The following is a 247,415-nucleotide window of genomic DNA, read 5'->3' as shown; positions in this document are numbered from 1 at the left end:
CTAAAAAAAAGTTAAATTTTATGTTACTTTTTTTCATTTTAAAATAATGTCATTGCTTCCAGGTCCTTCACATTAAAAAAATAAAAAAGTAGAAAAAATCTATGAAAAAAAATGTACTGAAACAGAGTCATTAAAATAAATTCAAAATAATTTACAGCAAAAATTAAAATAAAGGACACAAAATGCTACAACAAAAAACCCCTTTATGAGTTTTGTTTTTTTTACAGGCAGTTTCCAATGCATTTAATTTTCGCTTTTGTTGTTGTTGGTTATTTTTATTTGGTGTGGGCAGTAATGAAAGGGGTGGGAAGGGCTGAAAGACAAATTACTCTCGGGGACTAATAGCAAAAAACATTTAGCCAATGATATATGTATTAGATTTTTGCTTTTACAGTGCATATCTCAAGTTATTTTAGAATTTTTATACCTACTCAGCTCTATCTGGGCCCAAAATAAATGCAAAATTGCCCCAAGGTTAAAATGGAAGGATAGGGCAAAAAAAAAAAACACATATGTATGTATATGTAAATGAAATTTCACCCCAAATTTTTGTAAGCAATTTGTGAGGCAATTTTTCATTAAAAAATTTTTTTCATAAATAAAAATTAAATTTAATATTGAATAAATTTTAATAATTTTATGAAATTTTTAAATAAAAAGTAAGTAACCCCAAAGTAAAACAAACTAATTGGGCATTTTGTGGTCCTTTTCTATTCCTTCTAAAACAACCAGACCCCAAAAAAATTAAAAAAAAAAATTTTGGGCCATTTTCGTTTTTTTTTACATTGGGGTCATTTTTCCGGACCATTTGATTTTTAAATACAAGATTAAAAACAAAAACTTTGAAACGGGATCGCAATCCTTTCCATTTTTAGACCACTACAAGACAATATTTAAAATCATTGTTTACTTAAAAATAATGACACTTTGACATTTAACATATTATAATGCTTCAATAATCTGGTGGACTTCTTTGGACAAAAAGTGTAATATTAAACTACTACAGGGAGTTCAGCGTACATGCTGCCAACGCTCTAGGAACCTTGCTAGATATTTCACCCATTGAAACATATTTAAGGTATGAGGCGGCACTTACGGACGAACGGCTCATAACTTTAGGCGAACTGGCCAAAAGCGTTTATACAATGTATACAGGAAACATTGGAAGGCTATACATAATTATCGGACGTGACTGATCGCATACCAGAGTCGGTAACCAGACACAGTGTATGTCGGAAACTTTGAAACGTTGATCCCGGATTGAATGTCTTGGTCAGCGAAACATTAGAGCAAATACCCGTAGGAATCTGTTAAATTGGGGGACAAAATGGGCCTGGGGTTCTGTATTGAAAACCCAGACACTGAAATATACCACCGTTTACCTAATCACAACACAAGCTTCATGGTAGAAGTCCGAGCAATAACGCAATGCGTAAATTGGATTAGAATAAATATGGCGCTCACAGGGTTAAACATATTTACCGATAGCCAGAAGGCAATTAGGCGATATTAGGTGATAGATAAAGTTAAATCTAAGATCGTATTGGACTGTAAGAAAGCTTTAACTGAATATTCTTCCAGAAGTAAGGCTTACATCATATGGGTACCAGGCCACTCGGGGGAGTCGGCAACGAAAGGGCAAATTATTTAGATTTAAAGGGAAGGCAGCTAACCTGACGAATTCAAAACCATTCGACGCAACAAAGGCTGAATTAAAAATATGAGTGAAGCATGTGAAGAAGACAGCGAAACTCTGGAGCACTTTCTTTGCCACTGTCAGGCATTCGTCGAAATTGGATCCAAATATCTTGGGAGTAATATTATTCGGGATATAACATTCCTCCCGAACACTGATTGGAAAATTCTTAGGAATTACGTCCAGGAAACTGAATTTGTGAAAATTGAATTACCAATAAACATTTTTCTTCCATGAAAAGGAGCGCACAATAGGCCGGATAGGTGTTTTCCTAACCTAAAAATAATGAGAAATTTTGAGATAAAAAAATGATATTTCTTTTTAACAGGCATGTTGTTAACGTTTGCTTTTAATCAAAAGATTAGTTCTGAACAATTTCTTCCGATGTATCTCGGAAGAAGTATTTAATTTAATTTGGCGAAGATCCCTTCCTTAGTTTCGCTAAAACTTATTTATGACGTAACTAATATTTACAAATAACTTATGAAATATGTATAAGTTGTTTTCTGAAGAGGACTTTTAATGAGGGATAGTGACAAATTAGAATTTTTGAGTATAATTTCGGGTTTTCAAACATGACAAATTCACTAATCAAATATATAACGAAAACAAGTAAGAATGTATAATCGGGCATGGCCGACCATATGATACCCTACACCAGTGAGAATATTAAAAATATGGATTATTTTTTTAATAATAAAGGATTTTTCTTTAATTCCGAAATATTTTAACAATTTGTTACCAAAAAAATGATTTTCTGAAATGGGGTTATATGGGGGCAAAGGTAAATATGGTACCATACGTATAAATTTTGGTAGAGCGGTTTACGATGACATTAAAGTTATTTATGTAGAATTTCAATGTTATATTAGTGTTTAAAGGTGAATTTCCACCTTCAAGTCATTTTCTGAAGGGGGATGATAGGGTCAAATGAGGCCCTATCATTACTGAAAAGCCGAATACGGGGGGTACGGTTGCCATTTTCAATAGGCTTCGTTCATGGGTAAAAAAGAGTATGTGACAAATTTCATCAAATTATATTGAAATTGTGACCTGTAGCATGCGCAGAAGGTTTACATGGACACACAGATAGACGAACGGACATAACTTAATCGACAGAAAGTGATTCAGAGCCGATTGTTATACTTTAAGGTGAGTGTAATATTTTTGAGTGTTACAAACATCAGCACAAACGCATAATACCCTCCCCACTGTAGTGGTGTAGGGTATAATGACGTTACCGCTTAACATTATAGTTTATAAATCGAAAAGACATTAACATCACTTGATAAAATATTTCCAAACAAATGTTAGAAAATAATTACAATTTATATGGAACACTTTTCAAATATGATAAAATTTTTTCAAAAAAATTATTTTTACTAATGAGTTAAATTCTACAAAATCTATTTTAATATGGAAAACTTTTCCAAAAACAACTAACATAAAAATAAGATGATGTCATAAAAAGTCAACATTTGTTTCCTTTATTCACCATCTCCACTAATAAAAAAATCCTAAAATTTTGTTAAACATAAAAAAGAAAAAATCAAATTGGTAAAAAGGAAAAGAAATGAATAACATGTCAGTTCCTATTAATGTTGTTTAGTTTTTCTTACAACCTTTTCTTCATAATTTTTTTAAGTTAACATTTTTTATTTTTTAATATTTATTTTTCTACCTCGTTTTTAAGCAAATTCAGCATCACATTTATTAAAAGGCAACCCCTTTTTGGTGTATTCCAAAAAAAAAGCAAAGCAAAAAAAAAAAAAATAAACATAAAAATTATGTGATTTTTTTAACCCAACAGTTTTTTTAACCCATTGTCATATATTTTAAGATGAGTGGGTGGTGAACGGGGTTTTATGGTGGATTTTGGTTGGGTTCTACTTCTTTTTTTTTCGTTTGTGTTCGAATGAATGGTGGGTTGCAAGGTACGAACGAGTTGCAGTAGTAGCACACATATTTTATATGAGTACTAAGATTTTTTTATATACAATATATTTCTCACAAATTTTTATATATTTTTCAGTTTTTTTTTATAATTTTTTATATACATATATTTTTGTTCGTTCTCTGGTTTTATGAAAGTTTTTTATGTCGCATTTTTATATTTTTAACGAGAGGATTTTTTTTTTGCTTTAAAATTAAAATAAAAATGTTAAAGAAAATAAAGGATGAAAACATCCTGTAAAAAAATATATACATACATATAGTATATTGAGATTTATTTTGATGGACTTTTTCATCTTTAATGGTCGTCTTTTTTCCAAAAGGGGATAGTTGAGTTTTTTCTGGCCATTATTTGCATTTTTTTTATTTTAAACATTTTTATTAAAAAAGTAGAACGGACAGTGGAAATTGAAGGCTTTGGAAATTTAATAATGCATTACTTTTTTCTTAATTAATAAAAAAAAGAAAAAAAAACAAATCGGCCCCAATATATACTGTCTGACATCTTATGAAGTCGAATTTATATCGAAATTCAAATTTCGAAATATTTAATTTAATTTTGAAACAAAATACATTTTCTATTATCAATTTAAAAACTTTAGACAAATTTTCAATAATTATTTTCTTTAAATCCTTTTCATTTTAGCTGAAGAAAAAACAATAATTTCAACATGTTGCCGCAACAGTACTGTTTGCGGTGGAAATACCATCACAGTAATTTACAGACCATGTTCTCTCAGCTATTGGATCGTGGTTGTTTTTGCGATGTTACATTGGCCTGTGAGGGCCAATTGATTAGAGCCCACCGGGTGGTGCTGTGTGCCTGTAGTACATTTTTCGATACAGTCCTGACCAACTACGCCAGTGAACGAGATCCCATTATAATAATGAAAGATATTACGTTTGCCGATATTAAATGTTTAATTGAATTTATGTACAAGGGGGAAATAAATGTGGAACATGTAAGTTTTTTTTTTTGTTGATTAATTATGAAGAAGAAAGTTATTAATTTGTTATTGATTTCAGGCGAGTCTAGCATCTTTACTTAAAACTGCCGATGATCTCAAAATAAAAGGTCTGGCCGAAGTAACTTGGCGAGATGACGAGGATGTTCCTCCACCACCCACACCACAAACAGAATTCCATTCACCATCACAGTCACGCAATCGTTATGATAGTTATGGTCATGAAACACAACATAGATCTCAATCGCCGGATGCAGAACGTGAACAGAAAACACCATCACCCAAACATTCGGCCACAGCTACACGCATGCCCACACTGACTCCCATACCAACGTCAGCGGTATCAATAGTAGCTGCTGCCAGTTCGCCAATCGATTCATATTTGGGACCAAAACGCAAACGTGGTCGACCACCATTGGATGATGCCTACGATGTGTTCAATGTGTAAGTGAAATTTGATAATAAGTGAATCTGTTGAAATTATTTTTACTAATTTGCTTAATTCTGGAATTCCAGCAGAAAATTGGGGCATTATTCCGAACCAGGCGATAGTAGTGCATACTTGGAAGGATCTCAGTATAATGATGAACAAAACAACCACGGCGCTACTTCTCAGCATTCCAGACCAAATTCCCCCTCAGCAGCATCCGTTGTTTACCAACAACATATCCAACAACAAAAACAACGTTTACGTTATCGACCCACACGAGTCCAACATGAAGACGATCTAATAGATGATGAATCGGCCACAGAACCAGAATGGATAACTAGTTCATTAGAACATGAAAATGAACAAAAGGATCCATTGGATCAAGGTGAAGAGGAGGAAGAGGAACTGCAAGATATAAAAGAGGAAAATGAGGAAACTGCTGCTAATAAACGGAGAACGGAAAAACGTTCTAAAGAATCTACACCGGAGCATCCCAAAATAAAGGCGCTAAAACGAAAAAGCTCCAAGGAGGAAGCATTGCAGCACAAATCGGAAAACGAAGATGAACTAGAAACAGTGGATCCATCTAATGTGCCACAAACTGTGGAAGAAATCGAAACAGTGCAACAGTCAACAAAAGAGAAATCAGCTTCTAGTGCAACAAATACATCCTCTTCAACAAATAATAATTCATCCGCATCAGCTACATCTTCTTCGGCATCATCACCCTCTACAAGTGCAGCTCACAAGTCTTCAAGTTCATCACATCATCACCATTCTCATCACTCTCATCATTCCCACTCACATTCGCATCATCCTCCACCAGCACCACCACCACTACACCATCCACATCATTATGGCAAATATGTACCGGAAGGTTATTTGATCAATGAACATGGCATCTTAATGACTCACGACTTTATACATGCTCCGACGGCTTCAATACCAACATCATCGTCTTCAACTTCCAATGGTCATCATCCCGACGAATATGTCGATATAAAAATGGAGGAATTCAGTGAGGCCGAGTTACGTTTGACAACAGAGGAAATGTCTCAATGGCAGGATGTTATTAAAATGGATGATTATTTGGCTAAAGGCAGACGGCCCCAATTCTGGGAGGAACCTTTTACGCGAAGAGTAAGTACATACTTACTTAATATATCGTAATTATTTGTTTCAATATTGTGTTGTCAATCTGTTTTGCAGGTTCTAGATGCCATAAAGAATAAAAGACTTGAAATGAAAAAAAGCAGCTCGTATTCTGGGTGTATCATATGGTACTCTTTATGGACGTTATCGTGAAGTTTATGGCTGCCTCAAACATCCATACAGGTTGGTATTTTTAAAAGTCTTTTTTCTTAAATTTATTTAAATATACTTCTATTTACAGTAGTACATCTTTAAGACCGTCGCAAAGCAGTGCTTTAACTGTGCAGCCCAGATTTGATGTTGTATGGCCCTCACCAAAACCGGGACAATTGGGTAAGTATTCGGAATTTGCTTTAATCTAAACAAATATAAATATTTCATTAATATATTTTTATTCAATTTAATTTCAGATATTGGTAAACTAAGACCGAAAGATCTAAGTGAACTCTGGACTCGACCGCAAATGTGAAAAAAGTTTCCCCCCTACGCTTTGCACACAAAGACAAAAAAGTAAACAATAGGTTTTGTTCATTTTTTAAATAACCGTTTTTTTTTGTAAATAATATGAATTTAATAAATTAATTTTAAGAAAACAAGTATTTAAATCTTTAGCTAAGTTAACCCAAAATCCCAAACTTTACTTATAAACAAATAATATTAAATAAAATATCTAAACAATTTTTAGTAAATTACACAAACAATTTTTGAATAAAAGACATTATTTAGTGTGAGGCTAGAATTTAAGTATTTTTGTATTATTCCTTTATTATTTATGTGTGTGTATGTGTTTTTTTGTTTTACTTAAATACAATTAAATAGAAAATTAATTTTCCTCTAAAAAAAATTAATGTTAAAGATAAGATCTATAATCGGCTCTGTTTTGTTAAACGAATAGCTTTTTGGAATCAGATTTTTTTAATCACAAAAGTTTGTGTTTTAAGAAAAAAGAAAAGTATTTAATTTATAATAAAAATTAGCGCATAGCTATAATGTTATTATCGAGTAAAATTTTTTGGAGTTTGAGTTATGGTCATCAATATCGAACATGAAATTCAATATATTTTATCTTGTTTTTTCGATCCTAAAGCTTATTCACTTACAAATGTGGTAATTTGGCTCTAGATGTTCGTATTTGTTTTAAAAACTAATAAGTTCGGTTTACAGAACAGCGCAGAATTATATTAAAAATATTTAGAATTTTGATCAATGTATGTATATATAATTATTGGTTGTTATAGGTTGGAACCACCTAATAAACTATTTTCTCCAACTTCAGTTAAATTTGCTCAACGATTTCTTCAGAATACTTTGACATCTAAATCTCAAGTTGGAAAATAAACTTAGTTCATTTACACAGTGTCAACCTATGACTATCAATATAAAATAAACAAATATTATTTCCATATTTATATGTATTTATCGATTAAATTATAATAAAAAAGGAAACAATATTAAATAATACAAATACATGATATTAATTTTTTATTTTGAATGTCATTGTAATAAAAAATAAAAACAATATGTCATAAATTATTACACTATGATCGAATGCTTTACTTTTTATTCTTAAAAAAAAATACATTTTGAAAAATTTTAAAATTGGTTTAGTTCCCGATATTTGCAAAAAGAAAAGAATTTCGTTCGACCGTAGTGTTTTCATTCAAAATATTTATATAAAATCGTAATTAGTAAAATACAAATTTGAAATATTTAATTATTCTTAACTGATTGTTCTAAATACATAAGAAATTATAATAAAAACAAATTAAAAAAAAAAAATAAATATATGAAATCATAATAAATATCAATAAAAAGAAAAACTATCAAAATAAATAAAATAGTGTTTTAATATAAAAAAAATCATAGTTAGTTAGTTATTTAGTTAGTTAGTTAGTTAGTTAGTTAGTTAGTTAGTTAGTTAGTTAGTTAGTTAGTGTTAGTTAGTTAGTTAGTTAGTTAGTTCAGTTAATTTTGGTTAAATTTCGGGAGGTGGTAATTTGAATGATTTGTTGAGTGAAAAGAGTAAGGAGGTAAGGTCTATTCAGGGCTGCCAGATAAATTTGTAGAAATATCGGCAATTTTTCCCAAAAAATCGGCATTTATCGGCACTTACGTTTTAAAAATCGGCAATAAATCGACAATTGAAAGAAACACTATTTTGTACCAAAGAAACATAACATAAATAAATTCAAAAATCACAATATTGTTTTTACATACATGCATAACTCAGGGAATTTTTATTCAGAATAGGTCTAATAAAAGAACTTTTTGTAAGGGTACACCGAAACTTTGGTTTACTGGAATAAAATCTATTAGAATTTGTATCACTTTTGCAGAAAAATGTAAATGTATAATTATTTGTGGATTAATATATAGTTACCCTGTAAAAAATTTTCAAATTTTGGTTATGAGTGATGTAGGTAGTTATTTCATACATCATACATACATGATGTAGTTATTTCATACATCACTTGACAGTGAGTGATCGTTATCAACAATATTAATTAATTTTTACAATAGGATTTGTAACCAATTGCCTAGAGCGTGTGTCTAATATGGAATTAGTTAATGGTTCTAATCCTAGTCAATATTAGAAGTTTTTTGAAAAAATATTGTTTTTTAAATTCCAAATTGCACGATCAAATAGAATAGACTAATAAACACAGAAAACTACTGCAAAGCCGATTTTAAATCCAGGAAAGTGGGGTTATCACATTTGTTATTGGTTATCGTCGAACAAAAATCGGATAGGTAAAGATTTTGCTGAGTACATTTTTATAATGGGAAATTTTCTCCAAATTTTTTAACTTTTCCACAAAAATGTGTAAATTTATTTTCGAACCATAAAAAATTTCTTAAAAATTTCAGCACCCTTAGATCAGACTTTTAGAACCTATTCAGGATTATCATACATAAATTGTGTTTCCTTTTCATAATCGATCCAATTGACATTGGTGATGGAGCAAATTGTGTTCTACCGTACTGTAAATTTTCCTTTCCCAATTGTTTTAAAAGCTCCATGTAATTTTTGCTTATGTAAAGTTATATTAAATTCGTTAATTTGTTCGATTGGGTAAAAAATCGGCATTTTTTAAGCAAAAATCGGGAAATCGGCACTTTATTATTTTGAAGGTAAAATATCGTCAAAATGCCGATAAATCGGCAAATCTTGCAGGCCTGGGTCTATTATGTATCTATGCTCATAGAATTTTGAATAGAAATTTGGTTTCTCATATACATATGTATGTATGATAAGACGATCCTCATAAAATTACATAGACAGATTTTGTTCCTGTAGATTGTTATACCCTACACCACTTTAGTGGTGTAGCACAAACTCAATATACCCTATATTGGCTTTGTGCTGATGTTTGTAACATACAAAAATATTCCTCTTATACCCACCTTAAAGTACCAATCGGCTTAGAATCGTTTTCTCAGTCGATTAGGCTATGTCCGTCTGGCTGTCCATGTAAACCTTGTGCGCAAGGTACAGGTCGCAATTTTCAAGATAATTGGACGTGGCCATAGGACGAAGCCTATTGAAAATGGTTAAAATCGGTCCATTATTTCACCTAGCCCCCATACAACAGAACCCCCCGAAAAGGGCTTCTGAGCTCATAATTATATTAAAAATACCTGTATATTAATAAAAAGCGGCACAACTAAGTTTTATACGAGCCTTGATGACCTTGCCAAATTTCATAGAGATCGGGACTCATTTGACCCTAGCTCCCATACAAAGTCCCCTTCAGAAAATTACTTGAATGTCCAAAATTAACTTATAAACACAAATATCGCGATGAAATTCAGCACAATAAAATATTATGTAAATATAAATATATTCACAAATTTGCTAGGGGCAAATTTGGTCCATATTTGCCCCTAGCTCCCATATAAAGCCTGTTTCAGAAAATTAGTTTTCCATCCATAAATTGCTTAAATGTATCGGAAAAATTACTTGAATGTCCAAAATTATCTTATAAACACAAATATCGCGATGAAATTCAGCACAATAAAATATTATGTACATATAAATATATTCACAAAATTTTATCAGGCTTGGTCCATATTTGCCCCTGGCCCTTATATAAAGCCTCTTTCAGAAAATTAGTTTTTCATCCATAAATTGCTTAAATGTATCGGAACAAAGTAAAAGAAGATAAATGCTTTATTATGAAAAATAAATCACATTTAATATTCATAACTGGTGTAGGGTATCATATGGTCGGTCACGCCCGACTATACTTTCTTACTTGTTTTATTTCGAATTGTGTTGCTATTTTTGTATATTTTTTTTACTTTTTTTGAAGGGGACCTTATATGGGGGCCTTTCAATACCAAACAAAAACAAGTGAGAAAGTATGGCTGACCATATGATACCCTACACCAATTATTAAATGTTATTTATTTTTCATAATAAAGCATTTACATATCTTGAAACATTTATGTTATTGTTTCCTATATACATATGTATGTAAATATGGACCTTTCCCGATAAATTTTGCTGAATAGATTATTTATAATAATTATTTGTGCGATATTAGTGTTAATAAGTGAATTTTGGACATTGAAGTAATTTTCTGAAGGGGGCTTTGTATGGGAGCTAGGGTCAAATGAGGCCCTTTCTTTATGAAATTTGACCACTAAAGTAGTGTAGGGTATAAACATTTGTGTAAAATGTGTGTTTTCAACAGACAGATGTAAATTCTTGGAATCTAATGAGCACCTAGAATATATATGCTTTCCTATATATTAGACCATTATTTCGATGTAAGACAAACGGAATATCAAAATTAATACACCCACCATATTTTTTTTTGATGGGGGGAGGGGTTGGTAATATATATTTTTTAAGTCATACTTTTAAATATATAACACCTTCTTGTCTTTCTTATTCAACTTAGAGATTAACTCACCACAAAAAAATTTAGTTTGGCAGTACTCTTGTATGTCAAAACTACCGCACACAAACCGTTATGTTATATATATACATACATACTTCAAGTTCAACTAAGCCATTTGAATTTAATTATATTTTAAATCTTATAAAACAAAATGACACAAAAGCAGTGTTGAACTAAATTTGGTAGTTTCCAATCTCTATAACTACTACTGGTAGTTTGTTTGTTAGCTTTCGATTTTAGTCCTAGTTTGGTATGATGAGATTAATTTGGACTTATACATTCATATAACTTTATTAAAATTTGTGACTATGTCACATCAAATTAATACAAATTTTGATAAATACGCAGTTTCAATCCTTAATTTGTTTTCGTTAGGAGATTTTCCTAAAAAGTGTTTCATTCAAAGTTTTCTAAGAACGAAAATCTTTACCAAATTTGATATGGATTGGTCCATTATGTTTATTTATAGAAAATCTGTTAATTTTTAATAATTCGTTAATATATATTAATAATTTCACAAGGTAATATGATAAAATATTTGGAAATTTTCTCTAATTATATAAATATATAAACCATTTATTCTATAACGGAACTTTAAACATAAGCAGTTGTTAAAAAAAATGAGAATAAAGATTTGCAGTATTGTTTTTAAGATGTTTTGGGATTTGGACATGTTTAAAAATTTGGTAAGTTTTAAAAAGCGTTAGTAGTTTTTAGTTTTATGTGGTAAGAAAACTAAATTGTTAGTGGCAACGCTGCATAAAACCCACCACAGCTGTCAAACAAACAACAGAATTGCCAGATACAAATGCAATAATTTGCTCTCTTTTTTATTTGGAAAAAGAAGAGAGAAATTATTAAAATATTACTCAATGAGTTTTTGAGAGCGCATTTAATTTTTATTTAACTAAATTGAGTCAAAATAAAAGCGGTTTGTTCATTACGTTTTTGGTCGTGATACGCGTTGGTTCTGTTCAGCGGACTATTTTCGGTAATAACGTGTGCGCGTTAGTAAGTGTATAGTGTCTGTGTAAGAAACAAAAAATATATATTTTTTAGTGTACCACATCAAAAAATTGTCTTCAATTCGTCTTGATTAAACTAAAGTGAGTTGAATTTAGTTGTGTATTACAATAATAATGGAGGCATTAATTAAAATAACAAAAAAATAAATTATAGATTTTTTTTGGGCACCGCACCCTAAAATCTACAACATTTACCAAAAAGAAAAATGATTGTGTTAAAGAATAGTAAAAATATGTATTAGAAAGAATAAACAAAAAACATAGATTTTATTTATTATAAAATTTCCTATTTTAATTTAACCATGAACCAGTAATAATGGAAAAATCATTGAAAACAGTGTTTTTTATTTGTACTTCAATTGCCAAGTGGCTGCTGTACTGACAAAATAGCAAAAACAAAAAAAAAACTACAACTCCACACCAACAAAAACATCGTCAACAAACATCATAATTATCTAAATATTTTGTTCATTTATTTAACGAATATCATCATCATCACACATTTCCACTAAACACAACAACAAAAACAAATGAAAATAACGTAAAAACGAAATAAGCCAAATAAAGATTATATAGAAAAATCGTATACAAAAATATCAAGAAAGACGTAACTTTTTTTATTGTTTCATGCAAAATTAAACTCAAAAAAATTAAATTAACCAAATCTACTCTCTTTTAAAAAACAATTTCTCACGCTCACCTGAGCGTGGCTTTATCTGCTCAATTTTTCTTCGTGTTTTACACAGAGATGGAAAAGTTTATACAAATTATGTTTTAAAGCACATATTTTCATATATTTGAAGTTATAGAAATCATTTGGCTCCTCAACCGATTTAAAATTAAGATTTCACAAATAAATGTATGTAATTTATAGTAGAAAAACGTACTAATTTTTCGTTTCTCTGGGAATAGCACGCTTTAAAATCAAAAAACTAAAATTATCACAATAAAAAATACTAGTACTTATCAAAGAACAAAAATACGTATTTACTCATGGTAGATTGTTGTCAAAAATCATTCTTCAAAGGGTTAAAAAAGGAAAATTTTATATTCCGTCTCTGATATTTGGATGAGAAAAAAACGAATGTATGAGTGCGTGAGTTTTTCTAACTAAAATCAAGTTAGTTTCCTCTCTTCTAACTCTATGTTGAATTTTTATGAAACTTAACATTTTATTTATTAAATTGTAATTTAAATTTAATTTACAAATGACAGTTTCATTAATTGAATAAATAACAGTATGATTTCGTATAACAATGCTGAATGTGTTGATGACTTAATGTTGTGCAATTTTTGTTGTTATTTTTCTCTTGATTGTTGAGTGAATGTTGATGATGATGAGAAAGAGAGAGTGTAAATATGTAAAAGTATGAGTGTGTGTACTTTTTTTTTTGTACTTTTTGTTGATGTCACTCTTTTACTAAAGGCATTGCCATATAAATAAACATTAAAGGAATTTCTTTTGAACTACTAAAAAAAAGAAAAGGAATTTCGAAAAAAAATTTTGCAGCTAACTCTTTTTACATTAATTTAAAGGTAAGTTTTTCTTTATAAATTTTAAATAAAAATATTTTTATACATAATTCGAAATTTTTGAAATATAATTGGAAGTGGTGTAGTTAATACACTGCTAAATGTCTAATCTAAAGACTATGCTAATCTATCCTATAGACTAGTCTATTTCCTAGTATATAGACTACTGTATTTCCTAGTCTATTAAGTGACAATAGTCTGTCTAGTCTATTGATTAGATGCCAAAAAACTTATTTAAAGATGGAGTTAGATATTCATATACCTAGATAGGTATCGATTAGTTTTTTAAAAAATTTCTTGCAATTCAGAAAAAATTTTAAAAAATTTTTAAGACTTGAGAAACTGACCTTCGTTTTTAAATAATTTATTTTAATTTCTGTGGCCTCCGGTAGGAGAACGAGTGCTAATACGTACAACAAACACGGTAGAATCGTTATATAGCAAACTTGGAAATTGTGATAATCCCATTAGGAATGTTGATGTAAATTAAAGATTTAAATTAATTCTATGAATTCATTAGTTTCAAAACAGTTTTGTAATCGGTAGTTTTGAAGTTATTCTATAAATTTATATACTTTTCTCAAAACAGCTTCCAATCTTGAAAACTTCAACCAATCACTGAAAATAGAGCTCTTGAATGTATGAATATTACTCCGAAAAAAGCAATTTTGAATGAAAATCATAATTTAAAATCTGAATCCTTCTGATCCATCCTACAGAATAAGTTTCGACTCTATAAGATTATTTTCAAACTAGATGCCAAGATGAAAATTGTGAACAGAAATTATTAGAATATAAATTAATTTTAGGAACTAGATTTGTATTATTGGTAGTTTGGGAACTACCAATAATTTAATACACAGAAAAAAATAATACATAACTAGAATGAATTTTGTAATAATTGTATGAATCGAACATGACTTTTTTTTTCCCAAACCATTTTCATTCGGAATATTAAAAGTTCATAAAATGTATGAATTTGTACATGAATGAATTTTTTTGTTATTTTTTACTTTTTTTCTTTGATTTTCATAAAAAAATTGCAATAAATATCCAATGTTCCATTTTTTTAGAAAATAATCATACATATTAGCGAATTTTTATGAAAAATAAACAAAAATATTGAAAAAGAAAATATGAAATAAAAAACATCAGCAAATATAGATAAACATCCATTCTTCAGACAATCCCGCAAGTTACGCGCATATTTCATTGTTTTCAATCTAAAAATCATAAAGAAATAAAAAATTTTCCAAAGAAAATTTCAAACATTTTTTAACAAATAGAAAAATAGAAAGAAAATTTTTAATTTTTTAAGTCAAGGCTTCTAGATTATGTTTAAAAAAATAAAAATTAAAAAATTCATACAATTTAGGAACTTATTCTTAAATATTATTAACTATAGTCAATGAAAGCTGTTCACAATATTTATGCTCAAACTTTTTTCTGTGTATGCAACAAACTTTGTAAAAAAAGAAACAAAAAACTTAAAATTACAATACCTATCTATTTCTATATTTTGTTTGAACTCGTGCTATTTCCAAACAATTGTGTATAATACCAAACTCTGACAGGTGGTGGTATGAGAGAGAGTAAGTTAGTTCCAAGTAAAAATTTTCCCATAAAAACAAGTTGTGTTATTTTGTTTTTATTTCTTCCTTCTTTCCTTTAATATTTTCTTTCGCATTTTTTTTATCTATTAAATTAGTACGGAGCAAAATAAAAGAAAAATCTGCACAAAATACATTCAAAGATTTTGTTGTTTATTCACATACACAAAGAGAAAACAATCAGTGACAGCTTCCTTCCTCCCGTAACTATTGCTAAGAATTGAACGTAATTCTTGAGTTTCTTTTTTCAATAATAAAACAGGTTTTCTTCTAACAACAAAAGTTTGAGTCTAATTTTTAAACTAATTGTAAGAGAGCAAATAAATACTAAAGCAAAGAGTAAACTAATTCACACTCATTTTACCTCTAAGGTGGGGCAGGCAGTCAATATTAGTATTATTTATTAATCATATAATAAAACCTTACAGTTTAACTAACATTCTTAAAATGTAGAAACAAAATCTAACCCCAATAGTGGTAATAAGACAAGCTTTATGAAAATGTAGTTTAAAAACAACTTCATTATGAAGTTGAGGGCATAGAATAGAAAACTAAAAAACACGTTGTTACGATTTATTTTTTCATTGCTCTTTGAATTTAACACAAAAATTTTTGAGACCAAAAATTTAATAATAAAAAATACTCTATCTATGTATGGGTGTGTTTATGTATTTAATTTACAAACCATGGCTAAAATCGCTTCATTTTAACCACACAATTGAAATGGTTACTGTGTGTTGACAACTGACTGGCCTCTAGACTCGCTCTTCTCATCAACGCCATCGCCATCAACATCACAAATGACGTCAGCCTTTCAAAAGTAACAAACAAAAATAAAAATATTCAGCCTACAAAAAAAAAAATTACAACAACATAAACAATTTTTGGCATTTATACAATTTTTTGTATTTAAGTTGCGTGTTTTCTTTTTTTTTTCAAATTTTGTTTTAAGTTTTTGGGGTCGTTTGTTTTATTTTTTTATTTATAAAATTAATTTGTTTCATTCTCGCTTTTTTCTAATGTTAATAAATTTTTTAAATTAATGAAAATTATTTATTTAAAGGATACATAAGTTAATAAACTAGTTTATCTATTTTTAAATCATAATATGTATTTCCAAAATTCTCAAATAATGGGAAAATATTGCCAAAGTCTAAAATTTGATGAAAATCAATTGAAGTCAACTTTTAATTTTGGAGAAAAATACATGTATTTCCAAATAAATTTTGTAAATTTTTCCAATGTTGATTTTTAAAGAAACTTAAAAAAGTCAACATGCTAACAATTTAACAATTTATTTGAAATTAATAAGTTTAATTTAAAACAAAAGTAATCAAACACTTTTAATGTTTAATTCATAACAATTTATTGAAGATTTATTGAACAATTTTGGAACGAAAATTTGTCGAAGAAGGCCCTTGGGCTTAACTTAGGGCTTTTTTGATTTTATATGAAGATATATTTGTTGATATTCGATATATATATCTACATTAGAGTCTCCCGAGAAACAGCCTTTTTAAGAATTTCATGTAGGAATACCTCACTATCGATTCGTATTAATGTACTGAACACGAGAAAAAAAATCGAATGGTCTCCAGTTCCCTACCAGCGATTGAAAATCCTGATCTCTGATTATTTTTCCCGCAATAAACTCAAAATTACGGAACTTTTGAGACCCCTTTCGATTTTCAATCGCATATATTAAGTACATTTAAACGCATCGTTTGAGAGGTATTCCTCAAAAAAGTGGTCGACGGAACTCCCTAATGTACATACATATTTGAAATTTAAGTTAGTTTGATATGCCTCAGGTGGGAATCAAACCCATCACCTCCGGTCTACCAGACTAGAACACTAATCTGCCGGAGGCCACAAAACGTAGTTAACATGCCAGTTATTTTACTTAAATTATTATGCCAAAACTTTCAGAAAGTTGATATAAATCGATACTGATCTGATCCCTAGAAATATCGCCCACAAGGTCATTCACGAAATTGTTGTATTGTTTTATTTGAAAAATTCAACAATTTTATTAAAAAAATAATATTCAAATTTAATCCAATTGATGATTTAGACAGAAGAATAGATTTTGCTATAGCATAAAGTTTCTTCATTAATGACGTCATGATTAATTTTAATAATTATTTGTGTTACCAAAAAATAATATTTTAAAAATTAAAATGCTTAATTCTGAACAATAATGTTATTTTTTGTTTCGGCAATATATTTAATATAAAAACCATTAAATTTAATTTTTTTGTTTGTTACGAGTACAATTTATAATGGAGTGCCGAAGTGGACTGTCATTAAAATGTTTAAGATGTGTCATTTTATTGTGGTTTCTTTTAACCCATAACTGGATATACTTCCCCAAGAACCCTGGTAATAATTAAACTTGTTTCTCTCTTTCCCCCTAAATCGTCTTATGTTTGATTAGTTTTTTTTTGGAATTTTTTTCAAACATCCACCCGCCCTAAACGAGCCAGTATTTTTCAATTCAAATTTTTGTTGATTTCTCTTAGTTTATTTAAAAATATTTTTTTGTGAATCTATTGTGTATAAAATTAAATAAATTTCGGCGTGCTTAAGTTTTTTTTCGTAATTTGTTATTTCTATTATTATTGTTGTTGTTGTTATTGTTGTATCTAAATTTAAAGCTTTTTATAACCAATTTATGATTTTATTCTGTTCATTTATATTCTATTTTTTGCTGAATATTTTTTTCAGAATTTGTATTTCTATAACATGTTGTTTTGTTCATTGGATTATTTTGTCTGTTTTCTAGACCTCTAGTGTATAGATATGTAGATAGTTTTGCTATAAGTATCTTTATTTTTCAGTTTTATTTTTGTTGGTTTTTTTTTAATAATGTCGAAAAGATTACGTCATGTTTTTGTCGTAACAGATGATTTAGAATTTATGTTGTGGATTTTATTTTTATGTCGCACGTTATTTAAAAAATAACAACAAAAATAATATAAATTTTTGTTATTTTTTTTCCACAGAAAATTGTTTTAACAAAAAATTTTTTTTTTGGGTTTAAAACTGGTTCTATAAAACCATATAATAAAACAACTAGTTTTGTACAATTTATGTAATATTTGTTACAGAATTTCGAGTTTGAAATACATATAGCGATTTAACAACTTTTAAAATTTTGAAAGGAATTATTTCATTGACAAACTTTCCACTATATTATTTTGCAATTAACTATATTATTTTAAAATTGATAATTATAACTATATAAATGATACATGTGCATGGAAATATTGTTTTGGAACTTCTGCACAACCCATTTACTTTATAAGATAGTATTTTTTTATCTTATTGTTTAATTTTCATCAATTAAAGTTATTTTTTTCATTCATTTCCGCAATTGTTATTTTTTTACAACGTCACGATCTTTACCCAATTTTGTTTTTGCTTGACTTCTGAATAGTTTTCAAAGAGTCAATCATCCCATCATTTTCTTAATTTAACACTAGAGTAGTTTTTTAAAGATGTCGCTGGAATTGTAGTTAAATTTATATTTATTTAAATAAGAATGTACATTAGACCGGCTCTTAAAAAAATAATTTATTTTAGTTGAAACTAACACTCTTCTTTGTTAATCGCTTAGTTTCAAATAAATTCGTCTCGAAAAAGATAATAATTAGTTTTAGGCCAAGCCAGACAGTTTCCAATGTTCAGAAAATTTGGCGTGGCAGCTGTCGTAAAAGATGTATGCAAATATTTTAATCTTGAAATAACTTTGCTGTGTTGATAAAATTTATAATTTACTTTATGAATATATGGATGGCTGCAATTTCTTTTATTAAATTCTGAAATTAAAGTTAAATGTTTCGTAATAAAAATTCTAATTATTTAGAAATCAAATAAAAATAAAAGTTTATTTTGCTTCAATTATTAATCATAATTTCCATAAGTTATTGAATTTATGCACACCATATTGAAATAAACTCTACTGCTTTATATTTCATACACAGATTAATGAAAATGACATCATTTCGAAAAAAAAACAATTCAAGACACAATTCACATTTGAATGCTAAAACAGAGAGTGTTTGTATATTTCTGCCTTTCCTCCCAGAAACAATTGCCTTAAACAACAACAGACATCCTTTTAAGAAGTCTGTATATATTTGTGTTCTTTTTTTTTTTGTATTTTTGGCGAGTACACTTGAACCTAAATACATATTTCTCAAAAAATATAAAAAGGAAAATGTTGTAAGAAGTTTAGCTTAAGGCTTCTAGTGAATGAAATTTGTCTGAAGGAAACAAAGGACATTAAAAGAAAAATCGATAAAATTTTCTACACGCATTTATAGGATACATAAATGTTTGTTACTAGGAAAGTTGACGTCATTTTTTCCAACTAACCGGTCGGTTTTTTAACTTTATTTAGTAGATTTTTTGTTTATATTAAAATTTGGGGGTATATATTTATTTTATTTTTTTGTTTTTTCTTACGGAAATGAAATAATATTTACCACTTTCCTTAACTTTTAACATTATAGAAGAATTCAAGCAGTTTTGTTATAAATAATGTAAAACTTTGAAAAACTCTGGAGTTAATTTTCATTTATCAGGCTAAAAGGGAAAACAAACTTTGTGTGTAATAAATAAAAAAAGTTTTTCTGTCATTATTTTAGTTAATCATTTTTATCTACTATTTCAGTTTTACTTTGACTTTCAGTTTCTACAAACAATAGAGAAGTAATAAAGAAATTAAAAATGCTATTTTAGAATCTAGTGTACATATATATCAGGGATGGTAAATGAAATGAAACACCAACTATTGTTGTCCTTTGATATCAATCGAAATCATAGAGAATTGAATGAAGATTTTGAGACTACCCAGCTGTTCGATTGGACAGTCCCGAACTACCTATTTAACCCACTACTTAGGGTTACCCCTAGCCACCGACTGTCCAGGTGACTAGCTTGTCCTACGAGGAAGTCAATCGTCACCCTATAGATTACGAAGCGACAGATAAAAAGCTTTGTTTTTTTTTAAAGTGTCCCCTCTTTCGCTTACAAAGGGGGGACACAAAAGTGACGATTATCTTCACCCTTGTTTACAAAGAGTACATCCGTGGGGAAAGACGAGTTAGAGCCAACCAGGTGGTTAGACGTCTTTTTCGGATGCATTGACTCTTTGTCGAACTGCTGGGTAGTTCACTAAAAAGAATCTGTAGAAATTTAACAAAAAATAATTAGTAACTTTATTTCCTACATCTATCTATCGATAAACTCAAGACCTACTGCACATAATGGTAGAAAACTGTCAATTAGAGGGCGTATTAGTATTTTTGTCAATTTCACTTAAACCGTCGAACCGATTTTAAAATTTGTGGGATATACAAACATGTAGATCTTTACGCAGGGAGTCCACATGTCTGATCAAGGGCCTACAACGCTGACCGGCACTTCTAGTTTCTTAATAAAATTGTATAAATAAGAAATCCATAGAGAACTTTTCATGCCTGATGTTTTTGGTTTTTGGTTGGTTTTTGATCTATTGTCTAATGTGGGTTATGATGACTACTTATGACAATAAAGAGGAGTATTGTCATTTTCTAGCATACATGAACATACATACAAATATAAATGAAAATTCACTTTTTCTTTTATACTTATGCCAACAACATTCGCTCACTCATTCATTCATTCCTATCGAGGGTGTAGTAAGTGATTTTAGCCACAATTTTGTTTAGTTTGTTAAAATATTTTGTGGGTTGTGTGTTTGGGGTATTTAACTTTTGGCTGCTGTCTTTGTTTATTTATTGGTTTGCTTTTATTTTCATTACTTCTAAATGAAAATATTTATTAGTGTTTTTGTTTTTCTTTCTTAACAGCAAAATTTTCCTAAAAATAAATATTTATTTGCAACGAACCATTCAAATGTCTAATATTAGAAATTGTATTTTGTATAGAACCAAAAACTATAAGGGGTTGAGATTATTCACCAATAGAAAGAACTGTGTTAGAATTTGTGGTAGACAAAAATCAAACTAGGACGCGCTAAACTGCCTGCTGTCTAAAGCAGTGTAAATAAAAAACAAAGCAACAATTTTTTGAAATTTTTGTAATTAAATTTATTTGTTTTCTTGCGGATGTTTATTACGTGTTTGAAATAAATTTGGGGTAATATTTACTTCTATTTACTAAACAAATAGTAGTTCTTCTACTTTTATTATATGATAACAATCTAAAAAACCAATTTAGTAAAAACGCCTGAGCAAAATCTTTAAATGCAATAACTGATTGCAAAGTGAAATACATATTTCTCTCTGTGTAAAGATTTACTTATATATCCCTACAGATTTAAAGTTATGGGTCTTAAAAAATCTTATAAAAGACCCATATATGAAAAATAAATTAACTCAAATATGATCGGTTTTGAGATAATATTTAACATTTGTAGAATTTTACAGAATATTGGCCAACACCTATCTTTAAAGAATACCAATCTGCTCAGAATTACTTTCTAAGGCGATTTAGCTATGTCCATCTGTCTCTCTGTCCGTCTGTGTGTTCATGTGAACATTGTATTCACGCTCCAGGTCGCAATATTCATACGAACTCTTCTTTGAAGAAGCCTATTTATAATGGTCAAAATCAATATATTCGCCCCTATCGCCAATCTATATTTCACGTGAAATATGTTCCCTTTACGCTTTTTCGTTCACTAAATTTTTTGTAGTGAAAAAATTCCCTTGCGAAATTTGATGATAGAATTTTGTAAACATTGAACAGTTGTTGCATACAAAATCAACTATTGTGAATGAATTGCTCACAACAAGTTCACGATAGCAATTTTCCCTTCGAGGGGAAATTTCAAGGGAACAAACATTTCACTTCTATTGGCGATAGGGGTGAATAAATATTTTATTATTAAAAAAATAATCCGTATCACTTTTGTAGGGTATCATATGGTCGTCCATGACCGGCTATACATTTTTATTTGTTTATTATTTGAATGTTTATTGTTTTTGTTATAAAATCGTTAATTTTGATTGGATGAGTTAATAATAATGTCGATTAAATTTTTGGTTAAGGCGATATTTGTATATCTTGTTCGAAAAACTATATTGTATCAATTTTTTTTTAATAAAATAGGGCATTGAACTCTAAATTATTATATTTTTTTAATAACAGTTTCGGTTCTACTATTTAGTTATAAAACAAATGTATTTATTAAAAAAGTTAATTATTTTTACCAAATAAATGAGTTTTATAAGTGCAAACTATTTATCATATAAAATCAATTTACAAAAGTAAAATCATTCATAATGCAGTGAAATGTAAAAATTGGCGGGAGCATTAAACATTTGATTGTTTATTTATTCCCTCTTCATTATTAATATTTTGTTTGTTATTTATTATTTAATATTTTCTATTAACCAACTGCAGGTGGTTTTCCTAGATGTTATTTTATTTTTCATTTAAGTTTCTTTTTCTTTTGCTTTATTTATTTCGCACAAAAACGATTTATTTAGTTATTTTTGCACTAGTTTTTTTATTATTATTAATTTTTTTTTTTGCATTTTCATTCATAATAATGTTTGTTCCTATACACAGATATACATACATACTTTTAAAACATAAAAAAAGTAAAATTGTTTACTAGTGTTGTTGAGACTGTAGTGGGGTTTTTGTGGTTGTTTTGTTGCTGCTGAGGTTATTGCACTAAAAAGTATCTATGTTTGTATGTTTTCTTGTTGTTGTTGCTGTATTTGTATTTAGTTGGCTAAAGCTTTGGGCTTTTATTATGAAATATTTTCCTCGATTACTTTTTTTATTCGGTTTTTTATGTTTGTTTTGTTTTTACACATGTATCTGCAATTTACACGGGTACTAAAAAAAGTACTAAATCTAGTCAGTCATTCGCTCAGTCGTTCATTGTACATTCCGCACTCGTATACAAACATTTATGTTTTTCCTACAAAAATTATCTATGTGAATATGAGAGCATGAATGAAAGAATGATAGTTAATGTAAAGACAAGGCAGACACCTTTATGATTTAGAAAATTTTTTATGAACAAAAAAATCAGGTTAATTGCTTTGCCCACTTACCAGATGCAAAAAAAAAAGAAACAAAGCATTAACATTTTTATTTTAGTAAAAACTGTTTATTTTAGTTAAATGGAAAAAATTTTGCAAACTACTTTTTTTCATTTCCACTTTACATTTTTTGTTTGTTTAGTTTTATAAACTCTAGATTTATACTTAAATAAAAAAAAAAACATTCATGAAATATGAAATTGTTTAAAAATTATGAATAATTTATGTTTTTTATAGTACTTACTAAGTCGTTTGACCAAAAATGGAACAAGCTGAGTTATACTTAGGAAATTTGAATTTAAGAAAGAAAAAAAAAAACGTTTCTAAATTTAAAATGCAGTAATTTTATTGTCTAAATGTGTTAAGTCCAAATTTCCAGTTAGATTTTTTTAACTCCTATTTTAAAAACAAAATGTGCTAACTCCACTATATACATAATATTAAATTAATAGCAGGAAATGTGTTTAGTCTAATAAAATAATGTTTATATATAATATAAACATTATATATAATAATGTTTATATTTTTCAAAAAATTTACTTAGCAACTTTTGCATACTAAGACTACCAATAGTCATCATGGCGATAATTGAAAATTATAAACTTTTTCTTATATCTTTTGTGTTTTTTAATGTGGAACTTAACTTGTCAAGACCTTAAAGTAATTTCAAAGTATAATCTGTATTAGTTTTTCTTTTAACTGTTAATAAATAATTTATAATACATATTAAAGAAAAATATAAAAAGGGCATGACATATTTTTTTTTTTTTTCAATTCTTAAATTTTAAATAAGTTTGCAATGAGTCGTTAAAAATAAATAATATAAACATATTTAAATGAAATATTTCAATATTTGTTGATACATAAAGTTTTGATAAATATATTTGAAATTAATCACGTTTTTAAACACAATTTGCATATACATACATATTCAGAAATGCTATAGAAAGCCCTTTTTTCTTAATATTTCTTTCCCACAGACCATTACACATGGCAAAAGTAAAAACTAAGGCTTGGTTTAATTTTAAATAACATAATTTTATTTTATAAATAAAATAACAAAAGTTTGTTTACCATTTATAGGATTTTATTTTGCCATAAGCTGTTTAAGACTGCAACATGCCATTTATTACAATTTGTTTTAAACTTTTGATTTGTTTGGGAAAAAAATTAAACATTTTGATAAATAGTAGTCTTTTTTAAATGCTATAATTTGTCATTTTGTTTGTTCAGTACAATTTAATACGGTTTAATAAAAAAACATAAAATTGCACTTATGTTGGGTGGGTACAATACATATACATTTTAATGAGAATTTGATTCCTTTTATAGGCAAGGCATAGTTAAAAAATGATTTAGATGTAAACCTTGAATGTTATTTAACTTCAAATAATACTGGTTTTCCAGAAAGTTATAAGTTCAATTCCACCCGTATGTAGAAAACACAAACTTTAATTAATGAGTAATTTTTTGGTTTAATCCACATGAACTATGCTATTGCAAAAGTTTTTATATAAGACTCTATTAAGATTTTGATGATATTCAAATTTAAGTAATTTTTAATCTAAGTACTTCACTAAATTAAACACATAACGATAAATACCGTACATAAATCTAACTCTAACTAGCCGTATAGTAAATTGTCATATTTACTTAGTAGATTAGATTTTTTATTCTTGTTTTGCACAATAGAAACGCTAAATTATATGTTGACAGGTAATTATACCTATAATCAACGTCGTCGTTGCTCTTGTTAGAATACATTCTATGTATCTTAGAAATATTTTCGTGATGGTTGTTGCTCGGCCATCTGTTGCCATGACTTATAATAATAATTTTCAATAAACGGTAGTAGAATGTATGTACATATTTAATAATCAAATGTCCGGTGGCATACGTATTTAGGCTAAATACATATATTAATTAAACTTATGGAAAGAAATTAACAGTTAACTTAAACTTCCATAAACATGCAAAAATTAGCTGGAAAACTATTAATTACAAAAAAGTAAGCAAAGTAAAATATCCATCTTTTTCGAAAAGGTATCTTATTAACATATAATTTTGGTTTAAAATTTAAAATTTTTTTTAATGACAGATGTTTGTTTAACACAAGTATGTCAATAGATACATACATATAGACAATTTCATTCATTTAAATAACTGCTGTTAGTAAGAAGAGTGTAATAAAAATTCTAATAAATTATATAAAATTTTTCATAACGACGAGCAAGCGCTGAACACTGTATGCCGCGAGTGTGTTAAATACCAGAAATATTTATGTATGAAAAGGCAATAATAACTTGTTGACCTTTTAAGAGGTTGCTTTTTTATTTCTACTTATTATTTGTATAGTATAGTATCGTGGTATCTTATAGATACATTCGTCATCTATACATAACAACATTCATTTCATACTTAAAAGTTTGATTCTTTACAAAAAAAAAAGAAATAAAAACATAAACAAATACATTGAAAATTTTATTCTCATGTTACAGACATCTAGTTTTGCTTTTCTTTTTTTCAAACTAAGTTCAAGACTTTAAGTCTGTCTTATTATTATTTACAGTGCTGTGGGTCTGTGTATGTTTTTGTATCTGTTGGTTTGTTTCGTATTTGGAACATTCATTGAAAGACACAAGACCCACCCAAAAACAGTTGGCATTAGTAATCATTTATGCCAGTTGTAGTTTTTACAATAATATGATGAGATATACGCTATTAAACATTGTAGATTGAAAACTTTAAAAAAAATTAAATTAATTTTTAACAAGTTAGAATATATTGTCGGGAGTGACCGATCAAATGATACCCTACACCAAGGAAGAGCATGTCCAAATTTGATGGACATAGAGCATAGCTTAATCGACTCAGAAAGTGGTTCTGAGCAAAATGTGATGTGAGCTTTTTTGCTGAATAATTTGTTATAGAAAGCTTTTCATCCAAATCTGAGATAATGAGTTATAAATATGGTACTTCAAATGCTTAGGTCAATATTACGAATATTTCAATTACGATATTATCAATATTTTATATAAAATATTCTAATATTTTTTTCTTTTTCTCTTTTTTTAGGTAAATTTATACGTATAAGAAAATCTTGGATTTTTAATAATTATGTAATTTATTAAAGTAAGTAAAAATGTTTAAGCTCTTATAAGAGAACTCTAATAATTCTAAAAATTTAAAAATAATTGAAACAAAAAGTCAAGAAACTTAAACTAAGCAAATACCCTAATTAAGATTTAATAACTCTTGTTAAACGGCTGAATAAATCCTTTCAATGTTCATTCTGGGCCATATGCCCACTAGGGCACTCAAAAATCTTAAATCTATAACTAAAGACGACTACATTTGGTATTCCTCTCATTTAAAAGTTACAATGAAAGCTAATTACTTACTACTAACTAACTATAACAAGTACTGCTTGCCACAAGTGGTTTGTTTGCTGCCAGCCAAAAAAAAAAATGGAAATAAATCTATGGAAGTGAACAAAAATTGGGTTAGATGCATCATTGAAACAATTTCTTAAAGGAACAGACAAGTGTAGTTTAGTTGTGGTACGAGTATGTACTTGTACTTTTTAAGTACCACCCATAAATTTGTTATTTAAAGCAAATTCTAAATTGACACATTTTTAAATCGTTTTCTATTGTATTGGCATAATGGGGAGTTCAATTCGTTTTAATGACTGGTTTTAATTCAGTCAGTTTGTGGTAAAAAACAGACCCCTTATGGACTCAAAACAGCAGGATTTGTATATGTTATAAATTTTTATAAACTCATCTGAAGTTAAGAAGATTAAAAAGTATAAAATTAAGTTGTAATTATTTTTATTTATTCAACCTTAAATTAAAAAAAAATAATAATAACAGTTCATTATTTCGATACCAACAAAAAATCTTTATCAAGGGGATATATTTGCAATAGGCAGCCAGGGATAAGGATGAGAATGAAAAGTGTGCGTAAAGTAAAAGTACTATAGGTGGGTGGGTGGTTGGTGGTTGTTATAACATTTAACAAAGTCATTTGTCAGCAATTTGTTACAAATATTTGTTGTTTTGGCCAATCAGTTTCATTTTTATTACGGGTATTACTTCGTTTTGCATTGTGCATCATAAACATGAAAACAACAATAACACAGTATCAAGTACATCAATTTAATACTCTACCCTGCATGTTGGACATCATTCACTTGTCCATCTGTGAGTTTTTGTGTACTTATATATTTGAGCAATATAAATGGGTTGCAGGAGACTAACTGACGTAGGCATTATTATACCATTGTTTTATTTTTGACTGCAGCTATTTAAATGAATTAAAATGTTTTGGACGATTTTTTCTTTTTTGAATACTGATGGAAATTTTATTCTAAACTGAAAATCTAAACCACCCTATTTTTAGATTTTAATGTAATCTAATATCCTTTCATGGAATACAAATTTAACAACTAAATCCTTTTAAATCATTGTACACAGCTTGATGAATATGAAACATTCCAATGTTGACCAGTCTATAAAAATTAAAATCATGAAAACAATTTCGATTATGAATTTAATTCCAAACTTTTTGTCTGCGGTTTGTTGTAACAGACAGATGTGTCACTTATGTTTTTAAAGTTGTAAATATTTAAACAAATTTATATTTCTATTAAATTTTAAAATTATGTTCTTTAAAAATTGCATTTTAATATTGTTTCTACTCACACGAAATCCTTGACCTAAAAAATTATGATTTTCTCCAAAGCACATCAGATGATGATGGTGTTGTATTGACGGTATCCTTGGTAACAAGGTTTATCCATTTATAAATCAGTATTCATGTGACCTTTTGTGTTTTGGCACGAGTGGCATTCTTTGCCTTTGTTCATTTAAACAAAAAAACCACAAAACTTTTTTTTATCCCATTAAAGCCATCGGAAAACTCAACCACCATAACGACGACCATAGAGTGTGCAGTATTTTGTTGTTGTTGTTTTGTATCGTTCTTTTTAGGCTTATTCATCAACATTGTCATCGCCAGCATCATCATCATCATCAGAGACAAGCATCAAATCAATGAGATTTAAGTTCCTTATTTTTTAATTTTTGTTATTTTGCATTTTGATTTTTATGAGAAAAATTTCTTTCTTAGTTGATTCATTTTGTTACTATTTGACCCTTATAATTTAATTTTATTGTTTATAATTAAAAAGAAATTTTTAATTTACTAGTTGTAATAAAGAATCATTATGTGAATATAGATAGACCGGCCCTCATATTAAATAATTTGTTACACTTCATTGCCATTCAGTTATTTTGTATTTGTGTTCTACTCTTGGGTTCACAAGTTCTCATCATTTGTTCAAAAAAACTTATTGTCAATAATAGTTTGTTGACAGGCCAGAGAGAGAAATATTTTTTATTATTGTGCGGATACTTGTTGTTGTTGCAAGTGCTCAATGTGTCATTACGTTTATTTTCATACTCATATGTAAGTAATTTTATTTTTTTTTTATATAATTAAAATACTTCCATATATGAACACGTAATTTTAATGTATTTTTATCGCTTTTCTCCAAATTTAAGGGCGTAATTTTTTGACATATGACCTTTAATTTAAAAAAGAAATATACTATAGACTTAAGTGGTCACTACGAATTGTTAATACAGTCCCTAGACAATGATTACTTACTCATTTGTACTTGTACTTTAATTATTATAAATGAAAAGCCATTAAAAAGTAATATTTGTTTTTTTTATTATGATAACATGTCAAGTGTGTATGGGTGGAAGGTAATAAACATATCATGCTAATTTTAGGCCCTATCAAAAGTTAATGTGACTTTAACAAAAGAATATATTAAATTTAATTTTAGTTTTTAATCCACATTTGGATGATAGTTTGGTGACTAATCATTCAACTGCGTCTTCTTCGGCTACTAATCATAAAATATCTTTGGTGTAGCTTATCATATATTTGGACATGTCCAATTATAACTTCTTTGTACGTTGTTAAATATTTTCTCGAGGTAGTAAACAATCATATTTTACACTGTTTTATAAAATTGCCAGTTAATATAAAAATCTTTAAAATTTTATTATTAATTGAATATTCTGCAGGCTCGAGTTCGAGTCCCACTGGAGATAAATTTTTTGCAAATTGTAATGATATTTTTTAATTATAAGAATAATTAACATTTTAATTCTATTGGACACAACAGAAGAGTGGAATGCAACGGCTCCTCATCAACATACATCTATTTAACTTACAAGTTTTGAAAAAATGTGATATGGAAAGTCCATATTTCAATTTCATTCTACTTTTTAAACCGAACCATGAAGTATTCATCAATATTGATGAAAGTTTAAACTGGACTATTTCGCTATTACCTAAATTGTCTTCCACAATATTTGATACACATATTAAGAAATAAAATGTATACATCTAAAAACTGCACAACTCTACAGATACCGATTAAAACCTCAAATACACATTACAATGGCTTCCTTATTTCGAAGCAGGAGAATAATAAGAAGAAGATAAAAATGAAAAATACGTGATTTCAACAATCAGCAAGAAGACAACCACAAGCAATCCATAAAACCACACACAAATATCAATTAATTCTTTAATAAAAACTAAAACCATAAAATATAATTATAGACTAAAGGGAGAAACGGACTGAAAAACAGAAATAAACAATTGAAAAAGGGAAGGGACAAAACATTTAGGAAAAATTTAACGCATTAAATCAAACAAAAATGTCATTCACTTGAAAATGTCAGCTGGCCACCTTGTATTATAAAGATTTCCTATTTTTTTTTTGGAGATATAGTCAAATATAAAACAATATTTGGCAGTGTAATAAATTAGCCAGCATTTTTGTGAAAATAAATTAAAATAAACGTGTTTAAAGGAGTGTTGATTTAATTAGTTACACTAGTGTGTGTGTACGTTTATTTATAGTAGTATGACTGCAAATTTGACACGATCGATGTTATAAGGGAACGGATATAACACCCTTTTAAGCTGCAATGTGTTGATTTAGTTTTCTTTTTTTACGGGTTTTTAACAAGAGTTTAGTTAATGAACCACACGGTTCTATTTAATTTTATAGTAATATTATTTTAAAACACCCCTCTCGACGCTTTAACAAAAATTAACCCATATATGCCCAATACTTATACTATTGGCTTGGGTGTCTGCCTGCCTGATAAAGTGATTGATAAAGGCTTTTAAGAAAAAATACAAACACAGAAGTTAAAAATGTATTCCTAGGGGTGTTTTACGCAAGCGCAAATTCAGTTTAACTGGTTTTTTAATTTAATATTTTGTTGTGATATCAAAACCTAACGTAAAATGTAACGTGCCAGCTGACACACGCTAAATAAATTCAGTTGTACGTTTGAGTGGGTATTTAATTCAGTAAGGGTGTGTTTTTTTCTGTACTTCGTCATCTAAATTTCTTTATACGATTACATCACACATGCTTTATGGTCCGATGTATAATGAAATGAGTTCATTGATATATCCTGTTTTAGCATGCAAGTAAGCACTATGGGAAATGGCCTGCTGTTTATTTAGTTTGAATTTCACAGCTCCATAGGGAGTATCAAGTTGTTGTAACTGACTGAATGACAGAATAGAAAAAAAGACAGTAACATACATTCTGTTGAGTTCACGAGTATTTGGTTGGCCATATTTTTTAATCGTTTTATTATGTTAATTAATGTTTGAAATTCATGAATTATGAGTAAATGCAATCAAATGCATTTTATTAATTTTGTTTTTCATTTGAAAAGAAAAAAAAAAAAACATAAGTGAATACAAGCAATTGTTATAAATTAATCAAAAACTTTCATTATAATAACAGTTGTTATATGTGCATTATAAATCCTACCTTAAAAAGCTGTCTAATGAATTATGTTTTATTAACATAAAATAAGGGTGGTGAAAGTAAACAGTATCATCTTGTAAACCAGTTGGTAAACGATCTCCTTTTTAACATTTATTGTAACGTTTTTAAAAACTTAACTTTGCAAGCCAATATGAGATTCTTTGGCAAAAGCTTTCTAAACTTGGAAGTCCAAGTACAGTTAGTAATGATGAAATACTATTCTTTAATTCAATCTAAGTTTTATGTTCGTAAAAAAACATCACTACTTTAAAAAATCAATGTAAATTATACAAAATTTTTTCAGATTTCAATTTTTCGTAAAAAAAATACTGAAATATTGGAAGAATTCCTTGAAGATCTATCTCGATAACTCCTGGTATAAATGATGTGATGACAGTTACTTTTGATATGATACGATTATTCGAATTTTATGTATTTCAGTCTCCAAAATAACAAGCTAACATCAAACAAAGGGAATCGTTTAACCAGTGAACAGCCAATATGTAGTTTAAATCTATAGTTTGTTCTGTAAACCAATCTTCTATTGTATACACGAAATAACGGTGAATAAAAAGAACCATATCATCACATTGTGTACATGCAAGTAAATATTTGTTTACTTGTACACATACTCATACATACATATGCATTCAAATACCCCACAAACATTATCTATTGCTAAATAAACCAAGAAGTATTATACATGCGATTGCAAATTTTTCAACAATTTGGTTCTCACGGGGACCGCAGGAACCAAATATTCAACGAAATTAGGGGGTGAAACCATTCTCCTTTATGTATAAACATAAGTGAATGGTAATTCTTGGGGTAGGCTACAAGGCCTACAAGTGAACTCGCTAACTAGCAAAGTAACCTAACCTATTTCCGAGATTTACCATGTTTTCCCTTCAAATTACAAAATAATTTCATTAACGTTTTTTTTTACGTCCTTCCATTTATAATCTAAAAATGTCTATTATCTTCTAAATATCACCCAGAAGTGGCTAATAAGAGTCGTTATGATGTTAGCTACTGTCAAATGATCGAAGGGATATGTTGACTCGTGTCATTACAAAACATAACAGTAGAATATTGTTGAAACTCGTGGATGCATGTGTAAAGAGTTTGTTGTATACTCTTATTTTATAGGGGTTGAAAAATGGCATCTGACAGATACGAGAACGAGTACTTATATACACTCACTTGCAGTTACTCATTTCTTTTCGTTGTTGTCTACAATGAGTAAGTATGATTCTCATTTTTTATTATCCATTGTTCCATTCACTGAATGCAGTCATTTATTTATTTGATGATTTTTCTCTGTTATTCCTAAAGTACACCATGTACCACCCATATTTACTCACTCATACAACTCGTCCAAACAGACACAGGCAAACAAACGGAACAACAAAAGACAACAAACAACTGAGTGTTGCAACTGCTAAAATTGACATGGAATTTTAGATATTTAAACTTATGGGAATTTTTAATGCAATATCTAAATATTTACCATGTTGCCAATTTTCAACAACAACAACAGTAATAACGACATCAACTAGATACTTACCACCAAATTGTGGTGGTATGGCAGATTTGTGTTTACTTTGATAAGCGCGTTTGAAGTTTTTGCTAAAAAAAACTCATTTGGCCAACATCAAGAGTGGTTAAGTTAGCCACATAAAATCAGAACAACAAAAAATATGTATTTGAAAATATTAGAATGGGACTTCTAATAGATAATTTATAAGAACAAATATAAATGAAAAATAAACATATATTCAAAAAATGCTAACTCAATCTTGGGCCTATGTAGGTTTTTGATTTGAAACAATTCCTCAATGCAATTTTACAATATTTGGGTTCAACTTTTATCTTTGTGAATATAATGGACTCAATGCATATATCCATTGAATAGGATTATTCAAGCTACAACAATTAATATATTCAATTCTAAATGGATAGATAGAATCTTTTATATCAGGACTTGGGTAATGATTATTTTTAAGAATTGTATATTTATCTTAAGATCCTCTTAAATTCTTTATGCAAAAATGATGATTAAAATTTTTACTATAAAACAATTATTAATATTAATAATTATTTTTGCATAATACAATAAATTATTACATATTTCAGCTACAGAGAAAACTGTACATTTTATTGTTTCAATTTATAGCATTATTTGATTAGAAATCATTAAATACGTTCACAATTTCACTTTTGCAATGCCTCTTAATTTTACAAGTCTACCACATAACGATTACTGCCAGTTGAACTTATCGAATAGTAACTGTTTTCTGTAATAGATAATGTTTGAAATTTAAACTTTGAACTTATTAATCATTAAAATTCAAAACTAACCTTCATCGCTGTCGAAAGAGTAGAAATGGTCATCGTCTCGTGCCAAGCTGCGACGACTGCGACGCATAGCGAGATGTTCGGAATCTTTTCGATTAGTTAACGGCGTGACTTCTGTCGATCCCACTAGACTGGATGGAAATGCTAGAGGTGAACCGTACACTGAACTCGGTTGACTGAAATTCGAATTAACATCCAGACAACTCGAAGAGATTGATATGCTGGGTATTGGTGCAATAATTTCACTGTTATCGAGTGAAATTTGTGAGATGGCCTTTCGTGAAAGTGATGTGTGAATTTCGGGGTTTGGTGGTGTGGGCTTGACATTGTTGTTTGGAATATCCGTTGAATCAATGGAAAATGATTTTTGAATTCTCGGCGGATTGGTTGGTGTCGTATCTCTAAATTTATCCATTGGTTTTAATGGTAATAATTGTATTAAATCTTCTTCATCGCTGTAGTCGTCCGATTCGTAGGTTATCAATGGTTTTCGAGGTATAATTTTGGGTCTTTGTTTGTTACCTTCAGGCTCGAAACGTGATATAAGTTTATTGACTTTGCCTATATCTTGAGGATTTACTTGTTCACTGTAGGCAAGACGTAATGAAGCAGTTTTCACTAATGGTCTAGAAACTCGTGTTGTTGAAGGATTACGATCTGGTATCTTTGGTGGTGGTGGTGCAGTTGGATTGATTCTTTTAGGTGGTACAGGCGGTTTTGTTGGTTGTAATGTTGGCGGTGGCAGCAACGCAAGATCTATAGAAGGCTGTGAAGTTAACAGACTTATTGGTGGTTTTCGTTGTGGTAAAGGCGGTGGTGTTGTTGATATTGTTGGTGGTGGAGAAGGAGATTTTGAGGGTGGACTATCAACATCTTTGAATTGATGGTCATCATCACTTTCTTCGTTGTCTTCTTCCTCGCCGCTATCGATAAGTTTCTCTTCGTCTAAATGTCCTGTTAGGCTTTCCTGGCTGTTGCCGAAATGTTGTGACATTAATTCAGTTTCTTCTCTCGGAGTTTTCTTTTCTTGAAGTCTTGACGAATTGTCGACGTGAGGGTTTCCTAATTCCTTACATTTAGGTAGTTCACGAAGCACTGGTATTTCCGCTACTATATATGAATTTGAATCACTAGTATTTTGTATATCCTCTTTTTTAACTTCACGGATTTTCTTAATGTCAGCTGAATTACCATTTTCCAAATTTTGTAATTCCACACTTTTAGGTTCTGGGGAATTTACAATTTCTTTCGACACATCAGATGAATTATCATCAGGATTTTGTAATTCCTCAGTTCTTGGTTCTCGACGGTGTAAAGATATTTTCGTAACTCTGGATGAATTGTCATCGTCAGGATTTTCTAATTCCTCGCTACTTCCACGCTCGTAATAATCTACATTTCGAGGAATTTCTAAATTTTTAGATTTTTGGTTTTCCAATTCTACTCTTGTAGAAATACATTCGTTTTCTACTTTTACGACATTAGTACTTTCGGTTTCTATTTTAATAACCGGAGTATTTTCGTTTTCAACTTTTTCAACATTAACAGTTTCCATTTGTATTTTAACAGCAGGAATATTTTCTTTTTCTACTGCAGCAGGAGTATTTTCGCATCCTGTTCCAATGATAGATGGATTTTCTTTCTCTATCCTAACAACAGGAGTATTTTTGAGTTCATCGTCAAAATCTTCAAAAGCGGTTAAGACTCCTCCATGTTTCTTTTGCATTTCAAACAAGTCAATGCTCTTAGTTTTATACAGATTATCTTCGTTATTTGTTTTTTGAATCTTCCAGGGTTCTTCGTTTTCATCTACACTGTTCAGATAAGCAGTTGATGGACCTTTAGGTATATCTTTTATCCAAGAGTCTTCAGAACTGGAGTCGATAGAATGCTTGCGAGAATGTCCTCTGGAATGAATTGAGTCCTTAGAATGCCTTCGTTGTGAAGGTGGTGTCATTTCCAAAAAGGTTGCTACCATGTCTTGATTTGGTATCCAATCGTCGGGTTTCGTATCTGGCGTAGATTCCTCTGCCGAATCCGGTGATAATTCAGTAATTATAGGTGAAACAGTTCGAGATATAGGACGTGTTACAGCTATAATTAAAGTAGATTCAAATATATCGGAATTGTCCTGATGTAGAAGTACTCTGGGTAACTCTTCATCAAAATCGTCTTCATCATCAGCTATCATGGGTTTCGTAGCCCAAACAGCTGTGGCAGCTGGCACGGCAATCAATTGAGATTCGGCAATAGATTTTGTGATAAATTTATGATTATCAACGTCATCATCGTCTTCCTCAGAACTATTACGAAAGTATGGTCGGGGAATAGGTGGGGGAGGCCTTGAAGGTTTGGAAATGGTCTTTTCTTGGACATCCTCCAATTCCTCCTCTTCAGATTGCGGCCTCTCTGTTCTGTTTTTAACTTCATTTTCTTGTTTTTTCTTAAAGTACTTTTTAGTTTCTGATAATTTTTTCATAGTTATCTGGGGAACTTGACTAGCAACAACTACACCTTTTTCTAATTGGAACTTGGCTCTTGACGCCAGACTTTCCTTATAGGTGTCTCCACCCTCTTCGTCATCGTCGGGATCATCAATACTGTCGCGTTTACGCGCTCTTATATGTTTTAGTCTCTTCATCAGGGATCCTACATTTCTCTCCTGTTTCTGAGGCGAAGTGGTTACATCCATATCGTCATTGTAAGTATTATGTGAATCGCCCTTTTTCCTAAAACTCTTTCTCCAATCTTGTAATTTGTTTGTAAATTTATGAATTGGGGACTCGTTATTTTCATTGTCTTCTGGATTCTTATCAACGTTGTCGATGGAACGGAATCGTTTAAGACGTTCTGTAAATTGTTGGCTTTTCGAAATTTTCTTATTATCCGAACTGGCATCTTCATTTTCCGATTCTGCTCCCGAATGTGTTGACATTTGTTGTGGTAGTCTAACAGATTTTTGGATTCGTTTGAAATTCTGTTTGATGGTATCAAATGGTTTATCAGATTTTGGCGCAGCAGCAGATGAGTCGGCGTCATTTTCCTGAGATGGCTGAGGACTTAATGGAGCTTTGCGTTTTTTCTCTGAAATTGCTGTATCATCACCTTCTGGTTTTTGTTTACTTAAACGGCTCATCCGTTCCTTAATACTTTTAAACTTTCGAGGGTTTTGTTGAGAATCAACTGATTCTTCGGTGGATTTTTGTATTTTAATATCATACAGAGAACTAGTATTGGGTTGCATTTTTTTAGGTGTGCTGACTTCAACTACATTTAAATCAATGTTGTCATCAGTACCATAATCGTCATTATCGTGATCATCGTCTTCGTCCTCATCATCGTCCAGATATTCTTCCATAGAGATGTTAAGAGGAGTTCTAGAAGGAGGAGGAGGGGGACGATCTCTAATAGCTTTCGTAGACTTGCGGCGCAAGCTTTGATGTGAATGATCTGACTTTTCTGGAGATTTTGAGTTATTGTTTTCGCGAAGAGATGCTGCTTTTGGAGCATCCACTTCTACCACATCCAATTCAATGTCGCCATCTTCATCGCCGTTGCCATAGTCATCTTCCAAAGACATATTTAGAGGAGTATGACGGACTTTAGAAAATCTTGTTGATGCAATGCCAGGTTTTCGGGGTGGTGGAGATGATTCCATGCCACTTTCATCACCACTTAGTTCGCTCAAATTTCTTGAATTTTTCTTGGGCCCAATAGTTTGCTGAGGTGAGCTTGGTCCACTATCATCATCATCATCCAAATAAGATTCTTCAGATTTTTGTTTTGATTCCTTAAATTGAAATGTGTAATTATCTGCTATGTCGTTATCTAATTTTTGTTGCACCCTTTCAGTTTTTCTGCGGTCCTCATCGAAGCTTGGAATATAGTCGGTGATTTCGATTCTATCTGTACGTACCACAGTTTTCTTAGCAAATAAATGTTTCAGTTTGAATTCCGTTACATCTTTGTAACCCTTTTGCAACTTTTCTCCAAATGACATTTTAATATTTTGCTCCGATTGTCCATGGGTTTGCTGTGAAAAATGCGGCTCTTTTATTGGGCTCATGGGACGTGATGAACGCATCTCAAAACGTTGACACAGCGGAGAAGGATAATCATCTATACCTCCTGCACTACGATAAGAATTTTCATCATCGTCATAATTATGTGATTTCCATTTCTTTGAGCCAACACTATCACCTCCTGTTTGGTTCATTAGTGAAGATATTGTAGAGATTCGAGTGGGTGTTCGATTAATAAATCCTAAAGGAGGTATATTTTCAGAATTAGCAGGCAACCGTTTTGAAGAGCGTCGTGAATCCGAGTTGACGTCTTCTCGCGAACTGCGGAAAATTTTACGAGACTTGAGTTTTGACATTGACTTTGGTAATTTCATTTGTGGCAAAGGTGGAATTTTAGCTGAAATAGCAAAATTTCAATTAAAATAATATTACTAGTTTGTCAATTAATTACTACTCGCAGTTGTACTTGAGTAATCAAGATTTATTTAAAGGGTTTCTTTTAACGTGACATTTAAATTAAAAACGAACATTTAATGTATATTGATTTTTATAAAATACATTTGTATGAGTTTCTGCAACACTAACCTCGTATTGAATCCACATCGACTTTTGAACATAAATTACGTAAATCCATATTTGTTATTTATTGAATCTTTTCGTTTCTTTGATTTTTATCATTTGATTTGAAAACTTTACTTCATTTTATTTTGTTTTGTTAAGGTTTTAATTAGCATTAAAATATTTAAAATTATTAATAACGCCAAAACTATACCGATTGTATTGCTACTACCGTTCTGCAACGAATCTAAGAACATTTTACGAGTCGTACGCAGAGCAAAACAGCACAGCAGTGTAGCGTTGGGCCCCTTCTATGTTTTTTGCAATTGTTCTCGTCTATTGTTAAAATGCATTTTTGGATTTCTGTTTTCGGTATCTAATACTAATTGAATTAACATGTTTGTTCTTTTTTATTTGGTCTTCTTTGTATTGCATTTTCCATTTGTTTTTTTTTTTTTTGCTTTCTAGAGCATTTTCTATCTGTAGTTTTTGATTTTTCACACAAATATGTGAAGAAAATTAAAAAGGTATGAAACGGACAGACAAGTCGTCAGAATTCAATTCAAATAATTACGTTACGCTATTTACTCGTTTTCAATTATATGAGTGTTGTGTGTATATATTGAGTATAGTCGTACAAAGAATTCATTTTTAGAAGGCGATTTATTTTTTCTGTGTAATGGAAGCGAAATAGAAGAGGTTAGAATCCCGTAGGTATGATCCTATGATTAATAATCCAAAATCATTTTTTAATTTAATTAAAAACTTTTTTTAAAATCCATTTATACCACGTCTCTGCTACATAATAGGAAAATGGAAAAAACATCAAAGTCTACACAAGTCTAAAGCAACAAATGCATTTCTCATAACACGAAATACGGCTACTTTGTCCATTTACACGTTTAAGACATCAAACACCCCACCTTCATATACTACGTTTCAGACCACATATAACCAAGTTATAGTAAATGCCATCAATCGGTTTCACCGATTGATGTACTACATAGTAAAGAAGTAAATAAGTAGTTTTACTTTTATGTTTAGTTTACTCGCTGAAATTTTTTCTTAGACATTTGTATTAATAAATTTATTTTCATTTCTCTTTCTTTTCAGAATCAACTTTTAACCAACGTATCGTTTATTTCCAGATTTTCAACAAAATATTTATGTTTATGTGTAAAAAGTTTTAAACGACATATAAAAAAATAAAAGTGAAAGTAAAAAAAAGAAAAATTCAATAGAAACGGCATTCCAATAACTTTTAATTCCCCCCTTATTTAAGGAAGGGGTTTCGTTTTAAAAACTCAACATTTAAGGAACGCAAGTTCTTCACACACAACCAACACACACAAATTCGACAAAATGGGGCGGCAGTCGTCTAGTACGCTGGCCGTCGTCCTGCTGGTTGCTGTTTTAGGCACCACAACTGCAATAAGTAAGTAGAAATTTTGATTTATTTATTTGTTTTGTTTTTGTTTTAATTTAAAAGTAAAAACTAAATATATAAAAATGCATGTCACGTCTCAGTCTGCTGCATAAAATCATTAGTAACCAAACCTTTTTTTTGCGTATTTTCAAACTGATATGTTTATTACACTCTATAAATTTGTCAGTATGAAACTGTATATTTTGAATATTTAGAATTGAAGAGTTTATATAAAGTAAGTCGATAAGTAGCTAAATAAACATATGGAAAATTTTATTTGCAAATTTTGGGAATATTGTGAAAATATGTAACAGGTTATTTAAATACTCATCCAATGAGATATGAAAAATCTTTAATATTGTGCATTTCTAAATAAGGTTTTAAATATTCTCAAAACGAAATATGTTCTTCTGACATTTTCAGTCACTTTTATTTCTTTCGATACTTACAATTCGTTTTTATCTATAGGTTTTTGGTTCGATTAACTAATACTAATCCAAAATTGAAGGCAACACACTATTTTATTCATTCCTCTTTCTCTTCCTTTCCAAAGAGTATACATTTTTGTGGGTAAAATATTTGTTTTTTTTTTTGCAATTTTTTCAATTTCCTTTGTGACATTGTTTGTTTCCCTTTTAGGTATAAAATATTTGATTGATATTTGTCCTTTGAATTGCAATATTTTAAGTTGCACAGTGTTTTGCTTTACTCAAATTTTGTTCACTTAAATATTGGATAACTTTTCCAAAAGTATTATTCGATTCCTCCAATAGAGAATTCAACCTTGTTTAAAGCTCGGGATTTACCAAAAAAAATCGACATTCAATCCAAAATCCAACAATCAAAATAAACATTTAAACATCAAAAATTTGATTTTTCGCCGAAAATTTAATTTTTCATTGAAAACTTGGCTTTTTATGCGAAATTGACTTTCAACATTAAGTATGACTTTCGATCGATAATTCGACCGTTTAGTCTTAAATCGTCTTTGCATCATGAAACATTGTTTCCCCAAAAAATTTAATTTTAAAAAAGTTTATTTCATTTTCGAAACACGATATTTTATTCTTAAAATTTTGCTTTTCAACATATCATGGACATTTTTTTTTATCGAAAATTCGACTTTTGATTCGAAATGCGTTTTTCATCAAAAGTCCATTTTTACATATTTTTAGCCAGAACTAGTTCTAGTTTGGCGTCGTTAAGAACAAAAATTTTTATTCGAAATTGTCACCTTCGGAACTGGTTCTGAGAAAGCGTTATGGGACCGACACACGTTCTTTGGAATGATTTTGGAACTAGTTCTTTAATCAATGATTTTTGTTCGAATTTGTCAACCTCGGAACTCGTTCTAGAGAAGCTTTAGAGAACATATGCTCTTTATTTAAAAACTTTTTCAGCGTTTTGTTCGAAATTAAGATTAAGAAGTTATCTCGGAACTAACTACGTTCCATTGAACTAGTCTAGGACCATTGTATAACTAGTGTTAAAGAACTAGTTTTTTTTAAAAACTCTTTATAAATATTTTAGAACCACAACAATTTTCCGAGGAACGGGTTCCAGAACTAATGGCAACATTACTAGTTCCAAGTTGTTTAACAATCTGAATTGGTTCTCTTTGCACTCGTTCTAGAGCTATTTTTTTAACAAATTCTAAAATTTATCCTGGGAATAAAATAATTTTACAAAACTTATTTAAGATTCAAAAAGCATTTTCTCAAATAAGTGAGAGAATGTTTAATTGTCACACGTGTTACTAATTTCTGTATTATTTCTATAAATACCCCAAACTCCAGATGTTTGAACAGATAATAAATTTTATTATAATATATTTTTCGATAAATGTTCACCTGTATTTATGAATGTTCCAGTTTGTTTAGAATCCATGTTTCCACACATTCTTAATAGAACAATAAAATACCAAGATTTCTTAAAATTTATTTTTTATGTTGCATTTCTATTGCCACAGATTTTTTTATGTTGAAATTTATATATTTTTTAAAAAAATATACTCATCAAGTTCCTCCTTCCTCTTAAAATATCACACTTAAAAAAATTGTATATTTAACCTACACATGTCAATAGTTTTCTAGATCTTCTAAAAATACACAACCACTTTTTTCCCTTTTGCTCCAATTAATAGAAAGAAGATCGCGACCATTTGATGCAAACTACATAAAAACACACATACATCCATATACTGAGTATTTATGTATGTAGGTTTGCTTTCGTTGTTGACTTGTGCAACATTATTTGAAATTGGATTTATGGCTGCGGCATCTGTTGCTGTTGCAGAGGCAGCAATACCCCTGCCAAACATCTTCAACATAATCATCGTCGTCGTCATCGACATCATCTATTCATCTTTGGCAATAGAGAATTTTCATTTTCTCCACTTTTGTGTGTGTGAGTCTATGTTATCTGTCTGTTTTTTATTTAATTTTTTTTTAGTTTCTCATTGAATTTCATAGATTGCGATGCACTTTAGAAAATTAGTCTATTGTGCATTGTATGAGTACCGTCGTCTACCTTGTTTTTTCTAATATTGATTAAATGAATGAAATGTACATAGATATATTTTCCCCCAGATACATTTATTTTTTTGGATACTAAGTCCTCTCGTGTTGAGTTGCTCCACGAATTTGTAGTCTATGTCTGCTTTTTTTTAAGTGTATTATATATGTACCATTCATGGAGAAATTTTGAATTAATTTTTCCATACATTTTTATTTACTTTAGGCTATAATTTTCTTCTCAGAATTGTTATGAAAAAAATTATCACAAATACTTAAATTGGTATCCATTGTTAACATTTTTTTTCATATACAATAACAATAAAATAAATAAATAAAAATAAAAATTTAAAAATATTGGTTAGGAGAAGAAGTTATGTGGTAATTTTTTTAAATAACTTGTATGTCACGAAATCATGTTAAATTTTTTATTTAATAAAAGTTGAAATTAAAAGAAAACTTTACTGATTATATTGTTTATGATTTATTTTTCAGTAAATTCACCGCCTCGCATTATCAAACAACCGCCCACAGATGAACTGCTATTTAAAGTTGCTCAACAAAATAAAGAAAGTGATAAACCCTTCATCATCGAATGCGAAGCAGAAGGACAACCTGATCCAACGTAAGTCGAAATTCATGTTTTTCTATTAATCAAATCCTACAATTTTATAGAATTATAATATTTCATTATATTGTACAGATCCATTAATGTCTTGAAAACTTATTTTTTTGCTTAAAAATTAGAACAAAACTCGTGATAATCTCTTACATTAATTTGGGAAATTGTGAAAATTTTGAAGAGAATTTTAAAAATAAATTTGTATGTGTTTCTGATGGCACTTTAAATTTTCATTGTAACAAAAAGAGATAAATCCAAAAAAAAAAATAAAATATAAAAAAACTTCAACAATCATAAATTTGTAATAAATCATCATATTTAATTTTTTAGTTCTTTAACAACTACACAGAGGGATGAAAATATACACGCCTGGTACCAAATTGATATCAAATTTTTCAATAACATTCGTGGTCAAGTATATACAAGAACATCTAATGTTGACCACGCAACGTTGTCAATATTGCAATAATTCGTTGTCGCAATCTAAATTTTATGCACATCCGTTGTCTAAAAGTTAACAAAGCTCACTATTAACAACGGATTTTGAGCTTACCACGTTTGTTAACTCTTAGACAACGGATGTGCATAAAATTTAGATCGTGACAACGAATTATTGCAATGTTGACAACGGTGCGTGGTCAACATTACATGTTGTTGTTGTATGTATGTTTATACTTGACAACAGATGTTATTGAAAAATTTGGTGTTAATTTGGTACCAGGCGTGTATATTTATTTTTCCCTCTGTGTATTTACTACATTATTCAGATTGCAACATTTTTGTGTTATTTAATTTGAATATTTTCTTGTTTGAGTCACGCACCATATTATTTTGGCTTTTCACAAAATTTGTTTTGTATTTTCCTTTTTTCCAAGAAAATTCCTAATAATGAGATCATTTTACCATGAAACATTTTCGCAAGACGTCATAAAATATTTTTATGAATTTTGTAGCAAATTACAAAAGTGTTTCATAATTTCTTTACACTTTTTTTATTTAATTTTAATGTTTAAATTTTAAAAACATTTAATTAAAACTTTTTTTTGCAACTAAATTAACTAGGTTTCCCCTCAAAGTTTTCTTTATTTATCTTTAAGTTATTTTCGTTTTTATTGTAATGTGATGTAAATCGACACATCAGCTGCACAACATTACATTAATTTATATATATACTTTTTGTTTGTTTGTCTGCTTTTCTTCGACTTTGTGATGCAACATTCTTTTTTTATGTCGTTTGCGGCGCGGATCTGTGTTCTGTCTGCTCAGTTGTGTCTCGATAGTGTGAATGTTGCAACATTTCCTTGGCTTAATGATGTTGAATTTAGTATCGCATTACGTATGTATACAACAACATCTCTAGGTTTCAAATTTTTCTCATACATATAAATGCACTGAGAGAAATATCGAACAAAAATAGTGCTCCTGCAGACATCTTAATGTATTCAAATCGACTTAGAGCAATAAGATGGGTTCGGCCGGAGTTGAGTTGTTTTAGATATGTGTAACACTTGACATTTATACAATAATTTCTTCCAGTGTATTTGAATTCCTGCAGCAAATTTTCTTCAACAAATTTACTTGCTGCAAGAAACAAGTGGTGGGTCTAAAACTGATTATTATTTTATTACATTTGTATGTGATTAAGTCAAAAGGAAACAGAAATGTCTGTTCGGCAAAAGTATAACAAGTGGCATTTCGATAGACAACATCTGACAGAGTAACGGACGGACAGACGAAAAGCACTAACTACAGACATAGTATGTATTAAAATGTAACACATACAATTCTCAAGTGCTTTAAATTTAAGTTATTATACTCTTGCCACAAACAATTCAACATAAACACACTGGCGTATAAAAGTAAAAAATTATGTGAGAATAAATTGTGGACTAAAGTAAACAATTATTTTTTTTTTTTTTTCAAATACTAAATTAACTAAACAGATATAAATAAATATATATATATAAATAAATAAATTTTCAAGTTTTTATATGTTTTTCCTTCTTCCAAAATGTATGTAGTTCTAATGGTTAAAAAAAACTCTTAATCAGATTAAAAACTTTTCATGATCATGATCATTTTTTGAATTTTATTTTTTATTAATAGAACTTAAAATCTTTCAAAATTCATAAACATGAAATTGAAAAAAAAAAAAAAAATTATAAACAAAAAAGATCTAGTTTCATTAAACTTGAAAGCAAGTGTTTTGAAATCATTATTTGAAAACGAGTTAAACTGGCTTTATATTAAAGTTATTTATATTTATTATTTACTTTACAAACAAGTAAAAAAATAGTTACGATATTTTATTTTTCTATAAAAGAAATAAATTTATAACATTTCAAATAGCTATGATCATATGTATATTTTGTTATGAATAAATTTGTTGTTAGTAAATTTAACTAGATACAAGTATCTTTCTGCAAATACAGAGAAAAATGAATGAATAAATAAAAAATAAATAAATTTAAATGACACAAAGTAAAAAAGCAAATAATAAACATAAAACGAAGGAATGGAAAGTAGAAACCAAAAGAAACGGTTAAGAATGAAGTCAGACTATTACGTAATGGAACTGAAAGACTAGAATGAGAATAAAACATATTATGATGCCATACTATATACATACATTTCCAGTTGTAAGATGACAAACAGACAAAAGAATTGCAAATTAGTAACAAACTTTTTTTTTGTCAGGCTTGCTTTGTAAAATTTTAAATTATGTATGAAATCATTTTTAATTATTTTAAAACATTATCAAATAATTTTACAAATTATAAGCAGATACGCTCTTATCATGAATACTTGTCTGTGACACTTGTTGGCTAAAGCCAAAGTATTTTTTAATCAGAAGTCTCATATGTTTTTCTTTCTAACAAGGATTTAACTCAAATTTTACATGAAAGTCATTTTTTTTCATACGTACAATGTAATATTTCTTCTACATTTTCCATCTTTACATAACGCTCTTCCTTTATCCGGTTTGCTGTTAAAAATTGACCATTTATAACAATGTCTTCTCGGTATTATTACTTCCGTTGATTTTATGTAGTTATTTTATGTTTTTTCTTTTACATTTTCCTTCTTTTTTGCGTGTTTATATATTTGGGTTTTGTAGTAATATTTTCCAATCAAAATCATTTGTATCAATTTCATTTTACATCAAAATACCATTATTCAATGTCAAATGCTAATGGACCATTATAAAAGTATTTGAAGATTATATGTCTCTAACACATAAAATTATTTTGTGTTTATTTTTCAATAAAGCTTTTTTTCGCTGTTACATACGTATGTATGTATAGTATATTGTTAACAACATATACCCTATGAATGATCGGGCGATATACATTTCTTTATTTACTTTTCAATATTTTGTATATAGAAAGAAAACGGGTTCAGGCTTCTGTATATAATAACCATATGTATCATAAACTGAAAAAGTACCTTTTGAATGAATGAATGAATGAATGAATAAATGAGAAGTGTGCTGGATTGAATGGTGATGAATGGAAGGTATATTATACAAGTGATACCATTGAATTCTCCTTCCTTGTCCAGGTATGTTCAGGGAATCTCTGTTCATACCAGATTTACCAAAGTGTGTTTTCTGTGAGTAAGAACAAAGTCTTCGGCTTATTTGATGGTTTCGTGACTTGTGACAACAGAGGCCATCCCATCTGTGGGGTTGTAAATGGATCTGGTGTGATGATCTCGGAAGTTAAGCAACGGGGCATCAATGGTCTGAGATTAGATAGCTCGAGTACTTGAGCAAAGTGCTTGTATGTGGACCTGCAGAACCATGTACAAAAATTGTCACCTGCGTAAGTGCATAAGTTACACAAAGGTGGGGTGGTGAGTTGTCAAAGAAGCTCACCCAAAAGATTAAAGCACTTCTACATTCATACACAAGCAAACAGACATAAAGATTCAGAATATAAGGATATAAGGATTCAGAATATAACTACTTTATAGGGTCGGAAAATTATATTGTAGAAATTACAAACAGAATGACAAACTTATATGAACCCTTCTCATAAAGGTGAAGGGTATACAAATGTTATATAGTGATACTATAAATTCGCCTATGCTGGCAATTAATTGCAAAATTTTCGCAGTCTTAAAAATCACGTTTATTTATGAGGAAAATTATGGCGTTTATTAAGCTCAATTTCCTGATTAATGCTTTTCTATTTCACGTTTTCTTTCGTATTTCTTGCTGTCTCGCTCATAAATTAACAAAGATGAATCTTTGGGCATAAAACAGAAACGGATGTGTTACATACAACAAACAAACTGTATTTACTAATAAATATTTTTTTTTTTAATTTATTAACATGAAAATATATTATGACTGGTTTTTTCTTAGTTAAATTAGTGTTAATTGTAATTGGTCTGTTTAGTTTTTATATATTTATAAACCATTACAATATAAAGTAGGCTGGTTTAATTTGTCTCATAAAAGTTGATTTTAATTGGAGTCTATGCAACATCTTAAAAAAATAGCAAAAGCATAAAATAAATTAATAGATGTATTAAACTTAATTGTTGGAATTAAAAGAAAAATAACCCAGCATAAAATTTAATATACAATAAAAAGAAAATTTCATCTAATATATTTTCTATATTTCAAACAGATTTGATTTGTTTGGGAGCAATATCATGCATTTTCAAGCATCTAACTGAAAAAAGGAGTAGTATGAACAAAAAGAAATCATAGGTTGTTTACCGCAAAAGAAACCCCAATCCCCCACTTTACTTTATGGATTAGATTAAACAAAAGCAAAAAAAATCTTCATGACAATTGCGGTTGCATAGGATTTTGTTTCACAATATAAAACAGATTGTAGTAAAATAGGGAAAAAAAACTTATATTTGTTTTTTCCTATCCTTGTCCTCGTCTATGGAGTATAAAATTGCGGCAGTGTATTGTAGTGCATTGCTCCTGGGAGTCTCGATTTACAAAATATACTCTGCCACAAATAGAAACATTCTACTTTTTAATTTTCCACCTCCAAACGAAACCAAAGGAGAAGAAGAGCACAAAACACAGCCACCCACAATCATTGTATTACGAAATGAATTCCACGAGTTGTAATGTTTTCCTTTTATTTCATCCGTTTTTTTCTACATGAAATGACAGTTTTGGTTTTGTTTACAACAGCGTAATTTCTGTCCTTTTTACTACAATTGTTCCACAAGTTTAACTGGATTTTGTGTTAAATATTTTACTGATTTGAAACAATTTAAGACATTTTACTAGAAAAACGTGCTCAAGCTAAAAAGGTTAAATTAAATTGAAAATTTTCATTTTGATAAGAATATTATTTATAATGTAAACAAAATAACAATCACTCATTATTGAATTACTTCTATTATTATTTGTTATTAAATTTCTAAGTGATCATTTTTAATTGATGTCAAGTTCTTTTATATCAAGACATGATTCATTTTGAGAATATTTCCTTTTTAAGATGCTTCATTTCGCTTTTATTTTGTTTAAAACGAATTATTCTCTTATATTTATACATGAATCATATTTAGAATTTTTTGTTTATAATAATAATAAATTTTTCATTGAAACATATTCATTCCTACATACAATACGAAAATATTCTATATTGAGTGTATTCTGTTCTGTGTATTTTAGATGCTAAGATACTACTGGCGCACTCATATGTATTTTACAAATACTTCATTGTATTTATTTGGAATGGCCTGGTAGAGACAACCTTGTTGTAGATTTTTCTATTTTTTTATTTAATTTAATTTATTACAAATAGACAATCAACACTACTGTTTATAGTAAATTAAATAATTCGCAGCAGGTTTTAAATTTAATTGGGACTACCATAACAAATTGTTGTTGAGGTTTATGAAAAACACAAAAATAAATTGAATTTTTCAAATAGAATTTTTGAAAAAATTTATATATTTCATAGATAAGCAAATAAATAAAATTAAAAACATAAATATTTGCAATTTGTATTTATCTCTGTGGCTTTTTGACATTTCACAGAATTGTTTTCAATGATTTCATTGCAATTGGAATTCGATTGACTAAAAACAAATCCGAAAGCTATAATTGATAATAATGTAATTATTTGTTATAAGGTAAAATATTGATAATGATGATCGAATATAAACTACACTAACTTAACCAGGCATAAAATAATAACGAGGTAATAATGTTAGGTTACTAGGTAATGCTTACAGTAAGCTAAACAATAAATAATAAATTCCTTTAAAATATATTTAATTAATATTTTCCATTGAAACTTGATGTTTCTTTAAAAGGCAAACATTTTTATTTTTATTTAATTATTTTAAACAATTTTCAAAATGTAGCAAAGGCAGACATTGCCAAACAAAGGAAATAATAACAATTAAACAAATTATATACATTTAAAATAAAAAATAAGCTAAATACTTATTTTGTTTAAAAATAAAAACAAAAAACTGATTTTTATTTTTTGCCGGTAAATCAATGCAAACAACAGACAAGAGTAGAGAAACAAATAAAAACATGTTTTTTTTTTTTTTTTTCAAATCCTCACACATTAATATGACAAATCTTATTTAATGACATCATCAGCTCTTTTTTTTTTTTGTTCAAAATCCATATTAAGCTAAAAGTGATCATCGAATCAATATCTATCTACAAAACACAATTTAATTAAAAAAATTTAACAAACAAAAAATACCAAAAATAATAATGCTAAATAATGTTTATAAAAATTAAACAAACCATTAATTAAAAACATCAATTAATTAATATTTAATAATTTTTGTATATTTAAGAAAATTCATTAATATATGATTTTTCCTCAAGGCCTTAAACTTAAAACCTTGACAACCAACTTTTATAGGTACTTGTAGAATGAATTTTATTTAAATTTTTTTTAATACTCGTTTTAAAATAGTTTGAAATTGAAAAGAGGTGGGCGCTTGTATTTGTAGTTGTTTGTGTGTGTGTAGATTTTCATAAAACGTGTTTTATTTATTGTTATAAATAATTTTATGTCTGAAATTTATTCTTATTTTACACGTATTAATTTTGAATTTAAACATTTCTCTCAAATAAACGTTGTATTAGATACTGTTTGTGTATTTCATTTGATTTTTTTGACCTTCAATTTTAGTTTCTAAATGTATCTACATACATACATGCATACTTAGATAGCTATGTAGATTTTTTCTGAAAACAAATTTTATAGGCAATTTTTCCCGTCTATTTATTTGAGATCATGATCATCTCATGTTTCTTCATGTACAAGATCGTACATTGCTTCTTTTTAATATTTAACCGGTTTCTTTTTGACAAGTATTAATAAGAATATGTACTTGTATATTTTATCTTCTTATATTTTTAATTAAATAAGATTAATAACATACAATATGTATGTATTAACATGAATTTGAAAGCAATAGGTCAAATAGAATTTACTTTACATTTTGATATTTTATGTTAAATTAGACCAAAGCTTTAGGCAAACTATTTGTATTATATGAATTTCTTGAAAAGTTTTTCACAAATTTCTTTAAAATCTTGCCTTTTACAGTTGTCAACATTCAATCATTTGCTGCAAGCGTTTTATTAAAGGCCTTCTAAAAAGTTTTTTTTTGTTTTTCGATTGCCTATCTAGTTGTCTGTCTGCATGTCTAACATTTATTGACTATAATATTCTGTTTTACTGCAAAATAGAACAACATCATCACTTTATGAATGTTGTTTTTTTCTAAAACAAAAAATAAATAAATAAATGTATGAAAAGAAAACAAATCTTGTTTTTGCACGGTTTCATGTAAAATCGAAATAGAAATATAAATGTTCACACAGTAACAATGAATAATTAGGTCAACGTTCCAATAAAACACACATCGGCGTTAACATTTTAAATGTTCAATGTACAACGAAAAAAAAAACTGAAAACTCTAAAGACAAGAAAAATGCCGAATAACTTACAGAAAGTCAAAAAAAAGTAGCAGTTGGAAAACTAAAAAGTACCAAAAAGTCCCCTTTTATAAATTTTCACTCAATCAAAACGCTGCGGGTTTAATTTGAAAAAATGTTTATACCCTACACCACTTTAGTGGGGAGGGTATATTGGATTTGTGCTGATGTTTGTAACATACAAAAATATTCGTCCTAGACCCACCTTAAAGTATACCAATCGGCTTAGAATCGTTTTCTGAGTCGATTAAGCTATGTCCGTCCGTCTGGCTGGCTGGCTGTCCATGTAAACCTTGTGCGCAAGGTACAGGTCGCAATTTACTCAAAGACGAAGCCTATTGAAAATGGTTAAAATCGGTCCATTATTTCAACTAGCCCCCATAGAACATAACCCCCCGAAAAGGGCTTCTGAGCTCATAATTATGTTAAATATACAGATATATCGATAAAATACGGCACAACTAAGTTTTATACAAGTCTTGATGACCCTGCCAAATTTCATAAAAATCGGGCCCCATTTGACCCTAGCTCCCATACAAAGTCCCCTTCAGAAAATTACTTGAATGTCCCAAATTAACTTATAAACACAAATATCGCGATGAAATTCAGCACAATAAAATATTATGTACATATATATTCACAAAATTTTATCGGGCTTGGTCCATATTTGCCCCTAGCCCCCATATAAAGCCTCTTTCAGAAAATTAGTTTTTCATCCATAACTTGCTTCAATGTATCGGAACAAGGGAATATTGAAGATAAATGCTTTATTATGAAAAATAATTCACATATTCATAACTGGTGTAGGGTATCATATGGTCGGTCACGCTCGACTATACTTTCTTACTTGTTAATATTAAAAACGATTCAAAAAGTACCATTTGAAAAACGAAAAAATACCAAAAAAGTTTTCACTCTTATCAGGATCCTATATATATGATTTTATATTTCTAGGTTCACTGTTGCAGAAAATTCTAAAAGTACCAACAAGTTCACTTTTATAGATTCTCATTTACTCAAGACTCTACATGTTTAATTTCATAATTTCTAGTTCAATATTGTATAAAACTCAAAGGGTACTAGTTGAAGAACGAAAAAGTACCAAAAATTCCCTCCTACATGTTTCTACGTTAATAATAGATAACTCAAAAAGTACTTTTTGAAGAACGAAAAAAATACCAAAGATTCTCTTTTACTCCGGGCTCTACGGCCAAATTTCTAGGTTTAATATTATAGAAAACTTAAAAAAGTACCAGTTGAAGAACGAAAATATACCAAAAAGTAGACATTGATATCGTAGTTACAAAAAATTACATCCTTTTAGTATATTTGGTATTACTAAATATACCAATTTGTTTGAATAAAAACAAATTTTCCCGTTTTTTACCCTCTTTTGGTACTACTAATTTTATTCAAAAAAGTATTGGTATTCCATGTTTAAGTATACGAATGTAAAGGTCAATAAATAGGTCATAATGTTTTATGAAAAAAGTCCCATAAATAAGGACAATTTTCACCGCTTAAACGTCGGAATATATAAAAAGTCCAAAATTTATATTCCTATTTTTTCATTAAGTTACGAATGAATTAAAAATGTTATTCCTATATTCACGGGTTTAAAGATGCATGGGGTGTAAAAAAGTACCAAAATGTAGGTTTTACCCGTTTACTCCCTAAAAGGGCCGAATATTAAAAAAAAAGTATCACACAAGGCATTTAAATGAGTTCAAGTTCAATTTATTTCCAAAAATTTCCTTTTTACATATGTTTCATTAAAACTAAATTATAAATAATATTTTTTCCCAAATACTATAGGCATTTAAATGATCGGTAAGCTATACTTATATATTAGGCTGGGTTTTAAAGTTCTCGCTGTTTGAAATTTTCAAACGCAAGTACAATTTTTTCCCTTAGTGTGTAAAAATATACAAACATTCTTCTGCCTGCGCCTTCAACGTAAATTCCCAGCACACATTGTGATTAGGGGGCTTGATCAGGACCAAAAGATATTGTCTCAATTATATTTTAAGGAAAGTATTAAAAAGCAAATAGTTTAGTTTTATGTTTACTGGGATATATTTTTACTTTGGACAAAAAAAATGAAAATGTGTTCAACATTGCAACATCCCCTCGTTGCAAATTGTTGGCAAACGATTGTGGAGACTTAATTTACAACAAATTGTTGCATAGAAAATAGACTACATGTGTATAAAGCTGTGTCAGCATACGTATACAAATATGTCTATAAATTGCAATTAATCAGATTATAATTTGTTAGCAGACGATAAATATGACATGTATGTAGTTAGTGTGTTGATAAAAGCATTTTCATATTCAGAGCATTAAAAAGGGTGAATTTTGTATTTTCATTTTAAAACCATTCTGCAACGATTTTATAGTAGATTCCAAATTTGATTTAGAGATCTTTTCTTTTCATCTTATGTGACAATATTATTTAAAGAGTTTTGAATATAATTCAATACTTTACAACTTTATGGTGAATATGCACAAAGGTTTGAGATACCTTGGAGAAATACGTTTTAAAATTTCAATATCTTACTGACTGACTATGTATTGGCTTAACAATAATCTCGATTTTTTTAATCATAAACTGTTTTATCAGCAAAAAAACTAATAACAACAATGACAAGATTTTATTTGAAATGAAAATCATTTGTTTCATTTATTCAGCCGTGAATGCCAAGCCGGCACATATGACACAATTATTTTCATTATTATTGTAATTTTATTTCATTCTTATTTTTTTAATACTATTTTCAAGATTTACTTATGTATATTAGTATGTGTGTTTAATTTTTTATATTAAAAATAAAAAACTCAATAAACTTGGAAAAGTTGTTTGTAATAAAAAAAAAGGAAAATAAAAATGTGCATAACTTGGCGTAAGAATTCTATAAAATAATAAATGAATAAAATACAGTGGCAAGTAAGTGTGTTGTGTGTGGTTGGGTATGAGTATTATTTGAAAATCAACCAACAACAAATACACCAAATAATAGTTGGGCATGTGTGTTTGTTTGTGAATTTGTTGTAATTAGAATTTTAATTAAATGTGAAATGAACATTGTTTTATAAATAACATTTTATTGACATCATGACACACATTAAGTGAAGTGTATTTTCTTGTTTAGTGATTTCTATTCCCGCTATCTCTCTCTCTGTCTTACTCGATCATTTACACTTTTTTGGTAAATTTTAAAATTAACCTGGGTTACTAGAGGTGGAGTTTTATGTAAATATTACAGTGGTGTCTAAAAAATTTCATACTCTTTTGTCTAATTGTTAAGTTGTTGTATTGCACCTCTATTTTAAATCTTAAATCAAATTTTTGAATGTACCAAAGTGTAAACTTCAACATGTTTTCTTTTTTAATTTCTTGAAAGAAAGTTTCAATTTCAAAAACTTTAAGTTGTAAAACAAAATATGTATTTTAAAGACAAAGTTCTTATATTTTAAAATTCTCTTAGCACAACGAAAAGAAATATCCAAATCTCATTAATATTCTATGAAATTATGTTAATTCTTGCAAAAGTTTATTTTTATTTTCTATATTTTTTGTTGTTAAAGTTATTGATTTTTCCTCCCAAATACATATACACTGAAACATTTGTATGTTGTTCATTTTCAATGTGTATACTAAAATTTTTTGTTGCTGTGTGCGTGTGAAATAAATGTATCTCCAACAGCTGTTTGCTGATGAAAGTTCCACTTCCATTACACATTCCGACCAAGTTAATACTCCTTAAGGCATGCTACAAATAATAAAAGTGATAAAAGTGGCAAAATAAGATGTTGTTGTTATTTCAACAACACAGACACATTTAAAAGGTTCAAAAGGTGGAGTTGGTCTTTAACGGTAGAAAAGCACATACTACTATTACTTTTTTCCCCTCGCAGTGGTAGTTTGAGGACGTCCACCATATGGTTAGTCACTTTTACTATGAGTAGTCGTGGTTTGTATTTTATCCTTTTGTTTTTGCCTTGTACTAAATTAATGTTGGCTGGCGCCAAAAGGATTGATGTTTTTAAATTTATGGCAGACAATTTTGATAGACATTCATATATTTTATAGTACTACGACTTCTACTAACAATAAAAATGACTTCAGAGTGGGTGTGAAATTTAAATATCCAACCATTGTAAAACAGAAGCCAGCGAAAAAGGAATGAATAATGATTTCATTGAGTAAAATTGTTCAGACAACAGTAATGATTGTAAAATTTTACAAATTTTTAAAAATATACATACATAAACTAATTCGTGTGGAAAATATGAGAAGATAAAAAGGGCATAAATGAACGGTTCAATTTTCAAAGTCTCACTCAAAATTTAAAATTTAGCTCAATACTAAATTTTTTGGGAAAACTAAACCCCCGCCCCACCTTTTTATAAGAAAAGATATATTAAAAATGCTAACGTAGACTGAAATACACATGATGGTGCGCCTCAAGCTTAATTTCTTATTAAAACGCAATCAAAGTGGAAATAACTGGGATAAATAAATTACAACTTTCTTTACGTTACAAGCACGCCCTTCCAATTTTTGGTAAAAATTATGCTACGTATCCACTATTAAGGGTGGCTAAACTAAAATATTCACAACTTAACACACATAAATGTATATGAATTTCTTTGTAGAAATATTATGATAATTTGATATTTTTTCGTCTTTATATCAAAACTCCTTAACGTTTTCCTTTGTCATGACTCATCCATTAAAGTAATCATAGACAGACAGAAACAAACCAAAAAATACCAAATCGATTTCAATGTTACATTGACAAATCAATTTGTATGTATAACATCCGTTCGGAAATGAAAGCACGTTTTTTTGGGGAAAAGACAAAACAAACACCACCCTCAGTTAAATCCACCTCCCCTTAATCATTTGCAATATAACCTATTTATTTAGTGTTGTTGTTATGGTTGGATATTTGCTTTGTTTTATATTCCTTATTTGTTTTTTTTTATTCTATTCTCTACTTTTTTTAGCCCTCCAAATGAACGTGTTTAAGTATCAATGAACACCTGTCTACTACTACTACGTATTCGTTGCGTCGAATATGTTTCTATACAAAACATGTCAATTGATTTGTATTTTTTACCTCGTTTTGTTTTTCTTCTACATATTACAGAAATCGATATTTATATTTAAAACACATGTTTTTTTTTTTTTTTTTTTTCTATTTACTTTTAAATTTATGCTAAAAAAAATTATACTATCTCACACATGCATATTGTAAAAAAATCAGTTATTCTCTATATACTTTTTAATAAACTATGTGACAATGTGACTGACCTGACATGTACGGAGACAGATACGAGGAAAGTTTAAGAAATGTTTTCTGATAGAAATGATAAACTTTGACAGTCAAAACTAATGTCATTTACAAATTTTGGAAATATGTCCTTTCCGGAATGTCCGGATTTTTTAATTTCTAATAAAGAATTTCTAAATATAAAATAGATTAAGAAATTGTAAAACTCCTTGAAATTCTTTCTATTTATGAAATCATAGATTTTTTAATTAAATACATAAGGGCAATTTCGTGTCAAGTGACCCAACTTTTAAATCGATGTCTTCCGATTTGAATGAAATAGGAGAATAGGAGAAAATTAAGTAGCAAATATTGAAAAAAATCTTGAGTAAAAAATTATTATGGGACTATATAGCCCTTAAAGGAAATTGTAAAAGCTTTCATCTGATCAAAAAAAGGGACTTTTTAAAAAAAAAAGTTAAAACAAAATTATAAATTTTTTATTGGAATCAATGAAGAAATAGCTATCCGAATGCCTTTGAGCAATTTTTGCTAGGACCAATAGGTGAAAAGTTACTCTCATTTGAATAAAACCCTGTATGACCAAAATGTCCAACTTTGACCCCCTCTAAGTCCGGCAGTTAGAGAGCTGAAAATTTGTGTCTGTCCTACTATCAAATAGTACTAACCTTGGGGCAAATTTCATCCAAATCAATTTTTTGAGTTGGGTCACTTGACACGAAATTGCCCATATGTATATGAATCTCCATATATCGTCATTAAAATTCTTCCTTATTGAAGTAATTTTTTCAGCGACTTCTATTACTTTCAAGTAAAAGTAATAAACACACCTATTTTTCAGCCCATAGCTGTATTTTTTTTTTACTTTTATTGACACCTTTTCTTAGTCTGTCTAACCCTCTCTTTTTTACTTTTTGTTTGCAACTTTTACAAAAAAAATTTAAGTTCAAATTGTTCGTGGTCTTTTACAATGTTATTTTAGATTTTTGTACTCATGCTAGCTAAGTTAATAAGAAGTGACTTTCTTAAAGCCATGGTCTCTTTTATTTTTTTATTACAAACACACACCGACAGTCAACACACCTGTGTACAATTTCAATTTACACTTACTACACACACAGAAATATATATTACATATTTTGACTTAACCTTAACGGTGTCTTTCAATTTTTCTCCATCCATGGTTCTGTGAAAATAAATAGTTGGATTTCTGTAAACGACTTGTCTTAAAGTTTTAGTTTTATTTCGTGTCGCTTGATATTGTTAGAGTTTATTATCACTTGTGTTGCAATGACATTGTTGCCAAGTTTTTCAAATAATATTTTTTGTTCATCGATACAGAAGAAGAGAATGTTTGAAAAAAATGTTGAATCGTTAGCTAAATGGAGCATGAGAACTACTTATGCATATTCGAATATGAATAATTTGGAAAGTTAAACCAATAAATTGGAATTATCTGCTTGCCAATCAACTCATCACCTTCAAGTCCCAAACTGTATACCTGCAAAACAACATTAATTTAACAGAATTAAACTTTAAAAAAGTATCCTTAAAATGTCAAAAACTGTTAAGAGTTGCAGGAGAAAAAGTGGTGTAAATACTGCCTACAACCCAGACTGCAACATGAAATGATGTGTAATAGACAAAATTTGCAATGGGTACGAGAATAATCCATAATACTTAAATAAAGGGTTAAGTGCAGGGTCAAATCAGCCAAGCAAGTGCAAACAACGAGTACAAAAATACAACATTTTGTACTTAGAAAATACAACAAGTTGAATACAAAAACAAACATTACTCAATGTTTTTAACATGTTTACCTTTTCTACTATACATACATCTTCTACTTTACTCTGCTTTGGGGTAAAGTAAGTGTGTATGTAAGTAATGGATATACGAATTGGTTAGTTTAGTAAATGACGAAGTGCAACTCCTCCATCTAAACATTCTTCGAAGTGAAAAAGTTAAAAGTGGTAAAGATTTATGTTTTAGTATAGAATGATAGAGTAGAATGATGTTACCACCAAACCAGTGTAGTGCACATTAGGATGGCTTCTTAATGTATGGACTAAAAAAGAGAAAATGTTCGGAATTAAAATATTTTGTTTGAATTTGAAGCGTTTGCTTTAATTCTATAGTTCTATTAAAATAATATATAAAAAACTATCCTTAGCCGTATATTGTGAATTTTAACAAACATGATTGCACTTGATAACAAGACTATATTATGTTCGAAAATTCGAAGATATGTATTAAATCATATTAAATTATTTTGGTCGATTCCTACTTAAAGTTCCACGGTCTCACAACTTTCTTCCTCTATTCGATGAGCTGTAGTTTCATGATCCCACATAAAATATGACAACAGAATATTATGTGTCATATTCTATTTTAATAATTTTCGGTTGTACATTCCTCCACACCAGCCCTTGTAATGAAATGTTTGCAGTATACATACATATATTCCAAGTACATAAAGAAATGTACTATTAACGATTCAAATAACAACAACTGAAAATACCAAAAGTAAAGTTAGGTTATGTGTTTCGCTTGGGTAGGAAAATAAATGTTCGTCAGAATAACAAGTACGTAAAAATATCTGTAAATTCTAGCAATTGCAGACAAATGAATGAGTCATCTTTGTGGCGCATAAAAAAATCATAGTCTCTGTTTTATTTTATTGCAGCATCCTTAAAGGGCAAGGACGTTAGTATTTTGTTTTAGAACTGAAAAAAATATGAAAAAAACTCTCTCTTATTGCTTGTTTTATTGACAAAATTGTTGAGAAATGTTGTTGGTAGTCTGGCTTTTTCATCATTTTTTTAAATAATGATTGGGGGGTGGTTGTCCTCAGTACTTTTATTTCTATTTGTACGTTTTTTTTTTCCTGTGTTAATAAAATTCCTTAACAATGCCGTCAACAGAGTAGTACTCATGGAACTGGGACTTTATGCAGCAACATGCTGGTTGTTAAGTGTTTTCTCCTGTTTTTTTTACTTTTATTCCTTTGGAAAAATGTTTTTCATGCTTATATTTTAAATATGAATGAATGTTTACAGTTTACATCCCCAAGTTGGCTAAATAAATATATGGTTTAACGTTTGTAAAGGCATTTTTTACGCTTTAAAAATCATAAAAAAATTTTGCCACCATTCGGTTTCGCTTTATGAAAAGAAATTTCCAACAAATTGTATGATTATGCTCTTCCAAAGAAGTTTGGTTTTAAAATAATCAATAAATCTTCTTTTTGCTTGAAATATAAGAGAATACTGTCTAGCAGTTATTTTCAAATTTAATAACATTTACCCCCATTTTCAATGCCTGATTATTTTTTATCGTAACGATAAATTTACAGAATTCATACAATTATTATTTAAACGATAACCGCAGGTTGAGATATTGGATCTTAGAGAATTTTATTTTCAAAATAAGGGCCTGATTTAGAATAATGATTTTATTATGAATGTTTATAAGGATATTACACAGTTTTTAAGGCATCAAAAGTATTTGTATACCAGAATAACTAACTAGTGTTTCTATATTGTAGAGGTGTAAATATAGTACTTTTTAGGTTTTAAAGTACTAAACTAATCTTCCGCTAGACTATGGACAGACTATAGACCAGAGACTACACTACAAACTAAACTATAAACTAGACTATAAAGTGGACTATAAACTATACTATAGACTTGGCTATAAACTAGACTATAGACTAGACTATAGACTAGACTATAGACTAGACTATAGACTAGACTATAGACTAGACTATAGACTAGACTATAGACTAGACTATAGACTAGACTATAGACTAGACTATAGACTAGACTATAGACTAGACTATAGACTAGACTATAGACTAGACTATAGACTAGACTATAGACTAGACTATAGACTAGACTATAGACTAGACTATAGACTAGACTATAGACTAGACTATAGACTAGACTATAGACTAGACTATAGACTAGACTATAGACTAGACTATAGACTAGACTATAGACTAGACTATAGACTAGACTATAGACTAGACTATAGACTAGACTATAGACTAGACTATAGACTAGACTATAGACTAGACTAGACTATAGACTAGACTATAGACTAGACTATAGACTAGACTATAGACTAGACTATAGACTAGACTATAGACTAGACTATAGACTAGACTATAGACTAGACTATAGACTAGACTATAGACTAGACTATAGACTAGACTATAGACTAGACTATAGACTAGACTATAGACTAGACTAGACTAGACTATAGACTAGACTATAGACTAGACTATAGACTAGACTATAGACTAGACTATAGACTAGACTATAGACTAGACTATAGACTAGACTATAGACTAGACTATAGACTAGACTATAGACTAGACTATAGACTAGACTATAGACTAGACTATAGACTAGACTATAGACTAGACTATAGACTAGACTATAGACTAGACTATAGACTAGACTATAGACTAGACTTAACGGAAGTTTATAAAAATGTCACGTATTTTTCGATATCGAAAATTAGTGAATATAGTACTGAAATGTTAAATTTTCCATGCCTGATTTAAACATAATATTGTACCCACATAAAAGAAATATTATTGATCTTTATGTACCCATTTATGTATATTTATTAATGACGGTATCATTGATTCTTTAATTATCAAGACAAAAATCAACATAAATCCCTTACGTCACCACCAGCTTTCAAAATTCCTTTTGAACTTCAAATTTATGTATTGTACTCATATGCAGTAACTATAATGATTTAATTAGACCCATTATATATTTGAACAAAACTCCCTTTCATTGCTTATTAAAAGAGATGTCAAATTGAAGTAATTTGTAAAGTAAATATATTGAAACTACCCCTATTTTATTGTGTGGATTCGTTACATCCTTTGTAGATTGTATTGAATAAAAATCATTTAACTTTAAGCTTTGTTAACTTTAAGACTTTAATACTAGTACAATATAAAAAATAGCTAATTCCAATTCAAACAAATAATCCCCCAAAATGAAAAGCATTCATAAAATTAATCGATTTTTTCTTTTCTCTCTTTTTCATATCTTTGCAGGTAAGTGTTTATTTATATGGAATGGCCAAAGACAAGTTCTTAAAACCTATAAAAATAAATGATTATCACAGCTACTGCTACTGCTACTACCACTTGTAAATTCGTAATGCGTAAGACCTTAATTGTAGTTGTTGAATAAGAACGAATTTTGACTTTCGTAATACAATTCGTGGCATTCGTATATCTTATTTAATGTGTTTTTGAATGTATGACACTTCCGTTTCGGGAAGTTTATGGATTTTTTTGATACGACTTATACTGTGTGTATATCTATGTATGTTTAGCACAGTTGGTATATATAAAAGGTACCGAAAAAAGCAAAATAACATACATAAAAAAACGCATAATAACTTACAAAATAGTCACTTAAGGAAATAAATGAGTTTAATATCTATTTGTACTTGTTTGTAGAAAGAACAAACGAACCTTAAAATCCAAAATAAAATGTCTAAATTAACCGGCGGATGTCGAAAAAAAGCTACAACAAGTATTAGTGGATTTATTTGTGGCATTAAATTTTAAACTTAAATGTTCTTATCGCCACCGACACATCAGCATACTTAATTCTTAACTTTTTTCATTGTTTTGACTATTGTTGCGAAATTATCTATAAATTAATTAATTTAACAAATTTAAAAATTCTCTATAGATTTTTTAATGACTGCTACTGCTGGATTTTGCTTTACTTTAGTTAAATTAAAACGATAAATTAATTATCTACGATTATTTGTTATTATTTGTATTAAAACAGACAATTTTCTATGGTTAATTATTTAAAACCCCAATGAAAGAGAATTTGTAAATTATGTAATAGTTTAATTATGTGGGATGTTTTACGCTTCAGAAAAAAACCTCTTGAAATTTATGCTTCACAATTTGTTCTTATTTCATTTGTATAATAATTAAACAAAAGCAATGCTCACAAAATCAATATTTCAATTCCCGGGCCAGTTGAATCTCTTGTTATAAAATGTTAATGGGTTGAATGTCTTCTGCTTTATATTTTTTAATTCATTTGTTTAATTAAGTGAGAGTTTATTGTTGTTAATTGAAAAATATGCATTATTAACAATTAAAAACTTTTTATTGTTGTCAATAGGATAATATTGAAATTAGTTGCTTTTAATTATTATGATAACAAAATATTTTATACAAGAAATTTAAAGATAAAATAATTGATTAATGAAAAAAAATACTTTAATTTTACTTAAATAACTCATACGTACTATGTATATAAATATGAGGTCATGACACGCTAAAACTTTATTCAAAATCTTTTTGAATTTTGAATTTCTTGGCAAAAGCATATCAGCGGCAAACGACTATTCAACCCGAAATGACAAAAAGGAATAAGTAAATAATATAGAAAAATACTCTAAATTAATTACAGTAGTCCCTTGTTTTACATAGACATGTTTTTTCTCAAAATTTTGGTTACCTTTGTCATTCGAATTATTTATTTCAGAAAATCTGTAATGATTTTATAATTTCAAGAGAATTTTCGAACAGAACTATTTTTTTTTCATATTTTAAATAAAATTTTATTAAAAATCCGAAAAATTTCTTGAGATTCTTCTTTTAAATCAACACTTTAGTTCTAAACAACGTGTTTCCGTCAAAAGCTTCACTTCAAGCAAATCAATTATCGCCGATTTTCAATTCTATGGAAATCCCTTAGTGGGTTAATATCAGTTTGCATGATTCTTTAATAATATTAATAAACTTATCAATATGGTATTTCTATTTACTTTGTTTAAAATTTCCAAAACTAATTATGCCGTTAAATGAGGGATTACTGTATTTATATTATATTTACCCAAAAAGCCCTACCTAAACTCTTGCATTTAAAAATTGTCACAAACTATAATAAAGCAAAATATAAAGAGGTTTTTAACCTCTGAGAAAATTCCCTTTTAATAAAGCTATCTAAAGCAGAATTGCTAAAGTAACGTAAAAACAAACTGAAGAAACAAATAAAATGTCATAATTTTAGAAGGATTTATAAAGTAAATTAATTTTCCGGTTGCGTGTCTTCTATGTTCGTTTTATTTTTTTTTTTTGTTGTTTTATAGACAGAGTTGAATAAATTTATAACAAAATGAAAATTCTCAAGGCTCATGAAAAGTCAGGGAAGTGATATTTTTGAACGATAAGAACAACAACAACAGCAATAATAAAGGATGTGCTTTTGAGAATTGGGTGTAACATGAGACTGTTACAATTTCGTATACAATAAATTAAAATAAAAAAGCAAATTTGAACATAAAACTAATGCAGGTTGACTTGGGTTCTAGTGTAATTTATATATTTTACATACACTCATAACCACATCAGGTTTAGATCTACATTTATACAAATACATACATATGTATATAACCCAGTTAACTGAGGTGTTACGTTGCTTTTTTCCACCACAAGGAAATGTAGAAAATGAATAATTTTCCCCCCTTGTCTTCCGTTTGGTCTTAAATTTTTTGTCTCTGCACCTCATCGTACATAAATTAAGGGAAAAACACATGTTAGCGTGTCATTACCCTTCCGATTTACAGTGTGTTTATGTGTTTAAATGTTTTGCTTATACTCGTATATAGTTCTAAACATCCTCCTCATATAATATTGCCTCCCCATCTGCACCATGTTTTCGCCTGATTGTCGGTGTGACTGACTCAGTGATTCTTTACCATTGTTATATGTATATGAACATACATATAAATACATATTAAGTAAATATAAAACATGACATTATTCGGCTTCCTTTTCAGCACGTCTGCCGGTCCGTATAATGTAAATTTTGCTGACATTCCTTTAGAGTTGTTGTTCTATTTGCGAAACTATTTGAACAATTTCAGTTACAAGTTAGAAATTACTCAACAATAAAAACCAAGAATTGTAATTATATTTATTACAATTAAAATTTCATGCAATAACATCTATATTTTTTTAAAGGCTTTTATTTATTTGTTTGTATTGGTAAAATTTTGTAACTGAATTTTCGACCAGTTCTTGTAGCCCGTTTTGGTTGAAATTAGGCTCACATAAAGACACCTAATGACAATGCAATGTTTTGAAAATTCGAAGTTATGTTAGTATGTTGTTGAAAACTGAATTTTTAAGCCACTTACTGTACTCTGATAACTACTTATATAATGTAATGTTCGAATTTTCATAATTATATTCCAAAATTTAAAGTTATGTTCGAAAGAATAATTTTAAAAAAATGGTTCGTTTAAAAGTTGTACACCATTTCTAAATTTTGCTTCTTCCAATCCAATCGGAATATATAACAGCCAAATAAATATAAGGACAAACTGCTTTTTCAAATTGTTTTAATTTTTATAAATATTTTATAAACATATAATTCTGCATAGTGCAAACAATTGAAAACATGTACTAAACTTTTCGAGACACATTAGTGGCAAGAAAAAAGTGGAAACATGTCTGGCTTTTAACTTCCTGTTAAAAAGACATTTATATAAATAAAAGTTCTCTTGGAAGTCTGAGACTCCAACTTTGCGATATGATTGCGCATTTTGCAAACAACCAACATAAAAGTTCTATTAAATTTTGATCCTATATTATTTTCTTTTTTATTTTTGTCTATAACAAAGTATCAAGTAGTTTCTTTTTTTATAAGACTTCCTTACAAAATGTCTTGAAGAACATAAAAAGGTCTATTGTTGTCATAAGCTTTTTAGGATATTTTTTCCTTTCTTCTCCCCCATTGAATGAATCACTACTACTTGCCACTTGTTAACATTTTCTTTAGTTGTTTTATATTTTTCCTTTTATATAAAACAAACTTATCCTTTTTTTTGTTATAAAAAAAAAAATCAACATGATATAACAGTTTTGAACACTGATATTGTAGTTGTTGTGGAAAATATAACTGAAATTTGAAACATTTTCCCTGGTGCGAGCCGGTTGGTTAAAATGGATACATGAAACTACGTCAATATTCTAAATGACGCATATTTTTCACAATAGCTAAACAATGTAAAATTGTGTTAGCTTTTAATGAAATAAAAAACGAAACTCCTTTTAGTGATTTTTTTCCTTATTTGGAAATTTGAGCTTTTATCCAAAGTTAATTATGAGTCATTTCTTTGATTAGACTATATACATACATAAATAATGTTGAATTTTATATAAATAATTGGATTATAGTATTCTAATATTAATATGTATTATTAATGTGTAATAAAGGAGGCAGGAAATAGTTTATATTTCAAAATAAGCTTTTAGGGGTGATTAAAAACATTAATAAAAAATCTCAAATTTCGGAGTTAAACACTTTTCTTTAAAGACATATTTCAATACATCATAAATCATTGATAATATTAGGCAATATAAGACCTATTTCAAATTAGTATAATTTTCCGCTTCTCTAGCTTTTTAAGTAGTAAGCTAAAAGAATAGAATATTACGATGGATATAAAAAACATTAATGTGTTTTGTTTTGATAAAAATTCCATTATATTTTTTTTTTCTTTAGTAGTTTGTTTAACATTTGAAGTTCAATTTCACATTAAATAAGCTTAGATACTTTAAGGATAATAATATGCATTACCACCATTTCATTGTTGTTATTTTTCCTTTATTATCATATAACTTGTATTGAAGGATTATTGTAAATGAATTGTGTTGTGCAATTGAACAACGTTCAGACACGTGCCATTCAGACTTGGATTCTTGTAATAAACGTGTCAAAATTGAGTTGGAACCAAATTTATACATGCGTTCAAGTGCGCTTCTATTTAAATACAACAACAACTTTATTTTATTCATTTCGTAAATGATTTATTTTTCTTTTTCAACTTCTCAAGTAGGCAAATAATTGCATTGAAGCGAGTTATCAGGATTGTGAGAAAGGGGTGATGCTAAAAGAAAAATTAAATTTGAAATTTGATCTTTGAAGATAAATATTATTGTACTTACAAACACTTAGTCCTTTGTTCAGAAAAATTAAATATTAAAGAGTATGAAAAACATTTCAAATTACAAAAAGTTTTATATACTTGAATACATAATATGTAGGTATGTAGTTGGAACCACAAAATAAACTCTTAAAAATATTGGTACATTGCCAAAATGTTATTAAATATTAATGTATTCCTAACAATGTACATAGGGGAACTCGAAAAATCGGTTTAATTTTGTAAAAACATGTATCATTATACATAGTTTAAAAAAACTTTTGCTGAATCTAATTTGAAAATCCTTTCGTTTAATATGTACAGAAGCAAAAACAAAGCCGACTATCGTTATCGCTACCCTTTACAGCTCTACTACCGTTACTGAAATAACTGGAATTGCCGTTATTTCAATAATATTCTAAAATTCTTCTTCAATAAGAAATGATTGTTTGAAATTTCTGAAATACATGTATAACAAGTAAGAAAGTATAGTCGGGCATGGCCGACCATATGATACCCTACACCAGTTATGAATATTAAATGTGATTTATTTTTCATAATAAAGCATTTATCTTCAATATTCCTTTATTCCGATATATTTAAGCAATTTATGGATGAAAAACTAATTTTCTGAAAGAGGCTTTATATGGGGGCTAGGGGCAAATATGGACCAAGCCCGATAACATTTTGTGAATATATTTATATTTATATAATATTTTATTGTGCTGAATTTCGTCGCGATATTTGTGTTTATAAGTTAATTTTGGACATTCAAGTAATTTTCTGAAGGGGACTTTGTATGGGAGCTAGGGTCAAATGGGGCCCGATCTTTATGAAATTTGGCAGGGTTATCAAGACTTCTATAAAACTAAGTTGTGCCGTATTTTATCGATGTATCTGTATATTTAACATAATTATGAGCTCAGAAGCCCTTTTCGGGGGGTTCTGTTCTATGGGGGCTAGGTGAAATAATGGACCGATTTTAACCATTTTCAATAGGCTTCGTCCTTGGGTCAAATAAAACGTGCGTGCCAAATTTCATCCAATTACCTTGAAAATTGCGACCTGTACCTTGCGCACAAGGTTTACATGGACAACCAGCCAGCCAGACGGACGGACGGACAGACGGACATAGCTTAATCGACTCAGAAAACGATTCTAAGCCGATTGGTATACTTTAAGGTGGGTATATGACGAATATTTTTGTATGTTACAAACATCAGCACAAACCCAATATACCCTCCCCACTAAAGTGGTGTAGGGTATAAAAATCTGATACAACTCGTAAAATAATTCAATATACTAAAATGTATACTATTATGAATAATGTAATGAACAAAATAAGTAATACCCAAAACAATAGTTATTATTAAGAATATAATAGAAATTCTTAAATGTACTAGTAGCGTACATTGTATGAAAAACTATTGTTTGAATACAGAACTACAGTAAATTTTTCGATCAACATTAGACTGGTACTTAAAAAACTAGCTAAAGCTATACAAATATTTTCATAAATATTATTTGTACAATTCAAAATCGATATCATAATGTTGTATGTCGTAATTTGCTTATTATTTTGTTTTTGTTTCTAAAATTTTTATTTGAAAAATATTTATGACATACAGCGATACGACGACACTAATTGTGAATAGTTTAAACATTTTGGTAAATTATATAATATTAATAGTAAATGTATTTGCTTTAGAATTATTTTAGTTTTGTTATACTCATTGTAGGGCATTCCGAACAATATTAAATACATAATTTAAAATTCAAAACACATTATACATATATAAACTCGTAAACAAAACATTCCTTCGCAACGTTAAAAACAAACTCAACTGACAAGAACAGAGTAGAGTTACGTTACGTCTGTAAGAATAATTGAAAAAATATTCCTACAAGTATAAGACATTATTATTATTGGAATAATTTAAATATATTCTGTTGTTTAAATTCATTTTTGACTGCGGTGCCTAATTTGTAGATTCACAGGGCAAAAACAAAAACACCAAATGTTTACTTAAGAATATTGGATTTTAAATCAACAATAAAGATGTTCCCACACCAAATGGACACAGACATGAAGATGACTGTTTAATTATTTAAAAATAAACAAAGATATACAATTTATTTTAATATGATCAAGTTTAATATGTTGTTTATATTTTGTGCATTAAAGTTGTTATTAAAATACAGGATCTCCCAAAAGGAAATGTAGGTTTTCATTAAAATATTAAATATTAAAAATATTTTCTTAATTTAGAAAAGTTTTTAATTTGGAAACACTAACTGTACCTACAACTGCAACTTAACTGCAAAATTCAATGTAAATTGTACTTTCAACCGTCAAGCAAAAACTTATTTAATTATCAATGAACCATTTAACCACAGAATAGTTTTTCTTATAAAAACTTTAAAGTTTATGCTTTGAAATTTGATAAATTTAACCACAATGCGGTTTATTATTAAAATCAAATAAAAAACTCTAATAAAAACGAATAATATTTACAGATACTTAGATATAAACGTTGGAGAAAATAATCAATGCTTTCAAAGAAATTATATTAAGCGAAATGTGTGGGTCATATACAGTCGTTTCAAAAATTAATCGTACAATGAACATGTTGGTTGTATATTGGTCCAAATTTAAAAACATAGTTATCGTCTTATTAAATATTGAAAAGTCGAATTGTTAAAAATTTTAATATGTCGAAAAGTGATGTGAAAGCTAATTAAAAATTGACACAAAGCTTAGGCCTGAGCTTCTACATAAAGAACTAAAAGTCAAGCGAAATGTTGGATGTCAAGGCAGAAAAAAATATTTGTAGAGAAACAAATATTTTTTATCTTGGTTGAAAGGATTGGTGGATATTTTAGGGAACTAAAAATATAGGATAACTTTTTTGATAGCTCTTTTTAGGTAATACATTTATGTATTCCTATTAAGAAATTCATTTTACATAGTTCCATTTTTCATTGGCATTGTTTTGCTCTAAGCACTTGACAGCCAATGATCATCATTACAATGGTAATTTTCTTTTAATGTTTTTAGACCAAATTTCCATAAACACTAATGGACACGCGACATTATGGTCGGTCGCTCCATTTTTTATATAAAACATTATTTAACTCAGTTGATTCTATTGCGGTGAATATTTAGTATTCTTTGTATAAGTGGGGATGTGGTTTTTGTTTTATTTACAACACCTTTTTTAGATTCATGAGCTTTTTTTTAGATTAAATAGTTTTTATTTTAACTTTTGTGTTCATGGTTTAAATGAGAATATGTACATATAGATGTATTTGTATACATATAGAATACTAGGTAATGACTCAAAATAAATAGAAATTGAATATTCATTTATAAAATAGTCGATTAATGAAAATGACAAAAAGAGTTGGTTTACAATGAAATGTGGTTTTAAACTCTCCTTTTCTCGTTTTAAATGAAAGTGTTGGCATAAATTGAAAAAGGTAACACTATATCTGTAGACACACTTCAAATATAAAACCTACCGCTGGGGTTCAATAACTACCGTCTTCTTTATATAGAAATGCTATAATAAGTAACTTATTCTGAAGGAAACTTCCACCCTACTTATTTGTAAACATGTGTAAGTTGTGGAAATAAATTTTTAATATTTTAATGTAATCATTACCAGAAAATTTGGTTAAAGTTTTAATAAATGTGTTTTAGTTTTTTTATTATATTCAGTTAATACTTATATACAGCATTTAGTTAGTTTGTTTGAAAGAAGGATGTATGTTTCATCAAATCCGAAGAAATATCGCTAGGCCGTCGTCGGGCTTTATATGTACATATATAGCATTTACAAATCTCTTTAAAAATCAATCATTTGCAATGACTAATCTAGACTTACGAGTAGGTATACGTCAAAATTAATACATAACTCACTTTTTGTATAATTTATTTTTTACTTTTGTTTAGATTCTATCAGCCACACATTTTCCGAAACATTTTCAAATGCGTACATACAACATATATATGTAAATATGTGCATATGTATTAAATTTTTATGTAGATATTTACATATATTATTTCTACGCTTGAGTGTTGCTTTTCACTAACTACGGCATTGTATTCCCTCCTCCTCCTCTTGACCTACTTACTCAAACCCATGTTTGTTTGAAAGCTTCAAATTAAACGCAATGGCTGCTAGTAGTGAGTAGTAAAGTACAATAGGGTTTTATTTATTTTTTTGATGTTTGATTCGTAGGAAAATACAACTTTACATGGAATATAAAAGATTTACATACATATGTATGTATGAATGTATGTATGTAATGTTTATTACGTATTTTACATAGGTACATAAATTTATTTGTAATGCTCAAGGCTAAATTGGGGTCGACATGGCTTTGTGGCGGCAAAATCTATGTTTTGTTTTTGTTGTTGAGTTGAATTTTCTTCTATTGAATAGATTCAATGTGAATTTTCTACACTGACCGGAAAAATAGAGTTCAAGTACTTAAAAAAAAATAAAGTATACTTTAAAAACAAGTAACTAAATGGGAGGAACTTTCTACTTGTTTTTACAAGATTGTTAATCCATTACCCGAAATATTTAAATATATTTAAGAATTATCTAACAATAATTAAATAACCTTTTATTTTCTATTTTTAGTTACCGATGGGTGAAAAACGGCAAAAAATTCGATTGGCAAGCATACGATAATCGTATGTTGCAGCAACCTGGACGTGGTACCTTGGTTATTACTTCACCAAAAGATGAAGATTTGGGTCAGTACCAGTGTTTTGCCGAAAACGAATTCGGTATTGCCACATCAAACTCTGTGTTCGTACGCAAGGCTGAACTGAATGCATTCAAAGATGAAGCTGCCAAAACCGTAGAAGCCAATGAGGGTGAACCTTTCTCGCTGCAGTGTGAAGCACCTGACGGTTGGCCAAAGCCCACAGTCAATTGGTTAATACAACAGTCCATCGATGGTAATATCAAATCGATAAATAACTCTCGCATGACTTTGGATCCCGAAGGCACATTGTGGTTCTCGAATGTTACACGAGAAGATGCCAGTGATGATTTCTATTATGCTTGCTCTGCTACCTCAGTGTTCCGTAGTGAGTACAAGATTGGTAATCGTGTGCTCTTGGATGTTAAGCAGACCGGCATTAGTGCTTCCCAAAATAAATTCGCTCCCAGAAAACAGTATGTAACACGTAAGAATGAAGTTGCTCTAAGAGGTAAACGTGCAGAACTCTTTTGTATATATGGAGGAACGCCATTACCGCAAACCGTGTGGAAGAAAAATGGCGGACCGATAGAGTGGAGTGATCGAATAACCCAGGGTCATTATGGCAAATCATTGGTTATACGCCATGTTAATTTCGATGATAATGGTACCTATACTTGTGATGTTTCCAACGGTGTGGGTAACGCTCAATCTTATTCCATTAACCTACAAATCAACGCCATTCCCTACTTTACTGTGGAACCTGAAATGCAAAATGCTGCCGAAGATGAAACTGTCGAATTTCGTTGCGAAGCTGCTGGTTCTCCCGAGCCCACGATTCAATGGATTCACAATGGTAAACCCATTAGTCAAGCCCCGCCCAATCCCAGACGTATCGTGGAAACCAATCGCATTATTATTCGCGATTTGTTGAAATTGGACACTGGTAATTATGGTTGTAACGCTACCAATTCTTTGGGCTATGTTTACAAAGATGTCTACTTGAATGTCTTGGCCTTGCCGCCAGAGATTGAGGAGCCTCCTCGCAAAGAAGCTACTGTTGATGGCAAGAACGTAACCATGCGTTGTCGTGTGTTCGGTGCTCCCAAGCCTCAAGTTAAATGGATTCGTAATGGTCTCGAATTGACTGGTGGTCGTTACACAGTATTACCATCGGGAGACTTACAAATCGAACAAGTCAGCTTCAATGACGCCGGCCAATATACTTGCTTCGCTAAGAACAAATTCGGAGAGAAATCAGCGAACGGTTCGTTGATTGTTAAAGAGCACACACGTATCACCCAAGAACCACAAAACTACGAAGTAGCCGCTGGTCAGTCCGCCACTTTCCGCTGTAACGAAGCTCACGATGACACATTAAATTTGACAATTGAGTGGTGGAAGGATTCCCAGCAAATCGATTTCGAAGCTGAAGCCCGTTTTGTAAAAACCAATGATAACTCGCTGACAATTGCCAAGACCATCGAGCTGGATTCGGGCGAATATACTTGTGTGGCCCGAACAGAATTGGATGAAGCCTCCGCCAAAGCAAATCTGATTGTCCAAGATGTTCCGAATGCCCCTCTTCTCTCTGGAGTTAAATGTATGGAACGCCATGCTGAAGTTAACTGGGAACCACAGGGTGACAATCGTTCTCCCATTTTGCATTATACCATTCAGTATAATACCTCCTTTACACCAGCCTCTTGGGACGTTGCCTTTGAAAAGGTGCCTTCTACTGATTTCTCCTTTACGGTCGATATGTCACCTTGGACGAATTACACCTTCCGTGTGATTGCTTTCAACAAAATCGGTGCTTCGCCTCCATCGAGCCACAGTGAAACTTGCACAACACAACCCGACGTTCCCTACAAAAATCCCGATAATGTTGCTGGTCAAGGTAAAGAACCCAACAATTTGATAATCACCTGGACTCCAATGCCTGAGCTAGAACACAATGCACCCAATTTCCAATACCGTGTGTCTTGGAAACGTGATATTCCTGCAGCATCTTGGGAAAACAAGGACATCTATGATTGGAAGCAAGATAGTTTGGTAATTACCGATCAACCCACATTTGTGCGTTACATCATTAAAGTTGCTGCCATTAACGAACGCGGTGAAGCAAATGTAGCCGCTGAAGAAATTATTGGATATTCCGGCGAAGACCGTAAGTATTTTTACAAACAATCATAAACGTGTACATGACTTTAGATTTTTATAAAAACCCTATTATACTCCATTCAAAGGTCCTTTGGAAGCTCCCACAAATTTCAGTATGATCCAAGTAACCGGTGCCACTTCAGCCATCTTAGGCTGGAACCCCGTAAGTGCTGAATCAATCCGTGGTCACTTTAAGGGATACAAGATTCAAACATGGACTGAAAAGGAGGGTGAAGAAGGCTTACGTGAAATTCACGTTAAGGGTGATTCTAACCAAGCTTTGGTAACACAATTTAAACCAGATTCCAAGAACTTTGCTCGTGTTTTGGCCTACAATGGACGATTCAATGGTCCCGCTAGTGCCGTTATTGATTTTGATACACCTGAAGGCGTTCCGTCCCCCGTAGAATCACTTGAAGCTTATCCTATGGGCTCCTCTGCTTTCTGGTTGGTCTGGAAGAAACCCTTAAATCCCAATGGAAAACTTACTGGCTACAGAGTATATTATGAAGAAGTGAAAGGCAGCTATGTGGGTGAAAGACGTGAATATGATCCTCATATTACTGATCCAAATGTGACAAGTATGAAAATGGCCGGTTTGAAACCAAACACAAAATATCGCATTTCTATTGCCGCTACCACTAAAGTAGGAGAGGGTTCAGAGTGAGTATACTTATAGAGAAACGTGTATGAATACGAATAGAAAAAATTTTCTGTTTTTCAGGCATTTCATTGAAAAACGAACTTTGTCAGAAGATTCACAAGCACCAGCTGTGCCCTTCTTTGAATATCAACAATTGCCTTCAGAAAATGGCTTAGCCAAGTTCCGTGTCAACTGGAAACCAAATACTGAAGGACATGCTGGTACACATTTCTTCACGCAATACAGGTTAAAAGCGCTAAGAAAAATACTTTTCGAACATTTAACTATAATGAGACTTTCTTTTATACAGAATTAAAGGCGAAACAGAATGGAATAAGGCTCCAGAAGAAAAAAATCGTGATTATCAAGAAGTGGCCGGTTTAGATCCCGATACAGTCTATGAATTCCGCGTAGTGGCAGTTGACGGTCATTTTATGACTGAAAGTGCCGCACAGGAGGTTGACACCAATGGTGTCGATGGTCCTATCAAAGTTCCAAATGAAAATCTTGCAAATGCCGGCTGGTTTATCGGCATGATGTTGGCGTTAGCCATCATAATCATATTATTTATTATTATTTGTATTATCCGTCGCAATCGTGGAGGCAAATACGATGTTCATGATCGTGAATTGGCCAATGGCAGACGAGACTACCCAGATGAAGGTGGTTTCCATGAATACTCACAGCCGTAAGTTAATATAGGAAATATATACTTAATTCAATTTTAATAAACTAATTCATATTTACTTTGTTGTATTTTCTCCATTTATTTTAGTTTGGATAATAAGAGCGCTGGTCGTCAATCTGTAAGTTCAGCCAAGCCAGGTTTGGAAAGTGATACAGATTCTATGGCTGAATACGGGGATGGTGATACAGGTATGTTTTCCCAATAATAAAAGCTCATGTACATACAAACAGAAATTCAATTACTATGTGTAGTTCATTGATGTTTTATTTTTTATTTTTTTTTTTTTTATTAATTATTATTTTTCTTTGATTTTTATTTATTTGCATTTATGTTGAAAATGAGCTCAGCAGGTGCACGTAAAGTAAATCAAACTTTACCTACTTTATCAGAACATATAGATGAGGCTTCATCGTATGGTGTTAAAAAATAATAGATTTTTTTATCTATACCACAATACATACATATAATAAATTTTGTAAAAATTGTAAGGTAAAATATTGGTTAAACAATTTTTTGCATGTTGAACGATAAAGAAATTGAAAATACGACAAACTTTAATCACGGCTTCAAAAAATGTATAACGCAACAAATGTTTTTTTCTTTGGATAACTAACAAATCAAAACCACTTCTTTAGTTAATGATTGCTTAATTTTTTTGAAGCAAACTAATAATGATTTACAAGATACATAAATATGTATATTTAATATTCAATAAAAGGACAACAAAATTAAATATAATCACGATTTTTTTCACACATACCTATGCTTAATGATTTTTTCTGAAATATAAATTAATTTCATGTTTTAAAATATATTTTTGTCCAAATTAAATTGTAATATTTGCTTTATTCTGGCACCAGTCCTAATTGAATTCTGATGAATACTGTAACGATACTAATAAAAACAAATACATATCAAAAACTTTTTTATGCAGATTTCAATTTTATTAAATTCTCAAATAATAATTTATTTGGTCATTTTAAATTTAAAAGTTCTGCTTAACCACTTATCGTTAGTTATATAAGTAAATATTTTTACAGAAAAAGCATCTATGTGTCAGTTACTATGAAAGTTTGTTTAAAAACATAAAATACATGAAATGAAAAATCTTTCAGCCATTTAATTTTTTGAGCACAAAAAAAATGTTTTTTTTTATGTAAATTTTATTGTCGAGCACTAGTCTGATTGAGGGGTTAAAATTAGAATAAATCAAAGTAACAAAAAAATATAAATCCATATGTATATAAACTTTGATTTCTGGTACGATCTAATATAAAACCTGCAAGATCTTACAAGTACTGGAACCAAGCGTTACACTCATGTATAACATAAATCACTTCAAATTCACCGGCATTTGTATTTGAAAATACAGAAAATGCAAGTTATTAAATTTTATATTTATAAAAGTTTCATGTTTTATTTGGCTTTGTTTGTTTATTTTCTTTAAGTATTTTAAATAACACGCCCAGCTTTGAAGCAACATCATCATAAACACATTCAGAAAGCATCAAAACATCTCATCACAATTGCAATGTTTTTTTATAAATAAACCAGCTCATTTTCATCATCATGCAATAGAGCTCAAGCATATTTATTGTTATAAAATTTTTTAAATTAATTTATGTTTTATTATTTTTATTTTTTTATGTTTTTAATTTATGTGTCTTGTGTTACGATTTGACAAATAATCAACCACCTTAAAATCAACCAACCTCCACCAACAACACCTGTTTTATCATCACCTATTGAATTTTGAAAAATGAAATGCAACTTTATTTTCTACCACTATGTGATGTCATCGCAATATTTTTAAAACCGTGTGTAGGCATGAATGAAGATGGTTCATTTATAGGTCAATATGGACGTAAAGGACTTTGATTTAGTTTAAAATAAATACAAAAAAATATAAATTTAAAGAAAAACCAGCAACCCCCCTTACAAACCATTATATAAACTACAAAAATATTGCGATCCAGCAAATTCCAAATTAATAATTAAACAACAATCATCACTCTCAAAATTAAATTATATGATTATTATTTTACAAAAATCAACTGCCAGCAGCTACATATTGTTTACGTTTAATAATATAAAAAGAAAATCTCGAAAAAACATTTAAAAAGAAACGAATAACAATTGGATATCTAAACGTCATATGTTCTATTAGTTTTTTACAAATTATTGGCGTATGTAATTGAATTTTAAGTTTTTTACTTTTTATTTTATTTTACATTGTCATTATTTTTACTTTTTTTATTTTTATTATTTTACTTTTTTATATTGTCTTTTTATAAGTATTTAGTGTAGCTATTATTCGTTTTGTCCTTCCCTCCTTCCTCTAATAATGTAATGACGCTCTCTCTTTTTTATTTTATTTTTTTATGTAATGAATATATAGTTTTTTATATAATAAAGCTTAACATTAAACATAATTTTTTAGTTATTAATTACTATATATAATGAAATATAAAAAAAATCAAAAAATATTTTGTAATGTTTTTATGTAAATTTAACTTAGTTAAGTTAAATTTGTACCTCTTTTCGTATTAAAGAATAATAAAAAACACAAAATAAATAATTAAAAATCGTAAAAACCCAAAATATTTTGAGTTAATTATTTCACAAAGTAGTTTTGTTTTGAAAACCTTTTAGTTTTAAAAATTTTTTAACAATGTTTAGAATTTGAAAAAGGTATTTATTTTTACATTTTATTTTATTTTTAACACTTCTATTTTTATAATTCGATTATTTGAAACCCCTTAATAAGATAGACATTTTTTATTTAACTTTTTAATCCTTTATTAATAAATAATTAAATAAAAATGTTGTAGAAATTAACAAACTTTAACCTATATTTTAACAAAATATTTTAAACATTTTTGAAATTTGGAACCATAGCTAAACTTCGAAAAATTGAAATGAACAAACAATATGTATGTACATTAGGGTAGTCCAATTTGTATGGAGGAAAAATAATGTGTCAATGTTGCCATCTAAAATTAAAGTTTAATTGATTCTAAGACCCCATTTCAAAAAATTTTTAGCCTGGCGTCAATATTTGGTGAGCTGGATCAAAGGATAAAAACAACATACAAACCGTTATTAACAAAGAAAGCATAACAAACAAGTAGATGCTTAGAATAAATTGTGTTCATATTTTAGATAAACTGTGTTATATACCAATGTAGAGCTAATGAAAATGCGCGTATACGGATGTACATATTATGTACGTTAGATAAATATAGCTAGCACAATACCGGGGAGAAAATAGGATTAAAAATATTTAAATAAAAGAAATATATCGAATTTCGAAAAACAGAAAAAACCATTTCGGTGAAATTATATCAGGTTTATAATGTAATTATTTCAATTAATTACATTAAATAATTCCATGTAAAAATTTGAAAAACTTAAACATTTTTCGAAAAGTTACGACATTTGTAATAATTTTGGAGTTTTATACAAAATTGTGTTATGCCATTGAAATAGTTACCCAAAGACCATTCATATGATACTAAATTTACGTATAGTTTATATGCAAGAAATATAATAAAAATCATAAGAACCTTAAAAAAGAACCTTTTTATTCTTTGATCCAGCTCACCAAATATTGACGTCAGGACAAAAATTTTGAGAAATGGTGAACCAAATTTAAATTTTCGGTGGGAACATCAGTAACTTCCATTTGGGTGCCATATTGTTTTTTATCAAAGATTTGGCTAGACCAGCCTGAAATCTAAACACCTGTTTGGTTGTTTTCAAGATACATAGTTGTAACGATTCATTACATAAAGTTGAAAATTTTTTATTTTCTGTTCAATATTTACTTACTTGCAATACTTATTTTATAAAAATAATTTCAAATTTAACTGAATACAGAAGAGGTTTATGTTTATACCTAAAAATGTTTATACCTAAACCGGTGTCGCAACGTTCTATGTTATAAAATTGTTTATGACAATGAATGATGCGACACCGATAGAACAATTATTTTTCGTTAACTTTTTCATCGGAATCGTATACAAAGTAACCCATAGCAAGAAATAATTTTATTTTAAATGTTTGTAACTAAAATAACCTTATCGTTAGCATTAGTTTATATTTCACAAAATACCTCATACATAAATAAAAATGGTGAAAGTTATTTTAAGATATACATTATTTTCTTTTTCTCTTAAGGTCAATTTACTGAAGATGGTTCTTTTATTGGACAGTATGTACCAGGTAAACTGCAGCCTCCTGTAAGTCCACAACCCGTTAACAATACACCTGCGGCACATACACCTACAGCGCCTCCAGCTCCAACACAGCAGAATGCTGCGGGAAATAATGCAAATACTACAGCTGCCGTAGCTACTTATGTCTAAATCTAATTCCTAAAAATGTTTCTTATACAAATTATAAGAAATAAACCTAAAAAAACAAAGCGCAATTTCTGCAAGAAGAATTAAAAATGCAAATTATATTTAAAAACAAATATTAATATGCTTTTTCAAATATGCTTAATTATATTAAAAAAACAATTAAAATTTTTTGGTATTCTCTTATTTTAATGGCAAATTTTCTAAGACATGCAGCTTTTTTAAAAATATTTTTTTTTAAGGAAAAGAACAAGAAATTTAACAAACATTCTAAATTTTTAGTCCGTAAACCTTTTCAAAAGCCTTTAACGAAATTAATAAAATATGTATAATAATACACAGTAAAACAAATAATAACAATTAGGTTTATAGTACGTATATATAATATTACAACAAATGTGTGTGTGTTTAATTTTTTTTATAAGTTTAATAAAATTTTAAATTACTAAAATGCATTAATAAATATACATATTAGGGTTTTTATTCAGTCGTTGTTCCCCACTAAAATTAATATTTTAAAATATGTATGTTCCAATATTTAATTATGGAAAATTTTAAAAGTAATAGATTGTCATTAGATTATTCTGTGTAAATTTACTCAAATTCGTAAAAAAAGTGTATCTAAAAAAATATTATTTTAAAAAAATTTAAGGGAACATCCAACGATTAGTTCGTCACCCTGATATGCATTATTATAAATATAAAATATGAATTTTAACATCAAGAATCTCAATATGTTTTTGCAATGTCTACTATTTTTGATTTTTAATTCTTCATTTATTATAGTTATTTTATAAGAAGTATTTAAATAAATGTACATTATATAAGTTGAATAATAAAATATTAACATATTGTATAAAATACATACTATGTTTCTAATCTTATAAAATGTATTTGAAATGAAAAAAAATAAACGACAGTAATGTTCAATTGATTTTCTTTAAAATTAGATTATAATTACTTGAAATTTACATTAACTACATATATGAATTTATTTTAAGTAGGTATGTATAACCTGTGTTCATTTTTATAACTTTTTTTAAATACTACAGAAATAATTACAAAAACTAAGCATTTTTAAAAAAACAAAAATAATGTTAAAAGACAATTCTCCTGTATGCGTTGAAAACAGTACTAAATTTAGGTAATTATTGTGAAAGTCATTTATTTAATAACAATTTTTTTAATAATAAAACTTTTTCAAGAGAAAATATCAAAAGAATTAAATATAAATATTACAAACTATTAATCACAATTAGATCGGCTTTTAAATATGCATCCTAAGTTCATTTACACCGAGTTCTTTCATTACGCTTTAAAATTGACACTATTAAATTTTCAATTTAAAAAAACTATATAATGTTTTAAATTATTTTAAGTCTATCTTATGATATTTTGCAATTCGTCCAATAGTGTAATTAATGTTTAATTAATTTTTATATTTAACAATTAACTTTTCTTAATTTGTTATTTTGCTTTAACAAAAATTAAAGAAAATCAATTTCATTTGAACATAAAGAAACAAAATTTATTAATTAATAATAATAAAAAATGTTAATGTACAAGTTAAATAAACACAAATAAATTTTATTAACCATAAATTATTAGCGATTTTTCATTTCTGTTGCCTGTTTGTAATAAGTTTTTTTTTTAAGAATTTTTCAGTTTTAAGATTTTAACTTTTTTTTGACTTATTAAATAAAGGTTAAAATGTTTGCTTTATTGATGATTGAAATTAATTACAGGGTTGCTTAGAAAAAATTTATGTAGGCATTATTTGAAATATAAAATTGATTAAATAAACTGTATCGTTTTTCGTTTTTGTCTCCTGTTCTAATGTAGATTTTATGTTGAATTAAGAATATTTATAAATGATTACAAAATAAAACACAATGAAATAAAAAAATATTTTGCTAAACAATTTTCTTAAATAACCATAGAATCCCTCTTCCCTCCCACATACAAAAAAAGACAACCTGCACGCATATCCCAACGAATGAATAAAAATATGATAATATTAATAAAAAAGGGACGTATTCAAATTCAAAATTTACCAGACTTTAATTATATAGCAAATAGTAATATATTCGATTTATTGAACAAACTTAAAAACAGTACAATTTACAAACAATTACAAAAAATGTTAGTAAATCAAAATAATTATGTAAAGGAAATGGGTAATACATTGAAAGGGTAATCTCTCAAACTCATATACAAACATACAAACATACATATGTCATATTCATTTTTGCACTTACAATATGAAATCAAATACAATGTAACTTAAACTCAAAAATGTATAAAAAAAAACAACGACACTAAGGTGAAAAAAATGAAAAGGAAGTCTAAAATATATTAAACAAATGAATGTGATTTGTTAAAAATAGTCAATGAATGATGAACATTTTAGCTGCAAAATCTAAACTAAATAAACTATTTTAACCCAATTTTTAATATTAAAAATTATAAATATAAAAAACATGTCTTAACATACACAGCATAGAATTTTCATAATTTTCACTGCCATTAATAAAGAAATTTCATAAAATTGTAGGGAATTATCTTTGTAATTTCTATATAAAAACATTGTTAAGGCATGTTATAAACCCCAATACATTTGATTGACCAGTAACATCCCTTTTTATTACTATAACATTCTAATTCACTAAAATTTAACTTATTGTATCTATATATGTATGTATTTAAATCCAAACTAACCAAAAGTTAAAACTATCCAATCTTTTTTATTCCACATATTTTTACTTAAAGAAAATAATTTGTTAAAATATCAATCACAATATATGTATGATGAATTTGAAGAAAAAATATTGAAAATAAAATTAACAATGTTTTTTAGCAAATAAAATAAATATTTTAACACAATTTAAAAACCAAATAAATAAAAACAAATACATAATATGTAAGTGTGTATGAATTAAAGTGATTAACAAAAATTTGTATGCTAATAAAAGTATATATTCTAATAAATAAAATAATAAAAACATTACGAAACACACGGCATTTTTATCTCGAAGGATTTAAAATCGAACATGTATGTATAACTTTAAATATCAATTAGAAGCGTTTTTAAACTAAAATTTTAATATATAGCAATATCAAGTTCCCAAAGAATAAATTTGTAAAAATCAAACCAATTTCTCTTAATTAGATTTAGAGCTGTGTGTTTTAAATCGCTTCTTGTAGACAAGTAAGTAAAAACTTTTTACTTAGATTCCGTTGATATAATCATTATTATACCCTCCACCGTCGTGAAAAGGTTATGTATAAGTTTGTAATAATATAATTTTCCGAACCTATCCGAATTGATAGCGGTGTCTGTTGAAACAAATATTTTAAAGACCTCGGATATGTGCGGGATTCAAATCTTTAATAATTAATTCTATCATAAATGCTTTCGAGAAGTTTATTAATTTAAATTAGCAAAATCGGTTGATAACCGTGAGAAAATCAAACAACCTATAAGCCTAACAGCTAATTCAACACATTTTCTCACATTAAATTATTAAAATCGGTTCAAATTTCAATTAGCCATTCAAATTTTCATTCATTGATATTACCACAAAATTTTGCATATGAAATTTAGATCGGTCCGTAATTCACCGTAAAATGTCCACTTCTGAAAATCAATTTAACAAACATGATTCAGTAACCAATAACCAAATCGGCTCAAATTTAACACGAATGTTGTACATATAAAAATTATTGATCGAAACATTTTCAGGATTAGCCCATCGTTGGTCATAATTCCATTTAATGTCTACTTTCAAAAATCACTTAATCGTAAAGAACACATAAACTACCCAGAAAAATTTTTTGAAAATGTAATAAATTCATCAAATAGTAGAAGAAAAACCTGAGTTTTACATTAGCGTCACATTGTTAATTTTTGAGGACTTTTAGGTAGATCATTTAATCTTGATTAGAAAATCCGATATTTGGATTTCAAAAATAAAATACATACATTCTTCCAATGACACGCTTATAAAAGCAAAAAATTAAAGTTTTATAAATAGTTTTTTATGTGATTAAGATGTCTTTGGAAAAGTAAGACTTCCATTATTTTTTGCTGGAATGCTTTACATTTAATTGACGTATATAATTAAAACCACATTAAAATAAATATTTTTTGGTAAAGGAATGTTTGGAAACTCATTTATATATTATATATATTATCTGCACAATATTTTAGATTTTTACATAATTACAATACAATTTTCTAACAATATGTATACAATTTAAAGAATATGATGTTATTATTTAGTGTTAGGATAGATTATTACAATATTATTAATTTACCGATGAAAACAAAAACATACAGAAGCCATGATGGTGCCATACATCGAATATATAATCAACTTATACATGAACAACAACAAAAAAATACTTAATAAAATAAAGATTTCAAAGTGGATTATTCCCCACTCTTGCTTTCTCTTTCAAGATAACTTTATTATAAATTTAGAAAATTGGGATGTAATTGTCAATTTTCGCACGGTGTTTTTGTGCAACACACTCAGCAATCCAAACAATGTTGCGACATTCTTGTTCCTTCAATTTAAGATAGGCATAGAAGACACCAAAGTGGAATTGTTGTAAGAAAGCATAAACATTTAATTTAACTTCGTGCTCAAAGAATTTATCTTCCAATGTTTTATCTCCGGGATTAGTGCCAGAACCGTCGAATAAAGCAGCATATTCGGCATAGTATTCAGCAACAGTTTTAACTTGTTCATAGTCGTCAGCACGAGCTAAAGCAGCTAAACCATCGGGATTCATTTTGCCACAACGGGGATACAACTTGGCACGGTCGTCCTTTGACAATTCAGTGCCAAAGGAATTAATGGTGATGATAATTGCACGACGATCAGCTTCGAACTGAAAAAGTAATACACACGTTTTTAAGTTACTTCAAATTTAAGGACTTTAAAAGGGCAAATTACTTACAGCTAAAATTTCACACATAACATCAGCAGTAGAACCACCCATTTTCTGACAAAAGTCGTAGAAAGCTTCCAAATAAGCCTTGTACAAAGTATTACGAATAATTTCAATGTTCATTTCATCCAAATCTTGTTCGGAGATACAATCAACGAAGAAAGGAGCCAATGGAGTATCAACCAACACAGCATTGTATAATTCAGCTGGAGTAGCAGCTACATGAATAGCTTCCATTTGTTCAAAACTACCCAATGGGTGGCATTTGGGGATTAATTCAGAAATGGGACGTTGATGAAGAGTACCAGTAATCAACAAAATGATGTTGTCAATCATATAACCATAGGTGATAAAATCCAAGAAACTGGCCAAGGGCTCAACAGCATGATTACGCATATGTTGGAATTCAATCACCAACTTTTCACGCAACTTATCGTCAATGACAGACACCGACAAAGGTGAAGGTTCGTTAGCCAAAAAACTACCATAATCCGTACCTTGTAAATGTAATTTTAAATCTAAAAAGACAATTTATTTAATTTACATATAGCCAAAAGTGAAAACAAATCACAAGACAATAAATGTAATTTCTACTAAATGATATTTTCGCACTGTGGTGTTGTTATTCTTATAGTTTATCTCTTTCTCTCTCATTACGCGGGATACACACAAACACATACTTGTCCCAACAAAGCGTATGTGTCACATGACCTGCCCTTGTAATTTTTCAAAAACATTCCTTCCCAGAATTACAAGTACCTCTTGTTTTAATGGTGTTACTTACCTTCCAATGTTTCGCATTGTACCAAATTCAAATAGTCGGATTGTTTCAAAATACCACACTTGAAGCCACGGCACAAACCTTCCAAGTAGCCACCATCAATGTTGAACATAAAACCTGATCCAGTCATTTTTAAGATTTTCTTTTCAAATTTCTAAAGATGTTTGAATTTTTATTAAATGTTTTTAATATAAATGGTGGATTTTTTCGCTGTTGAAGGGATGAAAAAATATTTTTTCTCCAAATTTTACTGATTGGGAGGAAAAAAAGAACTTTTTCTCTATTTCTTTTCCTTTATCGACCTGTCATATGACTGATAGTCTTCACAATATATTCACAATAACCAGACAGTAATACCAAGTTTGGAAATTTCTAACAAATGGCCATTATTGCCAAGCTTCAAATTTATTCAATTTTTTCTATTTATCAAATGTGATAAATAAATACATATTTTTGATTCAAATAAATTTGCAAGCAAAAGGAAGAAAATTTTGAATTTTGTACAGATTTTCCATATTGTAAACTCAAAAGAAATAACCTATTTGCTTACACTCCTTAATCCTTTTATATAAATTTTTATTTTAGCCATAAAACTTAAATTAAAGAATGAACTATATATTTTTAACTATTATATATTTGATTTGTAAACCGTTTATAAAATAAAAATGTATTTATGATAAGGCTTTTAATATATTAGACCTTTAATAAAACTTATTATTTTCTTAAATCTTTTATAAAATTTTTATAAATTTTGGTAAACATTGAAAACCAAACTTGGCACCATTTTCATATAAAAACAGATATGTTAAACATTTTCACTTCACTTGCCAGATCGCCCAAGTACAAAATCATAGGGAGCAGCTCAAAATCGGGTAAAATAAGAAACAATTTTAAAAAATTTAGTAAAAAAGCACAGTTTTTCTATATTTCTTAAAATTTATCATTTGCGATTTAATCATAGATAAAAAATCATATACAATAAAGATCATTCTTATGCCACAATAGAGTAGACTTCCATGGGTTAAAAAAGGTAGTACTAGTTCCCAATATTCATAGATTAAATAATACATAATAAGAAATATTTCATACATATACATTGAGAATTTAAAAGAAACATCGTAAATACCTTTTCTATTTTGCGTGTATTTTCAGAAAATCTGTGGGTAACCGAAACTAAAACGCACCAAAAATACTCGAACAGCATCTGGCAACACTATCATTTTAACAGCTGTCGTTAGAAAGAGTTGGTGATATGTATCTTAGTCCTTAAAGTGTAAAAGAGTAAACGAGAAAACTATTGTTTATTGCTCACAAAAGTTGCGAATTTATATTTTTCTACAACTTCTTCCAACGAACTACGAATAGGAGAACGTAATTTCTCATCGTGTGTGAATTTTAATTAAAATTTTTAACAAATTTTAATAAAAACTCATTAAAATTTATAATTGTCAAATGTAATTTAGCACCTAAAGATCAACAATTAAATACAAACAAGAAATTCGCCAATAAATGCAACAAAAAGCGATTGTGATTAAACAGTTCAATAAAAAATAAAACCATAAAGAGAATAAAGAAAAAGCGAATACTCCCAATTGGACTTGAAAATTACAAAAAAAAGCAACCAAAGTAGAAAGAAAGGAAGGAAAAAGCTGTAGAAACAGACAAAAAGCCAGTAATAGCTGTAATATAACCAAATTTATGATTGGGGCAAACGTAGCGGCTAAAAATAAATAAAAACTATTTTCACATATTTCAACCATCTATCTACGGTTTAACAGATTGGAAAAAAATTAAGAAAAACATTTGCATAAATTGTATAAACATTTTGTTTGAAAAAATACTGCCTCTACGAAGCAAATACAAAACAAAGAACATAAGTGATAACATCGTTGGCCACATATTTTGGACAATATAATAAAACACAACAAATAAAAATCATTATACCTTCAAGTCCAATTTGCTTCATAACACACCATTCATCTATTTATCCATCCATCACCGTCGTCTTTAGTTGGTGAAGATGGCGTTGGACATGGGTATACAAGTGAATGGCAGCAATGCGCTGACATCATCCTTTACTGCTAAGAAAAAGGATGCTGGTAATGCCGAGAAAGAAAATCTTTGGTAAGTAGCATAATAAAGGGATTTAATTGCAATAACACTTCAATGTTAAAAGGATAATTTTAAGTACGAAAAAATATTACTCATCCAATATGAAAAATATACCTGTTTCTCTTTTTTACTTTTTTCATTTTTTTGCTTTGCATTTGTATTACATTTACAATTGCATTATGAGTGATCTTAAGTGTGGGTGTATATTTATAGCAGGTCGGTCCATTTTGATAATATCTCTTTGCCAATTGCAAAAAAAAAAGAGCAAAATTCTAACCCCAAAAAAAAACTCTAGTTCAACTTTACGCTTTAGGTTTCTTTCATCAATACGTTCATTTACTTTTCTATCTCCCCCTCCAAAAAGATATTTCTTTTTTATTGTTGTTGTTATTTTTTTCTATTCGTTTTGGCTAATACAACTCACAATTTATTTAACTGCTGCTGTTACTCGCAGTTATAATGGGGTTTGTTACGATGTGTCATCATCGTCATATGTATTATAGAGGAGCTGGCTGGTTGGTTGGCTGACGTTTATACTTTTTGCTTGCAAATTTTTTTCTCTTATATTGTTTATTATTTTTGAATTAATTTTTTATCTTCATCAATATGTCCATGGGAAACACTTTTTAATGTTAATCTCCTTATTTTATTTAGTTTTTTTTTTTTTTGTTTTGCTTTTATACATATATTTTGCATATTTACATAAAAATCCGAAATATATTTATAATGCCAGAGAATTTCTTAACTAAAACAAAATTTATGATAATCAAATATTGATAATAATATTTAATTATAATAAGTGATTGGTTTCTCTTTTTGCAATAAGTGAAATGTATTAATTTCAAATCGTTGGCATCAGTTAATAAACTGTGTACGTAACTCCTTTGAGAGTGATAATCTATTACTAAACCATACACCAATATAGTGGAAATAACTTTCTGATTTTTAATGTTTCATTTTCACCTTGTGTTAATGAATAGCAGGAAACCAAATTAATGCAATTTTAAAAATTTGTTAAAATTTGAAATCGGTCCATGATTTTACATAACGCATATAAAATGTTTCTTTAGAATTATACTTGAACTCTCATAATACGGCACTTTTGCAGAAAGTTTTTCAAATTTGGAACATGTAACTTAAAATATTTTATGATATTGTTATCTAATTATTCTTAATTAACTTATAAATTTTGTGTACTGATGAAATAAGTCATAAGAAAAGTCAAAAGTAAATATCGCTCATTTGCTACAAGACTGGCATAATCCAAAATTCGAGTTTTTTGAACTGAAGCTACAAAACATGCGTTTCAAATACATATGTATGTCTATTTCAGATTTTTATCGTAAACATAAACACTAAAACTCATATTTTCACGAATATTAGATGAATAAAGTTTAAATTTGGAAAAGAAACATATTCCTTGATTTGTTTGAAATTTTTTTTTTTGTAAATAAGTGAAATGTTATTAATTTAAATTAAATGCGATTTTTCTCGAAACTACTTTTTTTTGGATTATACCAATCTTTAGTAAATGAACGATATGTACCTTCTTCCAAAAACACTAATGAATCGCTTAATATTGTGAAAATTCTATTATTTGTCTCACAATTATACCCTCACTACGACATTTCAATAGGAAAATCTTAGTTTTGTATAGATAAACTTCATTCACAATTCAGTAAAATTATTTAAAGTTATATATAATTTAGTGCTTTACTTCTAAAGTTAACAACCTCTTCTTTTCTTAATTCAAAGATATTAATGTAATAATTTCAATATTATGAGTTAAAGTGATTCATAAATTAAAAAAGGCACACAAAAAGCAAAAAATAAAAGCTAAAACTCTCACGAGAGATGACATATCAAGTTAGTAAGCAATCGGACGGCTAATAATATTTCAATGATTTTCCATTAATATTCAATAAACGAATTTCAAATACCAAAATACAAAAACAACTTACGTTCATATGTATATACTAGCACTTAAAAAGAGAAACGGAACAAGTAAATGTTGTCATTTTTGTGCTATTGCTTTGATAGAATGTGGTAGCGGTAGGTATACCTTAACAGCCATTTAAAAATATTAATAAATATTAACTAAAGGTTGACATCATTTCATAGTTATAGAATTAGTTAATAAAACTAGCATAAAGACGTCTTTTATATACTTAGAATAATTATAAATTTTATTAAGCCAATACATATCAATTGTTAAATTTTCTTTAAAAAATATACGCATTACATTCCTTCTATGTAAACATCATCTTCATCGTTTTCAAAGTCACTTGCCTCCAAAGACACAATGCTATCACTTTGTTGGTCATAGTTTGATTGTAGACGTTCTAATAAATCAGTTGAAACAATTGCAAAATCTTCCCACATTTGCGGTAATGATTCATTGTTGTAATTCTTTAGGATCTTTTCTTCGTCCAAATATTCGGCCAATATATCACTTAATTCATCCAACGTTGCTTCTGAACATACGTCTTCTATGTGAGGTGTATCAATAAACAAATTCCAAAAAGCTTGAGATATAATAGTGGCTAAAAACCAATCCGAGTGCTGCTGTAAAGCATCACGTAATAATTCCAATAAAATTTCTGGACCCTTTAGTTGTATCAATGGTAAGCGATTCTCCATATCACCCAACAAATTGACCAGTATACCAATTGTGCAGGCTTTGAGGTCGTACAAGTGTCGTGTTGCAGCATTTCCAAGTATTTCAACAACAAGTTTAAGTCCTTTAGATTTGCAAAATGATTTTCTAGCCTTTTCGTTTCTAGTCAAGTTGCCTAAAACCCGTGTAATTTCGGTTTGTGTAACTTCATCTCGATTTGTTTTCAGTATTGAACATAATTGAGCAGCTAAATCAGATAAAACAGATTGTAGGCTACCTTTGGATTCAATAACATGTGCAGGTGTTGAAGTAATTTTGTCTTGATAAAAGCATAGATTATGTAACGCTCCCAAAGTAGCATGCGTTAGTTCTTGTAATTCTTGTTTCTTTAAAATAATTAAGTAAATGGTATAATGAGTGATGGACATTCTAGGGTAACTTTACTAACTTACCATTTTAATGCTTTTAATTTGCTGCGATGCTTTAAGTAATACCATTAGTATATTACCCAGTGACTGAGCATTGCCTAGACCAAAACCGACCTCAGAATTAACACTCATATTCGCTAGAACTCTAATCATTTTAATTAACACATCCACTACCGTGTCGCCCAAAGAATTGTGTAGTGTTAAGGGTTCTTTAGAATATATTTCGAGTATGTTTAACAAGTATTCCATGGCCACATCATTATGGTAGAACTTGAATAAACATATATTTACATTATCTATCATACCCTGATTTGTATTATATTACCTGTATTCTAGCATTGTCGTACTTAGCCATAATATTGCCCAATATATAACCCAAACGGCTAATCAATGATAATAGTTTTTCAGCCTGATTACTTTTAAAGTTGGCGCAACAAGGACCCAAAAGCATACCAATGCGTCCAGCAAAATTAGTTAAAATATGACAGCAATCAGGGTCTTCTGAAAGAACACTGAAATGCACGAACATTAGATTTAACAATTGTACACAAAATGTAATAATTATATTTAGCAATTACCTTAGGGTTCTAACTATGTTAGCTTGAACTTCTATTTCACCTATAGTTACTTCTGCCGCTCTAACTAAATGTGGACAAGCCAATTCAAGTTGTATGTTCGTTGTATTAAAATTTTGATTTGCTTTTTCTAATTGCTCAATCGAAGAGGAAATTTGCCTTACATCCGCTAATGCTCGCAAGGCTGCCGATAGTTGATATAGTGAATGTAATGGTGGCCCATTTAACTTTTGCGTTGCCCCTGCTTCGTTTAACATTTGCAAATGTAATATCATAAGTTGTACAGCACCATGGCGTGACAAACGAACTACCAAAGCATCTTGTTTTGACAATTTTTCAACAAATTCTTTTTGTTGCCTATCAGTTTGTAAATTGTGACCTTCTCCCAAATTTGGAGCAGTACTAGGTTTGCGGGGCAATTCAAATTGTTCAGACCAATTTCGATTGAAATCTTTTATGGTGGTAAGTTCAGCTCTTTCTTGTACTGTACTACAGGTAAGAAAACGAATAGAACCATAACCATAAATGCAAGCTTCCGGGTCTTCCAAGGGACTAGCACGACCTAAGCCATCGATAAGCAATTCCAATAGATCACTATCGTAAAATAGATAATCATTTTGTTCATTGCGGGCAACTTTGAATATAAGTTTACATGCCCCTGTTAGGTTACTACCGGAAACACGTAACTGCAAAAAATTGTACCAGAAAATTATGTTGACATTAAAAATGTTTTTCACAATCTATTAAAAACATACCGCAAGAACTACTCTGGCCACGGCAAGCAAGATTTTAGCCGATGATGATTCAACTAATCCATAAAGGCCTCCTAATATGAATCCCTTTTTAAAGTGTTTTTCATTTTTACGCACTCGATTGTATAATTCCGTTAAAATCTAAAAGTTTAAAATATATTGTTATGTGTTTGAATGTAATATTTTTGTAGAAAATTTACCGAATTAATATGGCTTGCTGTCTCGTCGGTGCACTCTTTTAGACCCGCATGCTCTTTTAACATATCTATAAGCTTTTCCGTTGACGATTGTCCCAACAAGTCATTGCTACGTGTAAGAATCTTTCTTGTTGTCAAGAGATTAATGGAACAATTATCTTTCGAATTAGATCCCATTAAATTGAGAGTCTCATTTTGTTTTGTAACTGCTTCTTTATAAGCTGTTTTGGCCCTTTCTTTTGTGTGTTTAACATTGTCTAAATTTTATGGATTATAGAGAATTTATTTTGTTAACAAATGACTTTAAAAATAGTAAACATTTTAATGATTGGTTTTTTTATCTTCGTACCTTTTGCATTCATGGAAACTCCTTTTATTTCTAGAGCGGGTAATTTTCGTACCAATTGTGATTTTGTTTGCATTTGAAGTGAATTATTTGATTTACCGCCCAATGCATTACCGTTGTTATTATTTTCATAGCAATCAAAACGCGATTCAAGAGACTGAGAGCGTCGTGACGAAGTAGTGTGATTGGTTTCATCTCCACCATAATCACCAATCTCCCTATTAAGAGATAATTGCTTAGGAGTTGATAATTTCCCTTCTCGTTCTTCAGTTGAAGGTAATGGTTCCAATGAGGGAGTCTTGGGTGTAGAACCACGAGAGTCTACATTTTGCAAATAACGCAAACTGTAATTATAAATAACATGTTATTGTAAAATATAACACTGAACAAACAAAAAATTCGTACGAAAAAGCACTAGGTGGTCTCCCGGGTAAAGTAACTTTTCCATATAAAACTCTGCCTGTCTCTCGTGGCGTTATGGGACGTCTTGTGCTAACTACTCTAACACCTCCAACTACAAACGACAAAAAATAACGTATTTGACAGTATATCATAGAAAATAATTTATGGAACTCTTACCACTTGCAACTTGATTGTGATTTGATGTAGTGTTCGTTGTTGGAGATACATCACTTAAAAAAGTTTTCGCTTCACTTATCATTTCGGCCGAAGTTCTACGTCTACACAAACCCACTAAAGAATGCTCCAATTGTGGGAGTTGTACATTTTGGGTATTTTGATGTGTAAAGCGTAATTTTCCTATATTTTTGGAATCTTTTTTAGATTCCATGGTCGGGTTTTCTGCAAAAATATTATAGTTTTTTTTCTAAAGAAATTATTAAGCTTAGCCAATTTAAAAAAAATATTGATTGTATTTTATTTTTTTATATATAATATTCTTCTGTTTAAGATCTTTTCACTTTGATAGCCACATTTGAAATACTTTAATGCAACCTAGGAAATTTACATAGAAGTCTTTAGTTTGGCTTATATTGACACCATAACAACCGCTCTTTGTGTTAACCATAAAAATCCAAAAAACTCACTCATATGGTCGGCAGGATAATAATAATTTATGTATTCATAATATTGTATACAAATGATTAGTAGAAATTGTGCATAGTTCTCTTTGATACAGTGGTTTTACAAAAAAACTTATTATAATTTATTAATTTAACAATATGTTAACACAGTTTAAATAAAATTAAACCTTAAAAAACAATTTCCCTTTAACTTCATGATTATTTAAAACATTTTCGAAAGAAATATATTAAATAACTAACAGTAAAAAAACAAAAAAAGCTTCAAAAGGCTTTGAAAAATATTTAATTTAAAGCACCACTGTAGTTCATTAAGTGGCGTTTTACCTTTTAATAGTTTAACTCAATTGTCCTAAACCGCTTAGAAAAAATCAATAGATTCAAATTACTTGCTCTCCATACAAGCAACAAATATTTAGTTAAACACTCAAAATCCTACATTTATATTCACATATATTTAGACTATTTTATTCTATTGCAACACGAAAGGAAACACGCTAAATAATTATTTAATAGATTGTATTTTTTACACTCATTTCAATTTACTGATGTTTGTTTGGCTCTTCGTAAACAATACAATTTTAGTTATTTTATTTCCTAATTTACGTTTGTTTTACTCTTCAACCACCAATACTATATTAGTAACAAATAAACGTTTAAGGATACAATACTCTACCTAACAAGGACAAACAGTGGTCAAATAATTTGTATTATTTTAATTGGAAATATAAATTTAATTCAAAATAATCCAATTAAATTAAATTGTTTCTAGACTTTTATATTTCCATACGTTGAATAGTTTAACATAGTGCATGTTTCATTTATAGAATAAAGGATTTCAATTTGAATAATGATAAGTCCAATTAGTCAAGTAGAAACAAGTGTAGTTAGAACTGGTAGTGTTAGTGGCCTGGAAGAATTAAATGTATTTCAATTATTGCGCACGGAAATAGTTAAATTGCAATTGCCAGAACATCCAAGGCAACAAACTCATCCTAATGATTATTCGTAAGTAGAATCATTAAAAATTTATTACTCTCTTAAGAAGTTTTATAAGGATTTATGATTATATACCGAAAAGGCAATAATACATTTATTTTTCACAATGTATGTACATTCATACATATATACAATGTGTCACTAAACAACAGACATGCAAATATTTTTGTTCATACATAGAAAAAACATATAACATTGATAATTCTATCCATAAATATGGTCACATTTACAATGCAATTTTAATTTGTAATGAGTACAGTTGGCGTGAATTTAAAATATCTTGTATAAACATATAATTTTTTTCAGGTCTTCAATATTGAGTGAAGTACAAAAACAAGGCAGCACAAAACTTCCTTCAAATAAATCGGTATTAGTATTGGGTGATAATGCCACCGGTAAAACTACTTTAGTGGCTAAATTGCAGGGTGTAGAAAATCCTAAGAAAGGTTCGGGTCTAGAATATGCCTACATAGATGTTAAAGATGAATACAGAGATGGTAAATATACATGATTATAAATATAGATCGCTTAGTTTACGAGTTTATTACGAACTTAATAGAGTGTCTTTCACACTTTTTAAAATTATCAACTAATTATGAATCTTGATTCTGATCTTGTACTAATTGAGCGATATTTGATTTTAATTAGATTGGTTTTTGATATTACTACTTTCTGAAAATTTAATTTCAGATATGACCCGTTTAAGTGTTTGGGTTTTAGATGGTGATCCAGGCCATAAGAATTTATTGCATTTTGCTTTAAATGAAACCAATTATGCACACACATTGGTTATACTCACAGTATCTATGACCCAACCATGGTTTTGGTTGGAGCAACTAAATCATTGGATAAAGGTTTTGTCTGATCATATTGAAACTTTAAAACTAGAACCTGAAGAGAAACAAGAAGCCCGCCAGCGTTTAATAACTTCTTGGCAGAGTTATTGTGAAGTTGGAGACGATTTAGACCCTGGTTCGCCGGTTAAACGCACGATGAGAAATAATTCCATAGATGATGATGATTTGTTACCGCTTACTGAGGGAGCCTTATTAACAAATCTCGGTTTGGACATTGTAGTCGTTGTTACAAAGGTAATTTTAGATAAAATATAATTTTGAATATACGTATATATATGCTTTTATACATTGTTTTTAGACTGACTACATGACAACATTGGAAAAAGAATATGATTATCGGGATGAGCATTTCGATTTTATTCAACAATGGATACGGCGTTTCTGTTTACAGCATGGCACATCACTTTTCTATACAAGTGTTAAAGAAGACAAAAACTGTGATCTCCTCTATAAATATTTAACACATCGAATCTATGGTCTACCATTCCGAACTCCTGCCCTAGTCGTTGAAAAAGATGCGGTTTTAATGTACCTAAACAAATTAATAATTCTGAATAATTCATTAGATTCTGATTCAAAATTTCGTTGTTTTATTTCAGTCCTGCCGGTTGGGATAGCTTAAAGAAAATAAGTATTTTATATGAGAATATGCATTCTTGTAAAGCTGAGGATTACTACACCGATATTATAACAGCTCCTCCCTCTAGAAAAGTATATTTAATTTTATATTTGTTGTAATGTTTACGCTAAATTAATTTAATATTATTTTTTAGGCTGTTTCAAATCGTGAAATTGAAATTCAAACTGAAGACGAACAAACATTTTTGGCGCGACAACAAGAAGTTCTTAAGGCTGGCGGTCAAGTACGTAGTGAATCACCTTTGCGTTCCCAGGCTAGTAAAGCTTTGCCTCGTACCCCTGGTTCTGCTAATCAGAACTCACCAACTAGAAAGGTGATATCCAAATTCAAATTTTATATTAAAATATGTTACATTTTACTTTTTCTAATACGGATAAATAACTATTTTTTGAGATTGTGCTTTGTTTGTATGGGACTTACTCATTGGAATTGGCCACTTATTTTTTCTATTAATCAATCTCCCTTCCTTTGAAACTTTTACATAAAATTTATACACAACAACTGCATTCCTATAAACTTTTAAAATAGCTTTGTAAAATGTATATTGTTTGTTATAATTCGTGTGGTTTATTATATCAAGTAAAAGGAACATGTGATTCCAATTTTTTTTGAAACTCTTATGTTCCTTTGCTTATCTCTGCTGACATTTTAACAACTTTAAAAATATGTAAATATATTTATTTGTTTTAAAATTACGATATTAAAAAATGCAGTTGATTTTGTTATAGATTTTATATTTTTTTATTTTATTTAAGATTATAAGTATTATTTTTAATATTAAATGTAATTTTTAACACATCTTCTAAACAGCTTGATGTTAAAATGAATCCAGCTACTCCTGGAGGTGAAGGAGTTTTGGCGAATTTCTTCAATTCATTGTTGCACAAAAAATCTGGTTCACCAGCAACACCGCCTGGTGCCATGAGTACACCTAGAACTAATGGTTCTGATAGTATGATGACTCCCGATAAATTATCTGTGCGCACAGATGCAGCCGCAGAGTTGGATCGCCTAGCGAGGAGTGTAAAGAAGGATGTAGATTTCTCGCAAAGCGAGTGTTAAATAAAAGGCGACGTGACGTCACTCTATCACAACAACAGAGGCACTAATTTCAGAAATTCTTCGTATAAACTGTAATAATTCATTAGTAAAAAAAGAACTACACTAACAAATTGAATTGAATATGCATAGAACTTTAAAGATCAGAGGAAAATGCAACATAGAATACTAAAATTATTATGGCCTTTTTATCATCCTCTTTATATTGAAATTTAGTGATCACTAGAGAAATTCTAATTATTATAAACAAATGTTAAAAGAAAGAAATTGTTTTTTATATATACAAATTATTTTCTCTATCTGCCCTCCATTCACCAACTGTTTTGCTTCTAAAAATAATCCAATTTTTAAGTTGTGCTCATTTTTTTAATATATCAAATATTTTATTTTTTAATTTTTTAATAAGCAATAAAAAAAATCAAGTATTGTACACAACTTAAAAAATATAAAAAGGGATCAACTCTTTTTTAAACAATTTTGTTAATAATATGGCTTAATAATTAAAAGTATTTTTTAATAGACATTCATTTGTTTTCTTTTTAATTTGATTTAGTTGCTCAAAGATTTATATGTTTAATAAAAAAGAAACACGAAATATAATGTAACCATCGTAGATTTATCGTTTAAACAAAAGACACTCCATAATCTGTAAAATATATAAAAAAATTAAAATGATAATAATCCCAAACAATCCTTTCATAATAAAATAAATAAACATTTTTAACTGTTTTATTTTATTTTACAAATATACAATAACTAACAGTTATGGCGTCATTTTTATTAACGGAAATACTCGCATTTCTCTTAATTTTTATTTAAAAGAAAATTCAAAAATTGAAATGTGTGTTTACAACAAAATCTTTTATGAAAACGCAACATTTTTTTCAATTAATTTAAAAAAATCAAACATTTTACTTAATGTAATAGTTTTTATTTTTTACATTTTCGAAATTTATTATAAACACAACTATCGTATAATGAAAAGAGTCCAAGGCCTTATTTTACGTTAAGATGTATGTTAAAGTGCAAATAACGAAAAAAATCAATCCACTTTAACATTTAATGTAAAAACTATACATATATATTTTTTATTTATTTTTTCTAATTTTAGTTTCTTTAACAAATAAATAAAAATTTGCTTAACCTTTTGTTTTAAGTAAATTTTTTGCGTGTTCTCCTTATAAAGTATAAAAATGTTTATGAATACATACTTTCAAAGCTAACTAAAACAAAAAATTATTTATATAAATTAATTAAGTAATTCAAATATTAACTTAATCTCCTCTCTTGCTAACAACTTAAAAAAAATTAATTCAAAATTTTAATTTCAATTGTCTAACGTCATATTAAAATATTAAAATTTTAGTTAATTTTTATTAAACTGTTAGAGAAAAAAAATAAAACAAGATAATGCTCGTTTCTTAAAGAATATTCAAACAAGAATAAATAAATGTAAAAACAACTAAAAATATCAATAAAATTTTGAAAATTTATGGAAACATCTAAAGAAAATGTGTATTATTTCTAGCTACTACTGCTACTTGAATTAGATTACTGCTTATTTGGAAACTGCTTTTCACTATTATATAAGACCTGTCACACATTACGATCGGCATTGTTTCAATGTTGTAGTCGTAATTGTGATGTATTATCGGCATTTGAGCATGTAAGTCAGTAAAAAAGAGAATCAATTTTTGTTTTTCTCCATTTAAATATATTCAGTTTTATGTCTTTTAAGAACATGTCACTAAATGATGTGACTAATCCTAATAATTTTTTCTATAAAAACATGGACCTTCACATACATATATATTTACATATGTATGTAGATATGATAAAATTTAAGTTATTAGAATAAATTATTACGTCAAGCACCGTTCCAATATATAAATCGAACTAAGTCTCCGCGTTTAAATTTATAATGTTCTGTTGTTCCAATTTATATTGTGAAATAGGACCTTTACCTCATTTTGACGATTTATTTTTTGATGTCAAGAAGTGAACCAGGATTACGGTCTGTTCGGATATGCATCACTGCGCTGAATCTGATGCGCAGTAAGTTTGAAAATGCATCACAGAAATGCAAAAAAAGTCGAAATACGCATCATAAAAATGGATGATTTATTTAAATGTAAGTCTTTTGTCTACGCATCAGTTAATTTCCATCAGCAACGCAGACTAAACATCTGATGGCAGTGCAGTGATGCATTTCCGAACAGAACTTTATTTTAATGGTATAAATTCAAATTTATAATTGTCGAAGGTACGAAACCCCGGTTTTTTAACCCGTATCTCAAGATTTTTAACAATTTCAAAATCGTATTCTTGTTGTAGTCGATAATATCCAAAGTATTTTTATTTTAGTTTATTTTGTTTTATTTCGAAATATTAGTAAAATAAATGAAAATTTCTAAATGTATATGAATAAAACTTTCTTAAATAGAACGAAGTAGTATTTTTCTTAAAATTATGCTTAAGGTATATCAAATATATCATTATTCCTATATTGAAGGCATTCGGAAGAGATTTTTATACCCACCATCAAAAATGATGAAGGGTATATTGACTTTGTCATTTCGTTTGTAACAAATCGAAATATTGGTTATAGACCCACAAAAGTACACTGAAAATAATCCATGCTTAACTTTACGAAAAAAAATTTCGTAACTACTTTTTTCGAAATATATACGAAAATTTCGTGTATAGTACGAAATATTGTTTAATCAACCCCTTTTCTAATATTAGGAAAGTACGAAAACCTGTCGTAATTTTCGTAATTTTAAGCGAGTTAAAATTTCCTGTAAAATTTTTTATGTTTTTTTGAAAGACATACAAAATTTTTTTTTTTTTAATTCGCAATCTTTTTCTAAATTTACAATAATTATTTTAAAAGAACTAGCATATTTATGTCTTTAAAATAATCGTAAAATGAACAAATTTTTTTTCTAAAATTATATAAAATTATTTTGCATTTTACTAAAATATTTCGTACAATTTCGTATATATTACGAAAGAATTTCGTATATTAGGCATGGATTATTTTCAGTGTATATATAGTTTAAGGGGCACATCTGTTTTAAAAGTATAGCGATGAAATTCGACGTAAATAAGTTTCATATGAACTGAAATCTTCCTACTAAAATTTATGAGGTTCGGTCCATAATTGACCCTACCCTCCATATAAGGTCCCCTTCAGAAAATTACTACAACGTTCACTACTGGCTTAAAAATACGAATATAGCGATGAAATTCGACACACGTAAGTTTCATGCGAGCCGAAATCTCTCAACCAAATTTAATGGGGATCGGTTCATAATTTGACCCTACCCCCATATAAGTTCCCCTTCAGAAAATAATTTAAACACTCATTACTGGCTTAAAAGTACGAAATTTAACATAAATAAGTTTTACATGAGCCAAAATATCCATAAAAATTTTATGCGAATCGGTCCTATCCCCCACATAAGGTCCCCTTCAGAAAATTACTATAACGCTCATTACTGCCTTAAAAAATACTAATGTGCGAATCAAATAAGCATTATTTGAACCGAAACTTTTCTATCAAATTTTACGACAATCGGTCCATAATTGACCCTACTGTCCATATATGTATGATCACGGTTTAAAAATTGAACAAAAATATTTTGATTTTAAAAATAAATATTTTTTTAAATCAAAAGAGCTCGGTCCATAATTGACTTACTTTTACGGCAAACAGTTTGATGGTTAGTATATGAGATTCGGCACAGCCGAATATAACACTCTCTCTTGTTTTATTTGACAATATTTAAAAACAAAAAAAAAAAAACGTTATCATCTTGGTTATTACGTTCGTATGTAAAGAAATTGTCCAAATAGCTTGTTTAACTAAACACTCAAATTCCTTCAAGTCAATCCATTATCCCCACAAATTAGACATTGTATGCGAGTGTAGGTTATGTGGACTTTGTAATAAAAAAGCTGTTCCACAAAGTCTTCGGTATGATTGTGGGTTTGTGCAAAGTTGCTTTTTTATTTTTATTAATAAGTTTCGGAATAATTATTTAAAATTCCCAACAGAAAAACCAAGTAAAATAACCAGTTAGTAAACAATACAAATTGGTATGTACATATATTTAGATAAACATACATATACATATATATATAAGTTCCCTGTAGTCTTATAAGGAGTCAATATGTACCCCTTATAAATCGAAGTTTCCCAAAACTGTACAAATTGTTTAAATATATTTTTGGATCAATTAATACGTATTATGTACGCTTTGTAATGCTGAAGAAAAGTCAGTCACTATTTTAGTATCCCTAGGTAGGTAATCTAAAGAGAATAAACCTAAATACTGTTTTTCTTATTTAACAGTCATCGCGAACTACGGAGTATGTACATACATACACATACAAATAAATGTATTGTTGCACTGCATTGTATTAGTTAATAATTGTTTTCTTTCTTTGCCAAGTTAATATGTATAATAATTTAGTCAACAACATTTTGTTAGAGAGAGAGGTTAACTCAAACCTGTATAAAAAATCGCTGATAAGAGAAAATAAATTTTAAGTAAATAAAAGAGTGAGAATTAAAATTAATAAAAGTATTAATTTTAGTTTTTATTAAGAGACAGAGAGCGAGAGCTTTAAGAAAAAACAGCTTATTGCGTGCGCAGTAATTGAACCATCAAGACGTCTAAAGTTTTTATACGCAACAGTAGTAAATTAACGTGCGTCGCTCACATTAGTCAGTCGGTCGGTGGTTACAAAGAACGGTAAAATTTAAAATAAAATAAAAAAATATTTTTTTCGTTTTAAATAAATTTAAATACGTAAAATTGCTTTTTAATTAGCGGTATAAAAAAAAGTCGATTATTTATAATTACGTACACCCAAACAAATATAGATAAAAACAAATAAAATCGTATCTAGTTAAAATAAACAGAAAAAATAATAATTAAAAAAAAAACAAAATGGTGGAAACTGTAGTAACCGTTGAACGCACCACAACCTCACAAACCGCGACACCCACAACAGGTGGTGGTTTAAGTGCACTGAGGATTAATATAGGATATTTCCAAACTGTTCCTGGTATTATTAAACTTGTGCAATTTGTAAGTTAAAAACATTTCATTTCATTTATAATCGCTAAAAAACAATAGAAGCGATGTTCTAAGAAATTATTGTTATTTACTACAACTATTGATTTTTAAATCGCTAATTTTAAATTATAATTGCTGGTTTAAAAGTTAACAAACATTTTACTAGAAAGTCAAGATCAGTAAGTTTTATGTGAATACAAAATTCTAAAATTTACCAGAATCGGCTCATAATAGAATCTAACCCCAACAGGAACTGACATTAGTTTCCAAAAATCGGATATACCTAGTGCCACTTATATTAAAAATTTTAAGATATTATTTTTGATTTTATTATACAACATACATATGTATTTACATTTATGATATCAAAAGCGTATTTAAATTCAAGTTGAGGAAATTCAGCAAGTGGAAACCACTTCCGTTTATTTTATATTATACATTTTACCACACTTGCGATTGAAAGATTTTATAAGAAATAATAAATAATATCGGAAAAAAAGATTTAAAAATGAGATAAATCTAACGACCTAAACTTTAATTTTCGGGGATCGTATTGTATTTTTTTAATAGTACAAAATGTTAATTAAAATAAAAATAAAAACAATGGAATCTCAAAATTTAATTAAAATTAGTATAGTTGTCATTGTTTTTGGCTTAGATATTTAACCGATTATAAAGTTTGAAGAAAAACAACGTATAAATATAAATTTCGAACCTTATCAATTCACTGATAAACGTTACATACACATACATACATATAAATAGACGTAAATTTGGAACACGGTATTTTTATCAGAATTCTAATGCATTTAAGTCTGAACTTATATGAATTTAAAATATTTTGTTTATCACATGGTAACTGAAATATATTTGGGTTTTTGTATAATTTAATTAGAAATTTTGCACCATTGAAAAGATAATATCGTTATTGTAGTCTTTTAAAATTCCGCCCTGAAATCTATTTAAAATTATTCAAAATGTAAAAAAGTTTTTGCAAAAGATATACATATGTATGTAAATAATTCCCATCTTTAGATGTTTTAGTTTAAGAATGAAAAGAAAAAACAAATGTAAAACACAGGTAGATAAGTTTTTTTTTGGCAAATTCGTATTAATGGAAAGTTTAGTTAGATGCCAGTTAAATGATTAGTTCAATTCACGATAAGCCATTTTTAAAAATACTTTTTATAAATAATAACTGCACTTTTTAGATTAAAACACTTGTTTTCGAAAGGTCCTGAAAAAATTCGAATCAAGTAATAAAGATAATGAATAGGTATTATTGCATGATATAGAATGCTGCCATTTTGCTAGAACAATCTGATTAGGATTGGGAGTAGTAAATAAAAAGTTTAACTTTGGTAGGAATACGATCTAATATACTGATTTCACTTTTAATTAGCTTGTGTTCTTATGATAAGAAAAAACTTCTATATTTGAAATTAAAAATAGCTTGTTATGTAACGGAATGAAAATCAGTTTTATCAAATTGACCTATTTTTTAAATGTAATAATAAATACAAAGTATTTCTAACTGTTGTCTAAATCTCATTAATTTTCAATATTTTGTCATTTTTGTCTTTTTTGTTTTGGGAAATAATTAACAATAAAATATCATAGATATCGCGCATTTACTAAAAGACTGGCATAATCCAAAAAAAAGTCGTTTCGAGAAAAATGGTTTTGGATGTTTAATTACGTTTTACCTTTTTTAAGAACTTTTAAGAAAATCAAGGGATTTGAAAAAGATTCAGAGTAGAGATTTAATATGTTTCTCATCTATATTGAGATTTAATTTGTATTTATCAAATATTCGTGAAAATATGAGTCAAAAAGTTTTAAGTTTACAACAAAAATCTTTCTCACACCGAAAATATTAGATGTATTTCGCATGTTTTGTAGCCCTCAGACAAAAAAAAACGAATTTTGGATTATGACCCATATGAAAGAAGACTTCGATATACATATGTACATGTGTGCGTTTAGAAAAACATATTTGAAAAATTATGTATTGGCAAAGGTAATTTACATTTTTGATACGTAATTAGTATATGTTTCATTTTAACTTTAAAAGTTATTTCAAAAATATTATTTGCTAATGATGTTATAATGGTTGGTTTCAATCAATTAAAACATAGTTTATTTTTAATTAGAAATTTGTATTAATTCGGAACATTAAATACAAAGTTTGACCTCTAAATATAATTAAATTTTGTTTAAAGCCCTGATTAGTTTTCGGACCAACTTGGAAAATTGTTTAAAATTCTAGTAAATTAAAATTTAAGGACTAAATACCTATATTTAAATTTATTTATTGTCAAATATAATTTTTATTATTGATTTTATACATACATATGTATGTATGTGGAAATGCATATTACATTTGTATGTATGCTTTTTTTGTTGACTTGTTGTTTGTATACAATAATATAATTATTTTCTATTAATATTTAATTACAAAAAGAACTAGCCGTTTTATTCAAAGCAATAAAGTAACATTGAAGTTAAACTGTCATTATATTAAAATCAATATATCACTCATTTACTACAAGACCGGCATAAATCAAAAAATATCGTTTTGAGATTTTACTATTTAGTTATTTAAAAACTTTCCGGATATATGAAGTAGGTGTTAATATGTTTCTCATCTGAACTTAAACTTAATTTTAACTTATACTTAAAAACTTGAGTTTTAGCTTTGAAGTTTTCAACAAAAAATCACTCGCACACAATAAATAATAGACATTTTTGAAAATACGGAAAACTATATGAAAGACTTTATTAATATGTCACATACATATTTTCGAATACTCAGTGCAAAATTTGGATTATGCCAGTCTTGTAGTAAATGAGCGATATTTTCATTAGGGTGGGCCCGTTTTTATAGGGGAAAATATTGTACTAACATAATCCTTCTAAAAATGTTTGTCAAAAATATTGAAAATTTTATAATTTTTCGGAAAAAAATTTACATTTTTAAAAATTTACCTAGATTGCTTTAATATATATTTATAGAACGAACTAATAATATATGAATATCTATAGAATGAACTAAATTTAAATTTTCGGCAGGAACATAGGCAATTTCCATTTTGGGGCCTCCCTAATGTACATAAGTACATACATACATATGTACATGGTATACAAATGTCCTTCATATTAAATACTAAACGAAAATAAATTATTTAATTTATTTTGACTTTAATTATTTTCAAATAAAATTAACACAAATTTTTCATAACTCATTTTCTAGGCGCAGCGACGATATTCTTTTAAATGAGCTTACTCTGCCAAATGTTTATTTAATTTAGATTTTTATTTATTTTGGTTTTTTCTTTCTATTTTTTACTATAAGTAAATTTTACCATTTGTTTGTGTTTTTATCATTTCTTTTATTTAAATAAAATTGTTTGTATGTATATATGTAAGTCTATCTATAAATAATAAAAAAAAGCGTTTGTCTTTTGGTGTTGACAACACTAACGTAACGTTTTCAATGGATTTTGAATTTTTTGTCATGTCACGAGTATTAACACCTGTTTTTTATCTTCATTTATTCTTTGGTTCTTTTGGAATATTTGTAGAATATAAATAATTTTGGAATATTTGTAGAATATGAATACGAAAATAATGTTGATCATAATAATGTTGGCGTTAATCTCAAAAAACAAAAAAATCTGCGGTTTTTAGGCAAAACTTATTAACCTACTCACACACATTTCTTGTTGCTAATTTGGAATGTTTCTGACACAGTTATTGCCCTGATAACTTAAATATTATTTATGTCCAATTTTTTGTATGTTTGTACATTTTATATAGACATTCCAAAATCTAAGAAAAATTAATAGAAGAAAAATAAAAAAATCTCTAAATGTGTGAAAACAACCAGCTGCTTTTTTAAATATTTAAAAATTTTAAAAACTATATTTATTTATATATATACATACCTAGTATTTATGTATGTGTTAGCACCATCGAATAAATACTTTATATTTTGAGTCAAACAAGTCGCATGTTTGCAATTGTTTAAAGTGAATGGGAAAATGTATAATTTAGTTCAATAAATTTCGTTATTGTATTAACAAATAAATTTAATGAATACGAACTTTAATTTAAATGTACATATTTATATTATATATTTAAGAAATTCTTACTTCAATGAACAAGGCTGAATATTTATTAAGCTCATAAAAATTATTTCTTAATTTTCCATCTCTGTCTCCGATTGACTCCCTTGAAATTTTTGTAATGACCGTAATTTTTTAAATTTTTATTTATCATACGTACACATAGAATTTTCTTAAGTCATGTCATCTTTTATTATCTAAAGTGTTGTTAGAATGCACATTTCTATTAAACATTATAAAAACAAAAAATGGAATACGAATAATTTTAAAGCAGACGATTTGCAAGTATTAGATCATACAGTTGTAGTTAATAAACGTCATAAATTTACAAACACTTATACGTACAAACAGACATTGAAATGTAATAGTGAAATTGAATCACTTTTGTGCTTTTTTACAACTTAAAATAATGCACTGTAAGAAATTGATGAATGTATCAATAATTTTCAGTATTTCAAAATTCTCGTAAGGTTTGGATTTGCTACTGTTTGTGTAGAAGAGTTTTTCTTAAGTTAAAAAACTTGTGTCGTATGTATGTACAATGTACATATATCGAGAGTATATATATTCATTACTTTCGATCATAGATGGGGATAAATATAAGTTTTTGATGGCGCTTATATCTCAATATTTTACATAATGTGCTTCAAAATTCAATTACAAGTTTTTTTAATTGTCAGTTGCAAAATAAATTACCTTATTGCAAATTTTGAAAGTCCCTCGATATATTTTTTATTTTGAACTAATTGGAACATTCTTTATTTATAAAATAGATTCAGATTGATAAATAAAAGAATAAGATATTTTTATAATTAATAACATTATTTGTTACAGTATTCGAATAGCAAGACATCGACAACAGCATCACGTTTTGTTTTAAATAAATGAAATCAGTATTCATTCATTTTCTAAAATTATGAGATGATGCAAATTCGTAGTACGTACATTAGGGTGGAGTGATTTAGCAAATATTAAATAAAACAAGAACTAAAAAATTTTAGAGTCAGAAGAGTTTTTTTGGATATGTAAAGAATTTTATAACGGATCTAAAATTAATTAATATACATTTTAAAGTTTGAATTATTCAATTAATTTTTGAAGCCTCCCTAAAGTTTGAATTTGTCATGAAATTCAAATAACGAATCAAATTTAAAAAAAAAAAAGTAAACGAGTGCTTGAAATTCTACAAAAATGGATTACTTAATAAAAATATTGAAAAACTCAATTTGTTTATCTAGTTTAATAAAAAGTTATACATAATTAAAACAAAATTCTTATTTGAATACATCATATCTTGACGAATACTAAATACTTATGTATGATTTATTAATTTATTTTATTATAAATAAATTTATGTGTGTTTATATGTACATTTTGAAATAATGATTCAATTAAAACGTATAAACAAAAACTCGCGTATCAAGTTTCTTACGCCAACAATCTTATTGAAATTTCTATTTACGAATTTTGAAATTTTATTTATTTTAATCTATCCAAATATGGCCGTTTGTTGTTTTGTTAATTCATATGCAATGTTTAGTCTAAATAACGTCTATTTTTTTTGTAATTGTAATAAAACGAAAGTGAAATTATTTGTTTAGAAGCTGAAGAAAAAGCATTGTGTTACGCAGTTATTCTTAATTGAACTATCGACCTTAACTTCAATTAATTAATAAAAGTATGTATTTGAACTTAATGAAATAATCATTATGTGTATGATTTGAAAATCACTTTATTTGGTAATAGAAATAAGGTTTTTATGGTGAGTTTGTCGGAAGACATTTCCAACTACATAGTCTGCTTTGATCTTATCTGATTAACCTTAGAAGTGAATTTTTATATAATCGAGTTTTAAAAAAATTAAATGGATCCACTTATATTTATGTATTCTTGAATTCTTTTAACCCCATTTTAACCGGTTGTTGGAGAACTAGTATGTTGAATGTTGAACTGCAGTTGACAACTTTCATTATGAATATATAATTAGTTGGTAGGTCTAGCCTGAGTTAATGAAAAAAACGAAGAAAAAACACTTAGACAAAAGAAAAGAAAAAGAGCGGTAACAATGGGTGAAATGGGAAAGTTAAAATTATGATTATAAAAAACAACAAACTACTATTTATAGTGACGACAACAGCAGTGCAACAACAATGAACATAATTTACTCACACATAAACTTACATAAATAATTAATGCCATCATCCATATTTAATAGCATTCCGTAATATGTGCGCATGCGTACCGACAAACGTACACACAAATGTATAGTGCAATGAACTAACAAAATAAAAATATTATAACAAATTAACTGACGGTTATGAGGAGAGAATGAGAAAAGCTGTCACTGTCAATACAGTGATTTAAATAAATATGTACCTCTATATCCCATTTAGGCTATTGATTTTCAATTTTCCATAGAATATTTATTTTTTAAACTGTTCTTAAATTTTCAGAGATAAAATTAAAAAATAAAAAAAAATTATACTAATAAAAAATATTTAATAAAACTTTTGAAATAAAAAAAACAATATGGGTTTGAATAAAATTAAAATAAAATTTTGAATAAAATTGACAACACTCTACAAATGATTAATTTCCACAATCTATTATAAATAAATTTATATGACTAATATTTAGAATTTTGATAAACATATATTTTCACAAAATTTTCTTTTCTAAAAAAATAAACAAGTGTTTGTTTTTTTTTTTTTTTGTATTTGATTTTGAAATTGTAGTACGTTAAGATATTTATAATTTTATGTTGTTTGGTAATGTATTTTTTATAGACCATTTTATCTGGCCAAATGCCAACTGATGACATATTTTTTGTTTTGCTTTTTTTTCATTTTTATATTTACTTTTGGATAGTGTTGATGTTTTTCTCACGTACATTTTTCATACACATACAAATTTTGAAAAATTTTAAATTTTTCATGAGTTTTTCTTTTAAAAAATTGTCTCATTGCTTTGAGGATAGACATGAGCAAAAATATTTAGTTTTCAAAATTACGTCAGCATACATATATATTTGGGCAATTTCGTGTCAAGTGACCAAACTTTTAAAATCGATATCTTCCGATTTGAATGAAATTTGCACCAAGGTTAGTTAGGCCAGATAGACACAAATTTTCAGCTCTATCGGTCAAGAACTGCCGGACTTAGAGGGGGTTAAAATTGGACATTTTGGTCATACAGGATTTTATTCAAATGAGTGTAACTTTTCACCTATTGGTCTTAGCAAAAATTTAGATAGATATTTCTTCATTGCTTCCAATTTTTTTTAATATATATATTTTTTTTGAGTTGGGTTACCTGATACGAAATTGCCCATGTCCATATGTATGTATGTATGTTATCATCATGTTATTTATTTTAAAATATGTAATTTTAAGTTTTAAGACAAAAACGTAAAATGGAAACGCTTCAATAGTTCAAATTGTACTTGTACTCCAATATAGATATACATTTCCCAGTATTTCTTTAACCCTTTAACTACCGATCATGCTATGGTGATTTTTCGTTATACATACATAGGCATATACTTTAACACTTTTAGGAGGATTAAAAAATATGGTATGTGGTATGCCATTGGAATCATCTCTCAAAGACCTTTCAGACGATACTAAATTTGCGTATGGTTTATTTGCCAGAAGTGTGAAAAAAATCATAAAAACCTTAGAAAGGGACCATTTTATTCATTGATCCAGCTCGCCAAATATTGACGTCAGGACAAAAATTTTGAGAAATGGTATCTTAGAATGAACTAAATTTTCATTTTCGGTGGGAACATCAGCAACTTCAATTTTGGGGCCACCCTAATGTACATATTTTTACTTAAAATGTTTTTATTTTATTAGCGCAAGGGTTAAGTGACGAATAATGACGCCTTGTAAGACTTTAAATATGTATGTACATACAGACAATGATTACGTTTGATTAATTTTGGAAATCCAGTCTTAGACAAAGTGTCAAATTACTACCGAGTAGAAGTAATTTTTTGTAAAATATTTTCATAAATACTCTACTCATATTTTTTTTAACTTAATAAAATTTGCTTGAGCAGTAGAGCATAACTTGTTATTACACACAAACACACTCTGCTACCAAACCCACTTTTTATAAGTTTTCATTTAGTTTTTCTTATTACATATTTATTTTCATTAAGTGAAATTGTAATTTCATCAAATTCACTGTCAAAGCCAATCACTTTACATGAAAAACATAAACTTTATATATAATTGTACGCAAGGGAACCGGAAATACATATACTGTTGCATTTTTCCTGTGTGTATCAATGGAGGATAAAATATACATATGCATGTATGTGGCATATACATATGTATGTTTATAAAAACAATCTCCATTTTTTCATAGTCTAAGTAATCATGTCATTTGGTTTAATTTGTTGAATGCTTATTATGATCAGTTAAAACGTCAATACCATTTTCCTTTTTAGTCAATAAAAATCAGTGGTCGAATGCTACCGATAAAGATTAAAAGCACTTTCGTTTTTTTTAGATTTAAACTTCTTTTATACATTCGATATAAAATATTCAAGCTCTGAATCGGAACAAATAAAAATATAAGTAATTTTAGAAAACTATTTTTGTCTTATTTATTTAAAAATGACTATCATGAGATCCCAGCCTTTTCCCAGAATGTTTGTACATTTGTCATTTTTATAATGACACGTACATATGAGTCAGATGTTAAAAAAGCAAATAATTATGGTCACCAACCAAACAGTACTAAATATTTTGGTAATTTACCTTTTGTTCTTATCTGTTCGATTTAAATTTAATACCCATATTTTATACAACATGTAGTATAGTCCATTTAACTCAGATTATTATAACTAATCAATGGAAATGTTATTGAAATCGATTAATTTTCGTGATTAACGTTGTTCGTTATAAAACAATACATTATCATTCTGCATTTCACTTTTATGAGTCAATACATGTAAAAAAAAATTATATGTATGATTACAAAATTTTTTTCGAAAAGTCCTTACATAAAGAAAACTTTTGTGATAAATAAAATTTGTATCTTTCACATATAGAATCGAAAAATGCAAATCGCTCAATTGCTTCTTCATATATATTTAACGATAACAAATTATTTTCATTTTGCAATATTAAATATACATACATAAATGCATGTACATATATATTTTTATATTTGTCCACATTTATCTGTTCAGAACAATATTTATTACTTAAGATAAGATTAAATGTGAAATTCAACAATAAAAAATAACCATTCACTCGTATTCCGCAAAAATGTTAAGTAAATAATGAAAGTGAAATATTTTGATGAGATGACAAATACATTAAAAATTATATTTCAGTTTGTATACCTAGGTGTACATTAAAACTGTCCTTAAACAATAGAATAATGTTGATAATAGGCTATTCAGGACTCTGCTAGACTTAGCAAAATTCTTGCTAAATGTCAATCTAACATCTCAACCTACATTATATCCCCGGTTGCAAAATTGCTGTCAAGGAAATCGCCATTGAAAGTGCAACTCTATCGGAGATCAATAATAATATCATCTCCCATAACAGGATCTCGTGGGCAATTGAAAGTTTTTCCCCATTCAAATCACCAGGACCAGATAATATTTTGCCGAAGATGTTACAAAGTGCAAAAGAATATATCATCCCTTGGGATGATATAATGATTAGCGATATTATATCTAATGTTCTGGTGGTACTTAATAGTTGGGACGAATGACTGTTGCACAGGGCAATAAAAGTATTTACACTTATATTTTAATAAAAGTGTATTTAAAAACACTTAAATTTATAATATATTTTCTTAAAAAATATGGTTAAACTTTAAAGGTGACCTTATAAGGGGGATTAGCTAATTATGAACCGATCCTTGTAAATATATTATAGAATTTTGGTTATTAAAAAATTTGTATCTTAAAGTAATTTCTGAATGGTTTATGCTACATTTCTATATACTGGTATTATTATTCCAGTTAGGAGCGTTGACAAATTTTCTGAAAACGATATGGGGGTAGGGTCAATTATGGTCCGTTGTCCGCCAAATATTAGAATATTATTTCTAGCTGCATAAAACTAACTGCTGCAATAATTTATCACGATTACTGTATAATTATCCGAGGGTTTACTTGTATGAAGACTAGATGAAATTAAAGACCAATATAGTTTATTTTTTATACCAACCAAACCTTATCAATTTAGAATATTTGTGCAAAATTTCAGCCCTCAATCTCCTCCCGTGTTGATCGCGATTTCAACAAACAGACGGACGATCTAGTACTTTTGGGGGTCTACGAATAAATTTTCCATCTCTTTTGAAAAAAAGGCATGTTTGTTTATAAGAAGAATTCGCATTTTTTAGATTTTAAGCTATTTATATCAAAAGACCTTTTGGGGTTTTGAATATTATTTATGTATATTGTGGTTAAAGTTGAAAAACAAATAAAATTTCACACAAACAAACATTCATATGTGTGTATGTGCTTATCTGTGTATGTATACATACAACATATCACAATTATTCAATATTATTTTGCTTTCAAAATAAATGTTTGAAATATTTGCATAAAATTAGCTATTTTTTAAGAATTTTTTATTGTCACAAATACTTTAACACGTTTTTGAAACCAAACCCTAATTTTTAAATAAATATTTGGCTTTGGTTCTTATCTTTTAAAATAAGTTTAAAAAATATGTTATTATGTTAAAATAAAAAACAAATTCCAGTTTATTTTGTTAAATCATAGTTTTTAAGTTAAAAAAAAAAACAAAAGTGACATCAGTTATATCATTAGGGGGTTCATCTTACATATATTTAATTTAATATTTTTTAATAATTTTTTATTTTTTTTGTAAAAGCTAGAATCTTCTTACATCATCCTTACACTTACAACTTCTTTAGAACAATTCCCTTGCTTTATCGAGCTTTAAATTTTTTTTATTGCTTTTACAGTTGGTGCATAAGAATATTGTTTATATTTCATATCAATAACCGGCCTTGAGCAGTTGTCATTAAAAAGTTAATAAATAATTTGAAAAATAGAATATAATAGAAAAAATAATAAATGCGGTTTCGTCACTTGTTTGTATTTATAAAAACTGTATAATTTTAAATATGCAATTACGTAGTATGTGTTAAAAAAAAATCTTAAAAATAACTAGCTACATATTTCTATTCTTGAGCAAAATAATGTCTGTTAACAAAACAAGTATTTCAAGTAGTTTTGTTGAGGCGTTTATTTATAAAATATTTTTATGGGAATGCAAATGTCTGCTCGAATAAATGTCACTAAAAACGAAAATGTAATCCTAATTACTTTAGTTTCATGAACAGGATCCTTTGATGTCGCTATTACTGCTAGAACATTTTTATTGAGATTCTAATATAATTTTCAAAAAATTTTGCTGTACAAGTTATATATATTCCACAAAAATCAGACATTAGATTAGAAACATCTTCTTGGATTCTAATTAAAATAACGTCAAAAAATCTATGCTCTGCAATATACATACATATCGCTCATTTACTAATACTTACAATTTCTTAAATTACTTTTAAGTAAATCATGAAATTTAAGAAATGCAAAAATATTTAACTTAAATTAAATTTTTACTTGTCAAATACATACATATTTGTAAAAACTTGAAAACAAAAAATTCCTATCATACCGAAAATATTTTTGAAAATATATAAAACTAAATGAAAGATTTTAGATCGGCGCATATTTTTTATTATTCAGTCCAAAAACTCCAAATTTCGAATTCTGCAAGTCTTGCAGTAAATGAGCGATATGTAGTTCTTAGATTCGCAGATGTAGGGTAATAATATAACAGTTATAACAATTATGCATTTATATGTACATATCTTTATAAATAAAAAACAAATATCGTATGAATACAGGTACTCGTATCTGCGACTATATAATAGAGCAACAGGTGTGACGTAAACTTTAACATATATTACACAGACTATGTTACATTGAGAATATAAATAAATGAATAAATGAAAACGTAACTTAAACAAACAAATAAAACGTTCAAAAAAAAACAAAATCATTGTTTACAATTTTACGAATACTCGTAGAAAAATTAAATCAGATAAAAGAAGAAATCAACAGGTTTTTGCAAACAAAAACAAAAAAGATTTTAATGCAAAATATCTTGTTTTTGTCACAAGATGAGCTCAGCTTTTTAACAAGTTTTTATTTGTAGTAAATACATACATAATAAACAAAAGTTGAGAATTTAAAAATGTGTATTTTCTGTTTTTGTTGTTTTGGAATTTGAAATCATGAATGAAAATTATCTGTTTACTTTAAGTAAATGTCAAGTTTAATATTGGTAGGTACATATTCAATTTTACAATAAATCTGGCATGCACTAAATTCGAAACATAAACATATATTAAATTGTTAGTATATAGACAATTTAAATATTATAATACATATGAGCAATTCCATGAAAAGGCATTTTTGAAGATAATTCAACAAAATTTGGTATATGATCTTTTGTAGCACCAAAGACGAAGACTGTTGAAAATTTTTGAAATTGGTCTATTTTTACACCTCGCCGCCATACTATCCCAGATCTAAAATGTCTAAACCCTTATGCCGATTTTCATAACGATTGGACCTCATTTGACCCTAGTTCCATTCAAAGTTTAATTTCAGAAAAACACTTAAACGTCCGTAACTCACCTCTAATCACTAGTATTATGATAAAATTTGGCACAAATAAGTTTTATATGAATAAAAATCACACCCTAGAATTTTATGAGGATCGGTCCATATTTGTCCCTAGTCGCCATATAACTCCAGTTTTTTATTTTTATCTATAAATTGCTTAAACATGTATATAGGTCGGCCATGTCCGACTGCACTTTCCTACTCCTTTTGCTTTGTTGAAGTGTGTGTATGTATATATTTCCAAAATATATATTTTATAACATAAAAAAAATCAGGAGAAAAATCTGTCACATACGATGTGTCATGTACGATATTTAAAAATGTTCATTATTAAATTATATTAATTTTTTTTATTTAAAAATTAAGGATTACTAATGAACAATATGTCCCATAGTGTAAGAAATTAAAACAAAAAAGATACATCTACAGAATTCGCAGATTTTTGTAAATATTTACATGTACTTTAAAAACACTTCCGTTTTTTGTCACGTATGATATCGCCATATTTTAATCCATATTTTGGAAAACAAGTTTCCGAATGGGATGATTACTTTTGCAAATATAGTATTCTTTAAATGGAACAGAATGACGAAATTGTTTTCCAAATACTCCTAATTTTACAAAATCTATACCACTCTGAAGGCGTGCGAATTTCACATACAAGCGTATGGAATTGCCCATATGTATGTATTTTTCAAACACCTACAGTTGTGGATTATTTTGTTTCTTTTCAATACAACAAGTATTTAAATAAGAAACACCTACACTTGACGAATATTTCTGATCACTCAATAATGAGTAATTGTTATAAATTACAAATATATAGAAATATTTACTGATTTCATTTTTTTCATAAATTTTTTAAAAAAATTGTTAACCTTAATGCATCATCGTTTTTAAGTATTTTTCTAAACAATTCAAAAAGTTCAAAAACATATGTACATGTTACATATGTATACACACAGAAAACAGATTCTTACGGTTTGTTGTTTTGTATTGAAAATCAGTCCAAAATCAATTTTAATTTTAAAACCGAACAAGGGATAGACGAATATAATTTTTATTAGCACTCAATAAAAATATTTGATGCCATCAAATCACTAGTTCAAAATTTTTTAAATTGAGACGTTTGCTTCCTTATACATTTTATATGTACATATGTATATAAATATATATAATCAATTATTAATTATTTGTTATTACTTTTCCAGATCTTGGGTATAATTTGCATGGCTTGCGCTTCACCTGCCATCATTTCAGCCACATCTTTCTTCCTGTTTGTTGTGGTAGTTTCATTTATAGCAACACTGTTATGGATCTTTGCTTACCTTTTGGGTATTCGAGAAGCTCTTAATGTTGCCATCAATTGGATATTCACAGTAAGTATTTTAACAATTTATTATTTTAAAAAAATAATACAAAAATTACAAATCCAACCTTAACTCATAGTCTAGAAAAAGCTTTGAGATTTTCAAAATTTTTACAAAAATTAAGAATTTGTCAATTTTGAACGAAGAGGGAGGGGAGGGCATGTCTTTATGATCACCTTAATGTTACTACCACATTGACATTATATGTAGTTTTCAATGGAAAAGAATGTTTGTAAGAGGTTTAATGGTAGAAACTATTTATGTTGACCAACATTATGGCTGAGCGCACAGCCATTGGAACCTTGGTTAACAGGTTGATTAAAGGCAAGAATTTTATCGTTTACGGTACTTTATGTTTTAATTCGAAAAAGAAAACTGGTTTACATTGATGACGGTTATTAATAAATGATTAAAATAAAATATATAAAAGGTCTATCGAAAGGAAATGTTACTTAAATGTTTATTCAATTGATTACGCACAAGTTCTATATCGAAATATCTATTTAAATATATTGAGGCATTGCTCGGAGTTTGGCCGCTATTTAGAAAATAACATAAACATTATTGTTGTCTTTTAATCAGAATCTTTAAAATTGACTTCTCTTGCTAGACTTTTTCTTTTATTCAAAAACGAGCTGATCTTTGGAATATTATTTTATAAAAATTCACTTTCTTTAGCTTTGAAGATATATATATATATCAATAAATTGTTAATGTTTCGATTAACTACTTATTTAAATAAATCAAAATCAAGAGAAAAAATCGTTTGGAAATTGATCTTAAAATGTTTTTAATACAAAGAATTTTTTGATCACAGATAACAGGGTAACGGCAGCAACAGAAAACAATAAAATCTTACCTTATGAAACATGATTATACAAAAATAATATTTTAATTTGTCTTTTCAGGAACTTCTCAATACTGGTATTGCAGCCCTTCTCTATTTTATTGCTTTTGTAGTGCAATTGGCCAAGTGGTCACCAGCGTATGGCCACAATTATTATGGTTCAAATATTGCTGCTGGTGTATTTGGCTTGTTCAACTTTTTGGCCTATGCTGCTGGTACATATTTCCTGTATTTGGAGCATAAGAGTGGTGCTACAATATAAGCGAAGATTACTTTGCCGAAAAAAAAAACAGCAAGCAGTTCAAATATCAAACATACCAATCAATATTTAATGAAAAGTGTTCGAAGAAAGGCATTTTTAATTAAAACGCCCACGCATTCAATTGCATAAAAATATGTGTACACCGAAGTAATATATCAATATAACATAATATACCAATAAGAACAAAATACCAACAATTTATTATTTAATTAAAAAAATAGCTAAATATTATCCTCTTTGTACTTGGACAGCACTAAATATAAATCAACCCCTTTAATCCCAGTGGAGTGTAATACATAATTGAACAATACTGTTGAATTATCTCTAACATAATAAAATTAAAATAGCAAAGAAAATAACGAAAATAGTCATCGATGCAATTAATTAAGCCAAAACAATTTAAATCACACACACACCCATTATTAATATTAATAAAATGTTAAGATAATTATGTATTTAAGTAATTTATAATTTTAATAAATGTATTTTTTTTTGTTTGGTTTTTATTGACAATTTTCTTAACTCTTGTTCGTATACATAGTTTGTTTAAAATTAATTAATGTGTGTTTTAATTTTTATTATTTAATTTTTTGTTTCTAGTTTCGTTTTATAATTTTTCTCTAAACAAATATACATACATACATGCATACATTGATATTTATGTATGTAGTATATTTTTTGTTATTATTTATTTACCAATAATTTTACCATATGTGTAAATGTTTTACAATTGTAATTCATTTTTTACTTTTTGTAATAATAAAATAAAACAACAACAAGTAATATTTGTTTCTTTTTTAATTAAATGCTTAGCAAGTTTTGAGATCAATTAAAAAATATGTATGTATATATTTTTAAAACAATCGTAAATATGCACTTGTCGTCAAACTTAAGAAAATGTGAAAAATTAAAAAAAAACGTATTTTATTTAGCATTGCTTAAAATGATTAGTAGGAAAAATATCTGTTTCCAGAATATGTATGTATTTGTGGCGAATCTTATATCTACCTTTCATTATACTGTGTTAAAAAAGCAGTCAATTACAAAAAAACAAGTGACAGTGTTATATTCGGCTGTGCCGAATCTCATATCCCAACCATCAAACCGTATGCCGTAATGGTCCACTATAAACATCAGGGTAATATTTGGAATATATCATAAGTCAATTATGGACCGAGCTCTTTTGAATTAAAAAAATATTATTTTTAAAATCGAAATAATTTTTGTTCATTTTTTTTTTGTACATTATGCCCATACTGGGACCGATTGTCGTAAAATTTGATAGAATGGTTTCGTTTCGAATTTCATCGCACTACTCATATTTAATTTTGGACCGATCCACATAAAATTTGGTTAGGAGATTTTGGCTCGTAAGGAACTTACTTGAGTCGAATTTCACGTCTATACTCGTATTTTTACGCCAGTAATGAGCGTTAAAGCAACTTTATGAAGGGAACCTTATGTGGTGGTAGGGTTAATTATGGACCTATCCACCTAAAATTAAAATTGTCGAATGGACCCATCCACATAAAATTTGGTAGAGAGATTTTGTCTTGCATAAAATTTATGTCTGTCGAATTTCATCGCTACATTCATATTTTTAAGCCAGTAATGAGCGTTATAGTAATTTTCTGAGGAGGATATATATAGGGGTAGAGTCAATTATAGACCGATCCACATAACATTTAGTTAAGAGATTTTGGCTCTGAAGGACCTTACTTGAGTCAAATTTCATCTCTACATTCGCATTTTTAAGCCAGTAATGAGCGTTATAGTAATTTTCTGAAGGGGGTAGGGTCAATTATGGACCTATACACCTAAAATTATGTGTGTCGAATTTCATCGCTACATTCATATTTTTAAGCCATTAATGAGCGTTATAGTAATCTTCTGAAGGGGACCTTACCTATAGGGAGGGTAGGGTCAATTACGGACCAATCCTCATAAATTTTGGTAGCGAGATTTTGGTTTATATAAAACTTATTTATGTCGAATTTCATCGTTATACTCGTTTTTTTAAGCCAGTAATGAGCGTTTAAGTCATTTTCTGAAGGGGTCAATTATGAACCCATCCACATAAAATTTGGTAGAGAGATTTCGGCTCTCATGAAACATATGTGTGTCGAATTTTATCGCTATATTTGTATTTTTAAGCCAGTAGTGAACGTTATAGTAATTTTCTGAAAGGGACCTTATGTGGAGGGTAGGGTCAATTATGGACCGATCCTCATAAAATATAGTAGGAAGATTTTAGCTCATATGAAATTTATTAATGTCAAATTGAATCGCTATACTCGTACTTTTAAAGCAGATATGTCCACTTATATGGGGGCTATCCGGAAACGTGGACAGATATTGCCCATTTTCAATAAAAAACAAACCTAACCTATAGTGAATTTTTGTGGATAATTTCAACTCTCTAGCTCATTCCGTTCAGACTCTATCGTGCTTTCAACAGACGGACATGGCTAAATCGTCTTAGAATATATTTTTGTGGGTCTATGACCAATATTTCAATATGTTACAAACGGAATGACAAGAACAATATTTCAATATTTTTTAAATAATTTATTATACTTTTATTCCTCCAATATTTTTTTAAACTAATAAACATACAAATATATATAAAATCTTATAATATAACTGAAATATTTTATATATACATACATATCGTCATCTGAAATGCAAATATGCGTAACAACCAAAAAATTGAAAATCGACTTTTTGATTGAAAATGGTTCACCGCATCAAAATACATGTTTTTGCAAATTTTTAGAACTATATTGTCAAAAATACCAACAAATTAGTAATTTCTACAAGACAGAAAGTCATAAAAAGCAACAATAGACAACGGCTGTCGGTACATTTATATTCAAACATGTTTATTTATGTTAGGATATAACACACATTTTATTTAGTTTTTTTTCTACTGTAAAATTTGAAGTGTTGGTGACGATATATATAAACAAAATAAGTTATGTGAATATCTCCTTAATTTTTTATTTATTAACAAATATTCAATATTTATAATTTCTATGTTCATTGCACAACCCTGCTTTAATATTACAGCTCTAATAAGGTTTTTGTCTTCGCTTATTTATATTTTCACATATAGGTGGAGCCATCGATAACAGCTGTTTTTGACACTAGCAAAATGTCAAAAAAACAGTACTGACAACTGCAGCAAAATGGACTTCCTCTTTTTCGATACGTTCGCGTTCGTGTAAAATTGTTAAAAATTTTCACAAAATAAATCTTAGGTAATCTTTGTGAAAATCTACTAAATTTAAGTGAAATTATGTGAAATATCATCAGCATTTTGTAAATTATGATATGAGAATATAATTTTGTTAAGATTAAAGTGAAATATGTGAATAATTTGCAAATTTCTAAAACCCTTGTAAAAGATCAAAAATCTCTGCCGTCTAGTTATGTTTACACAGACTTTTGAGAAAAATTCATGATTATAGTTAATAAATTGTCTGTTTCCAGTGAATAATATACGAATGTGTTATTTTAATCATGTAATAGTTTTAAAAATGGACAATGTTACTTTGAAAATTGTTAATCAACCACTAGGCCGGTGTTGTATTTGTTTATATGGCTTTCCAGGCGGCTAGACAAATGTCATCATGTTCATACATATATTTTGTAACAGCAGTTTATTAGTGGTTCATTAGAAAACTGCAAACTGTTTACATTTATCATTAAAAATCTAAAAAGTGGCATAATGTTTAATATTTTGTAACAAGAAAAGTCAAATTTGCATTTTGAATTTGTGATTTTCATTTCATTAAAAAAATATATTTTTTAAATGTTTTCTTTTCTTTTGCAGCCATGGTGCGTATGAACGTATTGGCCGATGCCTTGAAATGCATTAACAACGCTGAAAAGCGTGGCAAGCGTCAAGTGCTCCTCCGCCCTTGCTCCAAAGTCATCATCAAGTTCTTGACTGTCATGATGAAACATGGTTACATTGGTGAATTCGAAATTGTCGATGATCACCGTTCCGGCAAGATTGTTGTCAACCTCACCGGTCGCTTGAACAAGTGCGGTGTTATCTCTCCCCGTTTCGATGTTCCCATCAACGATATTGAAAAGTGGACCAACAACTTGTTGCCCTCTCGTCAATTCGGTTATGTTGTATTGACCACCTCCGGCGGCATCATGGATCACGAAGAAGCCAGAAGAAAACATTTGGGAGGAAAGATTTTGGGTTTCTTCTTCTAAATTAATAAACAAAACTACAACAACAAAAATTGATGCATCAATGTTTACAAGGCGGCATTAACAAACAACAACATGTGTTTGTGTGTGACGCGTGTATGTTGTTTTTTTATAAATAAAAAAACAGATATTTTATATTAATTATAAAAGAAAGTGATTTTGCTTAATTTTAAGCAAGGAGAATAAAAAATTAAAAAATAAAAATAAATTTCTTGTGATTTTTTTCAAATAGAAAATACGAAAAAGCATACAAATTGATAACTCAACCAATACTTTCTGTAATTGCAATATGATACATCAACAAGTAGAAAAATATTAACATTACCTAAACAATGCAAAAAAAAAACAGAAGACTTCTGAAATAATTGCATTCGAAAATTACCTCTACAATTAAAAAGTGCAATCGAAATTTGTTATAATTATAGGTATATAAATTCTTAAAGGTTTGTTCGAATTCCACTCTATAATGTCATTTGTTTGAATAATATTTACGGAATTAAAAACTGTTCAAAATTGTAATGTGTGACAGGACCTTATACGAATTACTAATTCAAAAAATTTTTAAATGATTTACAAAAAAAAGTTTTATTTGAACTTGTGTCATATGTGCTTAAATTAAAAGATAGCATACTTTTAGGATGTGTAAAAAAAATAATACAGTGTATATTAAAAAGTTTTTTCAATATAACATATAAGCATATACTCGGGTAAGTTTTTCATTTCCAAATTGTTATATTACGACTACTAGAGGTTGGTATTTTCTAAAGAAGTACATATTAACATAACATAAACTAGATTTTTGGACAGATTTTCGTTTGGCCTTATACATTTAGGGTGCTGACAGTGCGGTAAAAAAAGTAATTCGCTACACAAAAGTTTAGCTGTTCTTAAAATTGCTAATTGTTAATGTTCGTGTAATAATTAAATAATTCAACTGCAATACTTTAATTGAAATCAATAATGAATAATAATTGCAAAAACGAATAATTAAATGAAAATAATACAGTTTGTAGGAAAGTAGGTTTTCGTTTGTCATTCGTACCAACCCAGCAAAAGCATGGTAATAACTTGTACTTACTCAACAACTTACTTTTCAATGACTACTACATACCCTCTGCATTACTTACAATGAGGCTAATAATAATTTATAAATAATATATAATAAAAAAATATTCACCCATACTCAACAACTTACTTTTTAATGACTACTACATACCCTCTGCATTACTTAGAATGAGTCTAATAATAACTTATAAATAATATATAATAAAAAAAAATATTCACCCATATTCTACGTTTCAATTCGAATCGAAATTTTCTCCGTTTGGCAACTTTTATTCTGCATTTCGATTCGACTCTCCGCCACATAAACAACAATGATGTTTGTAACGCTCAAAAATGTTGGGCTTACACCCATCTTTACCCCTTACCGATCGACTCCGACACTTTCTGAGTCTGTCTGTTCGTACGGATAGATATACAAATAAACCTCGTACGCAAGGAACAGGCCTCAATTTTCAACATATATCGATGAAATTTGCCTTTAAAAAATGGTTGAAATCGGTCCATTATTTTACCGAGACCCCATCCAACCGGACCTGCCGATTTTGGCTTTTTAGCTCATAACAACGACAAATATACTAGTATCTCTTCAACTAAGTTCTATATAAGCATAAATAACATTTCCGATTCTTGTTATGATCGACATATGTATATTAGGATAGTAATTTTAATATATTATTATAGATAGAACTTCAAAAGTTAAGGTTTAAGTAGTAGTTGATCCCTTACAAAAAGTTGCTTAAGATATTTTCGCGAACATTGCTCAAAATATATCTATAATTGAAATGCGCCGTCTTAATAAATATGGCTACTTATTTTATAACCGTATTTTATCACCTATACTAAGTGATACTAAAAATAACTACGTATTATTTACTTTTAAAAAATTAGATTATTTATTGTTAAAATTAAACTTTAATCGGTGGTTAACTGCAAGAGGGATGTGACGTGATGTGACAAAAGTAGACACTTCGGTCCATATGTACTAAATTTAGGTTAAACTTTTGCGAATTTTTTTTAGTTAACCGTAACGTATATGTTGAAAACAAATTAAATACATATTGCTCATTTACATAAAAATTTGTTATTGTTATTTATAGAAGCATTTCAAGTAATTTGCAGTTAACTTAAAATCATTTATAAGTACTTTACACTTCTAATGGCCTTTTAATCGTAATGACAAATTAAATACTATCTCTTATTATTGTCTTATTATAATTTTGACAAAGAATAATATATGTATGTATTAACATTCTAGAAACTAAAATGTATATATGTACATACAGATAGTAGGTGCATTTCTTATCTACAAATGTATTTAGTTGTGTATTTTTTGGAATTACAAATTTATTTTTTTTAGTTTAATTTCATATAAAATATATTCTATAAATATTACTATTAATCAATTATTTACTTGTAATAATAAAGCATATGTTTAGATTTTTAGATTAAATAAATATATATAATTAAACATACAGCTACTAATTATTAGCAAATCCTTTTCCTTGACAGACATATGTTTACATTTCCCATTTATATTTAATTTATATGATGAATATTATTCTAAATATATTAATATAAAATGTGTGAAATTATTAATTGCACTAACGACTACAATTTAACATTGTGCCGTATTTGTAGCAAAATATGTATATATTCTATACACATACATACATATTTAGGTAGATTTAAGCCCTGAAAAACAAATTATGAAGATATATTGAATATTTTTTTAAATAGTTTTCACTAGTAAATAAAATCTAGCTAACCATGCTATTTAGATAATCACGAAAACTCTAAAACAAGTTTTGTTAGCATTCTTTTTAATTAGCCATAAAACTTAATGCAGTTATAAGATGCTTTTATAGTACCTAAGCACAAATTTTCCATTCCATACTGACATTTAATATTATTTTTTTAATTGCTCGATTGGAATTTTTCTAAATACTTTTTTATAGATTTTTATTAAAGCTTTAACAATTACACAAGAAATCATATTATATAATCCAGCTGTTAGAAAATTAAAAAGAGTCGGTCATGCCCGACCAAATAATATCCTAAGCAGGGGATTATTGCATTGTTTATTATAATACCGGTAATATTAAAAGTCCACAAGGAAACCTTCTAAGTTCACGTAATGACCACTCCGTAATGTTATATGTACATATATATGGTATTTTATAAATTTTTATTTCAAATATACATATGTATGTTATAAAATACAGTTATAATATTAAATAGTTTAGTTTATGGAAAAATTGAGTTCAAATAAAATTATTGTAATAAAAAAATGAATACGGGCTCCGTCGTACGTCTTAAGCTCGCGGCGTCTTCTTTTAAACTAATGTTGCTCTCTGTTCTAAACTTCAACTGCAGCTACTCGTTATTATTGCAAACTTCTCGCAACTTCACTCCTACATCTCGGCCATCCTGCGGGCTTACTCATCAGGCTCATCCTCAATTTCATCTGGCCATGGCTTCATAAATTCTGCGCATGTTGTAGTACGTTTGGGGCCTTCACATTCACTGGATTTGACTACATCATACGTATCATTCTGCTTAACCTTAACAATTTGGTATGGACCCAGGTATTTTGGCCTAAGTTTAAGACCTCCTCCTAGCTGAGTCCTTTTAATAGCGACAGAATCATTTACATTATATTGTCTGGGCGGCTTACGTCGGATATCATAATATCGTTTGTTTTCGGCTTGAACCTCAAGTAATTGTTGTTTAGCTGCTCGTCTTATCTCGTTTCTTTGTTCATCGTAGTCGGCTACTAGTTCCTTCTCTACTAGTTCTTTGAGTTGGATGTCATCTTTAGTTTTCATTTTGGTTCCAATAAGCATCTCAAACGGTGTGGTGTCAACGCTCCTATGATAAGTCGAATTAATGATTTGCTGCACTCTTCCAACGAATTTATACCACTTGGAGGGGTCATCAATGCTTAGTTTGGACAAGACAGAGATGATCACACTATTTAGTCTTTCGACTTGTCCATTCGCACGAGGAAGACCAGTTGTAATAAGAATGTGGTTTATCTTTTCCTCTGCGCAATAAGTTTTGAAGTCTTCGCTAGTAAAGGCCGAACCACGATCAGAAATGATATGAAGTGGGTTACCAAAAATGACATTCTGTGACTGCAGTCGGGAAATTGCATCCTTCGCTGATGTAGTTTTTGTTGGATACAACCAACAAAATTTCGTGAAAGAATCAATTACAGCAAAAATGTGATTGTACATCTTATTCGTGGATTCGAGTGGGCCAAGGTAGTCAATGTGGTATGTGTGTAACGGTATTGCCTCTTTGCTTAGTGGATGTAATTCTCCTTCTTGTCTTCCCCGTTTTCTGTTATTTATGATGCACGGGATGCAATTAGAGATGAGTTTTTGGATCTTTTCTTCCAATTTCGGTATGAAATATTCCTTGTATATCAGCTCTTTTGTTTTCTTGATGGAAAAGTGGCCTTTTTCATGTGCTGTTTTTATAATTTCGGCGTACATACCTTTTGGAATCACCAGTAATTCGTAATCATCCGACATTTTATATAAGACATCTCCTTTCAAAAAATACTCATTATATGATGGCTTGTTCTTTAGTATCTCCCTGATGATTTTAAGATCCTCGTCCTGATTTTGCAAACGTATAATCTTCGAAATCAAACTATCTTCTGCAATGATCATGATTGGGTGTCGGCTTAAGGCGTCTACATGCCGCATTTGAGAGCCTGGCCGATGTTCCACGATATAATCGTATTCTTGTAAGAATAGTATCCATCTAGCAACCCTTGTACACAAATCCTTTTTGTCCAACGTTTTAGTGAAAGCATTACAGTCAGTCACCAATCTGAACTTCAAACCAATCAGATACACTCTAAATTTCTTCAATGCCTCTATGACCGCTAACACCTCCAACTCGTAACTCGTATATTTCCTTTCCTGTTCGGTTGTCTTTTTGCTCATATAGTATACTGGATGTAAAAGGTTGTCATCTGGAGATTTTTGTAGCAGTACTGCGCCATATCCGTCGATGGATGCGTCAGTATGCACCTCAGTCTCATAATTTTGATTAAATATACTCAGTACTGGACCATTACTCAACACATTCTTTAAAGTATTAAACGATGTCATCTGTTCGTGTCCAAATACAAACTTAGCATTCTGCTTTTTAAGATCGGTAAGTGGTTTGGCTATAATCGAGAAATTAGGAATAAATTTCCTAAAATAGCCGGCTAGGCCAAGAAATCTTTCCAACTGTTTAACATTCATAGGTGCTGGATAATTGACCATTGCGATTGTCTTTTCAACTGATGGCGATACATGTTGATTTTCAATAACATGACCAAGAAATTGAATTTTCTTCATCAAAAAGTTGCATTTTTTAATATTAATATCCAAGCCGTAATCTTTGCTGATATCTAATACACGTTTTAAATTGAGTAGTGCTTCTTCTTCGTCTTTTGCAGGAATGATGATGTCATCGATGTATGGTAAAGCTATCCCCTCACGAGTCAAATCGCGAAATATGGCATTGACGTGGCGCTGGAACACACCCGGAGAGTTCGATAGACCAAATGGAACCTTTTTAAACTGATATTGACCATTATGCGTAACAAACGATGTGTACTTTCGGCTTTCTTCGTTTACAGGAACATGAAAGAAGCCGTTTCGTAGGTCAATTGTACTAAAAATATATGCATTCTGCAAGCGATCAAGTTGGTCTTCAATAAGGGGTAGAGGATAACGGTCCTTGACGATAACTTTATTAATTCTTCTAAAATCAATACACAGTCTTGGAGTAGAATCTTTTTTCTTGGTCAAAACTATTGGACTGCAAAATTCCGATTCTGAAGGTTCAATAATTCCCTCGTCCAGCCACTGTTCAATCTGGCTGTCAACAATGTATCTTTCCCTTATTGGTAGTCGTCTGGGATTACAAAAAATTGGTTTCTCGTCCTTCAGAATTATACGCATTTCAATGTTAGTTGTCTTGCATTTGCCTGGCTTATAGTTATGTATCATTTCGATTACCTCGCGCTTAGCATTTTCACTACTGGTCTCACCAATATTAAGAGTATTTACATTATCATCAGCACAGACATCCATCACCATGATACTATGCACCTCTTCAGCTATTTCGTCCTTAATCTTCTTTATCTTCAGGCCATCAGGTGAAATTCCAATTTCAGCAAATGAACAAAATTCGTTTCCTAATATAATTTCGACATCAATACAGGCAAATGGAACTACATGGAAAGTCAAAACATACTCCTCACCATAGACTTCAACCTTGGTTTTAAAATTTCCAATTGGTTTAATTTTCCTATCGTTCGTAGTATTACCAAAACCAATCAGATAAAAATCTGATTTAAAAAGTTCAGGTTTATTCAAAGAATTGTACACTTTCTCAGTTACAACATTAAATTTGCTGCCAGTATCAAATAAAGCCATCCACATTCTATCCGATAGTTTAACATTCACCATCATAATATTTTCAACAGCCAATTGCCTGACATTTGCCTTGTCTACTCTAACTGGACATTCTCTCGATATGTGGCCAAATTTGTTACAGCTGAAGCACTTTATACCTTTCTCTTTATCCTTGCAATTTCTTGATGTATGGCCCTTTTCACCACAGTTGTAGCAAAGTATAGCCTTCTCATTTTTAGCAGAAGTTTTATTGTTGTTAGTTGTTCTAGTATCAACTTTTTTAGAAGATCTTTCCTGCATCGTCTCATAACATTTAAGTTTCTCCTTAAACTCCTTCAAATTGCATGCACCGTATAATATGGTCTTATTAATTGTCAAATCTTTTATGCCATCAATAACGTACTGTATCAAAGCACTTTCCTCTATGTTTCCGCGCGAAGCCATTTCCTTCATCTTCAAAAAATATTCGTGAATAGTCTCATCCTTGTTCATTTTCCGTTCAGTTAACATTTTATGTAGCTGGGCACTGTTGGCTGTAGTTTTATATTCATCAATTAATGCTTGCTTCAACTTAATCCACGTTGTTATGCCTCTTTCACTGGCAATAAATAATTTAGCCAATCCCCTAAGGGATTTTTTAGCAAAAATATATTTCTGAAATTCATCCCAATACATTACAGCCGAAGTTTCCTCAAAATCATTTATCCAACCATCAATGGGAATAGTGCCACTTCCATCAAATGGTCTTATTGAATCTTCAATATCACGAAAATTAATCGAAAATCTTGGCGTATTAAAAGATGACATGTTATACTGTTCCACTGCATACGTCTTATTCTGTTCCTTCTCGTTACTTTTGTTCTCATTAACGTATTTTCTCATGCATGGTTTTGTTTCTAATAATTCGTTATTTTTATCACCAACACTGCCGCCGTCATTAAAATTTTTCGTCTGCTTTGACATTTTCCTTTCATCTTCAACAACAACAGCATCGTCGCTTTCAGCATTATCGTCCACGTCGTTGCGCATGTTTACCATTGTATGCTCGCCGTCGTCGTCGTCGTCGTCAACATTAGCTTCATTACTTATTTCATCTTCACCATCGTCTCTCTCATCTACGTCGTTCGAATTTAATAAATTTCCTTTTCGCATGTTGATAAATATGTGCAAAAACAAGTCGTCGACGTCGTAGTCCAAAGACAAAATGTTGCAAATCGACACCAAATCAGCGGTACTCAAATTCTGCTTAACGTATTTTGTTTTCTCTAGAAACTTTTCGTCTTCTTCGGTGAAGTCAAAACCAACGAATTCTCTCAACCTCTCTCTATTCTGACGATCACCCTCATTCTCAAATACTAGTTTGTGTAAGGCTACAACAACAGCACGTTTAGCCGTTGACAAGTTTTTCCTTATGGTAACAAAATCGCCCAATGCGTACATATTCATCTCGTTCAGTTCGACCGTTACAAATGTTCTCCTTTTTTCTTTTTTCCTAACTTTCCTCGACGCGTACGCGTTTGGTTCGTAAATTTTCTGTTCGTTCGTTTGCTTATTTTTCCCGGATTTAAACACTCACGACAAACAATCCGTGTTGAGTCCCCAAATTTATGGTATTTTATAAATTTTTATTTCAAATATACATATGTATGTTATAAAATACAGTTATAATATTAAATAGTTTAGTTTATGGAAAAATTGAGTTCAAATAAAATTATTGTAATAAAAAAATGAATACGGGCTCCGTCGTACGTCTTAAGCTCGCGGCGTCTTCTTTTAAACTAATGTTGCTCTCTGTTCTAAACTTCAACTGCAGCTACTCGTTATTATTGCAAACTTCTCGCAACTTCACTCCTACATATATATATATAACGTTAAATTTAATTTTGAAAGGTGATCTTATGAAATCATGGAGCGATTTATACCACTTAAAGTAGTTATAGTTGTTGCTGCGGTTGACATCCCTTGGCCGAAAATTTTCGGGTCATTCCGGTACGTAGAACCGGCTGTCGGGGAATGACCACTTTAAGTAATTCTCATTTGTTGGTCAAAATAAAGAATTCATTGAATTATCATAAGAATTGCCACAAATATTTTGTAGGGTATATAAACTTGTTAATTTCAACTTTCCTGTAATGGTTTTGTCCACTACCACCACTATGTAGTTATATATTGTCACGCAAACTAGTGGAAATAAACTAGTTTTTACTTAAGTATTTTCTTAATATTTTACTACGAACGCAAAATACTCATTCACATTGCACTTAACATTGAAAGTCATTTGTAGATATTTTTTTATGGAATAAGGAAATTAAATTCACAACCACATGAATTGTGGTGGTTTGTGGGTCTGTGTGTCACTTTTAGAAGAATGAAAAATAAAAGTGAATAAAGAGAGTGCAGCTGATCGTGTGAATGAATTTGAATAAATAATTAGCAAAACATTTGCAAACTTAAAAATAATATTCTATTTTTTTTATTCTTTTTATTATTATTAACTGAACGCTAGAATGGGTATAAAAATAGACAATTTCACAATTGAAAAGTACTAAGTATGAAGCAATAATATACATACATACAATACTCTACAGACGGAAAATTATGCTAAAGATAAAAATACACACGTATTTTGTTAATGTTTAAAGTTGAATTAAAATATTACGCTAGAGAAGGCTCGTCATAAATATTTAAAATCCAGATATTTTAAATAATTTATTCTTTAAAAAATATGAATATTCCCGTAGCACAGAATTACATTGCATTTCACAAATCGAGAAAAAATAATAAAAACTCTGCTACGATTGATTTGAATTATTTTTAAATTATACAGTTTAAAATTTAACAAGAAATATTTTAATTTGCTATGTTCAGTTCGTTAACTTCATCTCCGGTTATCGTTTAACCGTTACACAGCATGTTCAAAAATTTTCCGAAAACGGGGTAATGAAGAAACTAAACAAACTCGATCGGAATAACTACGGAATTTTGGTCTGACCTAATAAAGATAGATAATTTTAAAACGACTACTCTTATAGTAAATGTGTTCATAATTAAAGAAGCAACGATATTTTTAATTTTATCAGCCTGAAAAGGTGTTACCGATAAAGAATTCCTCCATGTTTCTACGCTATCAACAATATAACTTTTGCAAAAATTAGCAACTAATAAAAAACAACAAGTTCAAAGTCAATTGTTCCAGAAAAGAGTATAAAATTATAAAACAGCAAATTACAAATAAATGATTGAGAAACACATGTTAAATTTTTGTTTTTGAATACTTGTTTATTTTGGTTTTGCTTGCAACTTAAATAAAAAGACACAAATAAAATTCATGTAAATGTCATGTTGGGAGTTTTCTCTTAGCCATTCGGATATTAAAGCAACTAAGAAATTATTGTATAGTAATTGGCAAGAGCATTAACAACATGAACAAATTGCAAACCTAAACAAAGTTTTAACTTTGTCCAGGGCCTCTATTAGGTCTGATATTTTTAGGTATATTTATAAAATAGTTGTTTTTTTTTTATTGAAATGTTAATGTAGTTATTGATATTTTAAGGAATTCGAAATGTAGACAACTGGATGTAATGAAATACCAAACGTATATTTACTGCCAGAGTTAAAACATTTGGTATTTTCTTCACTAAATACTACAATATAGATGTTGAGTTATTATGCTGATTTATGTAGATGTTCTTCATCATAAACGCGGTTGTTACAACAGCATTTATGAAGCGGTAGCAAAATATTCCTTAGATTTTTTGGGATCGGCGACCATGGTTTTTTGTCCGGGCTTCCAGTTGGCTGGGCAGACTTCACCGTGTTCGTCGGTGAATTGAAAGGCCTGCACTAAGCGAAGGGTTTCATCTACACTGCGGCCAACGGGCAAGTCGTTTACGGTCATTTGGCGCAAGTTTTGGTTTTTGTCAATGATGAAGAGACCACGGAAGGGAATTCCGGTTTCTTCATCCAATACACCGTAATCGCGAGCGATTTTCATGGATTTGTCGGCCAACAATGGAATGTCCATTTCACCCAAACCACCTTGTTTACGTGGTGTATTGATCCAAGCCAAATGAGTGTACTGGCTATCAGTTGAGCAACCAATCACTTCACATCCGATGTTGCGGAATTCAGCAGCACGATCGGAGAAGGCGATAATTTCAGTGGGACAAACAAAGGTAAAATCCAAAGGATAGAAGAATAATACAACATATTTGCCTTTGTAGTCAGCCAAAGAAATGTCTTTGAAAACACCGTTTACGACGGCGGTACCTTTGAATTGGGGAGCAGCTTTTTGTAATTGGGGCATCTAAAAAAATTAAAGTAAAATAAGTAATTATTTTTAATACTTTACATTAAAAGGAAAATATTTTGTTTTAAGTATGAAGGCAAATTTTGAAGACAATTTTGATCAAGATCTTGCCAAAGTAGGTACAATAATTTTAATTTACTTGGGGCACAACATTACTACATATCGTCACCTGATATGCAAAAGGGCGTAACAACACTTTAAAAATGAAAACTATTGTTTTTATAAGAATGAGTTTTTCTTACAAGATTTATATCCCAACATGAATAAACACGCTTGAATATGACTGTACCGGCAGATGTTGTCTATTATGTAGCTTTTTATGACTTTTTGACTTTTGGAAATGACTAATTTGTTGTAACGCCCTTATGAATTTCATGTCAATAAAATCGGCGTTTTTCAGAAAAGAGTTCTAAACATTTGTGAAAACTGTATTTTGATGATGTAGACGATTTTCAAACAAAAAGTCGATTTAAAATTTTTTGGTTGTTACGCCATTTTGCATTTGAAGCGATTGTCACCTTAAACCCTGATGTTTAAAGAATTTTATGTTAAAGCAGAAGAAAAGAATTTCGGGATTCTTTAAAAAACAAATCCAGAAACCTTCATATGTTTCTGTAAAACTGAGTTACATGGGTCTTCAGTATGAAAAATACAATTGTAGGTAGGTATAACCTAAATTTAATTGTAAAAATTAGTCAGTCCATCTTAAATAGGTTCAAATTTGCTATACAAATAAATAACTTTCTGGGCAGATTATCTTTAATAAACTGTTTCGAGACAGTCTTGTGAATTTAGTTTTAATTATAAAATTGAAATTTGTGTAGACTTTATGTCTGATCCCGTACTCGTAAGTTTTACAGGTTTTAGTCAATTCTAGTCAGAAGTAATCAGAAAAACAACAAAAAAAAAACATTAAAATTTTAGCACGGGAGCGACATATTATTGTAAAAACTTGCAAGTTGCAACCCAGACGAGTACGGGAATAAACATTTTAATAATATGTGTCCGAGTTTTACTTGTCTGAATCTGAAATTAATCTAATTTTACACTACAGATTTCTTTTAAACTAGAAAGTTTGCATAGTGGATGTAACCTTTTAATACATTTTCTAAAACACGCAGCTTAAATGTGGCAGTCATAAATTTCTTATCAAACAATAAATACAATTATGGAATTTTTTAGAAAAACATAAAACAAAATTTGCGAATAATCAATTTTGAGATTAACTAAAGAAAGAGTAGGCAGGGTTAAATAGTTTTTAAATACCTATTAGGAACCTAAATGGAAAAGTTTAACTGGTAACTAATAGTCTTGTTTCTTAACATTCATTGAAGTTATGAAATTAAAATTAGTAATGCTTGAAAAAACACATTTTAGAAACCAAAACCTGTTTTTATTTTAGGGTCACATCGGGTTTTTTATTTAAGAACTTTAAAATAATACACAAGGTACTAATAAAAACATGATTGCGGAAATTGTAGAAATAATAGTTTGTGCAAAAAAAACAAGCAAACGGGAATCAAAGGGGTAAAGGCGTCTTTCCCTTCTTCTTCGCTAAAATCATGACAAAGCAAAACACACACAAAAACCAGACACACTCGTAAACTATTAAATAAATTGAGAAATACGATTTTTATATTCGATAGAATTCTAAAATTTTCTATGAACCTTTATAAAAACACCAAATCATCATAAAGATGAAGAAGTCTATTTTAAAATGTTAACATTAAACCAAACATTACGAATTTAATTACATTAACCATATTGTAATTAGCTTTTTCACAATATAATAATGCTATTTACTTTGTTTTTTAAACAATTTATTTCAAGCTTTTTGTTTTTATTTAGCACTCACCTTTTTATTTTTAATTATAAAACTTATAGGTTTTAAATTAAAATATATTTTACTTTAGGATCAAACACGCTTTCTACACGTCCGTCTCACGCAAATGAAAATTTAAGAATGACAATCAAATACTTTTTACGTTTGCAAAAAGCATTGCATATTAATTACAAGATAGTGTCGTCGGCGTATTCAGCAAAACCGAGCGAACTTATTTTATTTTTTATATACGGAGTTTGACAGTATGACTACACTTAAGAGTGCCAGCAAGCGTCAAACTTCATATATAAAAAACAAAAGTGTATTAGAAAAAAAAAAATCAGCTGTTCTTTTAACACTATCTTATAATTGATTCACCTTGGCAAAAAGAAGCTTTTTTATTAAAAAAAAAAATAATGGCGCAAAGCCGGCAAAAAAAATATCATATGTTTTTTTGTTGCCAAGGTGTATAAATATGGGTGAGAAAGTATTTGTTTAAATTTTCTTATTAAAAATATCATTGCCATATTTTTTTAGAAACTACCAAAGGTCGTTCGGGCCTGTTCAAAGTAGGGTTCTATAAATCGACTTTCGAATAATCGAACAATCGACTTTTTGTCGAAAAAAGTCGAAAAGTTGAAGTCGACTATTTTGTTCCAAAAAAGTCGATAACTCGACTATCGTCTATGAAAAAAGTCGAAAAGTCGACTTTGTAAATAAAAGTCGAAAAAAGTCGAAAAGTCGGAAAGTCGAAAAAAAGTCGAAAAGTCGAAAAAAGTCGAAAAGTCGAAAAAAGTCGATAAGTCGAAAAAAGTCGAAGAAAGTCGAAAAGTCGAAAAAAGTCGAAAAGTCGGAAAAAGTCGAAAAGTCGGAAAAAGTCGAAAAGTCGAATAGTCGGAAATAGTCGAAAATTTTAAAAAAGTGGAAAAGTGGTCAAAAACTCTAAAATAGTCGGAAAAACTCGAAAAAAGTAAAAAAATAGTCGAAAAAAGTCGAAAAAAAGTCGAAATAAGTCGAAAATAGTCAAAAAGTCGTAAAAAATCGAAAAGTCGAAAAGTCGGAAAAAGTCGAAAAGTCGAAAAAAGTCGGAAAAAGTCGAAAAAAGTCGAAAAGTCGAAAAAAGTCGAAAAGTCGAAAAAAGTCGAAAAGTCGAAAAAAGTCGGAAAAAGTCGAAAAGTCGAAAAAAGTCGGAAAAAGTCGAAAAGTCGGAAAAAGTCGAAAGGTCGAAAAGTCGACCATTTATAAAATACTAAAAGTCTAAAAGTCGACTTTTAAATAAATGAAAAAGGTCGAAAAGTCGAAAAATCGACTTTTCATAAAATGGAAAAAGTCGAAAGGTCGAAAAGTCGACTTTTAACTAAATGCAAAAAGTCGAAAAGTCGACTTTTCGTTTCAACTATAGAACCCTAGTTCAAAGGTGGCGGCCAGGGCGGCCAGATAAATTTGTAGAAATATCGGCAATAAATAAATCGGCATTTATCGGCACTTACGTTTTAAAAATCGGCAATAAATCGACAATTGAAAGAAACACTATTTTGTACTAAAGAAACATAGAAACACAAATAAATTCAAAAATCACAATATTGTTTTTACATACATGCATAACTCAGGGAATTTTTATTCTGAATAGGTCTAATAAAAGAACTCTTTGTAAGGGTACACCGAAACTTTGGTGTACTGGAATAAAATCTATTAGAATTTGTGTCACTTTTGCAGAAAAATGTAAATGCATAATTATTTGTGGATTACTATACATTTACCCTGTAAAAAATTTTCAAATTTTGGTTATGAGTGATGTAGTTATTTCATACATTACTTGACAGTGAGTGATCGTTATCAACAATATTAATTAATTTTTACAATAGGATTTGTAACCAATTGTCTAGAGCGTGTGTCTGGAATTAGTATGTGTGGAATTATTTAATGGTTCTAATCCTAGTCAATATTAGAAGTCTTTTGAAAAAAATATTGTTTTTTAAATTTTTGTTAAAACCATTCCAAATTGCACGATCAAATAGAATAGACTAATAAACACAGAAAATTAGTGCAAAGCCGATTTTAAATCCAAGAAAGTGGGGTTATCACATTTGTTATTGGTTATCGTCGAACAAAAACCGGATAGGTAAAGATTTTGCTGAGTACATTTTTATAATGGGAAATTTTCTCCAGATTTCGAACCATAAAAAATTTCTTAAAAATTTTAAAATTTTAGCACCCTTAGATCAGACTTTTAGAACCTATTCAGGATTTTCATACATAAATTGTGTTTCCTTTTCATAATCGATCCAATTGACATTGGTGATGGAGCAAATTGTGTTCTACCGTACTGTAAATTTTCCTTTCCCAATTGTTTTAAAAGCTCCATGTAATTTTTGCTTATGTAAAGTTATAATAAATTCGTTAATTTGTTCAATTGGGTAAAAAATCGGCATTTTTGAAGCAAAAATCGGGAAATCGGCACTTTCCAATTTGCAAGGTAAAATATCGGCAAAATGCCGATAAATCGGCAAATCTGGCAGGCCTGGTGGCGGCTGGTACTTATTGGGTATTCAATCTCACTCCGCTCTATGTTTTACATGTTGGGATATTTGAAGGTATAGGTATTAATTAATTAATATATCTTGGGGAAGGGTTCTATAAATCGACTTTCGAATAATCGAACAATCGACTTTTTGTCGAAAAAAGTCGATAACTCGACTATCGTCTATGAAAAAAGTCGACTTTGTAAATAAAAGTCGGAAAGTCGAAAAAAGTCGAAATGTCGTAAAAAGTCTGAAAAAGTCGAAAACTCGAAAATAGTAGAAAAAAGTAGTCAAAATAGTCGAAATTTTTAAAAAAGTGGAAAAAAGTCAAAAACTCTAAAGTAGTCGGAAAAACTCGAAAAAAGTAAAAAATAGTCCAAAAAAGTCGAAAAGTCGTAAAAAGTAAAAAAGAAAAAAGTCGACTATTTATAAAATACTAAAAGTCTAAAAGTCGACTTTTAACTAAATGAAAAAGTCGAAAAATCACGCACATAAAGAAAACAACCCGACGAAAAATAAAACAAACCGTAACAGCTGTTTTATCAAAATAAACATTTTTTTTGGTGTGGTGAGTTATTTTTGTTTACAAATATGTGTTTCTGCACGTGGAAAAGACGCAAAAACTCGTTTTCATTATTTACATTTTCAATATGTGTTTATGCACGTGGAAAAAATTCAAAAAAATTGATTTTCATGATTTACATTAAAAAAAATATTTTTGATCAATTAAAATATGTGTATAAATGTGGAAAGGAACAAATCTGATAAAATATAAATATATTTGGGATTATATCGTTACAGAATGCCTTTTAATAAAAAACATTCAAAAAATGTTACTATGGTCACATATATAAAATGATATATAACTGCTATCGGACGATCTTGTGCACGATAAAAACCTATATAGAACTTTAAGTTGGAAGTGTAGAAATCGGATGACATACATTTTTTTCCGGATTTCATCGTTCTAGGGTGTGTACTACAACAACAAACTTTTTTTTTACAAAAAATGTTACTATAGCCGTATATATAAAATGATATATAAGTGCTATCGGACGATCTTGTGCACGATAAAAACCTATATAGAACTTTAAGTTGGAAGTGTAGAAATCGGATGGCGTACATTTTTTTCCGGATTTCATCGTTCTAGGGTGTGTACTACAACAACAAACTTTTTTTTTACAAAAAATGTTATTATGGCCGTATATATAAATTGATATATAACTGCTATTGGACGGTCTTGTGCACGATAAAGACCTATATAGAACTTTAAGTTGGAAGTGTAGAAATCGGATGACATAAATTTTTTTCCAGATTTCTTCGTTCTAGGGTGTGTACTTCAACAACAAACTTTTTTTTTACAAAAAATGTTATTATGGAAGTATATATAAATTGATATATAACTGCTATCGGACGATTTTGTGCACGATAAAAACCTATATAGAACTTTAAGTTGGAAGTGTAGAAATCGGATGACATACATTTTTTTCCGGATTTCATCGTTCTAGGGTGTGTACTACAACAACAAACTTTTTTTTTACAAAAAATTTTACTATGGCCGTGTATATAAAATGATATATAACTGCTATCGGACGATCTTGTGCACGATAAAAACCTATGTAGAACTTTAAGTTGGAAGTGTAGAAATCGGATGGTATACATTTTTTCCGGATTTCATCGTTCTAGGGTGTGTACTACAACAACAAACTTTTTTTTTTCAAAAAATGTTACTATGGCCGTATATATTAAATTATATATAACTGCTATCGGACGATCTTGTGCACGATAAAGACCTATATAGAACTTTAAGTTGGAAGTGTAGAAATCGGATGGCGTACATTTTTTTCCGGATTTCATCGTTCTAGGGTGTGTACTACAACAACAAACTTTTTTTTTACAAAAAATGTTACTATAGCCGTATATATAAAATGATATATAACTGCTATCGGACGATCTTGTGCACGATAAAAACCTATATAGAACTTTAAGTTGGAAGTGTAGAAATCGGATGGCATACATTTTTTTCCGGATTTCATCGTTCTAGGGTGTGTACTACAACAACAAACTTTTTTTTTACAAAAAATGTTACTATAGCCGTATATATATGAAATGATATATAACTGCTATCGGACGATCTTGTGCACGACAAAAACCTATATAGAACTTTAAGATGGAAGTGTAGAAATCGGATGGCATACATTTTTTTCCGGATTTCACCGTTCTAGGGTGTGTACTACAACAACAAACTTTTTTTTTACAAAAAATGTTACTATAGCCGTATATATAAAATGATATATAAGTGCTATCGGACGATCTTGTGCACGATAAAAACCTATATAGAACTTTAAGTTGGAAGTGTAGAAATCGGATGGCATACATTTTTTTCCGGATTTCATCGTTCTAGGGTGTGTACTACAACAACAAACTTTTTTTTTACAAAAAATTTTACTATAGCCGTATATATAAAATGATATATAAGTGCTATCGGACGATCTTGTGCACGATAAAAACCTATATAGAACTTTAAGTTGGAAGTGTAGAAATCGGATGGCATACATTTTTTTCCGGATTTCATCGTTCTAGGGTGTGTACTACAACAACAAACTTTTTTTTTACAAAAAATGTTACTATAGCCGTATATATAAAATGATATATAACTGCTATCGGACGATCTTGTGCACGATAAAAACCTATATAGAACTTTAAGTTGGAAGTGTAGAAATCGGATGGCATACATTTTTTTCAGGATTTCATCGTTCTAGGGTGTGTACTACAACAACAAACTTTTTTTTTACAAAAAATGTTACTATAGCCGTATATATAAAATGATATATAACTGCTATCGGACGATCTTGTGCACGATAAAAACCTATATAGAACTTTAAGTTGGAAGTGTAGAAATCGGATGGCATACATTTTTTTCAGGATTTCATCGTTCTAGGGTGTGTACTACAACAACAAACTTTTTTTTTACAAAAAATGTTACTATAGCCGTATATATAAAATGATATATAAGTGCTATCGGACGATCTTGTGCACGATAAAAACCTATATAGATCTTTAAGTTGGAAGTGTAGAAATCGTATGGCATACATTTTTTTCCGGATTTCATCGTTCTAGGGTGTGTACTACAACAACAAACTTTTTTTTTACAAAAAATGTTACTATAGCCGTATATATAAAATGATATATAACTGCTATCGGACGATCTTGTGCACGATAAAAACCTATATAGAACTTTAAGTTGGAAGTGTAGAAATCGGATGGCATACATTTTTTTCCGGATTTCATCGTTCTAGGGTGTGTACTACAACAACAAACTTTTTTTTTTCAAAAAATGTTACTATGGCCGTATATATTAAATTATATATAACTGCTATCGGACGATCTTGTGCACGATAAAGACCCATATAGAACTTTAAGTTGGAAGTGTAGAAATCGGATGGCGTACATTTTTTTCCGGATTTCATCGTTCTAGGGTGTGTACTACAACAACAAACTTTTTTTTTACAAAAAATGTTATTATGGCCGTATATATAAATTGATATATAACTGCTATTGGACGGTCTTGTGCACGATAAAGACCTATATAGAACTTTAAGTTGGAAGTGTAGAAATCGGATGACATAAATTTTTTTCCAGATTTCTTCGTTCTAGGGTGTGTACTTCAACAACAAACTTTTTTTTTACAAAAAATGTTATTATGGAAGTATATATAAATTGATATATAACTGCTATCGGACGATTTTGTGCACGATAAAAACCTATATAGAACTTTAAGTTGGAAGTGTAGAAATCGGATGACATACATTTTTTTCCGGATTTCATCGTTCTAGGGTGTGTACTACAACAACAAACTTTTTTTTTACAAAAAATTTTACTATGGCCGTGTATATAAAATGATATATAACTGCTATCGGACGATCTTGTGCACGATAAAAACCTATGTAGAACTTTAAGTTGGAAGTGTAGAAATCGGATGGTATACATTTTTTCCGGATTTCATCGTTCTAGGGTTTGTACTACAACAACAAACTTTTTTTTACATAGTTTTATTATGGAAATATATAGAAAATTATATATAACTTTAAGTTGGAAGTGTAGAAATCGGATGGCATATATTTTTTTTCCTGATTTCATCGTGCTAGGGTGTGTACTACAACAACAAACTTTTTTTTACAAAAAGTTTTATTATGGAAGTATATAGAAAATTATATATAACTGCTATCGGACGATCTTGTGCACGATAAAAACCTATATAGAACTTTAAGTTGGAAATATACAAATCGGATGGCATAGTTTGTTTTGTGGATTTCATCGTTCTAGGGTGTGTACTACAGCAACAAACTTTTTTTTACAAAAAATGTGACTATATCCGTATATAGAAAATTATATATAACAGCTATCGGAAGATCTTGTGCACGATAAAAACATATATAGAACTTTAAGTTGGAAGTGTAGAAATCGGATGGCATAATCTCTTTGAGATTTTAGGTAGGGTCAACTGTGGACCGACCCTTACAAAATTCAACAGATAAATTTTGTTTCATATAAAAGTTGTTGTCGAATTTTATAGCTATTTTTTTAAGCCAGTTATGAGTGGTAGTAATTTCCCGAGGTGGACCTTATATCGGGGATAGGTTAAATTATGGACCGATCCCTTAAATTTGACAAAACGATGTTGACTCCTTGTTTATGTGGAATTTCTTTGCTATATTGGTATTTTTATTACAATTATTGGAGTTAATATCTTTTTCTGAAGGGGAACTTATATGGGGGTAGGGTCAATTTTGAACCAACCCAGAAAGGTTTTGGGAATATTGAAGCTCAATAATAAACTCCATCAACTAAAAATATTTTGGCAAATATTGGCTTAGATCCTAGTCTATACTTTTATGGATTTTAGACTAATATTTCGGTGTAAAAGTTCCTTGGCTCCCTGATGAGTTTATCGTATAGCGATATTGTCCATTTTCAATAACAAACTCAATCTTAGACTGTAATAAGATCCCAGCATATACTTTTATGGATATTAGACCAATATTTAAATGTTTTACAAACGGTGTAAAATGTTCCTTGACTCCCTGATGGTTTGTGTCTTCCAAGTGGTGATTTAGCGATCTTGAAAGTGACGGAACTAATAGGGAATCACATTGTTCGCCGGTCTCTGGTAAGATTTTAGGTTGATAGTCATGCTGCACTTAAAGCATTAATATGTCATAGCTATATTCTTGCATGGTCGTAGAATGAAGAAAAGATCTAAGTATTATTATGAGACCGTTTACAATAAGGCTGTGTTGGGTACCAGGACCCTGCAATATACACAAATGAGGTATCTGGCGAACTGACACGATGAGGCTCGAATCTTGTCCCATATGAACGGAACAAGAAGTTAAAGCCACCCTTTTTTCATTTTTTAGGTTGATCTCCGATGGATTCCGTGACTCTTTCAACCATTCATGGAATATAGAATGAATTGCACATTATATATGGCCGTTTTAAAAATACTTGGGGTAGATGGTGTACACCAAGAACACTTGCACTGGCTATAAAACATTATTAAAATACATAAATTTTTCTTAACACAAAATAAATATGTCTAGTAATTTGTTTTTGTTTCATTTGTTTACGTTTTTACAGAAACTCACCACACAACAATCAAAAACAGCTGTTAGGGTTTGCTGTTTTATCAAAAGGTTGTTTTATTAACGGGTATCGAAAAATCTACTTTTTATAATATGCAAAAAGTCGACTTTTAACAAAATCGACTAAGTCGACTTTCGTTTCAACCCTAGAACCCTAGTTTTTTAAATGTTTTCTTATTAAAAAATATCTTTCCTCTTTTCACAGTTGTGCCCAAACCTTGAGAAACTACAAAAGGTCGTTCGAACCTGTTCAAAGGTAGCGGCTGGTACTTTTAGGTATTCAATCTCCCTCCGCTCTAATGTCTTATCGTATTTGTTTAACTTTTCTACTGCTTTTAGTTTGAAAGTTCCGTAATGATTCCCTTCTGAGACGTTCCTTTGGCTGTTTATGTGTAGCTAGTTTTTAAGTAAGAATAAGCAAAAAAAAAAAAAAACATGTACATATATCCTAGTAGAGACCATTAAAACTCAACTGGTAGAGACCATTAAACCTCAACTGTTTATACCCCCGTGGGGACCATTAAACCTCAACTGTATATTCCCTGGTGGAGGCCATTAAAACTCTTCAATTTTTTTTGGTGATGTACCAATTTAAAACTTAAATGTTTAAAGGTTTCCGGCTCCTTATATAAATATATAGGTCGACAGCTGATTCATTACGGAACGGAACGTATAGAACATCGCTAAAGTCAATCCCAGATAGGCCTCTTTTACGTTTCTACTTTGGCACCCATTAAGATAGATCTCAAGAAGTTGCTGGTGTCCAACCTATGATAAATTACAACTGCATATAGCAAACTTATTACGTCAGATAGGTCCTCATATACCTAATCCTTTTACAACTTCTGGCAATGTTGAATTTATTTCTATGTGGTTTCTTGGTGGTAATTTAACATTCTCGGAACTCAGAGACAACCAGAATGTTAAACCCCATTACAAAAAATATTTTAAGAAGGGTAATTAAAGCACCTTTTTTGAGGTGCATCTGATATTTTAATTAGATTTCGAACGAATTCAACATTTTTATCAGTTTTTAATTAAAAACTGTTAAAATTTGTATATAAAAAAATCTTAAAAATAGTCGTAATCGGTCAAAATAATCGGTTATTGGGCCCGATTAATATACTTAAAAATGGAAACTAAAATATTTGATCGAAAATCCATTATTGGCTTTTCATACCATTCACTAATTGTAGCTATACCCAGTGTGGGTATAGCTAGTTATTTCATACCCGGATATTGACATAACGGTTAAATGTGGGGATTCAATACGACTAAATGTAGCATTTTATAATAATGAAGATGACAACTCGTTTCTATTTTAGAAATATATTGTATTTTAGTTAACGGATATCGTGTCGGAGACCTTTCCGCCAGATTATCTTCCCGTATAACGATAAACAAATTGACGGAATTATAAAATCCTACATATTGCCAAGTTATAATTCTAATAATAAAATATTATACCACTTACCATGAATTTATAAAATAATAATAAAAGTGATAATAAAGATGATCTTCCAAAAATTAGTAAATAGTTATATCACACCACAGGTTATATTATGGCTAATTATTAGTGGAACTGTACCTCCTCCAACTTGGCCTAGTAAGCATATGACCACGGGAACTCGTGTTTTACGCTGTCAGACAGCGTCTCTAGAGCTAACAAGAAATTATATTTAGTAAATATATTTATAATTCTAACCCAGGAAGAATTGTATTAGTTCTACAACTAGTTCTAGAACACATGATTTTAGCCTGAACTCGTTCTAGTTTGGCGTTGAGACCAATGATTTTTGTTTAAAATTGTCACCTTCAGAACTGGGTCTGAGGTGACACTCGTTCTTTGGAACGCTTCTGGAAGTAGTTCTTTAATCAATGATTTTTGTTTGAATTTGTCAACCTCGGAACTAGTTCCATAGATGTTTCACAGAACGTATAAACAAATATTGATTGACACACAAACACATACATTTCTTACCGGACGATTTTGCTGAGATACCCCGCCTCTCAGTACCTAATTTTTTTGCTGAGCTCAGCAAATTTCCAATAGAATGACGCAAAATTAAAAAGTTATTATTTGAAAAAACCGACTACATCGTATGATTTTCATATAAGTAATATATCAAGCACAGGGCAACACCAATATTGTTTAAAACTTGTCTTGAATTCACAATGATGACAGGGTGAAAATAAAAAATAGAGGTGTATAAAAAATACATGGTGAATAACAAAATAAATTCAACACAATTTCCGTAATATAATATTTTGTTAATTATTGTTGCCATATAATTGTAAATTAAGAACATTGTTATTTGAACATTTTCAAAATAACAATCGAGATTTTGCTGAAAAAGTTGATGACGACAATTTTGTTGAAAAAGTTGGAAAATAGACAATATAGAAATTAGAGAATTTGATTTCCATATTTCATTTATTAAAATAAATAGTTTTTTTTTTAAAGAATTTATTACATTTATGAATTTATTACGATGTTTTAAAATAAATATATTAATGCTTTATGTTTTTATAATCAACAAGTTTAAATAACAAATGTGTTTTATTTAATATATGTAAATACACACAAACATCAAACAGAGAAAAAACAAAGCGGAAAAAATCGATATTGAAATAAGTTCTAAAAGTCAATAATTCAAAAACTGCAAGTACATAGTCGAGAAGTCATATGTACATATATACATATGTACATTGCAAATGTCGAAAAGTCGACTTTTTGTTTTGACTTCTAAATTCTATATCAAAATGTTGTATGATTATGTATGAGAGAACTTAAAAAGGGAATCCTACATACATACATACATACGTATTTTTACAATTACAGTTAAAAGGTCAATAGAACGTAGTAAGGAAAAGTAAAGAAAACGAACACAAAATAAAAACACTGATAATTGACATTTAGACATATGAGAACAAATGTCAAGTACAATATTAAACAATAGAAAAATAAATAAATAAAAAAACTAACGGTAATATAAAGTTTCAAAACCAGCTGGCAGCCATATTTTATAGAGTAACTGACACACACACACTCAGACGCATACATACTTAAAAAAAGCAAACTGCGTGTTGTTGTAAAAAATCAAGAAAATCAGTAATGAAACATAACTCAAAGATAACGGTCACAAAAACGGAAGAAACAAACGAACGAACAGGGAACGCACGAACTAAGAACATAGGTTCTAAACACAATAACAACAAGCTGCTAAAACAAAGAAAAAACATAACAGATGTAAACTTTTATCAACTGTTGTTGTTTTTGGTGTTGTTGCTTAACTTGGATTTTGTTATATTTCAGTTGAGAAAGGATATGACACACACCACAGAATACAGAAAAAATACGGGAGACATTTACAGTTGTGTTAATGAAAAAATAAGTTAAAGTGAAGAAAGTAAATTTTTATACCAAAGTAACAAAAAAAGGAAAATCAACAAATTTATTAAAAAAAAAAATCATAAATTTCAGTTTTAAACATTACACAATAATAATTTCTGAGTGCTTACCAGAAAACAACGAAATATGTTCTGTTAGTTTTATTAATTTTTCTTTAAAGTTAAGCATATTTTTTGTACAACAAAATGAAATTTTAATAGAAAAAATGTGTATAATTTAAAGGTGACTACAATAATAATTCTATTTATTTATTGTTGTTACTGAGGAAAAGTGAAGGGAAATTTTACAACGAAAAATTATTTTTTATTAAAAAAATCAGTTTAATAGTTTCAAAAACTGTTTTTTAAGTTAAATTAAATTTTTGCTAAACAAAAAAATACACCATATTTTCAACATGAATATAATGAATTCCTTTGGAGGTGGTGATGGAGGTGGTAAGTGTTAATAACAAATGTAAATAAAATGGAAAATAATTAAATTAAATGTCCAACTATTTCATACTATATTAATATATACAATATATTTAATAAAAAAAACAAAAGAAAATATATAAGAAAAAATACTTTTACTCTTTATTATAAATACATACATAACTATGTACAGTATGTATGTGTTTTGTTTTTGCATTTGTTGTGTATGTATAACAGTACTTACGATTTTACTACGTAACGGTTTTTAATGTCAAGCATATGGTCAACTGTCATCAAAGAAGAAATAAAGCAAGAAACAAAACAAAAATAAAAGTTCAGAAAAACATCTACTAGTATGTAGTTGGTGGAGATAGAATTTGTGCTCAGAGAAAGAGTAGAAAAACAAAAGCACAAATACAAACAAATCAAAACAAAAAATACAAATCAGCTGTTATTATTATTTTACTGTTAAATTATTTAGAGATGCCAACAGTTTTCCAAATAATTTTTATTGTTGTATAAAGTATAAAGCCACTAAGGATAAATTATTTGGCCTCGAAATATTCTCGGATTGAGTTCCTGAGTTTAATGGTCCCCTTTACTTACTTAACTTTATATCGTTATTGCAAACGTGGGTCGCCCTTTTTTCGTTTCATACCACCTATTGATTCCTCCCATATGATTTATGGGCTGGGACATGATTCTCCATTCGTCATACGTGTCCAAGACAGCTCAACTTCCGAAATTTAATGAGTTTTACTACACTATGTCCGCATAGAGTTCATATAGCTCATGATTTATCCTAATTCGGAAGGTACCATCGACATTTATTAGGCCATATTTTTCTTTCGAACACTACCAGCGCGGACTTCTTTATTGTCCACGTTTCAGCGCCGTCCATAAGGACAGGCAAGATAAGCGTTTTATAAAGTATTAACTTCGTCTAGACCGCCACTCCAGTTTGTCAAAGGCACCACTTGCTGCCCGCGTGTTGCTGCTAATGATGTCAATGTCATCAGCGTATGCGAGTAGCATGACACTTTTATCGTAATTGATGTCAGTGGTTCTAATTTTTAGAAGATTGAAGAAATCGCACGATAGGATATCGCCTTGTCTAAAACCTCGATTTCCTCACATTATCGTCTTTCCAGTTCCTGTTTCTTACGTCTGAACAAACTGCGCTCATACTTTCTCCTCTTTCTATACCTAGGCACCCAAGCACCTCTGATTGCACTGTTGGGAATCGAGAATTCTTCCTGGATTGTTTATTGTAATTGCAGTTTTGCGATGTTCAGTTTCCTTTTCGTATCTGAACGGTCAATCTTGGGCTTACTGAGGCGTGTCCGTACCTTTGCTGCAACCAGGTAGTGGTCCAAATCAATGTTCAAAGTTCGTAAAGTTCATACGTCCAATATGCTAGATGAATGTCTTCCATCTATCACAACGTGATCAATTTGGTTTTTCGTAATTCTATAATTCGGGATAAGTTTGGTGCTGTTGCCAAGACAACAGATACCCCATAGAGGAGTGACTGTGGGATTAAGAGTTGGAAATGAGTTGGTGTTAAGTGTATATGATACGGAATGAATGTAGGGGTATGCGGACCTTACCCTTCCGAAGTATGAACATTTTATTTTATTGACGCCAGATCATTAATTTCGACCACTGTGTGATTTCAACATATTTAGTTGGAGTCCGTTATTGGTGCACTAATTTGCATCAAGTTATTCTTTATCTGTCAAATTAAACTCATAACACCCTTCCACTGATGTAGGGGATATGTACAAAAATGGAACTGGCAACACTGTCAATATCCATCCCTTGCCGCTGGTTACGTTTTTTATTCTCATTCCGTTACTCTCTTCTTTGAAACAACGGTTTTTTACGACTAGTTTGTAGTTTTTATTTTTGTTTTTCGATTCAAGTGAGTTTATCAACATGTTCTTTTATGTTTTTTTATTCGCTGTGAAAGTCAAGGTTTCATTTATTTGATTTTGACAGTGATTTTTTTATATTCAATTTTTGTTTACAACGCTTATTTTATTATGGTTTAATGTTTTTTCTGTTTTAAGTTGTAAATGTCAGTTTATTTTTCGTTGCTAAAAATTTTCGAATTTCTTTTAATTTTCTTGTAATAGTTCGATGTTAAACGATGGATGACATACATATGCATACATACAAACCTATGTTGTAAATTTGTTGGGTTTGTGTCAAAGAAGGAGAAACGCAAGAAAGTAGTTTAGGATAATAAATGAGCTTTTAATGGGACCATTTTGTTTCGGAAACTTTTTATGTCTTTATGCGCTTTTGTTTTTACTTTTATTTTCATTTATTTTGATTAGAAGTTTAATAAAAAATATTAACCTTAAGATTACTGTGACCTTTTGCAACGTAATAAATTGATTTTGTTACTAAATTGATGGCTTAACAAATATTTAAAATGATGATAACATCCGTTTCTAAAGGTAGAGAATTAATTAAAGAAGTTCCTACTAAATTTATACTTAATTTTTTAAATTGCCATTAAGGATTTTTAACTGGCGGTTTTATATACTTCATCTTCGTCAGAATGTATGTATATATGTATGTATGTTTTCTGAATTCTTATGGATACCAAAGTCGATTTAGCTATATGTTGAATTAACTGCATGTTAAAATCAATTCCGTGAAGATCGCAGACAACTTCCAAATCATAAATAATATTATCAGACTAAGCATATTCGGAGATATCAGAATTTTTGTAAAAAAAAATTTATTTAAATTGAAAAAAATAAGAAAAGTTTTTAAAAATTTCTTATAAAGACTATGTGGGTTCTTATGTAAATAGATTTAGCTATTTTTATGTTTATATTATGATTAGTTTAAATGATTAGTTTATAATTATTTTAATTAATATGACAAATTGGAAGTTTGCAAAAAAGATTGAAAAATTGTAATTATTAAATTTCTATAAATCAATACAGTTAAGCCACGGAATTATTTCCATCAACGTCTATTTATAAAGGGTATGTTTATTTAAATATTAAAACTGTGGATTAAGCCAGTTTTGTAGTAAATGAGTAATATGTATTTGTATCTTAATTTGAAACTATGATAACATTTAATTAATGGTTATTTAAATATGCTAGAATTTCATTCATACATAATAATATAAAATATACTTAATTCGGTTAAACGTTGTCCATTCATATATATTCTTTTAAAATTTTTTGATTGTATGGTGTTATTTACGTAAGGACTTCTTGCTAAAATCACTTTAACTTGTATAAATATTTTAGAAAATATACGAATGATTTCTATTTTAATACAATCGGTTCATTTTCAAAAAATGCTTTAACATCTTTAGCTAATAAAAAAAGGAACAAGTCTGTGGAAATCGAATAAGGATACTTTCATTTGAAGGTTAATTTTAAATTTATCAATACAAGACCTTCATTTGAATTATGGCATTTAATTTAATTATGTCTGTATGTTTGTGTTTGATATACTTATTTCTGTATTTCTTTCTTTATAATTATTAATTTGTCGGCGAGAGAGTTTCTATATACAACTCAATGTCAAATCAAACATGCAAAATATATGTATATTAGGGTGGCCCTAAAGAGGAAGTTGATCATGTTTTCGCCGAAAATAAAAATTTTCCAATAATTTTTGAACTGACATTAGTATTTGGTGGGCTGAATCAAAGGTCCTTTTTTAAGATTAATTCACCATACAATCGGGGTACCCTAATGTACAAACATTTAAACTTCCTGATGACACTGACAATGATTGACATGGGTTAATACCCAGACTATTTACTTTATTATGAATTGTATACGCATATACATATACTAAAAATGTATACAAATATATGAACATTAGGGTGGTCCCAAAATGGAAGAAGTAGCTTATGTTCCTACTTAGTTCATTCTAAGATACCATTTATTATAAAGTTGGTGCTGTTGTCAATATTTGGTAAGCGCACAACAGGCTCGTTGGAGGTCTTGGTGTATTTCTTCGGATTTGATGTAGCAAACATTCTCCTTTCAAACTATGTATGTATTAGATTTGGTTCGATTTTTAATAAATTTATATCAATATTTGTCGTAGAGAGCTAATATGTCCGTAACAAAAATTTAGAATGTGTATTTTGATTGCACTGGTGGTCATTGTTAAATCGACACATACATATTTGTATACTTTGAGTGTAAGTGTACATATGTATGTTTACATGTAGATAGAAATATGTAGATATATACATACATATAATTACATATGGTTGTTTGTAGTAGTAGGATCAATTAGTACGGAATGAAATATCATTAAATAAGGATTAAATTCGATTTCCGTTATATTTTTAAATGTCATTGATAAAAGAATAGAATAATAGACAAAAAACCGCAATACCAAAAAACAAATGCTGTTTTTATATTATTATTTTTTCTTTTCCTTAATAACAGATGTTGAACTTAAAGAGAGACTTATTGCCTGCGTTAAGAAGGAGGTGAAACAGCTGATGGAAGAAGCTGTTACCAAAAAATATATACATGAAGAAAGTAGTTCGATTACATCGTTATGCGGAGCTGTGGAAACATGTCTCAGTCATGGTTTGCGTAGGCGTGCTTTGGGTCTATTCAAAACGTCATCAACAACGGCTCTTATACAGAAAATAGCCAAAACTTGTCCAGAGGCAGACTATGTAAGTCGACGTTTGCTGGAAATCGAAATTGCCATTGAGAGTACGACAGTGGCTGGCAAACGATCTTCCTCGAGTAGCGATAGTATTATTAAGCCTAAACTACTGAGCAAAGGTAGCAGCAGTTCGGTAACAACGATCAATACAGTGTCCATAAACTCTTCGTCGGGTACACCGGTGGTCAAGTGAGTATTACAAGCTTAACGACAGATTTTTCACCCAACGATAGAAAAATGCTATAACAAAGCTCGTTTTACTCACAAGGTATTTGTGGATACGTGTGGCTTTATACGAGAAGCGTTTAGCCAAAATCATAGAACATTTGGTGAGCAATGCTAACAGTTACTATGATCGTGATGCGCTGGTCGCAGATCCCGATTATGGTTCGATATTGAGTTCACTGTTGGTGGGTCCCTGTGCTTTAGAATTTACCAGAGCCAAAACTGCAGATCATTATTGGTCCGATCCTCCGGCTGATGAATTGGTGAGTGAAGTGAAATACATAATTATGGGATTAATTTCCACGTAGATTTTCTTGCAGGTACAAAGACATCGCATAAGTTCAGGCAACCGAACTCCACCCACATGCCATCGTCCCATAATAAATTTCAAGCGTAGCTTACATACCAGTTCTGAAGATACCAGTAGTGGTTCGTTTAAAGCCAGTTCACCAGCGAGTGTAGCTAAAGATTATGTGGAATCACTGCACCAAAACTCACGTACAACATTACTCTATGGCAAAAATAATGTGCTCGTCTTACCGGTAACTTTTAATTCATATTTTTATTACAAACAAATAAAATTTAATCATCTTTGCAGAAAGATGTAAGTGAGCCTATGCCTGGCTACTTAAGTCTTCATCAAACTGTGCAATCGTTAACCATTAAATGGACACCTAATCAGTTAATGAACGGTTATACAGATACCGATGGTAGTGATTTGAGTTCTTATTGGACATATGCGCTCAACATTAATGTAGATGAAATTGTGTATGTTCATTGCCATCAAAATCGTGGCGAAGATACGGGAGGTACCATTATACTGGTTGGTCAAGATGGAGTGCAAAGACCACCTATACATTTTCCAGAGGGTGGTCATTTGCAATCATTTTTAAGTTGTCTAGAAACCGGTCTTTTGCCACACGGTCAATTGGACCCACCATTATGGTCGCAGCGAGGCATTGGCAAAATGTTTCCCTGGCCAAAAAGTGTCAGGCGTCGTATATTACCCTCGGTTATGGAGTCTGCCGATGAAACACCGATTGATTATGTCTTCCGCGTTGTTAGCAAAAGTCAACATGAAGAGTTTTGTAAGTATTTTATAAATTCAATCATTGAAAATAATAATATTATTCTTTTCCTAATAGTGGCTACTCATCCTATATTGGAGTTGGGCCGCACTAGTCCTAGACGAAAACATTTAGGTAGTTGTTCAACCACCGGTAGTAGTGATTGTTCAAGTAAAAGTCTATCGATGGATCAAAGTACTACAGAGCCGCCACTGGTAAGTTTTAAGACAATGAGGAATTTAGATGGACTATTTATAAGGAGTCCCAACTTTGGGGGTTGGGCCAATTTCTAAACAAATTTATTTCTATGAAAAAAGGATTTATGTCCGCTTTTATGTTAATGTCAATATATTTGAATAATTTGTTATTTTATAAAGTGTCCTCTTTAACGATATACAATAAGTTATACATATAAATAAATAACAATTTTAAATTTGCAGATACAGGCAAGCCAAACGGCGAGTATTGAGCTGGTATGTTCTACAATGAGACGTCAAATTATATCCAGGGCATTTTATGGTTGGTTAGCCTATTGCAGACATTTATCAACTGTACGAACGCATTTATCGGGCTTGGTTAATGGTCGAATAACACCTGACTGTAAGTTAATTAAAAATAAAATTAAATTTAGATAGACATTTAAGGATTCTTTCAGTGGCAGCAAATGAATCTGGTTTAACCAGAGAGAAATGGGATGCTTTGCACGAAAATGGAGTCATTAACAGTCAGGAGGAGTTATTCCGTCTAGTATATTTTGGCGGCGTAGTTCATGATATACGCAAAGAAGTTTGGCCATATTTATTGGGCCATTACAGGTACTACTTAAGAGATAAATATTATTAATCGAATTATTTGTGATTAACTTCGTTGACTTTCTTTTTAGCTTTGGCTCCACCATCGAGGAAAGACAAAAACAAGACACCATTAGCAAACATTACTATGAAACTACCATGAGTGAATGGTTGGCTGTGGAGGCTATTGTACGTCAAAGAGAGAAGGAGAAGAATGCAAAGGCTTTGGCAAAAATTTCAGCTGAAAATAAACGTAATGGTATTCATGCTTCTGGTAAGCACGTGTGCCGCCAAACAGAATTGGATGTTGGTGATATGGACAATGATGTCTTCGATGATCAAGATTTCTCTGATATCTCCGATCCAGGAATGGATTTTGATGATGAAATCATGATAGGCATACAGGAAGAAAAAGATTCAGGCAATTGTGAAGATGAAGAAGACCCCCTTGAAGAGCATAATGAAGAAGAATACTTGAAAAAGGAAAGCTTAGGAAAGACAATAATCGAAGAATCTTTAGAGCAAGAACTAGCTGAAGAAATTACGGAGAGTCATCAAGCTAATTTGGAACGAATTTCAGAAGGAGCGACAAAAGAGATTGAGGAAAGCAATGAAATAGAAAATGTGGAGCAAGAAGAGTTGTCTGATATAAAAGAAACAAAATCTTTGAATAACGAACATCTAGACAGTGATAATCCAGGTGATGAGAATGAAGAAGAAAACGAAATTTCAAAACCTAATAAACTAGAGACAGCGACCGAAGTGTCTTCAACTATTAAATGCGAACAAGATAATGTGGTTTTAGAATTAGATGAAAATGAACCACTTTCAATACAAGAACACTGTTTTGCAGAATCTGAGCCGGAACAGGAGGCTGGACTGACACCAGAGCAAGGAGGTTTGTTGCTGTTAAGTATCAAAAGTTCTCCTTCAACATCATCATACGAAACTGTGGGCAATGAATTTACCGAAATGTTAGAAATGGCCCATGACAATGGAATACCTGCAGAAGAAAACACACATGAAGTTGCAGAGCAGCTAGATGTAGCAGAAAATCAAGATAATGGAGTTTCGGAAGAGGAAGAAGAAGCAATGGAAGCATTTGAACTTCACGAAGAAGAACAATATGATGACCGCAACGAAAATGCTGATAGCTCTAATAATGTCCGTAAATATCATAGTGTCGAGGATGTTAGAGAAATGTCGACGATTACCCATGCTGTGATAATCACAGAAGCAGCCTCAAATGATGCCCTAGAATGCACTGATGAACCCACCGAAGATACATCACGTAAAACTAGTTTAATTTCACCCATGAATGAAGATATAACTGTGGTTGCATCATTAGATGCTCTTCAAGAACCCAAATCTGCTTGTGTTTCACCAGCCAGTTCAAATGGCGGTGTCTATAGTGTAAGTAGAATGAGTTTATAATAAAATATTTTGTACTAATCTATTTTTTTACTTTTGTTAAAGTGTGAGTTTTTAGAAAATTTCGCTTTAAATTTGCATCGCATTGAAAAAGATGTTCAGCGCTGTGATCGCAACTATTGGTATTTTGCAAATGAAAATTTGGACAAATTAAGAAATGTTATAACTACGTAAGTTTCAAGTTGAACTTTTGTTAATTTTTTATGGTAATTGTTATTTTATATTTAAAGCTACGTGTGGGAACATTTGGAGGTGGGTTACATGCAGGGCATGTGCGATTTAGTGGCTCCATTATTAGTAATTTTTGACGATGAAGCCCTGACCTACGGCTGTTTTTGTAAACTAATGGAACGCATGATTGAAAATTTTCCCAATGGTGGTGCCATGGATATGCATTTCGCCAACATGAGGTAACTGAACAAAAATGTAAAATTTAATGAGAAATGTAATCTATAATTTTGCAATTTTAAGGTCTCTTATACAAATCTTGGATTCGGAAATGTATGATCTAATGGATTCTAATGGTGATTATACACATTTTTATTTCTGCTATCGCTGGTTCTTATTGGATTTCAAACGCGAATTGGTTTATGATGATGTATTTTCTACTTGGGAAGTAATATGGGCAGCCAAACATGTGGCATCTGGACATTTTGTATTATTTTTGGCATTGGCATTATTGGAAACTTATCGCGATATAATATTGTCCAACAGTATGGATTTTACAGATGTCATTAAGTTTTTCAATGGTAATTTGAAATATATATATATTTTTTTAATTTTTATTTAACATAATTATTTTCTATATATACAGAAATGGCTGAACGTCATAATGCCCAATCAATATTGCAATTGTCGCGTAGTTTAGTATTGCAATTGCAGACAATAATTGAAAATAAATAAATATTTTATTCAACTAGAAGAAGAAGAAAAGCAAATGGGAGGTGAACAAAATTAAAAAAAACTCATTATAATTAATTTTAAAAGTAAAAGTAGTTTATGCAAAAAACAAATAAACAAAAGTAGAACTATAATGCAACAAAAATGTAGATTCAAATCAAGCGCAAACAGCACGAAAACAATAGCGAACAAAACTCAACTAACTCACGTAGTAGAAGCAGACCTGGGCGATTTCCATTAATTTTGCATTAACATTAAATTAAAAAAAAATTAATTTAATGTAAAAAATATTACATTAACATTAAATTTGTAAAATTTAATGCATTAAATTTCCATTAACATTAAATATTTTTGAATTTAATGCATTAATTTTACATTAACATTAAATATTTTTGAAATTAATGCATTAATTTTGCATTAACATTAAATATATCTGAATTTAGTGCATTAATTTTACATTAACATTAAATAAGCAATAAAATTAATGCATTAATATTCCATTAACATTAATATATAAAAAAATTGATAAACATAAATAAAAATACAGCACAAAAGACCTCGATCTAACTAAATACAACTAAAATTAAATAGGTTAAAGTCCTTTCTAATAACTCCTATATTCCATTCAAACTTGTGTGTTTTAAATATGATATTTATATAAGATTCCACAGACAAAATAAACTGAAAAAGGAATATCTGGGAAGTGATACTATTCTTCTAATATGTATTATCGAGTATAGGACTTATTAGAAAACTTTATCAAAATAAACTACAAAAGGAATATCTGGGAAGTCATACTATTTTTCTAATATGTATTATCGAGTATAGGACTTATTAGAAAGGACTTTAACACATTCAATTTTACTTGAATTTAGTTAGACCGAGGTCTTTAGCGCTGTATTCTTATTTTTATAAATTAATGTTAATGGAAAATTAATGCATTAATTTTATTATTTATTATTTAATGTTAATGGAAAATTAATGCATTAAATTCAAAAATATTTAATGTTAATGCAAAATTAATGCATTAATTTCACAAATATTTAATGTTAATGTAAAATTAATGCATTAAATTTAAAAATATTTAATGTTAATGCAAATTTAATGCATTAAATGTACCCATGTTAATGTTAATGCAATAAACTTGCATTAACATTAATTTTTTTTAATGTAGAAAAAATTGTTAATGCATTAACACATTTAATGCATTTATCCCAGGTCTGAGTAGAAGGCATATCACATCACACAACACGACATCACTTGAAATCGAATCAGATTAAATCATACCACATCATGAAATGAATTCAATTGTTCATGTATAATAGCATGTTTTAACCAAAATACAACCAAACTTTAAAGTAACTAAAGTTAATTATCTAAGTGACAAACATTTTGTTTACAAAAGTTTAGCAAACGGCTGGGATTGGATTTTATGTTTTATATACATTTTTAAAATATATCACAAAATTTATCTAGTGAAAGTATTTATTTTCCTATGTTATTAGTTAAAATGCAAAACACCATGTTACCATAGTCAACGTTTTAATAGAAGAATTATAGTAATATTTCTTGAATTTTGACTTTTGATATTATATTATAAATATTATTATTTTTTTAATTATCTAGTTTTGCATTTGAGTTAATCATATAAACTTAAATACATACCTACATACTACTAATTGTTAATATGTATATAAGGCTAGTCAACAAGTTTTATTGTAAATAAACATAATATAAATATTCCCAAATTTTTATCAAATATTGACACTAACATTATTTGGTTTCGAGTTTTCCTAAAAATCGAGTAGCATTCAGAATTCAGAGAAAATTTTGGAGTTAGTGAAAATATAATTTTTTATTAAAGCCTAATAAGGGAACAAGATCCAATGAATCAATTCTAATAGAATTTTTTTCTTCCGTATAATAGTCAATTATAAAATTTAAAGTACTTATGGGAAGGGGACTTTAAGTGGTACTAGCATCAAAAATTTTTATATTTTCATCATAGTTTTTATTACGATTTGTCACAATTCGATTTGTTTTAAGCAGAGTATTTATTATTTGTCATTATTTTTATGTTGGTTTGGGGAACAAAGAGGCGTTTCCCCCTAAAACGCCTGTTTACCGCGGTTTCAAGAAAATTAAGTTCTTTCTAGGTGTGTCATTGATCGACATGTTCGTTTTATACTAAGTTCTTTTTTTTACTAATATTTGAAATATGCAGTTGTTTATTTAATATATACAAATTTGTTGACTAGTTTGATTTAAAAAAATGTTGTGAAAAAAGCTAAATTTATAACATGACAAACTTTTAAGTAAAAAAGAATATTAAAATTTTATACAAAAAAAAAAAAGAAAAGGATATACAAAAGAAAACAGAAAATAAATTGCTCATTTCCTGGTATTTCTTATTAATAATTTAAATAATATCTGAATATTTAAACAAATTTTAATCAAACGCACTGAAGAGTTTGTGATTATAAGGTTTTGGAGCTAATTTCGGGGAATGATCGATTTAAGTACATAGAACACTATACAGAGAAAACAATTTTATTATAACGATAATGTTTTTTATTGCAATTCTGTTGTTATTATTGTATAATTCATCAAGTCAATTGAATGTAAATTCATGTCATATAATTAAAAGTGTTTTCTCAGTGTATTAATGAATACTATTATTATTATTGTTATTGTTTGTTATATACATAATTGTGTAACTACTTTCATACATATAAATGTATAACTAAAAAATATATAATAAAACACGCATACATAAACAATTAAAAATATATGTCAAATCTGTTGCTTTTTTACCAAAATATAAACAAACAAAGTTAAGAATAAAGTATCTGTTAATTATATACAAATACATTTATACATAAATATATTTAAATAGTTATAAAAATACAAAAACTATTAAAAACGAAATTATTATATACATACAAACATATATATACATATATATTTATATACTATATATTACTAATTATATTATATAGAACAAAAGTAAAAGTTATATAAAAAAATATTTATACAACAAGATATTTTGTTTGTGTTTTTTATAAATAAAACCATAAAAACATTTTTTATAAAAAAATGTTAAAACGATTTTCAAAGAAAATTTTTCTACTATTTATTATTAAAAAAAGAAAAAAATACCGAATCTACTTATGTACATACATATATAAAATATTTTCTATAAATTTCTTAGTTTTGTTAAATTATAATATTGTTTTTTAATAATGAAATTTATATATAAAATTTAAAATTTTAAAGAAATTAACATTTTATGCCAAATAATGAAATTAAAACAGTTAAGAAATCATCATTTAAATTCTGTTACGAAAGCGGATACGTATGAGGAATATTTAATTCAATACTATGTAATATCACGTATACTCTTCGTTAATGTAAAATTCTCTGAGTTTGTTATTTCGAAACTTTATTTTTTTTAATATTTGTAATTTTTTAAAATTTTGATAACATTTTAGTAAAAAGCATATTATTGATCGAATCGTGCCGCAATTGAAATATATATTTTCTAGGTCCGGTAATTTTTTGCTGCAGGCATATGGGCAATTTCGTGTTAAGTGACCCAACTTTTAAAATCGATGTCCTCCGATTTGAATGAAATGTCGGATGTCGGTCAAGAACTGCCAGACTTAGAGGGAGTCAAAGTTGGACATTTTGGTCATGCAGGCTTTTAATCAAATGAGTGTAACTTTTCACCTATTAGTCCTAGCAAAAATTGTCCAAAGGAGTTCAGGTAGCTATTTCTTCATTGTTTCCAAAAAAAAAAAAAAAATAATAATAATAAAAAACAAATAAATATTTTTTTGGAAACATTGAAGAAATAGCTATCTGAACTTCTTTGAACAATTTACACCCATTTGAACAAAACCCTGTGTCTGACCTATTATTCAATAGAACTAAGCTTGGTGCAAATTTCATGACATGAAATTATCCATATGTATGTTTAAAAAGTATTTATTTTTGAACCCGAAAAATATTGGTCGGAAATATAGATTTTTCTAATGCTCTAATTCTCGTTATTTTTGGAAATTTTTGCATTATTGCAATAAAATTAAATTTCATTATTATCAGTGTTCATTAAAAACTTGTAATTATATAATTTTCATTTGTAAATTTAACATAATTTAAGAAAAACTACAATAAACATGTCCTAAAAGTTGTGTTTCCGAAGTAATTATATGTTTTTATTTTAATCACTATTAAAGCGGAAATACAACAAATCGCTTATTTGATTGAAGACTGTCATAGTGCAAAAACATGGTATCCAGAAAATTAGAAAATTAATAAAATAAAAACAAAAGCTTTACTTTTTGAAAAAGATAACCCTTAAACTTTAAAAAATATAAACTTTAAAAAAAGGTCAAAGAATTTGGATTTTGAGTTATGGCACTCTTCAACTAAATGAGCTAAATATACATGTGTATATTTCAATATATGTATATGTACATTCCACAAATAAACTATGAGTTTCAATAGTTCTAACGAATAAAACGAATAATAAAGAGTTTCTTAAAAAAATGTAATTTAAATATTATTTCAGTTCAATAGAGTTTTTTATGAGTTGCATTCTACATATATTTACAAAATTAAAATATTATATACATGCATATATTTATAAAAATAGAAATTATATACAATAAATATATATAGATGCATATATACATACATACAAAAAGAAAGATAACAATGTATTCAATACACATACATATAATTACAATACAAAGAAATAAAAAGATTTATCGTACTTTCACAAAGAAAAAAATATATAAAAACTGTAATTAAATAATATATACATACATACAAATATTTATAAAAAATTTATACATATAACCCCACTCATATGTACGTTAAATAAATATATATTTACAAAATAATAATAATAAAAATCATGAAATTAAATACAATAAATTAGTAAACAAACACATACACACATATATAAATATAAAAACTAAATATTATTATATACCTACATACATATGAATGACAGTAAAATAAAAATAGTAAAAAAATAAAATAAATGGAAAATATATGTTATTGTTTATAAAGAAAAAAAAACATGAATGTTGTTTTATTTTCAAAGTGTCGGATTATTAAATGTTAATAGGTACAGGTACAGGTATTACCATCACCACTAAAATACCAATAACGAAATAAGTTTAAATTCCATTATCACTAAAATACCGATATCGTAATAAGCCAAAATAACGATAAATTTCAAAAAATAAATAAATATTTTAAAATGGTTTTGTCCTAAAAAACCTCTCCTATTCCTGTTTCCTATTTTGTTTTTGAGTGTATTATCGCTCGATCTTCAGAAACTCAGTTACTAGGACGTAATTCCTAAAAATGTTCCAATCAGTGTTCGAGAGGGATGTTATGTATTCAGTATACACTGATGATGCGTCCTATAATCGCTTTTGATCAGTTCGCCTAAAGTTATGAGCCGCTTGGCTTAAGTGCCGCCTCATGTCTTATATGTATAAATATGTTTCAATGGAATTTCTAGCAATGTCCAGAGCCTTGGTTGACGTAGTACTCACCACTTATACCCAAGCAGCATCGCAGTAGTATAGACATAAAAACAGAGGGAAATAATTCCGTAATTTCTAAACGGGTTATCCGTTAGAAGTTAGAAGCTACATATGTAGAGAAAAAGTTTTGAAAAGTTTAGGTTTTGAATTTGGGTATGTTAAATTTTTAAAAATATCCTATTTCTTCGATTGGGTTTCTATTAAAGGTGAAATCACTTATAAAGAATCTCCTTACCGAGCACTATAAAAAAGTCACCTATCAAAGACCTAACTGGTGAGTAGTAGAAGCACTACAATTAACACAGTTGTTCAAAAAGCACTAAATAGTGAATGTATTTTTGGTACGTTATATTTGTTTGTTAATAATGGGATTAAATTTAGTGAATGAAAAATCGCGCACATCTACCAAACACATTATGGGATACATATAAGTAATATTTATTTAAAAACAGTGTAAAATCAATTATACGATCACTTGTACGATAGAAAATAATGACTCTCATTAAAAGCCATATTAATGTTAGGCTGGAAACTATATTCTTCTTGAATCGTTAAAAAAATTGGCCATTTAAAGTCTTTTTAACACATTAAAAAGAAATTGTATATTCTCCCACAGTGCCTTTACAAGTAAATAAATTGAGTCATTAAGAAAAACATAACCATGCTTTACTATTGTGCTCTGTAAAATATGTTATTGTTGTTGTTTCACCATACTCAGATCGCCACAATAAAGCAACAAATATTTGGGCGGTCATTAAAACACTAAACGAAAAAAAGAAAATCTTTGAAAAAGAAAACTGTGAAAAAATTTTAAGCATCAATAGTGACGTGGATAAACGTAAACAAACTGGGAAAAATACTATAGAAAATGAAAACCATAAAACCAAAACACACATACACAATAGCAACAATACTAATACTATGGACTCACAAACAAATGCTTAAGAAAAAAATCATAACAAACACACACGCACCTCGCATAACCTACCCAAATGGAAAATAAAGAACACCTTTGTCAACCTACTTTTCACCAAGCAAAATAATGCGTTAGAATTTGAAATTTAGTGAGAGATTCGGAGAGTAAAATACCACTGAGTATGCGTGATATGCATATACATAATGAAATTAAGAGTTAAAAGCGAAAGCAAGCAAAATAAATAAAAAAGAAAAAAATGGGAAAACTTCTCAACAGAGTTAACAATACGGTAACTTTAGAAATATTTTTAACAGTTGCTGGCGAGAGTTAAAACCGTTAACACGTATTTATTTCCGATTATACTGTGAACAAAACAGGGAAAATTAATATCTAAATTCCTAAATACTGAAAAAACTGTGCACCCATGTGAATGAATGTGTGTATGTGTATTAATATAGTATACAAATATTTAAAATTCTAACAAAACCCATTTAAAAGAAACACAATTTAATTTATAACAAAAGTTTAACTGTGCTCATTAGTGATAAATTTTGTAAAAAAAACCGAGAAAACAAATCAAGCAAAATAATCATGAAAATGGTACAAACAAATAATCCAGGTAAAAACATCTTTTTTATGTTTTTGCTTATATACATAAGTATTTTACTTTAAGTAAAAATTTAAGTAAATTGTTATTGCTGTGTAAATGTATGAATGTATGTCGATAGATAAATACTTGTTAGTGACTAACAGTGAGTGTAACATTGAAAATGAAAGTTAAGTTTTTGTAACCCAGATATATTTTCATGATTTTTATTAGTATATTTAATAATTTTTACCTTTAAAAATAGTATTTTTATGCTTATAAGGTTTTAATGGTTTCTAATACTATTCTCGTAATTATATGTATATACATCTAGTGTACTTGTTATAAGTTGTATGTATGTATGTATTCACATCATTATCATTATGGTGGCGTTGATAACAATAAATACATATATATGTAGATGCGTATGTGCGTATATAAATACATATCGCTCATTTACTACAAGACTGGCATAATCCAAAAAAGCCGTTTCGAGAAAAATGGCTTTGAATGTTTAATGACATTTTACTATTTTTTAAATAATTTTAAACAAATCGAGAAATTTGAAAAATGAAAACATATTCAGATAGTAGAGTTTAATATGTTTATCATCTAAATTGATATTTAATTGTTATAAAAAATCGATCTTACATCGAAAATAATATACATTTGACTTTAGTATGAGGCATGATTTGTAGCCCTCAGCTCAAAAATTTTGGATTATGCCACTCTTGTAGTAAATGAGTGATATATATGTGGATGCAAATCTGTGTACTATTAACTCATACCATGAATTTTTTAAATTTCATTTGTAGATCTCTGATGTATATATTAGCAAACAAATTAATTTACATTAAATTTTATATTTATACTTTTAAAAATACTTTATATAAATTTTACACATAATGAATTCGTTTTACAGCACAATGCTTTTTAAAATCTATATGTATATAATATATACACATTATGTACATTCATAATTTAATAAGTAAATTTAACTAAGTTCAGTTAATGCGTATAAAACGCCAAAATGAGTACGAAATTTTACTTTCTAAAATACTTACAATTACTATTGAATTTTCTTCCATTTAACATGATGTTGGGTTCCTATCTAAATAATGTGGGCGTTTGTTTACAATTTTATTTTCATTCAGTTTCCCAAGTAGGCAACACATTTTTATTTTGAATCTTGCTTATTTTTATATTTATTTAGTATTTTTTTGTAAACCTACCTTAAAAATATATAACTTTAACCTTGAAATTGTACATGAAGATTGTGTTTTGACATAGTTTAATTCCCTTTAAAATGTGGGCGTTAATACATGCATATCTTTGTACTAACATACATATACATGTACATAGATATAAAAAATAATCAAGTATTTAACTAAGTATTTATTAATGGTAGCCGTCTGCAAAAAATATTTACTAAAGTTTTAATGAAGTAAATACATGAACTTGAGGTCAGTTTAAAACGACTAAAGGTCATTATTCAAAAGAGAAATATTAATTAAATTATGAATTTTATTAAATTAAAGGTCTTTAATTTATTAAATAAAACAAGAGTTATACGATTTTTTAAATAAATATTAAACTAGTTTCTTTAAGCTAAAGTAAATTTTAGACCGTATTTCAGTAAACTTCAAAAATATGATATTTCTATATAAATATATAATTTATTTGTACTCTGCATAACTATAGTTGGGAGGATATTAGTTGGTCACTAAACTATTAATACAAAGGTGAGTAGTATTACATAGCGATCTTTTTTGAGTCTATTTAGTCATATCCGACCGTTTTGTTCTCCCTTTTTGGGCAAAGGTGAAGCTTAAATTCTATCCAACCAAACCCCCGAATAGGAATTATAATTATTTTAAATATACTAGAATCATGTGCCGATAAAAATAGGTACAACTAATTTTATAAAAGCCTAGTTTTTCGTAATGATTGAGACTCATTTAACCTAAACCTCCATACAAAATCCCATTTTAAAAAAGAAACTTGAACAACATTTGTGTCAAAGTTAAGATATAATTCAAATACACAAATGCTTAGTTATAACAAAATAAATCATACTTCATGTGTACTCATAACAGGTGTACCATACAGTCGGCAGTATACTCCTAAATTTATTTAAGTTAAAAATTTTTCTCGTAGGTCCTTATATGGGAGTTATGTCTAATTATGGATACGATGTGTTAAAATTAGTTATATAAAATTCATTTGTGTTGAATTTAATTGTCATAACTATGTATTAACTGTACTCGGCAATGAAGGTAAAACAATAAGAGGTTTTAAAAGTTCAAAGCATTCAAAACAAACATTCTTTTTTTAAGGGCAGGTCTAATATGCACACACAACTATTACTCATTCTCATTAGTGCAAATCAAACTCATTAGAGCTTGAAGTAATTCAGTTTATACTTAATTTACTCCTACGCAATTTTAAGGAAGATTAAAATTAATTATAAGCCAATGACAACAACAACAGTTACAATAATATCAACGTTTGAATATCCCAGCAAAAGCTTTCATTACACAATAGCATTTTAATTAGAAAAATTAGTCAATGTAAATCGTACAAAAAAACATATACAGCTTCTATAGCTTTAGAGAGAAGATGACAAATGAATTAGAAATAAAGAAATTTCTCCGAAAGACGCCTCATCAATTAAATAAATAAAATCTTATATATTATCAAAATAATTATACACTCCACATTAATGAGATGAAAAGTTTGTTCAAATGTCAGTCATTCTGTTTATAATTTCCACAATTTAATATGACGACCCTATGATGTATGTACATTAGAGTGGCCCCTTTTGTTTTGGAGGAAAAATAAGGTGTCGATGTTCCCGAATAAATTTAAAGTTTAATTGTTTCAAAGATACTTTTTCTCAAAATTTTTGTCCTGGTGAGCTAAATCAAAAGATAAATAGGTTCTTTTTTTAAATTTTTTTAATTTTTTCATAATTCTTCCAAAGGAATGATATGATGAGAAAGGTCCTTGAGAGAGGCTTTAAATAACATATCAGACATTTTTGCGTAACAGTAAAGGTAATCAAAATTTTAAAATTTTTCGTAAAATTTTCAGATTTTTTGCATTTTAACACTATCCTCAATAAAATTTACCGAAATGTTTTTTTCCGTTTTCCAAAATTCAATCTAGATCGAGTTTTATTTAAATTTATCGAAGCCTATGTACACTACCAAAATATTGTAAACAATAACATACAAGCCGTTATTTACGAAGCAAGCGTAACAAGTAAGTGGCTGTTTAGGATGGATTGTATATAAATTATAATATAATGAAACCATAAAGTGTTATATACCATTGCAAAGCTAATAATAAATTACGCCTATGATGATGTACACATTAAGTACGTTAGATAAATATAACTAGCAGAATACCTGGGAGAAAATTGAGTTTAAAATATTAAAATAAAATACAAAGTATATCGAATTTAGAAAAACTGAAAAAACCAATTCAGTGAAATAATGTGATAATAATAATTCCAATTAATTACATTAAATAATTCTATGAAAAAAAAATGTAAAAAGCTAAAAATTCTCCGAAAAATTAAAACTTTGTAATATTTTTTGAGTCGTATACAAAATTGTGTTACGTCATTGAAATCGTCTCTCAAAGACCTTTCATATGCTACTAAATTTGCATCTGGTTTGTTTGCCAGAAATGTGAAAAAAGTCATAAAAATCTTCAAAAAAGACCTTTTTATCCATTGATCCAGTTCGCCAAATATTTACATCAGGACAAAAATTTTAAGAAATGGTATTTTAAAATGAACAAAATGTTCATTTTCTGTGGGAACATCAGCAACTTCCTTTTTGGGGTCACCCTAATTTACATGTATATGCTGCATCCTTATAGATCTCTGTCCATAAATATTTGAGTTATTATAAAAATTCTGAAAAAGTTAATTATTGTTTCCATATCTTTAAGACATTTCATTTGATATACAAACATTTCTTTAACATTTAATGTAAATTAATTTAAGGTAAAGTTGACTATAAAAATTTTTTATGAAAGTTTAAAAAATTCTTTACATATACATATAATCCATACAAAAATATTACTGCAATAAATGCGCAGTTACATTATTACTAAATTTTCTTCGTAGAAAATTAATTCCCTAGAGCTGAACTCATTTAATTTTCTTCAACTTTCTTATTATGTACTTGGAAAAGGGCATGCATAATTTATTATTAAATATTTTATAGTCATTATGTTACAATTTAAGGTATTGAGTGGTAAAATACAAAAAAACCGACAGACAGACTTGTTTAAAAAAAAAAAAATAATTATTTTTAATTGCGTTTTAAAAGAACAATTATTTTCCAAGAGAGAACAGGTACATCATTATTTCGTGAATTGTTATTACAATATTAAGAATATTTAAAATTTCTAGAAATATTTATAACAAAATATTTTTAGGGTAAAAAAAACAAGTAACAGTTTTGGTTATGTCGAATTTTATATACCCTTCTTCAATTGACCCAATGTGTTTTAAGCAATCTTGATGGTAATTATTATATTATACAGTATTGCAGACCATAAGCTATATAAGGTTCCTTGCAGAAAGCCCATATATTCTGAAATTTACGACACATACTTAGATGATATGGTAGGGCCAAATATTACCCTCTTACTAGTATTTCAGTTAATTTTTTTCACTTTTACAAAAATACCATATTCTGTAATTAAAAAAAAAAAAATTAAATAAAAACTCATATTTTCAGAAATAACTCAAAAATATAGTTCTTTTAAAAGGTCTTTCGAATATTTTTCTTATACATATCCGAAATATTTTAAAAATTATAAAAAACCCAAGTTTTTCCAGAACTTTATGTACCGATTTTGCAAACATCTCAAAAGTATGTCTAATAGAATTTTGCAAAAAAAAAAAAAATTAATTATTATGAATAATATTCTTGTCAAGTAGTTGGCCTTCTTTTAATGCACGAGTAAGTTAAAAAGGTTTTCACATGAAAATTCGATGTTTTTGGATAAAATAAAAATAAAATCTTTCAGTCATACGTCGTTGGCATATGAGTTCAATGGCATTATCACGTGTACTATCATGTGTAACAGTCATTGTAAATTTAACTTTTTAACGATAAATTATTTATTAGTATTCATTTATTTTCATACGAATAAACATTAATACATATGTATGTATTTGAAACGAAAATCTTTTTTATGATTCTCAATCAAACGGTATACATTAAAGTGGACTTCTTTTGAGTATCCCAATATGTATACGACTTAATGATGATTAATTTTGGATTATTTTTTGGACTTTTAAATTATGGCGTATGCAATCTTTGTCATTACTAAATAGTTTTTATGAATGATTTAATTTTACAATATGCCAAAGGACGATGTTGAAATGTCATTTTAACCTTTTTATTTGCATATGGATAATTCAATTCAATACTAGCAAATAAATATTAAATTCAATAATATTATGTACATATAATAGTATATTAAGTTTTTATGAAGGCGTATAATTATTTAAAATTTAAAAGTAAATTACTCATACGTCACGGTGCAATTTACTTTTAGTAAGAAAATACAAATTGATTGTTATTTTGAAAAATAAAATCTTACATTTATTGAAAATTAGAAATTATTTTTAATCTATAAAAGCTAAATTTAAACAATGAATAAAAAATATTTCTTTCTAAGGATTAAATTGTTGTAAAAGTGCATTTATAAGGAATAAAAACTTCAAACAAAATTATTATATTTATTAATATTTAATATTCGACCATATAAACAAACTTATGTATATATTCTTTTTTAAACTTAAATATCAAACATATGGTAGCAGAGAAAGTTTACAGATAACTATACTGTATATATATGTATGTATGTTTATAAACATTTTATTTACATTAAAGATACATACATATATACATATGTATGTGTATATAAAATAGCACAAGCCATGAATGGACAAACGAGCATGAAAATAAATAACATAATCCATATATATTTTTTTAACTTTCATATTCTTTTAGCTAACACACGTACTGGCTTAATAATAAAATACATCGTTCATTTATTATAATAGTATACTAACTCAGAATTTGTTTTTTTTTAATAAATTCTATAAAAGAATTGCGGTAGTACTGCCAATTCTTTGCCAAAAAATATTTGACATAAATAAATGCCGTCAAAAGATACATTTTTAAAAGCTTTACTTTTACTATGTTGTAGGGGGTGCATTTTCGCATATGTATCCTATAACTTCTGTTCTTACGTGTATTCCATTGATAAAAAATTTCGTTTTTAAATTTTTTGCGTTAGTACGCTTTTTGTCATACGAAAACGAGAAAAAATATTTATATGCAGATTCATGCTCAAACACACCCAAAAGTTGTTAATTTTAATGCGAACACGAGACAACTGTTGAAATGAACCAAACACAATTCACACCAGATAATTTATACTTTTTTTTTATAGACTAACTTGGCATAAATTACATCTTCTTTTTATGTTCTAAGATTTTTTGTGTAAAAAATTTTAAAAATATCTAAAACAAAGTTTTCTGACATTTTCATGTAGACTAGTGTCCTATCTAACAATGTACTTGATTCGGAAAAGTTAAAAAAATCTTGAAATCAGTACGATTTAACAAAAAAATGATTGGCCCAAGCAAAAATGAAATTAATTAGGAATTACAACGTGGTTTTGACCATTTATAGATCGAAAGCTACAGAAAAGGATATATGTACTATGAGTAAAGTATATACTGTTATAAATCGGTAGTACATACATTTTTTAGATTTAGTTCTATATAAAATATATTTGTTGTTTTTTTTATTGAAGTACTTATTTTCATAAACAACTTCTTTGTGTAAATCTTAACAAAATAAATAGAAAACAAGTAAGAAATTATAGTCGGGCGTGGCCGACCATATGATACCCTACACCAATTAAATGTGATTCATTTCATTTATGTTGAATCTTATATAGGTTCCAAATAATGTCTATTCATGTACGGTTGTATGCTGACTAGGAGAAATAAAAGACCGATTTCAATCATATTCAACAGCCTTCGTCATTGAATACAGAGATTAGTTTGTGACCCATTAGTATGTGACCCATTTTAACAAATTATATTCAAAATTGCGAGGGGGACTTTGTATAGGGGCTAGGGCAAAAATTGGTCCGATTGGTCGGGATTTATGTTTATATAAAACTTATTTGTGCCGAATTTCATCGTTTTACTAGTATTTATAAGTGAATTTTGGTAATTCAACTCATTTTCTGAAGGCGACTTTGTATGGGGATTACGGTCAACTGAGGCTCGATCATGACGAAAATTGACAATGTTATTTATAATTATATTAAACTAAGTTGTGCCAATTTTTGGAAGGATAGTAGTATATTCGTCGTAGTTATGAGCTAAAAGGCCCAAATCGGTAGGTCTGGTTGTATGGGAGCTAGGTAAAAAGATGGACCGATTTCAACCATTTTCAATAGCGACCTGTAGAGTGCGCATAAGGTTTACATGGATACACAGACAGACAGACAGACGGACGGATGGACAGACGGACATAGCTTAATCGACTCAGGAAGTAATTCTGAGCCGATTGGTATACTTTAAGGTTGGTGTAGGACCAATATTTTTGGTTGTTACAAACATCAGCCCAAACGCATAATACCCTTCCCACTATAGTGGTGTAGGGTATAAAAAGCAATTTTTATTATAAAATTCCTAGAAAAATGAGAAAAAAGCCACATACTAAGTATTTGTTAAATATTTTGTTTTCTTTTAACAACATAAATATTGATGTAAATGAGGAAGCAGATTCATTTAACATTCCTGGGCAACATACATATTTACAAAATGTTGAAACAAATTAAACAAAGAAAACATTTCGAAAGTTATTTTCATCAGATAAAATTTATGTAAATTATTATTTTTATATTGTTTACGTGATTGTTAAAAGGAAAACAATGAAAGACATAAATTACTTTATTTTTTCAAGTGGTAGCTGGAAAGGAAGGACTTCTTTTTCAACGAATTTTATTTATTTGTATGTTTTCTTCGGTGGCTTTTTAATCTTTAAGGATTTTATTTTTCTATACCTCCTTTTGTTTGTATTTTAAAATAAATGGAAAAAGTTAAATTAGTTTAGAATTAGTTATATTCATTATTTTTACATTTGCTTCTACTGGCCACCAACTGTTATATAAATTATCTCTTTGTACGGAAGAAGTTGTATCAAAATTAATTAAATTTAAAACATTTTGTTTTTAAAAAATTGGTTTGGTACGTAAATTCTATTACCTTCTTAGTAATTTGTATTGCATTGTATTTGTCTGTAGACACCTGGCTGATAAACACTTGAAATTAATTGTTGAAAATTTGGACATTTGAATGTTGTATACCTACAAATGAGGTCGACTTTTATTGATTTAAGTATGTGACAAAACGTTTACTGTATTAAAACAACTTGTTTTAAACAAATAAGAAAGTATAGCCAGGCGTGACCGTTCATATGATATCCTACACCAGTTCTAAATATTAAATGAGATTTATTTTTCATAATAAAGCATTTATTTTGAATATTACCTTGATGCCGATTAATTTAAGCAATTTATTGACGGAAAATTAATTTTCTGAAGGAGGCTTTATATGGGGAATAGGAGCAAATATGAACAGATCCCTATAGAATGTGCTGCATAGATTTATATTTATATAAGTTCTATCTGTGCTAAGTTTCATCGCAATATTAGTGTTAATAAGTGAATTTGTCACTTTCTGATGGGGACTTTGTATGGGGTCTAGGGTCAAATGAGGCCCGATCATTTCGATATTCGGTAAGGTCATCAAGGCTGGTATAAAACTTAGTTGTGCCATCTTTTATTTATTTCCCTGGACTAAAAGAAACATATATGCCAAATTTTATCAAATTATCTTGAAAATTGCGACCAGTACTTTGATAACAACGTTTACATAAACACACGGACGGACAGTTATCGTGATCTGAGTCAATCTGTATACTTTAAGGTGGGTATAGTACATTACAAACATCATCACAAACGCATAATACCCTTCCCACTACAGTGGTGTAGGGTATAATGAATGCTTACTAAAGCTTATTAGTTTTGGGCAAATTCTGTCTGTATTTACAAAGCTAAAACATTTTAATATTATTTGCCTAGGCGACTTTTTGCCTTGACTGCAAACTTTTTTTTATAAATTGACAAATAATGTCTGAGCCCATAAGCAATAACAGCCTAAGTTCCAAAAAATATACATTCGAAAAAAATTCATCGACTTCGACTACGTCTACACTACACTACAGGTGTAGCATAAACCCGTTATATCGGGTAACTGAAAAATAATGGCTTAATCGGGATAGAAGACTACTAGAATTGGTATTATTAAATTATAACAGTTTTGACACTTTTACTCCGATATTCTCAACTGTACGTTTTTATTTATTTTATTGGAAATTTCACCCAAATATATAAAATATTAGCATAAATCTTAACTAGACTTAGTCGTTAATCAATTGAGAGTAAAAAAATTATATTATCGTTTTTTTGCAGAACACCTACAGTTTCACAAAAATGTGACAATTTTTGAGAAAAAATAAATATAAGCAATGAAATATTTACCATTGTTAGAATATTTACCAGTATTTATACTAAATATGTATTTTGTTATGCCTGAGCAAATAAAATAAAATGTAAATGACATTCAACAGCTGTTGAAGGTGACAAGGTCAAATTTTTAGAAACATCTGTTGTCATTGTGTTACGAACGAGAGAACATGTTCATTCAACACTGTTGCACAAATTAAAGATGCGAAACTGGTATAAAAAGTCATTAAAATGATGTACAAATCGCACATTTTTTTCTATGAATATAAGATTTTACTTTACAATTATTTTTTTATTGTGCAGTTTTTTTAGTTTACCAGTAGCAGCAAACAATGTAGAATTTATATGATTTAAAACAGTAAATAAATCTTGGTTATAAAATTACTTTCCTTTTCATACATTTATGAGCATAATAAAATATTTTATGGACCCTAGATGAAGCCAGTAAAGGTAAAATGGAAATATGTACTAAGTATATTTGATGCTTGCTATTTTAATGGAAAATTTTGTAACAGCTAATATCAAAATGTGATGCTGAAAATATGATTACATATTTATTTTCTTTAGTAAATGAGAAAAATGAAATTAAATGTCATGTTAAAGTGTGTTTAAACTAACTCATTTTGACAGCTTTTAGTCATTTAATGCTGTTATTAGAAACATCTGTTACTAGAGCAACCTTTTAACTGTGCAAGCCATCCATATCAAAAGGTCAAAGTTCAATTGAATGCACTTTATTTTTCTTTCTCTCTTGCATCCCTTTTTATAGAGGGCAGGCAAAAGTGTTCAGGCTCAAGTTTTGTTCTACATTAAAAAAACGTAAAACACTTTTCATTTCATTAGAACACATGTTCTGGCCATGGTATCCCATTGTGTGTTGGAGGAGGTAAAAGATTTTTTATGTTTCTTTTTTCTATTCTATTTCATTTTCCTTTCGTTTTAAAAGCTCTGTTCTTTATGGATTTAAATTATATTAAACAAGCGTTTTAAATTGAATTTGATCGTTTCATTTTGTAAACCTACAAAAACTACATATTAAATGATTTTTTTGATGAAAGTGTACACGATTTATTAGATTTCCTATAGAGTTTTAATGTTTATGATTTTACTTGCTATTAAATCTCATTAATTAGATTTTATTTTTTGTTGACACTGTGGCAATATGTGTATAAAATTCATGAAAAGAATATTTAATTAGTAGAACATGGATGATAATTTTTCATTTGCTCTAACATTTATTTGGGTGCGTTAGATGACTTAAATAGTGGAGTGTGTTTTCATCTATACATATTTCTTAAAATGGGCTGATATTTTTCGTTTGTTTACTTATGTATGTTTGTAAGTCGGTGTTTTGATTTATTAATAATGACTTAATTTTTTTGTTTATTTTATATCTAATTCTTATAAAAAAAAATATTATTTTTAAGTTTTGGTAATAATGAATAACATGACATCAAGGACGAAATGATTTATTAAATTTTTGTCACACTTGTTTTAAGCCAAATTGTTGATAAATTCATATACATATGTATACCATCAAAATTGTTTCTATGAATTAACTTACAACTTCAGGGTCTAAGACAATCTAGCTTTTTATGTAAGCTGAAAGTACGATAGAGCCTGAAAGGGATGAAATGGAGAATTTTTAGTATTTGTCTTAAAATAAAATAACTCCTTCTTTGACACCCAGTTAAGTTAGATAATGGTAATTTGAGCCTCTAAAATATCTCACGATTACGGAATTTAAAAATTCCTTAGAAATATAAACTTAAATATCTGAAAAAAACCATATACTAAAAATAAAATACTTCGAATTCCTAACAAAAGCTCTTTATTTCATTTAAAATGCTAACATAAAAGGATATTGTTTTCCTGTAATTAAAATCGAAATAAATCTGTAGGTTTATTTTTGATGTTTCAGCTAAGAAAAATTGTATACACTATATTAACAAGTTTAAGCCTTTGCTGCTGTTTCTATCTTTAGGAAATTGGTTTTGATTTTTTGTCGATTGAAAAAAAAATTATGTTTCAACAGTCGCTTTAGCTTTACAACCTTGTCGAAAAATACACATAATTTTAAAAAGTAATAAAGTGTGTTCGTTTGTTTGTGTCAAAGTGAAATACAATGAAGCCTTAAATTGTCCTTTTTTGTCTTCCTAAAAGGCTTCTTTGCCGAAATGTTGCTATATTTACAGAGAGATTTAGTTGTTATTTTAAGATTTAAAATAGCTTTAATACATAGACACGTACATATACGTTTTATACCATAAATGTACATGTATGTTTTGTATGGGTGTGCTTTTAATTATAAATTTCCCCAAAAATAAAACCAGCAAACCTGAAGATATTTTACAAACCAATTGTGGTCATGGTTTTTGATTATCTATTTTTAGTCACAACCTTTAACAAAATTAAATGAGAAGTAGTTATGAATAAAATTTTAATGAATTTTTTGAAAGTTATTTTGAGAAAATTTAACTTATGAACATTTTGTCAACCACATTGCGGTCAGAAAGGCTACATTATTTTGGGAATTTGTTTTTAATTAATGGAAAACTAATTTAAAGACCATAGAATTTTTGGAAGAATAAACATACATGGAAGGAAGATATTTATTAAAAGTATACGCAATTATGGCAGGTCAGGCTCAAATATTTCACACCCTACAACTTAATTATATAATTTTTAAAAGTGAAAAATGTGGGTAATTTTATACCAGTTATAACATACATTAAAGTTAAATTTCATATTTGAAACATATTTGTGTAGATTTTAATTTGAATTCTAGCGTTTATAAGAGTTATAGTGAACCGATTAGACCATCAAAGAATTTCGCATACTTCGCTTTCAAGATGAACATTCCTGGATACTATTATGGGGTATTTAAAATAGTGGGACAACTTCAATTTCTTTCGATAGAGTGTTACAATAGAATATTAATTGCCAAAGTTTCTTAAAATATGTATCTGCACAAGTTTGACATTTAGTTTAGTAACAACGTTTACATGCCATCATTTTCTCAGGCTCTTATATTGCAAACTGCTCGAAATTTCGATTTATACTCTGAAGCATAGTTGTAGCTCTTGTCATAAAGAACAAAAATTGTGAGCATACAAAATCAAAAAATTCATCTTCAATGTTTTTCTTGTTAAAAAAATACTTCATGTGTTTCTCTAAATTAGGAGTATACTTATTATTTGTAATATCAATAAATCATTAACACGTATACGTACAGGTGTCGTTAATAAGAGCAACAATGTAAAACTTTCCACTTGAAATGAAAAAAATAAGAGGAAGTTTTCTCGATTTTATATGTTCAAAATTTTTGTTCTTTATTTCAAGAGCTACAACTTTGCCTCATATAGTAAATCAAAATTCTCGTAGTGGTATAGGGATATATGTACATATACATATGTATGTATTTCCATGACTTAAAAAATACACACAGTGTTATTAAATTATTTTATTTTTATAATTTCTAACACTTGCAGTATATTTTAAAGAATCCATAGAAGTAAATTATAACTTAAATTACAAGTAAAGTTACAACGGCAGCAACACGTACTCGACAACATTTGTCTTGATTAATAAATACAAATTACAATATTAACAACTGTAATATGTATATATGTATGTGTACAGCAAACATATACATATGTATTTAGAGTAGACCTATCCTTACAAACTCATCTTCTCTGAATAAATCCTGTTCTTCAGTTTTCAAAGCTAACTAAAACTTTAACAGAAAATCTATTTAAAGGGAAGGTTCTATTGCACAACAGCAATGATATTTAGTGTAACTAAAACTTATTACAAAAAACAATTGCTTGTAATTAAAATAGGATACAACAAAAGAAGCAAAAAAAGCATTTAATCCTGCAAATATACGAGTATTGCAATTTAAAACAAAAATGTAAAAATTTAATTGATCATATTTCAACACAATGAAAATCAAAAGGATCAGTCCATGTAAAATGCTATTTCCCGGCAAAAACAGAAGCAAAGAAGTGAAAAAGATGTGAAGTTATTCCATAGAAGTACTTCAAAAGAACTGCAGAAGTGATGATTTCAACAGAGGCTTGTCATAATTCCAAATTCACTACTTCCAAAGTCATTCTCAAGAAGTAATTTTTATGTTTTTTTTTTAAGTCATTTGAAAGTACATACCTTCTTTTTTTGCCGGGTATTAGTTGCATTTTCTCTTAAATTTAGCGCATTAAAGTCAAGAAGTTTTACAGACACAAACTTGGGGTGTAATTTTCATATTGTTCTAGTTTTTGCAGTAGAAACAATGAAGGACATTGTGTGAGTATTTAAAATAATGTGTTTACATTTAAAAACAAAACAGATAAAATACAGAAACTAAAAACAACTACAAAATGGCGTCAGTTTAATATTTCTATACGATTACTTGACTCTAAACTATTCTAGAGTACTAATTTGTATGCAATTAGGACAGGGTTATACGACCTTATGTATTACAATAAACTTATTTAAATTGTTTAGTGACAAATCTAATAAAAATTTATTATAATTAATATCTACATTCAAAATATAGGAATCTCAGTCGGAATAATAACCTTAATGTATTATGTTTAATATGCTAATATCTGGCCTCTTGACTCCTTGAAATTTCCAAAATATATTTAAACAAAATTAAAATTTCTATGTAAAAAACACTAGTATTTATATAGTTTATAAGTTCCCTTAAATAATAACTTCTAAGAGAAAATAAAAATAGAATGAAACTACGTTTCTTTTTCCATTTTCTTTTTATTTTGTTTCTTGTTATTTGGTCCATTTCTTTCTTTTTATCATATTATTTAAATGTAGTAACTGTGGCGTAAAAAGAAAAGAGAATAATTATTATAGAAAATATGGTAAATGTCAGAAATACTAGAATAATGATGATAATGCTGTTGAATATGATAACCACAAATAAGATTAGGATTAACCGGATGGAAATGTGCTAAAAATCTCTGTATAGTTTAATATTGTTGCACTATTATTATAATCACTTTATCCCGACTCATTTCAGCTTAATGGCTATCAGTATGAAACTTAATAATAGACAGACGACATCCGGCATTGTGGGATGTCTACGCAGTATAAAGATATTCATGCACACATTAACAAAACCCAGACATATGTACATTCAATTATACATACCAACATACATTCTTATGTATGGGTATCTTCAATTTATTTACATGTATTCATACACAAAGAAAAAATTTCGATTTGCAATAACAACATTTGTTTCAAACGAATGATTGAATTTATAACAATCAACATTTATGGTTCTGAAAACAAACAATTTTAGTACCTTAATCATATTTTGGTTTTGTTTAACTAAATATTAAAAAAAATAATGTTTTTCTCAGTATATTTATTAAATCCAAACAACATATGAACTTTTTGCAGTTACTCCTTGTTGTTAAGTTCACCTCTTCATACATCCTTAATATGTTCTTATTAGACTGTTTCGTAAGAAAAATTTTAATGCTTTTGTATTTTGAAAATACTACTTAAGTAGTTATAGATTTCTTGAGTAATATGTATATAGTAAAATAGTTTTGCTTATTCATTTCCGTTTTAGCTGATTATTGTTATGTTTTTGGACACTCTATTTGTTATACATACAAAGAAAACTACATTGAATATCCGCTTAATAATTTCATGCTGAGCAGTACATATGTATGTATGTTCTGCTGCTGTCGCTATTTCACTATTATGATATCAATCTGAGAGAATTTTCTAAAATTTAACCGTAAATAACATATTTCTGTTTATGTTTTTCGAAATAACTCTATGAAATCCGAAAATTTTCAAAAAGTCCTAATTGGGTTTAAAATGAACATTTACAGTCCCTTTAGTAAAAATTTGGAATGAACAGATTCACAAAGTGATTATAAGCTGATTTTCATCGAATTTTATAAACCTCATCAGAAATGCATATTACCTTTCTCTTTATACTTGTATTATAAAAAATAACTTTTGCGTTTGCCTTGGTTTCAATTTTTTAACATACTCAACAGGGGTTTGGAGCCCATTAAGTCATTGAAAATTTTATGGTATTTTTTTTATTAGTAAAAGGCGTTAAGATTATTTTCTAGTTAAACACTCATACTCTAAACAGCTAGGTATGTATGTATATACGTTGAGGGTAGTGGTTGTTGACAAAAATGTGTGGAAAGTGAAAAGTGATATATTGTGTTATGGACTCATAAATGAAAATTATGTTAAAATTATATTTTCTTATTGTTGTTTTCATTTTTCTGTTTTTCTTTGTTTTACTAATAAAGCTTTTATCTGCCCATCAATTTTAATGACAGCATCGCGTGTTACCATCATGGGTCTGTACATATGATGAATTCATCATATTGTTTATACTCTAGAGATGCATTTTATAAATTAATTTTCTCTTATAGTTGTTTTCACTATTTAACCTATAACATTTTCTTGTTTGCTTTTCAGAGACAGACTTTAAGGAGCGTTTAATATCAGCCGTTAAAAAGGAGGTTAAACAGTTGATGGAAGAAGCTGTTACCAAAAAGTATGTACATGAGGAAAGTACGACAGTAACACAATTATGTGCTGCTGTGGAAGCCTGCCTGAGTCAGGGTTTGAGACGTCGTGCTTTGGGTTTGTTTAAAACTTCATCGACTACAGCTCTATTGCATAAAATTGCCAAACTTTGCTCAGATGCCGAACATATTAGTAAAATGGTACAAGATATAGAGGCGAATGATCCGCACAAGCGTTCATCATCGAGTAGTGACAGTTTTAATAGGCCACCAATGATGAAGAAGGGAAGCAGTAGTTCGGTCACAAGTGCAATGAGTACTAGTTGTTCAAGTGTTTCGTTGGCCTCAATGAAGTTAGTATTTGTGTGTTACTTTGTGAGAATAGATTTTAACGATTTTGTCTTTTCTCATGCAGATATTTATGGATACGTCTGGCTTTATATGAAAAGCGTTTGGTGAAAATTATTGAATATCTAGTGGAAAATGCCTCATCTTATTATGAACGAGATTCTTTAGTTGCCGATTCTGATTATGGTTGTATTTTAAGTTCGCTTCTGGTGGGTCCCTGCGCTTTGGAATTTACAAAGGCTAAAACTGCTGATCATTACTGGACCGATCCACATGCTGATGAATTAGTACAAAGGCATCGCATTAGTTCGGGCAGACGTTCTTCGTCAGTGTCCTCAAGAGCACCTATAATCAATTTTAAAAGAAGTTTAAACACTAGTACAGATGAAGCCAGTACTGGCACTTTTAAGTCTATAGCTTCTTGTACAGTGGCCAAAGATTATGTAGAGTCATTACATCAAAATTCCAGAGCTACATTATTATATGGGAAAAATAATGTCCAAGTATTGCCGGTAGGTTTCAAAACAAATTGAATTATTAAGTAATTAGATTTATTTAATTTTTCCATAACGTTACAGAAAGATTGCAGCGAACCCATGTTGGGCTATTTGAGTCTTCATCAACATATACAAACCCTAACTATTAAATGGACTCCCAATCAATTGATGAATGGTTATCAGGAATCGGAGGAAGAAGTTGATAAGGAACACTATTGGGCCTATGCCTTAAACATCAATGTGGATGATATCGTATATGTACATTGTCATCAAAACAAGGGCGAAGATAGTGGCGGCACTGTAATTCTGGTAAGCCAAGATGGCTTGCAACGTCCTCCTATTATATTTCCCGAAGGTGGCCATATGCAACAGTTTTTAAGTTGTTTAGAGACGGGTCTGTTACCTCATGGTCAACTAGATCCTCCACTGTGGTCTCAAAGGGGCATTGGCAAAATATTTCCTTGGCCTAAAAGTGTACGCAGGCGTATATTGCCCTCTGTTATGGAATCTTTCGATGAGAGCCCCATTGATTATGTTTTTCGCATTGTTAGCAAAAGCAAACATGAAGAATTTGGTAAGGTTAAGCAAGCTAAATGTAGCTAAATGTAGATAGTAAAAAAACTAAGAATTTTTGTTGTTATTTCTAGCTGCAGCACATTCTATATTGGACTTTGTGCGGAGTACACCGCGGCGAGCACAGCTGAGCAGTTGTTCTACAACTGGCAGTAGTGATTGTTCAAGTAAAAGTCTCTCCATCGATCAATATCCTTTGGAGTCTCCATTACCACAAACTAGCCAAAATGCTAGTATTGAAATGGTCTGTTCTACCATGAAACGTCAGATAATATCGAGAGCATTTTATGGCTGGTTGGCATACTGTAGACATTTATCCACAGTACGCACACATTTATCGGGTTTGGTTAATGGACGCATAACACCAGAGAGTAAGTTTTTCAAATAATTCTGAAAATTGACATCTAAAGAATGTCCAATTATTTGCAGTGAAAGCTGATGAAGATGGTTTAACGGTTGAAAAGTGGAAGGAATTAAATGAGAACGGTACAGCTGTTAATGCCAGTGAGGTCTTCCGTTTAGTATACTTTGGTGGTGTAGCTCCCGAATTGCGCAAAGAAATTTGGCCCTACCTTTTAGGTCACTATACCTTTGGCAGTACTACGGAGGAGCGCCAGAATTTAGATGAAACCTGTAAACACTACTATGAGACCACAATGAGCGAATGGTTGGCTGTGGACGCCATAGTACAACAAAGAGAGAAAGAGAAAACAGCTAGAGCAGTTGCAAAACTGAGTTCTGGCAGTAATAGTGGACAAGAAAAAACAGTACGACATGTTGATATAGAAACTGGTGACTTGGAAAATGAAGTATTCGAGGATATTTCCGATATATCCGATCCTGGAGATTTGGAATTTGAGGAAGAGCAAAGAGAACCTTTACAAACGGCTATGACCAGCAGTACCGGTCATCTAATGGTGAAACCAATACCACGAGCCATGAAAACTAGTACAGACTCTGGCAATGTTGATGATACTATCGATGATGTAAATATTGAAGAAGAACGAGAAGATTCAAAATGTGATCTTCCACAACATTTCTTGAAAGAGGATTCCTCCCTTAAAGAAGATTTCTCCATCAATGTCAATGCAAGTGCTAAAAGTACTCCATCAACTTCATCTTATGATACCGTTGGAAACGGTTATGTAGAATTAAAAGCAGAGCAATCAACTCATTTTATAGCTTCAGAGGAGTTGGATACAAAATCCATACTAAGTCCAGAGTACTTGAGTGCTGATGATTTTCAAGATCATTTAAGAGATGAAGTGCAAGAAGAAGTATTAGATGAAGAGAATGATTTAAAAACTGCTGTTATTGTTACAAATGCCTCAGTGGACATTATCAATTGGGAGAGCAGTCCTAAAATTTCTAGTTTGCGTATGTCACCTCTCGAAGAACAACCCAATCAAACGGTATTTGACGCTTTGCAGGAGCCAAAGTCTGCTTGTGTTTCACCGGCCAGTTCAAATGGTGGTGTTTATAGTGTAAGTGTATTATAATTACTATTAATATAATTTAAATGATGATTTTGTTTTTATATGAATTTCAGAGCGAATTGCTGGAACAATTCGGATTGAACTTGCATCGCATTGAAAAGGATGTACAACGTTGTGATCGCAATTATCCTTATTTTGCTAATGAAAATTTAGACAAATTACGAAATGTCATTTCAACGTAAGTAGAATAAAACACACCTACTTAGCAAATTTACTTGTTTATAGTTATTTAGACATAAACCATCTTTGGGAAATCTAGTTGATCATTGATCCCATTTAAAAATCCACTTACGAAAATTTTAAGATCGGTTGTAATTGATCATATCTCTTGTATTAAAACAACATAAGAACAAAAAACATATTTATTTTCAGCTACGTTTGGGAACATTTAGATATTGGCTACATGCAGGGCATGTGCGATTTAGTGGCTCCTCTACTCGTTATATTCGATGATGAGTCGTTGACTTATAGTTGTTTTTGCAAATTAATGGAACGTATGATTGAAAATTTCCCCAATGGTGGAGCAATGGATATGCATTTTGCCAATATGAGGTAATAATGTAATTGGTAACAATACTATAATAACCTAATTATTCATTTTATGTCATAAAAGATCTTTGATACAAATTCTTGACTCGGAAATGTATGACCTCATGGATTCAAATGGTGATTACACACATTTCTATTTCTGTTATCGTTGGTTTTTGTTGGACTTCAAACGTGAACTGGTTTACGATGATGTATTCTCCACTTGGGAAGTAATATGGGCAGCCAAACATGTGGCTTCTGGACATTTTGTATTATTTTTGGCATTGGCTTTACTGGAAACTTATCGCGACATAATTTTATCGAATAGTATGGATTTTACCGATGTCATTAAGTTTTTCAATGGTAAGTAAATGTTTTTCATTTACTAAGTAAATATATTGAGATTATATAAATTCATTTTGCAGAAATGGCTGAGCGACACAATGCCCAATCTATTTTACAATTGGCGCGCAGTTTGGTTTTGCAATTGCAAATGATTATTGAAAATAAATAAACAAATTAATTAATCAATTGCCAACTAGTTATTATAATACATTTAATTATGTGCATGTAAATTAGATTTATGTTTAGCATAAATAAATTCACAAGTAGAGGCCAAAATCAAAGAAATTAAATTCTTCCTATAGTTGTAGATCGCGAATGAAACTAACTCTATTGAAAACTTCCACTTTAATTATATAATTTTACTTGTGGTAGACAATTACGATTTTTATAAATGTTTTCAACTACTTAATTATTAAATTACAATCATTTTTGGCGTAGTTTATAAGCAAAAAACAAATAAATCTTTACAAAAAAACTAAATCACTTTATAGACAAATCGAAAAAATCTCTCTTAGAATTCTTGTAAAATAATATTCCATAAAAATGCACCGTCATTGCTCTGATAAAAATAGTTTGTGTTTTTATTGGGTTTTCAGGAGAGTTTGTTTGAGGGTGTGTTATTGAGAAGTATTATATGTTGAAATCGCATAAAAAAAATTTCCGAAAATTGATTTTATCAGGCCAATGACGATATGTTGTCAGTAGTTGTTAACAAAAGAAAAGAATATTCGAATATGAAACGATTTGCTCAATTTAGAAAAATTATAATTAAGGCAGCTTTTCATATCAAATTAAGAGTAATGAATTTATTTTACTAAACAAATCAAATAGTTTATACATATTAAACAGGAGAAAAGAAACAAAAATAAGCCAAGAAGTAATATATCAATATTTACATATTTACAAAAGAAAAACTACATTTAAAAAACCGATACGAGTAAAATTTTATCTATTAATTAAATTAGAAAAAAAAAAACTATAATTCTAAAACTAATTGTAATTCTTGAATTTCAAAACAAAACTTAGAAAATCAATATCCTTAAGAGACTGTTATCTAAATTCCTTTTTATTCTATATCAATGTACTGTACTGTAATTTATTTATTTATATAGAAAACAAAAAATAAATTAAAAAAAAAAACAAAATATATATAAATGTGTCCTTGTGTACCTTATAAAACAGAACAAAAAGAACTATTATAATTGTTTTATACCCAAAATCTTTAAGAATTTATTTTTGGATATTTTTTACTTAAATATTTTTAAAACATTTTTCCCCTTTTTATAAAATTACTATTTATGGTTATTATTGTTTTTAAATTTTATTTACTAGTTAAGTTTCATTTACATTTCTTATTTTAATTGTATTGTGAACATTTTACAATTACTAAAGTGTATTTTAATGCATTTATAATTATTATTTTCATAACATTAATCATAAAATATAACAACAGTTACTTAAAATTAGTAAAATTTTTAAATAAAGAAAAACACAAAAAAACTAGAAAGAACTTGAAGTTTTATTTAATAAAACTTATTTGATAGATTTTTAAAGTGGCTATTGTATACTTAGGGCCTTATTCATAACAATTTATCAAAGGTTTATAAGACAATTTTTCATACAAAATTTGTTCTATAAGCCTTTGATAAGTTGTTATGAATATGGAAATCTATTTTTAAGACTTTAATATCCAGTTTCGTGGAGACATTTGTGTAAAAGTGTAAAAAGTGGAATTTTCAAATTGTATTCTATTGTACCAAATCCATATTTTTGCAAATTTATATCAATATGTGTAACACAAAACCATTAAAAGCCCACTTCTTTAGTCAGTAAACTAATCAATATTGTATGTATCAATAACCAAGTCTAATAGACTGGTCCTTAGACTTGTCAATAGACTAGACAGTTTATTGTCTCTCAAAGACTAGAGACTCTAGTAGTCTATAAACTAGAAAATAGACTAGTCTATAGAATAGACATTAGATTAGTATATTGTCTGATATATAGAATAGTCCCTATACTAGCTCAAAGACTAATTAATAGAGTAGTCCTAATAAGTTCTCTCTTTTGTAAATGTTATTGCTGCTTGTATGGTCTCTTCCATATTGTATTCTTTGTAAAATTAGATTCTGAAGTTTGGTAAATATTTGATCGAAATCGGTAGTCCTTTGTATAAAACTACAATTTTATATTATTATTGTAATAGTTAGTTAGTTAGTTTGAAAGGAGGATGTATATACATCATATCCGAAGAAATACACCTAGGCTTCTATCGGGCCTGTTGTGCGCTCCTTAACCAGTGCCTCAGGTGGGAATCGAACCTACCACCTTCGGTCTACCAGACTAGTACACTAACCTACCGGAGGCTCATTGATGTACGATTGTACTTTCGAAGATAAAATTGTACCAATTTTACTAACCCTGGTGTAAGGGCTAAATGAAATATGGGCAGAAGTCAATCAGTTTCAGTAAGGTTCGCCCTTCTTGCAATAGATTATTTCCAAATTTGCGACCTATAGTTTGATAACAATGTTTTCGTGAATGAAATCGTCTAGGATATAATCAGTGGATATACATTTATACTAATATTTTCTTAGGAATATTGGTCCTTTACCCACCAGTCGGCTTAGAATAATTTTCTGACTTGATTAAGTTATATCCGTCTGTCCTTCGTCCGTCCATTTTGAAGATAATTCAATGAAATTTGACACATGTCATACATTTGGACTACGAAAGAACCTATTGCTTTTGGTTTCACCTAGTTTCCATGCAACCGATTCGATTCATCTAAAAAATTCGACTCATCTAAGTACATAAATATGTATAAGCCATAACAAATCAGTCAATTTTCTTAGTGACCGACCTCATTTAATCATAGTGCTCATATAAATCCTCCTTTTCATCAATAAATTACTTTAATTTATCGGAATTAAAGTAAAAAATAACATTTAAATTTTCTTCAGAATCTGCGTAGGGTATCATCTGATTGGCCATGACCGATTATATCCGTATAGATTATGAAAATGGTAATGATTTTAAGAAAAAGTATTTAATTTTATTTTTAGTACTCAAAAAACTGGTTGTGAAACTAAATAGGCAAAATTTAAGGACCCAAGTTTTGTCCCAAAAGTCCTTCTGATTTGTTTAAGCTTTTTTTAAACGCTTTGCTAGTAAAGTAACTGTCATATGACTTACCATAAAGCTATTAAGTTTTTTGTTATAAAAAAGCAAATATCGTATATTACTTGTACTAAAAATAAATTCGAAATGCGCTTTTATTTTCGGTATAAAAAGAGTATTACAATTTAAATATTATAACAGTTATTTTTAATATTTATGTTTATAGCAAGATAAAAGAACACTTATTTTATAAACATTATTTGTATGCTAAAAGTATAGGATACAAAGTGTCCACATCCAAGATGATAATTACTTTCCATTCACTTTATGCTTATAGTGCAATTCCTTTGATGGACAATCTAATAATAATTTAAAAACAGTTCGAATTTATTAAATGAAATTGTGGTTAAAATAGTTATTTTACAAAAAATTTTAACATGTTGCCAGCAACATTGTTTATATGTACGTTGTTTTAAATGTACAGAGAAGTCAATTTAAAGGATGTTTCTTATTTATATGCATTTAAATTTTTATTCATACATATTTACCAGTCTAACAAATTAATGTTGTGCAACATTGCTTAGCAGCAATAATGTTGCCAGTACACACCAAATGTTTACAAATAGTCCTTTTTGTGTAGTATGTAAAATTAAAGAAATACAAAATTTCATTGAATTTGTGGTGGTGAAAAGGAAATTCATTGAAAAAAATATACCGAAAAAATACAATAAGCGCATGTCCTTTAAGGATGCTAAATGTTGCAAACACATTGTTTATGGGTAAAAATATTTTAAACAACACAACGCAAAAGTAGTTTCAAGTTGTGCATCACATTGTTAACAAGCGTCTAGCGGTTTTAGGATATATGTATAAAAAACAAAACAATAACAAATGGTTTAAAATATTATTTATAAAAACAAATAATAAAATTATAAAAAACAACAATAAAAAAGTTATTATGGCAAAAGAAAAATATAAATTATTTTAAAAAGTTATTAAAACGTTTAAACAGTGAATAATGTTAAATGAAATAAAGAAAAATCTTAAAACATTTTAAAAAGAATAGTGTCTCAAAAAATTATAAAATTATTAAAAGAATAAAAAAAAATAAATAAAATTTAATAAAAATAAATCAAATGTTTTCAATATGACCATAACAACTAAGGAATTCAGTGATCTATTACAATATTTCTCTGTGAAAAATGCTTCCAATCACATTATATCGTTGGCTTTAACAGTCAACGATTCATTTGTTGTGGGATTTAAACAGCAAACCGTTACATTCGAGCAACCGCCCTGGGATATACTCGATGGAGATAATGCTTCAACGTCATCACTCTTCAATCAATACATAGATAATTCCTCCAGCCTACAATATGCTACCAATGATACATTTTTAAACAAAACCCAATTGAGTGTCAAGAAACGCAACAGTACGGAAATACCCATATGGTTGATACCATGCTACAGCATTATTTTAATATTTGCTATTGTAGGCAATTTACTGGTGGCCTCAACATTGTTTCAGAATCGTCGTATGCGTACAATAACAAATGTGTTTTTAGCAAATCTCGCAATTTCCGACATGCTGCTGGGGGTCCTGTGCATGCCCATCACTCTGGTGGGAACGTATTTGAGACATTTCATTTTCGGTGAATTGGTGTGTAAATTTATACAATTTGCTCAGGGTAAGTATTTATCTATGGGATTACCGCCATTAAATCAACATAGATATACATACGTATGTATGTGAATTTTACTAAATAAACAAAAAGGAAACATAAAAAAGCACCAGAAATGTTTATGTGGGCACATTTATTTACTTGTGACAATCCGTTTGAAATTGGAAAAATTGCTTGTTACTCATACACTGCAGAAAGGAATAAATAAACACAAATTCCAATTTTTAGTTAAACTCTACAAATCATGATTCATGATTAACTCGGTTTTATGGCATGTATGTAAATATCTTCACATTAAAGAACCAAGCGTAGAACTATATAACTAACCATTCAAATTTATGTGGTGTAGTTATAAAAATAAATCTTTTTGTCATTTAATCTCTAGTCAGTGTGTATGGGGTAAAGTCTAAAAAAATCAATCGTCGAATGGTCAAAAGAAAAATGACCAAATAATAATATGAACATTTATCAAGAATAATGAGCCGTAGTCTATTTTACTCATTGTTATTGAGATTTATTTGTTTATGCCGAAAATCTTACAATTACGGTGACTTAGTGAGGATTAAAACATACAGTTTTATGCATTAATAAATATTTATTTCATTTGCCAAAAAATGACTAAAGTTCAAATTACGAATAATAGATAAATAAGCGAAACTAATGTCTTTAATTATGCGTAAACAATTTTATGAAATAACGTGATAATTACACAGTGATATAACAAAACAAGGCGATGCTGATCATATAATACCCTACACCAGTTATGAGTATAAAATATGATTTAGTTTTCATATTAAAGCATTTAAGTTGAATTGTACCTTGCCTCAGATATACTTAAGCCATTTATTGTTGAAAGACTAATTTTCTGAAAAAAGGCTTTATAAGGGGCTTGGAGAAATTGAACCGATTCTCATAAAATTTAGTAGGTTGATTTACGGTTACATAAAATGTATTTAGGCTGAATTTCATGACGACATTAGTCTTTTTAAGCCAATTGTGGACATTTAACTCATATTTTGAAGGGGACTTTGTGAAGGAGCTAGGGTCAAAGGAGGACCTATTAATTCAAAATGCATCCGGGGACGGACAGACAGACAGACGGACGGACAGATGGATGGACATAGCTAAATCGGCTTTAAGGTGGATATAAGACAAATATTATTGTGCGTTACAAACAGTATACCCTCCCTAATAAAGTGGTGTAGGGTATAATTATGAGTCCATTTAAACCGACTTTGAAATAATTTGTTTTATTTTTTCCAAAAAATAAACAAATTTAATATTGATTAAAAAATTTCTGATAAACAGACGCACAGTGGTAAAGAGGGAAAAAATTCTGTAACATCTAAACGGTTTTTCCGGTTATAATGAAGTTTTACGTGTGTAAAGAGGAAGTGTGGTCGAGTTTGGAATTTGTTTATGTTTTGAAATTTGGACCTCAAGGTTCCTACTTTGCGAAGAACTTTTTTGTCCTTTCACATGTAAAATGAAGGTAGAAATATTTAAAATTGTATAGACTTTAGCATTGATAGTGAAAAAGTTATTTCCCTCATTTTTATTTCTATACCACTGTGCGCGGCTAAAAGGTGGAACGAATTATTTGCATCCGAAGGGTATGAGGCGCCTAGGAGGATATCTAGAAATGAAATTAGGCAAAAGATCTTGGTTGGATTAATTCGTTACAAAAATCAGTACGTTACTTACATCAAAAGTGGTATACAAAAATGATATTTAACCATATTAAGTAAAATTTAATTCATTGTCTTCATTTTATAGAAAATTAATTGAAAATGGTGTTCATGTTCGATGCAATAAATCATTATATAAACAAAACAAATAAAAATGTTTTGTAATGTCAATTATAATTAATTTCAATATGTAAATAAATATTCCATTATAGGTAGTTTATTATTAATAACCATAATGATTTATGTACATTCAACTTATATTTATTAATTTTAATTGGTCAGCAATGCAAAATATACATACATATGTGTGTATGTTAATGGATATAAATAATAGATAAATATGGTAATCCCTGCAAAAAAGGAGAGGTTGTTATGTTCCACACTGGCCGAAAAAAAAGCCTATTTATTTTAACAACATTATGCTCTACATCACAGGGATTCCTTGCATCTGGCAAATGTGTTTAAATCTTAAGCTTATTTTTTTCGTACTTCAAATTTTGTTATCGGAAAAACTATTACCATTTATTGTTCACTATTATTGACATTCTAACACCAACCAAAATATTTTTTTCATAAAAACTAAAAATGTTAGAACAAAAAATTCACACAGTGAAATATGTATTTTCAGTGTCCTTTTAAAAACAATTAATCATGTCTACCTTAAAACATATGTAAGTATGTATGTATGTAAAATTAAACTTTCAAACTATCAGGAATGACATATAATCGATAAAAGAAAACAAAACTTGTTAATGTGATAAAATCCATTATCGGGTTTTTAAGTTATTTGGTCCTGGCAGATGTACCCTTATGGCGAATTATTCCCCTTCTACCCTACATATGTATATAGGTATTTCCAGCAAAAAGTCTAGTTTTGTCACGACACGTACTAAAACTCTATATTGAAGTCATGTAAATAAAAGAAATACTTATTTGTATGTATGTTTTTGAAACAACAACAACAAATAATTGTAAACTGACAGTAAATATGAATGACATTAATACGTACTTTACTCAAACTACATATTGCATTTCTAAAAGTTTAAATAAAAGGCAAAAATACTAACACAAATACTTACAAATAGAGAAATATTCCTGCATACAAAAATACTTATGTCTACATATAAAATACCTCAATGTTTAATGCTTAAAATTGCACTATTTTGCCTCATATGTATTTCACATAAATATAACCCTACAAGCATTCGGATACAAATTCAAATGAATTAAAAATTTAACAATAATTTGGTAAATATTTAAGAGAATTACTTTAAATTGTATTATTTATTTTACAAAAGTTTTAATTGACATATGTTTGTTTGCTGGGTATATTGATGTCACCATTGTTAGAATGACTTTGTGCGGATGGTGACATTTTTAACCATAAATAAATTTATTCCAGCAATCAAACACATAAATTACGTTGTAATTAAAACAGAAACCAAAAATTACAACAATGACAAATTTTGAAATAATTTTAATAGAATTTTCTCACATATAACAACATTAGAACGTTTTACCCAAAATCCCTTTTTCATTTTAAACGAAATTTAAGGTTTTTTTGGAGGCCGTACGGTTTACACAAATTGATTTTGTACAAAAAATAAAAACTAAAAGTATGTACAATGAAATTAAAAATAATAAACTATCAAAATGTCATTTACAAATTTAAGAATTAAGTTGTTGGTGCAATTGCAACAAAGGTGAGTTCACTATGATAATAGCAACTGTCAGTACAATTCTTCAAAACATTTATGTAAATGTGAAAAGGACTTTTTGCTTTAAAACTAATTTTTAAAATTTCACCATAATAGGGTATTTGTTCGGTTATTTGTTTAATTTTTGTCGAATAATTGAATTTTGCCAAATTAAAAAAAAAAGAAAAAACACAAAACACATTCATTACTTTTAATTATTGAAGTTTCATGGAAATATTAACAATTCCAGTAAAATCAATAAGGATTAATACATTATGTTTAGATGTACACATTAAACATGTGTGCATGTTTGTTGATTATTATTATTATTATGTGAACAATTTTAAAATTCCAATATGTTTAGCAGTTATAAACCTACGTATTTATCTAAGAAAATCTTAAACAAATATTATTTCTCTTTTTCATTACAATAGGTATATTGATTGAAAAAATAACAATACAAAAGAAAATGAAATTCACACATGTAATCGTCTACATTTACATTTCAAATCAATTTTGTAAATTTGAATATTTGAACAATTTGGCGCCAGTCTGAAGTAATTGAAAATGGGTCAATACATGCTCTACATATTATTTGCAAAACAAAAAAGCATAATCTTAAGCTTTAAACTTATCAAATATTTGACAAAAATGGCGTGACCCCTACAACATGAAGTTTTTGATTTTCTTGAAATATATATTTATTTCCACAGTATAATAAGCAATAACAAAAATCATTTAATACCAAAAAAATATTTATCAAAAAATAGTGGTTACGTTATTTCTTCAAATATTTAAATGAGCCTTTAAATAACTGAAAAAAAAAAAAATACATTTATTTAAATTAACCAAAATTCGACTCTAACTCATATACTATAATTTATATATCACAATTATTGCGAGTTATATATTTTCCATTTAAATATTATTTTCCATTATTAAATATTATTGATTTCTTGTAATCTATAGAGGGACCAATTGTGTCTTTACTGTATCTTTTTAGTACACCAAGGGGTGATGTAGGAAATTAATAAAATTTATCTGAAAGAAAATTACATTCATGATTTTCTATTCTGATAGTTGGTCACCTTTAGTCTCAATAGTTGGTCACCTTTTTGTTGGTTCCTCTTTGAGTGTTTTTTTTGTTGAATCAACACAAAATATAATGTTGACATTTTTTACCAATTCTGTTGGAAATGTTCAAATGTGAAGAAAGTTATTTTTTAAACCCACATAAGCTTTCACTTTTCTTATCATACATATACAAAAATATGTATATGTATGTAGAACCCTGCAGTTCGAGGTGACTGGAATAAACAAATAACCACCCTATTTGTAAAGGTACAGTGCAGCAAAACTATTTTCAAGTATCATCTCCTTATACTTGACATTTTCCCCTATATTAGGAAGGATTTACATAACACGCGTTCTACACGGCAATACGTTATGTACTTCTGGAAAAAATAGAAGTTGTGATTTTATTAGTAGTTTCTAAGCGTCTGTCGCAAAAAGGTTATAAAATTAAAACTTTTCGAAGCCCAGTAGAACAAAAATAAGTAAGAAACTATAGTCGGTCGTGGCCGAAAACATGATACTCTACACTAGTGAATTATTTTTCATAATAAAGAATTTATGTTGAATTTTAACTTGGATAGGCAAGGTCATCAAGGCTTTCATAAAACTTGGTTGTGCCGCTTTTTAGCGAGATACAAGTATATTTAACTTAATTATGAGATAAAAATCGCTTTTCGGGGCTAGGTGACCGATTTTAGCCATTTTAAATAGGCTTTGTTCTTGGGCCATAAAAGTGTATGGGGCAAATTTCATCAAATTATCTTGAAAATTGCGTCCTTTAGAATGCGCACAAGGTTTACATGGATACACAGACGGATGGACGGACATAGCTTAATCGACTCAGATTCTGAGCCGATTGGTTTACTTTAAGGTGGCTGTAGATACACTATAGTAGTGTATGGTATCATAAATTTCGTCTAAAGTGAAAGAAAAATATATCAAAAAACTTGAAACGCATTAACGCGGGAAACGCCTCAACGCTTATTATATACTTTTTGCTTTACAAAATGTACCCAAGTGTTAAATGATCTAAAAATATATAAATTGAATCAAGCAAGAGATACTTTGACTTCAGGCAAAAGTGCTGAGAGGAGTAAGATTAAGCAACATATTGTGGCACGTAAATAAAATATGTAATATGAATGTGTCGTAATGGTATGTGATGGTACATAGTTGATTTGTTTTTCTTATGTTCTTGTAAATAGGAAATAGAAATATAAAAATCGGATTTATAAATTGTTCGTCATTTTTCGCAAAGGCTTAAGTATATAATAAAAATATAAAAAAAGAATCATAAAAAACAGAAATCGAATAAATAATGAAAAAAACTTATAGTAGAAAAAGCACGACCATGTGACACCCTAAACAAATTGTATAAAAGAAATTGTTGCTACTATGATTTTCTAGTCTAAATTTTAAGAAGTATAGACATTTTTGTTTTTTCAACAACATTTAGTTTAACTAACATGACATTTAGTTCAAACCTCAATTGCTTATATCGATTGAATACCAACAAAAACTTACAGTGAAAAGTAAAGATACAACTTCTATTTGATTTCTATTAATAATTGGTTTATATTGAAAGATTTTTTCAAAATGTACACAATATCAAGCGTATACACAAGTTTATCTATGCCAGCTAAAGAGTTGTAGGGTATACAGATAAGAAGCACTAATATAAACCACTATGGATTTATCAAGATGAATGATGTTATTTTTTTCCATATTTAAGATGTGCCGGAATCTGAATAACACATCAGAGTATTAAATTTTTAAAATAAAAATCACTTTAATATAAATGTTCATTTATGCGTATTTTCAAGAGTGCATGTCTCTACATATTAATCCAATAATAATTATAAATATGTTTTAATCATAAATTTTTAGAATGTAATCAGCAAAAAATGCTTTAAGCTAGAATAAATTATGAAATAAATCAATGAAATTATAATTAGTTTAATAATAATTGTATAAATAAAAGTGTTAGCAAAAAACAAGTTTTTTCCAACTAACTTTTATCACTTAAAAAAATATAGTTTATATGAAAAAGATAGGGGGAAATGAAATAAATATTAGAATGGTTCCATTTAAATTTTTTGAATAATTGTAATGATATTTTTATAACTCAGCCCACTAACATAAGCAATTAAATCAATCGGCTCAGAATCACTCATCGACATTGTGAAGTCCTTTTCAAATTAATATGTTAATCTTTTTTATATAGTTTAACAATTCCACCTACATAATAATATGTTTATATTTGTTTTGTAATTACCATAGTGCGTAGGAAGTACTTTGTGTGTGTGTGTGTGTTTTAAAAATTGTATTTGTATCAAACACATATTTCAGAATATGGCAAATGTCAATAATTATGAAAGAAACCTTAAAGAAAATACGAAATCTTTGTAATACTACGGAAAAAAATACTTTGCATTTAAATTGCTTATTATTTTACTTTTTGGAAAGTGAAAAAAAATGTTATGTTATACATATTTGTCAAAAACAACAAATAGTTAATTTCCATAAATTATTATAAATTGATTTACTTATGATTTTAAATTTTTTATACATTTTAAACCGCTTGGCCGCAATGAAAAAAATACTTATTTATGTATGTGCAAACATTCCAACTTTATTCCAACATTATTATGTAAAAAGTGTTTCCCTAGAGGCGAACATTATTTCAAAACTGCCACCAGTAACATTTGCAAAAACATCTTTCACTCATTTTTGGGGGACAGATTAAAACGTCTTTGGTGATAATTTATCAAGTTGTTGAAATGTTAAGGTGTGACAAAATGTAGAAACCTTGAAATAAAGTTTTTCAATTTGAAATGTAAATTCTGTGTGCTCTGGAACTTTAATTTTATGCTAGTTTCAAATAAATTTAAAATTTTTAAGTGAATCGTAGGATATTAATGAGCAATAGTGGTTTTAGTAATGACATTTCAAGATACAACTTATATTGTGAATTGCGCATAATGAATCATAAACTACTTGACAATTCTCATAAAGATGTTGATGATGGAAAATAATGTCAGAAATTAGCATTTAAAACGTAAGTTTGTCTTTATTAGTTATACTAGAATAGTCAAACACAAATCATGTTACATTTATTTAATTTGATATTAAAATTCTTACTTTTCAAGACGACATCTTAATACATTTTGCAATGACATTGTTTTTAAGTTGTACTAGGTTGAGGTTATGGGAACTAATTTATCATCTACACGTGCCAGTTGACTTTTGAACAAACATTATTTAAAACTTAAGTCTGTTTTATAAACTCTTTACAACTTTTTATATGAAAAATAGCAACACTTATTAAACTCATGCTGAAATGACTTTAAATAAAATGTCTTTTAAAAATTATAAGCTTTAAAATTTCCTACTTAATTATACCCTACACCATTATAGTGAGGATGTTTATAATGATGTTTCTAGCACCCAAAATAATGGTCTTACACCCACGTTAAAGAATACCAATAATAATAAATAAGTAAGGAAATAATGTATCTATTAGTATCCCAACACAAATGTTCTTACACAATAGCATTTCAAGTCATCATTTTAACAGAATTAGATAGGTACGTAAGTAAGTAGTACATACTTAATACTTACTATGATCGCCTGTAAATAAAGAGTTAAGATACGTCCACCTTCTAAATAATGCAGGCGGTATGTAGTAGTCATTGAAAAGTAAGGTCTTGAATAAGTGCAAGCCACTACAATGTTTTTGCTGGAATACTCTGGTCAAGCTTATAGATAATTCGGCACTGACGAATATATGTAATATTTTTTTTTACATTTAACAAACTTAAAAAATAATGATTTAAAAATGTGTGTAAATAAACATCCCTCAACACCAACCAGAATATTAGACAAATAGAAACCTTTTTTAATTCTTTAATATAATTTGCCATATTAATTTAATGACTTTTTAACTATAGAAATTATACGAACAAAATAAAATTTATAGTTTCAAAATTTACTCATTTTATTGTCGTTAAAAAGTCATTTGAACAAAAATAATATTCCTACTCGTATTATTTTAGTTTTCGAGGGCAAATTGTGGGTTCATAAATTTTCTTTTTTACGAACATTTTAAAGGCTGTTTGTGTGTTTTGTCAATGAAATAAATAAAAAATAAATATTATTGTTTTATTAACATTTATATGTAGCAGTATTTCTGGATATGAACATCTACATATGTATATAGAATGTTTGTTAATTCATATATAAAATTTAAATTTTGTTTTAAAGGCAACAGTTAAATTTTTTATATTTTATTTGTTTTTAAATTTTATTCCACAATAAACCAGTATAAAAGCAATTTATTAACAAATCTATATATGAAGTAATAATTTTTTGGGAATTTGCATTTTTAGAAATAATTCAAATTTGGGTAGAAGATTGGTCTCACGCCAAATGGATTTAGGGGATAAAAACGGATAAATTCGTTAAACTCAAATCTCCTTAGCTAAACAAGAAGAGTGTTATATTCAGCTATGCCTAATCTTATATACTCACCATCAAATCAATTTCAGAGCGAGTTATTAACGATAAAGTAATTTTTAAAAAGGGATTTTTATAGGGGTTTGGATTTAATATCGACCGATCATCACAAAATTTGATAGAGATATTTTAGTACCTATAAAACTAGATCATGTCGCATTTCATCGCTACACTAACACTACACTAATTGCTTGCTTCTTTCGAATTTCATTTTTAAGTCAGTTATAGCCGTTAAAGTAATTTTCTGAGGAGGATTTTATGTAGGGAGTAGAATCAATTATTCACTGATCTTTATAAAATCTTACAAAAAGATTTTAATTCCTATAAAACTTCTTTATCGTGAATCTCATCGCTTTACTGGAGTTTTTAAGCAAGTTATGCACGTAAAAGTCATGTTTGGAGTAGTACTTTATATGGGAGATAAGGTTAATTATGGACCGTTCCTCAGAAACTTGTTTATGTCGAATTTCATCGCTTATTAAAGTTAGTAATGATCGTTAAAGTCGTTTTATGAAGGCAACATTATATGTGGTCAATTATGGACAGACTCTTATAAAATTGGACAAGGAAATTAAGGTTCCTATAGAGCGTATCCATGCCGAATTTAATTTATATACTGGTGTTTTTAAGTCTGTTATGGATTTTAAAGTCTTTGTTATGGAGGATATGGGTCGATAAGGGTAGCGAAGCCCTCTGGGTATAGCTATTATATGATATTATAGAAATATGAGATTTTTTATTCGTAGCTTTAATTATTTAAATTTTATCCCAATTGAACCAGCAGATTAGAAATGAAAGATTAATTTCAAAAAATTTCAATGCAGTGGGCTGCATTGAATTGTAATCAGTGGGTGTGGGAGAAAAAAAATATCCTACATACAATAAGGAAATTTGTTTTGATTCTTTATATAAAGTATACGCATCAAAGAAAAATTGAGTAAATGAACCGCTTTTGGTAAATTTCAAACTAAATAATTTAAATTATAAATAAACAAGATCTATTTTATCTTTGCTTTATGTTTTCAGAGAGTTAATAATATATTTTACAAATAAGGGCATTCATCTGTATAAACATTAAAAATCTCTCAAAGATTGCTATTTATAATATTTTCATAGGTTTCTTTCATTTGAAACTAACTTTAACATACATAAGACAACATTCTCGTGTTGCGTTATAAATAAACAAAATGTTTTGCCAAGGCAACATTTAAAGGAATCAGTAAAAATCATTTTATACGACAAAATAGAGATACAAGATAATAGGAAAAATGTATACGAATTGAATTTACTTGATTTAAAATAACATTATTATTATTTAATAACTAAACGAAATAGTTATTGTTTTTAATATATTTTTATTTTCCCCTTTTTTTATTCAAGTCTATTTCCTTCAATTGTGGTTGAAAATTTTCCTTAAATAATGGAGGAAACGAAAATAATATTATTATCATTGAAACATTGACAATGACTAATTTACGATTGATTTCTGTTACAGATAATTTGATTTCAAATAGATATTTATTAAATTATTTGTGTAGTTATTATATTATTTTATGTTATAGAAAATAGGTTACAAATTTTGGTATGTCATATAATCAATTTCTATAAGAACTATTTTGTCTAAGATATTAATTTTAAAAACACATAAACACATAAAGAAATACTCCTAGTCCTCTATCGGGCCAGTTGTGCGGTCCTTTACCAATGCCTCAGGTGGGAATCGAACACACCACCTCCGGTCTACCAGACTAGAACACTAAGCACTAACCTACCGGAGGCCACATAATTCTATATTTGTTATAAACTAAAGTATTGGCATTTAATATCATTACAGGAATGTTTTTTGACGTTTTTGAGTTTGAATCGGTTTTAGGTGTTTTTTTAATTTATTAAGGGTACAAAAATATTGTGTTTATGGTTCGACAGTTTTTCTTTTTTGATTTTTTCAAAGTTTTTTTTATTTATTTTTACTTTAGTAACTTTTTATACCCTACACCACTTTAATGGTGAGGGTATATTGTTTTTTCTATTGTTCTATTGTTTTTATTGAAAATGGTTAAGACCGGTACATTATACCGTATAGGGCTTTTGAGCTCATAATTATGTTTAATATGTTGATGACTCTGCCGGATTTTGTAAAGATGACCTTTACCTCATGATAGAAAATTTGTTTTCTGAAAGAGGCTTAACTATGTAGCAATTATGTAAAATAAATCACATTCTATTCTCTTAACTGGTATAGGGTATTGTATGTATGGTATTGTATGGTCGGCCATGCCCTACTATAATTTCTTACCATAATCAGTATTATGGTCTGTAAATAACAGAGGTAGTGGTCACGTAAACTGAATAAATAAGTGTTTTGAAAAAGGTTCACCTTATAAATGTATGTTACTTAATTTTCTCCTGTCTTATTTTCCCCTTGGCAATTAGTGAATCTACTTCATTTCCATGAATGCTTTTAATTGAACTTGTCTCATGAAATAGAAAAAATCTAAAATAACAAAAAACTAATTAAATTGTTTACATATTGGGGATTGAAACCGTCTTCCACAATTTTCAACAAGATTCAACTCAAAATGTCAAAGTTTGACATTTTTTCCAATCATGTGTTATCTATGTAACTTATTACCTATAGTTCTTAACAATAGATGCTATTTCTTCGATCTTTCGGAAAAATATATTTACAAAATTTTGGACTTTTTTTGCAAAATTTTTTTTTTTGCTTTTTTTCTTGAAATGGGTCATTTTTATTATCTTTATTTTTTGCTCAAAAGAATGCTTTGATCTTAGATTCAGTAGCATTTTGGTCGTTTAGTGGGATGCGACCAAACGAATTAACATTTCCGACTTTAGACGATATTTTCACCCTTGAACTGATAATAAACAGTATTTAAAAGAAAAAAATACTAAATTTGACTATTTTACTTTTATCTACATTTTTATCCCCTTCTATAGCCTATATACGTATATCTATGTTCCAAATTGCAAGAACACTGGCCGTCGTTTAGGCGTGAATGAGGAACAAACTTACTTACAATATATTAGGATATTATAATATGTAAGTGCTGAAAAACTTCTGAAAGAAGTTTCTTTTTTGTTTACGTTTTCATGACCTCATTTTTTAACTCTAGTTTCTATACGCCTACTTACGTTTAAAAAAAGCGCATTGTTACATAACAAAGTGCAAAATAAATAAATAAAGAATAAGTAAAAAATTATAATTTTTTTTATATTCTACTTTTAGTCATTGCAGCTCACCATTTTTAATTATAATTACTTGTAGTTGTAATTCATTTTTGTTCAATTATAAGAAATTATAATTTAAAATCGAATTATAATTAAACAAATAACGTTAAAAAATTACTTTCGAATTACCTTTTTACCACATACAATTGAAATAGTTTTAAATAAAAATACAATTACAAAAAATTGGTAATACTTTAATTACAATTAAAAATGATTATAATTAGTAAAGGCTCAATTACATGTTATTGTAATTTAAAAACAAACGGTTAAATTAGTTCTAATATAATGCAATGAACAAATTTACTGGCATCCCATAGTATGTTTCTATTAGAACAAATGCATAAATTTCTTCCCACTATACTTGTGAACTATATTGTATTTTAAACTTTACTTTATAGTTTATTGTTTAACTTCAGTAGGAAACTTATATTCAAATGTTGTTCTTTGAAAATGTACATAAGTAAGAGTACTACATCCGGCTGTACCGAATCTTATAAACTCTTCCGTTTTTAAAAGTTCTAAAAAAAATAAATACATTTTTTACTTATTTTTAAAATTAAATTTTTTTTTAAGAAAATTTCCCCTCTCTGATATAAATTTTTTAAATGTGTATTGTTATTGATCTTTATTCAAAGTATGAAGCTGTTGTTGTTTTCTGGCGGATGCTTGCACATAAATTCTCATTTACTTACGTAATTTTCAGCGGCTGTCTCAGATTTGTTCTCCTGATCTTATCTCAGTTATTTATAGACCGATTTTTATGATTTTAAATAGGAAACTTCTAGAAAGCATGTCTGACAGAATTATTGCAGATATTGTATCGAAAAATATTGGGGTAATCAGAAAATTGATTTCACCAAGACAACAGACAGAAAAACAGACGATAGACAAACAGACCGACAGACAGACGAACATAGCTTAATCGACTCCGCTAGAAAAAACAAACGGAATGACAAGCTTATATACATTTGTATATACCCTTATAAAGAAGGTGAAGGGTACGATCATAATACATACTTGTAACATACATACACAGAGGAAAAAAATATACACGCCTGGTATCAAATTGACACCAAATTTTTAATAACATCCGTTGCCAAGTATGTATATACATACATACAACTACAACATGTAATGTAGACCACGCAACTTTGTCAACATTGCAAAAATTCGTTGTCGCAATCTAAACTTAATGCACATCCGTTATCTAAATGTTAACAAACGTAGTAAGCTCACTATTGGCAACGCATTTTGAGCTTACCACGTTTGTTAACTTTGAAATGGAATGTTTATTTTATAGATATTTAGCTGTAGCTTAAATTTAAGAGAAAAACTCATAAATGATAAAATAATATTCAATATATTCATTCTTCTCCTATATTTAAATTTTAAATACTTTTTCTGTGAAAAATTTCTTAACAAAATTCCTGAAATTAATCTTATTTATCTTATTTATACATTAATTCTGTATAAAGTGTTTTGTAATATTAAATTATTGTGGCATTATAATATGTTTTGTGGCATATGTAAATATTGTTAATGCCTGGTATTTATTTTGAATTAGATTCTACTTAATATTTATTACCACTTTTAATCTAAAGACCCATAAATAAAGCGAAAATGAATGTATGTATTTTTTCCTTTTTTTAATTTTTATCAAAAAATGAGCTTAATGTGTCTGTATGTCTTATTTCGCCTTTTTTGTTGCGGATATTATGGTTGTACTTGTCTCACAATCTAATTAACAATTATCTTATTTTGCCAGCAAGATTTTAAGGCTTAATATTTTTTCTTTGGCTCTTTCAAGTACAACAATTGACACAGCTAATTTAAAAACACAATGGGAATACGTCATTATTATATTTTATAAACAATACCACTGTTATATGTAGCTCTGTTCTTGTTCTTACTAAATTTGTAGGTGTTGCTGTTGTAAAATATTCTCGTACTTGCTGTGGAATAATGAAAAATACCAAATACATATATAAAATAATATGTGAACGTTACATATTTTTAAGAAATAATAAAAGAAGAAACCAGAAAAAAACTCTTGCACTTTTTGTCAGCTTGTTAACAAAGAAGAATTCCATATAGTATTTTTGTTTGTGTAAATAATGCTTTAAAGACATGAACACTTCTTTAACTTAGCTTATTCATATACATATACATATATTGTCATATGAATGTACATTAGAGTGGTCCAAATAAAATTTTTGTACCCACAAAACCTTTATGGTTAAAATAAAATTAAATAAGAATATTATGGTTTACTATGTACAGAAAGTTTTATTGAACTGGGATCAAAGTTCAATTTTGAAAATATTTTGCATTTTATTTCTTTAACCAATTCGTCGAAAAAATAACTTTGACACCAGTTCTGATAATTGAACCAGTCTACTATATATCTGTATATAAGGATGTCCCGTGGACCACTAGGACGATACGTATTAATGTAATAAATACGAGTAAAATATTTTTTTTAGTTCCCTATAGCGATTAAAAATCTTGTTCTCAGTACAATGTTTTCAAAAAAGTTGTCTGACATCTTTTTGAAATAGATCTCAAAAATTCCATAATTTTCCTACGAGAGATTTTTAAAAGGACTGTTCTTGGGATACTCTAATGTATACATTCATTTACTTCAATTTACTTCTCATGTCCATACGTCCGTCTTGCCTTTTAAGTTTAATTAGTCTATTTCAACTTTAGTTTACATTAAATAAGTTTTATTTTTCCAACTATATTCTGAAAACTTTGATTTTTGTGTTACGACATTATTGTAATCAAACAATTCTTAAAATTTGATATTAATTTTATTAATAAATTTTTATATCAACTTATTGAGTTTTATATATTATTAATGCCAGAAGCATTATCACTCACCGTGATAATCCTTAATATTATTATTAATCAAAGAATGATAATTAAAACTCTTAAAATAATAATAAATCAAATATCATGAATAGGATGAATAACATGAATCATGATTAATTTTTGAAAATTAAAAATAAAGCCATGGGCATCCGATTTTATTTGCTAAAAATTTTATCTTAAAGCAATAAGACAACAGTTAACAGGGCGTATAAGTAATTTTTATTATTATATACTTTCAACAGTTATACGCAACCATTATGTACTTAATAAAATGCTTTCAGATATTTCGTGTTGTGTTTTTAATTAATTGCCTTTAAATTTTAGCATTTTTTAAGTAACCCATTTCAAGTAGACAGGGCAACAAACAAACCTTAGTTGTATATAATTCATAAAGTGTTTATACAAAAAAGAAAAAAAAAAAAAAAAACAGCGAACAGCATCCAATTAAATTAATATAATTTTCCTTTGAAATTAATTAAATACAAAGTTGCTTAGAAAGTGTTAGTACGATTATTTACTTTCTTCAGCTGTAAAAATAAATATATATCTAAGAATTTAAATAAAAAAACAAGTTAGAGTGAAATATTCGGCTATGGCGAATCTTCCAATTATCGACTGATCGAAAAAATTTCTTCAGAATATACGCAAAATATACACATGTAGAATTTTCTAGCGATATCTTTCTCTTTTTATCAATAAAATTATCCGTTTAAGTAATTTTCGGAAGTGGACCTTATATGAGAGCCATGACCTACTACGGGGCTATCCAGGGAAAAATTTCCAGTAATATACAAAAACTTAATAATGCGGAATTTTATTCCGGTATCTTATTTATCAATGAAATATGTGATTTTTGGAAATGGATCTTATATGGGAGATATGACCATTTATGGACCGATCCGTAATCGGTATAGTCTTATATGTATATACAAAAACATATTTATATCGAATATTATTCCAATATCTTTATTTCTTAATTAGCTATGTGCATTTAAGTGATTTTTGGAAATGGACTTTATATGGTAGCTATGACCAATTACAAAGCGATCCGGAAAAAATTTCGCAGAATAATTTATATGTTCTTCAAACATATTAATGAGGAATTTTATACCGATATCATAGTAGGTAGTATGATTTCTGTTCATATTATATACATATTTGCAATATTTTTGAGGAAGTTATTCACGATAAATCGATTGCTACCATTTTGAACATAATTGATCCCTGAGTTAAAAAAATAAAATGTGACAAAATTCATCCAATTAACTATTGTAATTTCTGAGAAAACTGCTCAAGAATTAAAAAAGTAATGTTACTCATAACTTTTAGGTTGTAAAATGATTTTGCTGATTTTCAATACCAAACTCAACCGGAAAATAATGAACATTATGGGTGGATTTCTTTAAATGTTATTGTTGCATTTTATTGTGAGCGTGTTTTACATAGACAACCAGACGGACGGAATAAATCGACTCAGAATTTCATAAGGACCAAGATATATATACTTCTAGTCTCAGATGAATATCTATTGGTGTTACAAATGGAATGACAAATTTATATAAACCCTCTATCACCACTGATGGTGGTGGAGGGTATAAAACCGGTTTTCGATTAGTTCGAATAGTCCTTATATCAAAAAAATAGATTTTTGGTGGAAAATCAAAGTGATAACAGATTAACTTTATTTTGATTCTATCTCTTCTAGTTTCTAAGATAAATGGACTTTTATGTTTCCACTCAAATTATCGATATCTGGTGGGAAATCAAAGTGATCACAGATTATCTTTGTTTTGGCTCTATCTCTTCTAGTTTCCTAGATGAATGGCCTTATACGTTTTCACTAAAAAAATCGATTTTATGGAGGAAATCATAGTGATCACAGGTTAGCTTTATTTTGGCTCTATCTCTTCTAGTTTCCAAGATAAATGGACTTTGGTGTTTTCACTCAGAAAATCGATTTTTAGTAGGAGATCAAAGTGATCACAGATTATCTTTATTTTGGCTCTATCTCTTCTTGTTTCCAAGATTAATGAACTTTTATGTTTTCACTCAGAAAATAGATTTTTGTTGGGAAATAAAAGTGATCACAGATTACCTTTAATTTGGCTCTATCTTTTCTTGTTTCCAAGATAAATGGACTTTTGTGTTTTCATTCAGAAAATCGATTTTTAGTGAGAAATCAAAGTGATCACAGATTATCTTTATTTTGGCTCTATCTCTTCTTGTTTCCAAGATAAATAGACTTTTAGGTTTTGACTCAAAAAATTCGATTTTTGATAGGAAATCAAAGTGATCACAGATTATCTTTATTTTGGCTCTATCTCTTCTAGTCTCCAAGATAAATGGACTTTTATGTTTTCACTCAAAAAATCGATTTTTGGTGAGAAATAAATGTGATCACAGATTATCTTTATTTTGGCCCTATCTCTTTTTGTTTTCAAGATAAATGGACTTTTATGTTTCCACTCAAAAAATCTATTTTTAGTAGGAAATCAAAGTGATCACAGATTATCTTTATTTTGGCTCTATATCTTCTTGTTTCCAAGATAAATGGACTTTTATGTTTAAACTCAAAAAATTAGATTTTTGATAGGAAATCAAAGTGATCACAGATTATCTTTATTTTGGCTCTATCTCTTCTAGTTTCCAAGATAAATGGACTTTTATGTTTTCACTCAGAAAATCGATGTTTGTTAGGATCTCAAAGTGATCAGAGATTTAATTTATTTCGGCTCTATATCTTCTTCTTTCCAAGATAAATGGACATTTATGTTTCCACTCAAAAAATCGATTTTTGTTGGGAAATCAAAGTGATCACAGATTATCTTTATTTTGGCTCTATATCTTCTTGTTTCCAAGATAAATGGACTTTTATGTTTTCACTCAGAAAATCGATTTTTAGTATTAAATCAAAGTGAACGCAGATTATCTTTATTTTTGGTGGGAAATAAATGTGATCACAGATTATCTTTATTTTGGCTCTATCTCTTCTTGTTATTGACTTTTATGTTTTCACTCAGAAAATCGATTTTTGGTAGGAAATCAAAGTGATCACAGATTATCTTTATTTTGGCTCTATCTCTTTTTGTTTCCAAGATAAATGGACTTTTATGTTTTAACTCAAAAAATTATATTTTTGGTGGGATATCAAAGTGATCACAGATTATCTTTATTTTGGCCCTATCTCTTCTTGTTTCCAAGATAAATGGACTTTTGTGTTTCACTCAGAAAATCGATTTTTAGTAGGAAATCGAAGTGATCACAGATTATTTTTATTTTGGCTTTATCTCTTCTTGTTTCCAAGATAAATGGACTTTTATGGAAATCAAAGTGATCACAGATTATCTTTATTTTGGCTCTATCTCTTCTTGTTTCCAAGATAAATGGACTTTTGTGTTTTCACTTAAAAATCGATTTTTAATAGGAAACAGAAGTGATCACAGATTATCTTTATTTTGGCTCTATCTCTTCTTGTTTCCAAGATAAATAGACTTTTATGTTTTCACTCAGAAAATCGGTTGTTAGTAGGAAATCAAAGTGACCACAGATTATCTTTATTTTGGCTCTATCTCATCAAGTTTTCAAGATAAATGGACTTTTATGTTTTTGTTCAGAAAATCGATATTTGTTGGGAAATAAAAGTGATCACAGATTATCTTTATTTTGGCTCTATCTCTTCTTGTTTCCAAGATAAATGGACTTTTATGTTTTAACTCAAAAAAATCGATTTTTGGAAGGAAATCAAATCAAATATCTTTATTTTGGCTCTATCTCATCAAGTTTTCAAGATAAATGGACTTTTATGTTTTAACTCAAAAAATTCGATTTTTGATAGTTAATCAAAGTGATTACAGATTATCTTTATTTTGGCTCTAACTCTTCTAGTTTTCAAGATAAATGGACTTTTATGTTTTCGCTCAGAAGATCGATTTTTAGTATGAAATCAAAGTGATCACAGATTATCTTTATTTTGGCTCTATCTCTTCTTGTTTCCAAGATAAATGGACTGTTTTCACTCAGAAAATCGATTTTTAGTAGGAAATCAAAGTGATCGCAGATTATCTTTATTATTGTTGGGAACTAAAAGTGATCACAGATTATCTTTATTTTGGCTCTATCTCTTCTAGTTTCCAGGATAAATGGACTTTTATGTTTTCACTCAAAAAATCGATTTTTGTTGGGAAATAAAAGTGATCACAGATTATCTTTATTTTGGCTCTATATCTTCTAGTTTCCAAGATAAATGGACTGTTATGTTTTCACTCAAAAAATCGATTTTTGATGGAATATCAAAGTGATCACAGATTATCTTTATTTTGGCTCTATCTCTTCTTGTTTCCAAGATAAGTGGACTTTTAAGTTTTCACTCAGAAAATCGATCTTTATTTTGGCTCTATCTCTTCTTGTTTGCAAGATAAATGGACTTTTATGTTTTAACTCAAGAAATTCGATTTTTGATAGGAAATCAAAGTGATCACAGATTATCTTTACTTTGGCTCTATCTCTTCTAGTTTCCAAGATAAATGGACTGTTGTGATCACTCAAAAAATCGATTTTTGGTGGGATATCAAAGTGATCACAGATTATCTTTATTTTGGCCCTATCTCTTCTTGTTTCCAAGATAAATGGACTTTAATGTTTTCACTCAGCAAATTAATTTTTAGTAGGCAATCAAAGTGATCACAGATTATCTTTATTTTGGCTCTATCTCTTCTTGTTTCCAAGATAAATGGGCTTTTATGTTTTCACCCAGAAAATCGATTTTTGTTGGGAAATCAAAGTGATCGCAGATTATCTTTATTTTGGCTCTATCTCTTCTTGTTTCCAAGATAAATGGACTTTTATTTTTTCGCTCAGAAAATCGATTTTTGTTGGGATATCAAAGTGATCACAGATTATCTTTATTCTGGCTCTATCTCTTTAAGTTTCCAAGATAAATGGACTTTTATGTTTGCACTAAAAAATAGAATTTTGTTGGGAAATAGAAGTAATTACAGATTATCTTCATTTTGTCTCTATCTCTTCTTGTTTCTCAGATAAATGGACTTTTATGTTTGCACTAAGAAATAGAATTTTGTTGGGAAATAGAATTAATCACAGATTGTCTTCATTTTGTCTCTATCTCTTCTTTTTTCCAAGATAAATGGACTTTTATGTTTTCACTTAAAAGATTTATTTTTGTTGGGATATCAAAGTGTACACAGATTATCTTTTTTTTGGAGAGAAATCAAAATGATCACAAATTAGCTTTATTTTGGCTCCATCTCTTCTTGTTTCCAAGATAAATAGACTTTTATGTTTTCACTCAAAAAATCGATTTTTGTTGGGAATAAAAGTGATCACAGATTATTTTTATTTTGGCTCTATATCTTCTTGTTTCCAAGATAAATGGCTTTTATGTTTTCGCTAAAAAAAATCGATTTTTGATGGGGAATCAAAGTGATCACGGATTATCTTTATTTTGGCTCTATCTCTTCTAGTTTCCAAGATAAGTAGACTATTATGTTTTCGCTCGAAAAATCGATTTTGGCTAATATCTTCCCTATTTATAAACCGAATTTGATGATTTTAAATAGAGTTCTATTCGATTGTATGTCTGATAGAATTATTGAAGAATCGGCTCTCGGCTCGGTGGTCTTCTGAAAACCGATTTCAACATACACAGGAATAGACAGACGGACATGGCTAAGTCGACTCCGCTATTTAATGGATCCAGAATATATATACTTTATAGGGTCGGAAAATTATATTATAGAAATTTCAAATTGAATGATGAACTTATATACACTCCTATTACTAAGGTGAAGGGTATAATAAGTAAAACGTAATCTATCACGTACAGCAAAGAGACGTTAGTAAATCTCTTAATTAAAGCCGTTGTTAATAGTAAAGTGTAGCAAATGTTAAGGACGTTTATATCTACATAAAATATTAGAAGCATATTTTTAGATGAACTGTATACATACCTTTTGAAGAATATTATTTATGAACTGCTTATCTAATTTAATTGACAATATATTGAACTAATATCAAAGATATCTTTTTTAAAACCTATCTTCATTGTACTTCTAAAATGTTTAACCTTTACCAATATGTATTGCGGCCTAGAGATTGTATTTAATTTGTTGCAGACAAATAAACAATTATTTTTTATTTATTACACCCTCATAAATAAAAGTAACAAATAAATAAATATAAATAAAAAACGACCAAACATAGAATTTATTTATTTTTATATTATTGTTTATTTTTATATCAACATTTTATGTTGGCGATACATTTATACCACGATTTACACGAAAGAAAAGTTCATGAAAATTTAAAGCTTTCTACTTTTCTTTAATTTTTACATAATTTGCCCACTGTTGAATGCATTTTTTTGCAAAAAACAAACGCCTAAAGGAATTTTATATATGTACACTGCTCTAAACTACTTATTAGACAACCTGAGTGAAAAGAGCTGACTGACCTTGGCTACATAGTTAAACAAAAGAACGTAAATATTATGCAAATACATATTAATACAATAGAAAATAACTACTAAAAATGCAAAGCAAAAGGAACAAGATTAAAAGCATTGTTAGGTTTAAATTTAAAAGCAACTTTTGAGTTTCTACAAATAAAAAAAAATATTCAACACAAAAACGCATAAACATTTTAACAAACAGCTTGTTGGAACAAACAATTGTGTAAAGCTTCATTAAACAAAAATACAGCATGGTACAACATGCAGTACGGTAGGATGGCTAGAAAGTATGCATCCTGTCTGCAATTAGACCACATACATTTACGCACAAAGAAAGTCAAATATGCAATTTTTATTTCTACTTCATTCTCTGCTATTCTAACAAGAGAATTGGGTCGTTGATAATCGTAAAACGTAAAATAGCCCCAAGAATGTTGTTATACAGGTATTTTTACGTTTGTGATTTATTTTTACATTTGAAGTAAAGAATGGGGGTGTAAGAGATAATTTTTCCATAGTAGTGTTCAACTGATTTAAAGTTTTAAAAATATAAATTTAAAAAACTAGGATTAAAAACTGAATAACTCACGCATCGTATAAGAATAATTATAGCCACCATTGAAAAAGATAGGGGGAATTGATTTTGTCATTCTGTTTGTAACTTATTGGGTCATAGACCCGAAAAAGTATATATGTTCTGGGTCCTTTTTAAATTCTAAGACGATCTAGTCATGTCCGTGCATCTGTCTGTAGAAAGCTCGATAGTGTCCGAACGAAAAAAGCTAGGGGGATCCAATTTTAAACAAATTTTTCAATAACTGTTTTAAAAGTACGAGTATATCAATGAAATTCGACATAAATAAGTTTTATATGAACGAAAATCTTTCTATCATATATTATGAGGATCGGTTCTTTATTGATTTTATCCCCTATATAAGGTCCCTTCAGAATATGTCTTTAACGCTCCACTGTAGACCATTTTTTGATGTGGAGGTCAAATATCATTCTTTATTTATAAACAGCTAAACGGTTGAACCGATTTTAGTAAAATTCACAAAAATTTTAGATGTTCCAGGTCCCATGCCCATATACTAAATACGGATTAAAATATGAGAGCTATTTATTTGAAACTTCAATAGCTAGAGTCCTAAAATTTTGTACTGACAACTTTGACATCTATATAAACATTTTAAAAAACAATTTTGCAGACTGGCATTTGCGGGCGTGGCATCTTCCATATTAGTCAAATACATACTAAAATTCATATATCCAGGAAATTATAACAGCAAGACTCCTCAAAATTCCCCGGTCAACTTTTACATCCGTATAAACATTATAGAAAAAATATGCAGACTAGAATTAGTGGGCGTGGTATCATCCATATTAATTTCTATATCTGAGAAACTATAATAGCTAATGTGACCAAGTTTTGTACTAGTAACATAAGTTTCAATATGAATTTTTAGGGAAAAAATGGGCAATCTAGAATCAGTGGCATCTCTCTTAAGCTATTAACTAAAATATAAAGAAATACGAAAAATAAGAAGATTTCTATTTTAGTAATTTATAAATTTAAAACTGACACTTTAAAGTGTTATTGTCTAGTCTTTTATTTCGTCTAAATACACTTGTAGTAAGCATATAAAATACTAATTTATTTTAAAATATATTTTACAAAAATATATGTTTTTATGTAATTTAAATATCGCATTTTTATGACACATTTTGTTATAAATTTTCCCATAAAAATACATTTAAATTATTGTAAAATCTCTAGTATATGTCCCGTTTTTTATGATGCCCGGTTTTTATGATTTACCGTAGATTTTCTCAACAGCGACATATGTATCCCAGGAAAAACTTACATTGAAAAGTAATGAGTTAGCTAATAAAACCTCTTTTCACTACTTTTTCATTAGCATTTTGAGTCATTATTTTAATACGGTGATGTCATTGGAGGCAAGTACTTCTACGCTCGCTTACAAATGCAATTTCTCTTATAAAACAGTTGTTGAGTAAGTTCCCAGCAAAAACTCGGTAATGGGTTGTACTTCCATAACCACTTACTTTTCAATGACTATTACTTACCGTCTGTATTATATGGAAATATTCTAGTAATGACTTTCTTATAATCTGATATAGAAGTACTTTATTTTCGGCTTTGTAATTTTGTTTGCACATTTTATTTAATTGTGTGTTATTAATTTGTATGTGAAAACTATTTGACTAACAAACCGAGGTCCCTTGTTCGCATTCTAGCAGGCTCTTTTTTTATTTAAAAATAAAACAACTTACTAAGAGAAATTGCAAGTACTTCTTTAACCCCCTATTTTTAAACGAGCATGGAAGTACTTGCCTCCAATGACATCACCGTGTTAAAATAATGACTAAAAATGCTAATGAAGAAGTAGTGAAAGGAGGTCTTATTAGCTTTTTAACTCATTACTTTTCAATGTTAGTTTTTCCTGGGTTGTTTTGTTTTTTAATAATAAAATGAGCCAGCTAGAATACGAACCAGGGACTTCGGTTTGTTAGATATAAAATGTGCAAACAAAATGACTAAACCGAAAATAAAGTTTCTATATCAGATTATGTGAAAGTCATTATAAGAGAGTCATTACTTCAAAGTAATGCAGACGGTAAGTAGTAGTCATTGAAAAGTAAGTGGTTATGGAAGTACAACCTATTACCGATTTTTTGCTGGGATATACCCACAAAATTTTACTAAAGAAGATAAACATGAGTTTGTTACCATTAGATACTTTAGTAAGTATGAGAAATTATTTTATGCCTTTAGGTAAGTCCGCATGGAGATATTTATTGTTATAATATTCTGTGCATTTTAGATGTGAGTATTCACTACACGTAATTCTCGTAAGTTTAATTCTTGGAAAATGAAACAAACACATAGATACCCACGCATACAATTCTTAAATATTTCCTTAAAGGAAAATAAGAAATTACACTTACAAAGATGTGAGATAATGAACGAAAACAAGTTTTTAGTTAATGTTTAAGGAAAAGTAAAGTATATTTAGTTGGACTATTTAAAGCTATTTCTAGAAAATAGTCTGTATCAATCATGAACCTCAAAAGGAGAAATTAAAGTCATCAATCAAACTTTGGGTAGATTTATTAAGGTTTTTATATTTTGTTAAAGATTTTGTGTATATAACACTGATCTGGAACTATTATTGTTACGAGATTTGTAAGAACCAGGAATATAATTTTTATTACAATCAATATTTTATTGTTCACCATGTACTTTATTTAAGTAATCCCTGGCTTTCAGAGAAAGTTTGCAGTCCATTGCAATTTTTCTTGTTTTTTCTGGTTACTAAATATTACCAACGTTTTGTATTTGTATAACATTTTTGTTCTGTTTTACACTTGTTTTTAGGCATATTTTTTATTTGTTTTCCATGGCCATTGAGAAAACAAGAACACAAATTTTGTAATTTTCACCCTCTGGGGAATTCTGCATAATTTATTTTATTTTACATTGTTATTTGCTTTACTATTTTTGGTTTATTTAGTGCAAATATTTTAAGATAATAAATAATTTTAAAATATTTCTCAAACAATAGACCCTGCTTAAGTCCCGAAGCCATAAACATTTTAAAGAAGTAATGAAATTCATACATATTTTCATAAATAAGTAAATTATAAAAACACTTATGAATTGAAAGAGTCTTGTTCGCGGAAAATTTTCTGGGAAACAATAATTTAATTTTTAAACTAAAACTAGAAAAAAACGTATTTTACTACAAAATTGCACAATGAAGTTATATTTGATAAATATCAATTGTGTTTTCTCTTTGTCACTTTTGCCATTAGTAATGTATACATTAGGGTTATAACCAAAATTATGCACTATCACTACGTGGCGGGCAGTAGTGTTCTAATAATGAAAACTATTTTTTTGGGTCATTTTGGTGCAAAAATCTTCCGCGGCAAATTTATTTTCTAAAACTATTCAGAAACAAATTTTTAATAGTATAATCACAAGTTTGGGTCCTAAATTTTGAAGAAGGATAAATACCGCAGGACCTATACATACTTTTTTCTGTGTAAATGTCGTGGTCAAACAATGACACTTGTTTGTATTGAAAATTGCGATTTTGTATAATCTATATTGAGTGGTTAGGGCCGATTTAAAATTTTATAAAAGTTATAACCCTAGTATACATTTTATTTGAGAGAATTTTATTTTATTTTATTTCATTTTAGCTGCTTCAGTCGCTGTTTCATCGTGGACTTTGGTGGCAATATCATGTGAACGTTATTATGCCATTTGTCATCCACTACGCTCAAGGACATGGCAGACTATAAATCATGCATATAAAATAATTGGTTGCATTTGGTTTGGCAGCATCGTTTGTATGGCACCAATAGCTATTTTTAGTCAATTGATACCGACAAGTCGTCAGGGTAAGTAAACTTGTTTGAAATAGTATAATAATCAAGATAAGTTTAAGTTATTTATTGTACTATTTGAAATAAGACACCGTAGTGAATATAGAACTATTTTGAAGAGGTTACATATTTTCACAAATATTGTTTTTCAACACATTAAAGAAATAGCTGTCTAAACTATTTGGAACAATTTTTGCTATGATCAATAGGTAATAAGTTACATAGAGTGAAAGAAATACATGTTTGGCAAAAATGTTAGACTTTGACCCATTGTAATTCAGAAAGTTCTTGACCGATAATGTTGACAAATTGTGTATAAGATTCTATCCAATAGGACTAAAATTCTGATCGGAAGACATCGATATCAATGAAAATGAAGCGAATATTTCATATAGGATTCAAATTTATATTTTCGACTAAACAACTATTAACATTTACATCGTTTGATCGTTTTAATATTTGTGTAAAATTACACCCCTCTATTGTCTCCCACTTTGTTCTTGACTACGTCGTTTTAGAATCAATAAACGACTCTGATGGTATGTGGAAATAGTTTGAGAGATTTTTAATGCAGAATTTTTACAAACTTTACCATGTCAAACTGTTGCTTTTAGCACTTTCATTATTTATTTATCAATTAATTAAGATAAAATAACAACGAAATATAAGTTCTGCTTGAATGCAAATCAACTGGTAAAGTCATAACGATTCACGATGTTATAATAATCATTATCATTGTACACTGGTGCACCACATCCATTAACATGACGTTGAAGTGATGAACACCAATAAATAATGCAAATACTCTCAAGTTTTATCATTAAGTGTCACCGACAACGGACATTCATACAAACTTTCAACAAATGTCCATCAGTAATAATTTTACTTTTTTGTGAGATAAATATGTTTGCAGAAATATGAAAAAAAAAAACATGAAACAAACAAATAAGGAAATTTAATTAATTTGCTTTAAAGAGAAAATTAAAAAAAATAAAAAAAAATTTGAGAAAATAATATAGATTTTATTTTTGATTTCCAACGCCAACGTTTATTTCTGTATGAACATTTTAAAAACGTTTGCTTATATTCAAGCCTTTAAGTAATAAATAATTTATGATGAAATTTAAAACCAAAAATTATTTATTTATACATATGTATTGAACGAAAAACACAACTGCAAAAAATATTAACAATTTGTTTTTTATTTTCATTCTATTTTAGGTTTACGAAAATGTCGCGAACAGTGGCCAGAGGAAGCAGTTGGCTATGAACGTTTCTATAACATATTTTTAGATCTCGTACTGTTGGTGTTACCTTTGGGCATATTATGTGTGGCATACATTCTAATAACACGCACATTATATATGGGAATCAAGGATGAAAAAGCACTTATATTTGGTAATAAAAACAATAATGTGACCCATGGTGCTACAGGCGAATCCAAAATTTACACACAAGTTGAGGCTGAAATGAAAACACCAACTGTATTTAATTTGAACATGTCATTTCGATATCAGACACGTAAAGGCACTGCTAGTACTCTGACAGGATCAGGTACAGTCGCTGGTTGTGTCAACAATGGTGATACATTGCAAACAATGAAATCAGCAACAAATAATTGTAGAGAAACAAAATATTGTACAAGCAGCAGTACAGGAGCAGAAAATAAGTATTCAGCCATGGGTTCAATTTCACCTTCAGCAGCAGGTGTAGTATACGGTAGAAGAGGTTTGTGTTACGATTCTTCGGCAAACATTCAAGCGGAAACTGAAATATCATTTAAGGAAACAAAAGAGCAAAGTAATAATCTACAAACACAATCAACCTTGCGTCAACATTGTAATGGTACGTATGTATGTATATATTTTTATATATATTTTAATCTAAAGAAATGCTGCGAAGAAAACACATATGTACATATGTATGTAAGTAAAATAAAATTGATGAACGATTACTGTTGCATGTGGTGCATTCAAGGTGGCAGTTTCTTATAAAAACATACATATGCAAAGAGAGTAGCTCATTGTTTGCTCTACAGAAATGATGTCTGGAAGAAATTTAATCAATGTAATTACTTTACTTAATAATATTGTGTTAGTTTTTCTATTAATATGTAGCAGAACATAGCAAAATTTAATTTAATGGATAACAGAAAAATTAATTCATTGATTATCCATAACTAGAATATGGGTAGTTGGAAATTTAGCCCAAATATAAGTTCTCTTTGAGAAAATTATTTAACTTAAATTCCTGTTTAAAATTTTATAAGGATCAGTCCCCAAAGGACCTTACATTATATGAGCAAAAAAAAAAAATTACTATTATAATTAAAAAATGTTAATGTAAGTAGATTATTTTATAAACATTTTTAATCACTTTTCGGAAAAAGAGCTTTGTTAATTACTTCTTGTGCTTTGAGTTTTACGTCTGTAAACGATTGCAATAAATTTATTATTTCAGAAGCCGTGAATACATTGTAATAATTGACAATAATATTTACAAAGATAAACTTTATTTGTTTGTAGTTTTCATTCTTTATCTATTCACTTCATGAATAAACAAATTAATTTCTTCTGCAAACACATTTAATTGGTGGATATAGAAAAAGAAAATGAACAAATAATTGTTGAAAAACAGTTGTTATCATTGAATTGTTGAAGCATGTTAAACTAACCATTCATTCACTAATTAAGTTTTTCTTTTGTCATTCAATTAATCTTTTATTGACAATTCAACAAAGGGGAAAAAGGCATTACAGAAAACAACTGACAATGATATGAAATGTATTTTTTATTTAAAAAATACTTGGTTAGTTAACGTTAGTGGTTTCAGTTTTTATATTTTTTTAAGTATGCTAAATGATAACTTAAGGTAATCAATTCCTAACTATTATTTCTTTGTTAAAATTTATTGGAATGTTTAGTAAAGTTTTATCGAATATTGTATTTAAATGTTATTTATATTTTACAAACTTATGAAATTATTTATTATTTCAATAGTAAAAAAAACTCTCAAACCTAAGATCAAGGTTTTAGTATTAACCGCTTTAATTTAAAAGGAGCTGAAGTAATTTAATCTATTAGTATATAGATAACTATTCTTTTTTATTTAATTTTTATTTGATGTTTTTAAAAAATGTCATTTATTTATATGTCCAAAAACTTAATGAACAAAAACTTAATGAACAACTGATAGAATTTTGCAAAAAACTGACATGGTTGAGCAATCAAATAAAAATACTGCAAAATTAAAAAGTAAAAATACATAAAAAAGAAAAACATTTAAGAAAGCATATGCCATAGGTATGGCCGACCATAGGGTATGCTACACCACTTATGAAATTTTTTCTGTTATAAGCAAATTATGGTCGTTTCATTTTCTGAGGGGGACTTTGTATGGCTGAAATGAGTCTCATTTAGTCTTATACATATAGAACTGAGTTGTACCGATTTAAAAAAAATAACAGTTAACATAATTCCGAGCTCCAAAAAGCTATTCGGGAAGTACAAATCAGCACAAACCCATAGTACCTTCTCCACTACAGTGGCGTAGGGTATAAACAGTATTGAGTAACAAGCAAATACTAAAATGCAATTAAATAAACTACAAGTATTACAGCAGAAATAAAGAACAACATTGAGGTATTTATTATTAGAATTGTATTTGGTCTTAGTTTCTAGATTGCTTTCTACAATTTGTATGCTATTATATAGTCAATATTGTGTTTTACCAGTGTCATTTGTCTTTGACCACAAATTACATAAAAGACCATCAAATATTATTGAAATTTTGTCAAAAGTTAGAAAATCATTCTTTTTGTTGGTAAAAACAGAAAAATCCTTGTGGAATATATGAACTGAATGTGAAGAGAAATTTGAGTTGGGTAATAGAGTTATTCTAACACAATGGCAATGTGTTATTATATTTTCTAAAAAAAATTTTAAATATTGTTTAAATTGGTCTTCTTAGCTTATCTTCCTTAATTCTTTAGTAACAAAAATGTCTTGATTATTTTTTATTTTTGTTTTATTATTTGCAGATGATATTTCTCAACTCGGTGCTTGTAGTGTAGATAAAACAGTAGCCACTTCTGCAATGACAACAGCTAATAGACGTAAATTTGTGACAAAATCAAACGATGGTCGTCAACTACAATTGTATTGTATGCGATCAGCATCTGTGAAATCGTTGAATCGCAACAGTAGTAAAAATAAAGCAGAGAGGCAGGATGCAGCATCCTCATCATGCTACTCACTAAATACAATGCCAACAACACACATCACTAGATTACAGCCAAGGCAAAGTTTTAATCAAAAGCAACAGCAGTTGCAATTTCATCAACAACAGCAGCAAATGAGTGGTGTAGTGGAAAAGCGTAAATTGAATTCAATGCCCAGTTTACGCATCACGGAGTCGGCACTAAGAAGGTGAGTGAGTTGGAGTATATTTCGTTAATTTTAAAAAGTTTGATTTTTATTGAATGGTTTAAAGACAAAATCAATAATCTTCACTTTTTTAAGAACTTGAAGTAAAATTTCATGTAATTAAATATTAGTTCAAAATTAAGAGATAAAACATTTTAAAGTTTGTGTTGTTTCTGAAGCGATTTCAATGGCGCAAAATTTATATTAAGTTTAAGTATTGACAATAAGTATCAGTGATTTTTAGTGTAATTTTCTCACATTTTCAGTGCAATTGTTGAATTTTATGAAATATATATTCACAAGTGTTGAATTTGCTGCTTTTGCAACTATGCTTCTTTTTATATAATTTTAAAGCTTTTGTTAGTTATAGTCCAACATCGTCTGGCGCAAAATTTAAAAGAATGGTAAAGAGAATTGTTAACTCATCTGGAAATAAACAAAGAATTTAGTTGAAAATAAGTTGAAATTCTTTGGAATATTTCTTTTTTATACTTGCGTTTACATCAACAAAAAATTTATTCAATTCACAACCTCTTTGTATCAACGTATCTTGTGTATTTTCGTAGAATTGTACACGATTGTAAAAGTTTTGTTATTAATTTTCATTGAAAAAGCTCGTATGTATTTTACGTTTGTTTTTTGTACGTTGATTTATGTTGTATTCAATGTCAAACTATCATTCTCATGTGAATGTTAAATTTTTGAAAAGACCAAATAAAAAAGTGAAAAATTAAGTAAATATTTAAAAAAGTTCTGTGAAATAAAATGAACAATTTTTTACAATATAAAAGTGTAATTGGCTGTTCACAAGCAGTTATCGGATTTCCGTATTTCAATAAACTCTAAAAAAACAAGTAGTAACTTTTTTTAATTGCATGAAATATATATACTATTAGAATAGTTGATACTGGTGCGTATGATAAATGTGTATTTAAGTTTTACAAAATATTCATTATACGTTTCTCTGGTTATAAAACATAGTAAGACGTTTATGATATTGTCTTCATAATAAAAATTATTCTTTCTTTTTATTCCTCTCGAACAGATCAAATCTTGAAAAGAATTTGGAGAGTAAAAAACGTGTCGTGAAAATGCTGTTCGTTTTAGTTTTGGAATTCTTTATTTGTTGGACACCCTTGTATGTTATCAACACGATGGCCATGTTTATAGGTCCAGCCATCTATGAATATGTGGACTATACAACGATAAGTTTTTTCCAACTTCTGGCCTATTCATCAAGCTGTTGTAATCCCATTACCTATTGTTTCATGAATGCCAGTTTTCGTCGAGCTTTTGTGGATACCTTTAAGGGGATGCATTTAAACGGTGGCAGTTTTTGGCATAAAAGTTCAAAAGCTACCACAAATTTATCAGTAGCTGGCAATTCAATTGCTATGGCCAATAGTTGTACTGTGGTGACGGCGAACACTGTCTTAGACAGTCCAAGACTTTGAAATAATTGTGAAAGTGTGTGAGTGTCGAAGACAACGAATATAAATTCTATTCAACTAAATCAAACATCTGTTTTTTAGTTACTTTTATAGAAGAATAAAAAAATTTACAAATGCACAAAGTTATAAAAAAATCTTCATCCAATAGTGTTTTGAAAATATCTCTAAAACTAACATTTTTTATGAATTAATATTTTTTATTTAAAACGTAAATTCAATGATTTTGCACTAAATATTGTATATATACGCCAGTTTAGAAATCAATAATCTTTTGAAGTAAAAGTTTGATAAAACAAGTTTTAGCTGGAAAGTAAGTCTAGGCATTTTGCCAGGGATTCATTGAGTTTAAAAAATTCTTGTGGTAATTATTTTTAACTGAGAAGTCAAACTTCTCAAGGGTTGTAAAATTCAGAAAACAGTTGTGATTTTAACCCTAAATTGAATCATAAAACAACTATAAAACATAAATCAACAAAAATAAATCTAATATGTGTTTAAACTAAAAAACTATTAAATTATAAATAAATCAAACTAAAAAATAATCTCTCTAAAATCTAATCAATGTATATATTTACATATGTATGTATATGAACAACATATTTACATGTACATGTATCATTTCTAATCGAACATTTTATTTGCTTATGATAGATTTTTCATTTTGTATATAAATACTTCTATAGAAAAAATATTAAACTAACTAAAAAATAAAACTGAAATAATAAACATTTATGTACTATACAACTATTAAAATATTATTCTAATACCATAAATATCTATGACAACAAATAAATATAAATCACTTTTAAGAAAAAATTAAAAATGAAAACAGATACAAATCTCTTTTAAATTATATGGAAAACATAAACACTGACATAATCAAAATGTTGTTAACAATAAATAATGGTGGCATGGTATAATACAGTAAATTGTGTCATACAGTATCTATGAAAATGGTGATATTTTGAAAAGTTTCGATGTAATGACTAATTATTACACTTTTAAGTTGTTGTGTAATATATTTGAATACCATGTTTCTTTTTATATCAAGGATCTCATAGTAGACTTTTTTGTTGGTCATAATATTGTAGGATTTTATGACATCTTCCCTAAAATATAATAACAAATTGTTTATATTATAAATATATATATTTTTTTGTTAACAACAAATGTTTCAATTAAAATATTATTAAATTTATGTACATAAATAATGCCTACTTATTCATTAAAACTTTCCAAATGAAATACAAATTTTAATAAAACTATTTGATTTAATAAGTAATATTTTCTATGTCGTACGATTATTTTTGAGATGGAGGTAAGTAAATAAATATATAAAGTTAAATTATTAAAAGGAGACAAAGTATGCAAAATAAACAATATTTTTCCCCTATTTGTTTGCATTTCATGGTTTTGGTTCAACAATTAATCTTCATAACTTTTTCGAAAACAAAGAAAAAATGCTGAAATTATTTTTTAATCGATTTTATTATGTTCGTCCATCTGTAACCTAATAACCAATTTGATCCAAAGACGAAGCCTATTGAAAATGGTTGAAATCCTCCAAATTTTATTAGGATTGGGTCCCCATCATTAACAAGTTGCTTAAATATACAGATGACAACTGAAGCAAAATTCAACATATTTTAACAATTTTTGAAAATAAATCACTTGTGCTCTTTTACATTATTTTATTACTAGTGAAGGGTATAATATGACCATGCCCCTCTATACTTTATTAACTGTTTTTAAATAAGAACACTGTAGAAGTAAATGAGCGATATATGTACAATGTATATATATATATATATATATATATATATATATATATATATATGTATGTATATGAAGTAAAAATATTTATTGGTAAATGTGTGTTTCCACGTAACTTATGTTGATAGTTGCCTCAACTTTGAACAAATATTTGATAAAAACATTATCCCAGCAAAACTTACATTGAAAGGTAATGAGTTTAAATTACTTTCACTAGTTATAATTTGTCATTTTAACTCATTATTTGTACACAGTGATGACATTGTAGCTAAGTACTTACCACGCTTAATTATAGTTAACGCACAAGAAAATAAGAAATACCGAAACAGTTTACGGTCCCGTTTTCATTAGTCCATTGTAGTACTTCCAACACTACTGCAGCGATTATAAAAATGGCAAAACTTAAAATAAATACTTACGCTTTGATTATATATAATAAATGCACGGTAAGTAATAGTAATTACAAACTATGTTGTTGTGTAAGTTTAAGTCATTACAAAGTTTTTGCTGGGTTGTTATTTGAATAAATAACAAGTATGAAAGTATAGTCGGGTATGGACGACCATATGATACCCTACCACAAGTTTGGATTATATTTTAATAATAAAGCATTTAAAAAAGATTTTCTACAAAAAGGTTTATATAGGGGTAAGGGTAAATATGGCCTATCCCTATACATTTTGGTAGAGAAATTTACATCTACATTATAGTAATTTATATAGAATTTCAAAGTGTTATTAGTGTTTATAAGTGAATTTGGACCTTTAGTGATTTTCTGAGTTTGTATGGGGACTTGGGTCAAATGGAACCCTATCATTATGAAAATCGGCAATATCAATTTTAGAAACTATGTTTTGTCGATTTTTGTTGAGATATTAGAACATTTAACATAATTATGAAACCAAATGTGCCCTATTCGAGGGGTATGGTTGTTTTGGGCTAAGGAATTAATCGACCGTTTTTAACAATAGGCTTCGTCCTTGAGTCGAATAAAGAGTATATCGAATTATCTTGAAAATTGCGCACACTACGCACAAGGTTTACATGGACACACAGATGGACGGACGGGCATAGCTTAGAAAGTGATTCTGAATGTTGGATGTTACAAACATCAGTACAATCGAATAATAGCTTCTTCACTATAGGTATGTAGGGTATAAAAAGTTAAAAGGTCAGACGAGTGGTGATTATTTGTTATATAAAGGTCATGCATTATTTTTCTTTAACGTATTGTTTTACATGTTTAGTATTTAGTTATTTTAATGTTTTTAATTGTATAAAAAGAAGGATAATAAAAAATTCTTGAAAAAACTGTAAGAAAATATGTTTAATATACATGAAATTCTCAAAAAAGTGTATACTTCATGTTAAAAAATGTTTAAAGATTCCAGTTAATTTTGAAAAATATAAATAATTTAAAAAAATCTAATTTTACAAATAATATTTTTTATTTGTACCATCTAATTAGTTTAAAGTTTAAGTTCATTTGATTTGAAAATTCTAAGTTTCTAAATTTAATTAAAATTAAATTTATATTACAACGTGTTAACAACATGAAAATTTCCAGCATTAAAAATAAAAATATGAAGCAATTTCATTTTAAATAAAACCCCTATTTTATTTTGTGTTACATTTTAATTTTAAATTGTGGTTGAAATTTGTTCATATAAAAATTTTTGTAACATTTAAATAACCTTAGCAAAGCGTTCAATTTTTGCATGTGTAAACAAAAATTAGCGATACTATCAGAAGTGAATGAGAGTTCAATTAGAAAATATGTAGATAGCGCGTTTGATTTTGTGATACCCATTTCACCACTTTTAACTTTTGCATTTTAATATTCTCATTTTACATTTGAATTTAAGGTATTTTTTGGAATTTAATGTATATAAAGATAAAATCAAAAATTTTTTAATTCAGATCATTGAAATTTTTACATTTTCCCCTCAAATATATGTAAATTTGGGATTTCGTTTAAGCTACTTAAAAAACATGTGAATTTTGCATAGAATATTCTAACTAAATTTTTAGAAACGAAAACAAAACATTTAAAAAACAAGTAAGAGTGTTATATTCGGCTATGCCGAATCTCATATACCCACCATCAAGCCGTATGCCATACAAGGGATGCTCCCCTATAGATATCAGGGTGATATTTGAAATATGGCTTAAGTCATTATGGGCCGAATTGGACTCTTTTGAACTAACAAAATATGAATTAAAAAAAATATTTGTTTAAATTTTTAAACTGTGAACGTAAGAGTAATTTTCTCAGGGGGAGCTTATATGCGTCAATTATGAACCGATACTCATAAAATGTTGTACATAGATTTTGTTTTGTATAGAATTTGTTTATATCAAATTTTGTATTTTTAAATAAGGAAAATTCGTATTTTGAAAAGCAGAACCCTTTCCTGAAGGGAACCTTATCAAAATTTCTGAAGAGGACCTAATATGAGGGCTAAGGTCAATTATTGACCGATCTTCATAACATTTTGTAGAACGATTTTGGTTCATTTAAAACATGTTTGCCTTGAATATTAACGCAGTACTCGTATTTTTATGCCAGTAATTAGCGTTAAAGAAATTTTCTAAAGGGGCCTTATATGCTATCCTCCATAGTGAGTGTGTTACCAACACATTCCGCATGAAATTCGGTAGCAAAATTAACGTTCGTATAAGAGTTTCTTATGTCGAATTCAATAACTGTATTCATAACTTGTATTTTTAAGTCAGCAAAGATCGTTTAAGTATTTTTCTGAAGGGCACATTATATGGGGGTAGGGTCAATTATGTACCGAACATCACTAAATTTGTTACAGAGATTTTGGTCTGTATAAAACTTATGTTTGTCGAATTTCGTCGCTTTACTCGTATTTATAAGCCATGGGAATAGGGTTATTCATATGCAGATTGTCATAAAGGTCAGTAGAGAGGCAAGTAAGAAACTTACTTAAATCGAATTTTATCGCTATACCCGCACTTTAAAGCCAGTAATGAGCGTAATGAGATTTTGGCTCGCAAGATACTTACTTGTGTCGAATTTCAGCACTATACTCGAATTTTTAAGCCAATAATAAGCTTTAAAGTAATTATCTGAAGAGGACCTCATAGGGTAGGGTAAATTATCGGCCGATCCTCCATAAAATTGGTAGAGATTTTCGCTGTCATAAAATTTAAGTGTGTCGAATTTCATCGCAATTCCCTTTTTTTGGGGGGATATCCAAAAAAGTGGACACCGATATTGCCTTTTTACAATACCAAACAAACCTTATCAATAGAGTATATTTATGCAAATTTTCAACTATTTACCTCCTGCCTTGTGGATCCTATCGTGATTTCAACATACAGACGGACGGGCAGACGGACGGACATGGATAGATCGTCTTAGAATTTAATAAGGATCGAGAATATATATACTTTTGTGGGTCTATCATCAATATTTCGATGTGTTACAAACAAAATTACAAAAAAATATACCTGGCATCTTTTTTGATGGTGGGTATAATAATACAAAATATGTTTATAAATTGACATTTTAAAAAAAAATAATTAATAAGAAACACAATTGTAGTAAGCCGAAGTCATGAAAAAAATCACTCATTCTGTTTTTGTGAACTAAAAAAGATCAAGTATATGTAAAAGAATTTTTAGAGTTCAAACAAATTTTAATCATTTAACAGGGCCTTTTGAATAACCCTGTTTTATATACTTACAAATAAAAGTAATTGAAATTTTTTCTTAAATTTCAATGGTTAAGTTTAAGGTGTATTTAAGAGTCCTATTTTTATGTTTTTCTTTTATGTGTCGGAAAATAAATTTACTGTAGGAGTTCGTAATACTATTTTATGGTTTATAAATTAAAAAAAAAATATTTTGTTAGTTGCTAAGTTTTTAATTATATTTTAATACAACAACAAGAAACTAATTATTATTTTGTTAGACACCAAAAACAAAAGTTGTTAAAATATACAAATGATAATGATACTTACTAACTATAACCTCCTACACAATTTGTATAGCATAATTAATTTTATGCCCACCATCAAAAATAATATATTGATTTTGTCATTCCATTTGTAACACAAAGGTCGCAGTATATCTATTCTGGGACTTTACTAAAATCTAATTCGACCTGTCTGTACGGGGTTTTTAACCCTCATGTAACAAAAATCACTGTTTGGATGATAATAATCACTATATCAAATTCTTTAGAGCTAGGTCCATCATTATCTCAAACCCTATTAAACATGAAAGACTCAATTTCACATATAGGAACTTTAATTAACAATACATTTTTTGATGATGTGTACATAAGATTGGACATAGCCGAATGTAGCACTCTTACTTGTTTTAATATGGATTATTAAAGATGTTTTTATGGTAAGAAATTTATGAAAACAATGTTTACACAATGTTCGCTTTGGGCAATGTCATTTAAAACTTAAAATACAAATATTAAAACATTCTAAAAAAGCTAGCGATTTTAATAAAGGAACATTTTTTTAAACAGTTTTACATTTAAATTCTTTAAATATATATTACGTATATTTAATGTATACTGTTTTCATTCAATTTAGTTTCCCCTACTTTTTTAATATTTCTAACCGAATTTAATAAAGAACAAATGTTCACAAATGTTCAGATATAAATAGATTTTATGTGCTGCCTTATGATTTTCATTAAAAATGAAAACGACATGCCGACAAAGAAAAACAAATTTAGTTCCCTTTATCTAAATATTCTTTTAATATTTACAATTGTGACTCGCGTATCTAAAATTATAAAAATCAACAGCTGGATATTGTTATTGTAAAAAAATAAAAACTAAATAAACTTTTAAACACTTGAAAAAGATTTCATTAAAAATACATTTACTAGACTGTGCTTCTTATTGTATATTTTAATATTATAAACATTTGCGGTTTAGTTGCTGACAATCGTCGAAAAATATAATTTAAACATCATTCCAAAACCCACATAAAACGGCGTTAACTGAAATCATGACATGGAAAAGAATATCTCTTTGGTATTAATATCATTCACATTTACACATTCCATTAAAACCTAAACAGACTTATCGTAAATTGAAACGTAAAAAGTTCCCGTCAAGTTTTAACCATATTTTCAAATCACTTTTTTTATTATATTTTCATTTATCTGTCTATGCTGTGACTTGTCATAAATTTTCTTTATTTTCTTACTTTTGGAATTTAGCATAAAATTGTTGCTGGCCGTAGTTAGATCGTAATCTATTTAAGGTACGTTATGCCTTACTGAAAATATTTGTACGGGAACGTTTGTTAATTGAGACTGAAATTTATCTAATGAAAATTTTTGCGAATAAAAATTGTTAAAATAAAAATAATTACTTAATCGTTTTATATTTCATTTGCAGCTGTTGTTTATTGCTAAAGTATAAAATGAGTTGGGGTAAAAATATATTCTGTTTTTAAAGTAGCTTACTTGAAATGACTTACTGAAAGCAATAAGTTATATATCCATTAATATTTTAATACGAAATTCTTTTAAAATGTGCAAAGTTTTTGGAAAGATTTGTAAAAATTGCATAAATTTTCATTGTTAATGAATTTAACACATCTTAAACAGACATTATTGTATTATAGTATAAAATATTTTGCAAAAATATTAAATTTATAAAAACTTTAAAACAATTGAAATTTGACATATTGTTGGATCATTCCATTTATTTGAATTGATTGATAGAGAGTAATTAGCAAACTTAATTAGAGGACATAATAAGGATAATTTTGTTTTTATATTTTTAATATATATTCTAAAGTTATTTAAATATTGAATTATGTAATTTATATAAACCTTTCATTTAACGAAATAGAATACAATAATATATGCAAGCTTTATATGGGTGCGTATGTTTATTATAAACCCATAAAAACAGTCATACGCCCCCTATTAAAAAAATACCTATGCATTAGTACATTACATTCAAATATGTAGTTAAGAAACGTTTTCTATTGGGAACTCCTGTGTGTGCGAGTTACTATAAAATTAAAAAAATAGGTTTGAATAAAAAAACAAGTAAGAAATTATAGTCGGGCAAGGCCGACCATATAATACCCTACACCTGTTTTCTTTATAACGCATTTAAGTTAAGTTGTACCTTGTCTCAGATATACTTATGCCATTTATTGTTGAATAAAATTGTGGACATTTAAGTCAAATTTTGAAGGGGGCTTTTTATAGGGGATAGGGTCAAATGAGGCCCTATAATTATAAAATTCATTAGGGTTATTAAGGCTAGTATAGAACTTGGTTTTACAGTTTTTTTGTCGAGATAGGAGTGTATTAAACATAATTATGATCTTAAAAGGCCTATTCGGCGGGTTCAGTTGTATGGGGACTAGGTGAAATAATGGACCGATGTTAACCATTTTCACTAGGCTTCGTCTCCGGTAGATGGTTAATAGTCTGCCAAATTTCATTGAATTATCTTCAAAATTGAATTATCTTCAAATGGACAGACGGACATAGCTAAATCGACTCAGAAAATGATTCTGAGATTGGTAAACTTTAAGGTAGGTATAGGACCAATATTATCGTGCGTTACAAACATCAGCACAAACCCAATATACCATCCCCACTATAGTGGTGTAGGGTATAACAATTAATAAACGCAAAACAACTATTGCAATAAATAAATTTAATATTTAATTCCCTTTATGTTTTTTTAATATATCAGGAATTTGTTATGAATTTTATTGTCTTTATTACATAAAAATATTAATTCCATATGAATAGTGTTTGGAAACATGCAAACAATACAATAAAATCAAAAAGTAAACAATAGTAAATGTAAACAGATCATACAAATTTCTTATTAAAATCTTAGTTGTAATATGTTTATATTTTAATTAAACTTCTAAACAAATAATTGATTTCTTACAATTAACAATTCGAATAAAAGTTTATTACAATTTCCTTGAAGTTCCATTTTAATTAGAAGTTTTGTCCATTTCATAATGTTAGACATTATTAAATACATAAATTTAAGTATTATATGAAAATATGGATTTATTAACACATTTCCTATTGTATTTAAATTCTTTTTCAATATATCATACATTGAGAATTTACACAAAACCTAACAGAAAACTGCTGCTTGCTATATCCCAGCAAAAATATTACTTATAAAATGAGTAAATGAGTAAAGTAAGAAATAACTCATCGAAAGGACTATTTACAATTCTACTGTAGAAATTTATTGATCGCGGTGTCTTAAGTGAGTTAGTTGTTGTTAGTAGAATATTTACAGCGTTTATTGATTCATACAATTTTTCGTTTATCTTCTAAAATCTATTTATTTATTTCATATTTTGTATTTGTTCGCTTTTACTTACTTAATCAGTTATCTAGAGCTTCGCAAACGATGGCAGCGTTTAATGAGTATTTGTAGGTGTATTTAATTTGACAACTGTCACTTTTATAATATTATTAGCATATTCAAAACAAGAGGGGCGACAAAACAATGCAGACATACTACTTTTGTACATATATACATATTTAATATGTTTATATTTGTGTTTGTTATCCACTAATAACTTAGTTAGGTATTAATTTTAATTTTGGACTTTGTATAAGTAAAGTGGTAAAATCGATTATATAAATTATCATTAACTACACTTTATACACTTATTAATGATTTAAACATTTTTGTTTTTAATTATTTTTGATTTTAATAAATTATTTTTGCATAGATTAGAATATATTGAACTAGCTATTGGGTTGGCGAAAGTTGGTCTATAGCTGTCGACTATGGAATTAACAAACAGAAAAAAAAGACTTAGCTTTAAATGTATAACCAGTGTAAAGAGGGGAGCTTCTTCACTTTTTTCTTTGGCAAGTTGTTTCTTATCTATCTAGGTTTGACATCGTACACGTGTAAATAAGTGTGTGTGTATGTTGTATCTATTTAAATATTTAAGTGTTTATGTTAATTTTATTTATTTTGTTTGCGTGTTTTTCACAAATATGTATGTATACTTTCTAACCATTCTGGGAGGAAAGAAGAAAATAAAATAAGAAAACATTTGCTTGTTATGATGTTACCCACTTGATCAAAATTCCTAAAACTTCGCTATAATTATTTATCCTTTTGAATCATTACATATACTTTTTAAACATAAGCTGAAAAATAGGTGATATATTCCTATAATTTCGCAATTATACTTAAAAAAACACTTATGTATATAAATTCGAAAATGGTGGTGAAGTGGGTAATTTTTTATTTTACATTATATAGGAATTTATGTTTATTAAAATACAAATATTGTTGTTTTTGTATGTAGGTATGTAAGTAAGTAAGCAAACAATGTAGAAAGCATTTTTTGTTTAGAGTTGTCTGACAATTACAACTTAGCTTATTCGCTGTTGTATGAGGTCGAATAATAAGCACACTATAATAATATTTTAGTTTTTGTATACTCTGTACACTGTTATCAAGATCAAAATCTAATTTTTGCGTTAACAAAACGTCAAAATTAATTACATGCGCATAATATTGTGTGTAGTATGAACTTTACTTTATTATAGTGTGATAACTAGCGGAAAAAACTTTGTTTTTCTCAGTTTCATATGGAAAATGACTTGAAAGATTTTGATAGAGGTTGCAACAAAGAATTTTATACTTTTTCGTATTTGAATAGTTGGTAATGTGTTGGTCTGTCAGTCGGGTGTTCGATTCCCACCAGAGACTCCGATCTGCTTCTATATGACGGGCGTATGGTCATCGTTAACCTGCTCGATAAGTCATAAATTAATAAACATAATTTAGGAATTGCAAACCCTAGTATAGGGTATTAAAAGGAAATATTAGTAAGTGTTTAGTTCTAGATTAAATCCATATAATTTTTTATATATTATTTAAAATACCTCAACATAGTAAAGTTCTTTAATATAAAATAACCATATTAAATATAAAACAACATTTGTATTTTTCACATTTAGCCAGTATATTAACAGTTTCAGTGATTATGATTATTATGTTTTAGCAACGCAGTTTGCAAAAATTTGTGTCAAATTTTACATGTAATTTTGCAAGTGTTTCAATATAACATTGCAGTCATTAGATGTCTGTGTAAATACTAAAAAATTAATAAAAACATGCAATGGTTAAATATGAGGGTAGAAAGGGTACAAAGTTCATTTTATAAACACCAAATGTGTTTTGGATAGAAAAATTAAACTGAAAATATATTCAAAATGTAAATATGTTAACCATATCTAGTTAAAATTATTTGGAATAGAATTAAAATTGGATTTGTGAAATAATTACACGATACATCGCGTGTACAAGAATTCATTTTAGGTTATTATTTATTATGACAATAATATAATGAAAATTATTATGACAATTTGATAAAAAATATTTTCGAACTATTTTTATATAATTCCTTTTAATAAGTTAAGGGATAACATAAGGCTGAGCTTGTTCTAGTTAAATTTCTAACTTATAAAAAAGAATTTGAAATCATATTAGATATTTATTAATATAAAGGTATAAAGAGCAATGAAAATCTCATAAACTTTATTTGCGATATCTTCGCAAATAAGCGTTTTTGGGAAAAAGAAGCTCCATTTGTGATCATTCATATTTCTGTCCAAAAATGGATATTTTATACGAAAATCTTTAATTGTCGATATCTTCGTAAATAAACGTTTTTTTTGGGAAAAAGGAGCTCCATTCGTGATCACTTCTATTTCTGACCAAATATGGATTTTTATACGAAAATCTTTAATCATCTTAAATAAACGTTTTTTGGGAAAAAGGACCTTCTTTCGTGATCACTCATATTTCTGACCAAAAATTTATTTTTATATGAAAATCTTTAATCATCGATATCTTCGTTACTTATCGTTTATTGGGAAAAAGGAGCTCCATTTGTGATTTTGAAAAGTTATCCCTTAAATAAACTCTACTAATTACAAAACTATTTTAGTTAGGTTATATTTCAATACACAGTACATACTTATGTCTATGAAAGTAAGTAGTATATGGAAGTAATACGTCTTGAAATAATTTAAGTTTTTAGCACGTGCTGAAAATCTGACACATTAAAACTGTAAGACACGTTTTAATATTTCGTAGTTTTTTTATATAATAATTATTATATTTACGTCTTTTTAATATCTAATAAATAACTTCTTTAAATCGCTTCTATTAACAACATAAGGACAAATAATAAAAAACATTAGGGTTGTAACCAATTTTTTTGGCATAGCTTAAGAAATATACTTACCAAAAAGAATACTTCTAGGCGTACATGACATTGACAATATATTTATGTAGAGATTCCAGCTAATAGTTCTTACCCTATTATTGAACTAGTTTTTAGTAATAGAGGGAAATTTTGATGTAGACTTAATAAACCATGTAACCAATTTATTTGATGTTATGTTTAGAGTCAAGCTGTTAAAGAAAATGTTTTGTCCACTAGAGTCTTTGTTGTACATACATATGTTTTATATATGTATGTATTATGTAATAAATTATATCACTTTCACATTATCTTATCTTCTATATTGTGCCTTATTACAGTTATGTGTAATTGAACATGTTTGTTAACTTCCTTTTTTATCAGGACATAACATGACAAGTAAAAAACTAGAAACTTATTATTGGAACGTGCAGACCAAGAAAAAGGAATGAGGTAAATTTACTTTCTAGGTTGATAAAATAAATTAAAAGGGGATCAATTGTCTATAATACACTTCTTTCCTTCCATCGCAAGAGAAAATATAATTAATCTCTTATTATATATTATATTTTCCTCATTTTCCACCGCTCTAATTTAAAAGAAGTTTTTGAATTTATTTACCTTAGAAATTAAAAAATTAAATGTCTCAATACATATTATTATTTTTTTTTTGCTGAGATAATTTTTTAAAAAAATTATTTTGCATTATAATATTTGCACAAAAATTTAATTGAAAACTTTTTTGTCGCGTGACTCTTTTAAAAGCGTGCAAATATAATTTTATTTGATCAAATACATACATATAAATAATAATAGATTTACAGTGGCGGATAAAATAATAATAATAAAAACTTCCCGATAGAATTTCTTGATAAACATTTCAATTGAAATTTATTTAAGTTTTTGATGGAAATTATTATTATTATTATTATAAAAATTAAAGAAAATGTTTCATAGAATCTACTAAATTTTAACATCATCAACTTCCACTTTAGGTGACCCTAATGTACATCTCCCTACTAATTTGTTTATCGAGTATTATATTTATAAATATACATACCGTAAACTTTAAGAATTCTATAATCTCCTTCAACCTTGATTAAGTTCAGAGGCCTTCATTTAGTCTAAAAATATTTTTATGCAGCCGCTGACGTATGGTTGATTTTTGTACTAAAATTACTCATACGTATGAGTAGTAATCATTCATTTAGCTTTCATCTGGAAATAAACATAAATATTAACTAGATTAGCTAATTGTTATATGTATGCATGTATGTAACTACGTATTTGTTATTAGCTTTAGAAAGGGTTTCAATTTCTAAGATTTTGTTTCTCAGAAATAGAAAAATATTGTTAGAGAAAGTTGTGTGCTGTGTCTGTTTCTAATTTTAATGTTCGATATATGATTGCAGCGTGGTCTTTTGTGACCTTTTATGAGAATATTAACATTTTTATTTATTTTAGTTTAAATAGTATAAAAATATTTTTGCAAAAAAAGAATAACACAAAAGAATACACTTGAAATTCTGTTATTATATTGGTATATAAATATGCTTTGAAAGCAAACAATTTAATGTAATGCTTTTTATAAAACAATTTTAAACAAATTAAAACCAAAAAAAAAAAAAAAAAAAATAAATAAATAAATATTGCACAAACAGTAATGAACTTTAAAAATAAATATTTAATTTAAACAGATTTTTTATAACAATTTCTTTATTTATTTGTTATAATTTATAATTTAGCAATAAGATAAAAAGTTTAATAAATAGGAAAAAATACACTCATGAAAATGTGCAAGTTGTAAAACTTTCAATTTATTTTCGGCAATGGATCCCGTTATTCGATTTGACTAAAATTACAACAGCAAATTTTAGACACAGAAAGGTATATATATATACTAAGCTAAATATTCATTACATTTTAGCTAATGAATACCTTTAGTTATTTAGTAATTTTTAAGAATGCAAGACTTTTTCTAATGCAAGACTTTTTCTAAGAATTTTTTTAATCGCATGTTTTTGCGTCTGTATAAGTATTTGAAATTGGGGGTATTTAATTTCAAATAAACCAATTTTTGAAACCGATGTCTTCCGATTGGGATGAAAATTTGTTCCAAATAGTTTAGATGAAATCCTCCATATGTATATGGGCAATTTCGTGTCAAGTGACTCAAGTTAAAAAATAGGTTTGCACCAAGGTTACTACTATTGGATAGCAAGCCAGACACAAATTTTCAGCTCTATCTGTTAAGCACTGCCGAAGTTAGAGAGGGTCAAAGTTGGACATTTTCATTGGTCCTAGCAAAAATTATCCAAAGGACTTTAGATAGCTATTTTTTAATCTTAACAAACAATTTTTTTTTGCTCAAAATAAATTTCTTAAGTTGACACGAAATTGCCCATATATGTGTAAATAATTATGTAAATAAATCAATTATATATGCGCCATTTATGTCAATTCCATAAAATAATAAATTATCTCCCTCAGATGTTCTACGATTGCAGCACATCTTTTGAGTCTTTTTGTAGTAGCACCACTCAAGCCAAATACATGTAACGGTAAACCAATATTAGCATGAAAAAATCTGCCACGCGTAAAAAATACAATAAAATTCTATAAAATCTATTTTTAGGAATTTATTGAAATCTCGTTAATTAAATAGTTCCTTTGAAATTCTTTATCGTAAATAGATTTTAGAACTTAGCATGAAGTATTCAATCAGTCGATTAAAGGAATCAATAACAAAATAAATAATGTAGATTTAAAGTATGTACATGGAAAATAAATACATTTAATGACATTTCGATCGCCCATTAATTGCTGGCGTAATCAAAAATTCGATTTTTAAAAATGTATATTATTTTCAGAGTGCGAGTTATAATACCCAACACTCTCGTGAAAAAGGGTAGATGTGAACAGCTGCCGTGTTGGCCTTATTTCACTTTTTCAACCACTAGGAGAGCTTGGCTAGACCCTTCACAACCCTTTTGTGTCTAATATCTCTGACCATTTTATTCCCGTTTCTTAACTTTCGAGATGCAAAAACATCACTTTCCTTTACAACAACCCAGATGGGATGGCCTCTGTTGAAGCGACAACAGCACCTAGAGACGTATTCGGTAGACCGAAATACGAATCCATCTTACTCACAGAGAAACACACTGTGGTAAATCTGGTACGAACAGAGCAAACACTGAACATACCTGGATAAGGAAGGAAAATTCAATGGTGTCACTTCATCCATCACCATTGGACCCAGCACACTTCTCATTCATTCGATACACTCATAGAGGACAACATCCGACACACTCACGTTAGGTATACGGGTGGGCTAGTAAGTATATTCATACTGTATCATAGGGATCTTTCCAATAACTGGTAACCCTACGGGCTACCGCTTACCAGATTATATAATTCTCTGATTCTCTGGTTTTGAATTTTTTTATAACGTTGAACCTAAAAACATGAAATTAAGCATGAAGAGCCCTGAATAAATGAGAACTTACAAAAGGGGACTTTTTGTCACTTTTTCGTTCTTCAAAAGGTACTTTCTTAATTTTTTGTAATATTTTTAATAATAAATTTTGTACTGACTGTTTTTTTTTTAACACACCATAGTGATAATATTCGGCACAGCCGAAACGTCAAAATTAAAAGTATATTTGATAATAAAAAATTTAGATTTCAAAAACGTTCAATAGTATTCGGCTGTTGTGTAATAGAAGATCATATATTTCCTTTTGTTAAATAATCATCAAAAATGGAAGAGTGTTTATTTTTTAAGTCGTAGTTTATCTTTTCGTAGAATTGAAATATAAAGATGTGAGTAAAATCAAATTTCTCTAATAATATTCAATAAAATTATATTTCTTTCATAAAGTTTTCTAAAAATATATTGATTAAATATCCATAATATGTGAAGATCTAATGTATTTTTCAAAGGAAAGAATTTCAATATGAATGTATATGTAAAATTGAACACATTTGTATTTACAGTTTTAGACTAAGACTCTTAGTTGTTTACGTTTGTTAATATGTAAGTGAAAATGGAAAATTGGTCTAGAATATTAATGCGTACAGCAAAAGGAATTTCTTATTAAAACAGGGTTTCCAGTAAGAGCGTAGTGATGTAAACAATCTTAGTTAAATCTCTTGTCTTTTATTTATTTATTATAAAAATAAGTGCGAAGAGGATTATTTTTGAGAAAAATATTACACCAAAAAAATAAATGTACATACATATGTTATTCATGTATAGGACCAACAACATCGATCCGTTTTTAATTGAAACCCCTCTATAACAAAATGTTCTTGTGAGTTGTTAGGCGCATGTGTTTAATTTAACACAAATACAAGTGCTGCAGATAAAGTGTGTACAAACAAATTGAATCCTGCAGCTACTAGTTACACATCCATGGATACTCTGCCAAACAAGAATTAAATGAATAAAAAATAAAATTTATAAAGATTTAAAATGCAACAGGTAACTTGCAAGTTGCGATGAAATCTCCTCCAGCTTTTGTCTAACTAAACAAGAATTTTGAATGTAATGGAAATTTTCTTTTGCTATTCTTTTAGTTTTATTTGCTAAATGCAATATTTTAGATGTACAATTAAAATAAAATAGAAAAGTTTATATGTTGTGTATGAAGTTTGAGGCAAATTTGTAATTATACAATTTTACAAAGCACTAGACTATGTTCTTTTTTTGAGAAACTCAGAGGAAAAAAAACGTTTTATACTCTTCACCGCCATCAGTGATGACAGAGGGTGTATATAAGTTTGTCATAACAAAATGAGATGTTAATCTCTGACCAGCATTTGGCAATGACACACATTGCCAACTGTTGTTTAAAACGATGCAACAAATATTTATGATATGAAGGACTTTCTTTTGAGAAAACTTTTTATATTTTTATACGTTTGGAAATACATATGTATTACTATTTTGAACTTATTTCAAATTATTAATGTCCAAATATTTTTCTTAAAATATAATTTTAAGCAGATTGAAATAAAAAAAATAATTTTCATTCAAAATTCTTAAAATTTTGTTTATATTAAATGTTCAAGCAAAGGTAAATAGCAACAAACATGCCCAGCAAAAACTTGGTAATGGGTTTGTACTTCCATAACCACTTACTTTTCAATGACTACTACTTACCGTCTTCATTAGTTAGAAGTACTCTAGTAATGACTTTCTTATAATCTGATATAGAAGTACTTTATTTTCGGCTTTGTGATTTTGTTTGCACATTTTATTTAATTGCGTTTTAAGAATTGTGTTTTACAAAAAAGAAAACAAAATGTGAAAACCATTATTTGACGCGCAATAAAATAGTTAAGCAGTGGTGCAGTGAGTAGAACATTTGACTAACAAACCGAAGTCCCTGGTTCGTATTGTAGCTGGCTCTTTTTATTATTAAAAAACAAAACAATTTACTCAACAACTGTTTTGTAAGAGAAATTGCAAGTACTTCTTTAACTCCATATTTGTAAGCTTGCGTAGAAGTACTTGCCTCTAATGACATCACCGTGTTAAAATAATGACTTAAAATGCTAATGAGGAAGTAGTGAAAAGAGGTTTTATTAGTTTTTTAACTCTTTACTTTTTAATGTAAGTTTTTCCTATATTGTATTTACTGTTTGCAATACTTAAAAGACTCGAAAGTCATTGATTATCATAATTATACAGTTTCCTCTTATTTTCCAGTTTCATAATCTGTAGGATTTAATTGCTTTATTGAACCCAATGACCAATTTAAATTAAATTGCGTTGTCCTTTTTATTAAATACATAGGGTATAGGGTATACAAAGGTTTAAAATCAGTACTTTAACTTAGACTTTTATAATTTTTGGACTTTTGCACTTGCTTCCAATGCCGTATTAAAATAATGAATTAAAATACCAATATATAAGTAGTGAGAAGTAGTTTAATAGTTTTTCAAAATTACTTTTAAATGTTGATGGTGGCTGTGGGATTCGAACTCAATGTTAGTAATAAAACACGGTAATGCATTAAACTCAAATTTACTGTGCCTCAGTTTTAACATAACCTTTTCAAATTCCTTAATTTCTTTTAGTATTTGACATAGGACTTAAAGTCTAAGTATCACATACAATGAGAATATATTTTATGTGTATTTTGGAATTTGAATAATTTGCATTTAAATTACTTATTACACTCAGCACGTATGTATGTGTTAATATATGAAGAAATTTAAACTTTTTGTTCCATTGCTTTTTTTGTCTAAGTATGTACATTAGGATTATAACTTTTATAAAATTTTTGGAAATTTTAAAACGACCCTAGCCATTCTATACAGATTATAAAAAAGGAACTTTGAAAAATGCTTTAAAGATTTTGATATTTACTCTAAACAAAATTTTGAATTTTTTAATACAAAATTGAAAGTATCGATATAAACTAGTGTCATGGTTTGACTCACGACATTTTTACGGAAAAATGAGGGATAGGAGCTGCGGTTTATACTTCTCCCAAATTTAGTACCCAAACATGTAGATTGTACTATTTAAAATTAATGTAAATTTGTTTGCGGAAGGTTTTTGCAACAAACTGACCCGAGAAAAAGGTTTACGTTATTAGGACACCACTGGCTACCACGTAGTGATAGGGAATAATTTTAGTTATAATTTACATATCGTCACCTAAAACGCAAAGGGCCCTATCTAACATTTTTCAAATTTTACAGGAGAAACATAAAACTATTTAAATTGAAAAGTTTGTTTCTATCAACGCGATTTATTTGTAGCAAATAAACAAATTGTTTAATAGTGAAACCTATCATTTGTTATGATATATAAAAATGGATAAATTTGACTTTTTACCTTTAATATTTAAGTGTTTTTGTAGATAGGGCCTTTTGTTTTTTGTCAATAAAATCTATAATTATGTTAGGAGGAATCCAATTTTTGGTGTAGACATTTGTATTGATGCAATACATTAGAATCAACAATAAAATCGATTTTGGATTTTTGGTTAGTTAGGGCCATTTGCGTTTCAGGTGACGATATATACAATAAGGTGATTTTTAATGAACTGAAATTGAAGTTATATTTTTTTAGTTGTATGTGATGCAGCTCAGTGGAAATTTTTGAAACTGCCCTAATATTTATGTACAATATATCAATACATACATACATATGAATTATATTCATGTAAGAAACGTATGTATTTAAAAGATGGTTATTATCTCTGTATGCATAGCAAATTCAGTCTTGAATAATAAGTAAATTTCGAAAAATTATGTTTTTTTTTTATCTTTTGATACAGTTTAATTTCAAATACATACATATTTGGTTTCATTTTCTTTGTTACTTTTTTATGCTCATTTCCTCCTCTGGCTTCGGGCAAAATTGAAAATGATTTTTTCGTGGTGTTATTGAAATTGAAAACTTTTTTGTCAGAATTTCAAAAGAGCAATAATTTGCGTGTTAATGCGTTGATGACTTTTAACACTTAAAAGTTTTTTATTGTACAATAAAGTATATAAATGACAATCATTATAATGTTGTAATTTATTGAATCTTTAACATGAAAATTATATGTTTATACTTAAGTTGTAAGACAAGTTGTTACATTATTTGTATATTTTTGGTGTGTAATCGACAGTTTGGGAGGTGTACATGCTTTGGAAATAGAGTCAACAACATTTTGAATGTTGTTAAAGATTATTTTAAAAGTAATTTATATACATACATAGTAAGTTGTAATTTTTAACTGATTTATAGAAAGACTTTATATATAAAGAGTTTACAAATTACTATAAAAGTATCAGCAATATTTTCATATTTTATAAGTTTGTTTTGTTGAATTAAATATTTTACAAAAATATCTAAAAATGTATGAATTGTTTAGATATAAGATATACAATTTTAATTTGAACTTATTTTACTTCAGTTTTCATCAAGTATGACTCTATTAAACGAATGGCTGACCATATGATATCTACAGTATGTACATTAGGGTGGCCCCGTTTGTATGGAGGAAAAATAAGGAGTCGATGTTCCCAACTAAAAGTAAAGTTTAATTGATTATAGGATAGCGTTTCTCAAAATTTTAGTCCTGGGGTCAATAATTGGCGAGCTGGGTCAAAGAATAAAAAGGTCCTTTTTTGAGGTTTTAGGTGTTTTTTTCATATTTCTTCCAAAGCAAATATATAAGATTTTGGTATCATAAGAAAGGTCCTCGAGAGACACTGTCAATGACATATCGGAAATTTTTGTGTTACTGTAAAAGTAATCGAAATTTTCTAATTTTTCGTAAAATTTTCAGATTTTTTACATTTTAACATAAATGAATTTAATATAATTCGTTGAAATTAATACACAATAATACTCAATAAAATCTACCGAAACGGTTTTTTCGTTTTTCAAAATTCAATCTAGATCAAATTTTATTTAAATTTATCGAAGCCTATGCACGCTGCTAAAACATTGCGAAATAATGTAAACAATAAAATAGAAACCGTTATTTGCAAAGCAAGCATAATAAATAAGTAGATGTTTGGGATAAATTGTGTTATTATTTTAGTTAAACTGAAAAATTGGATTGATAATGGAATGAAACCATAAAGTGTTGTACATCATTGGATAGCAAATGAAATTACGCGTATAATGATGTACATATTTGGACAAATATAGCTAGCACTATGCCTGGGACAAAATAGAGTTTAAAATATTAACATAAAATACAAAACATAATGAATTTCGAAAAAAAAACTGAAAAAACCATTTCGGTTAAATGGCGTGAGGTTTATAATGTAATAATTTCAATTAATTACATTAAATAATTCTATGTAAAAATTTGAAAAACTTAAAAATTTTCCGAAAAATTACGACATTTGTAATAATTGTGTTATGTCATTGAAATCGTCTTCGAATGACTTTTCATATGATATTAAAGTTGCATATGTTTTATTTGTCAGAAATGTGAAAAAATCATAAAAACCTCAAAAAAGGAGCTTTTTATCCTTTTATACAGCTCAACAAATATTAACGTCAGGACAAAAATTTTGAGAAATGGTATCTTAGAATGAACTCGGTGGGAACATCAGCAACTTCCATTTTGGGCCATCCAAATGTACATATTTTTTAAAATTATTTGCTTTTAATGAAACACATACACATGTTTTTTTTATGTGAGTTAGAGTTAAATATTGGCCGATCACCATAAAATTTGGAGAAGAGATTTCTTTTATGTTAAAATTAGTTACGCTGAATTTCATCTCGATACTAATAATACGTATAAATCATTTATGGACGTTTAATGTATTTTCTAGAAATGTAAAAACATCTGTGCGTATGAGTAATATTCAGTTTATCTATACATATTAATATTTTAAAATTTTTTCCTAATACGTAATTAAAAATTTTAGAACAATTTTATAACTTAAAATAAAAAAACATCATTGAACCTAAATGTGTTAAGTACCCTTTAGCAAGAGTTGAATTTATTTTTTCATAAGTTGTAGATATGTCAATGTTTCATAATATTTTCTTGCAAAATTTCTACAGTCTTGAAAATGTTTTTCTTTTTATAGCATTCTTAAACACAAATCATTGTATTGTACACAATTTCGTAATCTTATTAGTGTGAATATTACGACTTCTAAATAAAATGATATGATCTTGCTTAATATTTAATATGTATAAACAAACAAACATAAAGCAAATCATTTGCAAATTGTATTGTATGAACATTTTTTTATTATTATATTATGTTAGAATATAAAATATAATGAAATGTACAAATACACCAGCAGATAATTGAAATAAAAAAAAAATGTGAAAGAACAAATATAAAAACATTTGTTTTCATAATGATCACAAAAGAAATTCTTATTAAAGTTTTAGATTAACATGAAATAAAATTTATTTTGCTTACATATAAATAAACTAGGTTTTTAAGCTCAGAACCTATTTTAAGAAATATTTAAAAGATTTAAACTAGTATTATAATTTAGAGTCATTTGGCCATTTTCAACTTAAATTTATTTCTATTTGGTTATCTTAAAGTTCTTGGTATTTTTTAATATTGTCAATGAGATACAAATATCATTTTACATCACAGCATTTACAAATTGTCTTTTCATTTAACATAAAAATTTGTTCTGATGTTATGATACTTTTTACACAAACAACTAAAATTTTTCAAAGGAATTAGATTAAAACATATAGCTAATAATTTTTGTGGATTAACTTCCTCTTTGCAAGGTTAAAAGTCAGTGTGTTATCCGATACAAAAATCAATTTGTTGTTAAACGATTTTATATATTAAGATGGATCAAACAAAGTTTAAACGTTTTTTTTTCAATATAAATTTATAGTTTGAGCATAAGACTTATTGGAAATGTTTTAATTTTTTTTAGATTCTTTCTTTTTGAAATTTAAGGCATACATATATAAATGTAAAAGGGACCTTCCTAATATACTGACAAGTAATACTAAAAAAGACGAAAAGAAAAATACAACCCTAAAATACACATTAACAACATCACAATCAGTGTTATCAATATTATTAGTTTGAAGATAAAATACCAAACCATACTGCTGCAGGAAGTGGATATAAAGTATGGGTGTTATAAACAACAATAGCATCACGATGAATTAGGTTAACAGTCCTTAAAATATATAAACACTAGTAGCATAGTTATACAATTACAAAGTCAATGTCAAGAGTTTATATCAGTAACATCATTATCGAAGTCATCAACAATATCATTATTAGCAATATAGTTAACTTATTTATAAAAAGAACAATATTTATAAAAATAAACAAGTAAGCAAGTAATGTTAGGTATATTTTAATCAGCAATTTAATTATCTGAAAAAAGCTATTATTATTAAGAAATGTGTTAATAACCATTTTAATTACAGTAGTAATAATCAAATAGAAAATCATAAAAATTTTGTTGGAAATTATTTATGTTTAATTATAACCTACACCACTATAGTGGGAATGGTACTATGTGTTTGTGCTGATGTTTGTACGCTCTAAAATATTAGTACTATACCCACCTTAAAGTATACCGATTGACTTATAATCTTTATCTGAGTCGATTTTCCTCCGTCCTACTATCCGTGTGTAAACATTGTTATTCAAGCACAGGTCGCAATTTTTAAGATAATTTAAGGTTATTTGGCACATACGCTGCTTTTGTTCCAAGGACTATTAAAAATTGTTAGAATTAATTATTTTACCTAGCCCCTGTACAATTGAACCCCCCGAAAAGGACTTTTGAGCTCATAATTGTTTAAAATATAATTGTATATCGACAAAAGGTGGCACAATTTATTTGTATACATTCATGATGATCATGCCGAATTTCGCAATGATCGGGCCTCATTTGACCCCATCAAAGCCCACGTCAGAAAATGAATTGAATATCCACAATTCACTTATAAACACTAAATTCAGCACAAATAAATATTATATAAATATAAATCTATCTACCAAATTTTATCGGGATTGGTCCATATTTGCTCCTATCCCCCATATAAAGCCTTTTTAAAAAATTTTTTTTTTGTCAATAAATTCCTGAAATAAAACGAAATAATATTCATGATAAATGCTTTATAATGAAAAATAAATCATATTTAAAATTTATTACTGATGTAGGGTATCATATGGTCGGCCACGCCCGACTATACTTTTTTACTTGTGTTTTGCTTACATTTACATGTCAACATTTTTGTTGCCTGTTTGCAAGTCATGTACGTATGAGCAATATTATTCTCATACACAACATATAAATAATTACTCATACGCTTTCTAAGTTTGACGATGTATAGTTTATTAAATTGTTTAAACAGACGTCGGCAGAGATTGAAATATATTATAATTTTTCTTATTTCCGATGAATTTTTTAACTTTAGGTGAAAGTTAGGTAAATGTATGAAATGTTAAACATAGTTATTAGAAAGTTTTATTGATATTTTGAAGTTTTAATGTAATTTGGACAAGGATAAGACCCATTGAAGTTTAATTGAAAGTTAAAATCTGTGCTTTACTAAACCCTAAATTTATAGATAATCAAACAAGCTTTTGATTGAGTTCGATTTGGCATTACTTGTATATTTGAGTTAGAAGTGTAAGAAGTATTTTTATTTAAATTTTAAAAGTAGTATCTAGTTTCAAAGACTATATTTTCAAACAACCCTTTTCTTTGCAACTACTTACGAGTTGTTGTACTATATCGAAATCACATTTGGTTAAAGTATTTCATAAAATAGAAAGAAATCATGCAAGTAGAGAGGATTTCTAAAGATAACATTTTGATGTATTAAATAATAACTCATATAAATTCTTTTACATATTATTTCAATAGAAAAACTTTTTGGGTCTCAAAAAGAAACAAATAAAAAACTTCTACTCAAATTCTATAATAATCTTTATTTAACAAAACCAACTGGCTGTTAAGAATATAAAGATTAAATATAATACAAAATTATATTTATTATTTTCAAAAAAAAAACTGTCTGTTATATTGAAAAAATATTGAATAGTAATTGGGAAAACTTTTCTAATATTTAACATTATTCTTCAATAAATTTTGTTTTACCAAATGATAAAAGAGATAAGTAAAAGTGTTGTCTGGTATGCAAAAGACTTAAATTTGTTTAAAACTTTTCTTACAGCTGCAAAAAAAAAAAAAATTACTACACACATATGTATACTTATATATATTGAAAGTTTTTCATATTGAAAGTTTTTTTTTTTTTTTTAATAATTCCAATACATATTTTAGCTTTCATTTTAAATAAGCCGATTTTATTTCAATAAAATAGATAGATACATAGTTTTCAATTTTTATTTTAAGAAGTTGAAACGTTCAAGAATAATTTTTAATGTAAAATGAATAACTTATTTTTTTGTTGTTTAATTTTCATTTCATACATACTTAAAATTTTTATCTTTCATCTTTAGTTACTACTATGTTTGATTTAATATTTAATGATAATGTTTGCGATACACTGCTTATACCTTACACCACTTTAGTGGGTAGGGTATATTGGGTTTGTGCTGATGTTTGTAACGCACAATAATATTGGTCCTATACCCACCTTAAAGTATACCAATCGGCTTAGAACCATTTTCTGAGTTGATTTAGCTATGTCCGTCTGTCTGTCCGTCCGTTCACCTTGTAATCAAACTACAGGTCACAATTTTGAAGAGAATTCAATGAAATTTGGTACATGATCTTCTATTGTCCCAGGGACAATTGAAAATGGTTAACATTGGTCCATTATTTCACTTAGCCCCATACAACTGAACCCCTGAATAGGGCTTGTAAACCTTGTAATCAAACTATTGGTCGCAATTTTGAAGAAAATTCAATGAAATTTGGCACATGATCTTCTATGGTACGAGAGACGAAGCCTATTGAAAATGGTTAACATCGGTCCATTCATAATTATGTTCATAATTATGTTTAATATAATAGTATCTCGACAAACCGCTGCAAAACCAAGTTTTAGCCATTATGACTCTCATGAATTTTATAATTATAGAGTCCTATTTGACCATAGCACCCTTCAAAATTTGACTTAAATGTTCACAATTTTATTCAACAATAAATGGCTTGAGTATATCTGAGACAAGGTACAGTTCAACTTAAATGCTTTAGTATGAAAATTAAATCACATTTTTTTTTTTTTTTGTAACAGGTGTAGAGTATTATAGGGTCGGCCTCGCCCGACCATAATTTCTTATTTGTTTTCAACTATTTTCGTTGTTCTTTATTAGTACATAGTTTGCTTTTAAACAAGTGTGAAAGTATATTTAGGCGTGGCTGACCATATGATACGCTAAACCAGTTAAGAGTATATTTAAAAAATTATATATATTTATTATTGATGAAAATGTAGTTTTCTAAAAGAGGCTTTATATGGGAGATAGCGTCAAATATATATAATATTTAGTTATAATGAATTTCATCGCAATACTAATGATTATAATTATGGATGTTTTAAGCATTTTTTAAAGTGAGTTTGTATGGGAGGCTAGTGTCAACCGAAAAACACGTATGGTCCAAATTTCATCAAAATATCTTGAAAATTTACATAAGCAGCCAGCCGGATAGATGGATGAACGGACATGTCTGAGTGTAGGACCAATATTTTTGTGCGTTACAAGCATCAGCACAAACTCATAATATCCTCCCCATTATGGTGGATATATTTTTTTAGATTATAAACAAACACATGTATCCTTCAAACAAAATATAAGATTTGAAAATCGGTTGAAAGCTTACAAACTTATGATTTTTCAAAATTAAAACTTAAAAAAATGGCGCTTATTCACATCTTTTGCTCTTAAAAAGTAAGTAAACGAAATGATAGGGGAAAACTAGAAATATATATTTGTACTCTATGGACTATAAGGAAATGAAATTGGTATGTGAGAACCTCTGCATTTTATTTTTCTTCACTTTTGTATCAAAGTGTTATTATGGGTAAATTATTTACAAAACTCTTCAAGTCAATCCACTAGAATAATTGTCAATAACATGAACTAAATAATATAAGTAAAATAAATATGCTAAATATTTCATTCATTACAGATTCTAGCACTTTTTGTCAACACAAAATTCTACAGAAAAAATACTAACAATGAAATGAGGATAAAACAATCTCTCCATTAAATATGGTGTAAATGAAACCTCAACAAAAATATTACGTTTATCTTGTGTTTATACGTTTTATTTTATTTGATTTCGTTATTTGTTTTTTAAGCAAAATTTTCATAAATAACATTATTTCTATAAAAAGTCCTTTAGAGTCTGCCATTTTCCTAGAGTCATGGTTCATTAAACTTGAGCAAGTAATATAAGTAAGAAATGTTTGTGGGACATGGTCGATCATTCCACACCTTACACAAGGTAGTCTTTCATGAATATAGTTTACGCACTTAAGATACTAATTGAATAAATAAAATGTGGGGCTAACTCTGGACCCATCCCCAAAAACTTTAAAGTAATAATATAAAAAATATAATAATTGAGCATGAAGAGAAAATGGACTGATATGACATAATCAAAATGAAATGTTTTTCTATGATGTTTAGATTTTTAATAATCATCACAAACGCGTAATCGAGGTGTAGGGTACAAATTCTGGTAAACCCTAAACAAATTAAATACACAATTTTATGTGCTCATTGCGTATTTGTTTGTTAACGAAATTTAATGGAGAATTTATTTTAAAATCAACACGTCAAGACATAGATTTGCAAATACTTGCATACATTGAACTGTATTAAAAAAATCTAATTTTGTGTTAAACTATTTAATACACTTATTTAAAAGTTTTTTCACTTGTTTTGATATTATCTGTGTAAATTTAAATATTGAAGACCAGACAGTGATTTTTGAATGAGGGTTCATATTTTGGAATTTATTAAAAATACTCTTGGGTGTATTTTACAGAAATTACATTAGAAAAAAGTCATTTGTTAAGAGTTTGACAAAATTACATTAATGTTATTGTCTGTGAGAAATGTTCAAACATAATTTTGTCAGCAAGAACCAAAGGTAAGTCGACACACGTTCGTGGGTAGCTGACCTGTGTTAATTTAATTATGATTTAATTATGATAGAAAGGAATACTCCCTAAGACTATTTCACAACAAAGATAAATGATATCATAAAGTGTTTGAGTGGATGTTTTTGGTGCCAAATGATCTGAAAAATTAATTTTCTTAAATAATGTAATATATGCTAAAGAGTGGTGGCTTGACTCACACTGATAAAGCCAAAAATATTTTTATTTATAAATTTTCAATTAATCTATTTAAATCTAAAAAAAAAATACTCAAAAATATTACAGTGGTGGAGGATATTATAACAATTTTAAGTTAAGATATTAAATTAAGTTTAGAATATTATTAATTTTTTAGGCCTCCCACTATTAAAGACTTATTTTCGAGAAAATATATTTATGGACAACATTATTGTTGATATAAATAATAATATAATTTTATAAGAGTTCAAGTTGAACAAACTAAAACATACAAGTGTTATGCAAACATTTAGGACATAATAAAAATAAATAATACATGACTGGAGTATTAAAAGACAACACAACAACATAATCGTAAATTCGTCGATAAAAACTTTAATATCATCACCATTTACTTTAAAAGCAATAGAGGACTTAAAGATACAGATAGAATGTGTTTTGGTATAGTCATGAATGTAAACAAATAAAACAAACGGAAGCGGAAATATCTCACAAGAAAAACTAGAATGTTGAAATATCTTATACATACATGGATAGTATATATATTCAAAATTTTTAATTTCTTCGCGATTGAACATAATACCTAATAACTTGATAGAAAAATGATAGTGACAGAAAAATCTTGAATAATATTTATATATATGTACGTAATTTAAACATTCACGACTTCTGGCTTATGGAGGACAGAACTTCTGGATTATTATTTATTTCGATCAGTAATAGTTCGTTAAAGATTAAAACTTAAAAAAAATTCGTCTCTTTATCGGTCTTAACTGGCTTAAGAATACCAATGGGAACTAAAATCTACCTACTAAATTTTAAAACAATCGGTCCATAACCGGTCCCTATCACTTCAGCACTAACGCGTGACATGTTTCGTGTCAATTACCTTTCCCGCAGGCTAGTTTTATAGATACAAAAATCTTTCTACTTAAATTTATAAGGTTACCCCCTAAATCCCCCTTCTTAATTTAAAAAGCATCGGTCCATAACTTACCCTAACACCCATGTAAGATTCCCTTTAGAAAATTATTTGAACTCTCAAGTACCTTAAAAATATCATTATAGTAGCAAAATTCGTTCGAAACCAGTTCCTTGGGAATTCAAATCTTTCTGGCAAATTTCATTTGAATCGGTACATATTGGATCCAAGAGACCATTTAGGGCCCACTTCAAAATTTACTAAGGCTCTCATAACTGAAATGATGGTGACATTTACATAATCAAATTTTATAGGTTTCAAAAATACTCTTCAATACTGCATATGGATCTGTTCATAATGAACCATATCCCTGTTCTAATATTACAATCTACACCATAATAATATAGGTTAAAAAAAAAACTTTAAACACTGTATATTTATTTCATAATACTTCATTTGAAGATTTTTTCCATAACGTATCTTCAACTATATACGACTTGTTTAAATCAATCAAAAGTTTATAGCAAATTTGCCTAAGGGATTTCATTAGCACGTCATTTATCGATTGGTTATAATCAAAACAAACCAAAAAAACTTTTGGAATAAATTTAATACAGAAAATTAACAGCAAATAAAAAAACACTATTAAAATCAATCAATGGCATCATATTGAATCACTGACATTCAATGCCACGTTATTTAATTTAGTGAATTTCTTACAGTTGATTTAAGATTGATATACAAAATGTAATTATAAATGAAATATTTAAGTTGAAGATGTTTACCTCGTACCTACATATACATTAGAGTTATGAATGTGTTA

The 247,415-nt window shown here is 28.6% G+C and overlaps 12 protein-coding genes across 22 annotated transcripts; 8 read left to right on the top strand and 4 right to left on the bottom strand.

Annotated features, from left to right (window-relative positions):
* Positions 1 to 4,289: 4,289 nt before the first annotated feature.
* Positions 4,290 to 7,964, top strand: LOC119601999 (protein tramtrack, alpha isoform-like). Its single transcript, XM_037953302.1, is given in 7 exon segments — positions 4,290 to 4,611; positions 4,676 to 5,058; positions 5,131 to 6,184; positions 6,254 to 6,289; positions 6,291 to 6,379; positions 6,438 to 6,529; positions 6,607 to 7,964. Coding segments are annotated over 7 exon segments (2,004 nt in total). The 5' UTR covers positions 4,290 to 4,320; the 3' UTR covers positions 6,666 to 7,964.
* A 4,078-nt stretch (positions 7,965 to 12,042) lies between these two features.
* LOC119601990 (neuroglian) lies at positions 12,043 to 79,413 on the top strand. Of its 6 annotated transcripts, XR_005231304.1 has the most exons (11): positions 12,043 to 12,209; positions 39,306 to 39,592; positions 42,592 to 42,721; positions 70,618 to 72,854; positions 72,934 to 73,510; positions 73,572 to 73,736; positions 73,801 to 74,178; positions 74,266 to 74,366; positions 74,526 to 74,667; positions 76,004 to 76,364; positions 78,358 to 79,413. XR_005231304.1 is itself a non-coding variant. In XM_037953287.1 (10 exons), exons 3-10 carry the CDS (start codon positions 39,520 to 39,522, stop codon positions 78,543 to 78,545), a joined length of 3,849 nt encoding a protein of 1,282 aa, XP_037809215.1. In that variant the 5' UTR covers positions 12,049 to 12,209; positions 26,416 to 26,472; positions 39,271 to 39,519. The 6 variants fall into 6 exon arrangements, 4 of the variants coding, with proteins under 4 accessions (XP_037809214.1, XP_037809217.1, XP_037809215.1 ...); XR_005231305.1 differs by lacking the exon at positions 78,358 to 79,413 and having other exon boundaries at positions 76,004 to 76,779; XM_037953287.1 differs by lacking the exons at positions 74,526 to 74,667; positions 76,004 to 76,364 and adding an exon at positions 26,416 to 26,472 and having other exon boundaries at positions 12,049 to 12,209; positions 39,271 to 39,592; positions 78,358 to 78,545.
* On the bottom strand, positions 33,350 to 38,489 carry LOC119601989. Its single transcript, XM_037953285.1, has 3 exons — positions 38,185 to 38,489; positions 33,581 to 37,996; positions 33,350 to 33,516 (listed from the first exon to the last, which is right to left on the bottom strand). Exons 1-3 carry the CDS (start codon positions 38,231 to 38,233, stop codon positions 33,458 to 33,460), a joined length of 4,524 nt encoding a protein of 1,507 aa, XP_037809213.1. The 5' UTR covers positions 38,234 to 38,489; the 3' UTR covers positions 33,350 to 33,457.
* A 3,269-nt stretch (positions 79,414 to 82,682) lies between the features above and the next one.
* LOC119601991 (V-type proton ATPase subunit d 1) lies at positions 82,683 to 84,619 on the bottom strand. Its single transcript, XM_037953290.1, has 3 exons — positions 84,280 to 84,619; positions 83,505 to 84,013; positions 82,683 to 83,435 (listed from the first exon to the last, which is right to left on the bottom strand). Exons 1-3 carry the CDS (start codon positions 84,404 to 84,406, stop codon positions 83,019 to 83,021), a joined length of 1,053 nt encoding a protein of 350 aa, XP_037809218.1. The 5' UTR covers positions 84,407 to 84,619; the 3' UTR covers positions 82,683 to 83,018.
* A 983-nt stretch (positions 84,620 to 85,602) lies between these two features.
* On the top strand, positions 85,603 to 96,688 carry LOC119601993 (cytoplasmic dynein 1 light intermediate chain 1). The gene is made up of 7 exons (XM_037953295.1): positions 85,603 to 86,400; positions 93,649 to 93,839; positions 94,033 to 94,433; positions 94,498 to 94,727; positions 94,799 to 94,910; positions 94,973 to 95,152; positions 95,650 to 96,688. The coding sequence occupies exons 1-7, from the start codon at positions 86,297 to 86,299 to the stop codon at positions 95,899 to 95,901; spliced, it is 1,470 nt and encodes a 489-aa protein (XP_037809223.1). The 5' UTR covers positions 85,603 to 86,296; the 3' UTR covers positions 95,902 to 96,688.
* On the bottom strand, positions 88,627 to 143,386 carry LOC119601992 (armadillo repeat-containing protein 2). Of its 3 annotated transcripts, none has more exons than XM_037953292.1 (11): positions 143,290 to 143,386; positions 142,783 to 142,970; positions 91,883 to 92,104; positions 91,709 to 91,817; positions 91,307 to 91,647; positions 90,961 to 91,214; positions 90,764 to 90,901; positions 90,012 to 90,694; positions 89,759 to 89,945; positions 89,458 to 89,703; positions 88,627 to 89,391 (listed from the first exon to the last, which is right to left on the bottom strand). In XM_037953292.1, exons 3-11 carry the CDS (start codon positions 92,091 to 92,093, stop codon positions 88,627 to 88,629), a joined length of 2,934 nt encoding a protein of 977 aa, XP_037809220.1. In that variant the 5' UTR covers positions 92,094 to 92,104; positions 142,783 to 142,970; positions 143,290 to 143,386. The 3 variants fall into 3 exon arrangements, with proteins under 3 accessions (XP_037809220.1, XP_037809221.1, XP_037809222.1); XM_037953293.1 differs by having other exon boundaries at positions 143,281 to 143,375; XM_037953294.1 differs by lacking the exons at positions 142,783 to 142,970; positions 143,290 to 143,386 and adding an exon at positions 105,809 to 105,840.
* On the top strand, positions 100,495 to 117,071 carry LOC119601995 (CKLF-like MARVEL transmembrane domain-containing protein 4). Its single transcript, XM_037953298.1, has 3 exons — positions 100,495 to 100,997; positions 115,025 to 115,192; positions 116,092 to 117,071. The coding sequence occupies exons 1-3, from the start codon at positions 100,857 to 100,859 to the stop codon at positions 116,290 to 116,292; spliced, it is 510 nt and encodes a 169-aa protein (XP_037809226.1). The 5' UTR covers positions 100,495 to 100,856; the 3' UTR covers positions 116,293 to 117,071.
* Positions 119,442 to 120,723, top strand: LOC119601997 (40S ribosomal protein S15Aa). The gene is made up of 2 exons (XM_037953300.1): positions 119,442 to 119,552; positions 120,128 to 120,723. The coding sequence occupies exon 2, from the start codon at positions 120,130 to 120,132 to the stop codon at positions 120,520 to 120,522; it is 393 nt and encodes a 130-aa protein (XP_037809228.1). The 5' UTR covers positions 119,442 to 119,552; positions 120,128 to 120,129; the 3' UTR covers positions 120,523 to 120,723.
* LOC119601994 (peroxiredoxin 1) lies at positions 130,273 to 133,380 on the bottom strand. Of its 2 annotated transcripts, none has more exons than XM_037953297.1 (2): positions 133,183 to 133,380; positions 130,273 to 131,318 (listed from the first exon to the last, which is right to left on the bottom strand). In XM_037953297.1, the coding sequence occupies exon 2, from the start codon at positions 131,314 to 131,316 to the stop codon at positions 130,732 to 130,734; it is 585 nt and encodes a 194-aa protein (XP_037809225.1). In that variant the 5' UTR covers positions 131,317 to 131,318; positions 133,183 to 133,380; the 3' UTR covers positions 130,273 to 130,731. The 2 variants fall into 2 exon arrangements, with proteins under 2 accessions (XP_037809225.1, XP_037809224.1); XM_037953296.1 differs by having other exon boundaries at positions 130,273 to 131,316; positions 133,175 to 133,328.
* A 1,062-nt stretch (positions 143,387 to 144,448) lies between the features above and the next one.
* LOC119602002 (small G protein signaling modulator 2) lies at positions 144,449 to 154,544 on the top strand. Of its 2 annotated transcripts, XM_037953307.1 has the most exons (14): positions 144,449 to 144,558; positions 144,625 to 145,154; positions 149,573 to 149,993; positions 150,073 to 150,292; positions 150,350 to 150,571; positions 150,628 to 151,117; positions 151,175 to 151,311; positions 151,537 to 151,696; positions 151,752 to 151,911; positions 151,980 to 153,300; positions 153,364 to 153,488; positions 153,549 to 153,728; positions 153,790 to 154,067; positions 154,133 to 154,544. In XM_037953307.1, the coding sequence occupies exons 2-14, from the start codon at positions 145,115 to 145,117 to the stop codon at positions 154,219 to 154,221; spliced, it is 3,843 nt and encodes a 1,280-aa protein (XP_037809235.1). In that variant the 5' UTR covers positions 144,449 to 144,558; positions 144,625 to 145,114; the 3' UTR covers positions 154,222 to 154,544. The 2 variants fall into 2 exon arrangements, with proteins under 2 accessions (XP_037809235.1, XP_037809236.1); XM_037953308.1 differs by lacking the exons at positions 144,449 to 144,558; positions 144,625 to 145,154 and adding an exon at positions 148,114 to 148,135.
* Positions 154,545 to 161,025: 6,481 nt separating this feature from the next.
* Positions 161,026 to 182,503, top strand: LOC119602000 (small G protein signaling modulator 1). Its single transcript, XM_037953304.1, has 10 exons — positions 161,026 to 161,317; positions 177,404 to 177,806; positions 177,869 to 178,313; positions 178,380 to 178,872; positions 178,946 to 179,242; positions 179,301 to 180,355; positions 180,421 to 180,545; positions 180,740 to 180,919; positions 180,981 to 181,258; positions 181,321 to 182,503. The coding sequence occupies exons 1-10, from the start codon at positions 161,290 to 161,292 to the stop codon at positions 181,407 to 181,409; spliced, it is 3,393 nt and encodes a 1,130-aa protein (XP_037809232.1). The 5' UTR covers positions 161,026 to 161,289; the 3' UTR covers positions 181,410 to 182,503.
* A 2,690-nt stretch (positions 182,504 to 185,193) lies between these two features.
* Positions 185,194 to 219,104, top strand: LOC119602001 (5-hydroxytryptamine receptor 2A-like). Of its 2 annotated transcripts, XM_037953306.1 has the most exons (6): positions 185,194 to 185,793; positions 185,857 to 186,048; positions 211,836 to 212,036; positions 213,243 to 213,866; positions 216,061 to 216,448; positions 217,491 to 219,104. In XM_037953306.1, the coding sequence occupies exons 1-6, from the start codon at positions 185,508 to 185,510 to the stop codon at positions 217,897 to 217,899; spliced, it is 2,100 nt and encodes a 699-aa protein (XP_037809234.1). In that variant the 5' UTR covers positions 185,194 to 185,507; the 3' UTR covers positions 217,900 to 219,104. The 2 variants fall into 2 exon arrangements, with proteins under 2 accessions (XP_037809234.1, XP_037809233.1); XM_037953305.1 differs by having other exon boundaries at positions 185,194 to 186,048.
* The last annotated feature ends 28,311 nt before the right edge of the window (positions 219,105 to 247,415 follow it).

Source organism: Lucilia sericata, unplaced genomic scaffold, assembly GCF_015586225.1.
Source record: "Lucilia sericata isolate MDLA Ls3-8-SP2 unplaced genomic scaffold, ASM1558622v1 Contig000204F_arrow, whole genome shotgun sequence".
In the NCBI taxonomy this organism is placed as follows: domain Eukaryota; kingdom Metazoa; phylum Arthropoda; class Insecta; order Diptera; family Calliphoridae; genus Lucilia; species Lucilia sericata.
The sequence above is the reverse complement of the archived record's forward strand: the minus strand, read 5'-3'. Positions and strand labels throughout refer to the sequence as shown.

Excerpts from the sequence above, each read along its gene's own strand:
- LOC119601997 (XM_037953300.1), top strand. The coding sequence starts at position 120,130 with ATGGTGCGTATGAACGTATTGGCCGATGCCTTGAAATGCATTAACAAC.
- LOC119601995 (XM_037953298.1), top strand. The coding sequence starts at position 100,857 with ATGGTGGAAACTGTAGTAACCGTTGAACGCACCACAACCTCACAAACC. Across the intron at positions 100,998-115,024 it reads TTATTAAACTTGTGCAATTT|ATCTTGGGTATAATTTGCAT; the intron begins GTAAGTTAAAAA and ends TTACTTTTCCAG. Across the intron at positions 115,193-116,091 it reads CCATCAATTGGATATTCACA|GAACTTCTCAATACTGGTAT; the intron begins GTAAGTATTTTA and ends TTGTCTTTTCAG.
- LOC119601994 (XM_037953297.1), bottom strand. The coding sequence starts at position 131,316 with ATGCCCCAATTACAAAAAGCTGCTCCCCAATTCAAAGGTACCGCCGTC.
- LOC119601991 (XM_037953290.1), bottom strand. The coding sequence starts at position 84,406 with ATGACTGGATCAGGTTTTATGTTCAACATTGATGGTGGCTACTTGGAA. Across the intron at positions 84,014-84,279 it reads ACAATGCGAAACATTGGAAG|ATTTAAAATTACATTTACAA; the intron begins GTAAGTAACACC and ends TTGTCTTTTTAG. Across the intron at positions 83,436-83,504 it reads TTATGTGTGAAATTTTAGCT|TTCGAAGCTGATCGTCGTGC; the intron begins GTAAGTAATTTG and ends TTACTTTTTCAG.
- LOC119601992 (XM_037953292.1), bottom strand. The coding sequence starts at position 92,093 with ATGGAATCTAAAAAAGATTCCAAAAATATAGGAAAATTACGCTTTACA. Across the intron at positions 90,902-90,960 it reads CAGCAAGCCATATTAATTCG|ATTTTAACGGAATTATACAA; the intron begins GTAAATTTTCTA and ends TTAAACTTTTAG. Across the intron at positions 90,695-90,763 it reads TGGCCAGAGTAGTTCTTGCG|TTACGTGTTTCCGGTAGTAA; the intron begins GTATGTTTTTAA and ends AATTTTTTGCAG.
- LOC119601990 (XM_037953286.1), top strand. The coding sequence starts at position 39,520 with ATGGGGCGGCAGTCGTCTAGTACGCTGGCCGTCGTCCTGCTGGTTGCT. Across the intron at positions 42,722-70,617 it reads GAAGGACAACCTGATCCAAC|TTACCGATGGGTGAAAAACG; the intron begins GTAAGTCGAAAT and ends TTCTATTTTTAG. Across the intron at positions 73,511-73,571 it reads AAAGTAGGAGAGGGTTCAGA|GCATTTCATTGAAAAACGAA; the intron begins GTGAGTATACTT and ends TCTGTTTTTCAG.
- LOC119602002 (XM_037953307.1), top strand. The coding sequence starts at position 145,115 with ATGAATATAATGAATTCCTTTGGAGGTGGTGATGGAGGTG. Across the intron at positions 145,155-149,572 it reads TGGAGGTGGTGATGGAGGTG|ATGTTGAACTTAAAGAGAGA; the intron begins GTAAGTGTTAAT and ends CCTTAATAACAG. Across the intron at positions 151,118-151,174 it reads AAGTCAACATGAAGAGTTTT|TGGCTACTCATCCTATATTG; the intron begins GTAAGTATTTTA and ends TTTTCCTAATAG.
- LOC119601993 (XM_037953295.1), top strand. The coding sequence starts at position 86,297 with ATGGCGTTGGACATGGGTATACAAGTGAATGGCAGCAATGCGCTGACA. Across the intron at positions 93,840-94,032 it reads TAAAGATGAATACAGAGATG|ATATGACCCGTTTAAGTGTT; the intron begins GTAAATATACAT and ends ATTTAATTTCAG. Across the intron at positions 94,728-94,798 it reads GAAAAAGATGCGGTTTTAAT|TCCTGCCGGTTGGGATAGCT; the intron begins GTACCTAAACAA and ends GTTTTATTTCAG.
- LOC119602000 (XM_037953304.1), top strand. The coding sequence starts at position 161,290 with ATGAAAATGGTACAAACAAATAATCCAG. Across the intron at positions 179,243-179,300 it reads TGGACGCATAACACCAGAGA|TGAAAGCTGATGAAGATGGT; the intron begins GTAAGTTTTTCA and ends AATTATTTGCAG. Across the intron at positions 180,356-180,420 it reads CAAATGGTGGTGTTTATAGT|AGCGAATTGCTGGAACAATT; the intron begins GTAAGTGTATTA and ends TATGAATTTCAG.
- LOC119601989 (XM_037953285.1), bottom strand. The coding sequence starts at position 38,233 with ATGGATTTACGTAATTTATGTTCAAAAGTCGATGTGGATTCAATACGA. Across the intron at positions 37,997-38,184 it reads CGATGTGGATTCAATACGAG|CTAAAATTCCACCTTTGCCA; the intron begins GTTAGTGTTGCA and ends TTGCTATTTCAG. Across the intron at positions 33,517-33,580 it reads CTCTTTCGACAGCGATGAAG|AAAACAGTTACTATTCGATA; the intron begins GTTAGTTTTGAA and ends TATCTATTACAG.
- LOC119602001 (XM_037953305.1), top strand. The coding sequence starts at position 185,508 with ATGACCATAACAACTAAGGAATTCAGTGATCTATTACAATATTTCTCT. Across the intron at positions 213,867-216,060 it reads CTTGCGTCAACATTGTAATG|ATGATATTTCTCAACTCGGT; the intron begins GTACGTATGTAT and ends TATTATTTGCAG. Across the intron at positions 216,449-217,490 it reads ACGGAGTCGGCACTAAGAAG|ATCAAATCTTGAAAAGAATT; the intron begins GTGAGTGAGTTG and ends CCTCTCGAACAG.